Below are 231,943 nucleotides of genomic sequence, written 5' to 3' on the forward strand. Positions count from 1 at the left end.
CTGCCCTGTAGTTTCCCAGCTCCTCCTTCTTGCCTCTTTTGAGGACTGGAGTGACACTGGCTTTCCTCCTGTCCTCAGTCACCTCTCTCATTCTCCATGGCCTTTCAAAGATGATAGAGTGGTTTGCCAATCACTTCTCCAGCTCCCTCAGCACTCACGGGTGCATTCTATCGGGGCCCATAGATTTGCATGCATTGAGTCTGCCTAGATGATTTCTGACCAGAACCTCCACAAACAGGGAAAGTTTTCCTTTCCCTTTCTCTCTCTTACCTCCATGGTCTGGGATTTTTGAGGGGCAGCATAAGCAGTAATGACTGCAGCAAACAAGGCATTCAGAATCTCTGCCTTTTCAGTGTCCTCCATTAGTGGGGCATCCATCTTATTCAGCAGCAGACCCACATTTTCCCTAGTCTTCCATTTGCTACTGACATACTTTAAGAAGTCTTACTTTTTGTCCTTGATCTCCCTCACCAGATTTAATATCAAGTGGGCCTTAGCCTTCCTCACTGCAATACTGCATGCCTGGACAATGTTCCTACATTACTTACAACTGACCAGACCCCCTTTCCACATTCCATAGACTACCTTCTTCCACTGGAATTCTTCCATGAGCTCCTTGCTCATCCATATGTGTTCCTGCTACCTTTGCTTGATGTCTAATTCTTAGGGATGCATCCACCTTGAGCTTGAAAGAAGCGGTGCTAGACTGCCAACCAACTCTCTTGGGTTCCCTTACCTTCCAGTGCTCTAACCCCTGGGATACCTCCACATAAGTCCTTGAAGAGGTCATAGTTGGCTCTCCTGAAGCCCAGGATTGCAAACTGCTACTTTCAGCTGTCTGTAGAAGGCCTCACCAACTGTGTGGGTAAACACCCACAGCAGTGTCACACATATTAGCCTGCCCCTTAATCCTCACCCACAAGCTTGCCAGTGGTTCATCATTCATCTCCTGGCAGAGCTCAATACCTTCCAATTGTACTCTCACACAAAGAGCCATTTCACTGTCTCGTCTTACTGGCCTGTCTTTCTTAAAAAGTACATAGCCATCTATGACAGCATTCCAGTCATGCAAACTGTCCTACCATGTCTCTGTGATCACAGTGAGGTCAAGGTATCATATCATAGTATCATAGTATCGTGCGAGTTGGAAGGGACCTTAGAGTCTTGCAACTGCACACAGCTCTCTTAATTTTTCCTGCTTACTTGCCACTTACTGCTGTCCCCATTGGTACACAGTCACTTCAGAAAAGGGAGCCAAAGATGCAGGTTTCCCTAGAGGAATGCAGAAGCATTCCCCATAGCTATGCATGTCATTGAAGTGACTGTTCTTCCAGCTCATGTCATGGGAAGCAGAACATTTATCACAATTCTGATTGGCTTGGCTCATTCTCCAGTGTCATGGTTTTGCAATGTTGTAGTTTTGCTATCAGTATTCCACATCATAACATCATGTTAAGCATAGATAATTTTGACGAATCTGCTGCTCACAGCAAGAAGACTACATGTCCCAGGGAGCACCACGGTCAGTCATATGACCAGGACTATATAATCTCACTTCACTGCTGGACTCGCGCTCTCGGATCCTGCCAGCCATGGGGGAGTGTGTGGAAGCGTTCCAGCCGTTTCGCCTAGAGTTACAGTAGGCCTCTCGGTTTCGGGACTCACTCTCTCTTATTTTACTTGATTTGTTAGCCTTAATTCCAATTATATTGCATTATATTGTGTTATTCTGTATTCTGATATAGTATTTAGTAAAATAGTGTGCCTCTTTAGATCGCTGCCGCTGTATTTATTTTCTCTTTCCCTGTTTTCTTTTCCTTTTGGGATAGCGGCCCTGCAGGCCGTCTATACCCCTGTCATGGGTGCCGGTAGATTTTAGGGTAACCTGTGACATAATTGGTGGAGAATGCGGGCAGATTGCCAGCAAAAGTGGGCATAATTTGGGCAAAAGTGGGCAAAAACTGCAAAAGCTGCTGTTTTTCCTGCTGTTCCTTTAGCTTTTACAGAGCTACGAGTTTTTTTTTCGTTAAGGGGCTATCTAAAGTTTACGTTTCTGCACCTGGGAGCTTGACCTTGAAAGTCCAGGCGGACTGCCAATACCCCGGAATATTTTGTAAACTTTTAGCTCTTCTATCTTGTTATTGAAGAGAGGAAAAAAAAAAAAAATGTGTGCTCTGTTAAAACTGCTAGTAAAACTGCTTTTCAGGGTGCTGTATGCTCCTCGTCCCTTCCCTGAATCCTTAATGCAGTTTTTGAACGCCCATTTGACCACACTGTTAATTTCCCTGAACATACTGTTGGTTATTTTATTAATCTCACTCAGTATCTGGATTTATAACATTCTGAGGAAGTCTTCCCCAGAACCAGAGAATACTGAGTGGCAGGGAGTGTGGAGAGGCTTTGAGGAGACTTTAAAAAGTCAGACATCTTCAGTGTCATGGAACTTTACTCCTGAACACTTGAAGAATCCTGAGAGCTTGATCGCATATTTGAGGCAGGAATGTTGCGGCACAGGCAGATCTCAGGAGGCACAAATGATTTGGGGCCTGGCTAATGCTTATTGGGCCTTATTCAATTTTGAAGCTGAGAGAGAGAGTCTCAGAGCTGAAAAGGCAGAGAGGGAAACAGTTTTTGAAGCTGAGAGAGAGAGTCTCAGAGCTGAGATGGAGAGTCTCAGAGCTGAGAGAAATGACCTCCTATATCAGCGTGACACCCTCCGGTCCGAACTTGATGCCCTCTGGTCCAGGCAAGACGCACCCCAGTCCGAGCGAGATGCCCTTCAGTCTGAGCGAGATGCCCTTTGGTCCAAGCGTAACACTCTCCAGTCCGAGTGTGACACCCTCCAGTCTGGACACGACACTCTCCAGTCCAAGTGCAACACTCTCCAGTCTGAGCGCAACGCCCTCCAGTCTGAGCACGATGCCCTCCAGTCCGAGTGTAACAACCTCCGGTCAGAGCAAGGCTCCTTCCCGAGCCCAGCCGGGGCAGCTGGTAGCGGAGCAGCGCAACCCCAAGTGGACAACACTGGTCTCGGCTCTCCCTGTGGGTCTGTTCTGTATCTGGAAGGGGTTGGTGCGCTTCCAGGCTGAGCAGGAGCCCACCGCTATGGTCACGGGGCAGGAGAACTGCACTGCCCCCATCCAGCCCGCTGGAGGCCCGGCCGTCCGGCATGAGGGGTGGCCTTAGATGTGGCTGAACGGGAGAGGTGGCCAATGCTTCATCTTTATACTGACTCATGGATGGTGGAAAATGCCTTATGGGGGTGGTTGCAGCAGTGGGAACAAGACAACTGGCAACGACGAAGAGGTAAACCTATTTGGGCTGCTGAACTGTGGAAAGACATTGCTGCCCAAATAAGAAACATTGTTGTAAAGGTGCGCCATGTAGATGCTCACGTGCCTAAAAGTAAGGCTACTGAAGAACATCAAAATAACCATCAGGTTGATCGAGCTGCCAAAACTGAGGTGGCTCAAATAGACTTGGACTGGCAGAACAAGACTGAATTATTCCTAGCTCGATGGGCCCATGAGACCTCAGGCCATCAAGCAACAGATGCAACATACAAGTGGTCCAGAGACCGAGGGGTGGACTTAATTATGCATGCTATTGCTCAGGTCATTCATGACTGTGAAATATGCGCCATAATTAAACAAGCCAAGAGGATGAAAACTTTTTGGGGGGAAGGGCGATGGCAAAAATATAAATATGGGGAGGCATGGTAGATTGATTATATCACCTTGCCATGATCTCGCAATGGTAAGCGTTATGTGCTCACCATGGTGGAGGCAACCACTGGGTGGCTTGAAACATACGCAGTACCAGTACCCCATGCTATCGCCCGAAATACCATATTAGGGCTGGAGAAGCAAGTTCTATGGAGGCATGGTACTCCAGACACTGCCCCAGCAGTTCCACTCCTATCCCTGTCACCTGGGCAAGAAGCAGGAGCTCATGGTGAGGATGGTGTGGATGTGCCAAGTGAGCCACCCCGCAGTGAGGGGGGTCATCCCGCAGCCACGAGGCCTGGGTTCACTGTTCCCCTATGAGGGTTTGGAGCTGAACTCTTCAGGCCAGGATGTGAAGCTGCTGGCACAATCGTGTGCCCCGGTGGCGCGGTGATAGAAGTGCCGCTTGCAACACCGGAGGCCTGGGTTCGAATCCCCGCTGTGGCACAAGTGGTAGAAGTGCCGCTCTGCTACACAGAGGGCTCGAATCCCGGGAGTTGGACTCGATGACCTCTAAGGTCCCTTCCAACTCGCACAATACTGTGATACTGTGATCACCTGCTGGGGAGTTTCTTGCTGAGCCTCTCCTTGATGCTTCTGTTCCACTGAAGGGAATGGATGACTTGGAGGATGGCCATACCACCAGCAGTGATGCTGGTCTGCTTCTCCCCTCTGCTTATGCTCTGGGCTCCTGCCCTGACATCCAGTGATGGAGACAGAGGAGGACAGTCCCAAGAAGTCCTCTGTGCAGTGGCCCTGTAGCTTAGGGAAAGGATGAGTGCACCTTGATGTGGGGGACGCCCTGCTAGTGCTGCCTTTCTCCCTTTCTTCCCTCCACCGTTATCATGTTCCTCTTTCCGGCAGTTTTGTCATTTCCTTGACTTAGCAAATAATAGTGTGTTAAGATATAAAGTTTTATTTTCAGCCTAAGGATTTGCATGAAATAGATATAAGTTGTTAAGAAAATAAGGTTGCTGATTACTCACAACTATATATGTGTGTGTGTGTGTGTAATAAGCATAATGTAATGATGTAGAATAAGGGGTGGAATGTCATGGTTTTGCAATGTTGTAGTTTTGCTATCAGTATTCCACATCATAACATCATGTTAAGCATAGATAATTTTGACGAATCTGCTGCTCACAGCAAGAAGACTACATGTCCCAGGGAGCACCACGGTCAGTCATATGACCAGGACTATATAATCTCACTTCACTGCTGGACTCGCGCTCTCGGATCCTGCCAGCCATGGGGGAGTGTGTGGAAGCGTTCCAGCCGTTTCGCCTAGAGTTACAGTAGGCCTCTCGGTTTCGGGACTCACTCTCTCTTATTTTACTTGATTTGTTAGCCTTAATTCCAATTATATTGCATTATATTGTGTTATTCTGTATTCTGATATAGTATTTAGTAAAATAGTGTGCCTCTTTAGATCGCTGCCGCTGTATTTATTTTCTCTTTCCCTGTTTTCTTTTCCTTTTGGGATAGCGGCCCTGCAGGCCGTCTATACCCCTGTCATGGGTGCCGGTAGATTTTAGGGTAACCTGTGACATCCAGCTGTGAGTGTGCCATGAGAATTGCATTTTTGATCCCACTCCCGAAGTCCTTCAGTTTAAAGCTCATCTTACTACACTAGCCAGCCTGCTGCCTAAGGTTGTCCTGCCTCTTCTAGGCAGGTGGATCCCACTGTTCCCTAACAGGTTATAATCTTCATAGAAAGTCCCACCGTCATAAGAAAAACTACGCGCACCAACCACATATCCAGGAGTTGATGCGCATTATAAGATTATTTTTGGCTGCCCTCTCTCCTCCAGCTGGTAAAAGTGAAGTTAACTTGGGTACTAGTGTTCTTTACTTGTGCTCCCAGGGCTTTATAGTCTTAGATTCTGCCTATGTTCTGGTTTCCATTGTCATTTATGCCCACATGAAAGAGCACTAGCAGATAATAGTTCCATGCTCTTGACAAGCTGTGGCACTCTCTTGGCAATGTCTCAGACCTTGGCTCCTGGGAAGCAGGAGGCCCCTCCAGATAGCTGCATCAGGCAAGCAGAGGGGAGTGAGCCTCAGTGCCTTTAAATAGGGAGTCACCTACTACAAGCAAGGGCTTGCTCTGTTTTCAGGGACAAACTCTAGATGCAAAAGTATGAGGACCCAATGCCAGATTTTCAGGTCACTACAAGCTAAAAGATCATTCTTCAGTTTACAGCTTTCTTTTCCTGCTTTTGCCTTCCAACACCACAGTTTCCCTTTCCCATGACAGCCCTAATAAAGGCAGGAACTTAGTGCCACTTTATAGGCCAGAATAGGATTACCTTTTGCCTGAATTAGTATTGCTACCATCTATTTAAGCAAAAAGTTAGGGGATTTCTGGCAAGGGCATCTATTATGGCTCTGTGAGATCACACATCTTGCTTTGAACTACAGGATCCTCCCTGTAGATAAGCTGAGCAGTAGACTCTTGGTGAGAAGGAAAGGAACTAGCTGGGAGCCCATTCAAGGTTTAATATTAGCTAATGCACTTCCATTCTGCTCTGGGCAACCTCTGTACAGAACTAATCTGGGGGGAAGCTGACAGCTGGAGAAGCTTTCTCCTCACATCTCCAGAGCAACTGTGTTCAGCCACAGACCATCCTGCTCACCAGGAGATGTGGTAGTATTTCCTGTCTCCTGTACAGCAGCCAAAACCATGTAGTCTGTGGTCTCAGGAGATGGCAACTAATGAAAGGAACCAAAATGGATGAAGATTTGCACAGATATCAGAGAATCCAGGAAGAGTGGATGTATGGATGTCAAAATCACGGGCAGAAAAAATTAGACCCAGATCACACAGCTTCACCGTAGCTGTCACGGAGAATATTAAATTACAATTACATCACAAGAGGAAACAAAGAGGAGGAAGAGGGTCTGTAACACTCATTCATGGTGGTGGAAGATGACAAACTTTGAAGCTGGTGAGGCAACCTGAAGACAGACTAAACCATTATGGAGCACTAGCTACATTCACAAAGGACTGGGGAAATTACTTGTTTCTAAAAGTGGCTGTGGAGATGGATGAGGATTAAAGATGAACGACAGTGACAAAGTGGCTGCAGGGACTGATATAAAAAAAGGAGATAAAAAGAACAAATGTCAGTGGCTAGGAAAAGAAGTGACACCTGGGTGAAAAGCACAGAAAGCCATAAAAGAGATTAAAAAAACTAGGGCAGTAAAATACGCAGTTATAACCAGGAGTAATTGGGTGAAACTGGACACATGAAAATATGGACCAAATATTTTCCCAACCATGGGAGCTGTTAGATCATGAAACAGACTTCAAAAGGAAGAGGTGGAAGCCCCATTACCTAACTAACTTAAAAACTAATGTGGATGGATCAATCATGTGCTGTAAATACCAGTGGGATGGATGACCTAACAGGTCCTTTCAGTCTCTAACTTCTACATTTAACATAAGGAATCACAAAACTCCCTTGCCATGGGGTACAGAATAATGACTCAGCAGATGGGGAAAGCCAGCAGTAATCACGTAGGAAGAAAGGGAAAATGTCATACAATGATGAAGCAGAGAGAATAATAGCAGAGAGAGGTGCACCATAAAAGCAATCAAGACGCAATGTCTCTTCTCCAGCAGAGCAGTCCTGCAGAGCAGTGTGGGGTAGATAAGATTTCTTTCTTATTGAGTTGGCCCTATATTAAAAAATCATCAGTTGCTAAGCTGAGAAGGAATATTATTTTCCCTTCCTCTTTCTTTAATTCCCTGGGCTGCTTAAAACAAAGCTGTAACAAGCTGCAAGAAAGCACAGGGAGTTAGTTGGTCCTGGTTAGCAAAATGGCCTGTAGCAACCTGCCCCAGGATGCCTACTGGCAGATCCTAGCAGCCTCCTGTCCTGGGCGAGCAGGTGCCTTTCTCACCACGTCCTGTGATGAAGGCTGGGACTGAAGAGCAGGAGATATCCATACAAACATCCAGAACAAGGGGGATAATGACCTCATACGTGTCCCCCTTCTCCTCCCTCCCCCCACTGCATATAATGTAAAATATCTATTTTAAGTGTAATGAAAAATCAGTGGTCAGTGATTTCAAGACACCAGTACACATTTCCTTGGCTCTCTCCTGACACGCATATATCCCTCTCCAGATGACTCTGTAACACGCTGCTCCAAGGTGAGGAAAGGAGCAGTTTTACTGGTCCCTAAACCAGCAGCGCTCTTCTTGCTGACCTGCTGAGAGCAGAAGCCTCCTATTCCAGTGCGACCCAGCTCCAAATCAAGGAAACGCAACCCACCCCACGCTGCTCGTCTCTGCCGCTCGTCCAGAGATCACACCCGACATTCCCATGCAAGTTCCTAACAAACACGGCACAGCTGTATTGCAGTTTCTGCGCGCAGGAGTTTGCTCGGCCAACCGTGCTCATCTGCGGGCGTTAGCGCCGTGCCGCTCTGCAACACGCCGCCCCGTGACCCGACGTGTCCGCCCGTGCTGCGGGAAGCCCAGCCGGACCCTCGGGCGGGGGACCCGATCGACAAAACTGAGCCGGGCGCTTCCACGCAGCTACGCCATAGGGATCGAAAGACTCCTCGTCCCCAGCACGCCAACTGGGAGAAGGCGCGGTGCTTCCCTTTATGTGCCGCGCCACTCTCCCTTCTCCGTAGTGTGTGACTGGCGCTGCGAGACCCCCCTCGCTTCCGCATCCCTACTCGGGGTTCCTCGTCGCCTTCACCGCCTACTGCAGGGCCGCGCGAAGCCACCGCTGCGCCCTGCCCGGACTTCCCGTGCCACTTCCAGGTCTGCGCTCTTAAAGGGGCCGCCCCGCCTGCTGAACAAAGGCCATTGTTGTAGTCGCCGCTCCGCTCACCGCCTCCCTCAGCGCCTTCCACCCGCTCGCCGGGTTCTCCGCCCACGCTGGCACGTCTCCGCGGCCCTCCCGCGCCGCCTCCCCCCGGCGGAGCGGCGCAGAACGCGGCAGGCCGGCCCCTAACCGGGCCGAGCCCGCCCAGACCCCTTCCTCTCAGCTCTCCTTCAGCGCCAGGGCGCACGCGGGCGGAGGCCGTTCACGGCCGTTTCGCGCCGCAGCGGCACCTTTAAGGGGCGGGACCGGTTGCCGGGAACTCACGTCACTTTCGGGCCCCCGAAACTCCGGCTCCATGGGCGGGGCACGGCCGGCCGGGCCCGCGCCGCCTTTCGGTTTCTCTTCCAGGAAGGAAAACACTGGTGGGCAGCGGGGGCCGCGGCGGCAGCACCCGCCCTCACCCTCCCTCCCTCCGCCTCGCGCTCTCCCCCCGTGCCCCGCGCACACGCGCGCTCACACACGCGCGGTCCCGCACACGCGCGCACACGTTCACGCGCGGCGGGGGGGCGGCAGCTTCCGAGCGCCCCCCAGAGCGCGGCGGCGGGGAGGGGACCCCGAGTAGCTCGGCGGGCCGCGGTGGCGGCCGCAACTTCCTCCTGAGGGGCCGGCGGGGAGCGGGAGGTGGGAAGAGCCCCAGAAGTTCCCGGCCGCCCGCTGGGCTGCGCGGAGCTCCTCCTGAGAGATGTCTGAGCCTGCTGCCCAGTGCTGCATCAAGGTAACGAGCCGCCCCGCCCGCTGCCGCCGTGCCTCTGTGTCACGCTGCTTCGCCTAGCTTTGTTTGCCGATCTCACTTTATTTCTGCTGTATTTTGCCGCCGTGTCTGCGTCTGTCTGTCTGTTTTTCTGGCCGGGGCTCAGCCCCCCCCATCCCCACCCCCCCCCCGCCCTCCGCGCCCGCCGCCGGCCCCGCGGGTGCCGCGCGGTGCTTCACGCGGGAACGGGCGCGGCGTGCCTCGGGTCGGGGAGCGCGCCTTCCCCCGCCGCAAAGTTGGGAGAAAGTTTCCTGCCGGGAGGGGATGCGCTCCTCGGGGCTCCCGCGGGCACGGCTTTCCTCTAATGTTTGTTTGGCTTTATTCTTTATTACCCGCGACTTTATTATTAGTTCCTTTTATTTTATTATTATTATTTTTTCCTTTCGCATCTTCTCGTGTCCCTTTTGGCACCGCGAGGACAGACTCCAGCGTCCCCCTCACCCGGCGCCCTCCCTCCCCGTAGCGGGCAGCCCCCGCCTCCCGCGCCCCCCCATTGCCCTCGTCCCCCCCCTCCCATTCCCTCGCCCCATCCCTGTTCGCTGGAGAAAGGAGCGGGCCCAGCGGTCAGCACCGCGTTTTTTTTGCCCCTTGGCACCTTTGGGCCGAGGAGGCTTTTGGGCTCTGTGGTGTGATTGTGGCGTGGAATCGCCCGGCTCAGTTTTGTCGATCGGGTTCCCCGCCCGAGGGTCCGGCTGGGCTTCCCGCAGCACGGGCGGACACGTCGGGTCACGGGGCGGCGTGTTGCAGAGCGGCACGGCGCTAACGCCCGCAGACGAGCACAGTTGGCCGAGCAAACTCCTGCGCGCAGAAACTGCAATACAGCTGTGCCGCGTTTGTTAGGAACTTGCATGGGAATGTCGGGTGTGATCTCTGGACGAACGGCAGAGACGAGCAGCGTGGGGTGGGTTGCGTTTCCTTGATTTGGAGCTGGGTCGCACTGGAATAGGAGGCTTCTGCTCTCAGCAGGTCAGCAAGAAGAGCGCTGCTGGTTTAGGGACCAGTAAAACTGCTCCTTTCCTCCCCTTGGTGCAGCGTGTTACAGAGTTATCTGGAGAGGGATATATGCGTGTCAGGAGAGAGCCAAGGAAATGTGTACTGGAGTCTTGAAATCACTGACCACTGATATTTTTCATTACACTTAACTAGGCAGGTTCACGTGGAATGTGAAATGCCTATTTTAAGCAACCTGTTCCAAGCTCTACAGTCTGGACCTATTTTTACTGCTCAGCTTGTTTTGTCCATGCACGGGCTCTCTTTGCCTAGGCAGAAGCTGCCGTCCAGGTGCAGCCCTTCAGGTGTTGTCCCAAGTGCTGGGGAATATGGGTCAATTGGAAGGCAGGAAACAGAAGGGGCGCAGAGTATTTTTTGGCTGCTGTTGGTTTTAATAGTTTCAAATATAGCAAATCTTTTGGACAGAAGAGTGAATTTCGACTGATAACATTTCTTACCAAACCACTCTGGATAACTTTCTGCTTGGTTTTCCTTAGTGCCGTTGGCTTTTTGGGTGCTTGTTTCCAACAGATGGAGCGAAAGCCAGTTGTGGTGGGCACCCAGGTTTTGGGGGAGCTGCTTAGCAGTATTGTGACTGTATGAACGCACGCCATTATTTCTGCAGCATGCAGGTTAGGGCACGGGAGCAAGCTCCATGCTTATCAGAGGTGGCTGCACAGCCGCTGTGTTGCTTTGAGGAGTAGTTTTCCTCTAAGGTGTTGCATTAGGAGCTCTTGAACTGGCAGAGGTGGTAATGGTGAATGCGTTTTGTGTTGGTTTTTTCTGTTTTTATTCCCTGCCCCAACATGGGGCAAGGCTGTGTGCTGTAAATTCCCCTGCAGTTGGGCGATGAGCCATGGAAAGCTCTGACAAAGGGAGTGAAGACTCAGGCTCTGCTTGTGCTTGAGGTGCTTGATATGCAGTCTATCTATGTTATCGGAGAAGCACTCATAATAAGTTTTAGGAAAACTGTGAGGTGATGAAATTTTCGTACGTATTTAACTATTTGTAATCAATATAAACTTGCAGTAGTATCTTTGCTCGTGTCAAGTAGGTACGTGCAATTGTATATTGCTTTGTGGCAGATATGTGTATATGTATTTCTTTCTCCAAGAGAGAAGTACCGCACTTAACATCTGGTCCCACCAGTGCTCAAGTGTGCACTTGCAAGGCTGGTGGTGCACCTCTGCTAGGAGGCTGATGCTTCTTGTGTTAGTATCAGTGACAAAACTCCCGTTAAGTTCAGAGTGTTTAGGGGTTTAGGGCTGCATAGGAGAAAGCCAGAGTATAAACATACGTACGTATTTAACATCTGATTAATCACTTAACTCCTTTGTACCAGCCTATTTAATCCCTTTGAAGCCAAATTTTACTGACACTGTCCCAATTAAACGCTGGTCGTTACTATTCACTGTGTCATTATAGGAGAAGTCAGTTTCCTGGGAGGCAACCCATTAAAACAGCAGCCCCAGTCTGAAATGCCCCAGTTAAACAGAGGATCCTTTAATGATAACTTACATGTATTTTTGTACCTTGCATCTCAAATTGCTTTTTGGAGGGAGGCAGTTCAGCAGCACTCTGCTGATAGAAGTGATGATAAGCAGAAGGTAAAGTCTTGTACAGTTAGAGTCGCCTTTTATAGAGTCGCCTGGGTTCTTGAGTGCTTCCCAATGACAGTTTGCGTTGTGAAGTCTTCTGACAAAAAGTTTCCTCATAATCTGCTTACTGTGTGAGAAAGGAAAGCTGGGGCAACCTGTAGTTTTGCCCAGCAGTATAGTTCTGAGCTGCAGTCCAAAAAGGATCTGTTTGCATTTTTTCGCATGTGTTTATTTTGGAATGCTTGTGATTCAGTGCCATAAGCTGGGTATCCCCAGAGCAACAGCAAATCATAAGCAAGTGCTTCTGAAAATGTTCTCTTTGGCCTTTGCTTTCTCTATCTGTGAAACAGGCATAAAATAATAATGAACCTACCTCGGCAGCGTAGCGGTGAGGCTAAGTATTTGTAATGCAACGTGGAAACAATGATGTTTATTGCAGAAATGAGTGGCAGAGTGAGTGGTCTGATTTTTTTTTCCTGGCTTTTTAGGTCACATGATGTTTGAGGTGGCAGTGGTGGTGTACTGTTTTGACTGTTGACATGTTGGGGGACTTGTAACTTTCCCAGGGGTTGGTACTGGGACCTGTCCTCTTCCTCATCTTTATTGATGACCTGGATGAGGGCACTGAGTGCACCCTCAGTGAGTTTGTGGATGACACCAAGCTGGGAGGACGTGTTGATCTTCCTGAGGGCAGTAGCAAGGCCCTGCAGGGGGATCTGGACAGGCTGCATCGCTGGGTTGAAGCCAAAGTGCTTGGTCCTGCACTTTGGCCACAGCAACCTCAGGCAATGCTACAGGCTTAGGGCAGAGTGGCTGGAAGACTGTGTAGAGGAAACAGACGTGGGGATGTCGGTTGATTCTCACTGCTGCGTATGAGCCAGCAGTGTGCCCAACTGGCCAAGAAAGCCAGTGGCATCCTGGCTTGTGTTGCTAGCAGGAGCAAGGAAGTAATTGTCCCTCTGTACTCAACCTTGGTGAGGTTGCACCTCGAGTATTGTGTTCAGTTTTGGGCCCCTCACTACGAGAAAGACGTTAAGACCCAGGAACATGTCCAGAGAAGGACAACAAAGCTGGTGAGGGGTCTGGAGCACAAGCCTTATGAGGTACAGCTAAGGAAGCTGGGATTGCCTAGTCTGGAGGGTCAGGGGAGACTTCATTGCTCTCTACAACTACCTGAAGGGAGGTTGTAGTGAGCTGGGGTTCAGCTTATTCTCTCATGTAAGTTATGATAGGACCAGAGGGAATAGCTTCAGTCTGCACCAGGGGAGATTTCGGCTGGATGCTAGGAAATACTGCTTCTTCAGAAGAAAGGCCAGGCACTGGAATGGGCTGCCCAGGGAGGTGGTGGAGTCGCTGACCTTGGAAGCATTTGAGGGGTGTTTAGACGTTGTGTAGATGGACATGTTTTAATGAATGAGAACTGCTGGTGATAGGTGGGTGGTTGGACTGGATGATCTTGTAGGTCTTTTCCAACATTGATGATTCTCTGCTATCAGAGCAAGAGCAAAGACAGGCCACCACAGCTTCTTGTGCTTCTGACAGCAGAGTTGAGGCAAACAATTCTATTGTTAGGTTATTTTTTAGGACTACAAGCCAAAGTTAGCCAGTATTGGATCTGGTGTTGCTGAGTTGTCTTTAGGCAGTGTTTTATTGGAGAGCAGAGTAAAGCTATTTGTCTCATGTATTTCTTTAGTACCGTGAGGAACTTGAAAGTAGATGATAGTTATGGTTTTTGTTTGTTTGTTTTTTTGTTTTTTCTTTTTTTCCTTTCAAAAATGCCACCATTGAGTAGAAAATAAATGTGGAAAACTTAGCTGTAGCTGTTTATGGATTTTTTGCAGCAGCAGTAAATAATGTATTTTGAATGGAGTTAGGCCTTTTAGTGGTATATGATATTGCCTCTTGACTGTAATACTGCTGAGCTCCAAACTGAACTGGCTATAGGAACTGAAGAAAACTACAAACGACTCTTCATCTAAATGATTTTCCAAGGGTTATCCCTTATTAAGCTGTATGCAGTTTTCTTTGCTTCAGAGCTGTCCTTGTATAGTTTGCAAATAGTGTCAGCACTGAGGCAGGCTGGAGAGAGACAAGGTGGGTAAGAAAGGGAAATGGGCAATCACGGTGTTATTTGTGTTGGTTGGTGTTCTGTGGAATGTTTGCACATGGAAATAAATAGTATTGTAAATCATTTTATAAATGTGTGTAATGCCGAGAGTAATTCTGGGTCTGACAGAGTTAAATGGTAGAATAGCCCCACAGAATACTTTCAATGTGACAACTGGATTTTCCATGTTAATCTATTAACAGCTGGCTAATATTAAATGTGGAGTTTAGATTTTTAATTCCATAATTAAATAAAAAGCTGTTGTAGATAGGAACTGGAAGTGATTTCTTGCTGTCTGAATTATTATTTTTATCCCAAGTAGGGTCTGATCAAGCTTGGAAATTATTTGTTTTGGAAATGGAGAGTTTAATGTGGAGGAAACCAACAAAGGAACATCCTTAAAACTAATGGGATGTAGTAGAAAGTGAGATTATTTGTAATGTTTGTGTTTCAACCAAGTATGGATGAAGTGATTTTTTCCATTATGAATTCAATGGGCTCTTCCAAAGCATCTATCACTGGAAACTAGGAATGTTTTCTGAATTGTATGGGAACCTGTGGAAATCCAGGAGCTTGGAGTCCTACCAGATAACTGAAATGTTTAATAAAATGCCAGGGATAGTACTACTAGAATTCAGAAACAGAATTATCCAGTTAGGGTGAGGCATTCAGAATCTGCAAACCACATTTTCCTTTTGTTCTCCTTTTTTTCCCCTTAAAAGGACTCGCTGTAAAATAAGCCTCCATCGTTAATGGTGTACTGTGAAACTCTGCTGATGTGCTTGAACGTTGAACGGAGTAAACCCAATATAACAGCAGCGTTGGGAAGGAGAGCTCCTTCCCACTTTCTTGGAACTCATCTGATGTATTTGCTGGGATTGTACCCTGTGATCAGTGTCCCTTTTTTTTCCTGGTAAGGCAGAACGTTGCCACAGCACACTGCTGCTTGAATGGCAAGTTCTTTTCTTTGAGTCTGCTCCGTATATAAAAACACACGCAAGCCAGATCTTTTCAAACCTGTCCAGGATCTGACTTTATGGGCAGTAAGATTTGAGGAGCCAGAAGCTCTGGGGCAGCTGCTTGTCAGCGGAAGCCACTGGAAGAATCATTTCCCAGCAGATGGGTCCTTGATGCCACATCAGCAAGGAGTGACTGGGAGATTTCCAGCGAGCCATGTTGAGGTGTAGCTTGAAGCCTGCAGAGCCAGTAGAATGTCAGTGGTGAGCTGCCCTTAGCTGTGCTACTGCCTGTGCTGCTGTGTTGGCTCTGATCTGCAGCTTCACCACAGCTCTTGAGGACCAGCTTTCTCCAGTTTAAAAGTGAACAGCCTGGCATGGGCATGTGTAGTTACTGTGACTGTGGAGATGAGGAAGCAAAGGTTTGAGGTTTTTTCATGGAGGCACAAGGATCCTGCTGTGTCCCGGGGTACTGGGAAGTTCCAGGAACCAGGGTGCTGGTAGAGATATAATGCTCTCCTCAGATGGCAGTCTGAGTGGTTGTTGCCCTGCCAAATGAGTTCAGCGAATGGGCTCTCTGGAAGAGGATCTGGGGAACAGAGTAGGAGTAGCTTCCAGGGGAATAAGGTTATAAGCTATAAAATATTTCGTGGTGTGTGGTCTGAGTTGTGTATTTTTTGTTGCCCTGTAAACACTGGGCTCAGACACAGTGGAGATAGTACCTTAGCAAGCCACCCAACACCAACTGAGTCATCAGAACCACCGTAGGCTGACCATGTGCTGGCTTTTGTTACCTCCCAGATGAGATAAATCACAACTTCACTTAAAATTCAGAGCACTATGAGAGAGAATTAATAGTGTATACAACCATCTTGATCATGCTGATGGGCAGTAGCTGGGCTCTGCAGGCTCAGAGAGGAGGATAAAGTGAGGTATTTCCGTGTTTTTTTCAACCCCTGATAGTTTTGAGCAGGGTGCTTTCATGGCTCTTCTGCTTAACAGAAGCAGTGAAGTCTCCTTGAGCTAGTCAGTCCTGTGCTATTGATCTTGGTCTATCTGCTGATGGGCCTTGTACCTGGGATCTGATTTTAGGAAACAATTCTGTGGAGAAATGAAAAGGAAAATGAGCTCAGGTTTCAGCTAGAGGTCAAACAGGCAATTAAACCTGTAGCAGGAAAGGAACTGAGAGCAAAACAGAAGTGATCTGTATATTGCATTTTGAATTCATGCTGTGTGTTGGTTCTGGTTATAGCATATTTTACTGATTATTAAGAGGGCTTGTAGTGGCACTGGAAAATAAACAGAAATGTGTAGTGAAGTTGATGAAAAGCCTGGGGAACCTTCCATAGGAAGAGAAGCTAAATTGCCTGTGACTCTTCAAATGACTCAGTTTGGAAAAGGAGACTGCTGAGGGCGATATAATAGAGATCTATAAAATCACACAGTAGTAGTGTATGGGGAGCAATTACCTGATAGTACACAACTACACAGGCAATGAAATTACCAGTGAGCAAGTTTGAAACAAGTTCTTCCATCTGTGTTAAATTATGGAACTCACCGCTGCAGGATGCTGCAGAGGCTGTAAATACAAATGGATTTTAAAAAGTAGGTAGAGGAATACATAGAAGATACTAATCCTGACAGCTTTTACTGGGGGGAAAAAAACCCTCTAATTACCATGGGAGAAGACTGCTTTTTCTATTGAGACTTTCCTGAGATGGACTTCTTTAGAGACAAGATCCCAAGCAAGACAGACATGCTCTGATATTATACAGTCATGTAGATGCTCCAGTGTAAAATTCTGCAAACTGTAAGGCTGGTCTCAAGTAGTTATTAGTCTCCTTCAAAATTGTTTCTGAAGTCTCTGACTCAACCCCTAACAGTCTTGATTTCAAGAGCACTTGTTAGTTGTGAAGAGAGCAGAGGAAGAATATCTGTGACTCTTTGAGGGTCTTGTAAAGTCTGGATTGCTTGGAGTAGCAAGAGATTGGTTTTGTTGCTTTAATTATTCAGATTCAAATGACAAAGGGGAAAACCTTCAGGGAATGCATGAAAGGGGAATTACAGATCAGTGCTGAAAAACAGAAATTTTCTGTTTTTGAGGGACGGACATTGTTTACTTGTAGGAGTCAAATGTGGGTTGATCTGTGCTGTTCCAAGAGTCTCATCGTTCCCATTATCACCCCTGTGAAATGTGTTTCTGAAGAATTAACTCTTTTTTTTCTTTTTCATGTGTTCAACAAATGTCCCTACTGGAGGCTGCAGGGACAGGGACAAGTGCTGCTGCTTTGCTACCTGGCCAAATGCTTGCAAGCAGCTGCTGAACCATCTCATTTCTGAAGAAGTGCCGTGCTTTGTACAGACCTTGCGCTGTGAATTTTTTAAAGCAGCAAGGAGAGGAATACATTTGTAAATCATTTCTGATAGTTTTGCATGTGTACTTTATTCTTAGTGCTAAAGAAAGACAGATTCACATCTGTGGAGAGCCGCTAAAGCACTGATGTGAGCTAAACATGGTCTTTAGCCTAAATCTAGGTCTCATTTCTCCTAACCTGTGTGGTGTTCATAAGTATCTATGTAAGTAATTACATAGCCTTGTAGATTTCCTTATCTTTTGGTTAAATCTTTTGATTTTTGGAAAATAATGAATTATTTTATTTGATGAATGATTGATTTTTATTTTTTAATATGCTATTTATGATAGACTGCATTTGTCTTTGCATTGAAATGTACTTGCGTATGCAACCACCTTTAGTGTCCTCCAAGCCCTGAGAATTAAAAGTGATCTTAAATAAATAAATTGATATTTGTACTTGGAAAGGAAGCATCTGGTACATTTTGACATCTTCTTTAATTGATTAAAATTTTATTTTTAAGCGAATTACTATTTATGTATTTTTTATGATTGCACTGATTGCTTGTCTTGCTGATTTAGTGAGGTATTTAGTTCCTCATCCCTCGTGTTTATTTTTTGACTGGAGGAAGAAAACAGACCTCCCATTTCTGCAACTCCAGAGCATTTCCCAGCCTTGTAAAGGTGTATGTTGGCTAAATAGAAAGAAGAAAATACCCTCTGTACCTGTTGCCTAAGGTGGTCTTGACTCTGTGGCAGGCTTGGGCTTAGGTGTACAATAGTGTACACTAGAAAATGAGCTGATATTAGAGGTATTTCTCCAGATCAGCCTCAATATTTGGTTTTGCAGGCAACAGGGGAAGAGACAGATGCAGAATAAGCTTCAAGGTTTCAAATAAAACCAAAAACCCTAGTAAAAGCCTTGGAAGATCAGATTTTAACATTTATACTCTAGTATAGATGTATGTTTTCTAAGGTACTTGAAAGTTTCCATTAGCTCTGTGTTTAAATGTTTTTGTTGCTGCAGCCAGTTTCCTTTGAGTTAGAGGGAGCTGTGATAGCCCTTCTTCATTAGTGTGGAGCTGAGTGTTTTCACATAGTTCCTCGGCACTTAGAGCTGTAGTAAAATTATGCCATGCTCTCCCTGCTTGGTCTCTTCAGGCTCTTTTGCCTTCTATCTGCCTGAGACTCCCTCTCACTGTTCTCTTGGTACTTTATGCAGTCCTTAGGTTGGTTAGTCCCATTGCTAGTGGTTTCCCTTTGTGCGAATGGGGTGAGTACCAGCTGAGTACCTTGCAATCCTACTGCTCCTTCTTAAGAGGTGAAGGGTTGTATGGTGATGAAAGAGTCCATGTAAGCAAGCATTTCAAGGCTGGAGCTTCTGTCTTGATTTCCATTAGAGCTTCATGCTTATGTTGCTCTGAGCCCGTCTGTCTTCATAAGCTAAATACACAGAAATTTACTCAGCATCGTTGCAAGGTGCAGGCTTTCACATGGATGGCCCTCCACACCTGAATGGATAGGTAGCTGTTGGAACCAAACATGGATCTGTATTTCTAGTTACCTGCTGTAAGCTACGGGACTGTAGAAAATTTACTGCCAGAAGTTACAATGCAAAACCAAAAAGGAGATGCTTTTCAATAGATGGCTTGTATTAGACTGAATCTATGTGAGACCACGAATTGCAAAGATAAAGATGTAGTCCTTGGCTCAGGAAGCACCAAACTTATGAAGTGCTGGAGGACCATGCAAGGGAGAGATTGTTTCTTATGTTCTTGCTCTGTGTATTCCTTACTGGCTGTTACTGGAGATACGGTGCTGGCCTAGACAGACCCTTGGTCAGACCAGACCTACTATTTTTCTGTTTTCCTTTAGGCTTCTCATATTTCAGTGCTGCGCTCTCCACCGGTACCACTGACAGGTGGAAAAGTAGTAGCTGAGAAAACTGCTCATGTGAGTCAGGCCTTCTGCTCTGTTTCTTGATATTGTTTTGATATTTCCTCAGCAGAGGCAGTCTGACCACCTGAAATTCATGAGATGAATGTCAGCTTATGAAGTACTTCTTGGTGACTGTTGTTCCAGAACAATTTTAGGGATTTTCCTGTCCTTGATTATCCTCCTGAGCTGTGGTGCCATTTACTGGCATAAAGGGCTTTGACCTCTTTTATTTCTCTAGGTTCTTCCCAAGATTTGGCTGATAGAGGGTGGAAAAAATAATTAGATTCTTAGATAATCCAAATGCTACGTGCTGTGCCAGCCACACCTCTTCTGATGGTTGATAAGAGACAAGTGAACACAGTTCCTTGCAAGATGAAGATGCGTTTGTTTGGATGACAAACAGGCAGCTGCATGACTGTATTGCTGATGAACAGGTGTTATACAATACAGGGACAGGTCCAGTGCTTCCATTAATTTATGCTGTCAGCATGCCTGCGACCTGCTTTGGAGTGACTGTCTTAATTTGCGAGTTTGGTCATTTTGCTTTTGGTTCCCTGACTCTTCTTTTCAGGTTCCTAACAGCTGAGAAAATTGAGGAGGAAGTGTTATTTACCAGGTGCCCAGACTTCAGTTTTCTGTGCTAATGATTAAGAAATGAGTAAGCTGTCAGACAGGACCTTCTTGTGAGACCCTGTATAGACAAAATGTTTTCCTTTGGCGCAAGTGAACTATTTTCCAAGTCACGTTTGTCCTGCACTAATACAGTTAGTGAGCAATTAAAACTACAAAGGTGAGCTGGCTAGAAGAAAAAAAAAAAAAACAAACAAAACCCTGCAAATACCTGTGTCTCTGCCAAACCCTATCTCTTGAATGCTGTCTTTCAGCTGACATGTAAGCAAGCCAGCCTTGAAGTGCCACCTATCTTGATGTCCCCTTGCCTTGGGCTCCTCCTTGACCACACAGCCTGAACATCTGAAATGTTTTATCTGCTACCAACAAAAAGCCCTGTGAATATTCTCAAAAGACACTGGTACCAATGGAGTGTGGGAGCGCTAGTTATGCAGTCCTCTGGTCAAGGAATATATTGTTTGAGTGTTGTAGATGATCTTTAATTTATGACATCTGTGTTTGCAGTGCACTCGGCTTTTTGACTTTTGGATTTCCAATTCAGACTTAAGCTTTGGGTATCAATCTTGTTGAGGCATCATGGAACTGGGTGCTGAAACACCAGCTTTGAAGAAATGAGCAGCTATCTGTGCACTCCGTAATGCCGCTGTATTGGTAGTCTGGATGAAGCAGGGCTAAATTTTCTGCTGTCAGCCTTTTTTGGTGCTCTGCCTTCTCCTTTGTTGTATTTCCAAATCTTTGTTTACGTGCAGACTCCATACTGTTTTTTTTTTCTCAAGTATGTGAGGTTTTTTACCTCTTCTTTCACATCACTGAGGCCCAGCTCTGAAAATAATGGTGGCAAATAACTGGGAAAGCACAGCCCTTGGTAACTGCAAGGTCCTTTTGTTCTTTATGTTACTTGAAACAGGAGTTAAATGATACACCTGGTTTTAGAAAGTGGTGATAGTCTCTATCAGATCTTTTCTTCCCAGTGGAAAAAAGCTAGGGTTTGATAACCTATATGGCAATACAATGGTAAACTAGGAGTGGCATAGACCATTAATGGAAAGTACCTTAACTTTGATTTCTTAACAGCTTGTTAGATGAAAGGGTAATTGTAGCCTTTCTGACTTCCCATTGCTGCGGGCTTGCATAGCATTTGCCTCAAATGAAAGGGCAATGCTCAGATCTCAACGTGCAAAAGTAGCAGGCTGCTCGCATGGCCGGGTCATTAATGTCCTTCTCTCCATTTCTTGCTTTCACTGCTGTCCGCTGTTAATTCTGCTGGCCGTGGCTTGTGAAGAAGCCCTGGAAACCAAGCATTTTTCCAGGCACAAGTCATTTGCGCTGAGACATCTGTTTCTCTCATGGCCAACTACTGTCTAGCCTCCTGTTTTGGCTCTTACTTGCATGTTCTGTCAGTTCCCTTTTCACAGGGTAAGGCTGTTCTCCCAAAATTCAGCCCTCTTTGTTAGTGATAAGTGCAGGTAGAACATTGCAGGCTACCTTGTTTGGCTATACTGTAAGCTGTTCAATGAGGCCTTCTGTGTAGAACTGTTTCCTTTTGAAGCACAGAGGGATTTGGCACTACTAGGGCCACTTCTCGTGAGGTTCTTAGCATGTTACGAAGAAGAGTGAAGATATAGTGAGACAAGGGAAAGTTATGACTGGATCAGAAGGTCTGAATCTTCATCCTTCACTGGGCCTGCAAGTTCCTGCATTGTTTTATGGTATGGAGTCACACCTTCCCTCCTTCCTTGGGTAGTTTCTGTGATTGCCATGTCCAGCTTCAGGCTGATGTTCAGTTGATTGCTTTGATGCAAGCCTCTAACCATTCTTTAGAGGCATTACAACAGTGCACCATTGTTATTTTGCTGCACAAGTAGTTTGAGGACGTTTGTTCAGGATAAGGTGGTAGCTCTGTGCAGGATCTGTCCCACCCTTCCCCTTCCTCCTCCCTTGTGCTGGCACGGATGTTTGTGCAGCCATGTGCTGGATAGGGCAGTAGGTCTGGATTAAGGTGAACGGCCTGTACTAGAACATGGAGATGGGTACAGGAGGGCAGGGCACATATTTTTAGTGGTCGTGCCAGTTGATCTGGGATTTCATCGCTGATGAAACTCTGGGTAAGGCTTTGGCTAAATGCATGTCACTTGAAATCATAACCAAAGCTTTTAAAGATTCCTACCTGCTTTCGTTACAAGGTCTGTCCCTTTAGACTCAACAGAGTAGCTTCGGGAAAACTGGTCAGTATTAATTTTTGGCTGTTAAAATGTGGTTCTTCATTAAGGAGCCATTTTTGCTTTTCTGAGACCAGTAGAGGCCAAGCATCTCAAGCAGAGTGGGCAGTTTGTATGAAGGGTAGAGGGGTTGCCTGGACGTATGAAGGAACCTTCTGCTATTGGTATCAGGCCCCACTGCCTGTTAATGCCACAGTTGGATTTCCAACTGTGCTGTGGCTTGTTTTGCATTTCTGAACATACCTTAGCTGTGCCTTTTAGCCTTAATTGTAGGAGAATACTGCTTTAATATGAGAAGATGGTTGCATGTGTTGTCTTCTGAGGTAGACTGAGAACAGCAAACACTACCCCCCTCCTGCTTTATGATTGCAAATTTATGCTGCTCTGTACTGCCAGGGCTGATAGACTGACTGGACCTGCTTAACCGTGCATCAAAGCGTGAAGCTTCTCTGGGTCAAGGGAGGAAGTTCATCCCATGTGCCTAATCTAGAGGTCATTTCAGAGTTTCAATTATCTATTAAAATTGTGTCCCTGAAACATGCAAACATGGAGATTATACATGAAGAGTATTTTTGACATCTTTTCTTTTTAAAACTAGGCCAGCTCATAGGTTTTAGTTTATTTTTCTTAAATCTTCTATGCTGGCCTTGTGATATGATTGTAAAAATTTACCAGCCTGGTACATGTATGCATTGTCCTGGACAGGAAGGATAGGTTTGGGTTAAAGGTATTATACAGAGGTACGAAAGATTTTAGTTCAGTCTCTGCTCTGCTGCTGCATGCTCTGTGACCTTGAAGTCATTTAATGTGATTGCCCTTCCATAAAGCATAATGCCTAGCAAAATGGAATCTGATCATGAGTAGAAAATGTTTGTGTCTCTGTAGTGCAAATAATTAATAGTGATCTTACTGTAACCCCTACCGGTATAATTAACGTTGCCGGATTACAGTCAGTAGGACACACGATTTAACAGTGCCTGGATATGATTCTGGGGCTGTTCACTTTATTCTTATTTTTTTTTAACCTTCTGTTTTGAACTCTGATTAGAAGAGTCTCAAAGGCGCTGGTGTGTTGGCTCATGCATGAAAGTAGGCCTCAGCCATGTCTAGGATAATGAATTTAAAATTTATTGAAAATATTAACATTTCTACAATGTAGAACAGTTGACCTGTAAGCCTATACGTATATCTCCAATACTGGAGATTTGGCTAGATTTTAATGTGAAATAGCACGTTGCAGCTGATAGCTAGCTGAGGGACTTGATACACAGGTAATATCACTGCTTTTAACACAATTCCTTTTCCAAGAGTTCAAATGTGGGATGAAAAATAAACGTCATTGGTTAAGAAAACTTGGAAGTCTGGTCAGATTCCTAAGCATTTGCGAAGAGGAAAGTCAGTTTCTTTTGTTTTTATTTTGAGGTATTCTTGTACAAAGCGGAATGAATCAGCATTTCAGAATTCCAGTCTTAATTTGTTTTGCTAGACTCAAGGAAGTTGACCGAAGCAACACCTTTCCCTCAGAAATAAGACATTTTCTAATAATGACAGTTTCACATTATCTTTGCAGATGACTGTACCAACAGCAGCAAAAATAGGAAATGGTGGCAGTACTAAGTAGCTTTACTATTTCTTCTAATATATTAAGTTGAAGGCCAGATGGAAGCTATGAGAGGAGTCCATTGCGTGTTTTAAGCCAGTGTTTCACATCCTGAAGCACTGGGTCTATCATGACACCTGCCAGACAGACAGATGATTGAGCCTCAGTATTTTGCTCTTGACCCTCAGCCCAACTAGCTGTCCCTATTCCATGTCTAGCTTCAAGTAAGGCTGTGCTGATGCTGTATCTTGAGTCTGGTGGATGTCTGTCATATAGGCAAATGGTTTGGGAGGGATACTACTTGCTGACCATTATTGCACTTGAGCTGTTGGCAGCAGGGTCTCTACTGCTTCCCTGCAGCTGCAAGATGTGACTCACTGCCTGATTACCTGTCTTCTCCCCTGCACCTGGTCAAGATTTTACTACTTGGGGCCTGGCAGGTTTTAAGGCTGACCTTGCCTGGATAAGTCAGCTCTCCTTGATGTATGTACATTGTTGATGGAGGAGAAAGGGATGGATGCTGGCTGTGATGAAAGGCTGCCTAACTGCCCCATTTCAGCGCATCACAGGGAGTCATATTTTCCTCCCAAGCCTCTGTATTACATACAAGTTGGAAAACAAGGCTCACATACTTTGGACGGCTTCATTTTTTTTCCCCCCTTCATTCTTGTCTCCTGTGACATGTGAAACATTCAGGAGATTTATCAGACAAGTGCGAAACCGGTGTAGCAGCTATTTTATTAGATTGGTTGGCTACTATTCACTCATCTGTCATTCATAGTATCATAGAATAGTTTAGGTTAGAGTGGATCTTTGATGGTCATCTACTTCCAGCCCCCTCCCTTGGCCAGGAATATCTTCCACTAAATAAGGTTGCCCAAAGCACCATTCAGCCTGACCTTTCACTTGTTCATCTGGCTGCTATTCTATTATCAGTTATTTGCATGTATTGGAAGAAATCTCCATTTGTTGTTGAATTGTTTTCTTGCATATTTACAGTTCTCATCTTTCTTGTTTTAATCTCTGGTGACATTTCAGAGATATGATTTCCTTCTCTCACTTCTCCATAGAGGTGCTCCATTCATAGGTAATGTGATGGTAGACTAGTGGTACTGTAGACCACTTCTACATGGATAGAATGACAGCTGGTACCAGGCAGTAAAGAGGTCCAGTGCTGTGGTTTTTGTTTGTTTTTGATTAGAAAAGTAACCTTAGCTAGAAGATTTGGCTACTTACAGATAATCTTATTTCTTGAAATGTTGTAATTATCAAGGACAATTCCTAAACATCTGAAAGGGAGGGTTTTTTGTTTGTTTATTTTTGTTTTTGATAGAAACAAATTATGTAAAAACAAAGATACTCAATTTGGAAAGGTAGCTTCCATGCAGGCCCTGTTGAATGACTGTGGTACCCTCCATTTTTCTCTGAAATACAAGGGCTGCCCTAAAAGTAATTCCTCTTATTTTATTATGTTGGCCAATGGCGTGAGAGGTGGATGTTGGTGGTATGGCAGTTAAGGCTGAACCTTCCCACCAGTATTCCCTTACAGTTTGTTACTGTTTGTGATAGATGGCAGCTGAGGGGCAGTCTAACAAAATGGCACCTGACATGGAAGTGTGTATGAAGCATCAGTGTGTCACTGAATTCTTCCACACAGGAAAAAAATGGTATGCATTGATGTTCATTGGTGCTTGCTTAACGTTTATGGAGACCAGACGGTGGATGTGAGCACAGTGAGGGGGTAAGTGGTGCATTTCAGCACGGGCGACAGCAACATGAAAGACAAGCCATGTTCCAGTTGGCCTTCCAGATTTTTACAAGCATGGTATGCAGGTTCTTGTTCATCACTGGTGAAAATGCAGAGCTAATGGCTGTGATTGTGTTGAAAAATAGAGAATTTGCTCTATCAAATAGTGTTATTGTGCTCTTTGTATCTGTTACAGTTTACATGGAAATACATAGGAGGCATTACTTTTGGAGCGACCTATGTATATCCAAAATGCACTGTTAGTAGACTTTCTCTCAACTGTTGGTTTCTAGGGTTTACTCCCTTCTCCTTCCTTTTCTAGGTTGGAAATAGCAAGTTTTTGCCACCTTGTTTGAGAACAGACTCATTTCAAGCTGCAGCAGCTGCTTGTACAGATCTGCATCAGGTTGTTTGAGCAGCTGGACTGAGATTTTTGGAGCTGCCCTGCTGGGCTTGCTTGTGTTTCTGAGAATCATTTTGGTTGGATCCATCCTTGAATTAGATTGGCTCAAACAGTGATATTGTGCAATTAATACTTGAGTCTAGTACAGCAGAATAGGAAAGGTGTGTGTGTGTGTGTAAGGATGTTCACAGCTCTGTAAGTAATAATCCCTAACTCCTCCTAGGTCACTTCTTTCTGTCATCTCCCCTTACCACCAGAGCTTGTTTCCATATGTTTTACTGGGGAACTGAGAATTCCTTTGGAAGTTAGGAGCCGTGTGAGCTACACTCAGGCTTTACAAAAAGGTGGTGGAAGTGCTGGGGGAGGAAGCTCACTTTGAGCATCCTTCTTTGCCTATGGGATATTCCTAGTTCTTAAATGCTTTGAGAAAGGGCAGGGGAATAGGTTCCTGGAAGAACTTTCATTGCCCAGGGGAACCCTGAAGACTTTTGCTTGTACGTGTAGCATTCTGTGGTGAGTATAAAACCATCTTGCTCTGCACTGTTATGGAACTAGGCTCATTAAGCACAAGGATGCTGCCCATTTTGCTTTGTTTCCCTCTTTACTCCCACAGTCTTGCAGTAGTGGTGTTTTTATGGCCACCTGTGGTTTGAAGCAGAGCTGCTGGGGAGTGTGTGTGTGTGTGTGTGTGTGTGTGTGTGTGTGTGTGTGTGAGTGTGCGCACACAGATTAGAAAATGAGAGGTGGGGAAGCTCAAACAGCTTCCTGAAGTGTGGGAGTGCAAGCCAGAGAAAGGAAGGAAAATCTTTTTGAAGCTGTATCAGTGCTTTACACAGACAAGAATAGCAGACAGAACATGTTGACAGAGTGGTCTGAAGATAAATGTGGCCATGTGGCAAAGCTTTAGCACTGTAAAGATCACCTCTGTCCACTAGCAAAGCGTACTTTTCCAACAGGAGTGCAGTTTTGTTAGCATGGTTGGGTCCATGGAGCACACTTCTGGTACAGCTGTGTTATCCAGAAGACAGCAGTAAGTCTGCACATGTCTGTAGGTCTGAACCTGCAGCCCTTATAATCTATGGAGGAGGTGTGAGGAACAGCCTGGATCATGTCTTGTGAAGACACTGTGACTGAGAGGGGAGGTGGGATATCCAGCTAGCTGTTTTTGTGTTGCAGATCTGTGGTTTGTCATGCTGAGTGCTAGTCCATCAGTGCTTGCTTTCTTCCTCAAGCTCCTGTAGTATTTCCTGAGCAGGGTGAAACTCCCTGCCTGAAGCCAGCTGTGCCAGATGTTGGGCACCTGGTCTGCTGATGGGACAGTGGGGACTTGCTTTCCAGTCATAGGAGCAACCAGTGCCTCAACCTTCAAGATTTTGTTTACATCACTGTTTTGAGCTTCCTTCTCGGAGTTTTCTTGTCCCTTTCTCATCCATAAATGACAGCCAAGAGTTGTTCTCCACAGGATGTTGAAATACTAATAGGACAGACTCTGCTTATTTTCCTGTGTTAGATTTTCCAGGCCTTCCTGCCTTACTGCCAGCCTTTCCTGGATGGCCCAGCAGCTGAGTGGTCTCCTGTTCCTTTTTTATGGAGCATTGTAATCCTGGATACTGCATGAGCAAAGCTGTCCTTATATGTGACGTGATCAGAGAGGGGCAACCTACCTTCCCCCTTAAGCCATTGTGTAACAGCTGGATGACAAAGGTCTTCTGGCTGTCTTCTCTGAATTGTTTGGAAAATGCCTCTGCTTGGGCACCATGGAACAGGAAACAGTGTGGGCTCCCAGGGAAGTGATCTGCTGGGCAGAACTGGAGCTTGTATCCGCAGCTTTGGTTTTGTGTTCTCAACACTATTTCTAAAGGTGTTAGAAAGAAAATCCGTTTTGTTTCCTCTGTTTTTCTAATTGGGAAATGGGGGCAGAGAGGAGCAGTGATGAAAAGGGAAGAGCTTATTTAGAGCGTGCCATTCTAAGACAGGAATAGCAACCTGGTTTGTTGTAGTTCAGTGCTCTGAGCACCTGCATCACATTTAATCATGTGTTTAACAATAGGCATAGCAATAGCTGCCATGCAGTTTCTTCTCTTTTCAGGGCATCATGAGCAGAACTGTTCACTGAACTCAGATTGCAGGGCCATTTCCACTTATGCCAGACCATTAGCATCACCCAGCAGCCAGACCATACAAAGCTGTACTTGCAGGTGTAAAGGGTGTCAACATCTGGCCTGTAGAACCTGCCTTACCAGTAAGGATCCAGGATGTGAATCAAAGAGTCCTTAGCAGAAAGAAAGTGTTACCATTTGGGCAGTGGGAGATGGAGACAAGCAGTTGTGGTCTCGTGGTTGGCTATTGGATTGAGATGACTTGAAAAGGAGTTCCTGAGCTATCAGGTGGACTGAGAACAGCCACTCAGGGGTAGCATGGGGTCACTGAGCAGACACTTCAGTACAGCAATGCTGTGACCCCTCTTACTCATGCCTTGAGCATTTAAACGATGTCATACCTCAGTTTAGAAAAACACAACCTAAAAACACAAACAACAAGCCTCAAACCAAACAAGCCATGACTCTTTCTGTACAGCTGCTTGCCTGTCTTTAAAGAGAGCTTTGGTCTTCATAATCCTCCTGGCAGAAAATGTTTAATGATTATGCCGAGGGGCAGACTTAGGTCAGCAGGAGAAGCTGCTCTACTGAACCCAAGGGTTTGACAGCCAACCTAGTGTTTGTATCAATGGCTATTTCTTGTTGCTGGGAAAACTGTCTTTTCCAGAATCTCAACTCAGGAGCTGTTTGCAGGCTTACAGTGCCTAGATGGAGTGTTACAAGTCCATTTGCTACCCAAGTTCTTTTCATAACATCATGCGAGATGCTCTTCATTTTGATCATTACTGAGGTCTTTGCAGCTGATTTTGGAAAAATATGATTCAGAATGTTCATCGCATTGGATTTGCTCACTGAGATTGTTTACAAGAGGATAAGCTTCAGCATCATCTCTCTGTACTTTGTTTCTTTTCATCTGTAAAATCCAAAGTTTTTGTGAGCAGTATTATTTTAGCATTGGGATTTAAACTGTTCCAATTAAAACAGATTGGGATTTTCATTAATGATTGCTACTGAAATAAATTTCTGCTCATATGTTTGTAATCAAATTGTTTTGCTGTTGTGTATATTACTAATATTGCTATGTTATATATCTACATTATATACATCATCGTATGGTATGTGTTATATATACTGTTTTCTTACAGATTTTTCCTTGAGTCCCCTGCACTCTTCTCTTTTGTGCCTCAGTTTCTCCTGGCAATAAATGAGGAATGCTACTCTATTGTCTTGCTGTACTGAGAGGCTTTAACTGTTAGCTGTCTGTACAGTATGCAGTGGTCCTTAAACATGTAAGGGCAAAGTGGTCTGTGCTTATTGTCGGGGGCGTTTGAAACATCAGGTAACTCACTTTCCAAGGAAGAAAAGCAAATGCTGTAAAGGACTGAAGAGGTTGAACTGGTGTCTAAAGATGGGTGAAAAAGGAAAGAGAAGACTGGTAAGTGGAAGGAGAACAGAATTTAGTCACTGCTGTAAAGATAATACTGAACTGGTAAGAATCGAGTTAGTTTGACCTCATAATTTCATAGATGAGTTAAGAATGAGTTAAATAGCCGAACGTAGTGATTTCCCCCCTCCCTCTTCAATAGTTAGTAGAATGCCAAAGCTGTGATTCAAAGGAATATTTTCTTATTTCCACGCTGCTAAGGAAGGAGATACATGGGACAGATGGAACTGATGGTGCAGGAAGTGATTGCTCATCTTTGCAACATCTCAGAAGACCAAGATTAGCAATTATCAACCCTGCTGGAGTAAGGAATATACTCTCCTCTCTTATAAACTTGCAATTTGTGATGCAAATGGAGAAGGGAAGATGCTTATAACCAATTTTGAAACTTATCTTTACTGTTCTCAGGTCCATTAAATTTACCTCAGATAATTTTGCTGAACTTTCATAAACAAATTAGCAGAATGTTGCAAAACTTGTATGATCTAAGGTTCCATGACTTAGGCCTGTCTCCTGTAAACATCTACTGAGATTTTTATGGACCTGCACTTAGTTTTGGCCAAATATAGGGTGAGTCTCTTGATAGCTCGGGGGTAAAATAATTAAGAACTTTTATGTTTACATTGATGATCATGGCGAAAAGTCTAAAACAACAGCTCTTGGATCGAACATTCCCAAATTTGGAAATCTGAAATCCACATCTGGATAGAATTTTTAGATGGAAAGATTTTATCCTTAAAAAAAACAAAACAAAAAACCTCACTGATGCTTAAACAGCCGCAAAATAAATCCACCATGAAACAAACATTGTATGTAGTAATTGTTATTCCTCTGTTTAGAAAGGAATTGATTGCAGTGCTTGTCACCTTGGTATACGTAATTCTCACTACTAAATTTGTATTTCTCAATGTAAGAGAAGGTGATAGGTGAAAGCAAGATGAATATGGTGGTTGGACAGTCCTCTGGACTTTCTCTTGGGCTGCCTCTCAGTAGGAAAGTTAAGGGTTAATAATTTACTCTGGCTGCTCTTGATGTACCAAGAACGTAATTCTACGAATGCATGGGTCCCACTGGGTTTGGGGGGGATTACTCATGTGTCTGAATGCCTGCAGGCTTGTGGCTCAGTTTTGTGTGATTATTTTTTTAGACTCCTTTTTAAAAATACACAAGAATTAAGCAATTTCCCTTATTCAGTGCCTCAGCCAAAGCCTGCTGAAGTCTTTGGGAAGCCTCCTACTGTTTTGAACAGGCATTCAGGTCTGTTCCACGTTTCTTATGGTCTGGTATATTAGGTGGGTACAGTGGTGGTTGGATGCTTAACTTAGTTCTAGACTGGTTATCCTACTGTGATTTAGTTACTATGAAATAGGTTGTTGGCATTGCTTGCAGCATAATTGTCCTGGAATAAAAATAATGTGTTGGTTCCAGAACTGTCTCCACATGGGGAGCTGCTGCAAAATATAAATGGTGCAACAGCTTCATAGCTCTGTCTGTAGAAGTTGTGCTACTCGGTTGCTCTCTGTAAGTAAGGTGTCAACAGAGGTGAAAGGCAGTGTGATATGAATCCCTTTTTTATATTAGGACAGCCTTCTTCCTTTGAATGTTTGCTGAACTGTAGTTATCATTGATTTAAAAAAAAAAAAAGGCAAGAAAAACCCAATAACAACACCAAAACACCAAACAAAACAACAAAACAACTCCAACCTCCATAACCCAAATGTAGACAAGCCCTTAGCATGGACTCCTGCCAAACTCCTGATCCAGCAATCAGATCTGCGTAGGTGGACCTGTGCTGCTTCAGAGGGATTCTATACGTGCAGGTACCCACCTATGCAGATCCGATTGCAGGATTGTGGCCCCATGCTAGTTAAAAAAACACAGGTGTTGCTTTTGGTTTGGGAGTGAATGTGCAAGGAAGCTGGACTGTGTCCCAGGTGGTTGAAAGCGCTGGAGCTTTGCTATTTTTGAGATCCCTGAGCAAGCCTACCTGCTTTTGAATTTCAGTGGGAGCTTTGGTAATGGAGGTGTTGATAAACAATCCAGAGGAAAAAATTTCTTATCATTGTCTTTTTGCACTAGTGTAAAAGAAGCAATATATCCAGTAAATTAACTCATATTGTGTGTATAGATCCCATGAATGGTCTTGGAGCAGAGCCCAAGGCTGAGATTTTAGTTTCCATCGTTGGTGCCTGACTCTTAGGGATCTAATGAGACCTGTAGGCCTAAGCATATTAGGCTTATATGCAAAACTGCTGCATTATTGTCTTTTATCTTAGCTGTTCTTTTAACATCTCTGTCTTCTACATTAATGTGAGTACTGGCTAATACACTTTGCACATATGTGTTATTAATTTCAGACACTTCATGATCCAGTTTTTGCTAATTCACCCACGTGATGATAAAGCACCCTCTTCAGAAATAAAGCAGCAGTGTAACTGACAAAAGAAGGGAATTAAGTAAGGTTTATTCAGTCCCTTCCTTTGTGATCTATAGGTTCATGCATGAATGCGGAATTTGAAGCGTGAAAGAAGTTAGTGTTTTTCGGTTTGTTTTTTCTTTTAATTACTCAAATACGTCAAATATGCTGTGTATTCTTGCATCAGTGTGGCCTGCTAGTTACATAGAGACAGGACTTGTATTCAGTGACTTTTCCCCTGAAAAATACCATGAATTATATTTTTATGTATTTTCCTTTCTAACAACAATAATAAAGCTTTTACGTCCTTTTAGAGAAGAAACACATTTATTTATTTATTTTTATTTTCCCCCATAAACACAAGGGCTTTTTTTGTTAGCCACAACAGAAAATTAGCTACTTCTTGTCATGGTAGATTTTCGGTTAACCCATGACACTTCTCTGTATTCCTTCCTCTCTTAAGTTCTTGGCTATGAGCATCTGTTCTAGAAACTGCTGAGCATCCTCAGCTCCTTCCAAACAGAATAGATATGGAAGCCTATCAGCGTGTCACTGATTTAGACTCAAACAAATCAGGTTGAAGACCTGGTCAGATGTGATGCTCTGGCTGGGACTTACCTAGGCTGAAGGGGTACTGCCTCAACTACTTACTACTGTGTTGTGTCTTTTCCACTCCACCTCAGCTTTTACTCTCATCTTTGCCTCTGTAGTTGCATATGGTTTTTGTGTGTGGGGGGGGGGGGGAGGGCTGTTGTTAATTTTTAGTAGTGTTTTGGATATTGTTTTTTTTCCTTTCTTTTTTCCCCCAAGTTGACACTTTCTTTTAATAGTGAAATTTTGGGGGAAATTGATGTTCTTACTTCCAAAGCTACCTCTTCTTCCCCTCCTGCCTTCACAACTGTGTGTACTGAGTGTTTCCAGTATAGAGAGAAGATAAGGGGTTTTCCTCCCACTGATCCTGGGGTCACTTGTGATTTCTTGAGCCAGGTTTTCCCTGTATTTACATACTGTTTTCTTAGTGGTGTGTATATATTGAGGTAATTATATTAATTAAAAAGCAAATAAGTTAAGACAGCAAACCAAGTCTGTTTTAAAAATAGCAGAGGATCTATTTTTCCATTATAGAGAAATATGAAAAGCAGATGGAAGGAATTTTTGGCAGTGTGAGTTGCTCTGTTTGTTGTTGGGGAAGGGCTTGTTATGGCGAGGTTGTGGGGAGGGAATTGATTCACGCATTGGAGTGCTGAGGGGCTTCCCGCCGTGCCGTGGCTACAGCACGAGATGGGCTTTGGGCTGTATATAGGCTGATTTTCAGAGCTGCAGGTAATTGAAATTATCTCTAGCAGCTTTAATCAGCAGGTAATTCATTGCCATGATGTGCATTCTAATCCCAGCGTTACTTTGCTGACCTGCAACCACTGTTCTTCTGACTTGATTGGGCATATTTCCTGCGTGGGCTCCAGAGGGCTGCCATGCAAATTGAGCTCCTCTGCCTCCTCAGCGATTATTAGTGTACTCTGTATGTTAATGGAAATCACTCACTATCAGGAGCCCCGCAACATCTGTTCAAGCTCCAATTTCATCCCTCTTCTAACTAGTGAGAAACCAGCCCTGCTTTCCAGAAGGGCAGGGTATGTAAGTGAGGAGAAGAGCTAGAAGAGGAGGGTCTCGTTAGCCTGGTGGGGCAAACTGTCCCTTCTTTCAGGCCCTTTCTTCTGTGTGGCATTTAACTGTTGTTGTGAATGAGAAGGTTTGCACTCAGCAGCACGTAGTCCATAAGCCATCCCTGTTTCCTGCTGATTTCATGTTTTGCTAGGAAAGACGCTGTGCAGGATGTTGAGATAGGATTAAGCAATGAGCCTGGGCATTAGCAGGATGGCTGTGCTGAGAGATGGGCTTGGTCTCTTTCAGCTCCAGCTGAAAGGAGATAGCTGAAACCTGTCCTGTAACCACAGGCTTCTCCTTAGGCAGTTCTCCTGTGCTGCAGTTCTGTTGTCTCCTGAAATTGCCTGGTGCTGAGCCTTTGTTAAGTCTCTGTGATAGGGTGTTGGTGGTCTGACGGAAGCAGCTGATGATGAAAAACAAATGTATTGTACTATTTCTTCTAAATGGTCACCGATGAGAAACTCTGGACAAGATTTTGACTTGACAAAAGTATGTTTTGACATAATTGAGAAAGGGAGATTTCTCTCAAGGCTTTTCCTTGAAAATGATTCTGCCATGAGAACAGCAGCTTTTGCCTGTTAAGTATCTGCCTGCCCCTGCTGCTAATCCCCCCACCTGCAATCTCAACCTACCAGCGTAGTGTTGGCAGCAGTTTGCTGCCTTGCGGAGTTGTGCGAGTGGTCATCCCCTGGGTGTGGAGATTAAGAGGAGTTGAAGTTCATTTCATTTATGATTCAGGTACTTCTAACAGGACAAAACCATTCCCAAGTAGCCTGTTTTCTGCATGAAAGTTGAAGAAAATGAGGCAAAAGTTCAGCCAGACTTGGTGGGTTTGCAGAAGTGAAGATTTGTTGCATCAGTATGAGTAAAATTTAACTCAGTAACTCCTTTGTACTTTCTCCTGTCATTAGTGGGTTATTTTTGGTTTTGGTTTTGGTCTGCAAGCATCTTTGGATAAAGCCACCAAATTCTAGCTGAAACGGTACAAAATTGAACAAAACTGTGACAGCTTCTTGTACAAACATCATCAAAAGCTCTTGTATATCACACAGAGTAATGATGTATGGACTGTTTTTGTGGACCTGAGGTTTTCAGAAGCCTGAAGTCTCACCTTTTGCCAAAGGTTGTGCGGGTGCGGCAGGGAGTTGTAACCCTTAGTACACAGCACGAGCAGACCAAAGGCTCTGTCCACATGGCTGTACCCCTTCTGCTTGCAAAGCTCGGCCAGGCCCTGCTGCTTGGCCATCACACACAGCTTATTTAGTCTATTGCTATCTGCTCCAGCATGGCACGTAACAGTGATGAGAGTGGGCAGCTTATATAGGTACATTCAGAAGCTAGCTAGTGGCTGCTCTCTGGGTACAACTTATTTTTGGCCTAGATCTGGTCTCCGTAGGGAACAAAGTTTCTTCTTATCATGTGCACAGTCTCTGAAATTGATAGGTAGAAAGAGATAGAAGGGAAAAGGTAGATAGCAAGTAGTGGGGTGGCTGCTGTGATACAAATTGTCCCTGTAAATCTGAGTCAGGAAACTGAGCACCAGCGCCTGGAGTTACACTCATCACTGTACAAACTGGCTGTCAGGAGGTTTGTAGTCAGGCATGGGTACAGAGAAGAGGGAGGAGGGTATTTTAAATGTATGCATAATATGGCAGAACACAGATTGTCTGATTTTCTCTGGAATTCTTGGAGTTGGGAGGCGTGTTGCTTATTGTTTTTGTGATACAGATTGCAAGGTGTAACTAGAATTTGTTTTGTGGAAAACGGTCTTGAAAGAGGCTGGCCACTCAAGATTTGTCTGCATTGCTCTGAGAGCTCATCTCATAGCTCCGTTTTTTTCCTCTGCTCCCTCTCCCATTTAAATACATATCCTCTCCTCCACCTGAGCATTGCTTTCTCCTTGCACTCAAGAGAAACTCCTGGTGTTGCTGAAGCTCAAGTTACGGATGTAGCTGAAAGAGAACAGCCCTGGTTGCATTAACTCTACAGCTGCTGATGTAGTCCCTTTGTTGCTAACCCACTGCCCCTGTTTAACTTCAAAGAGTGTCACTTTTGTTTGGGCTTGAGCCCCCAGTAGTACAGTGAAGCTCTGAGCTTTGTACTGGGATGGATAAAGAGCTCTCACACTGTGTCTGTCTGCTTGAGGTAATACTTGCTGATGGCAAGAGGTAGCACTCAGATCCCCTCAGTGATTTACTTTCATTTTAGCAGCACAGCTAATTTTTTTTAGGGTGCAAGAGTGGAATAAAATATTTTTCTTTTATGAATAAGAAGACTGCATCATTGTATTTATAGGAACACACGTGCTCTGGTGTCTGTTCATTGGGAGTCACTGGCTTTTTTGTATGTGTAGTTGGCTGGAGTCTGTCCAGCTAGTGCCCATAGAACTTTGTGTTTCCACAAAGGAAAATCTTCAGCATACCTTTAAATCCTTCTTTCTCAGTAACGGCTTCATTACTCTCACAAATCAGGAGCAACAACAACAATTTCTGCTGCACCAAGGTTGCTGTATACATCTCTGTTCTCACTGTTTTCTTTTCCCCACAGGCTTTATGCATGTTGTGTTTTTTGGTTTTTTTTTTTCCTTTTTTTTCCCAGCTGTTCCATAATTAAAGGCTTAGTTATAGCAAGGGTTATCGTCATGCTGCAATGTATCACAGCCTGTGTCACCAGCCAGCTATTGCAAGTAATAGGAGCAGGTAGTTCTGCTCACTAAAGATACCAGTATCTTCATTTCCCGTTTTTGCAATTTCCAGTGTTCAGCAAAACCCTTTGCTCCCTTTGCCAGTGGGAACGCAGATGCTTACTCAGAGGGTTTTCTTTTCAGATTAGTTCATCCAGCATCAAAGATTAAGATCTTGCTGTTATTTTTACAGACTCACTGGTTTAGATGAGTTTCAGCACAGGTTTCTAATCATTACTGTGAATTTCAACATAAAGTTGCAGTGGAGGTATGTAATAATATGTATGTCTAACATACCCGAATGTGCACACACGAAGGCTTGTGTTGAAAGATGGATCTTTGCCTGGGAGTCTGTGCACTCAGAGCAACTAACCCAGTACAAAGTTGCAGCTTTCCTTACAAATGGTGCTACTCTGCTTTTAAATGTTTCCAGTCAGAGGCTTGGATTGCTGTATTTTTTATTGCCACAATTCCAGCCTGAGCTGGGGCGGGAAGAGGAGAAGATTTTGGAGGAGAAAATAAAGTTATGTTTTCTAGGACAGCTCACAAATTTATTTAGTTTAGTACTAATCACAGTAGAAGTGGGTTGGCTGGCAGGAGGCAGGTGGAGTGGTTGCCAGTGGTACAATGAGTGCAGCTTGTGTGGACAGCATTCTGTCATGGGTAGGTGACTCTCAGGGTCTGAGGGCTGATGGTTCTCATTGAAGCTAGTTTAAGAGCTCCCGTTTCATCATCCAGCCCAGCCACAGCAGCCTTGTGAAGTCTGAGCCTCTGGGAGCAAAACCGCTTGCCAAAAGAGCAGGTGTGTCAGTATGAAGTGGCCCATGAAGAGCAGCTGTAAGCATGAACTTTGCCCATTTATGTGCTCAAGGTTTTATCTCATCCTTTTTTATACAGCCCAGTAAAGATGAATATTACTATGGCAAGCAGGGCCATACTTGGAGCAGGCTCCCTCATATGCTGGGTGGCCTCGTAGACAAGAGCTGTGTGCAGGAGGGGAGAGCTGTGCTTTCTGTGCCATCCCGGGAGATAGGAACACCTGAGCAAACAATGGGCACCCAGTGCGCGTAGGTAGTGACTGTTTTGTTGGTACATTGCGTGGATTTCTCATGCCCATAGAGTTTTCATCTTGTGGGGAAATTCTGATGTTAGAGCAAGACCAGAGTATGAGGAATGGAAAGCTTAGCTTGCAAAGTTGTTTAGTCGTTTTGCTTTGGGTTTTTGAATGTGGATAACAAAATTAATATCGAAACAGAAATTTTCTTCTGAATTGATGACTAAATGTTCCACTTGGAAAGTGTAGCAGCGCACTGTGCTGCTGCACTGAAGTAATGTAGAAAAAAAGTTAAAAATACTCATGTAGTAATTGAAAGGGCTGGTGGAATGTTTTGATTTTTAGCAAGATTGTGGGTGCTGAGGGAAATGCCTGCTGTAAAATTTGTTACCCCTTCTGGTGTTCAGATCCCTGGCAGTGGACTTGTAGTTAGGCAGTTAAAATGGATGAGTTATTACTTGCATATTGTGTTATAGGAGGATAAGGCAACAGAATTTTCTAGGCTTAGAAACTATTTGGCCCTGGATGTAAGGCAGCTATACCCACATGTAGTAGGCCAAGCATGGCTGGGAGTTAGATACCGTAGGGAAAGTGACATGATCCAATACCCAGGGAGCCTGGTGGATAGTCAGAAGACCTGCATCCTTTCCCTGGCTCTGTGTGACTTTGAATGATTTGTTTCACTTCTCTGTACCTCATTTTTCATTTCATCTGCTTCTCACTGTGTGTATTTAGATTTTAAACCATTAGAAATAGGACCGCCTTTTGCTAGGCAGAGCAACTGGACTGTTGTGACGTAGTCTTAATAAACATAAACAGTGCTGATCTTTGGATGTTGAATATACATTTCAGACAGTTCTAGTTAATTTTTTATTTTCAACTGTATCACCAAGGGTTGATCTTTGGACCGGTATAACCAAACTTTTTCCTTATTTGCTTTCTGCTATTCTGCCTTTCGAAGGACTTTGTGGAAAAGAAAGCAGTATAAAAATCACACAACCGGTTTGGCAGGTCTTGTATAAACAGGAGAAATGCCAGGAAAAGTCTCACGGCTTTGTTGCCAGCTTGAAAAAAAAAAAAGAAAAAAGAGAAAATTCCGATTAATTTTCCCCTCATGAAAAGCTCAGCCATTGCTACGTGTGAGCAGGATTGTGGGGAAGGGTGTGTAGTGGAAAGGGTTAGGGGGATGCTTGCTGGAACAAACGTGTGTCTTCAAAGCTGGGAATGTGCTTGCTCTTGGGCACTTGTCCCAGTCACCTCCTTACTCGTAGAAGCAGAAGGGTTTTGTCATGAGTCTTGGAAGCAGTTTGTTTTGATTTTTTTTTTCTTCTCTTTTTTTTTTTTTTTTCCCCCATCTCTTCTAACAGTCTCACAGCTCAGCCTGAGTGTTGAACACGCCTTACTTGATTAGATGGGGTGATTGATGCCCCCTGGTTCTTGCTCTGCCTGTGCCAGTGGAAGGCTGTGCTGCTCTTTGCGGTGGTTTTGCTGTGGTGACTGAGTCGGGTAAGGAAACCTGCCTTGCTGACTGGGTCTGTGTGGTTGTGTAACTGTGGGAAGGGTTGCAGTGCCTCTGTCCTGGTTCTTGTGGCACTGGAGGGATGTGTCTCTGGAACAGGTCCACTAGCTCTCATCTGGTATGGACAATCCCTGCTGTGCACTTCAGTCAAAAGATTTCAAGCAATGCTTTGGTGTCAGGGGTTCGTTGGGAGGCTGAGGGTTATTTAAACTTAGTATTAAAATACAAAGTGAGAACCTTTGAGAGCTTTTGCATGATATCTGCATGCCACCTCGGCTGATTGATTTCATCAAAGTCAGCTTTTTCCTCCTAGTTTCTCCTGTTTTCAGAGCTGTGTAACTCCAGAAACAAGGCACTGCAGGTAGAGTCAGGATGGGATCTAGACAACTTGCTTTTCTTTCTGCCCTTCTATTTCCTGATTGTAAAATAGGATTCATAAAGGTTCTTTCCTCCAGTGCTTTTCTGTCTTGGCTGCTTTGGCTTTGAGCTCTGCTGGGCAGGGGCTGTCCTCTGATCTGTTTCTGCAGTGCCTTGGACAACGGTGCTGGGGTTCAAGTTGCTTCTGGATGCTATTGCAGTATAATTGTTCAGTTGGAACATATGGGTTTAGAGCCTGATAGGGTTCCTAGGAGAGACTATTATTTTCTAAGATGTCTGAAGCTTTTAGATGTTGTACACAGGTTAGTGGGGAAGTATTGGTGGTAGCTGGACAGTTGAACTAGATGATCTTGAAGGTCTTTTCTAACCTTGATGTTTCAATGAAAGTAGGTTTTTGTTTTGCTCTGTGCTGCTGTCTGAGCTAATTGCCTAATCTCTGAATGTTTTGGTCCCTCCGCTTTGTGAAGGTGAGTGCAGTATCGCTTCTCTTCAATGCAGGGAAATGGTGGTGGTTTTATGAGGCATGTGTGGATAGTGTAGTGTTGTAAGCCATAGATAAACTTTCATACTGAGCTAAAATGTGCCCAAAACAAACACTTTTTTCTTCAAATGACTATGATTTACACAATTTCAGTTGGCTCAGTTCCCAAGCCTGTCATGTCTGTAATGAGGAAAGATTTGCAGCTCATAAGCAATCTCAGGGTAGTGGTGATGGGACTCTCACTGCAGTGTCCACTCAGGTGTGAACCAGCAGTGCTTAGTTGTCAAAAACAAGCCAGTGATAATCAACGTGAAACTTCAGCACTTTTCTTTTGCCAGGAGCAGCGTCACAACCAGTGCATTGGGATTTTGAGCTAAAAGAGACTAATAATTTGAGAAATAGCAAAAAATATGCACAGGTTGAAAGGAGAAATTAAAAGTTAGGTAACTTAATGGACAGCAAAAGCTATGGCAGAAAAACAAAACAGCTAAGCTGAGGTTTTTGGACTTCAGCTTCCCAACACTTGACATGCCTGTGGGCTCAGCACCATTGCGTTACCTCCAAGGCACAACAAAGGGGCAGAGTGCTTTGTTAAAGCCACAACTTGTTTTAGAGAGTGAGTAGTGGGTCTGGAACCAGAACTTCCCTCCTGTTCTTTTCACCATTTATACTCAAGCCTCTTGTGCAGATCACGTTTTGTCATGTGCCTTCTTGTCCCACATTTTGTCATCTGCTGTCCAACCCTGTACGGCAGCACCATGCAGTGGGTGATCCACTCCTTGTTCCCCTGCTGAGTCTTGGGAGTGCCTGTGGAATTTCCACAGCATACAAGGGTGGTGTGTGATGTACCCTGTCACATGGACAGGTTGTACCTGGAAGGCATCTCTTGTTTTCACAGTAGTTAGGAAAGGATTGCTAATAGCACTCCTTACACAACAGAATATTCACTCGCTTAGTTCATTACTTATTAGCTCCAGGCAGGGACATTGCAGATTTGTTAATGCTAATGGCCAAATCATTAGACTGTGCAGCATTAATGGAGGATAAAGCATTTAATAAAGACCCATCACTCGACCCTGTCATTGTCCCTGGAATACAGGCACTATGTTAAATTCAGTCCCTGCTCTCATCCTGTCACCTACCTCTTCTTAAAAGGGCAGCTTGCTGGGAAGCTTCAGCTTTTCAAACACATCTTCTTTTAAATCTGATATGCTACGCCGTGCCCAGCTGTCTCTTTACAAACATATTTTAAAAGTCTCCTTTGCTGATGGTTCTGTGCTGAAAGGTCCGTGTATTTGAGGAAAGGAAAGCTTTTGCTGTGCCTCCAGCTATACTCCGAGGTGATTTGTTTCCTTTTTCTGAGTAAAGTTTTGTGATTGATACATTGGATCAGCAGAAGGTTCAGTTTCTTCTAGTTTGCATTCTGATACCCATAGACTGCTGACGGAGAGATCTTCAAAAAGCTGTTAAATTGCACCTTACATAAATTGTTGAGTAGCTGTTAAAAGTGTTTCTTGTACAGGTTAACCCACCTGCAGATTTTATTTCTTTTGATGTAACTCAGCTTCCTTCAGTGGTCTCCCATTTCATTTGAATGTTTTAATCACAGCTTCTTGTTAGCTCATCCTTCCACAAAGTCTTCCAGATATATCTTCCATTCATATTTATTTCCTTTATTTCCAGATACAGCTGTGGGCTGTATCTATCATACCTCTCTTTGTCTCTGTAGTTCCTTTACTCTTTCTTTATAAGCTAGACCTTCAGACTCTAATACTTGTCTGTCTTGCATACATAGATACGCGTCTGCCTTTAAACTTGTGTGTAGGATAAAATGCAGAATGAAAAGCCTGCAAATTTGTAGGATACAATATTCAACGAGACACCCTCCTAGCTATTTTTTATGTACTCCTGTCAGATTTTCCTGTTTAGTCATACTGATCTCATTTATTTCAGTTTAAAGTAAGCGGCTAGAGTAGCTTAAAGTTAGTAAGGGGGAATTGTAATTTGTTGTTTCTTTCACATCCAGTTCCTGTTACTGCAGACAAAGTTAGTTCAGGTATGGCTCTTTTTAGGAACTCCCTCTGCATTCAGCATTGCTGGGGGTCAGATAATCTGAATCCACCTGATATTTTGCAGTGGCAGACATCCATCTCCTCTTATGTCTGGGCTGGCTTATTAAGAAAATCCTTGAGAACAGGTATTTTATCTGGCTGTCTTTCTCTCTGGATTCTGATCAGTTTTCCTGAGTATCCTAGTGAATCTTGCCTCTTTTGCAACCAGCAGCCCTTATTTATAGCTCTCCTAGTCCTGAGCTGCTCTAGATTCTCTCTGGAAAGTTGCCTTTATCCACTTAGAGGTTGCATTGAACACAAGGATACAGCAGCACACACTCTGTCTATGCTGAGTTAGTTTTGCACTATTTGGACTTTCAGGAGAAGCAATGTAAGGTGTAGGGCTTGGACCTTGTCATAGTAACCCTGGGTTTCTCCAAGTATTTGGTGTGTCATTTTTCATGGAAGGTCTGAAGTATAATGAAATGCTTCCACATGGAATGTAATAGTGCTGTATATGCTGTGTCTCATTTTACTGGTGAGGAAAGATGCAGAAGCTTCACCTTTGCAGGGTTAAGCTCTAGTTTGGGGGATAATCATAGTGCACCTGTCCTCTGGTCTGGTGGTGTTCTCTGATGCTAGCATCCAAGCCTGCCATCAGTTTCCTTCCCAATGCCTCCAGAAGCTGATAACCTCTTTGCAGAGGACATGTTCTTATACTTAACCAGGGCAGGTACCTACACGATCAAATATAAACAACTTTTTCTCAACTATTATGTTATAGTAGCTGATATTTAGGTGTGCCTGTATTTTCTAATGGTGACAGATAGAAGATAATTATGGCATATTGTGATGCAAGTTGTTTTCAAACAGCTATGTATGCACATTGTTCACACTCAAGTTCAAACGGATTTCATGCAGATAAGGAGAGAAATTAAAACTGACTGACTGTACTGGTAATAGCAAATACTGAGGATTGCATCTGCACTTCACTTCTCTTGCTGTGAATCAGACCAGAATCACTGCTTTCAAAAAGCCAGTGAGGAATGTTGTATGTACAGATGAGAGCCAAGACCAGCCATGCAGTGGGATTGAGAATGGTCATTTCTTATATTTATTGTATTTTAAAAATATGTATTTTGTAATGTTGTAGCAGCTTAAGAGTTTGTTTCCATCAGTGACTGATGATTAAAAAAAGCCATGACTTCTATGTGAATAACTCTCCCCTGATTTTTCCATGACTTGACTTTCAGATAATCCATGGTGCAACGAGTGACTTGAACTTGTCCATGTGATGGTCCTGACATCCTGCTTTGTACTATGGGAGTACTTCACATCCCATTGTGAATGATCCTGTTGGTAATAGCTGCAGATTCACTAAAAACAAAAATATTCATGTTTTGCAGAATGACCGGTAGTGGTTCTTATCCCTGAAATATATTTGAATACATAGTGGCATTGCAACTTTCCAATACCCTGATAGCTCAGTGATGTGTCCAGGTAGAGTCATGCATACTGCTGTGCCAGTCTGAATGGATTACAGAGCAGCTCTGGGATTCTCCTTTCCCATAACATGTAAGAGAGCAGCTCCTTGTATACCTTCATTTTTCCATCTCTGTTTTGTGACCTCCAGAAATTTTATGCTGAATGCATGACTCCCATGATGAGTGTTTAGGGTATGAATTCCCGTGCACGCAGGTGGGGTTGCGCAGCCTCTATATATTATAGATGAGACACCCCAGCACTCTCTTCTTTAGGAAAGAGAATGGGAAAAAAAAGTGCAGTGAAATCTCTGCTGTGCAGTTCTCTCAGCCTGGAAAGTCTCTATGCATTGCCCTCTCTGCTTCCCTCTCACTGTCCACACTACTTCAAAGCCTAGTGTGTTTTTTGTAGCTCTGCTGTGAATTCTCAAGTCTTCTGTGGTGGTTGGTGCTAGAAGTGGGTGCTAACAGGACTGTGGTGTAGAGATTTGCTGTTTGGATCACACCTCTCTCCATACCTTGGCTGAACAGAGGTTCTTCAGAGGAATGTGTGGTAAAAACCCCGTAATGCAAATTCTGTAGTCATGAGTAGAAAAGAGGCAGGATGGGGGAGAGAATTTCTTCCTAACATCAAGCCATTGAATCTGTGGTTGACTCTTGCCTCAGAGCAGTAGGGCCAGTTGCCAGCTTTATTGCCTCTGTGGGGCCTAGAAAAGTCTTCTGCTTTGACTTGATAAGGCTTTGCTCTTGTCTCGGTGTCTGATGATTCCACATGCAAATTCTGAACAAAGATTTGCCTCCTGCATACATTTTACACTGCCTGTCTGGGTTATCTGTGGATAACGGTCTGTGTTGTTTGTAGAAATGAATAATTTTTCATGAATCTTACTGAAATCTTTGCCTGAATATTGTCTGTTAGTTTTACTTGATGTTATCTTCCTGTAGCCGCTTTCTGCCCTGTGTTCCACCATAACAGCAACCTCAGTGAATAAATACTTCTTAAGTATGAGACTCAGCTAGTTTTAGGTTCATTTATATTTGCTAGCTTGAGTTATTTTGCAGTGCCCAGACAATAATGGAGCCGTATCATAGCATTTTCAACAAGATTGACCTCCACAAGCTGCATTTTCACAACACTCAAGCGCATTAATGTTGCTCTCTATAAGACTTTAATTTAATAAGAGCAGTGTCTGTGATCATTTTAGGAGAGGCATGGGATTCTCCATCATCTCCTCTTCCCTTTTCTTTTGTGATGAACTGTTGTACCTCACTGTATTTTATTTGCTTTGGAATTTGCCTGAGTGAGGACTGTGATGTGAGGGGGTAACTGTCTTCTCCCTGTGTGCTGGGAAGTTGGTTGGAGGCAGGCTGAAGAGAGGAGGCAGGGAGGAACTGAACTTCACAAAATTGCTAAGGTCACCAAGACAGTCTCTGTTCTCTGTGTGCAGGAAATGAGATATTAATCTTTTCCCAGTGCTGCTTTGCATAAGGTCCATTCCAGAGAGCTGTGTTTGTTTTAATTTCTCTAATTACTGATAGTGTGCTGATTATGCTGCTATAGATTTGACATGAATAGCTATATTAATGGGATCAAAAATGAGGAGAAGTCTGCCGTGGAAATTAAGGAGATGACAGCAACAGGGGGGAGGGGAGGGAAGTAGAGAGTTTAATTTGTATCCTGGTACTGCGGAGCTTTACTTTTCTTTTTCTGGAACTTGATCATTCTTCCCTGGCGGCAGCTGGACTGTGCAAGCTACAGAGCTGAACAAAATCCCCAAGTGTTTTAATTGTGTATCCAAAGCCATGCAGTGCCTTAGGGTCTCTGATTTCCTTCCTCTTTCCTGTGTCAGTTCCTGTAACTGTGGGTACTTTCTTGGACTTTTTTATCTAGCACACAAAACACTGATGAATGCTGCATACATCTTCCTTCTCTTTCCTCTTCACCTGACTTGCTTCCCTAATGATTAACTTGCCTGCTTTCTTGCTGTCAGCCCTTGTGCAAATCATTGGCTGGTTTGCTGGCATAGCCCTCTTGAGTGCCCAGACATCAAGGGCACTCTGAGGCATTCCTGCAGACACTTCCTTCCCACCAACAACTCTCTTCTCCGAGGCCATTTTTTACCTCTTGCCTTATCCAAGGCACCTATGCCTAAGAGGAACCACAGCAGCCTAACCAATCCCTCTGACCCTACTTCCAGGCTTTCCCTAGATCCAGGTCCCTAGGCTTGTGTTTCCTTTTTTCCATTTCTAGATGTGCTCACTGAAAGAGATGAAAACCCTTGTGGTCTCTCCCTGCAGGACTGAAGATCCTCTGTGATGGAGGGTCTATAGTTTTGTGTGTGGAACATCACCTTCTGCAGTCCTGAGAGCTACAGCCATACTTTTCAAACCTAGATTTGCACAAGTCAAGGATGATCTACTCCAGCATTTTTTAAGCCAGTGCAGGGGAACCTTAGTGGATCCTGGGTGGCAAAGGCATGTCATCTTTCAGTCTTGGTCAACTTTCCTCATGTAGCATCGCTGCACACTGTACGAGAATAGGCCTTTACATACTGAGAAGTCATCTGGATTTTATATCCAGTGTAGGGTATTTGGTGTCAGTGGCTCAATGTCCTGATGGATATCAGTGATGAGTGGTGTCCCTCAGGGGTCAGTACAGAGACCAGTGCTGTTTAACATCTTCATCAATGACAGTGGGATTGAGTGCACCCTCAGCAAGTTTATGGATAGCACTAAACTGTGTGGTATGGTTGACATGCCCAAGGGACAGGATGTCGTTTAAAGAGATACTATAGAGGGCAAGGAGGGGGTCAGACTCTTTACTTAGGTCTGTTGTGATTGGATGAAGGGAAGTGATTTCAAACTAAAGGAAGAGAGATTATGATCCAGCAAAAAGAACTTTTTTTTACGGTAAGAGTGGTGAGGCACTGGAACAAGTTGCCTGAAGAGGTGATGAAAGCCTTGTTCCTGGAGATATTCAGTCTGGACGGAGCTCTGAGCAACCTGATCTGGCTGTCGATGTCCCTGTTCACTGTGTGGGAGTTGGACTGGATGATCTTTAAAGGTCCCTTCCACCTCATAAGGTTCTATGATTCAATTCTTCACACTGAGTTCAATGTGTAATGGCTTTGGGAGTCTGATCAGCCATTATGTACACTCCTGCTAGGTAGTCATGATCGATATATTTTGCAAATTACCTTACTTTTTTAGACAGGATAGTTTGACTAAGGTTTTCTCATTTCCAAGATATTGAATATTTTGTCTTTTTAAGGTACGAATAGAATAAAACAGTTGCTTGTCTTGGACATTAAACGTGTATTTAATCTGTCCCTACTAGATGGGGCAACTGAAAGCATGCCATAGTTTCAGCAGACCTGAGTGGCTGTCTAGATAGCACTGTTGGAGCACCAGGCACTACAGCAAACTTTGGGAATGGTCTCTGTGAAGGCTGATCTAATGCACTTCTCCAATATCCATAGTGAAGGTGAGCTCTCACGGTGAAACCTTGATAGAATCATAGAATCCTTTAATGGGACCTTTGAAGGTCATCTAGTCCAACTCTCCTGCCATTAACAGGGTCATCTACAGCTAAATCAGGTTGCTCAGAGCCTGATCCAGCCAGACCTTGAACGTCTCCTGGGATAGGGCATCCACCACCTCCCTGGCAAACTGTGCCAGTGCTTCACTACCCTTTTTGTAAACTATTGTCTTACATCCAATCTAAGTCTCCCCTGTTTTAGTTTGAAACCATTTCCTCACATCCTGTTGGCAACAGACCCTGCTAAAGAGTCTGTCCCCTTCTTTCATATAGCCCCCATTTTTAGGTACTTGCTTGACTTGCTGTGAACTGAAGAAAGTCTTTCAAAAACTATGACAACAATCAATATGCCTACTGTTTTATTCAACTCATTGTTGATACTGGCAAAACACTGGGAAACTGCTATTTTGAAGTTATTCATAGATGTTTTGGGGTTGAGCGTTTGGTCCCCTGTGAGCTTAAATGCTTCTAGAGTCCCATGGCAGGCAGTTGGTCTGGAACATAGTAATGCCAAGTTCCTTCCTAACACTCATCACTAATAGTTTCTAAGGATCACATGAAAAGTGTATTAACCTCTTTTACCAGTAGACCAGACTGCATCGAGGCTTTTTACTCAAGTACACGGAATAAGGTTCATCCCAGTTCTGCTACTTGTCCTGCCTCCCAGGCTTCTGCTTGAATAACCCTGCCGCTGAACCGTCTTGTCCGTTCTTGGCCTTAACTCAATGGGAAATATTTAACTGACCAATTACAAAAGTCGTTCAGAAAAATTTCTAGTACCAGTGTGTCTGACTGCTTAACCTTAAAAGCACGAGATACCAACCGTATTTTGTTTGATGGATCACATAAGAAAAGGTCAAGAATTATGAAGATGAAAAATCATCCTCAAAAAAATCCTGTTTTAGAGATATGAACACAACAGATATCTCCAGAAAGTGTGATTCTGAAGAGCCTCTGTAAGACTGGAGAAGTAACTGTGACCTTCTGCATTCACACTCCTGGGGAGGTGGGGTACTGTGTGTGATTGGAGCATGGAGCTATGGTAAGCTGAAGAACTGGTATGATGTTTGTACTGTGCTGCAAACAGGAATGAGCTTCAGTTTTTTCTGCAAGGCCTGTGACTTGACCTCCCTGTGACTTTTCTTGTTCACACCTTCTGGAAACCTGGCCAGGATGGTTATAAGGATCACTCTTTCAGGATGCATTTGTCAAGTCTCTTGCCCTTGGGAGGCACATGCAGTCCTGTTTCAAGACAGCTCTACCCTGAAATTACTTAGCTCATTTGAGCTTTGCTCTTTCTGGAGCTTAGGTTGCTTGTGTGTCTAATAAAAAGGCTTACCTAATATCTGCAGATTGCTTTGATATTTGGGTTAAAGGTGCTGGAAAAAAAAATGCAGAATTCATGAGATAGGACATTTCAAAGGCACATAGGAGAGCTGGAGAGCTAATTCTCCTTTGTGCCTTGTAAAATGTTTTCTGCAAATACTACCAATGCACACAGTACTGTGGACATCTAAAATGCATGGAAAAAAATAACTGGAACAAAATGAGCGAGTTTGCATTTCCACAACTTCTTTGTGTTTCCTACTGTCCTGTTCTTACGAATACTAGGAAACGATTATTGCAATATATTGACTTGTAACACTAAATGTCCTTATAGCTGCCTTGGTATAAATAAGATAGTTACCATGTGCCTCTAGTAGATTAGTCATTGCTGAGAGAAAGGCAGTGTATGCTGCATGCGTTATATCTTGGTACAGCACCTCCTGAAAGTTGCGAGAAATGCACTGATTCTGGTTTTGGTTTTAGCTGCTGCTTTGACTTTCCTCTTGCTGTTGGCTAGTGAGAAGGCCCCTTGAAGCTACTTAGCGCTTGTCTTTGCAGTGGTGGTTCCATATTTCTGTGAACATGAAGTGGGACCTGATGTCAGTTTGCACCTTACATTCCGGAGGAAAAGGACTTCAGGTCTCCCGTATGTCCTCTTGAACTTGTTTGCAGAGGCAAGCAATTGTGTGACTGTTTCAGAAGTGTTCCTCTTTTTATAAATATCTTGTTCAATAAACAAAATGAGGAGCTTCAGTGTTGTTCGATTATCTGAGCTGTGGCTTGCAGCAAGAAATGCTGGGAAGTTGGGTCTTGTTTCTCATTGCTCTAGCATGTGCACCATGGAAGGGGCGCATTTTCTGCGAGGCTGCAGAACATGCAACATGCTGGAGTTGGACTTTAAGGAACGTGAGGCATAGGCACTGTTCTGGGCCACAGGAAGTCTGTATACTACAGTGGTAGAAACCCAGATGCTTAAGACAGACTAGTGCTTCTGTGTGAGCTCCTCAGTAGATACGTGATAGCAGCAACTTATGCCAGGCTGAGCTGGGCTTAGTTTGAAGCAGTGATGGGGGGAGACTCTCCAGGTTCTCTATGGCCCGTTTCATTGGCAGAGAGAGTTTTCTGCTTTAGTATATTTGTTATTTACATTGTACAAATCTTTCCTTTGCTGGCAGTGAGGCTGCTAATGGTACATTGTAGGTGTGCCTTTATCAGCGTCATTCCAATTCCCTGTCCCACAGCTGTGGTAATATTGTGATTTATAATGTCCTTCTGTTACTCAAACACTAGGTTTGTCTTTTCCACTTTCTGGAGATCAGATTGAGGGTACTATACTGTTCGCAACTATACTGTCCTGCAAACACCCAGAAGCAAAAATAGCTCCTTTTGCTTCTGTGGGTATGTGGTTGTAAATCCACACTGTTTGCACTGCCATCATTGAATGTCAGCAGCCCAACTCTGGAACGTATGTTAATACTTTACCTTCTAAGAAGCATATGATTATGACTTTATTTTTTCATGTTTCTACAGAACTGTTCCTGTGTTTATTTACAAAGGGTGTAATTTGTGTTGTGAGTGAAGGTCATTCTCAGAATACAGAAGAGTTTTCCCATTAGGTTGGATGAAATTCAAGTCCTACATTTTTGGCAGATATTTTCAGAAATAAACTAAATGATGACCATTATGAACCTAACGCAACATTGGCAAATTGCTCTTTAAGTCTACTGGGTTGTCCTTGCTTAGCTGCTTTCTGTATGCTGGTTTACCTAGTTGGTTGCAAGTTTTACTGCCTCAAAGAAAGTGCTAACAGCAAGTTTAAGCAGGATTACAAAAGTACTGCATTACTCACTGGTAAATAGAATGGTTTTTAGTGATAGTGCTTTTGTGCAGCAAAAGTAAAACTAATGTCTTTAAAATGCTCGAAAGTCATAAAGTGTTAAATATTTAAGAAACATGCTCGTATCTCTGTTAGCATAAGATTAAGCTTTTACGGCGGTCTCAGTAGCAGTATGCACACATGTATAATGAAATTGCTGTCATATTTTCACCAATTTAAAACCCACTCAGGCTATTCATTTCTGTGTCACTTCTCTTTCCTCCCTCAGCAAATTTCTGAGAAAGCCCTTGGAAACTATTCAGTTTTCCTGAAAATTAAAACTGTTGCATCAGACCTACTTTGTTGCTGATACCGTTTCGGGCTTGGAGCAGACAGGCCTCCCCGGCTTGTGATCTGTTGCAGGCTTGATGCTGCGGCATGATGCCACTGGCCCCCATCATGCATACCTCCTTCTTTCCTCCCATCACCCCACCCCTGCCTTGGATTCACACCTCTGTTCCAAAGTTCACATTGTTTTCTCTCTTTCTCTCCCCCACTTTCTTTTTAACAGCAAGAGAGAATTTCGTACACACCTCCAGCCAGCCCAGTACCAAATTACACTTCCTCGTCACCACTACATGTCTCAGTGCCTCGAGCAATCAGGATGGAGGAAGACACGATCAGACTGCCAGCACACCTGCGTGAGTGTCACTTCCTGGAACTGAGGAGGGTGCAGGGCAGGGTGAGGGGAGGATCTATTTATTTATTTATTTATTTGTGGCAGAAGATGTGTAGGGAAGTACCCTGGCTTTAGAATTTTCTTTAAAGCTCCCGCTGACTTGATTTTCGGTATATTATTTTTAAACAACTCGGATTGTGGTTTTCTTTCCTCACCACCACCTCCTATCTAGGATTTGGCTTCTCTCTCTTGACAGGGAAAAATGTGGAGGTTTTAATATGTCAGGAAGCTCTGTGTATCTGTCTGTGTTTTAGAAATTGCTCACTGATGTGCTGCGGCACAGTCAGGTTCACTAACTGTGGTAAGCGGAGTGCATTTATTCAATGGGTGCCCAGGCACTCTGCTTCTACTCAGACAAAGGCAGTGATGAACAAGGAGGAAAGGGCTAATCTGTACATGAAAGGACTGTGCAAAGGAGGAAGGACACATCACTGCCTTTATAACAAAAACAAGCTGGGATCAAGGTGAGAGACAGGCACTTCCTTGCTGAGATGATTTAATGTTTGAGGAATAGGAAAGGCCAAGGGCTGTTGACCAGGGAGAGGTGAATTAGTGAGATAGGGTGGAGTTGAGGAAGAATGGAATTTTCCTTTTTAGGGAGGAAGCAGTTCTGATGTAAACTGAGAGATTTTAAGACAACTTTTATCAGGTGTCACATTCCTGGGGTACTCGAGCAATAAGAAGCAACAGGGGCCAGTGGCAAACGTAACTTCCATCTGTCAGATGGCAGCATACTATTTGGGATTTTGGAAAAGGAATGGTCTCCTGAGGTGATCTTTCAATTTAAACAACAAAAAGGGAATAAAAGAGTTCTCATTTCTGTCCTCAGCTGTTTTCCAAGCATGTTCCTTTTCTGGATGCAGACTGTTCTCCCAGCACTTCAGTAATCCTGTGCTCACACCCTTGATGGCCAGTGAGTTGCAGTGCTCCAAGATTGCTCAGTGCCCACGCCTCTCTGCACAGTCCTGCTTTTGTTGCCTGTGCTGCAGAATAACCCAGCTTGTACTTTTGATGGGCCAAAATGCAAGCTGGCACTGCAGCTTTCTTAGTGGTTCTGTCTACTGCCTGAGTAGCCAGACTCCTGAGGTCCCTGAGCTTTCTTGCCTCTGCCTGTGCATGCTGGCCTATTTCCCCAGCACTGGGAGGACTTGCTGGAGCACTTATGGTCAGTTATAAAGCTTATGCCCAAAAGGTGGAGGAAACAAAGCCAACACGGAGCAGTTCTCTGCAGTGTGGCTTTTAGCCCCTGAGATTTTTTTCTTCCCCTTGTGTTATTTAGTCTAATTTAATTCTGGTTTGAGAACTGCCGTCTGTCCTCTCCACAGAGGATCATGTCTGGCTTTTGAATTTTACTGCCTTCCTAACTGAGTTTAACAGATGCACAGCATAGAAAGGCAGAGCCCCTTGATGCTGGAAGGGTGGGGCACTGTTTACTACCGGCTTCCTTCTTATCAGCTAGCCAGCATGCCAGGTAGAGTGTGAAGCTTGAAAGGTTTCCGTTCAGTCAAAACTTTCTGTTCGGTGTTTTGGGTGTGATTGAACCTTTTGCTTTGATTTTTTTTTTATTTTTTTTTCTTCCAATTTGCACATTTTAGAACTTTTAAGGAAGCTTTTGTCCCATTATTATTTCTACACCAGTCTGCCCTTCTGTATTATAAAAACACAGAAGATTAATAATTAAACATCTGTGGAATATTCTTTGACAAAGTCAGTGTCTCAGATCATTAACAATGTGAAGCACGTTTATATAGCCTTACTAGTAGCCTTACTAGTCTGTAGCAATGCAGTATTTTTAGCTCAGTATGCAATAATTATTGACCCAAATACTCACATTCAGAACCACTGTTTAGAGCATATGGACTTATGACAAGGTCAGAGGGTACTATTATGAGTTTCTAGAATGATCTGTGGTATTACTCGAGTTACAGAATTTCTCAGTAGACTCTGTGTTTTAAGTTCAGTAACTGCTCGAGCTACACCATGTTATAGAGAAAGATTCAACCAAGTAAAGACTTAAGGGATAAGGAGGATATAAAGTTTCTTCCTAAGTTCTGTCAGTGCTTAAAATACGTAATTATCCTCCCTATTTGCTGTTTTTTTCTTCTTCTTTTTTTTTTTTTTAAGTGCCCTATTTATAGTTTGAATTAGTCGAGCTCAGTTTCAAACTACTGATCGCCTTTCCTGCTAAATATTGCCAAAAGACTATGCTTGATTATAGGTGCTTTTTAATAAAGTCACGCTTTAACCTCTTCTTGACTAAACTGGTTAGGATGAGAGATTCTTTATGTTTCTGTACAGTTTGTGGATTACAGATTGTGTTTGTATCACCTCCTGCAAACTGTTTCCCACCTAAGACGTCCTTCTTAAGGTGAAGACTTCAGGCCTCAAGATCATATTCCAGAAGCAGTCTTCCTCATGCCAGCTATAGAAATAGTTTAGTATATTCTGCATCTTGAGTCATGAGGTTCAAGGCCTATGGGATTTTGCAGTTCCTGCATGTACCCTACTCACATTTTAGAGATATCTGAGACACAGCTTTGGTCACAAATCTGAACTTTTATAAATGGCAAGTTTCTGAGTTCTATTTCAGGCTGTGTTACTCTGTGTGAAGACTGAATTTATAGCCACTAAGCCTGAGGGTTTTTTAAATCTGAGATTTTGTTTGGTTGCAGCCTTGATTTTGTTTCTATCAATGAGGTAAAGCTTAACTTCCCTCAGCCTTCACTCCCATGCAACAGCTAGATATGATGTTTCCAGCTGTGCACAGAACTGGTAGCTAAGCGGATCTCCATTTACATTCTGGTTTTACCAAAACAAAGACAAATTTCAGTCCTAGTGTGTATGTTATCCTTTCTGCCAACTTGCGAGTTCAAGAACTGTGCTACAGGTACCACTGAAAGTAGCAGTTGGCCCAAGCTCTGATTTTTGTTCCAGTGGCAATGCAGCAGGACAAAGGAGAACAAGAGAGAAACATTTTAGATGGAATGTGAATTACACCTGGTGGATTCAGACAGTATTTTATGCCTTCCTTATTAGAAATTTCATTGTTTCTAATGTTTAAGTGCACTCTAAAGGTGCTAATACCCAATAGTATCTGGACGATAAGTAGAGCAATTTCCTTTGCAATAAATTATTCCTTAGTGTTTAGTGAGCAAATGATTCTTAGCTGTGCTGGGATATTTGATCCAGTGACTGAAGAAAGGAGAACTGCAAAGTTGAGAAGAGTGGAATGCAGATCCCTCAGTGCTACCAGCATGCAGAGTATTCTTTCTTTACCTTGGTCAACAGATAGAAATCTGTAGAGAAACAACCTTTCCCAGGATTGACGCAGAGACACTTCTCCCATTTTCACACATTCTTCCCTGTTTAATTTGCTGCCTTCTTACCAGCCTGCTGTACTCCTGTGGTTTAGAACTACAATGTAATCAGTCTTAACCATGAAGCTTTAGGATAGTGAGAATGATTTTCTTATAGTACACAATTTTATCTGATACTATACGTCTGGGTTAATGACTTTTGACCCATGCATATAAAAATGCTCATTTGCCTAATATCTACTTTATTATCTATGAAATATGTATTGGTCATGCTGTAAATAAGCTATCAGTACAATGCTAGAGAATGTGTTTGAGATATGTAGTCAGAGAGTACAATGATCTCCAGTTTGCACTTTGTTCCCACCGTATACGCATGGTAGCTTTGCAGCATGCCTGATCTCTACTAGACTACACTAACATCAGATAGAAAGAGTGTTTGGACACTGGAGTGGTTTATGAAGGATTCCAGAGAAGCAATTTCAGTTCTCCTACAGGCTCTGCCCTTCGTATCTTCTGTGACCTTGGATATCTTTATTTTGTTTCCCTACTCTAAAGTAAAAGAATTGTGAGTGCACAATTTTTTCTAAGTCGTAAATATTAATAAAATGATAATAAATAATGCTGGGAAAAATGGAAGCTATGACACCATTTGCATACCCCTTATCTTTGAGGAAGCTTAATCCATATTAGCATGGAGAGACAGTTCTTTCTTTTTCTTTTGTATTAAAAACCATTTTTTTTTTTGGTCTGATTCAATGACATTACTTATTTATCTTATGCTCTGGCCAATAGCTTGTGGTATAAAAAAAACACCTCTTGGATCTGGAAAGAGGGTACTCCATGTAAGATTTTGATATATCTATTAATATATGCTGAATCAGGGAATATAGTTTTTTTTGTAGTACACAAAATGAAGATAATGTGTTTTGCCTTCTATAGCAGCAACTGTAATTACATACTTAATGGCTTCATGATTTTCTTTCGGTCTCTTTGAACATAAAACTTCTTCAAGAAGAGGCACAAAACTGTCAGTGCTGAAAAAGGACTTGTTGCATGCTCTAATCTGTGCCCTTGCCTGTAAAGCAGCATTCCCCTGTGCACATATCTGTCAGTTTGCACAGTCTGATTTTTATCTCTAAAGGGCATCTTCCCTTGGGAGCACATACGTGTTTGTTTAGGGAGATGGACATTATCTCATAGGCAAAGACTTCGCAGTGTTCTCTATTGATACAAGCACGAACAAGAGTTCGTTTCTTCCTCTGAACTAGATACCCATTTTTTTTCTTTGCTGTTGGCATCCTTCATCTGCCTGCAGCCCATTGTCATAGCAAGGCACGTTGCACATACTTTTCTGTACACACAAACCACTTATTCTTGGCAGCAACTAACTTTTCTTGTTCTTGCTTTTCTCTGAACCCCCAGCAGCCTGCACTAATACTCAGAATTAAAAGACACACTCCAGATACTGTGATATGTGCATCATTTTGTGCTGTTGTTTTCTTGACTGTGCTCACTTTTGGATGAGTGGTGGTGAAGCAAGATGGGGACCTGTCTAAAATTCTTTGAGTATTTCTTGTTTCAAATATAAAATTGGATTCTGGTCTTTGGTTTTCCTGTCTGGGGTACTTTTTAGGCTACAGATGATTTTGATGAACTTCAGTGCATACGGGTCTGATCATGTTCTGCTATTCTGATCACATTTTTCTATCTTAACGTACTTGTATTCGTTTCAATTGCTGTCTGTCCCACTGCCTTCATTAAGGAGAACTGAAGGGAAATTTACTTAGTTTTCTGCAAAGATTGTGTTAAGGGATTACCTTTGTAGCGACTGCTTTGTAGGAATCTATCTGCATGCTTTTTGTACTGGTATTTTATTCTCTTCAGTGGAAAGCAGTGTGGTGCTTCCGCATTGGTTCTCCATCTTTGTGATCTATACCACATTCTACAAATAGGTCCTCTGTGTAACCCTTAAGACCGGACATGAGTAGAAGGTCAGGTCAAGATGTTGAAGGGCTCTCAGTTGGGAGGTTCTTTAAACTGAGGCATTTATCAGACACCAAAGTAAATGTATTGCGAGTTTTTTCTCATTATCAGACATGGTTGCTTGTATACATCATTTGTGTTTTAAGGGCACAAGTTTCTTTTTTTGTAGAGGAATACAGGAGACGATTAAGAGGGAGGAAACAACAACATTGTCAGGGTTGCCAAGGATCCATTTTTTTTCTGCATAGTGTCTATTAATTATGTTACTCCTTTTATTAATCCTTTGACACCTGTTAATTATTCAACAATTTTGGCTAGCAGCTGGAAAAGCCACTTTGAAGCGTTAGAAGTATTATTATTTAGTTACTAGAATATTCAGTGCATTGAATTGAAAGTATGTAGTGAGACAGGAAAAAAAGCCCTTCACCCTGAGCCACATTTAGAGTAGCAAGCAATAAAAATATTTACTTTGGAGGGATCTTTGGGGAACAAAACTGACTGACGCACATACAGGAAAAGTAAAATAAAAGCTGCATAAGACAAAGGGACTGTGAGAGGTGGCCAGAATGTCAGATTAATGACTATGAGACTAATCCGCTGAAATGAATACTTAGATTCCCACTGATTTTAACGGGATCTGAACTGTTCTCTTTCTCGGATGTTTGGCTTCTTCCTCATCCTTCTTTGCTCTTCTCTGAAGAGATGACCACTTAAACCTAATTCTTCCGTCTTACTGTCCTTCATATGCTTGTATTTTCCCTCTAATCTCCTTTTTATGCTATATTTTATTCTCTCTGTGTGTAGTTTGTCCCTTCCTAAGCAATTCAAATCCACTTCCAAAAAAAAAAAAAAAAAAAAAAAAAAGAAAAGAAAAAAAGCCTGAACAGTCGCACTGTTCTGCACTATTCGCTACCACCTGATTCTTTGCAGTTCTTAATATTCTTGCTGTTGTATCTTCTTCCACTGTGAGCTTTTCTTGCACATTTACATTGTGAGCTACCAAGAGCAGGGCCAATATCAATACAATGCAGCCAATCAAAATTATCAGTACAACCAGCCAGTGACCTCTTGAGTGTGGTACAAAGCATGTCCTGCCTCCTGGGTGTTCCTTGCTGTGAGTTTCCAGTCTCCTTTGAGGCAATCATATGCTCAGGCAGTTTGGATAAGTTGTAGGTTGGAGGCCCAGCCTCAGATTCACTCTTTAACCATGTCTAAACACAGTATAGATGCAGCTGTTCTGTACAGGAGAACATTACGTGGAATATGTGGGACTGGGGGACTAAAACCTTATTACTGATCCAGCTGGGAAAATGGTAGCCTTTGCACTATGAAAATCCTCATTTACACTTTCCTGACATGATCTTTGTTTATCTCCTGGAGGGAACTGAGCCCCTTGTCACAAGGCGTACATCAAGGTGACTTGGGGTCCATTTTATTCTGTCACCCTGGTGTAATCAGCTGTTGAGCTTAACCTTAAATCTATTTGCTCATTTCTGCAGCCTAGTTACTGTGGCAGAGACACACAGATCAAATATGAAAAATGTTGTGAAGAGCCAGCACCATGAACTGATTTCTGCTTCTATAGTGTTTTGGACCCAAGCACTTTTAAATTTATATATGCATATATATACATATACATACATACACACACACACACATATATATATATATATATACACACACACAAGTGTTTTATTTTCGTGTGTGTATATATACACAAGCTGAGTTAGCGTAGCAGTTTCCTGCACTGACAACCCCAGTGGAAGTGTGTAGATGAATGAAATCCTTCCTGTCCTGGTGGGAACTTTTAAAAGCACCTCTGAGGTTGGAATCTGAGACCTGTGCTTTGGGGCATGGAGAGCTCATGGAGTGAGGGTCTCAGTGGTACTCAGTCAATCTCTTACACTCCTGGAAAGCTTCATGTAGGGGTTTTAAGAATTCAGAACACAGATTCACCTCTATTCAGTGGGGAAAGGGAGCAGTGTCACTTTAATGTGGGATTCAAGCTGGTCCCTTGTGGAATTCCCCTGGAAAATGTGGGGAGGAATAAGAAGCAAAAGCAGCAGGACATTTATGGCATTGCTGGATTTGAAGCATTTTTAGCTTTGTCTTAAAGGGATGCTGTCAGAATCAGTGACTCTAAAATTAGATTGCTTTTCGCTTTCCATCCCAAATGAATCTACTTTTTTTTGTTGTTATTTGTATTTTGTAACAAATCTTCTATGTTAATTTTTTAAAATAAAATTAACGTAAAGAGCCTAGTATTCTTTAATAACCATACAGTTAAAGAAAGCACAAAAGAGAGATTCTCTTAAGCCATGACTAAGAACTCTACAATAACAAATGGTTGTGTGGTGAGCGCCTTGCAACAAAACACAGAAGTGATAGAAAACCCTGCAGAACCAATATAGCACATGTGCTGCATCCGCTGCTTTAGTAAAAAACAGAGCTGAGCCTCTGAACATTGGAAGAAAGCACACCTGTCCAGCGCTTAGAGGGACTACCAGGATGTGGTGTACCAGGATCTGGAATACCACATCCAGATGTGGAATCCTCAGGAGAGACAGAGACCTGTTGGAGCACATCCAGAGGAGGATGATCCAAGGGATGAAACACCTCTCCTGTGAGAACAGGCTAAGAGAGCTGAGGCTGTTCAACCTTGAGAGAGAAGACTCTGAGCAGAAAGACTCAGTGATGATTTGTAACTTTGGAGAAGACATTTTTGGTGAAGCGGTTCCATCCTGATTTGGCAGCCCAGACTCCAACACCTTAGTTAGGAGCTTCTTCTTGAATAAGTTCCCATAGGTATTAGGAAGGGCAGAAGCACTTAGTCATCAGCTGTTCCTCTTCTGTGAGTTCTTGTGCAATGTCTGTCTTTTATGGGATGAATGTATATGGATATGTCCACTGTTCACATCTAGTGTTTTGTGCAAGGCATGCCCAGTGCAAAACTAGCAGGCTGCTGTTAATATAGCAGTGAACTTCCATATGCATGAGTTGTTTATATATTTAATAGGAATTTACCCACAAAGGTGGTGGAGTCTCCTTCTCTGGAGATATTCAAGACCTGCCTGGACGTCTACCTGTGCGATGTGGTGTAGGGAACCTGCTTTGGCAGGGGGGTTGGACTCGATGATCTCTGGAGGTCCCTTCCAACCCCTACAATTCTGTGATTCTCTGGATACAATTGATGATGTTGGCAGTTAATGAACCGTCACTTCTGATGGGATTTCTACAGTTAAATAACTGGGATACTTATGCAACTCCAAACCTTTGCTAATGAATCTTCATATGTAAAAATCATACCCTGGTAATAGCCATGAGCAGCCTGCTTTGTTTACTGCATGTACCTGTGTGGTTTTGATCTCAGTATCCTGCTGGAAAAAAAGTCCATTCTGCACTGGCAGCAGGGTCAGGTAACTTAACAGCAATTATAAAGACCAAACAGTGAAACTGTTAAATTAAGCTGCAACAAGTTAAAATGGAATGAACATCTTCAATAATTAACTAACACATCCTTTTTGGCTTCAGAGGCATGATGTGGGGTGTTCAGAGACAGGATAAGGGACTCCTTCCATGGCAAAGTGATGGGTGTTGATTTGAAGGCAGGGCATGTCTACCTATTTGAAAGTTTACTGAGTGGATCCTTTTAGATGCAGGTATTTGCTGGTCTTGCAGTTACTTACAGCCCTGTATTTTATGTGCTACAAGAAACTGAGCCCGTCTTCCAAGGGCAAACACACATTTTCTGTGTGATCTTTCCCCTCTCTCAGTGTTGTGACATGCAGAGGGTATCATACCCTGAAATGGAATTTTGGCTTCAATTGTAGAAAAGAAGAGCAGCAGTTTCATTGGGTTTTGGACTACACACCACTGGGCATGTCCTGAGGTGGAAGTAGATAGAGTGAGATGGGGAACAAGATGTCAGTCGGGAGAGACTGAGGCTATCCTGCATACAGAGAAGGTGAAATAAACGTGAACAAACCAGCTGCAGTCAGCATCATGAGAGCCAGCTTTTTGCCAGAGTGATAAATTTTGCTAATGCTTTCTGTTGAGTATAAGTTCTAGGAACTTGCATGTTTCAGAAGAAAGTAATGTAATGCTGGTAATGAAATTGCACTGTTACAGTATCCTGCAGAAAAGGCTTGCTTTCTTAGCTTAATAATTATGTTCTCAGCATTATTTTATGTTTCCCTCAGGTATCTTAAAGCTTCTTCTTTGCAGAACAGAACTCCCAAAGGGAGAGGGACCTGGTCAAAGCACTGACTTATTATTTTAAAACCATCAGCAGAGAAAAAAAAAAGCAAGAGTATTTTTGAAGGAAAATTTCCTTTTTGGGTTTTTGCATCTCTGAAAGAATTTCCGATGTAGGCAGACAGTAATTCCCAGCTACATGTTTCCTGATAAGGAAAGAACTCCAATAAATGCAGCTATAAATAGCTACCTTTTTATTTTTTAAATTGTAGAGAGACTTGTTCAGCCTTTCTTTCAAGCTGCTGAAAGAATGGGTCAGTATGAGATTGGAGGCTTATGTTTGGCACCCACTAGCTCTTCAGATACACTGATTAATATTTTAATCTGTATTTATAAAAGTAACTGCGTTACATAAAGTTTAGGTGTCTGTTTATTTCTTGTATTTCTCATGCTGCTGTAAAAGAAAAAAGCCTTACTCGTTGTATGGTAAGCAAAAATTGCATTTTGCCTTCCTTTTTTTGAGAAAAAAAATAATAATATGTGTTTTAAGCAGAATTTAATGTTCTTGCTATGTGCCTGCATCTTAGTGATTCCTATATATAGTCTGCTAAAGTGCTTCATCATGTTGGAGTAAGCATCATCTGTCTCTACATTTGTTTTAAACTATTTTATTTTCACATTTGCCATCTGTAGGAAATTAATAGCCATAAATTCACCTTTTCCTGAAAGCAGCTTGTTGGGACAATTTTGTACTCCTGGTTTATAAAACTTCTAAATTTTCAGTATTTTCTACCCCCTTTTAATGGTTCTTTTTCATGTATTCTTACGTTGCGGCTTCAGTTTTGGACTCCAACACAATTTTCCCCATACTAGTCCTATTTTTCTTAGCTCTTTCAGTAGTACTTTTAGCAATCCCAAACACACAGTACCTTCAGAAAGTGAATAATTGCTTACTCACACATAAATGTATAGAGATGAATAAATCTGGTACAAGCAGTAGAGTGAAAACTTCTTTACTGGTTAGATTACAGGCCAGTATCCATCATTCAGACTGTAATTGAAAATGTGCTGTGTCCACCAGCGTGATTGTTTTTTGGAGGATGAGTCCACACCGTAAACCATCCTGATCAGCAGGCAGACCTCACTTTTGTTTTCCATCCTCGTGTCTGCCCGCAGGCAGAAGTGTCTTGTGTGGCTAACTATGGCATCTCCACAGGCAGCTCTGGTGCTAGTGAGGGATCCTCTCTTCTCCCTGGTTTCTGCCTCATCTTTCCTCCCAGATTTCTGAGGGAGCACAGCTTGCTCCATGGTTGGAGTCCCTGGACTGAGCGTGACTTCCTTGCCACTGGCAGTTAGCTGGAAGTAGTGGCCCAGCATGGCAGAAGCTGGATTGAACAACCTTCCTTTTTCTCTTCCCACTCCTCTGTCTTTCCAGCAGTTTCGCAGAATCTTATGACTTGCAGCCAAATCCTACCCACAAGGGCACTCAGCTGCCACAGGCCCCTCCTCTTAGCCTGCTGGCTGTGTTCAGGGCTGGCATGGAGCCCAACAGATTGCACAAGGCCACAGCTGGTGGAAGATCCCTTTGCCCCTGCATTACTAGTTGAGGTTCCACAGCAGAGCTCAGTGTGCTCTCTTTGTGAGCAGTCTACACAACCCTCAGCACCTTGCTTGTAGTCCAGTCTCCTTTGAGAGCACCTGAAGAACATTGACCTTCTTCCTCCTCTGCTCTGGGCTGGCACAGAAGAGGTTGATCTGTGTGCGCAGGTCTTGCTACATCTCCTCAACAGGCCAGTGGAACATGTTCAATTAATGTGATATTAATTAATTATGGGGTGAAGTTGCTCCTGGCAAAAGAACCAAAGCTTCCAGCTTATAAAGTGAATGCTTTGATGCTGAGCTTTAAAGAACATTTCCATCAACTCAAGCCAGCAGAGAGGTGCTGTGATATTTATGCCCTCCCTCCTTACAGGCTCCAGAGCTCAAAATCCTGCCACGCTGGGCACTAATAGCAATAATAATAATGATAAGGGAGAGCTCATGAAACACATTTATGGATCTGCTGTCACGGGTTACCTAGATGTACCTGTGCCCATGACAGGGCAGCCGCCCTGTAGGGCCCCCAGCCCAGAAAGGAAGGGAAAAGGGGAATGGGAAAAGAGAACAGCGGCAGCAATCTAAGGAGGAAAAAACTTATTTTACTAAATATGATATCGGAATACAAGCTAACACAATATAATACAATATGATTGAGGCTAATAAATTGAACAAAACACAGAGAGAGACTCCTCGAAAACCGAGAGGCCTACTGTGAACTCTAGGCGACACAGCTGGAATGCTTCCCACCCTCCGAGAGTCCGAGAGAGAGAGAACTCCAGCCTGGGAGCGAGATTATATATGTCCTCCTCCCATGATTTATCTCAGGCCGTGACATCCTCTGGGATATGTAGTTCTCCTCTGAGATCTGAGTACTCGGGACACTGCCATTCCACGGAACTGGAGCATGAACCTTCCAATGATCCATACTGCACATAATGTTATGATGTGGAATATTGACAGCAACACCACAAAACCATGACAATCTGCCCACCTGATTAAAATTGCACAAGTCATGTGCAATGATAAAAACTTGGGTGCTGAACCAGAAATTGTATGGTGGTGTTAGTAGATATGAAAAAAAGGGCAAACTTCTGGGCTCACTGAAGTTGTTAGTTGTCCCACTACCTTAGGAACTGACACACTTTTATCCAGAACATATTTGTAGAAGTAAATGGTTTGTGCTGTGCTTCTACCCATTTGGCCAGTGGCTGGGGAAAGAGAGAGGAAGGAATGATTGTGCCTCTTTGGTCTTATGCAATACTGAGAATTTCTCCCTTTCCACTTCCCCCTTCTTGGTAGCGCAGAAGGAAGTAGCCCCGGCCCCTGTTGGTCCACAAACCAGTTATTCATTTCAGTTCTGCCGCTTCAGTGTGTCCTTGTGCATTTCCTAGTGGGGGAAATCTCCCTTTATGTATCTAAGTTCCTCCTTCCTATTTTCTCTTCCGTTCTGATTTCTTCCAAGCAATCCATCTCCTTCAGTTTTTAACCTTTCACTTCCTCTCTGTGCTTCAGTGAAGATGTTTTGTCAGAAAACACCCTCTGTACACAGACACTTCTTTGTTCCACTTTTTTTTTTCTTTTTTTTTTTTTTTTTTTTTTCTGTGTCATATTTCTTTGTATCTTGCTTCCTTGGAAACTTCCTCAGGGCTTTGTAGCTGCATTATGCTGTATTGCTGAGTGTGTAATTGTTTAAGGCACCTTTATCTTTTTTGTTTGTTTCTTTTTCTTTTTTTTTTAACTGCTCTTTAAATACTAAAAGGCAGTGGTGACGAGTATCCTTGTTAAATACATCAGACTTGTTTCATAGCTGCTCTACAGCTTGCTTAGTGGTTTTCTCTTGCTGAAAGTGAGCATAGCCAAATGGTAGGAGTCATTCCATATTGCCAGTTTGTATTGTTCTCAGGGATGCAACACACCATGTAGGTTAGCGGTGAGTAGGTCATACACAGTAGTTCAAAGGTTGGTTCAGGATTAGAGCTCTGGAACTCAGCAAAATACCAATAAGAGGCACTCCGTCTCTATAGGGGCTGGAACATTTGCAATACTCATCTAATTTTTATACCCTCTTTCAATTTTAAAATCAGAGTTAAAAACAAGTAGTCAGTCTGGAAGAGACAGCAAAGGTGTCAAGGAGGCCTGAAGCAACTGGGCTGGTAAAGGAGTCAGTGCTTGGCCAGTGCTGGACTCCTGCTATAGCATTATCAACATGATCAGTAATGATGGCTGAATCTCAGGAAGTTTGGCATCTGATTCAATTTAAAAGAAAATGCAGAGATAAATCCAGATATCTCTCCAGTTATTTGAATATGTAGCGTTGTGGTGAGTCCTCCATAACTATGATTTTCTTGTGAGGACCCCGATCGTCCAAAGTAGCTGTGAGGCCCACGCAGGGCCTTTCTGGTACTCCTCCATTGTTTGCAGTGAATATGTGTATTTAAAAAGCTCAAACTCTGAAAAGAGCAGTCAAAATTCATTTCAAAACTAAAAAGTCTCTTCATTTTTATTCCTCAGTCTGGCAAGGTCATGTGTCTGTGTGTACGTGTTTGAAATATTTAGATACTACAGAGAAGAGGGTAGCTCAGGAACTTAGATTTTCGCACAGAGGCCCTGTTACTATCCCTTTTTCTCTTGATACTGATTGCCACTTAAAGGGTGTTGCAGCCACTTCATTTAGGTAAGGTTATAAAAATATTGCTTATGATCAGAGAAGTTGGATGAAAAAAATAGTGGACTCCTGTGCTATGCATTGTCCCCATTAGGCTTACAGTCTTCCCCAAATCTTGGCTATGAGAAGCAGATGGTGGAGAGTCAGCCAGAGTTTGGAAGTACGGGCACAGGTCTGAACTGGTCTTTCAATCTGTTTTTACCAGATTGAGTGTATGGAGCTGGCAGTACTGTATATGGTTTGAAATCTCTAAATCAGATTATAGTTGTAAGTGAATCTCAGTCATATGCATTAAGTACTTTCTGACTGAATGTACTCCATCAGCCATTTCCTAAAGGCTGCTAATGTGAAGAGAAATCCACGAACAGCCTTGGCACCACTGAGTTAATCAGAGTGAGTAAAGGTAGCTCGTACTGTTATTTTTGAAAATACTAGTTCTCCATTCTAAGGCGTTTTTAAAACAACTTTTATGAGTTCAACGTGACATCAATAATATAAAGGCTGTAAAATATGGTTAAAATGGTACAACCAGCTTTAAATTTCACATGTACTGTATATAATTTGAGTCTCAGAAGAGCTGCGCTTTAATAGATGCTGACAACTGGAAGAGCAGGGACATCATCTTTCTCTGTATTAATAAAAAGTCTAGTTTATTCTACCTCTCTAATTTATGGTCATCTACTAAATTAACTTTATTTGAACATTTTGTATCAAAATCATTGGGTAACTGAAGTTCTAATACAGTCTTTCTGAATGTCATGAAATTCTAAAGAGTTTTTTTTAACACCTTGTGTTTGTTCAAACTCAGTCCCGCTCAGCATGTAGTGGTTTTATCCACACTATCATTTATAATATGATAAGGAAGCTAACTAGAACACGCTGCTTTCCCAGTTTTCTTCTTCCCCGGAGACTAAAGACAGGGGATAGGATTCTGTACTTTGAGGACAAGATGGTTTTCTGAGTGAATGAGTTGACTGGGAAAATATTGCCATGTGGCTGTGAAGTCATACTTGCTGTGAAGAAGGTGAATCAGGAATGATTATTTGCAGTTTCTCCCAAAACAACAAATCCAGAGGACTGAGATATTGGGCAGCACGTTTAAAAGGAATGTGAATGAAGGCGCATCGCTATAAAGAGGAAATCATTGCTGGAAAGAATGAGGGGGCTGGAAAGGAATCTGAAAGGAACAGGCTAAACCTGTGGAGGTATAAGTCATTAGGTCAGTGTGGAAACAGCACCGTGGCTCTTAAGGTCCATAAACCAGGTTGTCAGAGACTGGTAGGCAATATATTATAAAATAGATTAATTAGTGATTCCTTATTCCGTATACTTTTTGCTTGTGCAGTGACTCCCAAAGACATTTGGCTAGATGGGTCAGCGATCTTTTCTAGCGTGGCAGTTTTTAAATTTCACCCTATCTCATAACCATCTCCAGTGACTTGATGGTAGCGTGGATGCCATCCAAGCAGATAAATATTCAGCCGGCATCTGCTGTGCCAAAGGTCTCTTCGAGGTGATAACTAACTCATCAGCTAGAAGCTACGGATAAAAGTTCAGTGGGGGGGGGTTTGCCTTTAAGCAATTCTGACAAAAGTTTCTTTACACAACAGCTGACTGAATCACTGAATGTAATGCCAAGGGCAGCGATAGAAAAAAGTCATGTAAATTAGCTGGCGAGGCAACAGGACAAAGCTAACTGGTGATGGGGGAGGAATGGGAGAGGAGGGCAGGCAGCCACCTGCTGGAGCTTCGGGCTCAAGGACTGCATCTCTCTTCAGGTGCTGGAAAAACAAATTTTAAATGCAGAAGGAAGGGAGAAGGCTGAGAATCTCTCTATGTAGAGTATAGTCCGCCAATGGACTGTAATCACCCCTAGGCACTTCTGTCATCTCTAGCGCTTGTTTCTCCGACATACCCTGAGGATTGCTTTCATTTACTTGTTGTCACCCAGTCCGAGACCCAGCTCAGCCTGTGCCCGTTATTCAGCTCTGTCTCATCCATGTAGTGTGTGATGTGAATTTCAGTTCTGCTTCCTCTCTTGCCCCAAAAGTGTGAGTTTCTGGGTGTAGTCATTTAAAAAAAGATGTTATTCAGTAATTACTTGTGATTTGAAGTGATAAATTGAAAACTTACTGGAAGTCTGGCAGTGCTTCTGATCTATGTCCCCATTGCTAAGGTGCTTCATAAAATACCGTATGTTGTTATTCACTCTAGCTTGGATATTCTTGGCTCTCTCCCACTTAATGATTCACAAGATGTCTGTGAGATTCATTTTTGTAGATGCGGTTTCCCCCCCTTTCCTCCACATATTCTCCCCTCCCTTCCCCTTTGCTTACAAATCGTCGCTGCAAAAGGTCATTGAATTAAAAACAGAGTATATGTAAGGGCCAGAGTGCAGTCTGTGGGATGCCGTCAGAAATGCTCCAAGAAACAGTGCAAATTGCCCCCCTGATTTTCAAGCTGGGAATTTGGAGTAGCTGGGGATTTTTTCTACAGTTCTTACTTCTCTCCCCCTGCTTATTTTCCACCAGTCTTAGCTGTGCATGTGCATATCGTGTGCCTCTCTCATGATTAGAGAGTTCTTTGCTAGTAGAAGGCTCAGCAACTCATCTCTTCTGAGTGCTCCTGGTTGCCTTTGGGGAGGGGGAAGCAGGAGAACAATTGAGTGCAGCAGAGTCAGTGCACACCAGCGCAAGAGCAGAGCTGCTGATCCTGGCATGCCGACTGCAGCAAGAAGCCAGGGGTGCTTGCGGGGCTTGCATGCCAGAGCCTCTTCAAACAGCTCTGCTCAAAGGCATGAGCTGGGCTCACTTCTGAGGGAAATTTCCTTTTTGGGGAAGTTGCTGCAAAGGAATTTCCTGTGTGGGCAGACAGAGCTTCCTGACTTGAAGGCTTCTTGGAAGGGAAACTGTTTCATAATGAAATGATAAATTAAAGACATACCAGCCTGGTTCACTTCAAAACAGCCATTGAGGGAGCTCAGGCAGTACACCATTATACTCCCTCGCAAAATGAAAATAAATTGCATCCTGACAGGATTCTCTGTAGTGGAGCATATCCTTCCCCCCAGCCTTCCTCCCTGTAAGTCTCACTTTCGTCCACTCCCTCCCCCTTCTTCTCTTCCCTGCTATTTGCTGCTGTCTCATATGGCCCACACCAACCACTGAGTCAGATGGATGTGATGCTGGAGATGGTTTATTAAGTGGAGGAGCCACGCTGCTCCTTCTCCCATGGATCAGGCAGCTCTGATTTGAGTCCTGTACTACCTGGTGTTACTGGTGCTCCAGACATAGGACCCAGAGACTGCAGGTGGCTGCCATGAGAACTGGGTGCCATGGCTGTGGTTGTAATTGTGATAAGGAGAAATCAGGGGTACTGGCAGAGTTTAAGTCAGTCCCTATAATAAGGAACATCTTGGTGTGGTCATGAAAATAGCTGAGAGGAGGAGTTGCAGATAATGTGCTTCCTGTTAAACTGGAGGAAAAAAAGGACCTTTGTTCCATCCCAGCTAAGACACAATGGAGGGAGGGCATCCCCAGAGAGCTCAGGCCGTTGTAGCAGAGTTTTCAATAGGCAGAAACTGGCTTGTGTTTTTTCCCTGCTCTGTACCTTCCCAGTCAGTGGAAAAGTGAGAAGGGAGGTACTAGTGAGTCTTTGTGCCCTATGGAATTCTTACAGCTCTGAGTTCAGATGGGCTGGGCAGAAAGCTTAGATGTGACTACACAGTTTGCCATGCATTTTGTATGGACTTGGAGGATATGATATTTCAGATGGCACGGGGAAGTGAACATTCAGATGTTTCAGTTCACCTTTTTCACTGTCTCAACTACCTCATCTGTAAAATATATTGAATATTCTGATGATAAAACCTAGTTGCACAAAATTATCTGATCTTCACTGCCAAAAAATGTGGAATCAGCTTTTCAGGTGGTTTTCTTTTTTTTTTTTTTTTTTTTTCTTTTTCCTTCTGAGAGTGGGCCTTTATTCCCTGCCTCCTGTTTGGATGGTAATTAAAACTGCTTTAATACTTTGAAAAGAGTCCCCTGAAGTGGTGTGTATGATGCGCCTTCTGCCCAGAAGTTGCATTTTCACTTATTTAGGAGTTTTCTTAGTACATGGGAAACATTTGAATCACCAGCAGAACACTGCTCTCTGTTGTTATTTTCTAGTGAATGTGGAAGTATGGGGAAATGTGTACCTAAAAATGCAGCTGCTGGAGTCACGTGATTGAAAGAATTTGAGATTTGTATTTTTGGAAGCAAGTTTATGGCCTGCATAAAGAAGAACTAGAAGTGGTTGTTCACAGGACTCAGAAGCTGGTTACAAAGGACCCCAAAGAAAAATATGTATGTGTGTGATCATGTGTATATGATTTTTTTTTACAGTTTGGGTAGTTTGTTAGCTTCTCTTTACTGAAGGCCCATTGTCTCATTTTCAGATATTTGGGATTTGTATTCTTGGATGTCTGCAAGAAACAGAGCTCCATTATTAGTCTGGGAGGTTGTTTCATTACTAATCCTTCCTCACACTGTACAGTGAAGTGTAAAGATCAAAATGTAGAACTTTGTTTTCAGTGACTGACATATTGTACCACAGGCATGCGACTCATGGCAGCACTGTGAAAGCAAATCTGATGCTGTGCTGTGGCCAGTGCCATCATACAGCAGTTGTAAGACAGTACTTGTTAACTTGAAAATGAGGAAGGATCTGTCCTCTCAAAACCTGCTCGATGGATGTTTCAGTCACAGAGCTACAGCATACAGTTGTTACTGGGGGAAACGAGTGTTTGGTGTGCAGGTGCAGACTTTCACGTTTATTCAGGTGTATTATTGGGACAGAATAGTTTCAAATGAAGCAGTCCAGAGCAGAAAAATTCTTACCATCCCCTGAATTTTGAGTTTCCTGACCTGACAAAAGCCCTATATGAAAATATGTACTTTAAATGGTGACACAGAACACAGTAAGCAGTGCTGGTTTAATAAAAAAAAAAGAAAAAGAAAAAGGGGTTCCTATACTTAAGATACAGGCCAGAAAAGGAAAGTGTGGAAATACCCACTTAGTTCATAATAATTTGTATTGTAAGACCCTTGGTAATTTTTTACTTGCAATGCTACTGCTCATACATAGAGATTTGGAATTTGAGGATGGCTCCTCAGAAGTGTTTTCTGTGCCAGATATAATGTCTGTTCAGCTTGTAAGGTCTTAGGGGCTAAATTACTAGTATTTGCCTAATGTGGATGGCATGTTTTAGATGGGATGTTTAACAGGCTCACTGCTTGGCTTGTTTCCTACTGTTGAGTTATGAGGCACACAGAAGTGTACCAGGCAGTCTGACTGCAAAGGGTGGATAAATAACCTACTCAACTCTTTTATGCTGTCACCACCTTTTGATAGCATTAAATTAATGATTAAAATCAATATACCATGTTCTGTTTACATAAATTGCTTCCCTTTCTGCACTTGCAAGTGTATTTTGCTCAGCTAATCTGCACCTAAGGAAACTTTACTGCCTACTTTTCTTACTCTAGTGATCTCTTCCTCTCTTTGTACTTGGATGTAGCCCTGCTTCTCAAACTGAGAACTCTTAATCTCCCATCTTTTCCCAAAGAACACAGAATTTCTTTCTAAGATTTATTTATTTATTTATTTATTTATTTTGAGCAAAAACTAAACTGAATTACTTACAATCTAGCCAAAATTAAGCTATAGGTAATATCCTTCATTGGCAGCAGCTGTGTCCACACCACGAGGACATCGAAGTGGGAATGTAATTGTTGAGCTGCAAGCAGAACAGATCACTCCGTTTTTTGTTTTGTTTTGTTTTGTTTTCCTTTATAACAAAGGTTTATATTGTTGATCAGGTGCCACTCCAAGCTCACTATTCCGCTTAATGATAGTGAGTTCCAGTAAAATGCGGGTGGGAGGACACATACTTTGTGCTCTTTTTTCGTGCTTTAAACACACTCACTGTTTGTTCTTGGCATGGTATCAAAAGAGTGCTGGAAGGAAATGAGGTAGAAAAAGAACATGAAAATCAGAACTGCACAGCTGATCTCTTAAGGATATTGTTCCTACTTCCACATGGGAAGCACGGAGATTCCTGGTAGACATTCTTGCTGGGTTGGCAGCAGATAGAAATCTTGTATTTCACTTCTGGCAATGGTGGGTCAATAGGGATTTCTCTAATCAGCTAAGAACTAGCAGCAACAGAGCTTAAATAAATTGTGGGCAATTCATCCTATGATAGGAATAACTGTTATAATTCAAGGTCTTTGAGGACAAAAGAAAGACTGGAGAGAGGAAGTAGGATACATCTTACTACTTAATCCCTCTGCTCTTACAGGTGATGTTCTACGCCCTTGCCTTAAGCTCTGTCCCTTTACACAGTGTGTACTTCTGCTTAAAATGAGAAAGAAGCTGGAGGTGGCTATAGTGCACTTTCCCATTCCAGTACAGTTCATTTTACTATATGCTTGTCCACTTTGGTGTAGCTTCTGTGACTTTCCATGTGAGACAAGTTGGTCTTACCCATGGGAGGCTGGCATTCAGCCTTTGTTTTCCTTTCGTCATGTTAAGTTTCTGTCTTCTGAATAACATTTATTTGGACCACTCAAAATTTCTACTTCCATGCTGTTGATGCCAGCTGTTTGCAGGTATTTCTCTCACTACATTGCTTCTTTTTCAGCATTACATGATGTATGTGCAATGCAGTTTTTTATTTTGAAAGCTCAGCAAATCTAATGTTGGAAAAGCTGGGGGAAGAGTATGAGCTGAAGATCATTTCAAGGTAGCCGGTTCTTAGACTTTTGTCCTAGTCTAACTTGTGGGCTCTTGGGAGAGTGACTGGTATTTTAGCTGAATCTTGCTTTGATCATTTGAAATGTTTTCTTTTTCACCTCAGTGTAATTCACAGTCACAGGTCTATTGCAGCAAGAAATGTTAACAGGAAAGAAATGTAAGCCCTCCGACTCTGTTTGACTTCCTCTATATATCTATATGTTTGTGTTGAGGGACTTATTCAATCAAGAATAAAATAAAGCTTCCCAGTGAGTCCTGGGAGAGCCTGATCTTGAGAGAGGTTTTCCTCCTGAGGATCGGGAGGGAGAGAGAATTACATATGTAGCAATGCTAGTTGTATATTGCCCAAGCTCTCACTAAGATAGCATTTCAACATGGCATCGGAGACAGCTCTACACCAGCTGCATTTGCTTCCCATGAGAAAGTAGATTCTCCTGGAAGACCATGAGGTTGAAAGTGAAAATTATGAACATGAATTTCCTCTGTTGCACAATCCCCACTTAGGGATATTCAGTTGTTAGGCCTGATTGTATACAAAAATGCTTAACTTATTAACCACTGGAGGAAATAATGATTTTCTTCTGGAAATTTCTCTCCCAGTATTTGAACAAATGTTACATTAAGGAAAAGAGTGGAAAAAAGATGCAGCTCCCCATGTGCCTCACTCTACTAAAGCATGAATAATGCAGTGAATCAGTACACTACATTTTTCAGTAGTGAAGACCTGGATTAGAATTCAGCATAAGGTGCAGATAAGATGAGCCAAGTCAGGCTTTTCGTAGTCTTTAATAATTTGCAGTTTTCTTTAATGCTATCCTTGCAATTTTTCTGCCAGGGCATGTGACATCCCCCGTATAGCTAAGCAAATGTTATTGACCATAGGTTTACTTTTTTAGTTATCTTCCAAAGTCTTCTTGGAAATAGTTCAAAAGACACTCTGAAGTACAGAAAGTAGAATTTGAAAAGGAAATATTTGTCATTTTCACAGAGTATCTACTCACTTGGGCAGCTAACTGTGAAGAGTAGTCTCAAAAAGCAGTGCATACCAAGAGCTGGAATATTTGCAGCCAGGTTCATCTGAATTCCTTTTGTCCCCTTTTTCTTCTTGTCAGATATTCAACAAAACGATTAGCCTTCCTGAAGCAGGTGAAAAGAGGTAATCTCTCTTCACTCAGTGTTTTCTAACAGTTGCCTTCAACATAAACAACACTAAGTGGTATTTTTCTTAGGGAAATTTCCTTTCTAAGGAAGTTAGTCATATAAAATAATAATAATTATTTTTAAATCCAGTATGAGTCGAGGGAGTGCCCTGGTTACACATTTCCTGGAAAAGGCTGTTGGTGACGTACCACTGACTAATGAAAATTTGCCTGTTGGAAGTAATTCTTTTCTGTTAACTGTTTAAAGAGTATTTTAAAAGCACAGAGCTTAGATGTTTCCTAGTTCTGCTTTTTAGACCCTAGTAAAGAGATGATCAAATTTTTCAGTTGAATATGTCATTGCAACTGTACCTTCCATTTGAAAATTTGCAGGCAATGTGTTTATGTCGACTGAAAATGGAGTCACACAGACACCAAAAATTGATGATTTTTTCTCAGCAATCTTGAAATCTATTTTCCAATTCCTTAGTCAAACATAAAGCACGGCTGTGTATTTTTTCTTGTTCACAGGGCTGTGTTCAGCCAATGCATCAAAATGCATAAAATTTCCGTAACTTGAACTTACCACAATTTGAGTTTCATTCTGTACACTGCTGTTGTTTAAAACAAAACAAATAAGTTGATTTTCACCTTGAAGATGTATATTTAACTCATGAGAGGTCAAATTCCATCAAAAATGCTAAATCTATGAGCCATTTTTAATCTTAATATTCAAGCACAATTTTTCCTCTTGATTCCATAAATGACTTGATTTCATCTCACGATTCATTTTAGCATTTTAACTCAATTTAGCCACCTCACTTCAGAAAAGTAAACTGTGTCTCAGTAACCCACATTCCTACTTATAAGGAACTGAATTGATGATGATTCAATCTAATGGACTTTATGGAATTCACAGCTTTGAGGACAAGTTGGATGTCATTATCAATTTTTAAAGCTTTCAAACATAAGTTTTCTTAATGTACAATGCAGTGATATTTCATCAAACATGAGTTGCTGGGGCACTTGTATTATCTTCTATTAATTTTATGAATCCCTCTTTTTTTAACAACCATCACTGGGGTGCTATCAGTAGCTATGCTAGGTATGTTGACAAAGATTAAAGGAAATCAAGTTAATGTAATCTTTACTGCCTTATGCAAATAAAAAGGTTTAGTTGTGTCTTGTAATGGCACCAAAGAAGCCATTTTTTCAGTGACTTTATAAAAAATGTCAAGGGGAGCTGTATCTATAGTGTCAGTACTGTCTATCACCAAAGCATAATACTTCAAATTCTCAGTTTTTTTCTTTCAATCAGCAGTTTCTTAGAATCACAAGGTTGGAAAGGACCTACAAGATCATCCAGTTCAACCATCCTCCCTTTACCATACCTATAGAACACCACTAAACCATATCTCCTAGCTCCCTATCCAGACGCCTCTTGAACACTGCCAAGGATGGCGACTCCACCACCTCCCTGGGCAGCCATTCCAGTGCCTGACCACACTCTGAGAGAAAGAGTTCCTTCTTATGTCTAGTCTGAACATCTTCTGGTTTAACTTGTGGCCATTTCCTCGGGTCCTGTTTGTTGCCTGAGAGAAGAGGCCAGGCCCCTCCTCATCACAACCTCCCTTCAGGAAGTTGTAGAGTGCAGTGAGGTCTCCCCTGAGTCTCCTTTTCTCCAGGCTAAACAATCCCAGCTCCTGGAGCCGTTCCTCACAAGACTTGTGCTCCAGACCCCTCACCAGTTTCATTGCCCTTCTCTGGACATGTTCTTTCAGTAGATATTCCTGTTTCTTCTCTTTGCCTGGTAGTAGTCTGATGAGAAAAACGGATTTTAGAAAAATCTTTTTGTTTTTGTTTGTTTGTTTGTTTGTCTTTTTATCAAGATAAATGATATCTGCCATGCTTTCCATGCATTGCTTAATAAACTCACTATCTATAAATGGTTTTGATTTTTTTCAATCAGATGTTCTAACACATAACTGGCTTTTATAATAGAACCCATCTGAGTTGTTACTTTAAAAAATGGATTTGTTGAGATGACACTTTGTTTTCAGTTTTTCAGCATGTTTTTGCGCATAATATCCTTTCAAAAATGTAATTTTTGTAAGCTGACACAATTTTCTTACAGATGAAGCACAGAGCCACACTGTTTGTCATGACAAAAAGTACTCATCTGTCCGTTTTTTTGTTGAGAGCTTACTTCATGCGTGATTTTTCTTTTTTGGGGGGGTTCTGTTTTCTTTTAAGATGACGTTAGGTAGATTGAAATGTTATTATAGGTAATCACTGCATTTTACTCACCAAGTGGCATAATAATGTATGTGTTTCAATTCAACTGTGTGTGTGTCAGGCAGGAGAGGTGGAGTTAGCCCTGCCTTGCTCATTTCTTGTGCTCTGATTTTAACTGAGACGGTGTGAATGGCACACTGATGGTTTGGTTATTGCTGAGTGATGGGTGCACGCCCAGGGCTGGACCAGGCCACTTGTTGGGAAGAGCTGCTGCCATAATGGCACAGGTAGAGGGCAGCTGCAGAATGTGCTGGTCTGGGCCCCTGAGATGCAAGTTTGGCCTGTAGTTTAAATACTGGCCGGTGGCATCCCTCAGAGGGTTCTGTAGTCCCTACCTGTGGGTTAAGGATGGAGTTTAAGCCTGAGCAGGAAAGCGAACAGCAGCAAAACTGAGCTTATGTCTTCAGATCATTCCAGGGTGTGTTAAGCCAATGTCCAGGAAATCTGGGAGTGGATAAGCCAGAACTCTAAATACTGCTTTAGCTGTTATGTTTAGGTCTGGGAACTGTACTGCTTATACTCAGAAGAGCATGACTTGTGACTGCAACTTATTCAATCCAAAATGACCTCAAAGCCTTACTGGAAATTACCATGAAAAAAGATATCCTCACATCCCCTTTTACTTCTATCAGAAGAATTTTTTCAGTTTTAAAATGATCATCGTACAGCAGTTTATTTTGAATTTAAACCCAACAATATCATCAGAACAGAATTATGCAAACAAGGAAATTTCCATTTACTGAATTGCACAATTTCAAGAAATGTGACCGCTGATCCCTTAACACTGAAGTCCAGGCACTCTCTGCAGCTGTTGGAGCAGAGAGAATAAACATACTTTTCTTCTTCCCTATTCACTGACTGAACACACAGGTGGGCATGAATAGTACCTGTGTAAGTGTGTGTGTGTGTTGCCAAACCAAAGAGTTTGTTCTGAGTTCTGGTGCATGAGATACCAGCAGTGTTGCTATAGGCATTAAAGCTATGCAGTGAGATTATAAAGTGTTTCCTACTGCGTTACATATTCTCTTGTACTTTCAAAAGGTTCTCTATGGTCTGTGAAGACCACTAACTCAAGGGTATAATGCCAATTTTCAACTCCACCCCAAACATTTCTATGAAAGGTGCAACGCAGACACCAGCCTAGCAATAGTCTTTATTTCACCTTTCATCAGCATGCTGGACTGAAATCAAATAACCTTATATTCTCACCTAGAAACCTTAAGCTTGCCCACCAGACTATATTCTGCATATGCTCCCATACATGAACTGGAGACTGCATTGTTTTATTGGCATTACCACTGCATAACAACTGCACATCAGGCATGTTATGCCTGTAAGGGCAGAAGGATTTATTTGTCTCTCAGTACTGCAGGTTACATTATTACAAAGGTGCTCAGCTACAGCAGGGATGAGTCTTACAGAAGTTAGGATAATTAAGTGATCAAAGTAAGGAAAAATTCAGTACCAGCCTTTGAATGAATGAAAACCAAAACTAGTAATGGCCATGAACAAATTGATTGGGGATAAGCAAGGTATATAGCTATTGGAGGAGTGCAATTTTGGAAGAGCCATTCAGAAGAATTAACGACTCCAGCAGTCTAAGCAACTGTGGGGGTGGTTTTAAATGGGCGTATTATGGAGATGATTCAATTTGGTGATACCTTTTGAAGGGCGATCCACATAGAGATGGATAAACCAATGCCGTGTGGCCTCAAAGCTCTATGTACTGCTCACAGAGATCTTCACAGAATCACCGAATCACCAAGGTTGGAAAAGACCTACAAGATCATCCAGTCCAACCATCCACCAATCATCTTAAGCATTCTGTGAAGACTTCTGTGTCAAGATCTTCAAGGATGCCTAAGATGGGTGAAAAAACTGGTGTTTACTGTGGTAACCTGGGGTTATCACATGCCTCAAAAACCTTTGTCCCATATGGACTGTAAGTGTGCATAGTAGTGGAAGGGATTAGAGTCACAACATAGAAGAGAATAAAAAGGCAAAGTGAGCAAAAGAATTACCTGTGGAATGTCAGGAGTTAAAGGAGTTTTCTGTGAAACCAGGAGAGGAGGAGTGTGATGAGTATGCAGTTTATCTCCAGTCTGCCTTGTGAGAAAGGAGAAATAGGAATCCAGGCACTGATGTGGTGTTTTGGGACGAAACAGTAGCATATTTGGCATCATGTGACTTGCAAATGCATTCAAAACACCTTATTCCGGCAGAAGTTGCAGATTTTCTGAAGGTTTAGGAAATGAATATGAGTGAATCAATATACTCTTACATTTTATTGAGTGATAATCAACTGGTGAGACTCATCAGCAGAATGATGGATGTGGTTTCTTTATCTGAATATCAAACATAGAGTCTGTGTCATTTTTTACTTATGTGAGTTTGCCCAAGGTTTGCATTATTGGTATAAAGTAACCCATCCCATTTCCTGTGCTTAATGATCTGTGGGTCATCAAGATTTCTGCAGTATTTTACTGATTGTGACAATTTATTGCATGATGCTACTCTCTTTCCCTCCCTAGAAAAAGATCCTTTGCAAGGATAAACACTTTAATACTTAAAAAAATATTTTGAAATTTGCTGATGGAAGGGACTTCTTTCCACTATCTCCAGAGTATTAGCAGTAATTCTGCCTGAAGAAGATGGAAGAATAGAGAATATAGGTCAAACAGCATTGACAATTAGAAGCTTATCTGCTTTTAGCGTAAAAGATACTCAACCATTTGAGGAAGGGTGGCTCTGTGCAGCGTTCGGACTCTGGAACTGTCTTAGTGCATCTGTGTTTCCAGAGTGCATCCCTGGGTGGTTGATTAGTCTGTAGTATCCAGTGATATCTCAGGAGGGAGCAAAGAGCAGACAAAATTTTATGCAGGAGATCATTCCTCATTTGCACGAATCAAGATTTTGAGTATGGCTACATTGTTATTGACAGAATAATCATTTTCCATAATTCATCCCCAAAGTGTCACAATAAGACAATAAGTCTGAGTACAGTGAAAAAGATGATAGCTGTAATTTGGAAAATGTTTTGGCTCAATTACTGTAAGCAAAACCTGTTGGCTTGTTTGTTTTCCTAGCTTCTAGTGGTGATAGTGGTAAATGCATATGCTGGGAACTTCAGAAAGAACAGCTCTGACATTTTTTCCTGTGTGGGGTTTGGCTGAAAATTTCTCCTCACACATGTAGAAAAACAAATACAGATTTTATATTTTCTGTAGGGTTTCTGTAGGATGAGAGGCAATATAACCTATTTCACTTGAAATGGCGCTGATTTGACTATGTGTGTATGATGTAAAGGTGATTTCAGTCTCACTGTTGTCTTTTCAGAAAGGCAGCAGTTTTGCAAATTTGCAGCAATGGAGATCTTATGTAAAAGGGAAAGGAAAATTAAGCTTTAGTATTTGAGATCAGTACCAATATTTATCTTCTGTTTTATTTTAAAAGCTGACATGTATTGCATTAAATTACTTCCCTTTTGTTCCCTCACATTGTTGTCTGTTTACTGGTCTGGGTGGTTTCTATTAGCCGTAGACTTCCATTTATTTACTTTCCAGGTAAATATAAAGATGACTGCTAAATGCATAAGCATAAACAGATAGCTGTTAAAAGGAAGTAGCTCTCCTTGAGAAGCCAAGTTCCTTGACAGTGCCAAAGAGGTATCTTCAACTTTAGAACTGGCATAAGGTTGTTGATAGCTAATGGCTGTTTGATTGCTTTAAGTGAGGCTCAGCAGAATCAGGCCAGTAACAGACAAAAAACATCCAGCCTGAGTAAGCCATTGTATATGGGGGACATAAGCTTTCTGTAGTCCAGGTAGCTTTGGAAGCCGTAGAAAATACATGATCGCTGACTCTGGTTCAGGGACAGTCTGCTTCCAGTATACTCTTTTCCTTGAGACTGTATGATGTTTCTTAAGGCTATAGGAAGTTAGGAAGCTCAGTCTGAGCTTTCATCTCCTGTGGTGCAGGTTGAACTAGACCAGGACTGGCTTCATCATGTTCAGCGTTTGTTGTGCAAGAAACTTGGTATAGAAGCCATAATCTCCTTTGCAAAGATACTAAAGTAGGCAGGGAATCTCAGACTGTGCTGGAGAAAATTGTTCCAGTGAACTGATCCATGTCCTCTGACAAAGAATCTCTCATGCAGCCATAATCAGGGACAGCAAACATGCTCAGCTAAATAAACTCTGGCTGCAAGAGCTGAAGCTGCTTCTTCAGCATCTTTTTCTGACTCATCACATACCCCTCACTCCTTCCATATCTTCAAATACACTGAGATCCAAATGTATTTCAAAGATGGCATTCTTTATACCTCAGTCTTCCGGATAAAGAAACAACTTTGTTATTCTGTTCTCCTTGTTGGTACAGGCTTTGTTCTCTCAGCACCTCGCCAACTCCCATTCTAAAACCCACAAGATAGTCTACCAAATGGGGAATGAAAACCATGTAACCAACATCACATACTCACTAAACATAACTTTTTCTAGTCATGGATCTGTGGAGAGAAATGAGAGAAGGGGTGAGAAGGGAGAACAAGCTGGATGAGGGGAATGTTAGTAGATTTGGTTTGAGTCCAAATCTTACTAGGAATGATTGTAAATAAACACTTGAGGTGGTCTTTGTCCAGTCCTCAGTGAAGAACTGTCTGTGCACATCCAGCCCACATCATTAAACCAGCTGTAGGTAAAGCTGTGAGCTGATAGCTCATCTGCATGGCTGCGGGAATCAGAGAGTGAAACAGGCTCTCATCTCAAGATGGCCTCTCCTTGCCTGGCATAGCATGTGGCCAAGGCAAGGTTGGTCTAAGCTAGCTCTTCTCTAGCCTGTGGGGTAGAGCGCCTGTTGTTTGTGTCACTCTTCAGAGCTGATGCTCCATGATTTCCCACAGCACCGACTTCCCTACTGATGTAGAAGTGACTTCGAAAGCATTAGAGAAAACCTAACTGTGTGGTGTAGAATCAGTATGGAGAGAAGCCAAGAAAAACCCTCTTGTCAGCTGAACAAATTGAAAAATAAGCACAAATTCACCATATTGTCAGTCCTTCACCCCCTGGCATTTCCTTCCTGGTTAGGACTTTAATCATCAGTAAAACAATAATAACAAAACACCTACAAGGAGTCCAACCATCAACAATCATAATTCTCTTCAACACAGCAAGACACTCTTCAACAAATAATCATTATGAGATTAAGCGCCTTTTATGAATAATTTTTTTAGTATGCCAAAGGCAATTTGTTTGACATTGTTTTTGCAGGATTAAGGAGTCAAAGACCCTGACGATGCTAATTGTCTTTACCAAGCATAGAAGTAACATTAAAGCCCTGTTAATACTCCATGCTATTGACAAAACAGCATTCACAGGAGATCATTTGCTAATGTAGTTCTTAATTTGGCTGCTAGTAGAAGTACATGAATTTGTAAAATAATGATGTTCTTCATCCCAAGATCCTTAAATACCATTTTTGCAATGGGTCTTCCAAAGCCCTTACATGTTCATCTAAGAAAGGTATTATTATTGTTGTTATTATTAATACCATTGCCCACGGGAGGTGGAACCAGATGCTGCAGTTTTTACTGGAAACTAGGGTCATGTACTGCCAGGGCTGCAAAATGCCAGTCCTATTGCTTCGGTTGATCTTCCCACCAATAACTGGCTACTAACAAATTTTCTGTTTCCATACTTCGAATACTCAGACTGAAGGGTTCCTCTGAGTTACAGTGAATGTCAGCAGTAAAGAGTTAATTTTAACTGAATCCCTTCCTTGATCACACTGTTGTACAGCTACTTGAACGCTAACAGTGTTTCAAGGAAGCAGTATGAAAACTGGAACGTGAGATGGGAGCTGGTAGGAGTGATTTACTGTGGCAGTGCCACTTGAAGCCAACCTGAAGTATTCATAAAATTAAGCCCCAAGGTACAATTAAACAGCCTGTTTAAGGGCTGTTCACACCACTCTCATGGGTTTCTCCAAGTCGGCTTAAGTCTAGTGAGCTAGAATGCACAGGGTCTGGGTCAAATTGAGCTTTTTTTGTGGTTGGTCCAGGTAGCCTACACCAACTGCGGTCAAAGCAGTGAGTGCTTAGCTGAGACACTGCATTCAGAGACAGTCGTCAGTACTGCAAGATACAGAATCCAGTAACCCTTGTTTATGTTCCCAAACCATGGGAAAACATACTCCCTACAGCCTGATAATAGCATTTAATCAGCTCTGATGTTTTTCTTTTCTTTTTTTTCTTTTTTTTTTTTTTTTTTTCTCCCCCTTAAACAACTGACTTACAGCTGTGAAGCCTTTCATTCTCACACATAAGAGCAGCCAGGGAAAAAGGGGACATGGAAGAAACTTTTCCTGTAGCTTGCTTCCCAGCAATGCCCAATTTTCAGCTTTCTAAGGAAGGTCAGAGAGAAGCCCTACATATGTGTTCCTGTTTACCTCTCTTGAGCACTTGCCTTAGCCTAAATCTAACAGTGCAAACTGACTTGTTCACTGTCCTCTCAGAGGAACTTGCTATTAAATCCTCAATTCCACACACACAGAAAGAGGAAAGACAGAAAAGGAAAGAGGCTGTGTCAGATCTCATAAAACATCCTAAGTTATAGTGATTCCTACCCTCAATTTCCAAAATATTTTTTATCTTATAAAACATGAAAGCTGAGATCACCCCAGAGGAAGTCAGTATATATGTGTCTGGGAAGAGCCCCTCAGGAAGATGTCTCCTGCCATTGGTTGATTGTAAAATCCTCCCGCCTGGTCTCAGCAGCTGAATAGCAGCTATCAATAAAGCACACAGCTGAGGAGAGTGAGGCAATTTCACTTTCTTGGAATCATGATGGAGAGTCAGAAAAAGTCAAGTGTTGATAAACTCTGATAGTGATTTGTTTTACAGTGTATCTGGCCAGCATCTGCTTTTTTTTTTTTTTGGCTTTTTTTTTTTTTTTTTTTTTGGCTTTTTTTTCTCTTAATGTTAAAAAATGTTGCTTTATTTCTTTATACAGGCAAGATCCTTGTTTTGCTGCATTATGAAAGCACTAGTTGGTGCAAGTATGAATGGTCTAGTGTGTGCTTGGGCATATTTGAACATGCGTCATTGGCTTTGAATGTTCCAGCTTTTGCTGCTAACATTGAGAGAATAACATTGCTTCCCTCCGATCTGGATACAGATGCAAACACTGTACACCTTGCTGGTGTAGGAAGTGTCCTCTGCTGCTTGCCAAAGGAAGCTCTTCCAAAATTCAGGAGTTCAGAGCCCTGGTGCTGGTCTTTGCAACAAACCTCACTTTACAGTAAATCTCACTCAGGCATCTATCACTTAAATTGAGGAGCGTTGTGGTTTTTAACTGCAGAGTTGGCCCGTGTGCTTTGAGTGCCAAGGATTCTGGCTTTTAGCTATCTCTGTATAATGAGGAAGGTGGCACATTTACTCCACTAGTGTGCTTTATGGATGCTTTTTGATTCAGGTAGGAGGAACAGCTTTTAGAAAGTGAAGGAGAGATAACTGAGGTGATTACTTTGAGGTTACAGTAAGGAACTTGCTCCCATGTGGCGTTCTTCAGCATAACTCATCATCTGGGGAGTCAGTCAGGAGAGGCTGGAGAACATGCACATTATTCCTGATCTCACACAGGACTCCCAGAATACTGCTATGTGGAGCTCAGGTGTTGCTGTGAGTGGTAGGGTGTCAGGGAATAGAGGCTGCAGCAGTGCAAGTTGCTCTGTGCCACTAGAGCCACTGTGAGCTGCCTTCAGTAGGGATTTGCAGCTAGTGAAGGCTCTGGGATGTTGCTGTATGAAAAGGTCAGGACATGTCTGTCTCACCTGTCTGTCCCCTCTAACTCTAGCACTCTAAAACACATGCAGTTCTCTGGTAGAATGCTGTTGAGAAAAGAGAAGAAAAAATACATAAGATATTCTACTGCTGGGCTTGTTGCCTGATGGTTTTCTTATCAGAGTGTGTTTTAGTGCTCAGAAGCTGTAAACTCCCTAGATTTACTGTGCACCACTCTTAGAGTGTTTCTTGCAACATAACCCCTGATCACAGCTGTTGGCACAGTTAATTACATCTCAGCATTTGTTCAATTTTTCAGTTTGGGGGACTGCTCTTAGAAATGCTTATGATTGTTAATAATAAGCTTCGACCCCTGGTACTTCACTTTTAACAAAGGGGTGCTTGTTTTTCTGAAACAAGAATGAGGCAGTGAATGAGGTCGCCCTGCCACTAACACTTCTCACTTATCGATCATCTTACCATCGTGTTTATTAGAGGCTGATAGATCAGGGAGAAGGATTTGATTGTGATCACAGCAAGTCTCAGAGTCAGCTGGCAATTTTTTTTCAGTGGGAAGGCACATGGGAGTTATCAGTATATACGCCTGATAATACATCCATCTAGATTCTCAGTTTATAGTTGGATGTGCTTATGTGGAGTTAAGTCATTTGTTATGTATGTCTGCTCTGTCCACTGTTGATGTTTTTTAGAAATTTTATATTACCTACCATGGATTTTGCAAGGTGGATCTTGGTCAAATATTCTGTCTGCCTGATGCATTTTATCTGTACTAGGTACCATTCTCAACTGCAGCCATCCTCACTTTACACTCTGTTCTTCTTTCTCTGTATTTACTTCTAAATGGGTGTGTTCAAGTATTTATTTAAAATTCAGTGTCTTTATGTCTCACTGTCTGAGAATGGGAGAGGAAGATAGGGAGCTGCCAGTGAGGAAATAGTGTCTGAAAGCTGGAAGAATGGAAATATTGAGAAACCATCCACATTTTTCGAGAGATGTAATGGGGAAAACAAAATCTTGTTACAAATCTGAATGTCCCTAAATGTCTTGGAACTCCAAGTGGAAACTAATCCCAGGTATGTGCATGTGTACAAATGATCTGCCTATGAAATTCCAAGTCCTCTGTGCATTGTACTGTGCCCAGGACGGAATTTTCAAAATGCATAAGTGTGATGACTTTTACTGGATGGGGTGTAACACTGGCACTTTCAACATAACAAATTGTCTGATCCAGAAAGCAAAATATTCCAGGAAATGGTGCAATTGTATATTCAAAGAATAATAAGGAGATCTCTGAAGCTTTCACAGTGCTATTAGATGTTCAGGACAATAAAGTCAGCACTGAACTGACTGAAATTGTCCAACTGGCAGCTGTGGGCTGAATCTGTCTTGTTGGTCAGTTTTCTGTCACAGTGACTTCCTTGAAAACGTGTTTTGTAGTTACCTACTATTTTAACTGCCTGACACTTCTCCTCAGGGCACTGAATGGTCCTTTATTTACAGAGTAAGCTGCAACCATTACCCTGATCGGGGAGTGTAGCTGAAGCCTTTATGCTGTGCTGATACCTGCACAGTCTGTCAGTGTTGATTGAGAGACTTTGTCAGGTAGCAAGTTTTGCTATAACTTCTGTTCATTGCCTTGAGGATTTGTTGATTTTACTTTCTTCTTTCCTTTTCCTTTTCCTTTTCCTTTTCCTTTTCCTTTTCCTTTTCCTTTCCCTTTCCCTTTCCCTTTCCCTTTCCCTTTTCCTTTTCCTTTTCCTTTTCCTTCCTTTTCCTTTTCCTTCCCTTTCCTTTCTTTTTCTCTCTCTCTCTCTCCATTTTTTTTATTTTTTTTTTTTGAGACCTCCTTAAAATCAAATCACCTCTAATGAAGACAGAGCCCAACTCTTCTTAGTGTTTTACACTGACAGTGTGCACAAACTGAAATACAAAATATTCCATTTAATTGTAAGAAAAACTTTGTTCCTGGAAGGTTGAGCAACATGTTACCAAGAAAAGTTCTGGATGGAATCTCTACCCTTATAGATGTGCAAAAACTGACTGGATATGGTCCCAAGCAACCTGATGGTCTCCAGAGGCACCTTCCAACTCAGCTGTTCTGTGATCCTGTGGTATGTGCAGGCTGATGAACCTTGAGAAAAACAAAAAACCCCTTATGCTACTGTTGACTGTTATCCGTAGGCTGCTAGGTAGTTAGAGTAAACCAAACAAAAAGAGAAGTGGACTGATTGTGACTGTAGTTGGTAACTGAGTGTCATAATAGAATCATCATTCTCATAACAGGATCAGCTATGAGGTCAGACCAAGTCCATCAGTGCTGTAGTAAGTTGGGTCTTTAAAACCTCCAAGGATGGTGACAGCACACCAATTCTGTGCAGCCTGTCCCACCGTCTTGAAGTGAAAAGATTTTCCACTTGGTATCTCTTGCTTCAACTATTTAGATGATTGCAAGTGATGCCTTTTGAGATTTTCAAAGTCTTATCGTTCTGTTAACATTGCTGGTGTTAGCAGTTATAAGGTAGAATCAGAATTAGGGCATGAAGTGCATGAAGTCTGCAAAGAAATGTAAGATTCAGAGTTCCTTTTGCATTGGCTAACGTTCTAGGAAACTGCATCAGAAAAAAATGTTAGGAAAGGGCAAAGCTAACTAGTGTGGGTTCTTAAAAACAGCACATCAGTGTGTATCAGGTAGGCTCTGTTTCTGAATAGCATTCACAGTAGAAAGCCTCACAAATTGGCTCCAGCAACATATATTATTATGTGTGACAGAGGTTAATGTTATCGTACTTGTTACCCTAACCATAGTTGCCTTTTTTTTTTTTTTTTCCTCAGCACTGTTTGCTTTTGCTTTGTCCGTTTCTTGTTGTTCTTAAGAACAGATATTTGCCAAAACAAATGTATGTGAGTGATAAAAGCCAAGAGGAATGTCTGTTGGACCACAGGAAATTTCCTGTGCAGGAAGAGATCTTGGGAACTTCCTGTGGAGCAGAGCATTGTGGGTCTGTTGGCAGAAATCCCTTTACCACAGCTGCAATTAACTAGAACAGGGTGGAAAAAAGCATTGCCTTTTGCAGCTCAAACCAGGAGTCTGAAGTAGACACTTAAAAAAATACTGCATGAGCAAATGTTAAATCAGAATTGTGGGTTTGCAGAAGATTGTTCTCATAACCAAAGAAAGAGCAAATAAAGAGATACAGAATTACAGGTCACCTCTGCATTGCACTCTATGCCCACTTCGTACAGTTCTGACTAGTACGGTGTACACGGGAGTATCCCAAGGTTTGGTGCTGCCAGAAGGAGACCTCTTCAATCTTGGCCTCAAACCTGAGAATTAAGTCTGGCCTCTGTCCCTGTGATTTATAGACCACCAGAGCCTGATACCTCACAGGACTGGTGAGACTTTCCTGATCAGCACACACTCTTCAGCAGGGTTTTCCCATGTCACTACTGTCCCTGTACCTTGCATGAGGCTTCCCTGTACTTCCCAGGCAAATTTAAGACTTCAAATGAACCATATCCCACATTTAATACAGATTTAATAACTTGGTACAATTATTAAATCTCCCTGATGCCAGACACTTGTATTGGCAGCCAGGTGTTCAGCACAGGAGACCCTTATTTTTTGAATCATTTTTGTTTTTGCCTCTCTTTGGTTAATGTGTGTCTCTTTCCCCATCTCTCTCAGTTGACACATGCAGCAGGCAGCGAGACTGGTTCTGGAGAGAGGAGTGGGGGTATGGAAACAAAGGGGTAGGCACAGGCTACTATCATGAAATAGTGAAAAGGAGGAGAGAATGTGGACAGTAGTAGGAAATGCATGTAGTTCAGTGGGCAGAAAGAGAAGAGAGAGAAAGAAAAAGATGTTAGAAACACAGATTTTATAAAAAGGGAAAATAGGTGTTCTGGATACAAAAGTAGTTTTTCTAACAGTATGTGCAGAGCATGATTAAATCCTACATGAGGTTAAGAAAAGTCTTTGTCTCAGGGGTTGTTTTGTTTAGCCATGTTAAACATAGACATCTTAAAGTCAGTGGCAATTAGGTACCAGCTTTTTTTGTTGAAGAACTAACCCGGGCATGCTTTGGGAAGTGGATTTTCAAAGCAGCCTATGGGTCTGGTGCAGTCTGGGGGCAGGAAGTGTCAAGCCCATAATTAGGTGATGGTAGAGTGATCTCCATATGGCAGTGTGTCCTAGACCGTAGTCCCCACTTCGTCTGGGAAGACTGTCACCCAAGCTGTGAGTACCAGGCATTGGCCTTGCAGGAGAAAGTGCCACAGAAAAAGCCACTGAAATGGTGCTCAGGGTTGTGGTCTGTGCGCTCTGCAGAAGTGTCAAACAGCAGCTGATTCTATTATTTGAGCCGTAGCCTTGTGAAGAAAATTTGAGCATAATGGTCTCATCTGGTGGGTGTTTGGTCTTTTTTGTCTTTTTTTTTTTCTTTACAGCATGTGCACACACGTTTCTTTTGTACCAAGGAACTCTTTGTTTGCTCGCTAAGTGCTTCCCCACAGGAAATTTCCTGTGATGGAAAACTCTGAGGAAACTTCCTGTTAGACAAGATGCTGCTAGGGGCAGATAACAGCACGGCATGAACCCACAAGCCACAGCAGCTGAAGAGGCATTGCCGCTGGGTGCTTTCTGCAGGAGGAGGCTGGGCCACAAGACAAGTCAGCCTCTTTCTTGAGTGATCTGGGGCAGTAGAACAGGGGAACTGCTCTTTGGAAGATCCATGGCTGCTGGTGATTGATAAAATCTTTACTAAGGCTAATCATTGCGGTTGGATGTTGCTGAAGACAGATCCTTAGAAGCTACAGACTCGTTTTATCATGTAGGACTTCTTGTGGATCTGCTAGGTTGGCATTCCTCAGGCTCTGAAGAAGCTCTGTAGTTAATAATGCCGCCGCAAACTGAGTAGCAAGTTTTTACTTAAGTTGTGCCTTAAAATGCACAACCAAGTAAGGGAAGCCATTGCCTTGTGGAAAGGCACCATCTTTCATAAGGATTACTGATCTCCTATTGCTTTCCTGAAGAGAGGGCCCTGCAGCCAAATTAGTTTTGATCCTATGGCTGGCCCTGGCAGCCTGTGGAGAATGCTTTCTTATCACTTACTGCCATTTGCTCTTATACTGGGAAAAAATAAAATAAAATAGCCTGACTATCAAATGATTATTACTAAGGATGGCACCGTAGGCTCCAGCAGAGATATCCTGTCATTTCAGGCAGGGGATATGGTTCTGCAAGAGTGAAGTTCATAGTAACTATGACCTGCAACTCTGCAACAGTGGTTCAGTTAGTCCAAGGCTGACATTGTGAAACGTATTTGGGAAAAGCACCCTGGTGTGCTTTTTAGCTGAAGGTGCACAGTGCCAGTGGACATCACATCTCCTATGCATTTAGATGGGACTTTGGGGAACACTGAGGCCAACAAAAGACCTTCATCCTGCCACAGCTCTTGCTGTTTAACTTCTCAGTGCTTCAGCTTCCTGAGATGCTAGTGTTTCTTCCTGTCCCCATTGACCTCTGTCAGTATCAGTGGTGACTGAATAAGAATTCAGTTGTCACTCTGTCAGCACAGAGGTGCACTTGCTCCATAAACACTAGTATGAGCTTCCCACTTAATAAATCACCCTCTGCCTTCCACAGTGTCCCATTCAACTGTTTAAAAACATTTCTACAGCTCCTCAACTCTCCATGCTGCTTTTTGTCTTCATCTGTACCATACAATTCTTAAAGCGCTTCTGGTTCCTGATAACAGTCCTTACACGTCCTTTTTATAGTACTCTCAATTTGTGGTCAGTTGCCTAAATATCATCTACTCAGCAATATTTGTTATTTGTTGCATGTAATTCTTGTTTATTTATGCCAGGAGTCTGTGGCAATTTTACACCAAAAAATGAACAAGAGAATAGTCTTCCAGGTGTTTTGACCCGAATCTCCCTGTTTCTCTTCAGAGTTCAACATCTCGAATCTAGCAAAGACATTTAATTTGCCTCCTTGCTTTTCTGTTTATTTTAGAAATTTAAGTTGAGATCACAATAAATTAAGAAGTCCTGAAGCAACTTCCTTAGGTCCAGTTCTCTCTAGGTGAGGAAAGGCAGATGTTTTAAACTTTCAGTTGTCGATATGGCATAGTTTCAATAATACTGTACTTCAGCCAGCTGGAACTGTTTCAGTTTGATTAATGGATTTGACTCATAAATGTATATATGCTGGCCAGGTGGCCAGCCAGCCAGCCACTGGGTTTGTGAGACAGCCCAACTGTCTGTCATTTCTTGGCTGACAGGGGACCCCAATTTGCAAGTGCTTCTTCTCGATATGGGGCAGATAGAAGTGAGACACTACTTATGATTTTCAGGTAGCAAGAAGAATTGGCTTCAGAGATCTATGTAGCCATCAGTTCCTGTCTTGCCTAGCCTGCCATATATCAAAGGCATTGAAGAAAAATGACTAGCTCTTTTAGTGGGGTGAATGGCAGTACCACTTGTTTTTCAGGTTTCCAGACACTTCCTGTGGCAAGAACTTGTTTTCAATTGATTTTCAACTTTTTCATATTTTAACTGTTGCAGATGATATTTTATTTGCCAGGACAGAGAAGAATACATAGGTGTTAAACTCTCAAAAGTTCTAGTTTCCTGGGACTTGAACACACTGGAAGAAGAGTGTCCTATGTGCTCTCCATCTCCCATTAGCAGGGACTGCAAATGGGAGAGGAATTTGCTTATTTAAAGGCAAAAATGAGAAGAGTTTGGACCCCAAGGAAGATGACAGCACATTCCTGCTGTTGTCATTTGCCTCCTTAGCAAAACCTGGCAGAGATCTGTAGGTTGGATCTGAAAGCATTAGGCCTGCTGCTGACCCATGCAGGTTTCATTATGATGCCAGAGTGGAATTTCTGAGAGTTTTTTTTCCCCATTACTGATACTTTAAAAACAAGGGAAAAAATTACATGTCATTATATGTATATATATATATTCTATGCTACAGATACTGATATCAGAAAGTGTGGAAATGTCAAGATTAACATTGCCTTGTATGTACATTGATCCTTCAATTACACAAGCTTTGCATATGCATTAACACATGCAGTGTCTAGTAAAGTGGGGACTCCAGTTACTGCATGGACAAGCTTACCATTTACCAAAAGGAGGAAAGAAGGCATCCAGATAGTCAGTGAAGAGGATAATTGCAGGAGAAGGCTAGTAAGTCTGAAGGGACCATGAGTTTCCCCACTGTTACCTAGTGTCACTAGTGCTCTTAGAGGTTACAGGCTGTCTGTAATCACATCAGCTTTGATAACTACAATTGGGCTGGAATGGTTGTCTTTGAAGCATATAAGAGTTTCTGCTTGATTGTATTCAGTACCTGTGGGTTAGGTAGAATTAGGTAGAAGTGGAGGCCTGTGACTGAACTCAAGTTTTCCTCATCCCTTGTGTCATTGCCAATAATGAATCCTGAACAGGACCTCATCTGGACCAGATCCCATCCAGGGAGGGAGACACAAACACGGATGCCATGGAGTCAGCTCTTGAGTTTACTGCTGTGTCACAATGCTTATATAATGGCGTAATGCTGTGATTTCCTTGTAAGTGCATCCCATACACTCACTATGCAGCACCGCATGCACGTGTCCCTACCCACCCCAAAATCCTATCCTGCATGAGGCACGTCATCATAGAGCACACAGCGAGCTGCTTCACCACCTCTTCATTCTGCGGTTATTTTATATCAAGATGTTCCTCCACTTCAGCTGTTGTTGCTCAATAGTTCTTTGTGTAAATACTCAGCTCTGTTCTTCGGCTGACCTTGTTTCCCAACATCAAGGTCCAGTGTCCTCCTTGAAAGAAGCACCTTCCTTGTGCAGCAGTGCGCTGACCTACCTTCCCTTCCATTCATATTCCGTGTCACTGTGGCAAATACCTCAGTAGTTTACATGGGAAAGTAAGAGTAGGAGGAAAATATTTATGGTATTTTTAGCAGTCTGTAATGTAATTTAGCAGATGGAAAAAACAAGGAGAGCCAGCTTTCTGGAGACCACCAATATGTGCTTTGCAGGCTGGAGCTGGAGGATTGATAAATTAAATTAACCGAGATAATGTAGAGGTTGCTGAACATATGCATGCACTATCAAGCTGGAAATTCACTCACAAGAAGACTTGCCATTGAAATTATTCAGATTGAGTAAAGGCCCTTCCATTGACTGTAGAAGGCTCTAGGTTAAACCCTTTTACGTCCTAATATGTTTGATTGAGAGGTAAGTGTGCTAGAATGTGTGTTTGTTTTGTCATGATGTAGTGGTAATACATAAACCTCACTGTGTACATGGATGTACCGAGTAAGCGTGCTACAGGAAATCCAGGATAAAGCACTGTATTGTTCATTCAAAAAATCTAATGTGGTTTTAATAATTCATAATGCTTAATAATGCACTAGAAAATGTTTTGTTATATATTGTGTAAACATAATAAAGTCTTGGGGAAATTGGAGTTCACTACAGCTTGGCTACTAAGTACTTACAGTGAAGCAAAGTGAAACAGCTCAAGGCTGTAGAATACAATCCAGTTGGTAGATCTGTAAACTGAAAACTCACTCTGTTAATTTGAAAAAACAAATAGTACTGTTTGAAAATGAAATCATTAAGAGAGCTTATGTGTCTGTATAGTTCCCTGGCATTAATTTGTAATGCTGTACAAGTAGCTGTCTTTGAAACAAAATTCTTCTTACAAGTCATCATTATAATTTTTTTTACTTTTATTCCAAAGATTCTGAGTTGGAAAAAAGAGCTTTTAGTAGTGGTTATCAGAGAAATGCTGTCAGTTTTGCTTAGCCCAAATTCAAAATAGATATCACAGACATGGAATATTTCTTTTCTTTTTTGCGTTATTACTTTTTCAATGGATCTCACTTTGCATATTCAAACACACATTGTTAGGGGCTCACTGGTCTCCTGAGTGCCATGAATCATTATTATTATTATTATTATTATTATTATTATTATTATTTTCTTTTTCTTTTTTTCCCACCACCATTGGTGGAGACCAAGATATTGCTTCCTATAGCAAAAACTGTGGTGATATTTCATCCTTTCTGATTTGCTTAGCTTTCATGAGACAGAGATTTTGGTAAAATACCAGCAAATTACATCCTCTTAATAGCTCTATTTAAAGATTACAATCTAAGGAAACTCTCTGGACAAAAATGTCATTTCTCTCCTGTTTGTGTGCATTACTAAGTATGCTGGTGTTCTGGTTTATGATTGCAACTGAAAGACTACAATTATGCAGAATAATGATGCAGATATATTCAATTAGATGATGAGGATCATTTGATTTCTTTTAGGACAATACCTTCTGGCCCTTCAGATGGACCAGGGCCTCATTTTGAAAGCTGCTTTGTTTGGTAAAATAATTGTTCCTTCTGTACAAGCAGGGCATCAATTCCACTCATCTATAACTACTGGATATTTGTAAGCTGCTATAATAACTAATAAGCAAACAAAACGAAACGAGATTGCATTGTTAGTGAGAATTTCAGAATGTGTCAAAATGTCATCATAATCCTTTCCAGAAGAAAGAGAATCAAAGATAATAACCCAAGTTAAAGATAAACACTTTTGAAAATAAAACAAGAGAAAGGCATATTGTTCAGCCACTTCTTCCTGTGAAAAATGGAAATTCTACTGAGGTATCTCACTAAAAGAACCTGAGCTGCTCTTCTAAGTAAAAGCTCACAGGAGTGAGATCTAAATGGTGTCTTAATGCTATGTTTACTTAAACTGATGCACTTAAGTATTCGCCTTTCTTTTGAGCATTTATAGGATTTGCTTTACAATTTCAAGTCTATTTCAATTTTTCAGTATGAATCTCAATTACATTTTTGTGTAGAATTGCTGTGAGTTTGAATAAATTTCAATTGTTTCATTTAAACACAATCGAGAGGCTTTCATTTTAAAGCAGAAAGATAAACCACAACCATTTTGATTGAATTTGAAAAAGGCTTTGCGGCGAAAGAGGGATTCTTGTCACACCTACACTGCAATTTGCTTTATTTAATGCTGTGTAAATAGGAATAGAGTTACCTTAATATACTGGCTCTTTACAAGAAATAAAAATAAATCTAGAACGTATAGCTGAATGAATGTTGGGATTAACGACAGATAAGGTTTTCCTGGGACTTCTCTGACACACAGGGAAGTGTCTGAGAACTGGCGAAGTGGAGAGAGGAGGAAAAATAAGAGAAAAAATATATGCAAAGCCACTTGGGTACAGTTATGCAAATGACCTTATCAGGATAACCAAAAGGCTTCTCCATTGTGCCTGCCAATTAGGAAATAACAATGACGGACATATGCAGCTCCCTCTTCCTGAGGAGATGCAGCTTTTCGCCTGCATTGTTGGCAACCACTTTGAGAAAGGAGATTAAAAATTCTCTTCTTTTATTTCTTTTAAGAGGTTGGCAGAGGTGCTAAATGAATCCTGGACAGGGCAATCCCAGTACCATTTTTTCAATTTCATCTATATTTTAGCAGCCCAAAAGAGCAATGGGACCACTGGGCTTTGATGGGGTAAAGAAATAATTCCACATTTCTTTGAAGGCTTCACAGAATTTTCTATATTGGCATCTCTCCATACCCCTCCGAAGACAGAAGGGGAGAAAGAACACTTCCAACTGCATAGCCAAGCTCTGCCTGCCCCATCCAGCTGTACTGTACACAGAGATATGATGTGTCTGTGAAGACTCTTTGTGTACCTGAGTTGTCTGAAGGCAGCCTGAAAGTTTGTTCTCAAGAGCTAATTCTGGATTGGATGCGCACCTCAAGGGTGTATTAACACCTCCTGTGTTAACGCTGGTTTGCTTTAGTTACTGCTCCCCGGACAGAAAGGATGACCATCTGAGCAGTGTTAAAGGGTGAAAAAGAAAAAAAACAAGAAAACAAAAAAAACAACAGCACAATCTTTGTGCAACTTAAAGCAGAACTGCACGCCAGAGAGGGAACCCAAACATTTTGTCTTTCTCTTTTTGCCACTGTGGGAGGCATGGTGGGAGAGAGAGCAATAGAACCCTGAGTGGAAGAGTGAGATTTAGTGGGGCTAAAGGTCAGCAGCAATGTGTGCAATGGAGCTACCAGGATAGAGCGGGCTCTAAGAGCGGCACTCCTCAGGAAAGAACCTAACCAAAGCTCCCAGCCTTGAAGGTCTGTCTTGTTGCAAATGGTTGTGCAGAGGTCAGCTAAGATCTTACGGAACTGTCAATGAACTGAACTAAACAGAGGAAGTTTGGTGTTGCGGAGCTGTGCTTCCTCCATTCCTGTTGGGGTCAGTGCTGCATTTGCCTCTGTTATCAGTGATATCTGGGGTGTGCTTATCTATCTTCTGTAAAAATAACAACAAAGGAATTATGCCTCAGAAACACCGATATTTTGGGTAACTTTGCTGTTGACAGTGAAAATCCCTTCTCTGGACATCAAACTGAAGAGACAACAGTATGCTCACAGACACAGAAGAATCTCAGTGTGCATTATCATCGACTCTTTCACCTTATCAGTACATATCCAAGTCTATTCTTTAAGATCCCTTCTTTGTTCTTAAGTTTTCAAAATCTTTTTTTTCTTCAAAACTAGTTCCTATGTGGAATTTGTAATACTCCTGCCTGAGAACAACCTGTTTCCCTGTATCATTTTTCAATTGTAATTGCTACAAGGATGCTTTTTAGTAACAGGGAAGGCAGTGAAGCAGCACTTGCTATGCATGCCAGCCCCTCTTGTTCATGCAGGGGATTACATTTTTCTGGAAGAGAATGGAAAAACACAATAATAGTGCTGTGATTTTTTATTTCTATTTTTTAATTTTATTTCTTATTCAAGCACGCTGCTCACTTTTTGTTTACTTTCTGATAACACCAAGGTATTTACATGCAAACAAAAGACTCCTCTTTGCCGAATCAGCCACCTCCTCCTCCTACCTGGTTCCATCAGCCAACTTGCAAAAGCATGACTGTGACAGCACTAAACAAATAAGGGTGAGGTTGGCCTGGCAAAAGAAAGCTCCTCTTAACACTGTATGCACACCTCAGAGGTAAAGGGTTGGGGAAGAGAAAATCTGGAAAAAGCTTTAATCAAGACATCAACAAATAATGCTATTAAATAATCATCATGCTTTCTTTTGAAGATTAATTGTAAAGTCAGGTTGTGTTTCAGGGCATAGAAATTTAAGAATTTGTTGAGGCTGGGGAAGAGGGCAATATTGGACAGGACTATTGTAAAAGCTGCCCACTGCATCTGCTTCTAAGGAATGTGTAAGGAAGAAAACACGCTGTAATTTGCTATGGTATAGAAACCTTTTTCTGAATTTCCATTGTTTGATTGTCCAATCACCTGGATAGCGAGGGCATAAATCCTTTCAGAAGTTGCATGAATATCCTCAGGAAGTCTATACAGTGTGAAACCTGGAAGACAGTGTTCATGGACATACAGTATTGGGAGTCCATATGCTCTATGTTTATTATCTGCCAGAGTGGTGTGAGACATCTAGAGTCGGCGGATTTTTTCAGGGTTTCACAGATAATTGTTTTTTGGCAGTTTGCATTCCCTAATATCATTCTGTGTGAAATTGCTGAAGGAGAGACTTCTACCTCCCCCAGACTGACAGCGTGCCCATGTCTGCATTTCTGTACCATGCTGTCAGTGCTAAGGCACTTGACTCCAGTCACATGAAAAAATATAAATCATGTTAATAAGCAAAGTATTTCACAGAAGTAGTGTTCCACTTCTAGCTTGCTAAGGAAAAGATCTGGAATATCATCTTACTTTGCACTGGTAACATTAGTTTAGTAACTTATGTAATGTAGAAATTGCAGAGGCAGGCATGAAGAGGTAGGACAACCTAAAAGGTTAGGTTAGAAGGCATCCATTTTTGCTTTGCCACCTTTCACTAGTATGCATGTTTGCTTCTTACCCGCTTAACTTTTCAAGTATCTCTTTCTACTCCCTCTGCTCCCTGCCATCTCCTTCCCATACAAATGCATGCTTTGATCCCCAGCCTGAGAAGCTTATAAGCAGTTGCAATCTGCATTTGACTCCTGTGTTCTGGGTATCCAGAAACTTCCATCCTACTGATCTAGTATGGAAGAGCTTTTCCAAAAAGTGCTCTTGCTAGTACAGTTGGCAGAAGCAGCTTTCATGGGTACTTCGTTTATGGCACAGAGAAAGGAGATACAGGCAAGCATTTCTTAGTAATGCAGAAGGCACTGCATCAGAGATGGCCAAATTCAGACAAGTCCAGATGCATGACCAGTAGATTGAAACAGTGGCTTTTTAATAAGATGTTTCCTCTTGTGAAAGTTTGTTGTGAATCAGTCTTCCCAGGAGAGCAGAAGCTTGAGATGATTTGGAAGTTATGATACTAAAGAATGAAGCTAAACTGGTTTGGACTTTGTAAACCGAGCAAGTCGTGAAGGATTGGAAGAATAGAAATTACTACCTTATAGAGAGATCCTTCTGTTGCATTCCTAACTTTAATTTGTGATTATGAAAGTCTCGAGTTTTTGTGACTAGAAATTGTGTGTGAACAGATATACCTACAGATCTGGATTTCTGTATCAGGTAAGATATGTAATTTGACAAGCATTCATCGTAGATCTGGCTGACGTTTGCCAAAATAAGAGAAAGTGCTACTATGAAAACTGTAATCAGGCAAGCTGGTGAAAGGGTGATTCAGGTACATTTTCACAATGTCCACTTAGTATAAGATTCCAGTAGTTTCAGTTGGTTCCCAAGGAACCAGCATTGTCTGCACACCATCATATGTTTCCGTTTGTGCATTCAATCCCTTTCCTCTCCTGTCTATTTGTATTGTTAAGTCCTCCAGGCAGGGATTTCTCCTTTTTAATGCTAGCAGGCACAACTGTAGGCAATGTACAGATGCCGCGTCTGATGCACGGACTCAGATATGAACGATCCAAATCATTTATTACAAGTTTTCACATCACTTGTATACCTTCACAAGTTTTCTTTTCCTAGCTTTCCCATTTGCACCTACATGTCAACAGAACATTCCACAAACACTTCTTCAACCATTCATGCGGGCACTTATCCAGTCAGAACCACGAGCTGTTCTTTCTTCTTTAAAGGTGTCCTTGGTTCTCATGCTGTTTATCCTGCTCCGCAGCTGCTGCTCTCTACGGTCTTTCTTGTATTCCCACATACAGAAGCCATCAGATGTTACAGTGTGATGTCATTTGAGTCTTTCACAATACTTAAACTAGGAAAGATATTCATGCTGCTCATCCTCCCCTCCTTTCAAAAGAGGAGTCACTTGTTAGTGGGACTGCGAGGGGCAACTTTCATACCCCTCCCTTCTGTCACTAGTTGATTTGACCTCAGTTGCATCCCTGATTTGTGCCTTGGGACATAAGTCCCCATGGTGGAGGCTCTGGGGCACCAAACTGCAGCACATATTGCACCTCTCAAGAGACACGGTTCTCTTTGCCCCTCACATCTGCAGTGAGTTGCTGGAGATAGCAAGCATAGGATGGCCATTCTCTGTGGGAAGGGAAGAGTGGAAAGAAGGGCAGCAAAAGATAGCTTTACTGATGTTGAAGTCATTAGGCGTCTCTACTAGCACAGTGGATTTATAGATCATTAGAAGTATTCCTCCCTTCTCAGTCACCACTTCCAGCCGTTACTCTTTTTCTGAACTGTCACTGTCTCAACTGGTTGTGTTGAACTGGTAGTGCAGTCTTGACTGTTATAATAATTGTTCTCTTAATCAGCCCAGAAAGCTTATCTGTCAGATGCCAGTGTACGTGTGTACTTACATACAGATTTTCTCTCTCATTAAAACACCAGTTTCACTGGCACATCAGAGGAAATGGGCAAAGAGCTGCCACTGAGCAATGGCCTACAAGGAGCTTGCTTAAAGGACAGTGTAGTGAGTGCTGACATCCCAGTGTCAAGGTAGAAATCAACATCTTTGTACCAACTTCTTTGTACTAGATAGAATAACAGAAGAGTGTTCTGATATCCCCACTTGAGGAGCGGCAATATTTCCCTTGAGCACACTACTCATACAAGACACCTGTGAAGCTGGAGGGGTGAAACTGAATATGTCCTATCACTGTTATGGATAAGCAGTTGGCTGATGGATTGGACCCAAAGGCTTATAAGTAGTGGGGTTCCATCAGGCTGGTGACCAGTCGCTAGTGGGGTTCTCCAGGGCTCCATTTTTGGGCCAGTTCTCTTTAGGAGTTGGACTTGAGGATCCTTACGGGTCCCTTCCAACATGGAATATTCTGTGATTCCATGTATTTCTGAAATCTCAGGCTCTGGCTCATAGCTGTCCAGTGTGCCGAAGAACTTGCTGAAGCCCTGGTACCCCCAGACCTCCATATGAAGTAGCTACTATGGAGTCAAGTGGCTGTGCTGAGCATGCAGCAGATGTTCAGGCCCTTGTGACTGGCACCTCAAGAGGTTAGCTCAGAGAGCACCCCAGAGATGGCTGCAAGCCATCTTTGAGGCAAACAGTACAGCAGCCTGGCTCCAGTTTGACAAGCCAGCAAATGAGATCTTGCGTTCCATCCTAATTAATACTGATTGCTAATTGCTTGAACAGTATTCTTAACTGGTCCCAAATAGAAGTAATGTCTTAACTTCCTGTGACTTCTACAGAAGCCTGTTTTTGGAGGGGCTAATATGGAAAGTTATTGAATGTGCTGACTAGCTTCAGAGCAAGCAGGAGTTAAACCCTGGAGAGGAAGCAAATCTTAAGCTGCAGCAAAGATAATCATGATAATTTATCATCTGATAATCAAAGAGCACACACTTAATTTGTTCTCATTATCAATGTATTTCAAGCACAAGTACCTTAGTACAAGAAGCTTGCCTATGCACAGGCTGCACTGGAAGGGTAGAGATAAAGAACCCCATGCAAATGCAGTGAGGCTACTTCTGCATGGAAAATGGGTTATGGTGCAGCGTGGAGTCCATCCCAGTGGCTCCCTTATACCCCTGCACATAGAGAAGGATCTTTAGCATACAGAACTGTTGTTTTAAGCTTCTGACCTTCCTCTAGGACAGAAGTGTCTTATTTAAGAAATGACTGACAGTACATGAGAGCTGCAGGGATTTGGTTCATTAAGGAAACATCAAGAAGTAAAGCTAAATCTGGATGTTTTTAACTATGTCGAAACTCTGGCTTGCAGCATTTTGGGAGCTGAAAATGTCTGCAGCACACTGAGAGCAGTCTTTTACCTGCAAAGCCTGACATATGGCTCAAAACTGAGTACATCATGCAATCTCTAGAGCTGAAATTTACACTATTTCCCCTAGTTATTTAATATTTAATGTTACCTGAAGGCAGATCTTCCTGTAAAGCATGGAAGAGCTAATATAATGGTGGACTGAAATAGTCTTTTATAGCCCTCCTGGATTAGGAGTCCGAAAGGAACAGAGGCAGAGACCCCTGCATAGAAAGAGGTCCGAAAGTGAAATCAGTTAAAGTAAATGCTGTTGGAAAATTTTTTGCTGTGCTGCTTTACTTGATTTACTTGCTTTGCTACAGGCAAAGTAAGCTATAGGTCTGGCTGCACTACCAAAATCTGCTTTTCCTGTAGTACTACAAATGCAGATGCAGTTCATGAGGCTTGGAGACCTGGAGCTGAGAAACCAACTTGTGACATCTTGCTGTCACAACTTAGGCTGTTGTGTAGTGAGGCTGGTCTCGCGTTCCCTGGAAACAGCCTGGAAAACATGCTCTTTGTGTATTCTCTCCCCCCCCCCCCCCCCCCCTTCCAGCTCTCACAATCATGGTCAAGTTAGAAAACAAAGTCCTAGCCAAAATTCCTCAAGGGAATGGGACCCAGCCTCATCATGATTTGAGCTTCTGAGAACAAAATCTCCCTGTGAGAAGAAAGCAGCTTCTTAATACAGGAGGATTACGATGTCTTGCTGTGTTGGTGGTGGTGTTTTGCTGGCATGTGAGACTGAGATTTCAGAACTTTCCGCTTGATTCAGCTGCACAAAAAGGACTTCCTGACCTCTCTTCTGAAACTGTAGAGTCACCTATAAGTTTGCAGCTGCTGGAAGATCAAAGTGACCTCGCTGATACGAGGTTAAACTGACAAATTACAGAAAGAATCATCTTAATTTTAGCAACTGCATTGATTGTAACTAGCAACTACTAATTCAGTTTTTCATATCTTCCTGGTGTGCTGACAAAATCAGGGCTTTCAGTTCCATCACCAGCATGACTACTCCATATTCTAAGCACGGCACATAAAGCAATCAGGCAGCAGGCAAAAAACTTAAGTAAAACCATATGTAGGCCAAAAATGAGCAAGATCTATTTATTTCTAATTACTTACAAATCCTCATCACCCCAGCCAGGGATCCAGGCTGTGTTGTGTTGGAAAAAAAACCAACAAAACAAAACACCAAAAAACAAACCAAAACAAACTCCAGTGTAATAGTGATACATTCTAGTACATTTTTGAGTGACAAAGTTTTGGAGTTAAAATTACTGTTGCCTGAGTAAATGCCACAAGAAGTAGGAAGGAATTTTCTTAACTAAGGGTGTAAAGATGCTCTGCACTTGTGCAGGTGTAAAGAGAAGCAAAATATAGTTCCTAGACTCAATTCCATTTTGGTGTATGGGCAGGTGTCCAATGATCTGGTGCCTCACATCTATAAAAAAAGGTACAATAATCTAATCTGTCCTCAGTTGAAAGGCACTGCCTAGTGTAAATATGCAAGTGTTACTAGTAGTAGTATATCCCATGGATACAACTGTAACTGTAGTCAATATAAGAAAATTTCCAAGAATCATTTTTAGGTCTGAATTTTGAGCTAGGTTAAAATGAATTGTTCTGAAACAATAGAGAGGTGCTGAGAAATAAATTATTTTTTTAAAAAAATCTCCTAGATTTCTGCTTGCAAAACCTCTTGCTTCTTGAAGCGTGGTCTTTTGAGCTAGCTAATGCATGTCATTGTCAAGGCTCAGCTAGTTTTATTTAGGAGACAGTTTTTGCACATACAAGGAAAAAAAGCTACAGAAGACATTTCTTTCAGCTCCTTTTGGAAGGGAGCAATAGGAAAGCAATTTCTGCTCCATGGAAAATGGCCAAAAATTGGGTGAGAAGCAGTCAGAAGTGGATTAAGACTTTAACTGGGAGCAGGTCCAAACCGACATTTCCCCATCCCCCTGCCAGCTGTTTCTGTTGCACGAGCTGCTCTGATAGGAATGCCATGGTCACCTCCCCTCTGACTGTGGTCACCACAAAAGCAAGGAGAAGTCTTGCACTCAGGCAAATTTTCTGCATGTGGCAACTGTGGTAGCAGCCGCAGTCAGCTGGCTGACAGTGTGCTGGCAGCATCTTGCTGACTCTGTCATGCTCTGGCCTTCCCCTGATGTGGTACCCAGATGCAAAAAAGCCAGCCTTCATTCCCCCATGGAAGGAGTGCTTTACTGGACTTCTAGCAAGGGTTTTCGCAAACACTGCAAGAGGAAGCTGGAATCATTCTGCATGGTTCTTGAAAGCTCTTGGACATGGCTCATGGAATGAGTGCCTAGAAAACAAGCTGGTCTTTTCATCACCTCTGTGGTTGCTTGCATCTTTGGCTGGTAGTTTTTCCCTTCCAGAACTTAAAACAGTGGCCACTTTAGCACATGTATCAGCACCATTTATCTGGACTGATTTGCACCAGGAAAGAGATGCATTCCACATGAATTCTCCATTCAGACTGCAGGCTGCCTGTCAGGAACATGTGTACTGCACCTGCATTTACAACACTTTCTGCAGCTGGTCCTGCACAGGGGCAGCTCACAGAGGAAAGAGAGCTAAATCTGAAAGGCTGATTTGTCTGCAAGCAAACTCCAGATGATGCAGTAGAAACAGAAAGGAGGGAGGCATCCGCAGTGGGTCAGATATTGATTTCAGTAACAAGAAGTGCAGCATGACTGACCATGCTAAATGACTAGGGCTGTGCTTGAAGCTTTATTCTGACATCAGTTACAGCTCTGAGGACTTCAAGGAATTGGTCTGCATTGTTCGGCGACTTTCTTCTGTCTGTTCTTGGGGTGGGGGATCTTAGGCGTGACTGAGTAATTTCTTGTAGGGGAGTTACTTCATTTGCTAACCTGTATCTGCAAAGAAAAAGTTTGGATATAGAGTGAGAACGAATATGTTCTTCATGTTAAATCTCACAGAGAGTGGCTTTTCCATTCTCCTTTCACACTTAAATTAACTTCAGATTTTGTGGGGTTTTTGCACCGGTGACTTCATCTGCCATCATTAATCAGTGAGCTATCTCAACCCAGCAAGCTAATTTAGAGTGCTGCTTGTGCATTTGATCAGCAAATGTGAACTGTGTGTAATGTCAGCAGGTCAGAAGAGGTGATGGAACATGGGATTTTCACTTCAGTTCCAGAAAGGGCCATAGTTGCTTCCAGGAAGCTGAGCTTGGCACTGGGTGAGGGGAATTGAAAAGATTTATTTCACCATATGAGAGCTCAGCACTTGATCATTCTAATCAAGCATTTTCCAATCAATATGTTTCTTACATGCTTTCCAAAGGCTGCATTAGAAAAGCAATTTTATTTATTTTATGACCCTGGAGCCCTAAGGGATTAGGGTGTGTCAACTTTGCAAGTCTCTGTACAGGCAGTGAGAAAAGAAGGGCTGGTCTATGGGGAGCAATGTTAGCAAGATCAGCATGGCAGAAATCCATCCCTGTGCCTCATCAGGCTTGTTTCTGTAGCATGTCTTCATGCACGGGGGTCGCAAAGCAGACACTGTGCACAAGGCATTGCCTCTAGTCCTGCTCCATCTCCAATACGCTGTTCAACAGGACAGCAGGAGATGTGAGGCTGCTCCTTTTCATGTTACTACTGAAAAGTTGTTTCACCCTCTGTTCCCAGTAGTGTGGGAAGTTTCCCAAAGTCTTGTCATTCTGATTACAGGCAGTTCTATATCCTTTTAAAAGACGTATAAGACCCATTGAGGTGTCTCTTCCTGCCCGTCATGCGACTTCTCTGTTCCCTATCTGATCACTTTTTTCCTTAACAAGGCCTATAAAGGCGCATTTTCATCTGCTGCCATCTGTTTTCCCTGTGCCACTTTGTACTCACTTCCCCAGTAATACTCCTCAAGGATTAGCCAGGATTAACCTTTCCGTGCTTTTCTACCTTTGCTTATCTCTGGGCCTCCAAAATGGAGCCAGCTTCCTACTGTAAGATGAAGCAATCTCTGTGGGCCAGCAGCACCAAATGGTTTCTTCTGCTGTGCTGTGTCATCTACACATGTCCTGGCTTAGGGGCACTTATTAAGGCTGCCCACATGCATGGAAACAGCTGAGCACCGTTCTGTGGCTCATTCCCCAGCCCTGAGAAATCAGAGTCCTTAGTCTACCTGTCTTTGCATTCCTTAGTACAGGCAGTGCTAAGAGGCTGCAGAGTACCTGGTGGTAGAAACCTGGCAGTGCTGGTACTAAAAGGAATGAGGCTTGTGGTGGAAGATTAAGCAGGGATAGCATGAAATTGCACTCCCAGAAGGACTTCAGTGCCCAAATTGTGCTTGAACTTCCTGTGGCACGATCGACTCTTGGCTGCTGAGCTCCCTGCTGCAGCCCATCTCGGGGAACAGCAAGACTGGAGGAGGGGACTTCTAAAAGTCTCTATGGCAGAGCCTGGGAGAAATATCTAAATCTAATTGTATGTCTTTTCTCCAGACCATTTTGCCTTTACACAGAAATGGAGAGAAAAACAGAACCTCATGCCCCTGTCTTGCTTTGCGTGTAGCAGCATGTGTTACGCTTTATGGATAACATGGAAGAATTTATTTAATTAATAACAAAAAGAGAGCTTCAGTTCCAAACGAGTTAGTTGGTAGCAGACATGCAAATCCTCTGAGCTTTCCCAGCATCATTTTTTCACTAAAGACTCAGGCACTGTCCTGCAGTTGGAGTCAGCCTGCCTGCTGCTGCCAGTGATGCTACATCTGTCTCTGGGTGTTTTAGAGCCAGCTGTTGATTTGCATGCTCTGGCCTCCGTTGTTTGCCCATCTGAGCTGAGTAGCTTTTGGCATGGGAGCAAGAGCAATCTTCTTTGCCTCCAGGAAGCAGGGATAAGAGGGTGGAGGGGGTGGGGGGATTGCCTGAAACCCTTCTCACCTCATCTTGCCTGACAGCTAACCAGGCATATGCATGGAGGGCTGAGGTGGAACAAAATTTACACAAAACTCACTGTGATCACTGTTTCCGTTGTGCGGGCTGCAGCATGGCTGCGTCCTCATATGGAAACTAAAACATGACAGCAGCTCTCACTTACTGTACATTGCACTGTGCATTGGATTCATGTCGTCAGATTGTTCCAAACTGAGTCAAGGTGAAAACAGCCCACAGTACGTTATGTATGCTTCACATCTTATATGTATTTGTTGTATCTGTTGTACCTAGCAACAGATACTTTAAAATACATACCCTCTCTTCCAAAGGAAAGAACATGTTAAACATTGGTGCATCACAAGATTCGAGTTTGCCTACATCTTACCTGAAGGACTCTCTGTTAAAACAGAAGTGAAGCCTTTGGAGACGATAATCTTGAACTCCTTTTCAACATACCAATGCATTCTGCTGTGTGCGTGCATGCGTGAGTGCTTAAACATATGTCCAAAATTTTACTACCTACTTGAAGTAGAAAATGTAAATTACTCCACCAACCCCTCTTCTTTGTGCTTTGTTTTTGCTGTGTAAGAAGACAAAGAAACAGAGGGTGGATTTCTTCTGTGGTCTCACCCTGGAGTGTGAGAATTGATCCCTCTCTTGCCATTTGTAAGCTGGCTGGTGCAGCAGGTGCTAGGAGCAGGACTTCAGGTGAGAAATAAGCAACAGAGGTTGATAATCTGCTAAGAAACCAGTGCTCCAGCCTGCAGCATTAGAAAGGTGAGCATGAATTTAGCTCACCCAGGGAAGTTAAGAACTTTTTGTTGGTGTCTATTTTTATGCAGACAAGGGCGATAGAGAGTGGCCGTTCTGTCCAGATTCCAGCCAGCAATGATGGAAATGGGAACAGTGTCAGCTCTGACTCCCAAGTCAAAATTCACCATCCAAGGTCCGTGGCTCCATCAGCACCTACTGCAAACAGCAAAGCCTTCCTGCTGCTCAGGAGGCACAACCCTGTCCTTGTTTTGTTACATAGCATTCATTTTCCTCACTTTATTCTGATTGGTAAATATCTTTGTGAGTTCAAGACAATGATGTTGGCTTTCACAGAGAAGAAAATGGGAGAGATAAAAAGAGCCCATTTTCCTCCACAGTGGATACAACAATAAAAGATGAAGAGGGGAAAATAAAAAACAGTATCCAATAAAAGAAAATTTATATAAGCAGGCTTAGTCTTTTCTTTCACTGCGAGTACAGAAGAGCATTTGAAGACCTACTGACAGCTACGTATGCTGCGCTGTAAAATCTGTTCAGCTGCGGAGCCAACCCTCTCATTCCCTTGTTTTCATAAACCCAACAGCTTCTTTTTAAGAAAGGGCAAAGAAGGTGGCATACAAGCTTAGCAAACACAGTACTGCACATGAAAGAATTATTTTTGAGCAGTGGTTTCTGAAGCACTTTCAGCAGCACTGTTCTGCACCCCTAGGAAAGCTGTGACAGAACTGATTCAGCCTCACAAAGCAAGCAGGGAACAGGCAACTACAGAGGAGTTTTGGGGAAATGAGCTTCCTGGGAAGATGACAAGGCAGGGAGAGAGGGAAATGAGAGAAGGGGAAGTCCACCTAGGCAAAAGCAGTTCATGTGTTTTATAGCATTTTATATCTTCAAAACACAGTGCAAGCATTGAACTAAGATATTAGCCCGTGGGTGGAGAGATCTGGCTCCTCCACCCCCTTGATTTAGTACTAGCCAAACTGAGTGAGAAGGGCTGCATGCTGACTGTGCTACTGGTCATACTGCTTAGGGACTTTTTTTCCTTTTCCTTGAAGGCTGTCTCTTTTTCTCAAAGGCTGAAGATGCTGCTGATACCCCCCAGAGACCTGTTGGGCATGGTGAAGCATTGTACCCCTTTTGAGTCACCAGCATGGTGCACCTGGCTAAGCCCTGCTGCTGTAGCTTATTTGGCTATTCTGGGTCTGGTGCTGATCAATATAAGCTCTTTATAGATGTGGTACTTTTATATTAATTGAACAGAAAGCAGGAATGCACAGTCAGACAGCACATAGGAAGTTATGATCAGTGTTTGTACAGGGAGTGATTTAATTATTGTGTCGTTATCAGTAAGGGTGCATGCAGAACACATGTAGTTATCACTCAGCTCTGTCCTTGGCCTGATTTTCCCAGTGATGTTTTGTTTCTTGCCTGATCTTGTGAACATTGTAGTGTTCTTCCGGGCAACTTGCTGCTTGTATGGTGTGGAAGATGGGGAGGAAGGTGGGAACAGAAGCCAAATGTGAACATTTCGAGCTCTCCTCAGATGTTTTTTTAGACCTTTTTATACGTTGTGGTCTGGCTCTCACTTAGTTCTCCTTTGCCAAGCTGCAACGTGCATCCTGCCCAGCAGTAGCCTAGGGTCCACAGTGTGTTTTCTGTGACTCCGTGTTCAGCAGAAGGTGAACCTCACTCTGGCATTTTAGCTTTTAGTTTGCATATCTCTGAGAAGATCTTCACCTGACTGCACGCCCTGCAAAAAGGAAGGACTTACAGAAAGCTCTGACCTTGGTAACCAGCCCCTAATTCAACAGGAGGAGAGATAATTAAAGCCCTTCATAAATGCCATTTCTTGTGTCTGTGCAGCACAGTTTTACAGGGGTAGTGAAGCCAATGGAGACCTACTGTTGCCATGCAGACACCCCTTCCTTTGGTCAGCCCCAACCGTTTCTTGAGCTTGATCTCAGTTCTCACTCGGGATCAGATTCAGTTCTGTGTGCAGCTGTGGTCTGGGGCTTTCCAAAGCCGCTGCCTGGGAATCTGGTGTGGCAGCAGAATGCAATTCACTGCATGTGACCTCTTGCTGAAACAGAAAACAAGGTTGCCTGTGTGCAGAAGTGAAAAAAAAGCAAAACAAAACAGTACAAATCTCCTGGGTTTCTTTTCTGACTTGGTAAGACAAGGGTAATCAGATCTCATAGAGTGGTGTGCCAGGAAGGAAATTTCTTCCCATGTGCGGCATACAATCAGCCAGGTGCAAGATGAGGAAGGGAGGTTCGTCTTCCTCTGAAGCATAAGGTATTAGCCCCTGCCAGAGGCTGTGTACCAGAGATCTCATCAGATACGGCAAATTTCACGTTCCTCTGCCCAGCGTGAAGCTTTCATTTCTACGCAACACATTGTAACAAGTCAAACAATGAGTCATCCCACAAGGGGGAAAAAGGAAAGAAAGCTTTTATCTCCCAGCAGACTGGAGATAATCTGCCTACCTAGGTATAAACAGTTCTTCACCATGCTGCCTTCTCTCCAGGGGGAGGAAGCTGTTTTAAATTCATCTGTAAAACAGATACTGAATTGTCACACCTCCCAGGGCTCTCTGCCCAGGCCAAGTAAAGGTGGCTGGAAGGGGCATGTAGAGAGGGCATTCCTTGCTTCTGTGAGAGGGTGCACAGTGAGCATGGATGGGGCCAGCAGCTTCATCTCCTCCCTGCTCTGTGCCTTGGAAGGAACAGCTGGGAGTCAACCCCATCCCACAGTGGAAACCTGGAATGAAATAATATCCTAGAATGGATGTTGAGGCATCTTGTTTTTCAGAATGTCCAAAATAAACCAAGATACCTAAACGAATGAAGTGTTGCACAGCCCAGTGCTTAGCATGATCCTGACATCTCTCTCCCACACCTTGCCTGGAGACTTTGCACATTACAGCGTGGGGAGAAATGGAGATTCTGTGATATTTGCCTATATTCACATACCTTGTCTAATTTTGTAACGCAGTCTTGGTCTTTTCCTGGTGCAGGTTTGCAGCCCGTTTACTGGAGCAGGGAGGATGTCGCACAGTGGCTCAGGTGGGCGGAGAAGGAGTTTTCCCTGAGGCCGATTGAGAGCAACACCTTTGAAATGAATGGCAAGGCTCTGTTGCTCCTGACCAAAGAGGACTTTCGATACAGATCTCCTCATTCAGGTGAGGAATTCTTACAGAAGCTACAGTTGAAGAAAGAGAAGAAACTGCAACAAGGTTTGAAGAGGGACAATGGAGGATGCAGAATCATACTTGTTAGGGTGGGCTGGGCAGTGGAGCAGAGAAGGGACAGAAACTCTTATATGAGACAAAGACAGAAAAGACAAGAGGGAAGAGAAATCTAGTTACCCCTGAGTTGTAAGTAAATTTGGGTGTAATTCCACACCCAAACATGCAACCTGTCTCTCATTAAAACTCTTTGCAGAACCCACAGAAAGCGGACTTCTTTTGCAGCATTTCATGGCTTCCAGCTCTTCCCCATAAATGCTTATCTTTTTGCAGACCCAACAACAGCAGCAAGTTAATCAAGTGCTCGAGCCTCTTAAGAAGCTGACATTAGCATTCTGTCTCACAGCTGGCTTGGCTGACGTGCTTCTAAGAGTGACTGCAAAATTCATCCCTGGGGGACCTTTCCTCTATTTTACAGCCCTTGTGGGCTTTACTTTACTTTACCATACTCTCTCATGTGCTGGAGGCTGGCCCAAGGTACAACACAAATAGGTGTGAATCAGTTGGCCTGTTGCACAAATTATGTCTTCATTTATTCACACAAGTGATTTAGAAATGCATATGGGGTCTTCCTGTACTTAGATCCCCTGCAGTCTTTCTGCTATGGTTTCACAGTCAGAGTAAGCCTCTGCCCTCGTTTTTCAGAGATGTTTAACTAAATATAAGTTATTGTCTCTATCTAAGAGTTGTGAGCTTTTTTTTTTTATGACCATATGTGGTACCTCTGTTAAATATAAACATTTACTCAATCACTATAGATGATCAAAGAGTTTGCACCAAGTGGTTACAGAACTGCTGTTACCAGGCTTGCAGCACAGGACTCACTCAGTGCAGAAGTGCAGCTGGTACAGTTTGGCTCAGGCCGATAAAAAAGGAATGGCCCTAATTCTGCTTCTAGCTCCTTTGTGACTCCCTTGAATGCACCCAACCATCCTCCTGCAGAATCTGCCACTCATACTATGGTTTGTACTATTTCTATACAGACTTTTCAAAGCATGCACTTTAAACCAAGAATAATTTTTATAAAAGGAAGTGCCAAACATCTGTGTCTATCACTAGTATAAAAACTGATGCCTGGAAACATCCTTTGGTGGGTTTTTTTGTACTCATTTTGAGTGATTTCATTGCAAAAATTAACCCAGCTTTAATGCAAAAGAAGTAATGAAAGTAGGCAAGGACTGTAGAGGACAACTCTGTGTAACTTGTTTGTTATTCCCCTTATCACACCAGTGCCTTGCTGCATACCAGTTATTTCTCTACTCTTCCCTTTGTGTGCTGTGAGGGCACTTGAAATGAGTAGGATTAAAATGTTTGTTGGCTGGAGATAGAGTGTTCTCAGAGAAGAGCCTCTGGCTTGCAAATCCACACTGTGCAGAAGGTTAAGCCCTTGTTTACCTAAACTTGGGTTAGAATGGCCTCTGTCCCAGCTCCTTCTCTCCTCTTTTTCTCCAGGTATTATTCCTCACCAATAATAAACATTTTAGAGGATAGCTCAGTCAGCCTCTGTAAATGTAAATGACTATAGGTAAAGTATACCTCAACGTTTCCCAGTAATAAACTGCACGTGAAACCTAAGAACTGTGGAATAATATTTGCTATAGAGCTTAAGTTTTTCATAGAGCATGGGTATATAAAGGCTCTATCCTTTCTACTCCTGCTTAAACCAGTAGAATAGCATCCTCTCCTCCCAGTGATTGTACCAATAAAATAGGTACACAGCCACCTGCTATACTCTGATCTAGCACTGGCCAGGGAAGAGAGCAGAGGGGAGAGAGAGTGAGAAGAGACTTTTGTTCTTGTAACTAATACAACTGTGTCTTTGTGACGCAGAAGTGTAAATATTTTGTTAGGTGAAAAAAGAAAAGTTATTGCTTGGAGTGTTACAGTACTAGTTACGGTTATGCCACTATTGCATTCAAATATGCAAATTGTGAGGTAAAATCACTTTTTAGACTTTCATGTACTAAACACGGAAAAGGTAACTGAGTTCTTGAGGCTTTGTTTTTAATTAGATTTTCAGGCATTGCAGTCACTTCTTTAAAATGCCCTGAAGTCATTACTGAGACAGTGAAAGCAGCTGAGACGCTAAAAATAAAGGAAGCTGAACTGTGGAAAGCAGGATAGCTTTAACTGTTTCATACTAAGACAATAAACTTCACTGCAAGTAGAAGGTTATAGAGACAGCAGCTGAATGGCACACAGCTTTCAATCTCATAGGAGCAACTACTAACCCCACACATGCTTGAGAAAACTCTCCTGGAAAATCCAAGGTTTCCCAGATGAAACTTTGTTAAGTTCCTTTTCAGATACTACGCTGCTGCTGTAACTTGTTCCTCTGTATTATGAGGTAAGACACCCTGGAGAAAGGAAACAAAATTAGAAGCTGGGAGACTTTGTGCCCTGTATTGTACCTTTTTACTTTGAAATGTCTAGCAAGTTACATCACACAGAACATGTAAGTATGTAAATGTTTAATGCACATTTTGGAGGAAAGGCATCAGTACAAGATGAAATACGTAAGAAGACACAAAATAAGCAGTTAATATTGATCTGTAATGGTCACTGAAGTGACATGTTCCACTGAGGAAGGATATAACAATTCTGGTAACATAGACTGGGAGGAAAAAGTGAGGAACAGCCTGCTTGCCACCCCAAAAAGAAACAAACGTTTGGATTGAGTCATGCGAATACATGATAACGTGGTGCAGTACAATTCACTGCAGCCATTTCTGTAAAATAACGATACAACAGCAACTAGCAGACTGTATTTACCCATGCAGACCTCCAAGTCCATTGCATTAAGTTCCTTAGTATGCATCATGTCCCTTTTCTAATACTGCCTGTTGCAGTGAGCTCTACAGATGCTCATGTCTAGAAATAACTAGCATTACAATCCACTTGTCATGTGACACCACTTTGGGCATACAGCAGTTCCTGTGGCAGCTGTAGCACTTAGGAATCTCCAGAAGTTGTCACCGCATCAGGGGCTGCATCTCTTCATTCTTTGCAGGTCTTTGAGTTTACCCCAAAGTAGCTTCTCAAAGTGAGAGTTCTTCCTTCTATGTATTTCCTAGATTGGAGTATCTCAGTAGCATGCTGCCTCTGCCCTTGGGGCACTGGTGCTGCATGGAGAGGCTTTGCAACATCTTCCTCCTTGCCCCATAAAGCCTAAATTGTTCAGTAATTAAGGAATAGCACCTTGTTTGCTCTCAGCAACTCAGTGCATAATCACATGCTCTGCATTTAAGAATTCTCTGTCCTGAGGTGTGTCTCTAAAAAGGCTGAAGCTGTGATGAGAGAAGGTGGAACACTGAAATATTGCTTACAAAGAGTGTGAACTCCTGAATGGGCACTTGTGTAGCCTGGAAAAACTGTATCAGGGTAATAACAGCCACTTCTTTTCATTTTCCTGTTCTTCCAGAAGTGTGACATGCTGCTTTTCTTTTTTCCTTTCAGAGAAGAACCTTGCAAAACAGTGAAGTGCAAAATTTTACAGCAGGCCTGTTTGGATCTGAAAATAGCAGCCAGGAGCATGAATTAATGCATCAGATGGCTAAACGAGTCCTACTGTTTGTCTTTCAGGTGATGTTCTGTATGAACTCCTTCAGCATATCCTGAAGCAAAGGAAATCTCACATGCTGTTCTCACCTTTCTTCCATCCTGGGAATTCTATCCATGCTCAGTCCGAGGTTTTATTACATCAGAACCATGATGAAGGTAACTGTCTTGTTCTTATGGGAACTATTATTATAAAAAGGCAACTGGAATAAGGCTGTACAGAATGTTGTCATTTTCTGGCTTCAAAGTTACTTAATTAAAGTTGCTGTTCTGCATTTGTCTCTGTAGCTCTTAACAGTCAGTTGGTTTAAGGGGTCGACTGTCTGTTCACCATATATATTCTGTTATTTTTTCCAACTTCCAGAGCTGCCTTAAAAGGCATAGCAGATGTAGAGTTAAACAAAAAAGTCAGGCAGTTTTATTGGCCACATTGATTTGTTTCTCCTCACTACCAATTGGGTAGATAAAGGTACTTCATGGACTTTTAGTATCCTGGAGGTGCAGCTAGGTGCAGTTGTTTGCAGAGCAGGAGAAAAAGCAACATCAGAGAGGAATATTTAGCACAAAGTCAGTTCAAATGGCACTGTCGTCACATTGTGCCAAAGTTCCTGGCATTGAACCCATCTTGTTGCTCAGCTTTTGAGCTGGTTAAACAACTCATTTTGAGAAAAGGTTTTTTTTGCAGTTTTCTCTCATTTTTACCATCAATAGAAGTATTTGCTTTGGTAATTAGTTAGCTTCCTTGTAGTGTCCTTACACACCATGCCTGTTATGGGTGGCAAAGAAAGAATAGATACATGCTTGTGGCATTGCAGATTTGGGCTTCTCCTTATTCAGTTCAGATCACAATGTCTCCTTCAAATGAAAAGATACAATGCCTAAGATTTTTATGAGATCCCTTCTATGAAAGCATCAAATACAATAATGTTTTGTTTTATTTTGTTTTGTTTTTAAAGAAAAAAAGATATAGGAGAAATTAGTGTTACTCCTTTCTTTTTCAGGTAGAAAACAGCAGAATTGGATTAGGATTTCACCCGAGATTGAGTTTAACATTTAGATCCTCCAGCTTGATCACAATGCAGACAGTGTTTTTTTTCTCCACAGATAGCTTTGTCCAGAGACCATCAAGACCATCCACAGAAGCAGTCCACCACAGCACCCCAACCATTGAACTGTTGCATCGTTCTAGATCACCCATCACCAACAACCACCGTCCATCACCAGATTCTGATCAGCGGCCACTGAAGTCCCCTATGGACAACACTATCCGTCACCTCTCCCCAGCCGACAGGGTGCCAGGGGCAAGGTATCATCAAGAGAACAACCACCAGGAGTCCTATCCTCTCTCAGTGTCCCCGATAGAAAACAACCACTGCCCACCTCCTCCCGAGGTGCTTCAGAAGCCCTCCAGCCCTCGCCAGGAGAACACCAGGGTCATCCAGCTGATGCCCAGTCCTATCATGCATCCTTTGATACTGAACCCCAGGCACACTGATTTCAAACCACCGAGGTTGTCTGAGGATGGGCTGCACAGGGAGGTAAAGCCAATCAACCTGTCCCACCGAGAAGAGTTAGCTTATATGAACCACATCATGGTGTCTGTATCCCCTCCTGAGGACCACGCAATGCCAATTGGAAGAATAGCAGGTAAGTGACCCTCTGTAGGCTGCACCAGATTTGAAATTTTTCATTCATAACTTACCATGACATGTGTTAATAGCTTCTCATTTCTTTTTGCCACACGGTGACCTCAGCAATTATTGGCATTCTGCAGGTTTTACCACATCTATAGTTTAGGCAGTTAAGTATGATTAAAACAGTTTCATGACAGGTAAGCAAAGTTGCAGTGACATGCTTGTGACCACAGAATGCGTAATTAGTACTGAAACGTATAAGTCCTGACGTTTGCTGCCTCTCTACTCACTAGCAATCCATTTGTTTCCCAGGATATTCATCTCCAAAGCCTTGTCCTGCAAAGAGATAACTTTCCAAGAATTGCATTCCTTTTAGTGTAGAGTTCTAGGCAGGCACATTCTGTCGGTGTTATTTGAGACAATGCAGTCAGACTTGCCGTTACAGAGATGGTGGGACTAATGAAATCTCACCTCAGAGTCCTGCTTCTTAGGCTTTCCTGTCTTCTCATGCTAGGATGGTCCCTTTTTGCAGAAACAAGGTTGCCTTTGTCCCACACAAACCACAGTAATTGTCTCACTTTTGTTATCGTAAATAACTGACATCACAGCAGCTGAATCAGGAAGCTGAGGTTACAGAAAATGTTTTTTGTACTTGAAAGGGAACTGTAAATAGATAGGGAGAGTGGGAGGGGGAATCGAACCACTTCACAAATGTGCTGAATGCCCCACCAACTAGTAATGTTTTGAGGGATGTAAATGCACACCATACGCAATACACCCAAAAGCATTCCATGCATTTATATCAGCAGCAAACTAATGTGATACTCAGTTCCTGTGGGCTGTTACGCGTGTCCACATGGGTACATTTTAAAACACCTTGTTCGTTTCAGTCCTTTATGTGCCTTAAGCTTGTTATAGATGATATGCTGCCTCAGCTTTAATGAGGAAGATTTTGTTTTGAGGCTTACCTCTCTATATTCGTGTTACATATCTCACCAGCTAGTCACCCGTAAAGCATAAAAAGGGCCGTGATCCTTTCATGTAATAGAGAGGTGAGCGATGAAAATTGATTTTTTGGAATTTTTGGCTGGCTGACATTTGTCTCTCTTCTTTTGACTTTTATTGCCCAGGTTAAAAAATATGGCTAATTTTGTGGCAGAGAGGACTCTGTCCTGATTGCATCTTTGGAGTTTTCCTTTCCTTAAAGTAGTGTTGGATAATCAGGGGAGTTGTTAAAAATATGGTTTTCTTTCTGAAAAATGGCATTTTATGGATAAGAAATTCTGACAGGTAGAATAATGCAAAGATTTAGCAACAATTCAGTCACAGAGCTGAGTATTTATCAGTTTACAAGGGTGAAAAGAGAGCCTTGACTTTCTGTCGACTTTTAACTATTTGCATGCAAGTGATTTTCACGAGAAACATTGATGAGGAGCAGCTACTAGGGAAGCCCCATGTGCTGCTGACTAAAACATTGCACTGAGTTCAAAAACATGTTCTACTCCCAAATCAGATATTTTAAATTGCAAAAGAAATTACTCCTTGACAAGAGATACCTCACAGCGTCATAAGCCTGTTTACTTGTAGGTAGAATCTATTTTCAAATGCAGTATGCAATTATTTGATGCTGAGAAAGGAAGCAGTGTTTTCACTTCATGCTGTCCATAGTGCTCTGTTGCCAGAAAGTCAGTCACTAAAGCTGTGTACTTTCAGACATAAAAAAAGAAAAACAGAAGGCTCTGGCTGTCAGACAAAGTAATGACCTTTATGTACTAGTAGATAAATCTTTTCATGTAATATCATTTCTTAAGATATTAACTTTACTGGTAACTCACTTTTACAGCAAAGAGTTTAAAACTGAAGGCCTTACTTTCATTTACTCTAAGGCCATTTTACACTTCTTTGCAGGTAAAAGGCATTAAATAACTTTATGTTACTTGATAAGGTCCCATTTATTATTAATCAGTGTCTTGAGTTGATTTTAAAAACCCATGTTTAGCTATCTTAACACCTTATGCATGAGTCTTCAGTGTAACTTTGTTAGAGCTAGAAGTCGTTGGATTGGGATGATCCAAAGGTGGACTTGTATCCCTGTAAATATACCTGGCAAGATATAGGCTACCTAACTCAGGCGCCAGTAGTCATTCATAGCTATGACATCATTTAAAAATAAAAGTCATTTAAAAAAACAAAAATCCCTAAAAAAGGGAGTTTTATGAAGTAGTGCAGCAGACTATAATCCTTTTGGAACTGCAGATTCAAAGCAGTGACAGTGTTTGTTGATAGACAGCCTCTGACTTGAACTCTTGCAAGCAGACACACCATCTGGCTGACTAAAAAAAGCAGTCCTTCTTGGTTCACCCAGATTGTCTCAAAGGATTCCACCCTGTGGAAACAGAAAAACACGTCTCTCTTTTTCTAAACCCAGTTGTAGTTTTGATCAATAAAGGTGCTTGAAATTAGTTCTTCTGCAAAATGGAAATCCCACCCTCCATGCACCTCTGACTAGGAGGGTCTTGTTATCAAACATTTTAGGGCTTTGATATCTCATAAGGGTACTTCCCCAGGGTACAGGGACAGATGAGGGTTCCTGTGTTGGCAAGTTTTCTGACCACATCAGGGCTGAGACATGCACAGCACCAGTGGTGGAACCACTACCACCAGCTTTGCAGCTGTGTTGAAGTTCTGCCACCATTGCTTCCCCTGAGAGTTCTGCTGTCGACCTCTACCAGAGTTGGCTGTCAACATACAGCTGTGTTTAGGTGTCAAAACTATATTTTTTAAGTTCGCCAGATACACTTCAGCTTGCTTGAAGGAAGGAAAATGGGTACTGGACATAGCAGATCTAACCAGAAACCTGAAGGGAGATAGGGGAATCCCTGCAAGAGGCAATTAGGGAATATCCAGTTAGGTTTGGTTTCACCCTTATTTTTATCACACAGAAGTTGACTTAGAAATGTGGGAATGTAATGATGTGTTGCAAAACACCTTACTTTTAATTCAGTCGCTTAAAACTCACTGAGACAATTCTGAGCTTTTTATTTTGTGAGAGGAAATACTTTGCTGAACAGGTTTCTGAGATTCTGAGATTTCCAGTTCTTGGTGGTTTTCTTTGCTAGCTTTCTGGGACAGAAAAGCTTGTCCATGAATCCAGGCAACCTGTGGCAGTGAAACTTGGGTATTACACAGCGTGCTGCCCCTTTGCTTTGGCATTACCATTCGTCCAGTACAGAACCAACCAAATGACTGTGCAGATAGGAAGGATGAAGTGCCAGAGAATGACTGTGGGTGCAACTCAGCTCCTGTTCCAGGTCCAGTTGGAGCTGGAAACTGAGGAACACAATGAAGCTGTAGGTCAATCTGTGCACGCCTTAGGCACATCTATCTACCTTGTACAAGTAGCTTGGTAGGACAAGCATAGCTGTAGGTCCCCACCTTGCATATTGCTTTTGATTCGGCTCCACACTTAGGAAGGAAAAGAATTCAAAGGCAGGTAAGTCTCTTGTGCCTGCTGTTGTCTATTAGCATGCTATCCTTATCAGCTGAGTTACCTTAGCAACAAGGCTGTATTTAGCTTTATAAGCTGCCAGATTTGTTTCTTCCTCATCAAGAGTATAAGGAAAAGCCAAGTAATGTTTAAACAGTTCAGAGGCACATTACCTACTACAGTTTGGCCCATAAAACCACTGACTGCTGTAGGAAGACAAACAAGCAAGATTTTTGCCCTGCTGAAATCATGAAAGTGATCCGCCTCCTACTCAGCTTCTGACTTGGGATTTCTGCCCCATCCTTCAGTGTGCCAAAAGTCCAGAGAGTGCAGGAGCATAGCCTTGAACCCAACAGATTTGTGTACCTGACTTCTCTGTATAAATAGTCAAAGCTGAAAATGCAGTCCTCTGTTGAGAACGCATCAGTCATGAATGGCTCATGTGGTACTAAAGTCTACAAAGTCAACAGTGCTTAAGATGGGGATAGGCCTTGTACTGGTTCTGAGCACAGGGAGGTCTTTCACCTCAAAACCCTATAAATACAGTAGTTTTGCAGAGGTGCCTGGAGAGAGGTTGGGGGATGAACAGGATCGGGGATTCTCCTCTCCCTTTATTTGAAAAATTGAATCACTTCCCAATATTTTGTGTAGAAAAGACTGGAGGAGTTAACTCAGTGAATCTTTCTCAGAGTGCTTAAAAAAATCAGTGAATCAATGCTTATTTATTTATTTTTTACTTCAGATTTGAGCTGGAAAGCTTCTTTTAAAGGAGAATAAGAAAAACAAATTCAGCTGGTTGAGTTATTAGATTCATAACACTAGGCGTTTCGAGCTTATACATTGGAAATCACTGTACTTCAAAACACTGCAACGTGATCATTCTTCCTCAACTTACCCACTAGCATTTAGTGTTCCAGCATCCCCTTTACTCCATTTTTGTCAATGTGACATTCGCAATCATGACAAGTTGTAGGATGATGCCTTTTTTTTGTTTGTTTTTTTAACAAGTGATTTAGCGAAATCTCTTGTATAAATGCAGTTATACCTCATTGGTTTATTTTCCTTCATGTACAAAAATGATTTTACTATAGAACAACCCATGGAGGATAGTAGGGGAGTGGGAAAAGAGACAAAAAAACAGTTATACCTGTTTAATAATGGGGGTAAAATCCTAGAAGTATGTACAACTTGTGAGTTCAAAGATATGCAGCAACTAATACTGTTAGCCCTCACATAAGGGATGCAGTTTCCTGTTTCCTTTGCTATATATGCTCTATATACAATGTCTATGTGCTCTGTTGTGCTGAAGTCCCTTCCCCAAATGTTTACTTTCCAAACAGAGAAGGTAAATAGAAAAAAGTAAGGGCACACAAAGGTGAAAGGTGTATGCAAGCGTTCTAGCACTGATCAGAAGCTGTGTGAAAGAGAAAGCTATATCGTATGGCAAAATAAAATCTGTCAGTAGACAGTATCTGACCAGTCCCCCACTCAGAATCATTAAGTGCACTCCCAGATTCTACTGACCAGTAACACCTTCTGTTATGCTGCAGTGCCTCACATGTGCAGATTCCAGTTTGTTTGAAAAATATATAAACCAATGTAAAAACTGAAACAACTCAGACCCTGTACTACTGTTCAGTCTGATACTCCTGGTTTAATTCTTCACTACACTTCTCATCATAACAGCAATCTGAGCTATCCATAAAGCAGGTGGAGGCCAGGCGTATAGCTTAATGAACTCCCTGCTCCTCCTTTTACCTGTTGCAGCTTTTAAAGCCAGCCATGGTGTTGCTGTGTTAATAGCTGCTTGTGCATCAGAATAGCAGTTGCATCCTCCAGGTAAAAGCAGAACCTACCCAACTCTGTGCCTGCCTGCCACTGAAGCAGTGACTTGGATTCTTACATTCAGTTCAGTCTTACCAATCTTTCCTGGGGTTGTGGATTGCCTACATGTGTAAGTCAGTGAGCACAACAGGTGTTAGTGTGAAAGGCTTGAACCTAATTCCCTCTCATAGTCATTCAGTCATTGGTAAGTGACTTTATTCCAGAGTGGCAACACTGCTTCAGAAGTAGAAAATGTCTAGAAGAAAGTCACTTACTGTGGACAGATGTGTCCACAGAGACCTACTGTAGTAGCTGGTACTGAAAAGAACGTACGCTATTTGGGTTTTCTGAGTGCTTCAGCCCTCCAGACAGTGAATAAGCATCACTGTTTGATATGTTATTGTTCCCAACTCTGTCCTCATTTGCAGAGGATGAGGGCTGACAAACCAAACTTGGCTTTTGTCATTTGCTTCCCTAGAGGTATTCTGCTTTCTTAAGAAAGTACATGCTGCAGGAGGCTATTGTATATGTGCCTGAGAAAGCAAAGGCTATCTTCAGCCATCACAAGACTTGATCGCAGCAGGGTTTGATGGAATCATAGTGATCAGTGGACTTTTGGAAAGCACTGCCTTTACTTGGGGGCAGCTATGACAAGACCCACTTCCAGTCTTAGCAGCCAAGCAGTCACAAGTTACAGCCTGACAAACTACTACAGCAAGCCAAAACAGTGTTTCATTTTAGCATGCAGAGTTGTAAGCACTGAGAGTTGAGTGCTTGGATTTCCAGGTGGCTGATCCTCCTTTGCAGGGGGTAGCAAGTGTGAAACTAGAAAGAATGAGGGATTTTTGGTGTAGGTATGTCCTGTCACTCCTATTTGAATGTGATAATTACAATGCCACTGGCTTTGTTTAATCACATGTCCTTGCAGTCAGTTACAGTGTTATATTTGCAGTATGCACCACGTCAATTTCAAGCCTCCTGTGAAGAGCTAGACTACTACAAAGAGACTGATGTATGAGTATGTGTAAGAATCAAGCTCACAGAGTTCCTTTTCACAGGATAAGTTTTCATTATAACCTTGAGCCGTCTTAACATGGCATTAACAATTAATTTCAATATGGAAGTGTGCCTTCCCTGCCAATGTAGCCAGTGTCACTCAAGCAATAGCAGAATGACAACAGCTTGGATAGGTAGTCTGAGATTTTCTGTGAAGTGCCTTACTTTACAGAAGCCTCCGTTCTGCATGGTTACAGGAGGAGAAATTGCAGCCAGGGCTTGTTCTGGTCTTTCCAGAAGGTATGACTGACCGAACTATAGCAAAACTCAGTCATCTAGCCTTCATCCTTCTCATCACTGTTCTGCAGTGTCTACGTGTCATGACTAGATGGATTTGATAAATGGGTTCAGAGTACCCTCAGCTGCCACTGAGATCAGCAGGATGTTAAACACCTCAAGTACATAGCCTTTTTTACAAAGATGTGAGCCTTATTTTCCCTGTATATTGTACACTTTCTTCAGGCTAATTGTGTCAGTAATTCACATTTTCCTCTACAAAAGAAACATGCTTTACTTTGAACGCTTAGTTAAACCAGAGCAGTACACCTTAGTGTTGACACTACATTGTACTCTCTTAGGAGACAGTCTTACTTAAGTCTTATTTTAATACTGATCTGTTAGAAATGGTATACAAATGTTTGCACTATTTTATAAGATTTAAGATGTAGGGAAATTCAGTGCAGCATACTGTTTTCCCTCTCTGTTGAGGGAAAGGTTTGGCTCTGTCTAAATGTGGAGGTTTAACCCTGTTTCATTTTTCTGTCACACCCATCAGTAGTGACAAATCTACAACTTATGAAGAAGTCCTTTCAGCAGGGAATTCCTGGAGCCATAGCCTCCATCTATGCTCACACTGAAGAGAGAGCTCTGGCTTTTGGGTGGAGTACAGAAGTGAGGTTCTTGGACAGTGGTCTCCAGCTAAAAATGATTTTCCACTGTTAGAAAAAAAAAAACAAAAACAGCTCAAATACTTCACAAGTCAGAGATCACTTGAGCTTGTGACACAGGAAACTGGAGCTTCTCACACTGTGAGGTCAAAAATTACTACCCTGGTTGAGTACCATAGTGAAGTCACTTCCACTTTTGCCTGCTCCCATGAAGTAGAATTGAGAAAACAAATGTTCATCCTTACTCTTTAATTCTCTTTATCAAAGTGTTTGCCCCATTCTCTGGTGCCAAACAAGATGTGAGGTATTTGTAGGATATCAGTGAGCTGGAGAACAAGCAGAGGTTGAATTTCTTCCCCTTTTCCACACCATTGCCCTTCATAATCAATTAAGGTGAGGAAAAGCCACAGGAGGGTCAGAAGCAGATTTTGTTATCAGAATAAGTGGAAGAGAGAACCCTACCATTGTGATGGAACAGGTAAAAAGAACACTTGAAGCTTAATGCTGAAAATGCTTGTCTGTTTGGTGGGGATGAAACAGAAGAATAGGACAGGGAAAAAAAATAAATCATATTTCTTAATAACATAGTCTTTATCTTCCAAGATCCTCATCTATCAAACTGTCCTTTCGCAGTCTCTGACTCATTCATTACATATCCTTTGGTATCTGAATGCTCCTTTCTACAACCACATGAGGAATATGAACCTTTAGGGTCTTCCTTCTCCTCATACATTTTTACTGCCAAAGATGGATCTTGGCTCTATCTTGCCCTGTTACTTCTACAGCTGTTAACAGCATGACAATCTCAGATTTCTGCTCTGCTTCTGCCTGATCAGCATTTGGGTACAAGACAGAAGCAACATACAACCGTTGCACTGTGTTATCTGGCAACCTATTTTTCCAGCTCCAGCTTGCATTTACAAAGCTGAACAAACAGTTGTCTGTCAGGAGGTTTCTCCACATAGAAACATCGACTTTACTGCATCAGCTTACCATCCTGCTTCTAACAGCAGCCAACATTAATGGAAAGAAAACCTTTCCTCTCTTTGTAACCTGGACACAGATTACTATATAGCATTAATGCTTTAGCACCCCACAGTCCTCAGAGCCATTTAACCCCTTATTTGTGAGATTTATTTACTTCTTTTTTTTTTTTTTGTAGTTTTGACTTCTAAAATAAGTTTGTTATGTACTTAGATGTTGAGACTGTATTGCTCCTAACTGTATCAGCACAACAGTAACCCTACTGTAGCATTTCTTTCTGCTTGTACTGTCATTTGCCACCAAAGCTTTAATTTTCATCCTTCTCTATTTGTGTAGGAAAGGAAAGCTGATAAAATCATTGTCACCGTACCTTGAAATGAATTATAATATCAGCCAACCTGGTGAGCATCATGTACCAATTTGATAGCCAAGGTCCATTTGGCTTGTGCAGAAAGCTCTGTCTGTTGCACAGTTGAGGATATGGTTAAAATGCTGTTGGAGCTTAACTCTATGGCAATCCTAAAACAAGTCAGGAGCCAAGACTTAAGGCTGGATGTAGCACCCAGGATGGATGTGGCTCTGGGCAGCCTGGTCTAGTGGTTGATGACCCTGCACATGGCAGGGGGGTTTGAAATTAGACTATCAGTATGATCATTTTCAACACAGGACATTCTGTGATTCTATGACTCAGGAGTTCTCTCCCAACCTTTGTTTTTTCATTCAGGTGGACAACCATCAACCTTAATGATTTCTTGTTTCTGGCTACAGTTTAAACAAATCCAGATGCTCCAAAGTAGTGCCCTCTTCTCAAACAAGGGGATAGATCACAGACTGTAGACTGAAGATCTGCAGACACCTTCTACGGGCCTCTCCCTCTTTCCACCTTGTCAACTCTGCCAGTGTAGTCTTGCTGCCTTCTTTTGTGCTGGCAGCAGCATTTACCAGATCTTCCTGCAAACAGATTCAGCTCTCAAATAGCAGAAAGCAGGCCAGTGATTTTTGCAGGGTTTGTTTTCTCCTATTTGAATGAATTAACACATACGGAAATCTAACAAAATAAGACCCAGCATGAGGTAGGCAGCAGGAGGAAGGGAGAAAAAAAATGGAAGGGAGATTGAGATATTTTCCTCTGAGCAGCTATGGCCATTTACCAGTTCAGTTTCAATACCGTAAGTATAACCATGTTAGCTATCTTAACCACACTTCAGGTGTGCCTATGGAAACCAGAATAACAATTAATTCTGGATATGCTCTGCCATTAGTCTCACTTGTGGACAGCTGTTCGTATGATCTTTACTTCTCTGGGAACAAATGCAGCTGAAGTACAAATCACCTTGTAAAAAATGGGACTCAAGCTAGGGAAAACTTTCCAGCTAGTAGAAGTCACAGAACCATTTAAGTCAAATGATAATCATATGCTGGAGAATTTTTAGGCTAACCTACTCAACAAGGAGTAGAACATCAGCTGATGTCAGAGGGAGTATGATTACTTTGGCACGATGTCTTAAAGCCATGTTTGTTTCCAAGTAAGTCAACAGCCATGTTTAATGCATTTTATATAATGATCTCCGGGGAAAGCTGTAGATGGGTTGTGTGGAATGTTTCTGTGTTTAAGAGATGGATTTTGTAGTTGATATGTGAAGAGAGGTAGCTCTACTTCTTTGTCTTGGGTTTCACAAACAACAAAGTTCTTAGATGCGGTGTATATTTTAGGGAATATTGCATTGCAGAAGAATGATTCTGAACAAAAAAGGTCTTTAGCACATCCATGCCTATATTGTTAGCAGTATTGTTTAGTCTAAGAGGGTGCAGATTTAAGAATTATCTCACCACTGCAATATCAAGACTGCCAGTTGTGTGTCTGTCTTGGAAAACGTGTACCAGAGAAGTCATTTCTTAATGGTTAGACAAGTATCAAAATGTTACGAACCTCAAATCAATAATGTTGAACGTACAGATCATGATGATACGGTATTTTAAGTCTAAGGAATTGCCATCATGTAGCCATTAGGGATTGTTTATATGCCAGAGTTCCTTTAGGTGTGTATTCAGAAGACTGCCCGTAGACTTAAAGGATATTTAAAAGAAGAATTTGTAATCCATGGCTTCAGTCATATAATGACCATTTGACTGTCATAAGGGATTCTCAACAATACTATGTCTACTCTTTTTTGTAACATTGCTGAAAGGAGTGTTATAAATGTGGGCAGTAAACAGCTTCTGAGCCAGAAGAGCTGAGAAACTGAAAAGGAGAAACTGAGTTTTACTATGCCAAGAAGGAGTGGCTGAAGCTTGGGTGCTTCTGCCTCATGGAAAAGAGCCTTAAAACTAGAGTGAGGAGGCAAGGCTGCTGCTGATTTTGTCCCTCAAACCCCCAACGCTCTGTGTGTCTTCTCACTTGCCCTCTCCAGAGCTCTGCCACCACTTTGTTTTCCTGTGTCTCCCATCAGCCCAGGTAGCCAAGCAGCAGCCTGGGGGCTGGACGGGCAGGCAGCCCTTAGGCTTTCCTGCAGCTCAGCTGAGCTTAGGGCTTTACAGTACATGGCTGTTACTAGCTTAAGTGCCTTTTGCTCAAGTAGGGCAGTCTTTATGGAGGATGTTTTGGGAGCCAGCTAACTACAACTTCTCTCTTCCTTGTGCATAAGTATAAAAATCCCCCTAGAAACATTAACGGCAGGAAGAAAGTTCTATCCATTCCTCTCCATTTGAAGATATAGCTTGCCCTAATTCCTAGCTAATTACATACCTCAGTCTTGCTGAAGAGTACAGCTGAGAAAATGGTGGAATGTGGAAACATCTGCTTTCAGAAGCCCTGCTGCATGGCTGCAGCAATTCACCACCTTCCCACTTTGGCTGGGGTGTTCGTTACTGCATTGCCTTAAAGCCTCTCTGTCCCAGCTCTCTCTTCAATAAAATCCCTTTAGTTTCAGACTGTACAAATTTCAACCATCTGAGTTCACTTAAACAAAAAGTAAGTGTGTGTTAGGGGGGAAATGATGTTTCCTTGTGCTACACAGACATTCTCTCTAAGTAAGCCATAATAAGCAGCATGCCCAAACAATTTAGATACCAGCCCAGAATCAATTCCCTTATTGAATCTCACACACTTTTAAACTTGCTGGGCCTCAGAAACATCCTTTTGCTTTCTTGCTGTAGCTCAGTAGTTAACACACACCCTGTAGTGCCATTCAGCTGCTGATTTGGAGGCCTTCTATTAGCCAAAGAAGTGACTTAGGTTTCCTGGAGGCATTCACAGCCACCACAGGCAGGTTGTGAAGGGTAGTGGAAGGAGGTGGTGGGCAGTGGTGGAGATGAACATGGAGGAGGAGGATGTGGAGCTAGAGAAACTGCTTGGCCCCTCACCACTCCACCTGCAACCTGGCACACAGCATATGGCCGTGACACACTCAGCAGTGAGGTGGAGCCCAAAGAATCTGCTCCCCACGGTGGGTGGGTAGGAACAGGACACAGGGTGAAGAGCATCACATGCAGCCCCCGGAACCTGGCCAGGCATGAGCCATTTGCCTTAGAGCTGCCTGGGAGTGAGCTGAGGAGTAGTGCACTCCAGTCAGTAGTGGAGAGAGGGCTCTGGGCAGGCCACAGGCAATGGGTGTAAATGAGTACTTTTATACAGTTGCTTGGTGGCACAGGTTGCCACCAGAGAGGTGGTAGGTGCCCCATCCTTGGAAATATTCAAGGTCAGGCTTGATCTCTGATCTCTGAGCAGCCTGGTCTAGCTGTAGCTTTCCCTGTTCATTGCATGGAAGTTGGGCTAGGTGACCTTTAGAGGTCCTTTCCAACTCAAATGATTCTATGGTTCTGTGATTTAGTTGCTGCTCCTCTGTCAGTCAGGGAGACCCCTCCTGACTCTTTTATTTTACTTAACTTGCAATCTGTGGAGAAAGGTATTCAGGCTGTAATCATTTATGATTAAAGACAGAAAAGAAAATCCACTGAATGTGTTCATATCAATAAAGTTCTACCGTTTGCAACCAGTATTAAGGCAAACTGATGCAAGTATTCCACAAAGTGCTACCAAGCTACCAAGTTAAATGCTTTTTGTTTCCTGTTGGCAGTGTATGGAGACACAAAAAACGCTGTTGAATTGATACATGCCAGCTCATTATTGCAACTTAGTTGTATAGTTTGTTGATTGACAAGTGTATCTTTTAGCTTATAACTCATGGGAGCCAAGCAGAATTTTCAAGAATTTTCTATTTTCCTGTTGAAGCAAACAGGGATTTAAAGACCTAACATACTTCAGTGGTATGTTTTGTTGTTGTTGTTGTTTTGGTTTGGTTTTCTTGCAAATTTCATCATCCTGGTAAATGCCTCTGCAAGTCTGAGCAGCTCAGTTGGTTTAGAATATGGGATGAGGCCCTTGATTGCTTGGGACTTTCTTGTATGGATCTCAAGATTCAAATCTGAGTTCTTATGTGAGGAACATTAATTTTAAAGCCTGGATCCATTGTAAAAATTAAGTGAACAACAAAAACGGATTTTCACTTGAATGCGTCCTCTTCTGAAAGTCTGAAACTCTGTTGTTAGTCCAATAATTTGCCACACAGATATCTTGGTCTGACTTTTCTGTGCTGTCTTGTTTTTGTGAAAGAAGAGCAGAGGGTGCTTATGTGAAGCAGAGGTAGCCAATGAAAAATAACCAAAGCTATTATGTTTGAATTTCTTTTTAAGTCTCACTTAGGTGAATGTGCAGCCATGACATAGTGTGATGCTCACAGTTCACACAGTTCTAGTCAGCTTTTAAGAACATATCAGGTTCCTAAAACTCTTTCCAGGGCAACTGCACAGGGGACTTGAAGAGTCTGCCATTCCCTTCAGCAAGAGTTGTGTTGGAAATATGCTGAAGCATAGTTACAGCAATATTCTGTTGCTCGTGAATAACATTGCAGATTGCAAATAATGAGCTGAATGTAAAGTTTGGGTCAAATGATATCTCTGCAGAACTTTAAGTATTATTTGTAAGTTAATATAATCAGACGATTTCTACTACAGGTTGCATTTTGATATGCAAGATAATATAATAAAATATAATAAGTCTGATGTTCACATGTTTGTGTGGGAGTGCCATCCCTCTAGTGGCACCAAGGAAGGTCTCTCCTAGGACTGGCAATAGTGACACCATCAAACCCAAATGACTGACAGTGGGACACTTGACACCATATAGCACTCCCATGCTGAGGCCATGTACCAGCACCTCAGCATCTCTTCCTAACACAGTGTGAAAGCACTGCTTCAGCCACGGAACTACATATCTTTCCTCTCCCCACAAGTTTCTAATAAATTTGTGGCTTGACCAAAAGGCAAAACAGACCTCTGGAGAGATGAGCTGGAGCATGACTGAGCATACTACAGGTTTTTAGCTCTGTTTGGACCTTTAAGCCTCAGCAGAAGCCAGAATTATTCATATACATTCCTGGTTAACGGACTGAAATATGCCCTGAAGCATGCCTATGGGGAGGATTTTCCTAGCTCCTTGTTTATTGGAGATCAGTGTGAGTCTCCTGCTCTGCCCTAATTCAGCCCCTCTGAACTCTAGAAACTTCTCTTGGCCAAAGCACCATTTCTGCCACCCTCAAATCCAACTCCAGTAACAGTTGTTTGCTACCCAACTGCAGAAGTGTAAGTTGTTTTTTGGGGCACATCTGTTTGGTGTCCAGTTGGCAGATGGGAAGTGAGTTTTCCATGTGGTAACTTGTTGGCTGCTGATGGCTTGTGTGGCTTTGGTCAGTGATTCGTTGCTGGCCTAGGAAATCATATCACCTTCACAGCGATTTTAGTGAAGTAAACATGAAGATCTTCAGGGGAAAAAAAATGGTAGATTTTTGAATGGAACAGTATTACAGTGCAACTCTGATCGTTTGGTGAAATATACCATGAGGAGTCAGAGCCAGTAGAACTGAAGAAGGAAAAGTGGTGTTTAAAGATTTTTAATTGTCTTACTTAAGATTCCTGATCCTTTTTTTTCCTATATAGCCTTTCAGTGAAAGAGCTCAGAAATGAATTGTCAAGAAACTACTTACGTGGGTTCTTCCTACCATATTACCTAAGCACTTCCCACATTATTAAAAGGCTCAAAACGCTGCAGCAATATTATCTATCTTCCCTCATTCCTTGTAAATGAAATCTAGAAAAGAAGGGTTTTTTTTTCAAATGAATGCATGTCTAAGAGATTAAATATATTTGTGTGAAACATTACTAGTGGAAAGCTGATAGTAATCACTCGTGTACAGCTGTACAGCATGTTAGAAGCAGCAGCATTCAACATCACAGCATTTAGTTTTAGCCAGCTACCTGCTTTGTATTTGCAGCCTTGGTGTAGGTAACTGGACCAAGTATGCAAGCTGGGGCAAGGGGAAAGTTTCTGTGCAGCCCTGCAAAGAGAAAGGGCCAGTCTAGGCTGGTCATCAGGGAATGAGTGGGAGAGAATTATTTCTCAGATCCTAGGTCCAGGTCCTTCAGAATGTTCTCCTTCCTTTCTTATACCTTCTTTAGAGACAGTATGGGTTTCAGAGATAACAGTTTGAAAGTGGGAAATGCCATCAATAATGTTAATATCTCTAACCACTTCAGGTACACTCATTGAATGTATTATTCATATGCCTTTTCAAAAAGCATTTTATATTCTCAGACTGAACATATCATCATATCCCCATTGTAAAACATACCAGACCAAGACAGACAGGAATAGACAGGCTGGCAAGAATCCATTTTAGCACCTAGAATCTAGATGTCTTTAGTTCCCAGTCCTCTTAACTACCGCAACAAGCTGCATCTCAGACATTTTGTCTCAGGTTTTGCTTTCAAAGTGAAATACAACATCTCCAGCTGAGTGATATAGCCAGTTTATCTATAAGAACACCGTTGTTTCTGACAGAAGCAGAACCTCTTGCTCTGTACAATTTGCTTTCTGTATTTCATAGTTAGTTCTGCACACACACGTTGTAAGCGGGAAGTAGGAGCAACGCAGCTCTTGGCTTCCCCTGTCTCAAGAGACTGCTGTGAAACTGAAAAACACTAAACTATAACTTAAAGTATCTCTTAGACCTTTAATTAGTGACCTAAAGAGTGTTTGTCAAGAGGAAATTTGAATTCAGTTATCCAAATAGAAAGTATTTAACCTCTCAATAGCACTCAAGTAATTATAATACTTGTATGTTGTTTTTTTTTTCAGGAACTGTAAAAAACAAAAATCAAATTGAAAAATGATAGGAGGCATCATTTTTATGTGACATGGAACAGCGAAATTCTCTGTTTAAAAGGAAAGCTTCAGCATTGCCCATCCCTCAGACCCCTGTAGCTGACACAGAAAGGAGCAGCCTCAAGCAGGGAAAGCAGGTTGCGGATTGTTGATTTTCCCACTGAAACAGCCTGAAACAGCACCAGGGCCAACTGTGGTGGTTTTATGTGCGTCACTACAATAGCAAACACCCAGCTAAGATCAGCAGGTCATTTCACACAGCTTGTAATGTGATAAAGGTGCTCAGTCAGTGGCAGGAGGATTAGGATGCATCAGAAGAAGGTATATATTACAGAACATTTTGCAGATATTTGTCAATAAAAACCAAGCTATCTGCATTTCTGATTGCAGAAGCTGTTTCAGCCCTAACCCTCACTGTTCTTTCACTAGATATCAGCTCAGAATTTCCCAGAATTAATTCCAAGAAAAAAAAAAACACAGTATTTTCTTTCTTCTCTTTTCACAGACTGTAGGTTGCTTTGGGATTATGTTTATCAGCTGCTTTCTGACAGCCGGTACGAAAATTTCATCCGATGGGAAGACAAGGAATCCAAAATTTTTCGGATAGTGGATCCCAATGGGCTGGCCCGGCTGTGGGGAAACCACAAGGTAAGGGAGCAGTGTATTTTTCCTCCTATGGCGCAGCATCTTTTATAACATCACAGGATTTACTTATTGTCATGGTTTTGTGCTGTCAATATTCTACATCATGACATCATGTGCGGTATGAACAAGGGAAAAGGAAGGAAGCGTGCGCATATAAACCACTCCTGGAAGGTTATAATCTTTCATTGTACTTACAATAGAGGTGTAAAGCATCCAACCTCAAGCACTAAAACTTACCCTTCACATGAAGAACCTGTTGGTTTGGTTCAAAGGCATTTAGTTGTAAATGTATTTAATGATAAAATTATGAGAAATGCAGGAGTGAACGGTCCTTCTCTCTCTAAACATCTCATTTCTTCCCAAAACCTGATGCTAAGGATGTTCTGGTTAAGATGTGGTCTGAAAGGAGGTGTGTACAACCCCTCAGCAGGAGCTTCCTTTCTGTGTCCCTTTATGCTCAGATTTCACAAAAAGAAAGGCTTCTGTCTTGTGATTGACAGCAAATGCTGTAGGATTATGCATTTCTTTGTAAGAGGTTGATTCCGCTTTGTTCACTGGAAAAGAGTTACTGATACTTGCAGTTTGGAGCTGAGTATGTACAGATATATCTGTATGAGTACAGATACATGCTCATATCTTTATGAATGTATGCATAAGACTACAATCATGTTTTTACAATCAGCACAGGTTTATAAAAGAGAAACTGTGCTTGACCAATGTGACCAACTAGGGATTAATGAACTATGATGAAATGACTAGCTCAGTGGAGGCAGAGAGAACAGTAGATATTGGTTATCTTGACTTTAGAAAGGCTTTTGAGACTGTCACTTCTATTATATCCTCAGACAAACAAATGAAGTATAGACTAGAAAGGACAACAGCAAAGTAAACTGAAAACTAGTTGAACTGCTTGTCTGAAATGACTGTAATCAACAGCACAAAACCCAGTTATTAGTGGTACTATGCAGAGGATTGATTATGGAGTCAATACTGCTTAACATGTTCATTAATGACATGGATGATGGGACAGAATGCACCCTCAGCAAGTTTTCAGCTGATACTTCAAAAAAAAGCCTAGCAGCTGAGAAGAGTGGTTGATCCCCCCACAGGGTTGTGCTGCTGCGCAAGACAGACCTGCACTTAGAGAAGGGTACACAGAGAATCTCACAAAACCTAATAAGAGGAAATGCAGAGTTTCACACCTGGGGAGGAATGTCCCTATGTTTGGAATGTTTTTGCCAGGAAAGTGGTCAGATGGTGGGACAGGTTGCTCAGGGAGACTAGAGTCTCCATTCTTGGAGTTTCTTGGACATATTCAAAGCCAGAATAGAAACTGGTCCAAGGACCAGCTCTAGTTGTCCCCACTTTGAGGGGTTGGACTAGATGATCTCCAGAAGTGCGTTCCAACCCCAACCATTCTGTGATTCTGTACACGAGTGTACATGGCCTAAAATGTTGATAAGGTCAAATTTTTCTCTTGTGACATGAGTTGCACCTCTTTTAGAGGTTTTGGGCTGTGGTACTGGGAATGAAGAGTTCTGCTTTTACCTCACCTCCATGCCAATAATCAAGTCTTGCCATCAGGTCTTGTTTTAAATGTCTAAAATTGAAGCTACTTAAATTACTAGTCACTTGGGACACAGTAGCTTTTAGCATATAAGAAATGGGAAGAGCACATATATACAGTATTTCAGGGGTCTTCCAAATGATCAGAGTCTAGATTTTGCAGAGAAACCTTTGACAATCTTCATGCTTAATTACTACAGGAGCTCTTAATAAGGCTTTCCTTAGCAGAGCAGCTGAGGTCAAGGCAGGACCTCAGGGCCATTTTAGATAGGCATTTCAGCCTCATTTAATATATCTAGCTGAACACTACAGACTTGTGCATGATCCTGCACCGACACTGCTGCGCCAAGCCAAACTCTTACCATCAGGGCTCACAGACTAAAAGCATGCTTCTGCTAGTTTGGCTTGTTTTGCCTACGGCAGGGCAGCAGCCCTATACTCATGCAAACATGGCTTTGTCAGTATGGTGCCCTCTCAACTAGGAGTTTCTTTGCCAGTGTGGTAACCAGTGCTCTTTGTACAAAAAAAAAATATGCTCTTCATGCAGATGTAGCCTGGCAAGTGTTACTGCAGCTGCCACTTAATAGCTCTGCCTGTGCCTGTCCCTGCTGCCTTGAGCAGGGCCATACCTCAGTCACTCCACAGTGCTCTGGCTGTGGGGTCAACAGTTTCCAAAAGGAAGGGGAGGCTCTGCCACAGTGGCAGATGTACAACCTATTGGGCTTCTTGATTTACACCCCTGTAAGGAGAGGACAAACAGGCTCTCAATCTCCACAGTACTCTGTAAGCATTAACTAGTTAATGGAGGAGAATCCCAGAGGAGCAGCGCTCTTAGCAAGGATTGCTGACAAATGCAGTCTATTAGCCGCTGTTCTTACATTTTAGAAAAGGTGGTTTCATTAAGAACAGGCCTGTCACATATCCACGTAGAGCGAGCATCTCCATCTAGAGTCTCTTTTTGTGGTTGATGAAGCCTTTTGTTTTATGCCATCCAAGAAACTGTAGAAAGACCTCATTTGGAATTTTTGGTAGACTTTCTCTCTTACATTGCCTTGTATGAAAAGTGATGTAGAAATTTATCCCGATGAGGGCTGGAGGCACAGGATGGGCCTGCAAACAGCAGAATAATGAAACGTGATTTCTTGACCAGACCTGGTTATTTTAGCTAGCTTGTGATAGTTCTGCAATTCATCTGGGGGCTTAGGAAGGTTTAAATGAGTCATCTCACCACATTTTCCCCTTTTCTTTTGAAAAATACAGAACAGAACAAATATGACTTATGAGAAAATGTCCAGAGCCCTACGCCATTACTACAAACTAAATATTATCCGGAAGGAGCCAGGACAAAGGCTTTTGTTCAGGTAATCTTTTTTATTATCTTTTACCCTAAGAACAATTCAGTTTTGAAGGTGGAAGATGGAATTGCATGTGTGATACTTCATTGCCGCAGTCAGAACATTATTGAAAAGCTGTTTTGACCAGTGCTTCCCAGCTTTCAAGGCAAGCACGCCATTTTAGAAAAATACAGGCCTTTTCAAGTTATTGGTGGAGTCAATAGAAGTGTCTTTCACTCACTTCAAGCAGGCCCCGCTATTTTTTAAGACTTTAGCTATATGATTTGTGATCTCATCCAGACTCCTGTAAAGTCCGGTCCACATTCAACTTCTCAGATACAGCTGCTGGCAAGCACTTAAGTGGGGATCTGATGTTTCCTCAGGAGCATCAACATCGCAGAAGGGAAGTGCTGATGAACACATCTTAGTAGAGGTGCCCTCAAGGAAGAGAGGAACCTGCAGGAGCTGTAAATAAAACCTGAAGCATCAAATTTGATGATATGACCAAGAATGTAAGGAAATAGGGCCCTAAACAGCATGAAGCAGGGAGTTTCTCTATGAACTTGGGTACAACTTGCAAAACAACGAAGTGTAAACACTCCATTTCTCTGCAGACAAGACAAGACAAGGGAGTCTAGTGCGTAATCCCAACCCACGGAACACTGAACTCAATCCAACAACTGCTTTGGGTCCAGTCTGGGTTACTTGTCTGGATCCAGTGATGTTCTTGGAAATTATATCAATAAAAAGGCAGTCTTGGAGCTTGTTTTAAGAAAAGAAACCAACAGAATTGCATTGGCTAAGTACAGCTGAAGAGGTTTCTGTGGAATGTCGTGTTGATATCCGTTTTAGAGAGAGAATTAAATTGGAAAAAGCCAGTGAAGAGGTCACAGGCAGAATCAACTGTGTTATTTTAATTCTTTTTTGGCAAAACATGGAAGTTGCTTCCTAAGGAGTGGTACCAAAGGAGCCTGGATTGGTGTGGCCTTGTGTGAAGATGACATTTCCTGGGGGAATTCTGTGATGCTGAGTAATGCATGCACTTATCTTGGAACCTTTTCTTTGGTGGGAGCACAAACAAAGCAGGAGTCTGCCTCTCCTTCACCAGGCTGCCTATTTTCTCTAAACTCTACTGTAGAAAGTTGCTACCTTTGGAGACCTCAGTTCCTCTGTCAGATTTGCCCCAAAATGACCAATGGATTCAAAGGTCACGAAGCAGCATAAAACACGAGCATATAAACTTCATTTCCTCTGGAAACTGGAGGAGGAAACAAAACAAAGCATTTTTTGCACAATTCCCAGTAAAAACTTACTGATGTTGTTTTCTTAGACCAATTTATATCTGAAGAGAAGAAGAAGAGCAGCTGCAAAAAATCAAGCCATTAACTTGCCTTTCTTGGCTATTTCTCACAAGCACAGAAAGAATGGGAAATGTGAGTTTTTAAGAAACACGCAGTCAGTTGTCTCCTGCAGATATCTGTAGAGGGCTTGATACAAAATGGGGTGAGGCAAAGCTTTCAAGTAGTATGGCTGAATATCTCCTGCAACAGGAGAGGTTACAGATACTGTAGATACCATTTATTCATTAGCGTGAAGTTGTGGGCTGTTTGTTGTTTATTTTTTGATTTATTCAAATGCTGTAATAAACATCCATACTTTGCATTCCTCACCGTGACTTAGTACGCAGACTAGAAGGCATACCCAGAGTTCTACTGTACAGTTCTTATCAGCCCATCTCCCAAATGATTTAGGATACAGAACAAGCAGAAGGCAGAAGACAGGGAGGGCAGTGGGACTGTTCTTTCGATTTCATCCTCATGCAAGATAGCAGGACAAGCACAAGGTTTAAATCGGGGCACAGTAGTACAGCCTGTAGGCTTTGATGAGCTTTCCCTGGGTAGCCAGGGACTGATTCACTATTTCTGTATGCCAGTTTTTCAGCACCATAGCACCATTTATATCAGCAGAGTTCTTCCAGCATACAAATGGGAGTGACACAGCAGTGAGTCACAGACAATTTCTTTTTCCTAAATGCATATGTGCATATGATTTCCAAAATTAGAAGAGGAGGCAAGAGGTTAGTTCCAGGCCGTGCTGTGTGTTTGCTGAGAGGCTCTGGATTTTTCAGACTGAGAGACTGAAGCTTCATAACCTCAAAGGCAGAAGGGGAGGCAAGTCTCACCCATGAGCTTCAGCACTGATTTTTGTGGGTCAGCGATAGTGACAAGGTTCATATCAGTTTGTTTTGTTTTCACTGGAGCCGGGATATCAAGGGTATCATCAGCCTGAAGTAAAATCAGCTCCCCTGATTAATACATTTTGCACTGTTGAATGTTAGCCAGTACCTCATTAATGAAAAAAAAAACACGTTTTGTAGCACTTCCAGTATAAACATGTCTCATTCTGATTTTTCCAGAAGTACTTATGAGTTAGGAAAGTGATTTGTGTTTAGGCTAGGATTTTATCCTTCCTGTGCCATTCTCTTTTCCTATGCTATTAAATCCAGAAAGAAAAAGCAGAGGTCTTCCTTGCTGTCTCTGTGCAGTGGTATAACAAAAGCACCCTGGCAATGATCAAGACTGCAGACCTGACCTGCAGGCTGGTACATGTCCTTTCCCATTTCCTATACTACCATGCCTCCTTAGAAGCAGTTTCTGTTTCTAGCCCTATGCAGACTTAACTGCAGCAGGGCATCAGTATGGACATGGTTTGGCGGGAGCTATTGGTAATAGGAGAATGGTTGGACTGGATTATCTTTTAGGTCTTTTCCAACCTTGTTGGTTCTATGAGCACTGGGAGCTGTGGCATTCATTTACAGAGGACGCTGCTATGCTACAGTTTAACTTGCTTACAATCACACAGGAAAAGACTCTCTTTGCACACAGTTCCCTTTTCTCAGTTAAAGCTTAGCCCAAAACATTTTTCTCTTGGGGCTTTTTCCATTTCCTAGAGCTTGTTCTGACTCGATCCTTGACCCTTTCCAGCTCTGCTCCTTCAGAGTTTCATATTCCCCTTCACTCACCTTCACACAAGCCAGCACAAACTAGTAGCCTTTTGCCTCTATGCCTTGCAGGTGCTTTTGCTTTGAAATGTGCTGGCAATAAAGATCATTCTCATGTCTTTCACCAGACGCCATAAGTGAGTGGACGTGTGGCATACCGTCATCTTACATGGCAACAGCAAACAATATGAGGAAGAAGAAGAAAAACATCATGTCTTGGAAAAGACTGTGGGATTTGGTTAAAATTTGGGCTTGTAAAAAGGGGAGCAGGAGGAAATGCTTGTGGTTTTTGTTTTTTAATTCTTCTCCATTTAGGGAGGAGGGAAGAAGGCAGCAGGCTGCGGAGAAGCTGGGAAATAGCAAGTGATATTGGAGGATACAGGAAAGATGTTCCTGGGGAGCTGTAGAACTCAGGGATCAGCATCTTTATGAAGAGGAGGGCTGAGAGCGCTGGGAAATCACACTTGTTTCTGTGTCTTTCAGGTTCATGAAGACCCCAGATGAGATTATGAGTGGCCGAACAGACCGCCTTGAGCACCTTGAATCCCAGGCACTGGATGAACAAATATACCAAGAAGATGAGTGCTGAAGGGAACTGGTGCACCACCTCTGTGGGTTTATGTGAGAAACATCTGCTTGGATGGCTGGCATGGTTTGGGAGGGGAAGCAACCCCACAGAAGCAGTAGTGGGGGTCTCCGCTTAGCTTGAAGACCGTGCAGGACCTGAAGCACCTTAACAAAACAAACAAACAGGCAGAAGTGGTGCTGGCAGAAAAGTAAATGGGAGAAAGCCTGGACTTACGCACTACTTCACTGTTCCTACAAAGTCTCCCTTGAGTTCTTTCTTTCTTTTTGGTTTAAGTTTTTGGTTTTTTTGTTTCTTTGGGTATTTTTTGTTGTTGTTTTTTTGTTGTTTTTTTTTTCCCCCCCCCCAATAAACATGTAGTTTGACTTCCCTTTTCTCACATAGGGCAAAATGTGAGATTATGGTTTTTTTTTCCTTCGGGAGGCTTTCCTTTGGGAACAGAGTGTTCTTACTTTCCTTGCAAGTCTCATGAGATAACACCACATGAAACAGCAGTGACACACAAGGGATTTGCTCAAGGGTTCTAGTTTGCTTGGATCCATTTCTGTGTGCTGTGTCTGCTAAATGTACTGAAGCTACCAAAAGAATTTACCACAGATATCTATCAAGCAAGGAGGAGTCTCCGTTCATGTGTAGGCTGGGATGGCATTCCAACATAGCTTGGGTTCATGAATCCTTGAGTAGCTGTTAACTTCTGGCATATGGACCAAAACCAGTCACCTAAGTGCTCCAGGGAGGGGAGAAATAAATGTGGCAAACCTCTGCAATAGACCAATGTTGACATTTTCCCTCCCTCTAGCAAAGGGGTGATAGAGTGGAGGAGGGGGGAGAGGGACAGGGGCAACTACAAATATATATGTGTATATGTAAACCCCACAGCGTGCACAATGCAGAGTTTTAGCTCAAAGGCTTTGATAAAAAAGTGAAGGGTAAAATATCTGAAGTCACAGAAGGAAGGTTTTGTCCTTACATGTGCTAGCAGTTTTGGGGTGAAGGACTTTCCATCTTAAGAAGAATGCAGAGGGACCCCTCACATGGTTTGTACTGCTCAGAAACCACTCCAGGATCATTTTGTGCTCCTGGAGAGATAGCTGAATCACCAATATGAAAACCAATGGTAGAGAACTAGAAACCAAATAGGTATAGTGATACTTTGGAATTGATTTTGTTTTGGAGTTTGGTTTTCTCCCTCCCATGCCTCCCTGCCCTTCCCCACCCAACAGCTTTCCCATCTAGGAATCTTGTCTCAGCTTGCCTGTTCTTAATGTGATTTTAAAGACCAGAAAAAAAAAAAAAAAGAAATCCCAGATCTGTGTTGCTTTCTTGGTTTTGTTTTTGTTTTCTTGCAAGGTGCCCTATTTTTTTACACCTTCTATTTGGTTTGCAACACGAGGGTGCTTTGCAGGAGGCAAGAGCCGTGCCTGTTTAGTTGCTCGGGCTGGAAAGCTCAGTAGTCCTTAATGCCCAGTACTCAAGGAACTACTGGCCCTTTGCATTTCACACTGCTTGGGCTGCCGTGACAGGAAAGTCTGTGGCACTCAGTTATCCAGTGATCCATCAGCAGTGGTCCACGTAATGGAAAGAATGCAGAGCAGAAATGATACTTGCAAAGTGTGAAGATGTACACAGAAACTGCGTATGAAGCATGTGATTACTGGAGGAAAGCAAGTCCACGCTGGGTCATTTAAAACAGAAAGCCTCTTTTATGGGAAAATGCATACGAGAAATGGATAAAAGGAAAAAAAAAATTAAAAAGGATTAATGTAATGAACTTCAACCAAAAAAATAAGGTACATTCCCATGATAGCACTTCTATTACCTATAAACCAGCACTGCGTTTGATCTTAGCACATATTAACAAGAGGGTTAATCTACCCAGAAAAAAATAGCACTTGGCAATGAACAGAGGCCTGTATGTTTAAACAAAGATAGCCCAGTCTCACAAAAGACGTTATTGAGTCACAACTGCAGAAGGAAAGGCTTTGTTGAGGACAAAGATAGGCATCATATAACAAGGAGAAGTTTTGCAGAGCCAGTGTCTGATGAGGAGCAACAGGGCGTACATCTCTCCCTCAGCTCTTCCCAGGCACATCTTTTTATTAGAGTGTGTTAGAAGTCTGAGCACACAAAGTGCTTGACTTCTTCTGCCTCAGAAAAAAGGGCACGTGAATGAGAGGTGAGCAGGTGACCCATCACTGCTGCAGCTCTGAAATACTTAGAGCTCATGAGATGGAGGCACAGGGAGAGATTCCCAGTTCACAGGCCTGAAACCAAAGGGGCCACAATGATTCCAACCCTAAACCTAGGGACCACAACAATACTGACCCAAGGGCACTTGGTTGCAGCCATGCTTTGGGAGCTGGGGTTGTGTCCTCCAACTGAATGAGGAGCACAGAGGGCATCGGAATGCATCTTCCTGGGGAGATCAGAGGAGTAACTCAGGAGAAGATGGTGAGTGACAGATGAAGTGAGTGTCAATGTAAAGGAAGTCTCTTGACGGCTTCTTCTGTTTCTTAGGATGTACAGCAGTAGAAAAAAAGAAAAAGCACAGTTGATATCCTTCACTTGTCCGGCTGTGATGGCTGCATGCACTGCATCTTTTTTACTGCTCCAGCTGCTGTTATGAGATGATGGGGAAGAAAGATAATACGTACCTTCTATTCAAAGTGTTTTGCTTTGCTGAGCCACAGGATTTTGTTATGGTGAAGGTGCACAGTAGGGAAGTAGAGGCCAGGAAGTAGTCAACCAGCATAAGCCCATATGCTCTCCAGGTGAGCTAGTAAGCAGTTTGTCTTCAGCACTGGTAAGGCAGGAAAAAACAAGGAATCCTAAAATCCCATGTGTCACCCAGAGGGAAAATTTGTAGGGGAAATTTAATACAGGAAATGTTCACCTTTACCAAAAATACAACCTTTATCACTTGCAGAATCGAGTCAAAGGGAAAAAAGGTTGGGAACTACCTTCCTGTTTGTGTGTGAGGACATCTCAGGACAACTACGTCTCCATCCCAGTCATCAAATTCTCCCAAGTCTCAGGCCAGCCAGAAAGAAAATACCCTTCAAACATGGAGCAGACTGTTCCGTGGACCCTGCCTGGCCTCCAGCCACTCTGCATGCTGCAGGCTGTGGGACGTTGTGTGGAGACCTGCAGAACGTGAACTGTTCCTAGGGTCTTGTAAGCAAGGTTGTCAGCAGTGGCTACGAAATATAGAAACAAGCTCCAACAGCTGCAGTAAGCAGATTCCCCTTCACCTCCAAATGGCAGATCTGAGGAGTGCAAACTGCATTCATGTTCAGGGCAACAGAAACACTTGCTGTGTGTCTAGGCTAGCACAGGCAACGCTGACCAGCCCTGAAAACCACCCCCCCTTCCCAGTTTCTGATTTCCCAGTGCAGAAATTGCTGTCAGCATGGCAACCGAGCTTTCTATCTCTTACTCTAGCAAGTGGGAAAAGAAATACTCAGCAAAGCTCAAGAAATACTCGGCAAAGGATCTCCACACTGCAGCTGAGTGGGACCATCATTGCAACCTGCAAGCAGCCAAGTAGGCTGTGCTGCAGCTCCACGACTAAATATTTTCTTCAGTTTTCCGACTGATGTTGGATGTCTTTTGATGGCCTCTCCATCCACAAACCCATGTGTGCATTCTGCAGATCTCTTTGTCAACCCCGTGCAAACCCAGAATGCATCACTTTGAGGATTTGGGGTTCTGGGTTTCTTTTTGTTTGTTTTTGTTTTGCTTTGTTTTCAATAAAATCCTCGTCTTTTCATCCCTGGTGGGGGGTTTCTTTCTTTCTTTCTTTGTTGAAGGTGTGGGTTTAAGGGACTGAATCAGATGAATGTAACCAAACAAAAACAAAAAGCCTCATCTCAGGGCCAGTGAGTTGCAAATAATTTTTAAAATGCCTGTAATTACATCATCTCAATAAAGAAAAAATTTAATACAAAAATGGGAACACCACCTTTTGTTGGATCAATCGTTGCTAAAAAAGGTCCTTTCTTTTTAAGAAGTCTGGTACCTGAGTAGAGAGCAGCAGCTGGTTTCAATCAGGAAAGATAACCTGCGGGCTTTCCATGCCCAAACGTGTGTGAGTGAAGCCTGCATCTTCCCTGGGAAGCTTTGTTTGGAAGAGTTAATGCTGTCCCTTGAAGTATTTACTTTGCCTTCACCCTTAGCAGTCAGCAGAGTACTGTACGGGTGCCAGGAGGAGGCATCTGCTTGTCTCCCCTTGTCCCACAGAACATACAGAGGGAAAGCACAGAAGTGAGGAGCTGTAATAACTGTTGCATCTATTGGGTCCTGCTAAACAGAGCAGCTCAATTTTGAGAGCAGTAACAATTGCCATAGCGTTTGTCTTAGCAAACCAGTCCAGAAACAAAGCCCCTAAGATGCTGTTGTTCCAACAAAGGGAGTCCTCATCTTTGTGTTTCACATTGAAGCAGGTAAGATGCAGGGATCCCACTGACACTTATGTTCTCAGTGGCAAGGGGACAGCATGGCCAAGGCATCAGGCACTTCTTGCAGTTCATTATTCCCTGGAGAGCCCTTTCCCACACTGAGCAGGCTATGAGCGTGTACAGCAGCAGGGTAGTGGCTGCCATGTCACAACAACCACATCTGGGCAGTGAGGCCACATCTGGCACTCTGTGCTGGGTAAAGTCATGTGGATCCCAACTACGGCTTGGGATGGACCCGTGACAACCTGGCTGATCTGTGGAGTTATCTGATCAGCTGCTTCTCACTTGCTATTTTTTCTTGCTTTTCTTTCACTGATGTTGTTGAAACACAAGGAGAATAAGCACTGAACAAACCCCTTTTTGAACCAAAACATCACATGAGAAGGAAACAATGTGTTTTGCTCCACGACTCTGCCCCTCCAGGCTATTTCCCTTCATTTCGGAAGAGGAAATACGTGTATCCTACACATCATTGCAGCTTTCTGTGCACTTTAAGCAACAGCTAACATTGCAGGGTGAAAGTGTATGGAGGAAATCTTTGGTATTTTTGGCTGTCACTGCATTGAGCAACAGTTTCAGAGCTGCCTCTTGAACTCAGAGACCTTAGAGAACACGTTTTCTGGGCTGTAGCGAAGGAACAGCCTAGATGCTCAGTACATCTTTACATTCTAACATTAATTCAGCTCTAGAGCTACTGCGCCAATACCACCACCAGGATGACAGCTGGTACATATGCTTGCAGACTATGGCTGCATCAGATTCCACAGTGATGACCCGGAGAGAAATGGCAAGGGTGGCAAAGTGGGCCTTTGGCCTAGGACTTGGTGGGGCTGCCAGTGAAGTATTGGCTGCAGCAGTTAATTATGTAGAAATCCATTCTGAAGTCATACTTTGCAGAAACATTTTTACTTCTCCCAGATGAGGCTCCACCCGTGAGGCCATGTGCAAGCAAGGCCATTCTTCTTTCTCCAGAAGGACCCTGCAGTGTCAGTGGTAGTGTGCTCATGTGTTATGCTTGCTTGCTGCAGCCCCGAGGGGTGTCTCTGGTGGAACTTCAGATGGACTGGAGAAAAAATCACCTTCACCAGTACTTGGAATCATAGAATCACAGAATGTCAGTGACTAGAAGGGACCTGGAAGATCATCTAGTCCAATGCCCCTGCCGGAGCAGGAACACCTACAACAGGTCACATCTGGAATGCCTCCAGGCAGCTTTTGAATGTCTCCAGAGAAGGAGACCCCACAACCTTTCTGGGCAGCCTGTTCCAGTGTTCTGTTACCATCACTGTGAAGAAGTTTTTTCTCATATTTATGTGGAACCTCCTGTGTTCCAGATCGCACATATTGCCCCTTGTTCTACCCTACACTGAGATAAGCCTGGCTCCATCCTCCCATCACTCACCATTTACATATTTACAAATGTTAATAAGGTCACTCCTCAGTCTCCTCCAAGCTAAGGAGACCCAGCTCCCCCAGCCTCTACATAAGGAAGATTCTCCACTCCCTTAGTCATCTTTGTGACTTTGCACTGGAGTCTCTGAAGCAGTTCCCTGTCCTTCTTGAATTGAAGGACCTGGAACTGGACACAGTATTCCAGATGGGGTCTCACCAGGGCAGAGCAGAATGGGAAGAGAACCTCTCTTGACCTAAAAAGTGGAGAGGAGAATGTCTGAGAGCATGGGCAAAAAGTATCTGCTGTGCTGCAGGAGCACGGATGGCTCTGAAAGCCATCTTCCTTCATGAAGCACTTCAGAAGAAACTGCTGCCATCCTGCCAGATACAGCAAGGGGAAGAGGGTTGGGCGGGAGTAAGGAAAGGAATGAAGCCAGTTGAAGCTTTCCCCTCACCAAGAGGCTTCCAAGGGGGCCCAAAAGAGAGCTGGGTGATGCTGGAGGCTCAGCTTCCCAGCACCCACCTTTGAAAGAGGCAAGGGCGTGAGATGCCCAAAAAATCAGTGCCTACCCCAGCAAAAAATGGAGTGGTTTGATCAACAAAATTGCATCAGACTTCCTTCATTCATGATGTTCCTACCTGTTTTTCCAAAACTACTCAAAAATTACATTGTTTTGAAAGCAAAGTGGAAGAAAAGGTGGAAGAAAGAGCCTGTCTTCTCACCTTCTTCCCTCCAGTCCACACTTTCCTCACCTCTCTGCCATAATAAAAGGAGATGGGAGGTGATGGATAATCATCTGTTCATTCTGCTGGGGCTGGATCTGTCAATGAAATGACCTTTTTCTTCCTCCCTTGTGGCAATAATCTTCTGTCCCTGCTGTAACTGCCCTCATTAGCCTAAAAGGACAACATAATGCTACTGAATGACTTTTCCGCTGCTGGTCACCATAAGCTTGGGCAACAACTTCATTTCTTGATCTGCTCTTTGCCTTCCTTGTGCTAGCATGGGGCTTAGACTCAGTGTGGTTGTTCACTGTGCAGGACATCAATTCCTTATTGTGATTATTGCCAGACTGGTGATGATAAAGAATATATTTCTGGCAGCTGCTACAGAGCGCATGTTTGCTTCAGTGTTATCCCTTTGCCAGTGGAAGAGACTGTGTGTGGCTCTGCCAGCCTCTGTAGAGCACAGAAACCAGACAGGGACACCAAAGTACAACTAGGCCTGTGACGCATTAAGCACCTGAGGACTACAGCCAACATTCAAGTTAAAAAGAACACATAGAGACCTCATGTAGGACAATAGAGGTCATTATGACCGATATGATCAGTTGTAAAACCTGCAGGGACACATCAATCTTTCCGCCTCCTGCAAACACCTGTGCATAAAGTTTCCCAGCATCTCAAAGTGTTGGAGAACAGCCGCAACAGGAAGAGCGATAACAGTTCAGGAATTAGAATTGATCTTGTGCCGCCTGATAAACACTAGTAGCCTGGGGTTGTTGGTGTGAAGCCAAGCTCTGCTAAATGGACAAAGTTTTCAAGTGAACCCTTCCCAGTGTTTGACAAGGTAAAAGGAAGGAACCAGAGCAAAGACAGCTTGAACAAAGCAGGCATTGTTTCCCTGCGCTCCATAAAGCAGTGAATGTCTAAACCCTCAGAGGAAGGTGAGGAAAAGCAGCAGATAGGTAGATGAAAGCTGAGGCAAGGAGGGGGGCAGATTGGACCAGCAGAAAGCTGAAACCTGAGTGTGGTCACCATATGCACTCTGTACCAGAAACCAGTATGTTCAGTCTCTCCTTCCCAAGGTCGGAGCCAAGGTCAGAAGCTTCTGCTTGGCTCGTGCATTCTTGCAGGATCTGAACCAATTTCCATTCAAACACTTGAAGAATGAGGGCTCCTGCCCCTTTGAAAGAGATGGAGTTAATCGTCCCCAGGGCTCCAACCCATGCCTTCCTTTCTATTTAACTGTTTCTCTACTCTGCTTCCTAGCTCTCACAGATGGGACTGTTCAGCCTGGAGTAGAGAAGGCTGCTGGGAAATCTGATGATGGCCTTTCAGTCTCTAAAGCAGGGCAATAAGAAAGGACAGACTTTTTAGCAGGGTCTGTTGCAGTAGGACAAAGGGAAATGGTCTCAAACTAAAAGAGGGGAGGTTTGGACTAGATATAAGGAACAAGTTATTTACAGTAACAGTGGTGGGGCACTGGAACAGGTTGCCTAGAGAGGTGGTGGATGCCCTGTTCTTGGAGACATTCAAGGTCAGGTCAAACAGGGCTCTGAGCAAACTGATCTAGCTGTAGATTTCCCTATTCTTTGAGGGGAGTTAGACTAGGTGACTTTTAAGGGCCCCTTCCAACTCAAATGATTCTTTGATTCCATGGTTGTGTTTTTCTTTCTTATTCTTCCTGTATTATTCTTGCTTATGCTTCTTGTGAACTGTAGTATTCCCACTCATACATTAAGATCCTCACCAACTGCAATCAGTTCAATTCACACTCATAATTTTCGACTAAATATGCTTGAAATGCATAGAAGGAACTGAAGCTCCACCACACCACTGCTTCCCAGAGGGGCTGCACCCGACACATGGAGCTACAGGATGCAGCCACACTTCCTTCTTGGGGTGCTGATTGTGCTGCTCTCCTGCCCTCCTGCAGGAAGGGCTACACCGTCCATCTGCTTGGAGCAGGTTGACATGGAATAGAAAGGCAAAAGGGAAGTCCACACGGATCCATTTAATTCCCTGGGAGCCCAGGTAACCCAAGAACCACATTTCTTCCAAACCTTCAGCTGAGATGTGAGGTTTTCTCCCCATCCAAGAACAGCCCTCTGGAGAATGCCTGAAAATAGAGTTATCCAATACATCAGCACAGGAGAGTGTCCATTTCCTTATTTCTCTTCAAAATGTTCTTCATGTTTGTGAATGCTCTTCAGAACATGCTGACTCAAAGATGAAGGTTTCTTCTTCACATTCTTTCTCATCTCACATCCCAGTTCGCTCCTAAAAAAATCAGGGAAAACAGCAAGCAGAAATAATTAACAGGCAACTGAATTTCACATGTCCAAGACTTCAGCCAACATTCAGTTCAAATCCTCTAACCCAACACTGAAATTTCCTCACCATTACGCAGAGCAGGGAGAAAACAGTCCAGACAGATATGCCGCTCCAACGTTAACAATTTCATGCATGAAGTGACACCTTTCCTTTGCAAAAGCCAATGGAAATTAGGACTGTATAAAATCCATGCAATACAGAGGTCTGAGCAGTATCCAGAAAATAGCCTACACAAGAAACCTGAGGGTTTGTTACAAAATTAGAACGTACTTAACCACCGCAGCAACCTTCTCAACCATACCAGTTACCACCCTGGAGTCAAAACCACAACGACTTGTTTTGATGGTTATTTGCAGAGACCTGGATTCTGTACTGACATCCATCAGCTCCCAGCACAGATGAACTGACAGTATAAAATCAGATTCAAACCCAATTATTAAATACTCGTGTGCCCAGGGTTGTCAATCCACATGTTTCTGTTTAGAAGGCTTTCATTAGAAATGTTTTCATACTGAAGGGTAAGTTTGGTGTGCAAAAAAGAAAGGCTTTGTAAACTCAAAATGAGTTCAGCTCAAAAGAGAAGAACATGAGGCCCAGTTTACAAAAGGACTGATGAACACACAGTTTTCACTGAAGCCAACAGAAGCTACCATTCATTTGGAAATCTGACTGTTCCTTTAGGATCCTAAATCCACTGATTCTTGATTTGTGCACTTTATTAGCCATACCTTGTATTATACTTTCTAAGTTGCTCTTCAAAATCATCACTGCCCAGCATAAAGTCCCTGTGTCATGCACATGCAGATCTCTTTGTAGAAGCCTGGCTGGAGGAGTGAGGAACTACGATGCCTGTGTTGATGAAACTGAACCCCACACAGAAAGTTTCTTTGGTTCCTTCGCATCTATCTGCTGTTTATATCAAAATATTACCTGCTGTGGATCTACAGACTATTGGATGGAACTCACTGCTGGCTGCAGCAAGGGCTGGCAGTGTCCCATCAGATGTGCCCAAGCCCTCCCATGGACCCTGAGACCAGATGAAGTGCCTCCCTTTCCCAAATGTCTCTGGTGACCTATCTGGCCAGAATGCCAGAAAGATATTCTGAGAGGCCTTTAGCAGCCCAAAGCACTGTCTGTAGGAAGGTTCTTCATCCAGTGGGTGCATCTGAGCCCAACACCCACAGCATGAGTACTACTCTCCTATATCAAACCCTTGCTTCAACCAACAGCAATGGGACAGTGGCTGCCTGGTGAGAGAAACAGCCACATTTGCTCCTTTCCACATAAAACACAATAGAACCCTGACCCCAGCAGGGCTGTTGGAACTAGGTGATCTTTGAGGTCCCTTCCAACCCAAGCCATTCTGTGATTCTGTGACTGATGAGGGGAAATGGCCTCAAGTTGTGCCAGGGTAAGTTGGATGTCAGGAAACATTTCTTTCCAGAAAGGTTAAACACTGGAATAGGCTCCCCAGGGAGGTGGTTGAGTCACCCCTGGATGTGTTTAAGAGCCGTTTGGATGTGGTGGTCAGAGATATGGTTTAGCAGAGGGTTGTTAGAGTTACGGTACTATGATTAGACTGCGGTTGGACTTGATGGTCTTTGAGGTCTCTTCCAACCTGGGTAATTCTATGATTCTATGAACCACAGAACCATAGAATATCCCAAGTTGAAAGGGACCCACAGAAATTACTGACTCCAACCTCTGGCTGCACACAGGACTACCCAAAATTCAAAATCTATGCTTGAGAACTTTGCCCAAATACTCCTTGCACTCTGGCAGCTTGAAGCCATACCCACTGCCCTGGGCAGCCTGTTCCAAGGCCCGACCACCCTGTGGTGCAGACCCTGTCCCTGTTCCCCATCTGCCCCTCCCCTGGCACAGCTCCATGCCGTTCCCTCGGGCCCTGTCGCTGTCACACAGAGCAGAGCTCAGCGCTGCCCCTCCGCTCCCTGTGAGGAGCTGCAGCCGCCATCAGGCCTCCCCTCAGATCCTCTGTTCTGGGCCCAGCACACCAAGGGACCTCAGCTGCTCCTCATACACAGGTGAGAGCAAAAGGTGACAACCTTTCACCTTCATGACAGGTGCAACACAGTTTTGTGTCACTTAGAGAAGTGGTGTGTTGCTTTGGACTCATACGCCACCATCACGGCTCAGCATTCCTGCTTCAGACCATTGGCAGGAGGGCTGGGAGTCACTCTTAGTTGCAGCATCCATGACTGAAGCCAGAAACGTGCACAGTGCAGGAAGGAGTGGAGTGAGAGTCCCTGCTGAGAAGCAGACCATGGATCAGGACTGCCAGAATGAGATTCTGATGGGGAAAGGATAAATATTTATCTAAGGGAATTTTAGAAAGCAGGGGATATTTTTCATTTAGTTGCAGCTCGTTCAGGAAATTATTCATTTTTCAAATGAAAACATTTTCTTCAAATTCAAAACAACTGTTTTTCTCCTGGCTTTTGTTTACAGAAAGAAAGGAAGAGCCTCAGCTCTGCCCTTTTTCATTCATCCTCCATTAAATGTCATCCAAGTCCTGCGTCTCAAATTGAGAAGTCATTTTTCATAATAATAACTTTTTTAAAGTGTTGAGAGGGTTTCCTGATCGGCCGAAGCCACAGCTGTGGCACAGAGGGCAGCGAGATCATGTGCCTCTCTGCTTGTTGGATGAACACTGGGTTGGTTATTTGTAATGAGCTTCTTAGCACCAGAAAAAGTGAAGGGGAAAACGATTGATTGATCTCTTCAAAAGCCACTTAAGCAGTCCTAGGCTGAGAAAACAAGTACCTCCAGCTCACTCCTACTTCTTCCATTTTGCTCCTTATTACTGAAGGCAGGAGCCTCCTGCAGGTTCCAGTCACCTGGGGTCTGTATGGATTAAGTGAGAATTTCCAGTTCACAAAATCACCTTCTGTTCCTCCCTCTCTCACCTCATAGTCATGTTCCCAGGATCCCTGGTTACCAAAAATTCACAGGCTTTATGCTACAACAGAGGGCCAGTAATATGGTCTGTTGCTAAGCCTGAAAAGAACTGAAAGAGCTGAGGCTGTTTGGCCTGGAGAAGAGAGGGCTCAGGGGAGACATGAGAGCAACCTTTCAGTATCTATAGAGGGTCTTTAAGAATTGTAGAATCATAGAATGATTTGAGTTGGAAGAAATATTTCAAGGCCATCTGGTCCAACTCCCCTGCAATGAACAGGGAAACCCTGCTCTGAGCAACCTGATCTCACTCTAGATGTCCCTGTGCACTGCAGGGGAGTTAGACTAGATGACATTTAAGGGTCCTTTCCAATTCAAATGACTCTATGGTCTATGATCTAACCCACAGTCCCCAGGGAGCTTGTTCCTGAGAGATAACATCTACCCCCTATCCCTCACAGGGACTCCAATCAGGTGTTAACTCCAGCTTCATAGGGCATCTCAGCTGCTGTAGTAATTATATGACCATTCAAGACAAAGTGTTAGCTGTAATTATTAAATCTTACAAATGCAGAAACAAAGCAAAATGGGATATAACTTGTGGAGAAGGGAAACAGGCAATGTCGCTCAGCATGTAGACCAGCTTTCCCATTTGTACATCTTAGCGTGCAACAAATTGAGAACATAGCATAGTAAATCCACTCTAATAAAGGAATGGATGTACCTGAACAAGGAAGTGGCAGCAAACCAGCCAAGTGAGAGCTGTTGCAAAGTGGCAGGAGATAACATGCTGCTTCCAGGATTAACTGCAGGTACAAGATGCATTTACAACTGCAACTGAGGATATAAAGGCAAACAAAAAAGCACAAACATATTGCAAAGAACTGACTTCCAATCTCTGACCACTCCCGTGAAGCACCCTCTAGACCAACCAACACAACATGGCTTAGAGCACATTTAGCCACAGATGTTATTCTGGTAACCCAGATCCTCCCTCATTCCCACTGCCCTCCCAATGCCAGCAGACATGAAGCAAATTGACCTAGGAAAAAGTAACCCAAACAGAAAGTGCAGGCTGGTTTTCACCCACTTCAGTGCCCTGATCTGACTCACAATCAAATGTGCAAACCTTATTGCTGCTGCAAGGTGGGCAGCAAAAACATGCATCCCAAAGGGGAGCACTGGATCTCTCCAGTCAGCACTGCTGCTCTCCCCAGTGGTCTCTTGCCTGAAGACCACCATAGTGTCAAGAGAAACCCCATCCTTCACAAGATCAAAATCCACCAGAAAGAGTTCACTTCAGTGCACATTCTACTTGATAACACCATGCACATCACAGCCTCCAGGCTTCTGCTTCTGCACTGGCACTGCGATGTGCACTTCCAGCATGATCTGAAAATCAGACCTTTCTTCTTGCATGAGAGGATAGACACAGAAGTAACCACCTCCACAAAAGACTGCTATAATTACTGGGCTCCAAAATCCCCAAGATATTCACTTGCCAGCTCCCACTACTGTTTTGATTCTCTCCATGAATGCACATGAAGGGAAGATGATGGATGTTGAAAGCTCTGCTCACAGAGGCAGCAGGTACTTTCCTAATGCCCCTGACTGCCCCTGAGCAATTCCCCCTTGCCTTGAACCCTCCCAGCACTTCATGGGGTTATGAAGTCCAAGAACAGCAGCAAGGGGATTTTAGGGGTTCAGTTCTGCCATCTGGCATCACATGGGGAGCTCCCATAGCTAAGACCTCATGTGGCCAAGGCCTCATGTGACAGCTTCCTCTAGAATTCCCCTGAGCGTGACCAGCTGAGCTGCACCACACTGAGTCCTCCAACCTGAGCACACAGCACTTCCTGGGCTTGACTTAGCCAAGATTGCAGTCAGACACTTTGCAAGCAAGAAATATATATATTTCTTTTTCCATCTCATAAATATGTGGATGAGAGGCTGGTGCAATTGCAGGAATTCCAGGGTTTTTTTGACACGAGGTGATTGAATTGGCACCTGGCCTGATGGCTGCAGATGGGTTCCATCTGTCTCAAAAGGAAAAGTGGATCCCAAGCCCAGGAGCTGGGGCTTTAAACTAGGTCTGAAGGGGGAAAGGGATGAAACGAGGTTTGCTAGATGAGCCTGAGGGAGCAGTGATGGGTTTGGGCGGGAGGCCAGTGACTCAGCTGAGTCCTCTACACCAGTGCACAAAGCATGGGCAACAAGCAGGAGGAGCTGGAAGCCATTGTGCATCAGGCAAACTGTGACTTCGCTGCCATTGATGAGACAGTGCCGGACAATTCTCATGACTGTATTCCTGCAGTGAAGGGCAATAAACTCTTCAGAAGGGAGAGGCAAGGAAGAAGGGGGATAAGGGCTCTATAAGAGTGTGTTGCTGAGTTTGGGCCTGGGAATAATCAGGTTGAGTCCATGTGGATCAAGGGGAAAGCCAACAAAGCTGACAGCCTTGTGGCGGTCTGTTATAGAGCACCTAACCAGGATGAATAAATGGACGAGGCGCTCTATGAGCAGCTGGCAGAATTTGTTCCCATGGGGGACTTGGACTTCCCCGATCTATGCTGGAAATACAGAACGGTGCACAAGCAGCAGCCTGGGAGGTTTCTAGAGTGTGTGGAAGATGTGTGCCCCAGAACGGGGCTGCAGCTGCCAGCCTGGCCTCCTCCAAGGTGCGCGTTGGAAACGTTGCGCCCCGCTGGAGTCGGGGCCAGAACCCAGCTCAGCATGAACCGGGCTGCGGGGAGGAAGGAATGGGTTGGGTGCTGGGGAAGGGAAGCCCGCGGATCCAGGACCTAAAGCTGCCCACCTCGGGAAAGGCAAAGAAGAACAAAACTGACAGTGGCATAAGGGAATTAAGTTTTATTGAGATGGATTTAGATGACATTGGATAGGATTAGGGTTAGGGTTTAGGGATAGAGATTGGAACGGAGCTTGTAGATGGCTGCTCCTACGGCATCAGTAGGGCCAGCTGGTGATGTTAACTGATCTACAGGAACAGTTGGAACATTCCTAATGTCTATCCCAGAGTGCTGTTTGCCATGGGTGCTGCTTATGGCACTCAGTGTCACAACTGGGTTGAGATGGTCAGATTCATGAAGGTTGGTGTTGCCGAAAGGAACCAGGTAAGAATTTGAATCACAGTTTTTGGATCATTCTTTCGAGTTGGAGTATCAGTTGGAAAAACTCGAGTATCAGTTGGAAAACTCGAGTATTTGCTGTCAGTTGGAAAAGGCCAATGAGGGGTCCGGTCCAATGGTCCCCGCGGGCGCTGGCCTGTGAGAGCTCTCAGTTCATTGCGATGGACTCTGAGGATGGTTGCCGGCATGTCGGTCGCACGCTGCTATCCCGGCATCAGCAGGGCCGGCCGGGGATGTGCTGGGCCCGACGTGGTACCCGGGAGCGGCTCCGCCCCTGGGCTGGCCATCGCCGCCTGGACCGGCTGGTGCGGCGTCTTCGGGGCTGGCTGTCGGTGTCCGCAGCCCGGCGATGGAGAGGCGAGCGGCTGCGAGTGCGGGCCCGCCCCGGATGTCTGCATGGGCTTCCGTGGGCCGTTGGGGAAGCCCTGGAGGACCCCGGTGCTGCCGGTGTGCAGGAGCTGCGGGTGCAGCTCTGAGCACCTGGGGTTGCTGTCTGCCGGCTCCCTCGGTGTCTCTGGGGCCGGCTCGGAGATTCTGAGGCCCGGCGCCGCAACGGAGAGCGGCTTCTTGTCCGGGCCCGCTGTCCCTGCCTGCACCTGAGGTTGTATCCAAGTGCAGGGCAGCGCCTCGAGGACCGAGATGTCCCCTGGCTGGCAGAGTCTGTGCTGCTCTCGGCAGTCGCAGCAGCATTCTGGGTTCTCCCACGGCGTCCCCGGGACTCATTAAAGATGTTTCCATCCCGGCGCAGACGTGCAGAGATTCTCCTGCGGTCCGTCCTGCGCTGGATGGACAGACCGCTGCTCTCAGGCACACAGGATCGTTCAGCTGGCTCTGATGGTGCCTGGCTGGAGGTTCCGGAGCTGCTGCTCTCTGGTGACACAGAGCTCTGAGATGGTTGTAGGCCTTGCTGGCTGGTGGTGCCAGAGCTGCTGCTCTCCGGTGTCACAGAGCTCTCAGATGGCTGCTGGCTGCTGTTGCTGAGGCCAGCAAGACCTGAGCTGGTGCTGGAGGCTGTAAGGGGAGGCAGGAAGGTGAGCAGGATGGCATTCCAGCCATGGAGTGGAACTGGCTCCCGTTTGTCCCGGGCTGGAGGGATTTGAGCAAGGCCGCTCTGAGCAGCCGCTGCCAGGCCTCGCCTGGCCCAGCCCAGCAGCACGCGGCTGTTTGCCTCTTACCGGTGCCCTCTCCAGCACAGGCGTTGCACTCCCATCTGGTTGTGCTGATACTCAGGTGGGAACAGAGGCGGTGTGTGCCTCGTGCAGCACAGGAGCTGCAGAGGAGCAGCTCCCAAGGCCTGTGGAAAGCAACGGGTTGTGGCCGTGAGCACAAAGTGCCCTGAGCCAGGGAGTGCCCGGCACAGCTCTGGTGCTCAGTCTGTGCTCCCCCAGCCTGTGGTGAGGCTGCGATGCCACGCAGAGCCCCAGAGGGCAGCTGAGCTCACTCACCCCTCTCCTGACTGCAGTCTGCCAAGAGAGTAAAGGCAGTTGCTGGCCACGCAACGTCGGTACCAAACTGCCAGTCCGGTATAGGCGACGTTTTCCCACCATATTGAAAATCTACCAGAGAAGGGAGGGAATGTGATGAGCACTCACTGGCCCAGGACTAAAACTAACCCATGAAATCCATCCATCCCCATCCACCCTATCCCTGGTTCCAGCTTCTCACTGACACATAGGCCCATGTTAATGGCTGCCAAGGGCCAGGCCTGCCGGGGCAGTCCTTGGGCAGGCACAGCTCCTGTGCCCTCACATCTCAAGAGCTGGCTGAAGGACACCAACCTGACTGGGATTCGGATCCCCAGAGTCAGCATTTCTTGCAGAAACGTCTCCGTGTCTCTGCAGTTGGGGCAGTGGAAGTGGTGAAGCCCACAGCCCAGGGCCATTCTCTGCAGCAGAAACACAAGCAGTGTGGGTGTGAGCCGGGCCTGGTGCTGCTGAGCGCCTGCGGTGCCGCAGGTTGGGGGGAGGGCTCCTACCTGGACGCAGGCCCGGTGCAACCAGGCGTGTTGGCAGGCTGGGCACACCATGGTGCCGTACGACCTGCTGTCACCTACGGTCTCCATGCAGATGATGCAGGTCGTGTCCGGCTCCGGTTCTGCCTGCACTGCCTGCTGCGGGCGGTGCTCCCAGCAGAAGGCCCTGGGGGAAGATGGAAGGGATGGGCGAGGTGAGAAGGGCTGCGAGGAGGGCAGAGGAACGGGATGGAGCCCCAGGCCTTGGCTCTGGCTCTGTCAGGCTGCTGGGAGGTTCACAGCGCGTTCCTCGCTGCTTTGGCTGGTGCTGACAGCAGGGTTGGAGGCCACAGGCCGCACCTGGCAGCTCTTACCTGTACAACCCAAAGTACTGGGTGACGCATTGACCCGCATAGGCACAGGGCAGATGGAAGCTACGCTCACATCCCGGCTCTGCGCAGGTGATGCTGGCCCCCGAAATGTCACAGACGAAGCAGAGCTGGAAAGAGCAGAGCAGCCCCCATCAGCTGCAGGCTCAGGGCCTACGCAGCGGGCCCCGCACCTCTGGGCAGGGCGCAGGATGCGGGCAGGGCTGGGTGGCACTCTGCAGAGCTGCCTGGTGAACAGGGCAGGTCTGCAAGAGCAGGAATGTCTCCTGGAGCTGGGAGGAGGGGCTGGGATTGCTTTCTTGGGACCAGGCTAAGCTCTCCTGGCACCAAGCTCCCTGTTCCGGTCCAGTGCTCACCGTCTGCTCTGCCTCCTCCACTGTGCGCGTCAGGTCTTCAAAAGAAAAACGTGCCTCGTTGTTACCTGGCACGTTTTGACAAAGACCGTTGGCAAATCGCTGTACAGGAGGAAAGAGCACGGTCTAGTTATGGCAGAAAGGAGGGAATCACTGGTTGGAGGAAGGTGGCAGGAGCCACCAGGGAACTCACCGCACAAAACTCGTGGTAAGACAATCTTTGAATGCTCTGTTTGTACCCAAGGATGCCCGAGTCCTCATCCTCTAGGCCACAGAGCACGCATGCTGGAGAGGAGAGAGTAACAGCAGTGAGCGCCTTGCGGGGCCAGGTGCCCCCTGGGCTGTCCCAGGGGCTGCTCTGTGCCAGCTGTGCCAGCTGAGGGGCAGGGCCGCAGGCCGTGCATGCAGGGATACTTGGCTCTCACCTGGCTCTTCCGAGCCGACATCCTCCTGTGTCTCCGCACACTCCGTGTGCGTCGACTGCCACCACGTGCAGAGTGTCTGTCCCATCGCTGATGGTCCTCGTCCTCTGCGTGCAAACCTATGGGAGAAGAGGGACGAGGCTGAGTTGGCGGCTCAGGCCCCCGAGCGCTGGGGAACCGGCCTCCCTCCCTGGGCATCCTCAGGCAGCCCCTTCCTCCCTGCTCACCTCACCAAGTCGCACTGAGCTGGGCCTGAGCCCCGCAGCCTCAGCTCTGCTCCGCAGCCCGCGTGTCACAATGGCCGTTCCGTGCCACCCTCTGTGATGCCATCACACCTCACAGGGCTGAGGGCACCCAAGAATGACATCAGAATGGAACGGCCATTGTGACGCGCGGGCTGCGGAGCAGAGCTGAGGCTGCGGGGCTCAGGCCCAGCTCAGTGCGACTTGGTGAGGTGAGCAGGGAGGAAGGGGCTGCCTGAGGATGCCCAGGGAGGGAGGCCGGTTCCCCAGCGCTCGGGGGCCTGAGCCGCCAACTCAGCCTCGTCCCTCTTCTCCCATAGGTTTGCACGCAGAGGACGAGGACCATCAGCGATGGGACAGACACTCTGCTCTTGGTTTCGCTCCATACAGGAGGCTGTCGGCTCAGAAGAGCCAGGTGAGAGCCAAGTATCCCTGCATGCGCGGCCTGCGGCCCTGCCCCTCAGCTGGCACAGCTGGCACAGAGCAGCCCCTGGGACAGCCCAGGGGGCACCTGGCCCCGCAAGGCGCTCACTGCTGTTACTCTCTCCTCTCCAGCATGCGTGCTCTGTGGCCTAGAGGATGAGGACTCGGGCATCCTTGGGAACAAACAGAGCTTTCGCAGATTCTCTTACCACGAGTTTTGTGCGGTGAGTTCCCTGGTGGCTCCTGCCACCTTCCTCCCACCAGTGATTCCCTCCTTTCTGCCATAACTAGACCGTGCTCTTTCCTCCTGTACAGCAATTTGCCAACGGTCTTTGTCAAAACGTGCAAGAGAACAACGAGGCACGTTTTCGTTTTGAAGACCTGACGCGCACAGTGAGGGAGGCGGAGCAGAAGGTGAGCACTGGACCGGAACAGGGAGCTTGGTGCCAGGAGAGCTTAGCCTGGTCCCAAGAAAGCAATCCCAGCCCCTCCTCCCAGCTCCAGGAGACATTCCTGCTCTTGCAGACCAGCCCTGTTCACCAGGCAGCTCTGCAGAGTGCCACCCAGCCCTGCCCGCATCCTGCGCCCTGCCCAGAGGTGCGGGGCCCGCTGCGTAGGCCCTGAGCCTGCAGCTGATGGGGGCTGCTCTGCTCTTTCCAGCTCTGCTTCGTCTGCGGCAGTTCGGGGGCCACCATCACCTGCACAGACCCGGACTGTGAGCGGACCTTCCACCTCCCCTGTGCCTATGAAGGCCAGTGTGTCACCCAGTACTTTGGGTTGTACAGGTAAGAGCTGCCAGGTGTGGCCTGTGGCCTCCAACCCTGCTGTCAGCACCAGCCACAGCAGCGAGGAACGCGCTGTGAACCTCCCAGCAGCCTGACAGAGCCAAGGCCTGGGGCTCCATCCCATTCCTCTGCCCTCCTCGCAGCCCTTCTCACCTCGCCCATCCCTTCCATCTTCCCCCAGGGCCTTCTGCTGGGAGCACCGCCCGCAGCAGGCAGTGCAGGCGGCACCGGAGCCGGACACCACCTGCATCATCTGCATCGAGCCCGTAGATGACAGCAGGTCGTACGGCACCATGGTGTGCCCAGCCTGCCAACACGCCTGGTTGCACCGGGCCTGCGTCCAGGTAGGAGCCCTCCCCTCGACCTGCGGCACCGCAGGCACTCAGCAGCACCAGGCCCGGCTCACACCCACACTGCTTGTGTTTCTGCTGCAGAGAATGGCCCTGAGCTCTGGGATTCGCCTCTTCCACTGCCCCAACTGCAGAGACACGCAGACGTTTCTGCAGGAAATGCTGACTCTGGGGATCCGAATCCCAGACAGGTTGGTGTCTGGCCCTTGGCAGCCATTACCATGGGCCTATGTGTCAGTGAGAAGCTGGAACCAGGGAGAAGGTGGCTGGGGATGGATGGATTTGAGGGTTAGTTTGAGTCCTGGGCCAGTGAGTGCTCATCACATTCCCTCCCTTCTCTAGGAGAATGCAAATACGGTGGGAAAACACCGCCTATTCCGGACTGGCAGTATGGCACCGACGCTGCATGGCCAGCGACTGCCTTTACCCCCAGGGCAGACTGCGGTCAGGAGAGGGGTGAGTGAGCTCAGCTGCCCTCTGGGGCTCTGCGTGGCATCGCAGCCTCACCACAGGCTGGGGGAGCACAGACTGAGCACCAGAGCTGTGCCGGGCACTCCCTGGCTCAGGGCACTTTGTGCTCACGGCCACAACCCGTTGCTTTCCACAGGCCTTGGGAGCTGCTCCTCTGCAGCTCCTGTGCTGCACGAGGCACACACCGCCTCTGTTCCCACCTGAGCGACAGCACAACCAGCTGGGAGTGCAACGCCTGTGCTGGAGAGGGCACCGGTAAGAGGCAAACAGCCGCGTGCTGCTGGGCTGGGGACAGGCGAGGCCTGACAGCGGCTGCTCAGAGCGGCCTTGCTCAAATCCCTCCAGCCCGGGACAAACAGGAGCCAGTTCCACCCCATGGCTGGAATTCCATCTTGCTCACCTTCCTGCCTCCCCTTACAGCCTCCAGCACCAGCTCAGGTCTTGCTGGCCTCAGCACCACCAGCCAGCAGGGACTGCAGCCATCCCAGAGCTGTGTGTCACCAGAGAGCAGCAGCTCCAGCAGCTCCATCCAGGCACCATCGGGGCCAGATCACGGTTCCTGTGTGCCTGAGAGCAGCGGTCTGTCCATCCAGAGCAGGACGGACCGCAGGAGAATCCCTGCACGTCAGCGCCGGGATGAAAACAGCTTTAATGAGTCCCAGGGACGACGTGGGAGAACCCACAGTGCTGCTCTGATGGCCGAGAGCAGCACAGACTCTACCAGCCAGGGGACATCTCGGTCCTCGAGGCGCTGCCCTGCACTTGTTTACAACCTCAGGTGCAGGCAGGGACAGCGGGCCCGGACAAGAAGCCGCTCTCCGTTGCGGCGCCGGGCCCCAGAATCTCCGAGCCGGCCCCAGAGACACCGAGGGAGCCGGCCGACAGCAACCCCAGGTGCTCAGAGCTGCACCCGCAGCTCCAGAACACCGGCAGCACCGGGGTCCTCCAGGGCTTCCCCAACGGCCCACGGAAGCCCATCCAGACATCCGGGGCGGGCCCGCACTCGCAGCCGCTCGCCTCTCCATCGCCGGGCTGCGGACACCGACAGCCAGCCCCGAAGACGCCGCACCAGCCGGTCCAGGCGGCGAGGGCCAGCCCAGGGGCGGAGCTACTCCCGGGTACCACGTCGGGCCCAGCACATCACCGGCCGGCCCTGCTGAAGCCGTGGGAGCAGCCATCTACCAGCTCCGTTCCAACCTCTAACCCTAAACCCCATCCCTAATCCTATCCAATGTCATCCAAACCCATCTCAATAAAACTTCATTCCCTTATGCCACTGTCAGTTTGGTTCTTCTCTGCCTTTCCAGGCATCGCTGTGGTCGTCGTCCTGCACACAGATCTGGTTACTGGGGACTCTGCTTTTATGGGGTGTCTGGGACCCCCCTCTGCTGCACGCACCTCGTTGGGGTCTTCCTGCCCCTCGGTGTGCAGCAGCACCAAGGTCACTCCGGGCTGGTGTGGGTGTGACAGGCACCACGTCTAGATGCCCTTGGCCATGAGGGAATGGTGCTGCAGCTGGAGATGGAGGGGCTGCAGGGGGGAGGCGGCTCTTGCAGCCAGCGCACAGTGAGGGGCCCGGTGCCGGATGCAGCCCTGCTGGAACCCGGCGTGTTGGTGCTGCCGAAGGCACTGGGCGGCACATCCACCCTCCTGGCCCCACCTGAACGCTACGGGGCCTGTGGCTCCAGCAGTGTCCCAGTCAAGCGTTTACGTCTTGCCGTGATGTTCTCCAGGCTCTGCCTGTGGGCTGTTGGCCGCTGATAGTTGTACCACTCATTCCAATAAACGACTCACAGAATCACAGAATCTCTATGGTTGACAAAGACCTCTAAGATCACCAAGTCCCACCGACCACCCCCCAGCTGCCCACGTCCCTCAGGGCCACATCCCCACGCTTCTGGAGCACCTCCATGGACGCTGACTCCCCCAGCTCCCCGGGCAGCTGTGCCAGTGCCCGACTGCTCTTTCAGCCCAGACGTTCTTCCTAATATCCAACAGGGACCTCCACTGTCGCAACTTGAGGCCGTTCCCTCTGGTCCCATCGCTGTTACCTGGGAGAAGAGGCCGACCCCCACCATGGAACACCTTTCCGGGAGTTCCATGAAGTGAGGCCTCCCCTGAGCCTGATTTCCTCAGTGGTGTTAGTACTGCAATGCAAACAATTGCTTGCACCCGTTGGTACCCAGGCATTCTCATTAAAGATGTTAGGAGTGCCAGTAAATCAGCACAAGGGTGTTATTTGTGTATGAGTGTCCCTAATCTGTAGCCCGTATTTCTCTGGCAAGGGAAAAAGCGAACCTGTTGGTTAAGCATCGGGTTGTTACAGGGCAGGAGCAGCAGTGGTGGGGTGCGTGTGTGCTGTAACACAAACGAGTGCTGTTCCTGTGAGGTTTCTTCTCTGAGTGCAGCAGGGAGCAGCCTTCCATTGGCAAAAACACTGTGGCTGCCCACCACAATAGTGAGGCTGAGGCAGAGATGTGCAGGGCTGAGCCGTGACCTCCCGGGAGCAGAGGTGCGCCCAAATACGCTCAGGTCACCTAAACCTTCAGGTTTGGGGCTCAGGGTCTCCTTTTCATGACCGAATCCTTGTTGTCAGGGCCCTGAGCCTCTGGGTTGGATCCAAAGACGTCACTGTATTCTTACATGCTCTTTTGGATGTCCCAGGCTGTCACCTTTGGGGTGTGGTCTCTCAGTTTCAGAGCCCACCATTTCATTTTAAGATGCAAAATCACCCTCTGAGGCTCCCCGTGCTTTCCTCAAGAGGAAAGCCCCATTTATGGAGCTCCCAAATCCTCGTCCTAGGAGCCAAGGCCTGAAGTTTAGGACCCAAAGCCTCCTTTCAGGGACCTAACACTCATTTTTGGGGATTAGTCAGTGTCCAAATCCATACAAGGAGAGGGAAGTGCACCTGTCTTACTTACAGCTGAGTTATCTTAACCCAAGGGCTCATTTCCATAGCTTTAGAAGATTAAGCAGCTAATAACTGACAGAAGAGTATGAAGCCTCAATATTTGCTAATAACCTGGATGGTAGGATGTAGTATGCTCTCAGCAGGTTTGTGAACTGCACTGAACTGAGATGAGCAATCAATACCCTGAGGTGCAGAACTACTGTCCACTGTTTTCTGGGGCTACCCCTCTGCTGCCATCTGTCACACGGTAACAAAATGTAACAGGTTATTGGCAGGAAGGTTCAGCCTCTACTGCCATACCACCAACATCCACTCAGGCATTGCAGGCCAATATTATATTGTAAGCCCCCAGCCACCAGCAGCCATTGCTGTTCCTCTAGTGTGCTCAGCTGGCACATCTTTCCAGATTTTGGAGGGGTGAGCAAGGTTAGACGGAAGAGGAAATTGCTAGAGCTCACTAGGGGCTTGCTTAGCTTTCCCCACCTAAGAATGTGTATTAAATATACTTTATATTGTTATGGCTGGCTTTTATGAGGAGAAGAAGGTGAAGTACTTTTTACTCTGCACAGATGTCATACATTTTTCCTACTCGTCCTTGCTCATGAAGCTTCAAGCTCCTGGTAGAAGATACCAGAGTGCTATAGCCACTCAAATATATATATATTAATATATATTAATATATTTATATATTTATATAAATAGTCCTTGCTCCTGATCTGTCTGCTCTGTTTCTTCCCCAGCTACATAATGTGTTAATTCAATTTAGCCCTGAGGACTGCTTAGGGTTTTTGCACCCTTGCACAGATGGTACACTAGGTGTTCAGACTTTTGCTTTCATTTACATTCAACATCTTCAGTCTCCTCTTCTGAGCCCTACAGAAAAACACAAATGCTTGCCAAAGACAAATTGTTCTCATTTTCTTCTGCCTCTATATGGGGAGGTGAGAAGGATATTGCTATAGGTGTGCTTCCCACCCACATTTTTTCTCTCTGCCAAACACATTGCATCAAGAACAATTAGAAAATATCTCTTTGTGTGGGCCCTAAGACTATATGTAAAGTACAGAAATATTTTTCTGCTAATAAAATTTACAACAACATGAAAAAAAACTCCTCTTGCATGATCTTTGGTCTGATCTTCAGAGAACTCATTCAGCTGATATGGTGAGGAACCCTCCTGGTGTGATTGCTCTAGCAAAGCTGTTCTTCCAACCTTAGGAAGGGAGAAAAGGATGCTCAGGAGTTGTTTATTCAGTGAAGAGGTCAAACAAACAACCAGAAAGAGCTTTCTTTGAAAGTTGCAGCTATACGCACTCAGTACAGAAGCATATTACGGAAAAGACATTCTTTCTGCAACAGCTTCTGCAAACACTGTCATATTGTTCCCCAAAGCACCTTCCCAGGGAGCTGGACCCTGTACCTCAGTGTGATAAACAGGCAGAGAGCAAGGCTGAATTGACAGTAATCAAATATCTGACCCAAGAAAGGAACCGCAACATCCATTACCACCATGGCAGCAGAAGCAGAAATTCGACAGATGTAAGCATGAGGGCACTTGTCTGACAGTTGCTGCAAATATTTCAAACAGGAGCTTAATTGTATTTCATGTGATCACTGTTTAGTGGTGTTTAATCCTTGGACCTGTCCTGCTCGACTACAAAAGGCAAACGCTAGCTTCCCCTGCCGCCCTGTCTACATGCTGCAGGACTCCAGGGTGTTTGTTTCAGTCACCACTGTGAAGCTGGAAGTCTGTACTCCTGTGGTCTATGAGAGTCAGTATCACCAGCAACATGGTGCAGTGGACTGTGTGTGGAATGCCATAGGCTGAATGGGGATGTTCTTTGCTTAGGGCCAGCTGGAAATGAGGCTGGAGAGGCGCTCCAGCTCTGTGCCCAGAGAAGTCCCAGAAGATTCACATCCGGTGTCCTGACAAATATCAAGTTTGGTTCAAGATTAAACATGTGCAAGATTTTTGTGCAAAAGCTACATCCGAGTGCAATGGAGCTGAGCAAGGCAGAAATCCTCACTCACTGCCTCTCCATTTCCATTTCCACCTCTTCTCATTGCACAGGGATTGAGCCAGCATCTCTCACCCTGTAGCTGCTGCCCTTACCTTGCCAAGGAGCCTCTAGGATCAGTGTTCTTCCAGCACTGGCATGCTCCCACCCAGCATGAGTGGCAGGCACCGTCCTATCAAAGCAGGTTATCACTTTCTCCCCTCCAACACAAAGCAAAGCACTCTACACCTCTGCCAGCTACCCTAACCACATCACAAACAAGGAGGAATCCACACAGGTATTCAAACCATCTGGATGTTGTGCCTCCACAGCAATTAAAACCACACTCACTTCTCGCACAATGCCTGGAGGGAAACAGACAGAATTGCAGGGCACGGGAGGACATGCCACGGTGAGCTTAGCTTCCTCATAGCCCAGCTCCGTATTGTAACTTCCAAAGTGGTTTGCAGCCTGAGAATCTGGTCCACCCTCTCCCTGGCATGACGTGCCCTTTCTTCTGGAACACATTGTACCAGAAACATGCTCATGAGGAGCCGCAGCTACTGGGTTGCCCTGCCACCCCTTAGTGCTTTTTGGTAAGGGCCTCTCGGGCACCATCAGACCCCGGGGGGCTGGGACCACCCAGGGCCAAGCCACTCAGCACACACTGCAGAGTATGGATTGCTTAGAGTTGGGTTTCACCCCAGCTGAGGACAGTGGTGCAGCTGAGGTGCTTGTAAGCACTCTGCCATCCACTGCCATCCAGAACACGTCCTTCCTCTCCCATATATGCCACAGAGATTTGCCATGCCCGGGTCCATGGGGTGCCTGCCTGCCAGCACCAGACACCATGGAGACTTTCCCAAGGTAGTGTTTCCATCAGACAAAGGGAGATTGCAGAAGTGCTCTGCAGTATTGCCACAGTTTTGATGGCATCTCAGAGGATGTGAGGTGGGTTTCTCCCCCTGCTTTGAGTATGCTGCCCATCACCACCCACAGTATGATGTGATGCCTAGGGGCACCCAGGCTTCCAACACACATGTTGTGGGACCCCAGAAAGTACTTGAAAATCTCCCCCACCCACCAAAATCCCTTTGTATTTCCTGCTTCAGAAACACTGCAGAAACAAAACTGCATAAAGGGCAATTTTATTTGTTGTGTTTCAACACCTCTGCTTTTCTATCACCAACACCAAGTTTCCAGGCAGGGATCTGAGACAAAAATAATGCTTTTCAGAAGGCAGGAAGATATTCCTCTCGAGGGGAACAGAGAAGCTTGCTGGCACTTCTTGATGCCTGTTGTCTGCATAATAAAACACCAAACCAGGACCCACATGCTCATGTTACCCCCAGTCTCCCCTTAGGTCTCTACTGCTTTCAGTGACTTGAGACAAGGTACTTCCTCTCTTAATACCTTTCCAGTAGAAACCTCTCATTCCTTTGCATCCCACAAAAAACTTTTTGTTCCACCTGACTCTTTGCAGTGCAGGCAGCCTTAGCTTTACACACGTGTAATGTCTAACAAAGCAGGGCCCTGCTTACTCACTGCAGTTCCTGGAAGTTTGCTCAGCAGAAATAAAGAACAGTTGGGCAACTTGGCTGCCAGACTGCAAGCTGCCATAAGTTTGCAAATCAATCATTAGTTAGATGAGACTAAAATCTTCTGCCTGGGTTCAACTGGGTGTAATCTTTTTGGTAGCAGCGTATTTTCTAGGAGGAAAACAAATAAATACGTAAGTAAGATTTCAGAGATACTTACAAGATTTGCAAATACAGGTCAAACGATGCAAACAGTTCCAGCTGAAAAAAGAGGCAGGGGAGATTTTTGTAGCATTGAAAAACTTCAGTCTTTCAGTACCTGAAAATGAAATACAGATATGCAGATAAAGAAATGACAAATGGAAACTTCAGGGTGGAAATTTACATTCAGAAATCGAGTCAAATTTATACAAGGAGGGCTCTAAGTGACAGGAGTAAGGAGACTATACCACTCTGGATCGAGTAGAGTGTTTCTTACTGTTCTCTGTCTGTTGGTTTGTTTGTTTGAATTATTTTTCTAGAGGAAATAAAATCATTTTCTTTGACTTGCAGCACCATTTCTCCCCAAAATATTCCCCTTCTCCAAATTAGTCACATCAGCAGAATTCTGATGACAAAAATTTGCAAACGTTATGACGGCTCAAAGCACTTCTTCAAGGTACGTACTTTTGTTCTGGACAGCTGGGACCGCAGGAAAATACCCAATATGTTCAGGGACTTCTGATGAGCGAGGAGAGTCAGAAGTAAACCCAGGTTTTTGATCCTCATTTTCTTGACAATTATGCAATAAGTCTGGATGGCGCTGGCTGGGATGCTTTTTTCTCCTGATAGATGATCTCTTCACTATCTTCCCAGGATCTATTTGAGGAACACTTTGGAGGTGCAGCTTTATCAACATGGGAAACTGAAATGCAGAAAGATTTTTGAGCTGTATTTACATACTAAGAGGCCTGGAAATCTGGGGCGCCTGTGTTTTTGGCTGCGTGACTTCAGATACCTGCAGCCTGATTTGCATGAATATTATGCACCCAGAACTCCTACCGAGATCAAAAAACCAGCTCAGTGCCTCTGCAAAAACAGGTTGCTGGCATCCAGAACTGGAGCCAAGTAAACACTGTGCATTTTTCAAAAATCTGGGTCTGCATCCCTCATTAGGGGTGGCCACTGAATCATATGCAGGCTTCAGTCTCAACAGCTTTTGGTAGGATTTAGTCCAACTTATAGTTTTAAAAATGACCATTTGAGCCCCTCGTATAATTTCAGAGGCTGCCAGTTGACCTCTTGCTCTCTCTTTTGTATTTTATTTATCACATGATTTGAGGCATTTTTGAGGCATCTACAGCCTGCAACCACAAACTGGCTGAGGTTGACAGGGATGTCTGGAGGTCATCTGATCCAACCTCTGCTCAAGCAGGGCAACTCAGAGCAGGATCATGTACAAACAGATTTTAGTCTCCAAGGATGGAGACTCCACAACTTTTCTGGGCAACCTAGAAGTACTGCAAGTGCTCTGCATTCACTGTGGGCCACATTGACATGTGCACACATATGCAAATACAAAAGCAGTCATGCTACAGCAGTCACCATGAGGTTTTGCCAAGTGTAGATTGCCTTAGAGTTTAACAAGAAGGCCCATATTTTGTTTGTGGAATTTCATCATGCTATGAGGTCTATGTTAACAGTCATGCTTGTTGATGCTCTTACACTGCTGTACCAGCAAGCTGGGCTGCTCATGGCTCAGTTCTCACCAACCCTCACTGGGAAGATGCAGCAAATAGAGGTGTTTTAGTCAATATGCCACCATTCTGTGGGGAAAATAGAAAAGATTTAGTAAAACTTCCTGCTTTTCTTGCAGCCAGGTGATCTCCAGAACTATCTGCACTATTCTGCAACACTTCCCTTTGGGGTTTTGTTTGGTGTGGTCAGATGGAGGTGGCTGTGCTTGGCTCTGACAAGGAGAATTCACTGCCGGAGTTTGGAAAGGACACTGCCATGCCCATGGGGTTAACCCAACAGGGACTGGGCTCCCTCCAGCAGTGGCAGGATTGATGGGTGGTTGCTTTCATGTGCTTTTTGTTTCTTGTTCATCACCCTGGCATCTGAACAGTTTGCATCTTTGGTTTAACAAAGGTCTAACCACAACAGCTCCCTCCTAACATGAAGGGGGAAAAGTGAGTGCTTCACAGAGGGTGGGGTGCAGAAACAAGCAGATTCCATCTCGTTTCTATTCTGATGTTCATCAAACATAGCTTGGTAGGCAAACAGGTCTGCTTCAGCCCTCAGAAGCACAGTGTCAGTGCCAGCATTGCATCAGGATGGCAGTGCTTGGAGGAGCTGTGGTCACACTGTTTTTGTTTGTCATCTTTGCACCTTTCGCTTGTGCTACAGTATTAAAGCCATGCTTTGGTTTGGACACGGCACAATAGCTAGAATGCAAGGAGAAGGTGTTAAGAAAGGCAAATTAATCATTTCTAAAAATGACTGCTTAAACCAGATGGTTACAGGTACAGTCTCTTCTGGGAAGGAACTGTATTTGCTGTGAGTTCTTCCACTGATGTCAGTTTGTATTTCAAATCAGCTTTGACACAACCATGACAAAGTCTTTGAAGTCCGAACTAAATGTGCTGTAGATCATTATTCGCAACCACTCAGGTGGATAGGGAATATTTTTCTTTTGAAAGGTCCTGCCAAACCTGTCCTGCGCTTTATTTGCTTTTAGAGGCACTCTGGTCATTCTTTAGGAAGAAGTAGTATGGAAGAAAGAAAGGACAGTAACAATCCATCAGGTAGCAGCCTTCAAAACTCACAATTCAAAACCTCAACCATTACAGAAGCACAACTGGAATATGCTGCATACTAAGAATACTATATAGGGGACCTTTCTGCAGGATGTTCCCCAAAGGCCAGCTCCATGACACCCTGCCCCACACTTACTTCACTGGGAGCTAAGTTGCTTAGATAGAGATACCAGCATTTGCAAAGTTCTACACAAGCATTCAGTGTTTGAGTGGGTGATAGTGAGTACTTGGGGAGCACAAATCCAAGTCAGTCCAAGCTGCCACCATCTAGGATTTTATAATGCAAGGATTGGCAGGGATGGAGCTACGTGCATCTATCTCCCGAATGGTTTTCACTAAATCACAGAACCACAGGGGTTGGAAGAGACCTCAAGAGATAATTAAGTCCAACTCTTCTGCTAAAGCAGGTGTCCTACAATAGGTCTCAACAGTGGGTGTTCAGACACGTCTTGAATACCCCCATAGAAGGAGACTCCACAACCCCTCTGGACAACCTGTTCCAGTGCTCCATAAACCCTACCGTAAAGAAGTTCTTCTGCATGTTAGTATGGAACTTCTTATGTTCAAGTTTTAGGCCATTACTCCTTTTCCCATCACTACATACCACCAAGAAGAGCCTGGCCTCATCCATTTGCCTCCCACCTCACTTCAGATATTTATAAACATTTCTCCGATATCTTCTTTTCCCCAGGCTGAACAGACCCAGGTTACTCAGCCTTTCCTAGTAAGGGAGATGCTCCAGACCCTTAACCATCTTTGTGGCCCTCCGCTGGACTCTTTCAAAGAGATCCCTGTCTTTTCTGAACTGGGGAGCCCAGAACTGGATGCAGTAATCTCAATGTGGCCTCATCAAGTGTCCTGATTTTCATATTTTTTTGGTATTCTGCATCAGAACATCATGAACTTCCCTGGGAGTTAAAGAGTTAATGTTACAGCTCCACAAATTGTAGCTATTTCCTGTTTCCTCTTCTCAGAAGAGCAGAATTGAACTACAACTCCCAGAAGATTTCATTTTTCCGTTTCCCTTTTCCCTTTGGAAGGAAAGATAAAATGGACTGAGAGTGACAAGTTTTCCCTCTGTGCTCCCTGGCCACTTTGCCTACAGCAGTAGAGTAAGGACTTTGGTTTTGGAAACTCTCTCATTTTATTTGATTTATTAGCTCTAGTCATATTATATTGTATAATCTTGCATTGCACTACTATATTTAGTAAACTAAGCTTTTTTCCTTTAGCTTGTTGCAGCTGTATTCCTAGTCTAGGCCTATCTCCATACCTTTTCTCCTCTGTGGATCTTTGGGTCACTTTACCCCCCTGTCATGGATTCTAGGCTGAACTAGACTGAACTGTGACATCGGGACAGAGTAGAGGGAGAGGATAATCTCTCTTGATCTGCTAGCTACACTCTTTGTAATGCACCCCAGGATACCCTTGGCCTTCTTGGTCATGAGGGCACACTGATGGCTTTTGAAGGTGTATAATTTTTACACAAGTGTTGTTAGAATGGTTTTTGGTTAAAGTTCTGTGTAGGAGTCATTTTGAATGCCCCAAAACCCAGTCTGCTCCCACTAGACAAGAAGTATCTCAGCAAGAGAGACTGTAGTAGTAAAGGGTGACAACATCAAGGGCCCAAGCCTAGGTTTTCGTTGTGTTGGCATACAGAAAAAGGAGATGTTGGGTTTGAGAGATAGTGTCAGCAGAAAACCCAGGAATGGAAAACAGCTGTCAAGACAGCTGAACCAAAGGCAAACAGCTTGCTACTTAAATTCCCTCTCTGGGGACATCCCCAAGCCACTTGTGCACCTGGGTACACCTCTAATGTTTCCTCAGCTTTGTTTTGTATGTCCCACTGGGTCCTGTGATACAGCTACTTTTGAAGCACTTGGAATGTGTTCGCTAGGACAGAGCTGAGCAGAGATAGACTGCATCTGCTTCAGGGCCATAAAATATTGCTCCAAAAAGGAGATTGCTTGGGAACTTGCTCTCCAGATTCCCATGCTTATCACAGTTTTCCCACTAAAAAATTCAAACATTTGGGTGAGTGTAAAGGAATATCAATTTGGGACAAAACTAAGGCTGGAGGACAGAGGGGTAGGAAGCTCAAAGGCTGCACACTCTTTCACTGTTGATGGCTTCATTGCAGGTCCTGTAGAAAACTACTGGATGATATTCTCTGCCAAGTCTAAACAATATTTTAAACGGCCAAAATCACTGCTTGTGCTTTACCCCTTGCAGCTCTTTTCATCTTACCCACACGGAAGAGATTCTTCAGGAAACAGTGTATTTTCCATTTCCTTTGTCTTTTTTTATTTATTTATTTTTTAATTTTTTTAATGAGAAAGCATGCTGGAGTTCAGATTTTCCCCAAGATCTGACAACACAAATAATGAGATAGGTGCTGGGAGGGCTCTGAAAACTCCGCTAGTAAATAAACATTGGAATTTTCCAAACCAATTAAGAGTCAAGAGCTGCAAGAAGACAAAGATCATGGAAACTATGGGTATTTCAAATGAAAATCAGTATTTACTCTGAGAAGAAAAAAAATACAAAACTATCACCACCAACAAAAAACACACATAAAGATCCTTAAAGGTTTCCTAGAGTAAGTGTTTCTCCTCCCCACCTACTGTCTTCCCTCTTCCTCAGTCATGGTGTACAGGCACTTCTCTTTGTGAAAGGTACAAAGCATTTCTCAGCGTACAGCATCTGAAATGATTCCAGAGTAAAATGACAAGAAACTATTCAACACAAGGTCTTGTGGGAGTGGAGACAGAACAAAAATGTATCTACAGCCCACAGGAGGCTAAGGGAAAGGCTCCTTTTAGTGCACAGAGAGAGGGAGACCCCACACTTTATGAAGTTTTCACAGTGTAGCTGTAAAGCTGCTCCCTGACTTCCAGTCCTGTGAATTTCCACTCCAACCTCACTGTTTATAACCAGTACACAAAGCCCTTATCTCCTAAGCACAGCTTTAGATTATAGTGAGGGCAGACTGTCAAGAGAGCCTGTCAAGGCTAATGAGCACAAGGTTAAACCAGTGCTGCAGCAATAGGACACTGCTCAAGGAGCTGCTCAGCAGTGGGCTGAGTTTCCAGCGCATATGTGTGGTTGTATCTGTTTTCCCCTCTCTCTTATTAGTTCCTGTTGCTCTGAAACTATGATGTGACCACCTAAACTCAGAATATCTAGGCAGCAATAGAAGTCCTCTGAGCCTGCAGGACTGCTTTGCTTGCTGTAGCCCCATCAGCCAGGAAAGCCCAATGGGGACAGTAAAGTGTGGTGGCAGATGAGTGTTTTTAGAAACACTGCAGTTGTGAATTTTTCTGGGGTATGTTTATCTTTGTGTTGCCTTTTTCTATGGACACCAGTGCTTTTAAGCATTTCTATTAAATAAGCACAGCAATTCATGCAAGATGCTCATGTAACCCATGGAGGAACTTATGAAATCCATGCACCCCCAAGGAGAACACTGATCTTCCGCCCAGGAGAGTAAAGAAGGAGAATCCCACCCAGGTGACACCCACAAATCCAAGGGAACAACCTTCTTCCCTGTGTTTTGGTATTAGCTAGGTAGAAAGGTAGAGTTTCCTTATGGAAGGGTAAAGTTAGTGGAATGAAAAAGAACAGTCAGTCATCACTATAAATGGAAGGCAGTTTGAAGCTGTTGAATGTGGAAATCACAAACATTCTGATAAATATTTTTGCATTTGTATCATACATTCAGATAAATTATAAGCGATCTTTTGCATCATACTTCCCCTGCCTATCCAGTGCAGTCATTTCCTCTAATAAACTTCCTAGTGCTTTGTGTGGTCAAGTGTTAGTTGCCCCCAAAGGATGAAGTTTCCACCACTTCCTTGAAAGGCATTGCATATCCCTCCATTAAGGAGATTCTTGCTTTTCAGTTAAAAGTTTCCTTTCTCGCTGCACTACCATTACTTCTTATTATCCAGCTGTATACAGTCTTAAATAAATACATTTAAGCATTTGATTTTTTTTTTTTCTAATTGGAGACAGTTACCACATTCTTTCTTCTGCATCATTTGAGTGCTTATGGAGAAAAAATATGGGCTGATTTATTCACAAGCAAACTCCCCCCCCCCCCCCTCCCCTCTTTTTTTGGGTTGCAGTTCTTGAATCCCTTCCAGTATGCCTCTGCCTGCCTAGAAGCACAGTGCACAGAACCCAGGGCAGTCTGCCACACACTCAGTCTCCCCACATGTAAGAGGGTGTCTGCCCACACATTGCCCACTTCTGCAGGTTGAGAAACACCACTTCCAATCATCTAGCCATTATCATTCCTAAATCTTTTCAATGCTATTTATTCCCATTGCATATTTGAGTTTTAAGTTGTTGTGTTTTGTTTTTGTTTTTTTTTTCCAGTTTGCATTTTTCCAAGTTTGAACTTGTATTGTTGTTTTCCACCCACTCTTTAATCTCTCTTTAACTACTTCATATCAATCTCCTGTCTGTTGGATGTTCATAACCTTTTCCACTGCATCAATGTTGTGTCTTTCATTTATTGTAATAAATTAAAGGTATGTGTATAAAAAACACACAGGCATCAGGACATCAGGACAAGTGTTTACTTGCAGTGATGGCAGTCCTCTCTTATTGCTTCTTTTCAATAGCTCAAATCACTGGTAAAGGGATCACCAGCTGTTAAAATGAGCACATCCTAACTGCAAGTGACAGCAGTCCTCATCCATAGATCTCATTACAGTGCTGCTTACTATGTTTCACATGGGCAAGTTACTGCTGTCCCCACCAAGACTGCTGTTAAAAATGACATAAGGATGCTTGTGTTGATGGACTTCATCTGTTGCCATCACCACAGCCCAGGCTCAGCGCTCTCAGCTTGCCTTGTCCACGAGGCTGGGACGACCCCACTGGGAAGGGGAACATGAAGACTTTTCTGCATGCAGGATTACTGAGGTTAGTTGCTTCCTCAGCCAGCAAGCAAGGGGTGCCTTTGCTGCATTGCTTTGCCTTCCATAGGCCTGTTTGGGGAGTACAGTGAGCCTTAGCTTGCCACCCACCTTGGCTTCATCAGCTGCTATGGTCCTGAAAACCTTTTCTTGGTTCTCCAGAAGGAAGCACAAATTAGTGGCTCTATTGATTCTATTTTGCGTGTGTGTGTGAAAAGAAAGAGACTCATGTACATAAGAAAGTGTCCAAGTAAAACATGTTTATTATTTCCTTCTGCTTGCTATTAGCTATGCATATCCAGTGCCCAGAGGAGGCCAGGCTTGCATGGGGCCCTCCTGGCCACCACTTGAAACAGGTTCAGAAATGCCACTACTTTCAGTCCCAAGTCCCCCAAGGCAGGTGTGTCACACAGCAACATGCAAGTCAGCCCTTCTGACTGTAAAACAGAGGGACTGGGTCTGTTGTACTAGAAATACTGGAGATGTTTGGTCAGTTCCTTCTTTCCTATCTTTTCCTCTTCTATTTGCTGATTGTTTGGTCTCACAGAGCCTCTAGAATAGTGCAGATACCCATTAGTGGAAGGCCTCCAGCACTGGAATAGGGCCTAACAGTCAAATGGCAACGTTATGCCGTCTGGAGTTGGGTTGAGGAAAAATATGTTGTCCATCAAGAATCCTCAGCAGAAGCCTATGCAGAGGCAAACCACATGCAGATACACAGCCTAGGACATGACCAGGACAGTATCACAGACTCACACCTCTACGCACTTTTTTTTTTTCAGTAAAATTGCCAATAAACTCTTGTTACCACATGCTGGCAAGACGGAGGGCCCAGCACCCCTTCCTTCTTACAGGAGCTGCTGCCTGAAATGGCTCTGGCAGTGTCCTTGGAGGCCTCCTGTCCATGCTCTGATCCAGCCCAGCACAGCTTAGCTCCTGACAGGATCACAGAACACAGACATGCATGCCTGCAGGCAAATAATCACACCAGAGGCTTTGACATGACAGAGCAGAGGCCTAACCCAACCACCAAGCCTGCTTTGGGTACAGTTCTTTGTAGTCTCACAGCTCCCTAAATTAATGAACATAGCAGCACAACGTGACAGGCACTAAGCAGGATCATTCACACCCATCTCACATCCGCAATAAGGTGGATCAAAGCCTCATGCTGTGCTGAGGTTTCAGTGCCCATCTGCTGCCCTACCTGTGGCAGGCAGCGCAGGGACTGAGCGCTGCACAGAGAAGGGCCAGAGCTTGAACCAGGAGTCTGAGCATATTAGTGATGCAGTGCCGATCCTCCCTAGCAGTCTTTGCTGCTGATTTATAGAGTGAGTGCAACTCATTTATCCAGGGTACCTTCGTTTTATTGTTATTAATTGTTACGAGTTTTTTTGGCAGGGATGGGGAAGCTTGTCTGATTAAAAATAGCTTTGGGGACGGCAGCTGGCAGAGTCACAAGGAAAGGAGGATCCAGCTCCAGATCTTTTTTCAAAGAACGTGTTCTTACCAAGTAATTGGGTGCAATCAAGTGCAGAGATAAATAGCAGCACTTCCCAAGGTGTAGCTCGGGGCCCTGGCTGTGCCAGTTGCTGCTAGCTGGCAAATATTCACAGAGGCCGAAGGTCTGCTCATGTCTCTGCAGAACTTCTTGCTGTGCCCAACTGCTTTGTAAGGCTGCGAAGAAGAGGTTTTTTTTGACATAGGATGGTCTTTTTTGGTGTATAAAATACATCACAATTCTGTCAAAGCAATGCAGCATTAATGGCTAAGAATCTAGATCTGTAAATGCATGTGCATCTTTACTTTTTGTGGCTGCTGTGTGTGTCCCTATGGGGAACACACCTATGCTCTCCAAGCAGCTCCCACAGCTTCCTCATTTTGCATTTTGCATTCAAGGAAGTTTCCATTATCAAAAAGGAAAATTATCAGCAGGCTGGAGAAGTGACAATCTGACCGAACAAGGTGCGTGCTGACAACTAGAACAACGTTTCTCTCTTTTCTCCTCTTTAAATAATGCCCACTGATCATCATACTGCAGATTCTTGCGCCCCATTTGTAATACATATTGGTACATATCAAGACTACATGTCTGAGCTTATCACTAGCTTATCACTAGGTCACAGATGTTTGATTTGCTCTGGCCAGTTTACCTGTGATTTTGCCAAGATGGCTCTCAAGCGGTTCCAGCAAGTCAGTGCTTCAGTTACATTACAGGAAGGTTACGCTAGGAAGTTTTGTCTACTGGGTTCTTAGATCATTGCTGGGGATCTGAGCAAACCAGCTTTCCAGTACTCACATGCTCATCCCATCACCCAGCTTTATGCCAGCCAAGACAGAAGGCAGCAAGACTTCTGGAGAGCCGCTCTCACCTGCAGCCTTTGAACTCCTTGTGGTTGTCCCTGCTGCTGCCACCATCCACAGGTTCACTGGAGCTTCTCATGGCTTGTGAACACATCAAAATTTTGTGGCACAGCTCTACAGGACAGGAGGGCTGGCCTACCTTTCACATGCTTTCCTGTGGATAATCACATATACTTTCAGGAAAGTTTTGGAAGCCTATGAAACTCTGTGGAAAACATCTTGCACTGTTTTGTTCAGTAAAAATGGCCACTGGAACAGCTAAAAAAAAAACAAGTTTTGTCCATGTATTCTAACTGCAGCAGAAAAGCATCTTGTTGCTTTGCTCTGGGTTTTCATATGAAAGCATCTGAATCTGTTAAGATTTACATAGGCGTATTTGGTAGGCTCTTTGGATCCATTTGGACTGAGACAAATTGCTTAATTTTGCACCTTGTCTGCTCTCTTCCTGCATGCACTCACTGTCACCAGAGAAAGGCTGAGCAGATCAGGCAGCAAACACTGTCACTGTTAACTCATGCTGTTAAACTGTGCGGGCAAGTACTCCTTACTGGAAGCCAAAGCACTGACAGTGAAATCAGTAAGCCACAATTTGTGTTTATGCTGAAGTTCCAGCACTGTACTCTGATGATTTTTATTTTTCATTTTTATTTTTGTTTTCTGTTCTCTTTTTTCCTTCGTTGCTTGAACAAGCTTGCCCCAGCCCAAGGCAGTGTGCAGTTCTGAGCCCTCAGTCAGAGCAGAGAGTGCCATCTACTGATACCCACATTTTCCTGTCCTGCTGCCAGACGACCTGCAATACTCTTTCAAAAGGCACCGAAATCCAAAAGAATATCAGTCATTTATGACTCCATCACCTCTATTTTAACAGACAAAAAGCTCAGAGTCGGGCTGGCACAGTAGGAAGAAGGGGATTTGTTCTTCAGGCTTTAGCACTGCTTTCAGCAAAAAAGTGCACAAAGAGACTAAAAAGTCCAAGCTTGAAAAACATTTCCTTTTAAAAGGAATGATGTGCCTTTACAAGTAAGGTAGCAGGCGATGATACATCTTCACAACATACAGACTTGCCTTGTTCTTCCATTTCTGGTTGAGTGATAAAACGTTAAATGTCATTTCCTGTATCAGTGGTTAACCACTAGATGCTGGATCAGAGATTTACCAGAAGTGCAATACTCAAAAGTGGACCTGCTGCTTTCAATAAGCCTTTCTTTCACCCTGTGGGAACTATTTAACCTTTGGAGGAAAAGAAAAAAGAAAAAAAGAAGAAAAACCAAACAAATATTTTGGATTTGGGTAGGGCAGTAAGTCTTGAGATTTGAGCCAAGGACTTACACCTTGTTCAGGAAGTCATAGGGATAAATTCTTCTCTGGCCTCAGCTTGGCACAGCACTGAGACTCGTCAAAATGCAAAGCAGCTACATGAACGTCTTACTAGCCTAGTTCAGTTCTACCAGCAACTGAAGATTAGGCACTGGGGGATGTGGCTGTTTTGCACCCATTTTCCTATAATAGAGCCAGCCTGCTTAGAAAATAGACAGGCACTGGAATCCAAAATCAGCCCTTACTTCCCACTTATTTTACAGAGCAGAGTCAAGCAGTTTATCTCCCCAAACTGTATTCATTTTATTAACACTACCACAGTCATCTAGGGGGCTGGAAGGATCATTTGCAGAAGAGCAGCTGGAACAGTTAGGTGCAGATGAATTTCAGTTAGGGCTACATTTCCAAAGACTGAATTTTGAACACATGATCATGCAATTGCTTGTGCAAATAGAGAGTTATTGTCCTAATTACATAATATTTGTAAAGGACTCAGAAAATCAAATGGCTAAGCACACATCGAGAAACACTAGTTATAGAAGTTTGTGGACAAATAGTGCTGATGACTGTCTAGAAATAACAGATGTAAGTACTTTGGATACAGACCTGATGCCTAAAATGCTGTGTTAGGCTGTGTTAGGTGCTATACAAAACACCTGGCACGCAGTCCCTCCCTCTGTGAGCAGATGAATCTTGCAGCGTTCCCAACCATGCACAACTCAACCACAGGTAAGCTGCCTGCTGCCTTTGGTTTAGCTCCTAATGCACCAGGAGCTGCACAGTTCTGAGTCCCAGCTTTCCAGGAGTAAAATGGTATCAACACAGCACGTGTTGCAATTGCTTTTTACAGTGTCCACTGGCAAGTGAACAGAAATAAATGGAGCAGGGCAGGCTCCAGGGGAAAGGCTTTCTGGGCTGCTGAGGGGGAAACTGAGATGGCGGAAGATCCAAGAAGATTCCTCCAGAAAGCCACGTGTTTTTTTCTTTCACTCCAGAACTCACAGGAAATCTCCAGATTACTCATCTTTTCCCAGGAACCCTAGTTGGAAAAAAACCAAGGGGCCTCACTATTTTCCTACAAACACACACACACACATGCACACACACAAAGGAGCCCTGCAAAGACCTTAACACCAGCTGTGCTTGCCCTTGCCAGAACTTCCTGAATCCACCCCCGTTTACCCTAGCTTGCCAAGCAATGCAAATATTTGAGAGGCCACCTCGTTTCCGCAGCATCTGATGTAAAAATCCGCATCAAATCCAAGCAGTAAAGGCTGTGACTCACAGCTACTCAGCAGCCAGAAATCCTGTCAGGCAGGCCAAGCCTTCATATAGCAGGAGGTCACTGGAACACAGTCTGGCTCACCTCTCTCATTGATCAAAAGAGTGCAACCACTCAGACATCTCTTGCTTGCCTTCCCTTTTAAAAGTCAAATGCTGAGAAGCTGCTTCCGAGTGGGCAGAGAACAGGATGACACAGATACAATAATTCTGGGAAATAAAATTAAGTTTTAGCTCAGCAACTGCTGAAACTTACTGCGCTGATGAGTTCTGCCTTGTAACCCAGGGGCTTCAGCCAAGAGAAACTTGAGTCAGAAGACCCAGATTCAGTTCCTGCCTCTGTTCCTGCCCCACTGTTTGATCTTGAATTAGTCACTTCACCATCCCTGGAAATAGAGTCCTTCTCTGAGGAATACTGCTTGGGAACAGCCTGGAGATCAGTGAGAACAAGGAAAAGATGGGTGGGTGGCATTTGCTGCTGAGTCCCAGGTCAGGGAGAAAGTAGCAATGTATTGCTGCAAGTTCTGCACAGAAGGTGGCTGGTGAGGAAGGAGTGGTGTAGAACTGAGTGCTGTGGAAGACATCAAGGTGTTGGAAAAAGAATGAATGAAATGGTGACTTTCCTCCTGCTCCACACACTGGGCATGCTGAGGGCGAGTTCCTGGGCTTCCAAGAGGAGGAACAACCAAGGCACAGCTCATGGCAGAGACCCCCAGGATGTGACTTGTTTTTCATGCTTTAAGAGTCGAATATTTTACCACATCAGCAGTCCCACACATTCAGGAACCATGAATCAGGGCTCCAAAAGCTGTAAGTCTGACTTCAACTTTCCAAAGTTTCCAAAGCATGCCTCTGCACACTATTTTCTTCTTATATGAGCACCCAGATTATTTTGCATATTCAACTGACTCCAGGAACTGGAGCTGTTTGTCAGCACATAAAATGGATGGCATAAAATATTATGGCTCTCTTCAGTCCCAATATTTGAAAAGCTTTCTCTGCTGGTATGTAAATCTATTGTGGACTGCACCTACTGCACAGAGGAAATAATTTCTGCCTTACTAAAGACTCAGAAAAGATAATCAGCTGAGATTTTTCTTCTTCTTTTATGTCTCGCTATTGTACTATTTTGAAACAAATTTACTGCAGACTGAGGACAAATTAATTGATTAAATCAAATCAAATCAAATATATAAGAACACAAGTTCCAGCTTTATGCATTTAGTCCTGACCAAGAATAGTGAATTTATCGCTGGACTGTTATGCTTTTGTACGCAACCTTTCAAGGTGGTTACTCCACCCTTCAAAAGCCAAAGTTGCTTACTTGCACACAGCAAAGGGTGTCAGGCTTAGGCCTCAAACTTCACTTTGGCATTCTGTGACAGGAGCTCACTACCCTCTACATAAAGAATGTCCTTCGAACATCTAACCTAAATTTCCCCAGTTTAAGTGTAAAGGATGATGGGCTTGGCTGTCTGACAGTTAAACTATAGGCCTGAAATGAGTGATCTCTCTCTGAATGACATACAGGCAAGTTATCCTTGGCACATTAAGAAATTTTTGAACTTACCAGAAGGTAAAGATAGTGTTATGGGGAAAATGCAGAACTAGATGTTTCTCAGGAAATTATACTGTTTCAGAGAACACTGTGTCTTTTTATTTCCCACGATACTCTCTATAAAGGGCAATGTCAGTGATAGTTTTTCTTTTAAATCCATGCTTTTCATGACTACAGACCATGCTTTGCAGTCAGTCCATACCTATTGCGATGCATTTACCCACTCAACTAGTAGTTTCCAGAGCACTGTAGGCTATGACATAAGCAGACAAAAATGTGCTGAAATGTAAACTTATATACTTGGTGGGGATGTAATACCGAAGAGTTTCAGAGTTTAATATGGTTTTACAGATAGGGACACAACAGAGAGGCAGCTTCTTCCATGGTATTACAGACTCTTAAGGCTTGCACATTTTGAACTGGCTCCAAAAGCAAAGAGACAAAGGCATTTCACATTATATTTCTTTTTATATTTGCCATCTGCAACTTACATTTTCAAGATTTTCTTTCCAAACAAGGATTTTAAGTTTACATTAAAAACATAGAGGAAGTTTAATCATGCTATTCCGGGAACAAGGTCCTGGTAGGGAAAAAAATGCAATACTATGATTTTTCCAGTGTATGTAACTCATAGCAATGAGATGATGCTGGGGAGATGGCAGGAGGTGCACTCTTAGAAAAAAACAACCCACACAGGAGCGGGGGCAACCTTCAGAAACTGCTGCCAGCAGAGGTCCCACACTGGGGAGCAGTGGGAAGCCTGGAGAAGCACACAATAAGAAACGAAGCCCAGAGGATAAAGACTGTTACGCACACAACCCCAGAATCCTGCACCACAGTTACCTCACTGAACAGACTGGGAGGAGTTGAGTGTAACCTGTAGTGAAAAAAGGGAGCTCAACCTAAGAAGGTGTTTATCAGAAGATGAGTCTGAGAAAGAGGCAGGAAAGGAGCTTCCATGAGTGTTCATTTAATTATTTGGGTTTTCTTCCCTGCTTCACCCCAAAATGAACCTTTCATCACTGATTTGGGTTAACCAGCAACAAATCAGGTAGCAAACAATTTCCAAAGTCAAGACTGCCCTGCCTTCAAGAGGAAGCCATAAAGCAATCTTTCCTCTGCCAAAATCCACTTATTACCAATTCTGCTCTCTGAATGAAACAATGGAGGGGAAATCCTTCTATTTTTATTTTATTTTATTTTTTATTATTTCTCCAATTCTTAAAGAAAAAAAAAAAAAAGAAAGAAAAAAGCACATGGCTTATCTGCCTTTTAGCTTATTACAAGAGCTGAAGAAGTGTTTCATCTTGCCTCCTGTCTCATAGTAGTGCATAACTCAGACATCTAGTATGCCTTCCTAAATCTAGCCCTCTAAATTTGGTGAGGCCAAGCAGCTATTCCCTTATAAGGTTCATTTTACAGCTACTCACTTCTTGAGATGTCTCCTTGCTTTCCAGCTGTTTTATTTTCCCCAAATTTTCCTTGCTTCTTTCCAGCGAATAAGGAAGTAGCTTTGTTTCTTTAAATTTGTCACTCATTCCCTCATAGACATGAAATTATAAACAGCTGTCTACAAAAACACAATTGCTTCTGGAGTAACCAATTTTAGGGAGGCACGTAGAGGGTTATGACTTCAGCTTGCATACAGGGAGAGAGAAAGGGGTACAGGAAATAAAGATCCTGTTTCAGTGCAGATTATCCCAGCATGAACAATAGAGGGACATACGGGATGCAAAGCCAATTCCTTATAAAGAAACTGCCTCTTGTTTTATTCAGGATGCACCAGAAAACCGAAGGAGAAAAAGAAAACAAGAGCAAAGCAGGTCCCCTGCTGTGCCCCCAGGTACATGACCACATGCCAGAAAGAAAAGCCATCCAGAGCCACCTATGCAGATGCCCACAGAGCTTGCCAAGGAGCAGATGCCTTGGGCAGTAAATCATCTACAATTTGGTCTCTGAGGTTGTATGACTGCCATCAAAAAATGAAGAGAGGAGGAGGAGACAGGGCCACTGGCACTGAGCACTACTCTGAGCAGCACCTGGCCAGTATCAGCTGTTTTGGTAAGAAGTATTACTGCATTAACCCATCTGTGTTTTGGAGAAAAGGATTTCCAGACTTACACAGAAGCATAAAGATTATTTTTGTTAGCAAAGCTTAGTTCTACATAAAACCCGAAGCTATTTCCCTGCAAACTTTCAGGAACAACCTGCTAAGAAATGCAACCACTAAATGCGAAACATGACTGATTGTTAGTGTGAATGCTTTCAGGTTCTAACTTCTGTATAGGTATTTAAACGTGCACATTAATTTGGACTTGGTCTTTTTCTGCAAGTGCACTGATGACTCTGGCCAGTTGATACTCAGTGTTTCCCATCTGCCAACATCCATGTGTCTTCAGAATTCCTTGTCATAAAACCAGTGCTCACTGTGGTACTTCTGTCTATCAAAGGACAGCTTTTTTCTTTTTCAGGCAGGCACAACGGCCATACGATAAACTTGAGAACAGAGGATCACAGCTCATAAATGATTATAACAAAAGCCCAGCAACAAATATTACCTGGATTGAAAAGCAAAATCTACTAATCTGCCTCCCCTTCTCAAAAAGTATATTTTCACTCATGAGAAAAGGCACTTAATTGCCTGCAACATTATTCTCTACAAGTGAACCTCTGGCTGTTAGATAGGTGCCTAACTATTTTTTCTGAAACAACTGTCCACATACTTTTGTTCGGGCAGGCAGGCGTATATGCCCCCCTCACTTTCCACCCTTTGATTTAATAATTTTAGGGAATCTTGAAAATTATGAACTTGTAATGGAAACAGAAGCTAAATAAATTCTGAACCCTGTTACTGTGAGGCTTTGGTTTCATTAAATGAATTGCCTCATGATAAAGATGTCTAATACAAACATTACACTGACTCCAACCTCAGACAAAACTCAGAGCTGCCTGCAGAAGTGCTGATTTTCTTATGTTTAGACAGGCCATACAGTGTACTGTAAAGAGAAGAAACATCTGTTTTCATCTTATGATCTAGCAACAAATAAAGAACAAAAGCAATATCTTCACAAGAATCAACAGTGCACCTTTCCCATGCATCTCTCTTTAAGATCCATCTGCATATTGTGGCAGGAAGGGGAGACAGGAAAGGGAAGTGGAAAAGACTTCTCCATTTAATGGTGCAGCACTAGAAAAAACAATCCAGGAATAGAATGACCATATTTTAAAAACTGACATGTTTTGGGCTTTTGGTTTTGGGTGGTTGCTTGTTGGTTTTGTTTTATTTTATTTTTTCTTTGAAGAGAAGAGTTGCAAGTGTATATTTCAAGGAGAAAGAAGAAACAAGAAAAAAAAAAGAAAAAAAAAAAAAAAAAAAAAGAAGAGAAAAAGCACCACTTTGTAAAGGTTTCTTGCTATCACCACTACCAGTTCCTCTGCTTCTAACTGAGAGGAAAAGCCCAGCAATACCCAGGTGTGGTAGATTACGTCCTGACAACTTTAATGCTAAGAGTCTTAGTGATATCTTTTCACACACAACTTTTTAGTAGCAGTTTTAGCAGGTGTAAACTCCGTGTTCCCTCCTCACCCAGGCTGTTTCTCCCTGTGCTCAGGTCAAGACTTATGTTGTGCCAATTCAAGTGTTTGGGGCAGATAATTGATCCCACTGAAAACAATTTTATTTTTCTGGCTTTTGGCTGGGTTTGCTCACTGATCTGCTCACTGTACAGTCACACAAACTGTTCTAACAGCAAGTACGGAGTGGGAGGTGAGGAGTGGGCTGCTCCTCTTGATGGCTGTGTCGCTGTTGGACTGTTAGAGCAAAGGCAGACATGGAAAGAAGCTACATTTATCACTCAAGCTGCTGGACATTCCCCTTCAGGCAAACACTAGTCATATTCTGTACAGTAGAGGAACTGCATCACTTAAATACTCCAGAGCAAGATCAAAATGTTTCAAAATGAGCTAACATAGGATGCTTCACTTTTTCAAGACGGCATTCCACAAACATCTGACCAAAGTGAGAGAACACCGTGCATGGTGCTGGGCTGAGAGGGAACTGCCATCAAAACTAAGATGCTTTATGTTTCAGAAACTGAACAAGCCTTCCAGATTGGTTTAATCAGCTCTGTAGGTTTTTGAAACAGCATGTATACACCCAAGGTGGCATTTAATCCTAAGATTAGGGTCTTCCTAGGGTCTACCTACTAGTGTGAGTTTTATAACTAAAATCAGCGTAGAAAACAGCAAAGCAAAAGGCCTACACAGAACGTAAGTACTGACAACTGCAACCACAGCACACGAGAGCAGGAGCAGAGAGCTGGAAAAATGGGCTGTGATTAAACACACACAGAAAACAAGCTGAGATTTTCTTTCCATTGAAAGCAAAAGAATAAAATTGCCCGCATTCTCCTTCCCTAAGGGAAACAATATCAAATGTAAAGTCTCTCTTCTGAAAACAGAAGCACTATACAGCTTTTTCTCTTTCTCCATCAGTTCTTAACCAGCACAGTTCTAGTTTGAGAGAGAAACGTCTTATCACGCAGTGTTTAGGTGGGATAGCGGCCCTGGTGATGCCACTCACAACACAACACCCTGCTGCTACTACACACATGGACACCCCAGTTTATAAACGACCACAGTTTGCCACCCCGCTGTACATAGGGAGGTCAGGAAGGCAGAGAAGCCGCTCACTGCTGGGGCAGTGCCCACACAGCCGCTCCTCCTGCCCCGGCTCCTGCACGAGCACCTTCGGAGCCCAACTAGCCTTTTTAGCACCACTCCCGGCCTCCTAGGCTCCTCCGCGCCACGCCGCCATAGCGCCACCTGGTGCCCCGGGTGTCCGGGAAACGGAGGCTGCGATCGCCCACCTGCCGGCCTGTTCGGGCTTTTCCCTTGACTAAAGGTGGAGGCAATGGGATGTAAATTGTATGAACTTTTTGCTTTTTCTGTCACTCATCTCTCTTTTGCATCACCTCAGCAGTGTCACAGATCCCTTCGCACTGCTCTAATCAAGCAATTAAACTGCTTCAGCTGCTGTGAGTACAGGCCATTCAGATGCAGCAAGTAAATTTGCCAAACCTCTCAAGGCAACATGTGCAGTACCCTTTTACAACATGCATAGGATTTGCAGGAGAATAATAGAGAATAACCTTGGTGGTAGATTAAGCCAGCTCAATCAAGCACAGGTAATGTATTGCAGTAACACACAACACATGTTGTTTTGCTGTGTGGTTATAGAAAACTGAACAAATCCTTGGAGCCAAAGGGCCAGCTCTATCTGAGTCCTCCTGACACTTAGTGAGCCATCAAAGTAACTGCTGTCACCTTGGGAAATGGTGGGAGGAAACACTTGAAAGTGATACCGATATTTCTAAGACTTTTACCAACAACCTGTCATATTAAGCAAAGAAGCCCTGTCAGATGAGTATTCCTGGTCCCATAGCACACACCATTTTCAAAGGAGTTGCTGTGGTTTAACCCAGCAGGTGGCTCACCACCACACAGTCGTTCACTCATGACTTAGGGCGTGTTCTGGTTTATATCTTTATTGATGATCTGGACAAGGAGATTTAGTGTACCCTCAGTAAGTTTGCAGACAACACCAAGCTGCTAGGAAGTGTCGATCTGCCTGGGGGTAGGAAGGTCCTACAGAGGGATCTGGACAATCTCAATCACTGGGCTGAAGCCAGTGGGATGAAATTCAACAAGACCAAGTGCCAGTTCCTGCACTTTGGCCACCACAACCCCAAGCAACACTAGTGGCTTGAGGCAGAGTGGCTGGAAGGTTGTGCAAAAGAAATGGACCTGGGGGTGCTGGTCAGTGCTTGGCTAAACTTGAACCAACAGTGTGCCCAGGTAGCCAAGAAGGCCGATGGCATCCTGACTGTATAAGAAATGGTGTTGTCAGCAGGAGCAGGGAGGTGATTTTCCCTTTGTACTCAGCTCTGGTGGGGCCACACCTGGATGTGATTCTAGGCTGTAAATCAAACCTCAAGATAAGAAAAATCAGACGAGTTTCTCATATAAATAAGACAGGCTGTTGCTGGGGTTCTGAGATAGCTAGCCAGAAAGGTTTGGGAATAAACACAGCTTCCAGAGGTTGTGCCAGTGTCTAGGCCATCATACAGCAAGTTTCTATGAAAAACAGAAGCAAAACTTGGCCAGAAGAGACAGGTCAAAACGGGTGTACCCTCTTTGGTAAATTTAAAAGGAGGACTGGCTTCAACGGATGAAGAGAAAGCTGAGGTACTGAAAAAGTTCATTGCCTCAGTCTTCACTGGCAGACAGGATTCTAGACTTTCTCACATTCCTGAGCCCTGCATCCCCAACCCTCTATGTAGGGACTAGGGAGGTAAATCCCTCCCCACTGTAAGGGCTGAGCAAGTCCAAGAGTGCCTTGAGACTGAATAAGTACATTTCTTATCGATGGATAAGAAATTGATTGAAAGGCCGCAGACAGAGGGTGGTGATCAATGGCTCTATGTCCAGGTGGAGGCCGGTAACGAGCGGTGTCCCCCAGGGGTCTGTCTTGGGACCGGTGCTCTTTAACATCTTTAACAATGACATGGATGATGGAATCGAGTGCACCCTCAGCAAGTTTGCTGACGACACCAAGCTGAGTGGTGCGGTTGACATGGAGAAAGGAAGAGGTGCCATTCAGAGGGACCTCGACAGACTTGAAAGGTGGGCCCGGGTGAACCTAATGAGGTTCAAGAGGGCAAAGTGCAAGGTTATGCACTTGGGCCGGAAGAACCCCAGGCACCAGTCCAGACTGGAAGGAGTGATCCTTGAGAGCAGCTCAGCAGAGAAGGACCTGGGGGTCCTGGTGGATGAGAAACTGAACATGAGCCAGCAGTGTGCTCTTGCACCTCAAAAAGCAAATGGTATCCTGGGCTCCAAGAAGATTCTGTAAATCATATCCCAGCCCCTAATGGGGGGAGGTCAAGTGTGTGGCATCCTGCCACCAGCCCACCCCCCCCCCACCTTGTGCACAGAAGGCCAATCTCTTGGCTCTGTGGGCACAGAAAGAGCTTGGGAACACAGAATCACAGAATGACTGGGACTGGGAGGGACCTCAAGGATCATGAAGCTCCAACCCCCCTGCCTGGCAGGGCCACCAGTCTTCCACGTTTACTAGATCAGGTTGCCCACGGCCCCATCCAACCTGGCCTTGAACTCCTCCAAGGCTGGGACATCCACCACCTCCCTGGGCAGCCTGTTCCAGGACCTCATCACTCTCCTAGTAAAGAACTTCCCCGTAACATCCAGCCTAAATCTTCCCTCTTTCAACTTAAAACCATTTCCCCTTGTCCTACTATTATTGGCCCTTTCAAAGAGTTTACTCCCCTTCTGATTATAGGTTCCCTTCAGGTACTGAAAGGCTGCAATGAGGTCACCCCGCAGCCTTCTTTTCTCCAGGCTGGACAAGCCCAGCTCCCTCAGCCCGTCATCACAGGGGAGGAGCTCCAGCCCCCCAGTCATCTTCGTGGCCCTCCTCTGGACCCTTTCCAACAGCTCTCTGTCTTTCTTGTACTGAGGGCTCCACACCTGGACACAGTACTCCAGATGGGGCCTCACAAGAGCAGAGTAGAGAGGGGCAATCACCTCCCTGTCCCTGCTGGCCACCCCTCTCCTGATGGAGCCCAGGGTACCATTTGCTTTCCGAGCTGCAAGAGCGCACTGCTGGCTCATGTTAAGTTTCTCATCCACCAGGACCCCCAGGTCCTTCTCTGCAGAGGGAAGCCTTCTCGAGGGAAGGCTTGACCTGACATTTATCATGCTTTAACAGGCTGCATGTTGCAGTGTGCAGAACTGACCAGAAAGCATCAGACTGTGTAGGAACGAGCAAAAGGACGCTTGCTCCAAAGCCTGCACTGCACTTTTGCAAAAGCGTGGGCTGACAGCAGCTCGAAGCCCTTAGCTTGGATTTGTACCACCAAACCACGGGGTTCAGCTGGGCGTTTTGTTCCCACAACGCTGCTCTGGCTGGACGTGTTCTTGGCGGGAGCATCACCTAAACTAAGGCTGACTTTGCATTGGCTTCCATGTGAGTAGTAGTGAAGGTAGGTGAGTACCCAAAACCCGTCGGATACTTGAGTCATGGAATTAAGACTGACGAAGACCTCCAAGGTCATCAAGTCCATCTCCCACTCTCCCCCCCACCAGCCCACTGCCCGCGTCCCTCAGTGCCACATCCCCACGGTTCTGGAGCACCTCAGTGTCCAGCGTGGACGCTGACTCCCCTAAAGCTGCCCAGCACGGGACAGGCAGAGCAGAACAAAACTGACAGTGGCATGATGGAATTAAGTTTTATTGTGATGGATTCAGATGACTTGATGACTTTGGATAGGAAATGGAGCTTGTACGCGGCTGCTCCGACGGCGTCAGTGGGGCCGGCTGGTGACGCGCTGGGCCCGACGTGGTACTCGGGTGCGGCTCCGGCCCTGGGCTGGCCCTCGCCGCCTGGACCGGCTCCTACGGCGTCTCTGGGGCTGGCTGTCGGTCTCTGCAGCCCGACGATCGAGAGGCGAGCGGCTTCGAGTCCGCGCCCTCCCCGGCTGCCCGGAGAGCAGCTCAGGCACCTGGGAGCTGGGATCCGGCTCCGGCGCCTGGGAACTGGAATCCGGCTCCGGCACCTGGGAACTGGAATCCTGCTCCGACGGTGCCTGGCTGGTGGTGTCGGAGCTGCTGCTCTGCTGTCCTGCAGGGCTTTGGGATGGCCCCAGTTCCTGCTGGCTGGCGGTGTTGGGGCCAGCGCTGTCCGAGTTGGTGCTGGAGGCTGTAAGGAAAGGCAGGAAGGTGAGCGGGACAGATCTGCAGCCCCGGGGTGGGACGGGCTCCCATCCGTCCTGGGCCCAAGGGACTTGAGCGAGGCCTCGCCTGGCCCCAGCCCGGCAGCACGCGGCTGTTCGCCTCTTACCGGTGCCCTCTCCAGCACAGCTGGCGCACTCCCAGCTGGTGGTGCTGTGACTCAAGTTGGAGCAGAGTCGGTGCGTGCCTTGTGCAGCGCAGGAGCTGCAGAGGAGCAGCTCCCAGAGCCTGTGGAAAGCAACGGGTTGTGGCCGTGAGGACAAAGTGCCCCGAGCCAGGGAGTGCCCAGAGGGCAGCTCTGGTGCTCGGTCTGTGCTCCCCCAGCCTGTGGTGAGGCTGCGATGCCACACAGAGCCCCAGAGGGCAGCTGAGCTCACTCACCCCTCTCCCTCTCTCTGCTCCCTGCCATGGGGGTGACGGCAGTCGCTGGCGTCGCAGCGTCCGTGCCGAACTCCCAGCTCTGCGTAGGCACGGTTGCGCTCCCACTTTGGTCTCCTGCCAGAGAATAGTGGGAATGTGATGAGCTCTGAGTGCCTCTAGACTGAGACTGAGCAAAGCCACCCCTGCAGCAAAGGGCCAGGCCTGCTGGGGCAGTCTTTGTGCGGGCACAGCTCTTGTGCCCTCCCGTCTCGAGAGCTGGCTGAAAGACACCAACCTGCGTGGGATGTAGATCCCCAGGTTGATCATCTCCGGTATGAACCTCTCTCGGTCTCGGCAGAGAGGGCACTGGAAGCAGCGCATCCCAGCACTCTTGGCCATTCCCTGCAGCGGAAACACGAGCAGCGGTGAGAGTGAGCCAGGCCTGGTGCTGCTGAGCGCCTGCGGTGCCCGCGGGGCGAGGGGAGGGCTCCTACCTGGATACAGTCCCGGTGAAACCAGGCGTGTTGGCAGGCCGGGCACACCATGGTGACGTATGACCTGCTGTCACCCACGGGATCCATGCATATGATGCAGGTGGTGTCCTGCATCGGTGCTGTCTCCACTGGCTGGTGCGGGAGGTGCTCCCAGCAGAAGGACCTGGGGGAAGATGGAAGGGATGGGCGAGGTGAGAAGGGCTGCGAGGAGGGCAGAGGAACGGGAAGGAGCCCCAGGCCTTGTCTCTGGCTCTGTCAGGCTGCTGGGAGGCATCACAGCGTGTTCCTCGCTGCTTTGGCTGGTGCTGACAGCAGGGGTTGGAGGCCCACAGGCGACACCTGGGAGCCCTTACCTGTAGTGGCCAAAGTGTTGGGTGACACATTGACCCTCTGGGGCGCAGGGGAAATGGTAGCTCCTCTGGCAGCCTGGCGCTGCGCAGGTGACGCTGGCCCCCCGATTGCCACAGACGAAGCAAAGCTGGAAAGAGCAGAGCAGCCCCCATCAGCTGCAGGCTCAGGGCCTACGCAGCGGGCCCCGCACCTCTGGACAGGGCGCAGGATGCGGGCAGGGCTGGGTGGCACTCTGCAGAGCTGCCTGGTGAACAGGGCTGGTCTGCAAGTGCAGGAGTTTCTCCTGGAGCTGGGAGGAGGGGCTGGGATTGCTTTCTTGGGACCAGGCTAAGCTCGCCGTGCCTCTCCTGGCACCAAGCTCCCAGTTCCAGTCCGGTGCTCACCGTCTGCGCTGCCTGCCTCATCAAGACAATGAGGTGTTCAATGTAGAAAAGGCCCTCTTCTTTATTGTTAAATCCATGTTGACAGAGACCGTTGGCAAATCCCTGTACAGGAGGAAAGAGCGTGATTTTGTTAATGCAGAAAGGAGGGAACCACTGGTTGGAGGAAGGTGGCAGAAGCCACGAGGGAACTCACCACACAAAATGCATGGAAACAGATCCCATACATCTCGTGTCTCTCGCCGAAGATGGATGGGTTGTCATCCACTCGGCCACAGAGCACGCATGCTGGAGAGGAAAGAGTAACAGTCGTGAGTGCCTTGTGGGGCCAGGTGCCCCCTGGGCTGTCCCAGGGGCTGCTCTGTGCCAGCTGTGCCAGCTGAGGGGCAGGGCTGGAGGCCGTGGAGGGGAAGGGGCACTGTAGGCCTAGCAGTGACAGTGGGCAGCCACAGCCCAACCGCAGCCCCCCTGGCCAAGGAGCAGAGGGGCCCTGCCTGCGGCAGATGGGAGCCCCTGCGTGCTCCCACCTCCTCTCTCCGCTGCAGGCAGACCCCCAGCACCCCTCTGCCCGGCAGCGGGGAGCTGCGTGCAGGGATACTTTGCTCTCACCTAGCTCAGTCGAGCCGGCGGCCTCCTCGGGTGTCCCCTCGGACATCATGTGCATTAACGGCGAGCACTCGCAGAGTGTCTGTCCCAGCAACACCAGGCTTTGTCCTCTGCGTGCCAACCTATGGGAGAAACGGGACAAGGCTGAGTTGGCAGCTCAGGCCTCCGAGCGCTGGGGAGCCCTCCTCCCTCCCTTGGCAGCCTCAGGCAGCCCCTTCCTCCCTGCTCACCTCACCAAGTCGCACTGAGCTGGGCCTGAGCCCCGCAGTCTCAGCTCTGTTCCACAGCCCGCAAGTCACAATGGCCGTTCCGTCTCACCCTCCGTGTTGTCATCACACCTCACAGGGCTGAGGGCACCCAAGCAGGAGGGCGGCGGCTCTTGCCGGACGCAGCCCTTCTAGAACCCGGCGTGTTGGTGCTGATGAAGGCACTGGGCGGCACATCCACCCTCCTGGCCCCACCTGAATGCTACGGGGCCTGTGGCTCCATCAGTATCCAATAGAGTGTTTACGTGTTGCCATGATGTTCTCCAGGCTTTACTTGTGGGCTGTTGGCCGCTGATTACCTCTCGTTCCAATCAATGACTCACAGAATCACAGAATCTCTATGGTTGGCAAAGACCTCTAAGATCACCAAGTCCCACCGACCACCCCCCAGCTGCCCACTGCCCACGTCCCTCAGGGCCACATCCCCACGCTTCTGGAGCACCTCCATGGACGCTGACTCCCCCAGCTCCCCGGGCAGCTGTGCCAGTGCCTGACTGCTCTTTCAGCCCAGACGTTCTTCCTAATATCCAACAGGGACCTCCACTGTCGCAACTTGAGGCCGTTCCCTCTGGTCCCATCACTGTTAGCTGGGAGAAGAGGCCGACCCCCACCTGGCTACAGCCTCCTTTCAGGGAGTTCCATGAAATGAGGCCTCCCCTGAGCCTGATTTCCTCAGTGGTGTTAGTACTGCAATGCAAACAATTGCTTGCACCCATTGGTACCCAGGCATTCTCATTAAAGATGTTAGGAGTGCCAGTAAATCAGCACAAGGGTGTTATTTGTGTATGAGTGTCCCTAATCTGTAGCCCGTATTTCTCTGGCAAGGGAAAAAGCGAACCTGTTGGTTAAGCATCGGGTTGTTACAAGGCAGGAGCAACAGTGGTGGGGTGCGTGTGTGCTGTAACACAAACAAGTGCTGTTCCTGTGAGGTTTCTTCTCGGAGTGCAGCAGGGAGCAGCCTTCCATCGGCAAAAACACTGTGGCTGCCCACCACAATAGTGAGGCTGAGGCAGAGATGTGCAGGGCTGAGCCGTGACCTCCCGGGAGCAGAGGTGTGCCCAAATACGCTCAGGTCACCTAAACCTTCAGGTTTGGGGCTCAGGGTCTCCTTTTTCATGACCAAATCCTTGTTGTCAGGGCCCTGAGCCTCTGGTTTGGATCCAAAGGCATTGCTTACATGCTCATTTGGACGTCCCAGACTGTCACCTTTGGGGTGTGGTCTCTCAGTTTCAGAGCCCACCATTTCATTAGGATGCAAAATCACCTTCTGAGGCTCCCAGTGCTTTCCTCAAGAGGAAAGCCCCATTTATGGAGCTCCCAAATCCTTGTCCTAGGAGCTAAGGCCTGAAGTTTAGGACCCAAAGCCTCCTTTCAGGGACCAAACACTCATTTTGTGGGATCGAAGCATCATTTGGGGGATCCAGCCCCTGAGGTGGAGAGTCCAGATACCCAGTTCTAAGTGCTAAGGCTCCGTGTTGAGGCGCAGACCGTGGTCTGTGGGGCACAAAGCCTCTTCTCAGGCTCCACGTCACTTTTTTGCAGACCCAAAGCCCTTTTGTAGTCATCTGAGCCTCTTCTGGAGCACCCGCTGTCCCTCCTGTAGGACCAAAGCTGCTGCTTGGAGTTCAGAAAACCATTCTTGGTTCTCATTCTTTTCAGGCCCAACATGTCCTTAGTGGCCTCAAGCTCCCTTTTTAAGAACCCAAAGTTGCATGCTGGGGGCCAAAGCCTGATTTTTAGGGCTCAAAGTCTCATTTGCGGATCAAACTGCCATTTTGAGAGCTCAAAGCATCACTTCAGGGCATCCAAAGCCATTGTTTTATTGCCCAAACCTCTGTCTCTGTTTTTAATGGCCAAAGCCTGATTTGCACAACCCTTAGCTTCAGGTTCACATACTGAGCAGAGGGCAGGAGGAGATGCATGAGGAGCAGAGCTGAGCAGAGGGCAGGAGGAGATGCCAAGAGATTTCCAGTGTGCTCAGCTGTCTGCCTGGGAAGAGTGCCACCAATGCCACACACTGTGGAGCCTGGAGAAGAGCTGCCAAAAGCTGAAGCCTGACAGTGGTGGTGGCCTTGTTTCTCTCAGGATCCGTGCTGTCTGAAGGGACTGCAAAGAGATGGATCCACTGGGGTCTTGCAGCACACTGTGAAGGCCTGACATAACAGAGGAACAGAGGCTTGATGGCAGCCGCATACCTGCAGGGCACCCAGCTCTCCCCACTGGCAGGAGAGAGCAGGGTACGGGCACATCACCTGCCAGCTACCCTGATATCCCACTTGCTGGCTCACCCTGAAGAATTTGGAGCTGTCTTGCAAATACTTGTGGGCAGCTATCAGACAACAAATTAGCTTTCTCCTTGCAAGACTAAGCATGCCCATCTCAGCTTCTCCTCACCGCACGTGAACTCTAGGCTTCTTAACCACTTGGCAAGCTTGCTTCTGGACACTTCACAGTGTTTCCACATTGTTTCTTGGGTGCGTGGACTCACTTGGTCTGAGCAGAAGAGGCAGTAACTTACCATGAACAGCTGGTCATATTCCTCTGAATGTGGTCTGGTTTGCCTTTCTTGCACTGAGAGTGGCCTGTAAGCTTGCATTCAACAAAGTACCCTCTAAAACCTGCAAGTCTGTTTCAGCAGAAGTACTGCTCAGCCAGTTCACTGCTATCCTGTGCTGATAATGAGGGTAAGTCTTCCCTGGTGTGTAACAAATCCTTGGAGCCAAAGGGCCAGCTCTATCTGAGTCCTCCTGACATAGTGAGCCATCAAAGTAACTGTTGTCACCTTGGGAAATGGTGGGAGGAAACACTTGAAAGTGATACCGATATTTCTAAGACTTTTACCAACAACCTGTCATATTAAGCAAAGAAGCCCTGTCAGATGAGTATTCCTGGTCCCATAGCACACACCATTTTCAAAGGAGTTGCTGTGGTTTAACCCAGCAGGTGGCTCACCACCACACAGTCGTTCACTCATGACTTAGGGCGTGTTCTGGTTTATATCTTTATTGATGATCTGGACAAGGAGATTTAGTGTACCCTCAGTAAGTTTGCAGACAACACCAAGCTGCTAGGAAGTGTCGATCTGCCTGGGGGTAGGAAGGTCCTACAGAGGGATCTGGACAATCTCAATCACTGGGCTGAAGCCAGTGGGATGAAATTCAACAAGACCAAGTGCCAGTTCCTGCACTTTGGCCACCACAACCCCAAGCAACACTAGTGGCTTGAGGCAGAGTGGCTGGAAGGTTGTGCAAAAGAAATGGACCTGGGGGTGCTGGTCAGTGCTTGGCTAAACTTGAACCAACAGTGTGCCCAGGTAGCCAAGAAGGCCGATGGCATCCTGACTGTATAAGAAATGGTGTTGTCAGCAGGAGCAGGGAGGTGATTTTCCCTTTGTACTCAGCTCTGGTGGGGCCACACCTGGATGTGATTCTAGGCTGTAAATCAAACCTCAAGATAAGAAAAATCAGACGAGTTTCTCATATAAATAAGACAGGCTGTTGCTGGGGTTCTGAGATAGCTAGCCAGAAAGATTTGGGAATAAACACAGCTTCCAGAGGTTGTGCCAGTGTCTAGGCCATCATACAGCAAGTTTCTATGAAAAACAGAAGCAAAACTTGGCCAGAAGAGACAGGTCAAAACGGGTGTACCCTCTTTGGTAAATTTAAAAGGAGGACTGGCTTCAACGGATGAAGAGAAAGCTGAGGTACTGAATAAGTTCATTGCCTCAGTCTTCACTGGCAGACAGGATTCTAGACTTCCTCACATTCCTGAGCCCTGCATCCCCAACCCTCTATGTAGGGACTAGGGAGGTAAATCCCTCCCCACTGTAAGGGCTGAGCAAGTCCAAGAGTGCCTTGAGACTGAACAAGTACATTTCTTATCGATGGATAAGAAATTGGTTGAAAGGCCGCAGACAGAGGGTGGTGATCAATGGCTCTATGTCCAGGTGGAGGCCGGTAACGAGCGGTGTCCCCCAGGGGTCTGTCTTGGGACCGGTGCTCTTTAACATCTTTAACAATGACATGGATGATGGAATCGAGTGCACCCTCAGCAAGTTTGCTGACGACACCAAGCTGAGTGGTGCGGTTGACATGGAGGAAGGAAGGGGTGCCATTCAGAGGGACCTCGACAGACTTGAAAGGTGGGCCCGGGTGAACCTAATGAGGTTCAAGAGGGCAAAGTGCAAGGTTATGCACTTGGGCCGGAAGAACCCCAGGCACCAGTCCAGACTGGAAGGAGTGATCCTTGAGAGCAGCTCAGCAGAGAAGGACCTGGGGGTCCTGGTGGATGAGAAACTGAACATGAGCCAGCAGTGTGCTCTTGCACCTCAAAAAGCAAATGGTATCCTGGACTCCAAGAAGATTCTGTAAATCATATCCCAGCCCCTAATGGGGGGAGGTCAAGTGTGTGGCATCCTGCCACCAGCCCACCCCCCCCCCACCTTGTGCACAGAAGGCCAATCTCTTGGCTCTGTGGGCACAGAAAGAGCTCGGGAACACAGAATCACAGAATGACTGGGACTGGGAGGGACCTCAAGGATCATGAAGCTCCAACCCCCCTGCCTGGCAGGGCCACCAGTCTTCCATGTTTACTAGATCAGGTTGCCCACAGCCGCATCCAACCTGGCCTTGAACTCCTCCAAGGACGGGACATCCACCACCTCCCTGGGCAGCCTGTTCCAGGACCTCATCACTCTCCTAGTAAAGAACTTCCCCCTAACATCCAGCCTAAATCTTCCCTCTTTCAACTTAAAACCATTTCCCCTTGTCCTACTATTATTGGCCCTTTCAAAGAGTTTACTCCCCTTCTGATTATAGGTTCCCTTCAGGTACTGAAAGGCTGCAATGAGGTCACCCCGCAGCCTTCTTTTCTCCAGGCTGGACAAGCCCAGCTCCCTCAGCCCGTCATCACAGGGGAGGAGCTCCAGCCCCCCAGTCATCTTCGTGGCCCTCCTCTGGACCCTTTCCAACAGCTCTCTGTCTTTCTTGTACTGAGGGCTCCACACCTGGACACAGTACTCCAGATGGGGCCTCACAAGAGCAGAGTAGAGAGGGGCAATCACCTCCCTGTCCCTGCTGGCCACCCCTCTCCTGATGGAGCCCAGGGTACCATTTGCTTTCCGAGCTGCAAGAGCACACTGCTGGCTCATGTTAAGTTTCTCATCCACCAGGACCCCCAGGTCCTTCTCTGCAGAGGGAAGCCTTCTCGAGGGAAGGCTTGACCTGACATTTATCATGCTTTAACAGGCTGCGTGTTGCAGTGTGCAGAACTGACCAGAAAGCATCAGACTGTGTAGGAACGAGCAAAAGGACGCTTGCTCCAAAGCCTGCACTGCACTTCTGCAAAAGCGTGGGCTGACAGCAGCTCGAAGCCCTTAGCTTGGATTTGTACCACCAAACCACGGGGTTCAGCTGGGCGTTTTGTTCCCACAACGCTGCTCTGGCTGGACGTGTTCTTGGCGGGAGCATCACCTAAACTAAGGCTGACTTTGCATTGGCTTCCATGTGAGTAGTAGTGAAGGTAGGTGAGTACCCAAAACCCGTCGGATACTTGAGTCATGGAATTAAGACTGACGAAGACCTCCAAGGTCATCAACTCCATCTCCCCCCCCCCCCCCACCAGGCCACTGCCCGCGTCCCTCAGTGCCACATCCCCACGGTTCTGGAGCACCTCAGCGTCCAGCGTGGACGCTGACTCCCCTAAAGCTGCCCAGCTCGGGACAGGCAGAGCAGAACAAAACTGACAGTGGCATGATGGAATTAAGTTTTATTGTGATGGATTCAGATGACTTGATGACTTTGGATAGGAAATGGATCTTGTACGCGGCTGCTCCGACGGCGTCAGTGGGGCCGGCTGGTGACGCGCTGGGCCCGACGTGGTGGTACTCGGGTGCGGCTCCGGCCCTGGGCTGGCCCTCGCCGCCTGGACCGGCTCCTACGGCGCCTCTGGGGCTGGCTGTCGGTCTCTGCAGCCCGACGATCGAGAGGCGAGCGGCTTCGAGTCCGCGCCCGCCCCGGCTGCCCGGAGAGCAGCTCAGGCACCTGGGAGCTGGGATCCGGCTCCGGCACCTGGGAACTGGAATCCGGCTCCGGCACCTGGGAACTGGAATCCGGCTCCGACGGTGCCTGGCTGGTGGTGTCGGAGCTGCTGCTCTGCTGTCCTGCAGGGCTTTGGGATGGCCCCAGTTCCTGCTGGCTGGCGGTGTTGGGGCCAGCGCTGTCCGAGTTGGTGCTGGAGGCTGTAAGGAAAGGCAGGAAGGTGAGCGGGACAGATCTGCAGCCCCGGGGTGGGACGGGCTCCCATCCGTCCTGGGCCCAAGGGACTTGAGCGAGGCCTCGCCTGGCCCCAGCCCGGCAGCACGCGGCTGTTCGCCTCTTACCGGTGCCCTCTCCAGCACAGCTGGCGCACTCCCAGCTGGTGGTGCTGTGACTCAAGTTGGAGCAGAGTCGGTGCGTGCCTTGTGCAGCGCAGGAGCTGCAGAGGAGCAGCTCCCAGAGCCTGTGGAAAGCAACGGGTTGTGGCCGTGAGGACAAAGTGCCCCGAGCCAGGGAGTGCCCAGAGGGCAGCTCTGGTGCTCGGTCTGTGCTCCCCCAGCCTGTGGTGAGGCTGCGATGCCACGCAGAGCCCCAGAGGGCAGCTGAGCTCACTCACCCCTCTCCCTCTCTCTGCTCCCTGCCATGGGGGTGACGGCAGTCGCTGGCGTCGCAGCGTCCGTGCCGAACTCCCAGCTCTGCGTAGGCACGGTTGCGCTCCCACTTTGGTCTCCTGCCAGAGAATAGTGGGAATGTGATGAGCTCTGAGTGCCTCTAGACTGAGACTGAGCAAAGCCACCCCTGCAGCAAAGGGCCAGGCCTGCTGGGGCAGTCTTTGTGCGGGCACAGCTCTTGTGCCCTCCCGTCTCGAGAGCTGGCTGAAAGACACCAACCTGCGTGGGATGTAGATCCCCAGGTTGATCATCTCTGGAATGAACCTCTCTCGGTCTCGGCAGAGAGGGCACTGGAAGCAGCGCATCCCAGCACTCGTGGCCATTCCCTGCAGCGGAAACACGAGCAGCGGTGAGAGTGAGCCGGGCCTGGTGCTGCTGAGCGCCTGCGGTGCCCGCGGGGCGAGGGGAGGGCTCCTACCTGGATACAGTCCCGGTGAAACCAGGCGTGTTGGCAGGCCGGGCACACCATGGTGACGTATGACCTGCTGTCACCCACGGGATCCATGCATATGATGCAGGTGGTGTCCTGCATCGGTGCTGTCTCCACTGGCTGGTGCGGGAGGTGCTCCCAGCAGAAGGACCTGGGGGAAGATGGAAGGGATGGGCGAGGTGAGAAGGGCTGCGAGGAGGGCAGAGGAACGGGAAGGAGCCCCAGGCCTTGTCTCTGGCTCTGTCAGGCTGCTGGGAGGCGTCACAGCGTGTTCCTTGCTGCTTTGGCTGGTGCTGACAGCAGGGGTTGGAGGCCCACAGGCGACACCTGGGAGCCCTTACCTGTAGTGGCCAAAGTGTTGGGTGACACATTGACCCTCTGGGGCGCAGGGGAAATGGTAGCTCCTCTGGCAGCCTGGCGCTGCGCAGGTGACGCTGGCCCCCCGATTGCCACAGACGAAGCAAAGCTGGAAAGAGCAGAGCAGCCCCCATCAGCTGCAGGCTCATGGCCTACGCAGCGGGCCCCGCACCTCTGGGCAGGGCGCAGGATGCGGGCAGGGCTGGGTGGCACTCTGCAGAGCTGCCTGGTGAACAGGGCTGGTCTGCAAGTGCAGGAGTTTCTCCTGGAGCTGGGAGGAGGGGCTGGGATTGCTTTCTTGGGACCAGGCTAAGCTCGCCGTGCCTCTCCTGGCACCAAGCTCCCAGTTCCAGTCCGGTGCTCACCGTCTGCGCTGTCTGCCTCATCAAGACAATGAGGTGTTCAATGTAGAAAAGGCCCTCTTTTTTATTGTTAAATCCATGTTGACAAAGACCGTTGGCAAATCCCTGTACAGGAGGAAAGAGCGTGATTTTGTTAATGCAGAAAGGAGGGAACCACTGGTTGGAGGAAGGTGGCAGAAGCCACGAGGGAACTCACCACACAAAATGCATGGAAACAGATCCCATACATCTCGTGTCTCTCGCCGAAGATGGATGGGTTGTCATCCACTCGGCCACAGAGCACGCATGCTGGAGAGGAAAGAGTAACAGTCGTGAGTGCCTTGTGGGGCCAGGTGCCCCCTGGGCTGTCCCAGGGGCTGCTCTGTGCCAGCTGTGCCAGCTGAGGGGCAGGGCTGGAGGCCGTGGAGGGGAAGGGGCACTGTAGGCCTAGCAGTGACAGTGGGCAGCCACAGCCCAACCGCAGCCCCCCTGGCCAAGGAGCAGAGGGGCCCTGCCTGCGGCAGATGGGAGCCCCTGCGTGCTCCCACCTCCTCTCTCCGCTGCAGGCAGACCCCCAGCACCCCTCTGCCCGGCAGCGGGGAGCTGCGTGCAGGGATACTTTGCTCTCACCTAGCTCAGTCGAGCCGGCGGCCTCCTCGGGTGTCCCCTCGGACATCGTGTGCGTTAACGGCGAGCACTCGCAGAGTGTCTGTCCCAGCAACACCAGGCTTTGTCCTCTGCGTGCCAACCTATGGGAGAAACGGGACGAGGCTGAATTGGCAGCTCAGGCCTCCGAGCGCTGGGGAACCCTCCTCCCTCCCTTGGCAGCCTCAGGCAGCCCCTTCCTCCCTGCTCACCTCACCAAGTCGCACTGAGCTGGGCCTGAGCCCCGCAGTCTCAGCTCCGTTCCACAGCCCGCAAGTCACAATGGCCGTTCCGTGTCACCCTCCGTGTTGTCATCACACCTCACAGGGCTGAGGGCACCCAAGCAGGAGGGCGGCGGCTCTTGCCGGACGCAGCCCTTCTAGAACCCGGCGTGTTGGTGCTGATGAAGGCACTGGGCGGCACATCCACCCTCCTGGCCCCACCTGAATGCTACGGGGCCTGTGGCTCCATCAGTATCCAATAGAGTGTTTACGTGTTGCCATGATGTTCTCCAGGCTTTACTTGTGGGCTGTTGGCCGCTGATTACCTCTCGTTCCAATCAATGACTCACAGAATCACAGAATCTCTCTGGTTGACAAAGACCTCTAAGATCACCAAGTCCCACCGACCACCCCCCAGCTGCCCACTGCCCACGTCCCTCAGGGCCACATCCCCACGCTTCTGGAGCACCTCCATGGACGCTGACTCCCCCAGCTCCCCGGGCAGCTGTGCCAGTGCCCAACTGCTCTTTCAGCCCAGACGTTCTTCCTAATATCCAACAGGGACCTCCACTGTCGCAACTTGAGGTCGTTCCCTCTGGTCCCATCGCTGTTACCTGGGAGAAGAGGCCGACCCCCACCTGGCTACAGCCTCCTTTCAGGGAGTTCCATGAAGTGAGGCCTCCCCTGAGCCTGATTTCCTCAGTGGTGTTAGTACTGCAATGCAAACAATTGCTTGCACCCGTTGGTACCCAGGCATTCTCATTAAAGATGTTAGGAGTGCCAGTAAATCAGCACAAGGGTGTTATTTGTGTATGGGTGTCCCTAATCTGTAGCCCGTATTTCTCTGGCAAGGGAAAAAGCGAACCTGTTGGTTAAGCATCGGGTTGTTACAAGGCAGGAGCAGCAGTGGTGGGGTGCGTGTGTGCTGTAACACAAACGAGTGCTGTTCCTGTGAGGTTTCTTCTCGGAGTGCAGCAGGGAGCAGCCTTCCATCGGCAAAAACACTGTGGCTGCCCACCACAATAGTGAGGCTGAGGCAGAGATGTGCAGGGCTGAGCCGTGACCTCCCGGGAGCAGAGGTGCGCCCAAATACGCTCAGGTCACCTAAACCTTCAGGTTTGGGGCTCAGGGTCTCCTTTTTCATGACCAAATCCTTGTTGTCAGGGCCCTGAGCCTCTGGTTTGGATCCAAAGGCATTGCTTACATGCTCATTTGGACGTCCCAGACTGTCACCTTTGGGGTGTGGTCTCTCAGTTTCAGAGCCCACCATTTCATTAGGATGCAAAATCACCTTCTGAGGCTCCCAGTGCTTTCCTCAAGAGGAAAGCCCCATTTATGGAGCTCCCAAATCCTCGTCCTAGGAGCTAAGGCCTGAAGTTTAGGACCCAAAGCCTCCTTTCAGGGACCAAACACTCATTTTGTGGGATCGAAGCATCATTTGGGGGATCCAGCCCCTGAGGTGGAGAGTCCAGATACCCAGTTCTAAGTGCTAAGGCTCCGTGTTGAGGCGCAGACCGTGGTCTGTGGGGCACAAAGCCTCTTCTCAGGCTCCACGTCACTTTTTTGCAGACCCAAAGCCCTTTTGTAGTCATCTGAGCCTCTTCTGGAGCACCCGCTGTCCCTCCTGTAGGACCAAAGCTGCTGCTTGGAGTTCAGAAAACCATTCTTGGTTCTCATTCTTTTCAGGCCCAACATGTCCTTAGTGGCCTCAAGCTCCCTTTTTAAGAACCCAAAGTTGCATGCTGGGAGCCAAAGCCTGATTTTTAGGGCTCAAAGTCTCATTTGCGGATCAAACTGCCATTTTGAGAGCTCAAAGCATCACTTCAGGGCATCCAAAGCCATTGTTTTATTGCCCAAACCTCTGTCTCTGTTTTTAATGGCCAAAGCCTGATTTGCACAACCCTTAGCTTCAGGTTCACATACTGAGCAGAGGGCAGGAGGAGATGCATGAGGAGCAGAGCTGAGCAGAGGGCAGGAGAAGATGCCAAGAGATTTCCAGTGTGCTCAGCTGTCTGCCTGGGAAGAGTGCCACCAATGCCACACACTGTGGAGCCTGGAGAAGAGCTGCCAAAAGCTGAAGCCTGACAGTGGTGGTGGCCTTGTTTCTCTCAGGATCCTTGCTGTCTGAAGGGACTGCAAAGAGATGGATCCACTGGGGTCTTGCAGCACACTGTGAAGGCCTGACATAACAGAGGAACAGAGGCTTGATGGCAGCCGCGTACCTGCAGGGCGCCCAGCTCTCCCCACTGGCAGGAGAGAGCAGGGTACGGGCACATCACCTGCCAGCTACCCTGACATCCCACTCCCTGGCTCACCCTGGTAGATATTCTCTCTCTCAGCCTGCTGCTGATCCCTCTTGTGCTGCCCTAAGAGTCCTGGTGACATACAGCCCCATCAGCAACCCCAGCTTCTGGCTGTGTGCATCATGGAGGGCCGGGGACAGAGGAACCTCAGTTTCGAGGCTCACCGATGAACCTCCTGAGAGTCGCACTCCTTCAGAGCCTCCTGCAGGGCAGGTCCAGGGGCAGCCATGGCTCTTCTGGGCTGCTCTATGCTTGCAGTGCTGCTGCGGCCACAGGTAATCTCTTCTGAAGAAGGGGCTGGAGTAGATGAGTAACTGCAAATGGCCAAGGAGGAGAGTTAGGTGCTCTCAGTGTGGGGCTGAAGGACAGCAGTGTACAAGAAATAGGGCTTCTCATGGCTCAGGACAAATGTGGGCACCAACAAGGCTCACGGGTGTCTTACTTTCAGATGGGATGGAACCATGTTCCTCAGAGTGCTGGTATGATAGTATGATTGGTTCTGAGAGTAAAGCAACGCTGACAGCACAACGATGTGCATAGTTGCTGCCATGCAGTGGCCAAGGACATTCTCAGCAAAGGGACCAAGGAGTTGGGAGGGATCGGAATGAGGAGAGCTGACTTACACTGGTCAAGGAGATATCCCATGCTATATGACATCTAACGAAGGGGTCTGGAAGGCAATGGGCATTCCTCTGGTTCTCTTACACCACTAAGGAGCGAGATGGGATTCAGTCAAGGGATGGTGAGCAATTGCTTCCGCATCACTTGTGATACAAGTTCTTATATACAAATTCTGGCATAACCATTGTCTTTTGTTATTAAAAACTGTATCATCACAACCCAGGAGCTCTCCTTTTTTTCCCCTGCTTCTCACCCTTGGGTTGCCCTGGGAAGGGTCAACAAAGCGACTGACTGCATGGTGCTGAGCCACCTGCCGGGTTAAACCACAGCAACCAGTTACAGCCTTCTTTTCTCCAGGCTGAACAAGCCCAGCTCCCTCAGCCTGTCCTCACAGGGCAGGTGCTCCAGCCCACTGATCGTCTTCATCGCCCTCCTCTTGGACCCTTTCCAACAGCTCCATGTCTTTCTTGTACTGAGGGCTCCATACCTGGACACATTACTCCAGATGGGGCCTCACAAGAGCAGAGTAAAGAGGGAGAATCACTTCCCTGTCTCTGCTGGCCACCCCTCTTCTGATGGAGCCCAGGATACCATTTGCCTTCCGGTCTGCAAGAGCACACTGCTGGCTCATGTTAAGGAGCCCCCAGGTCCTTCTCTGCTGAGCTGCTCTCAAGGATCACTCCTCCCAGTCTGGACTGGTGCCTGGGGTTCTTCTGGCCCAAGTGCATAACCTTGCACTTTGCCCTCTAGAACCTCATTAGGTTCACCTGGGTCCACCTTTCAAGTCTGTCGAGGTCCCTCTGAATGGCATCCCTTCCTTCCTCCGTATCAACCGCACCACTCAGCAAACTTGCTGAGGGTGCACTCGATTCCATCCTCAGTGTCACTGATAAAGATGTTAAAGAGCACTGGTCCCAAGACAGACCCCTGGGGGACACCGCTCTTTACCGGCCTCCACCTGGACATCGAGCCATTGATCACCACCCTCTGTCTGCAGCCTTTCAACCAATTTCTTATCCATCGAGTGTTCCACCCATCAAATCCACATCCCTCCAATTTGGAGATGAGGATGTGGTGGGGGACCATGTCAAAGGCGTTACTCAAGTCTAGGTAAATGACATCGGTCGCCTTCCCTTCATCAACCAGTGTCATCACTCCATCATAGAAGGCCACAAGATTGGTTAAGCATGGCCTTCCCCTTGTGAAGCCATGCTGGCTTGAGGTCCCTTCCAACCTAGATCATTGTGTGATTCTGTGATTCTGTGGTGTCTTTGGTACTCCCCAGGAATGAAATAATCTTTGGCGATATAGGGAGTAGACAGGGAAGTTGCAAGATATCAATATCTTACTATCTTCTTATAGAGCAATTGTTTCTTCATTTGAATCTGTGTTTCTCTGTTCTGGCTTTCTAAGACACAAATGAAAGAGAAGCTATTAAATTTCCTCAGTTATTAATCCTACATGACAAGAGAATGATCATTCACACAGAGAAGATTGGTGTTAATTCAGAAATTTGCACAATCTCTTCTCTTTGGTCAGCAATGAAATGGTTAGTATTTGGGCATCTGAACTCATACTTACAAAGAAATAAAGGCTGTTGATGATCTTCCATGTTCAAAAGCTGCAACAGCTACTGAGTGTGTCTGTACATTTAACTGTAAGATAGTACAAAGCTGCAAGATTTAAACAGGAAGAAATATCCCCGAAATAAATATAAAAGTGGTAATATAACACTCACTAAGTAGATCTTAGAAGTTCCAGCTAGGAATCCAACATAGTTTAAGCATTATCTTAGATTTAACCAAGGGAAGTAGCTGAAACAAAGAAACCTCCAGAAGCATGTGGTTTTCTGGTAGATACATTCAATCAAAAAAGGAGTATTAGTGTCAAAGGTTCCATCGGGTTGAGTTTTATTCCTTGTGCTGAAGGAAAGGTTTGTATATCTAATATAATTTCTCATTTTTTGTCTTGAAAACGGAAGTCATGAAATCATTTAACAGCTTGAGTTGGAAGGGACATTAAAAGTCATGCTCTTCCAACCCCATTGCTGTGACAGGGTTACCACCTACTGGATCAGGCTGCCCAGAGCCCCATGCAACCTGGACTCAGACACCTCCAGGGATGAAGATTAGTAGAGCTAGAGCACAGTGCATGTAAGCATCCACTATTCAGAACAGTCACTGTTGAGAAGAATTTGGATCTGTCTTGCAAATACTTGTGGGCAGCTATCAGACAACAAATTAGCTTTCTCCTTGCAAGACTAAGCATGCCCATCTCAGCTTCTCCTCACCGCACGTGAACTCTAGGCTTCTTAACCACTTGGCAAGCTTGCTTCTGGACACTTCACAGTGTTTCCACATTGTTTCTCGGGTGCGTGGACTCACTTGGTCTGAGCAGAAGAGGCAGTAACTTACCATGAACAGCTGGTCATATTCCTCTGAATGTGGTCTGGTTTGCCTTTCTTGCACTGAGAGTGGCCTGTAAGCTTGCATTCAACAAAGTACCCTCTAAAACCTGCAAGTCTGTTTCAGCAGAAGTACTGCTCAGCCAGTTCACTCCTATCCTGTGCTGATAATGAGGGTAAGTCTTCCCTGGTGTGTAACTTCACACTCATCCTTGCTGTTGTACTGCAAGAGAATTCTTTTGGTCCTTCTCTTGAAGTCTCTCTGGATTAAGGCTCTGCAATTTGCATGCTCCGAGTTCTCTAGCACTTATTCTTATAAATCAGATATAGCTCATTAGATCTTCTGCTTCTTTGCTAATTCCCAGGAATTCTATCTTGAAATTGCGAGATCAATGCGAAATCCACACTCTGAACTGTAGCATCCGAACCACCGCTCATCTTCCAAATGACTTCCTCCAGTTCCTGCCACCAGAGGGCACAGCAGGCAGCTGTAGATAGTCCTTTCTTCAATCACCACAGCCGCACCACACCACATTTAACTGAAATTCTTAGGAGAAACATTTACTTTGGCTTTGGGAGAACATAAAGAAATAAAAGTAGATTTAGTTAAGTTACCCATTTTGGAATTTGACTGTCTTGTTCTCATTAAAAGTGATACAGAGATCTTTAAATATACAAATGGGCAGTACTAGAACTCCTCTGTCAGTAAGGAAGGACAAATCTCCAGTGAATTCTTCTCCAGAGAGGAAGGAACAAATGCAATGGATCATAAATGCTCAGAGTGTTCATATGAAGTTTGTAAGGGGAAAAACATTTTTGGGGGTCAAATTATTGACCTCTATACAGAATCATAGAAATATTTGAGTTGGAAGGGATTGTTAAATATCAACTAGTCCAACTCCCCTGCAATGAGCAGAGACATCTACAGCTAGTTCAGGTTGCTCAGAGCTTGGTCCAGCCTGACCTTGAATGCCTCCAGGGTCAGGGCATCTGTCATCTCTTTGGGCAACCTATTCCAGTGTTTCACCACACTTATTATAATAAAACCATTATATCCAATCTAAATCTCCCTTTTTCTACTGTGAAATCATCTCCCCTTGTCCTGTTGCAACAGATTCTGTGAAAGAGTTAATGTCCTTTTTTATAGTCCCATTGTGGATACTGAAAGGCTGCTATTAGGTCTCCCCAGGACCTCCTCTTTTTCAGGCCAAACAGCCCAAACTGTCTCAGCCTGTCCTCACAGGGGAAATGTTCAATCCATTGGATCATTTTTGACCCTCCTCTGAACTCATTCCGACAGTTGTTGGAGATTTCAAGTGTGCTTCAGTATTGCCAGCACATCTAAGGGCAGTGTGTTGAGGGCCCACACTAGCACCCTGTCCCTTTCACCTACCTATGCCATCCCACACTTTTTTTGTGGGCAGGCTCACTATTTCCTTCCTTTGACTTCAAACCTTATTTAAAGCCAATGAGACTTGCTACCATTTCACCATGGACTTTCTCCCCAGTTTGAGAGAGGTGAAACCTATCTGGTGCCTCAAAGCCAAGTGCTACATAAACCACTCCATTTTCAAAAAACCCAAAATGAATAAAGCAGTAAAATATGTTATTTGTCATAAAGCCATGGGACTGCACTTAGGGATATCAGTCCAGCTGCTTCCAGCTTTCCTCATTTGCGCACTAGTAGGTCCTGCTCTGCTATAGAGAGGGCAGAGATGACAGAAAATAGTCTAGATCTGGGGAGTCTGTCTCTGGTGGGCTACCTGATCCCCGTGAATGTATCCTGCTCCTCCTTTTGGTCTCACAATTGCTGGATGCTACAGAAAGTAGCATCATTGTGTTCTGATTCCAAATTGTTGCAGTATCAAAATAGCTTTATGAATGAAATCAAACCTAAATAAAGCAATCCTGCGTGGTGCACATTTTTTGTCCGGCTGTTAAGCAGGCAGAAATTTTGGCAGAAAACTGTTGCTGTCAGTCCTACTGGCACAGAAAATCTATTGGTGGAGCAAGAAAATAGTAGCTGGGACCAGACTTGGTTACGGGAGCCAGGTATCCTTCCTCCCAAGATGAAGAAAGACAATAGGAGACCCTAGTCAGGATGCAGTAACTGCAGCCCATATAAGAGCTATTAGCAAGCTGCTCCTCTCTTTGACACAAGCACAAAACGAGTCTGTTGCCAACTTTGGAATGAAGGAGTTAATCTTTAAAAGCAAAAGTCTCGCTGCAGGGAATGGGCCCTACATCTTTAAAGCCAGTTGTGAGGGAAGCTACAACTCATTATTTTATATAGCCATTGTTATTTTCTGGGTTATTTAACAGCATTGCAGATGTTTGAAGGGCCCATTCAGCCTTCAGCAAAGAAAATGCTTTTTTCTTCTCCGGTGACTGCAAGGTTTTTGGCAATGAATAAGCATCCTCTTGTGCGGACAGCATTCAGTGCATGATAAATATTACCTGGTCGTAAATTCTTTGTATGAAACCTGGTAGCAGCTTGACTTGGTTAGTAGCACTGTTCTTACTAAAAAATTCTAGACACTCTTGATCTAAAGAAGTGAATTTTAAATATTTAATAATGGATCTTTGAACTTTATTTCTTTAATAACCAAAGTTGGATCGAGCTATATTTCTGTGAGACGTGAGGATAAATTACTTTAATCCCAAAAGCAATGCTTATTTGAAACCCAGGTTATTATTATTTTTTAATCTAAATAATCTATTATAAACTAATCTCAGGCAGCTTTCAGAAAATCTCTCAACGTTTTCAGCATCTCCATTCAGAAAGCAGAACTTGTTGCACACTTCTTTTGCCACCATTTCTTAATAAGCAAAACAAAAATTCAACAAAACTGTAAAACCCACTGAGAAACAGAGGAACCTGGAAATCCTAAGAGCTGTCAGAGTTACGAAGAAAGTGAACATATTATATTCTCATTATTTAGAGACACGCAGATTTGTTTTAAAATAACTTGAAAGTCACTTTGAAATTCAAATAGTTCTCACCATCTCTGTCAAGAGGTTTGAGATTTCAGCACAGAATTGACTAACACCTGATATGCTACTAATTAAGTCAATTAGAAAATCTTCTCCTAACAATTAATTAGGACCCTGATTCCTGTTTTCAGCTTGTTGGGAGCTGCGACCTGAAAGTTATTTCTGAAAGTGTGACTTTGCCTCTTCAGCTTTTATGAACGTAAATACGCTGCACCATTTCTCAAAACAAAGCAAAGCAAAACAAAACCAAACAAAAACAAAACTCCAGTCTCCAGAGTCTGTATCCCTTCTTTACCCTGAAGATGACATGCAGTTAATGTTGTACCTAAAAAAGAAGCACAGCGCCTTTGGGCATAGAATGGGAACTGGGACAAGGGAAAATCAGGGCTTCTGTGCTGCAGGGATGTCAGCTGTTTTATTTCCTTGTGCCCTACCAGCTTGGAATGGAAAGCTGAAGACATAAAATATTTAGAGTCAAAGAAAAAATATTTCACTGAACTGTTTTTCTGCACTGCTTTTCACTGCCCAACATTACCCCACATAACCCCACACAGCTCCTGACCGGACCAGAGAGGGAGGAGATTGCTGCCTTTGAAGGAGACAATCTCCTGGAGAACCAAAACCAGGGCACAAAATAGGACCTAAACTATAGCTCCTGTCAAGTGAGTCAGTACCAGGCAAGGCAGCTAAATCTCAGCATAACTGAAAATACATGTTAGACCGAAGAGATAAATCACAACGATTTGTTCCTGATGGAAAGAGAAGCTCCGTTTCAATCCTAAATCTCCCTCTAAGAATATTTTCAGATATTCAACAAAACTGGAATAACGCCAATGGAAAACCCATACCAACTTGTATGGGGAGTAGGGCACTACACATGTTCTGTGTCTGTATCAGGGTGGACAATGCCATTAAATAATCCTCAAGAAGAGCATTAGATCCAGCTGTAAAGAGCAGCAAAGCAGGTTATAATGCTCTTCAGGTGCTTCCTTTTCCCCTCTTTTATCACCAGAAGCTCCTGTGTTGCAGCTGATACAATCTTTCCTCACTCTCTCATACAACTTGGAGTTCCCAGATGGTAGAAATGCAGAGGGGCATCACTGTTGTTGGGAAGTGCCTCAGACCTATGTACATTATTTAGGGTGCCTGCTACTTTCTGCATGGCACTGCACAAGACCAGCAACCCACCTGCTTAAATTTATTTAGAGAACTAAGGGCCCTTATGGTAGCGTGGAGTCTGAGAGGTTTACAGCACTACAGGAGTGCTAAGTGTTATGACTAATGGACTAACAAATTGCAGAGAAGTTGTAAGATTGGAAACCCAGCATCTCTGTCTCTGAGGAGAAGACGCTTATTCACACAGATGGGTTGGCTTTAACTTAAATGAAAAAGCAGATTTTATTGTTAATGTCAACAAACAAGGTAGTAATCCCCAGTGGGTTGCATGAAATGGATATCCCAAAATTCGGAAACCATACTGTTTCCTCAGGAAGCCAGGAATTTCATTCCATGTATTCCTCTGATAATTATTATCCTAATTTAACACAAAATGATAATTTCTTAATCTTTTAATTACTGAGGCTTACAGATCTGCCATCTGTGTGATCCAACAAGGCTTTGCCCACCCTGTAGTAGCTGTGCAAATCAAGGCAGCAGCTCGGATCGCTTTGCAATACTTTCTATTCTGATCCAGTATTTTTCTCTGACTGGAAACCTTGACCTAAATTAAAACAATAATATAATATAAAATGTTGATCTAGCCTAAATGAGAGCCTGGCTTGAAGGCTCTGTGCCCACCGGAGGTCGCTGCCTGCCGCCATTTCTCTGTTGCTTTCCATCTCTCAAAGAATTTTTTTTTCCTCTTTGATTTATTTTCCCCTTCTGGAAACAACCAGTTTCTGCCACTAGAGACCATAAGCTCCTTCTAGCTGATCAGGGGCTGCTTCTTCTACTTTTGGCCTAACGCGTACAGTACAGATCAGTCACCACCCTGAGAGGCAGTGGGAGCAATGGTTTTATTTTTAAGTGCCCTTGCACAGACTGTGGAAAGCAAAGGTTGGGGTGTCACAGATCTTAGGCTGGGAGTAAGTCTAGGAAACAGAACTGGAACTATCTTATGACTAATTTAAATTGCCCAAAGTGAGACATGAAAAGAAAAACAATAAAGTGGGGGGAAAAAAATCAGCAAAATTATCTCTTTCAGAGAACTGCAGGAATCAATATCAAGTGCTTGGCTGAGTTATATAAAGTTAAATGAGACATTTAAAAAGAGGTGGAGAAATCACATAAGATAGGAGGCAAGAGAAAACATTAGAAACTAGAGAAGAAGCTGTAAGGAGACTCTAGGAAATTAAAACCCATAATAGATTCGTAATACAAGCAAAACAGAGAACCTGGTTTGAGTCATAATTTAAGAAATATCATGAGGAGACTGAGAACTGAAAGCGAAACCACATGTGAAGCTCCTACAAAACAGGGAATTATACTACCATTATTCACAATGTTTGCACTTCTCTTTCAGGAAAGGCTATTAAAATAAATTTTCCTCGTCAAGAAAAGCAGTGGAAGGAAATCGGAGAAGTACAATGAAGCAAAAAATAAAGTGCATTAAAAAGATATTACATTGTATCTACAAAAGGTTTCCTTTTACATTCCTTTTGCCTCCTCTGGGACTGTTTCTGTTTCTGTTTGTTTGAGAAAACCACTGTGAGAGTGAAAAGAGGAGCCCTGCTTAGCCTGAGCCTTCCTGTGCACCCACAGCTGCCCAGGCTGGCTGTAACATTAGAGACATCCCTTTTCCTATTGTTGCTTTATAATAAACAGTGAGTTCCCTCCACCCAGAGGTTTTAGATACCTGAAACTTCATTCAAGGCAGAAAATGAACTACTGCTTTTCCTGTGTGTAGCCAGGGATGTCATTTTAAAACGTGGGCTACCTCAAGTTCTCTCTTAAAAACCACTGGGGATTTGGTCCAGGTATGTTGATTTTAGAGCAGCTTGAAATTATCTTCAGAATGGCAACTGTAAAGGGCATGGAGATGTTTGGAGACTGAGGTGGGATACTGCAGAAACTGATGGGAGCAACAGGCTGGCTGAGTAACTGTATTTCAGACAAAGTCATGACTCCCTGTGTTACCACCACAGTTACCCATGGGCATACATCCAGCTCTGGTTGCAAGGTTGACAAAACTGCCAAGTGGAGAAATGGGCAATTTTTTGTGATGAAATGTAAGAGAAAGCTTTCATGATGTGCCACAGAACTACTATAGGAAAGGAGTGCATAAAAACACTACTTTGTTTTTCTTCACAGTCCTCTCACTCTTCATCTGGTGCTATAAAACACAAAATGGCTCTTCAAAAGTGATAGCTGTTTAGCTCTTTTCCTTGCTTCCAGCAGGCTGCTCTTCCCTTTTCTGGGCCTCAAACACTATTTCTCTTCCCCTCGTCGTACTGAAGAATGTATAGTTTGCATTGGGGTACAACAAATGCTTAAAAAGAAAAAAAAAAAAAAAAAGACTGAAGTTTTTTCTGTCCACAAATGACAGATCATTAATAATCCACAACACACAGCCTGTATATCTGCTGTTACTGCTCTGAGGTCAACTGGCCCTGGTGAAGCAGGAAGTGAAGGGAAAGCTTCAGCGAACAAGAACAAAAGGCTTCTATAAGCCAGTAAAGTCAGAGCAAACTTCAAGTCACTATTCCCAAGAAATGCAAAATTTGGCTCCATTTATATTTCTCTTTCAATGAGCACATTCATCACTTTGGAAAAAAGCCAGCAGACAGAAGTGTTCCTTACAGTACTCATAGGCTAAGGCACATCCCTGAAAAGGGGAATCTTCCTCATCAACAACCTGACAGCCTGTGACTGCTGCAACACTTTCTCCTTCACAGGTAAATCATGAATCTACAGCATGACTGAGGCTGGCAGGATCCGTCTGCTCCCAACCTCTTCTCAGGCAGGGATGCCCAGAGCAGGCAGCTTCTGAAGATCTCCAAAGAGGAGACCCCACAGCATCTCTGGGAAATCTTTACCAGTGCTCCATCACCCATGCGGCACGGAAGTTCTTCATGGTATACAGAGAGAACCTCGGAAGGGACTATAAAACCTATTTAGTTCCAAAAGCCCAGCCATAAGCAAAGTTGATATCCACTAGATCAGGCTGCTTCAGGTCCCATCCAACCTGGCCTTACTCCAGGGATGGGGATCCACAACTTCTCTGCACAGCCTGTTTCAGAACCCCAACCCAGTTTGAGTGAAAAATTTGCTCCCAGTATATAATTCACCCTATTTTTACTTTGAAGCCATTCCCCTTGCCCTATCACTATCAGCCTGCATAAAACATCGTTCTCCCTCCTGTTCATAAGCTCCCTTACAGTACTGGAAGGCAGCCATCTGGGATCCCTGGAGCTTTCTCTTCTCCAAGCTTGAAGCCCAGCTCCCTCAGATGTCCTTCATAAGGGAGATGTTCCAGCTCTCTGATCATCTTTGTGCCCCTCCTCTGAACCCATTCCAAAAGTTTCACATTCTTCTTGAGCTGGAGGCCTCAGACCTGGACACAGGACTGCAGGTAGGACCTCATGAGGGCAGAGCAGAGGAGAAGAATCACCTCCCTCTCCCTGCTGGCCACCCCTGTTTTGAAGCAACCCAGGATACTTTTGGAATTCCAGGCTGCAAGAGCACACTGCTGACTCATGTCTGGCTTTTTATCCACCAGAACTCCCAAATTCTTCTCTATAGAGCTGCTTTCATTGAGTTTTTCTCCTAATCTGCACACAGTTCTGGGATTGCCCTGACCCAAGTGTGATATTTTGAGTCCTTTGCCTCTGGTTCTGCCGCTGAGCACCACTGAAAAATGAAAGAGTTCTCCTCCTCGGGTGGCAGGACTGTGTATCGCGTATGTTCAGCCCCTCTCAGCTTGCAGCTTCACCAACAAGATCATTGTGAAAATGGAAGTCCACTGATAAGGTGAAAAGCAAAGTTCATGAGAGTCAACCACGTCACTCTTCCAATAATCTTACATATTTTATCTGATTAATGTTTAACAAGATTTTGAATAGAAAAAAAATACAACTCAATGGCACACAAAGAAATACAAAACACTTCGTGGTTATTTATATAAGGAAAAGGCACAGCTGCTTTCAGAACACAGAAATAAAACCTGTATCAAAATAAGAATTTCATTTAACCTTTACCATGAGGAGAAAAATAAAAGAATTTTCTTTTATTGAAGGAAAAAAGAAGTCATATTTGGCAAGCAGCCCGGAGCAGTCGTGGACTTTCCTACTTGCCTTCCTTGCGGCTCAGCAGCAGTCATATGTGGGAGGGAAGGTCCCTCCCTTCCTGCTTTCGACGAATGATCTGTGAGATGTTTGAACACTGTTCTCACAAGGAAGTGCAAGGACACTTCTTCATTGGAAGTGCAGCGGTGAAACTTTATGCACATCTTTCAATGAGAGGCTGAAAATGTCGAATAGAAGAAATTAAGGAAGTTAAATTCCTCCTTTTTTTTTTTCTTTTTTCCCTTTTTTTCCATCTTTTTCTCTTTTTTTTCCCTTTTATTATTATTATTATTATTTTCTCTTTTTCCTGGAGGTAACTCCTGTGCTAAAAGGCCAGTCCTACAAAAAAAAGAAGCACAGTCACTGGAAGAAAAGGAGAAAGAACTCAGATCATCAGGTGCACAGTGTTGCTGGTGCAATAGATCCAGAAGGTAATGAATACTCTTTTCCTCTCAGAACCTTGTTTCTTGCATTTAATGCTTGGTAGTCCATAATCCAGCATGAGGTTGACTGGATCTTATTTGCGTATGGATTAAATTGCCACATTTATCATAGTTAATTCACAGCAATATCCTTTCAGGCTTAGCTGTGATGTCAAAAAGCAAAGGAGGGAACTGTCCTGGGATTTTTGGAACTGCTGTACAAGCCTTGCTGTGTTTGGTGGTGTGCCTGACAGACATAGCCAAGCAGAGCAAGGTTCTCTTCTGCCAGCTGCAGCACATTTAGCTGTGGAAAATTGGATTTAAAACTCAGGAATATCTCAGTGACTTTATGTAGCCAGATGGTGTATGGGTTCTCTACTCAAGTCTGAGCATGGGACAGCCTTTTGTCTTTGTATAAGAGAAAAACCTCTGGGCTGGCACAGGCAGGTAGATAACTTCTCCTCTGAAAGGTGAATATCAGCATAGACCGTTCTCTATAGCATGCATTGTATCTCTTGCACAACAGTCTTCATGAAAAATCTGTTGCCACCGGGGATGTTTATCCTGGCATGCTGGTGTAACTGTTTACTAACTATGTGGTTCCTATTCAGTAAAGATCTAATAAGGGACACACAATCTTTCAAATTGTATCTTGTTGCTTTCCATCCTAGAGGAAACTGCACTGCAGTACTTGAGGAGAGATGTGGTCTCAAGTGTAATACTAGCTTTCCATGGCATTTGTACAATTTAAAACAGCATAGACTCTCCTGCTCAGAAAACAAACCAATTAGGGTTTTACGAGAACGCCTGACAATGGGCATGAAATACTGCTTCCAGAGAAGTATACTACTCACATATGCAGGGTCTATGGAGACTTGTGACAGTTCTGATTTTCTCTACAAGAACCAAACCAAACATCAGAGCCAGCACTGATAGTATTTCACCTCTGCTAGTTCAAGGTTCCTCAGCCATTAGTTGAAAAATCCCTATAACACAGTGAGAGGAACCCTCCCACAGGGGATCTGTTGGGAGACAGCATCTTCAGGTGCTCTGCTCTGTGGGTGTTAGAGAAAGAAGCACGGGAGGCATGGTAGTAAAGTCAGGAGGAGAGAAGGAGCTTGGGAAGCATGAATAGGGCAGTCGCAAGTTTGGACTCAGGTGGACAGTCTATTGACCACTAGCCCAGGGGACTTGTGCAGTTAGCTGCTGTGGTAATTTGGGTCTATACCTGTGGATATTTTCTTAAAAATAACAATACAAAAGAAGTCAAGAAGAGGCATAGCCAAGATGTTTTGTCACAGTTTTGTCAAACACAGGTCTAGAGGCGGGCACCCTCCAAATCAAAAGCTATTTCACCTACTTTTGAATCTTCACAATATACTGAAGAAGAAGCGGGTAATGCTACTTCCTCTGAGGTCTGAAAGCTCCAGAAGATAAATAATTTAGACCAGAGTATTTTTAAGTAGACAGAATGAGACTGCGCTGCTACCCTCCATCATCTGATCCTTCAAGATTCTTTTAATCATTCTAGGGAATAATATGCAGATTCTGTTTTCAGCCGGACTTCCAAGCACTTGCCAAAAAAGATCAATGCTTGCATGAAAGAACTTTCTTAGTAGATATTTCTTTTTGGGAGGGTTCCTTCAAACTGAGTGCTCAAGCTGCAAAAAGCTTGTCCTTTCCCCTGCCCATATCAGATGGGGTATTAGGGAAATAATGTGGTTATAATGCGAAGAAATAATTCTAAAGAGAGATACAAGCCAACAACTAAGGTTTCACACTTTAAAATGTGCTGAAAAACAAATTTACTGCTTGTCTTTTCCAAACATCAAACAGCACATGGTGCTCTTTTTCTTGCTCTCCATGAGTGATGTATTTTACAGACTACACTTTGTTCTCTTTTTAGGCTCTTCTGGTCTAGTTGGATATTAATAATAGTCTCAGTATGGAAGCTTTTATACTACATTTTTACCAAAATGATTTGTTTCACTCCTCAGAGGCTCCCTGAGAAGGGGTAAGGAGCAGGTTTAGCTACACAGCTGCATCTGAAGCACATGTCTTCCTTTGCTGCTATGTAACAGGAAGCTGTAATTGCAACATACCTCCTGCATTTAGCCTTGTTCAGGACACCAACCTTCGAACCCTTATTTGAATTTTATCTGTACAGCCACACTGAGGGTTGGTTTGGGTAGGGCAGTTTGTAACACATGTTGTTCAAGTGATATTCTAGGTTACAGAACTGTGCTGATTATATTATGCTATTACCGGTCATCCTTTTTGGTGCTTAGGAATGAATCTTCTATTTTTAAAATACTTTGTGTATAGCTTATATAACATTTATATTACTATTTATTTTTAGTTTACTTTTATATCCAATAGAGATGAGAAAGGCTATGCTGTTTTAAGTCTGATCTTAGGAGTTACGCTGTGTCTACCAGTAATCCCCTCCTGGCACACAATAGAAGAGCAGCCTGTTTCTGCCTTGCAGCACTTCAGTTCTCCCTGTTTTTCCTGTATTTCAAACTCCTACTACTTCCTTTTCTCCACTTGGTTTGTTTCTTGTAACAGTTTGCTTTTAGTTTCCTTTGCATCAAACCCTTGCTGACTCCTTGAATATCTGGAGGCAGCAACTTGGAAGAAGGAGGTCACTGTCACCCTCTTCCCCATCCCTCTGCTCAGCGAACAGGGACTGCTTTTGGCAGAGTTTGTGAGCAGGAGTTTTCAAGCAGGATGGGCCCCTACTAGGCCAGGGCTGGATACTCTTCATATGCCACAGAGATGCCTGTCACCTACTTCACCTGTTCTCATTCAGGTGCATAGTCAAGGAACAAAGAAATGCTTTGCCACTCAAGGTTATGTATAGAGTTCTACACACCCAACAGCTAGACACTGCAACACAATGCTAGTGGAAAACTAAGCAAGCTGAACACCAGGAAGAAAATTTCAGAGAGGCTGTTGTTTTGTGTTGGAGGCAGGTTGTTGGAGACTTGGGATGGTGGTGATTCAGAGGCTTAACTTGAACAGAACCTGGAAGCCACACTGGCTCACTCATGGAGTGAATTAATACGGAAATTCCCTGGAAGAGGGAAACAAGGCACCTTTCTCAACCAATGGATGTATTGGAATTTTTCCCCCTGTTTCTCTCCCCTATACCTGTCATACTGTTTCCATTCTCTTTTTTTTAGTACTTTGTTCTAAAGTGACCATGGAAAGTAATGACATTCCAGCACAGCATCTGGTTACAGGCCTTTCTCTTGCGAGTATAATAGCCTCTAAAACATGATGCAGATTGTGAGTTGCACTGATGCATTTAGCAGTGCAAAGAGGAGCAGTCACATCAGACATACAATGTGATATTTCCAGGAGTCCTCCTTGGCTCTTTATCCTTTCCCTTCCCTCATCCCCTTCCCATTTCCTGTTATGGACATTACTGAACTAAGAGCACATGTAAGCCAGGGGCTTGGAGTTGATCTATTATCTGTCGCTTATACATTTTTTAAGGAAGACTTCTTTTATTCTCATTTGTCTCATTAACAGCAATAAAGCAATTTAGCATGGTGGAAATATGTGGCATGTCCAAGTTTTGTTACATCAGTTGCTTTCTGCTGAAATAGTCAAAATGGTACATAGTGACATAAATGATTTTATTAAAGTTACTTGCAAAGTTATAGAAATTTAACCAAAATGAAGTTGAAAAGTAGCATTTAAAATAAGGTAATCGATCAACTGAGATTTATTTCTTTCCATCATTTTCTGGGGAAAGGAAATCTTTTTTTTATTACTAATCAGTCACTTCAAATGAAAGTCTCCATGCTTAGGATCTGAGCATCCATTTGGGTGTATGTCAGCAAGAGTGTTTTATTCAAAGTTGCAAACAGCTGAATGATATTCCAGACAGGAAGAAAATAGCTTACAATTGTTCCTCTTCACCTGAGGGCATAGCGTGTATGAATTTGGTAGGAGAAGGCAGTGGAAACAAAGCTTCCTGCTTTGGCTTGTAGACAACAGAGGTATCAGTTGCAGGTTCTGGATAAGAGTGCATTCGACATAGCAGAGGGGTGGCTGCATCACAGCTGAGCACTCCTTGTTCTTGATGCTCTGGCTTCGAGTGGCACTGTAGTCCAATGCAAAGTAAGCATGAAAAAATATTTTGAACTGAGCAGGACAGTGGTTTGTTAGGTTACAATATCAAAGCATACAGCAAGATGGAATAATGCATATGCCTGCTTTATGATTCTTATATCTGTTTAGATAGGTTACAATAAATGGTGCCGCCACCCCAGTCATTGTGCACAGTCAATCATGTAAGACTGCTGAGTCTGGTCCCCTGTAGTGAAAGAACAGCCGAGAATAATATGAAATGTATCATCATGGGTTTTTCTAATGTTTGGGCCAGTTTTTGATTGTTTTCCACCAAAATCAACCCAAATTTGTCAAATCTTCCTCTGACAACAGAACTTGTATTTAGTTAGATGTTTGCCTTGTGGCATGACCTGAGCATGTGCTGTGTAGGCTTTTCCTTTGCAGTGCTTTGATGAATCACTTTTCTTTCCATCTTGAAAACCAGGTACTATTATGATGTCTCCTGTTTTCCTGTACTGAACCCCAACTATTGAATACACCCTGAATTTCTTAATCCTTCCTACTGTATGCTTCTGCTTCTCCAGAAAAAAATCACTGCTGTTAGGACTGAGTCCTTTTATCTGCTAAAACGAGCTACTTCTTTTCTTTGAAGTATGAACACCTCAAAGGTTTGGGGTGAATATTTCCTATCATAAGCTGCCTTTTGGTAAGGGAAAATCATAGAATCATAGAATCATAGAATCACAAGGTTGGAAAGGACCTACAAGATCATCTAGTCCAACTGTCCTCCCTTTACCATACCTACAGAAAACCACTAAACCATATCTCCTAGCTCCTCATCCAGAAGCCTCTTGAACACTGCCAGGGATGGTGACTGCACCACCTCCCTGGGCAGGCCATTGCAGTGCCTGACCACTGCGGTGTGTTGCGCAAATGGTGTTGTGCAAGTATCACTTGCACTGAGATTTCTACTTTCTACTGAAAGAAAAAATTACTCAAGAAGCAAATGCAATTAAAAGTAAAGTACCGTATCTCTTGTTACTACAGTTATTTTATAGATTTGATTACCCTCTGAATTATTGCTCAGTAACCAAATTCTCTCCTAGAAAACAGTGATGCTCTGATTTCCAGGTAATGCAGCATTTCCATCACTGGGGTTTATAAGGTGTTTAATAAAATTTTCTGTAGGCATGTCAAGTACTGGGTAGTATTTATGCAAAACAGGCTGTTCCCTAAGCCATGAACAATAAGAGTATGTTCTTGCAGGAACTGAGATGTCTTCACCAAATGATGTCAGTATGGAAGAAATATCACTGGAAGACAATGAGCAAGACAGCATAGAATACAGGATCCTCATGGCCTATGCCCAGCGGAAGTTGCCAGCCAGCAGATATAAGAACCTCTTGAAAAATGAGACAAATGTGCTGAAAACAGCATCCTTATTCAGGAATGAAGGGGAGATCCACCATCAAAGGGATAAAAGTGGGCCAAGCCAAACATCAGAATTGCAGCCTGGTGCAAAGAAGCAGAAAAGCAAAAAGCAACCCAAACAAAAATTCTTGTCAAAATATTGTCTGCCCTTATTCTGCAGCAGAGCAGAGCAGCGAAGTCCCACAAAAACATGTGCACCCAATAGAATGCAAGATTTCTCCACTTCTGATACCTGCGCTGACAGCCATCAAAAAAGGAGTTTTCAGGAGCAAAGTATGTCTTGGTTCTTTCCTTTGCTGTCTGTCCTTCATTTACTCACTAAATACCTTAAATGATTTATGAATTGCTCATCTCATGCTGTTGATTTCCATTGAAATCAGATTGCCAGGTAAGATCATCACTAGTGCTTTCACGTGGGATTCATGCTTGTGACTAGCTTTCTTGGTTTGTCATCATATGAAGATAAATATTATGCAATTGTCTACATTGCTTTTTATGAGCATTGGCTTTTTATTTTCATACCTGTGGAAACATGAAGCACCGAACAGTCTGCAAATCTTTACACTAAAATCAAGGAAGAGAGATTGTTTGAAGGCCTTTTCAAAGAGTTTTATCACAGAATATATGTTCCACAATAGAGTCTGAAGTGCTAGGTTTTCCTTGTAGCTCTGGTGCCAAGTCATCAGAAGCAACCAGTCTCAGTTAGGGAGCAGTCCATGTCTCTGGGCTGCCTCTTGTAGTCCCACTGTGTATCGGAAACATCAGTCTTCCACAGTCACATAAACCTACTCGTTATCACTGCCACAGGACTCCTCTCAAGTACAAATACTGACTGAAGAGACAGGTTTGCACCCTGGCCCTATATAAGGTGCTGCACTGTAGGCAATGAGATTTTGCCTTTTCTGCTCTGGAAAATGACCTGTACCTCAACTTTTCATGAAAGATTGAGAGAGGGTGGGTGATGAAGTATCTGCATTAAATAGCTGAATACAGCATATGACATATTGCCATGTTGTATACAGGTGTTTGTTTGACTTGCCCACCAAAGGCTCATAATTCTCCCTGCTGCCAGCCTCTGAAGGCAAGCCTTCTTCTCTTTTGCTTAGAGTTGCTTAGAAACTAGGAAGAGAGCATTCAAATTCAACACCCATTCTGAATCTGAGCCTAGAGATGAACTAACCATGAGCAATTTCACCCTCATAATAAGGTCTGTGATTCACAGTCCTGTTTCTAAATATATGCTATGCTTCTGAGTTGCAAGGATGTGATGCTAGTGGGCAATGCTTACACTTTCTTCCGTATTGTCTCCATATAGTTAGTTGCTGTTCAAATATTAGAGAGGGGTGGAAATGTGTTGCTCTCTAAATTACCAGCCAATCTCAGGAAGCAACAAAGCCCCAGCAACAGAAGATATATCTCTTGGTATCCTCTGGGCATTTCCACCTCAGCAAACATATGAACAAGTAAATCTCTGAATTATATCTGTCCAAGATTGCTTAGCTTCTTTATTTCCCACCCTCCTTCCCAACCAGGTGAAAAAGCAGATGTCAACCACATTGTAGACAAACTCTCCAAACTTGTTACTACCAGACCTCAGCCATCTCCTTCAAATGTGACATTCAAGACGCTGATGCATGCTCAGTCTCTGGAACAAGATGGCGGAGATACTGATGATGAAAATGAGGGTGAAGGAAACGGTAAGGGGAAAGAATTTCATGCTCAGAGGCAATAGAACAGGTTGGTGTTGCAGAGCAAGGCACCTTCTCCAGGAATCACCAGGAAGTTCTGCAGTAAGATGCTATGAAGGGGGAAGTTTACTTTGCTGGTTCCTGCCCTGTTCCCCATATTTCAGGAATATTCTTTCACAGAATCACAGAATTGTAGGGGTTGGAAGGGACCTCCAGAGATCATCGAGTCCAACCCCCCTTCCAAAGCAGGCTCCCTACACCACGTCGCACAGGTAGGCGTCCAGGCTGGTCTTGAATATCTCCAGAGAAGGAGACTCCACCACCTCCCTGGGCAGCCTGTTCCAGTGCTCCGTCACCCTCACCGTAAAGAAGTTCTTGCGCACATTCGTGCGGAACTTCCTATGCTGGAGTTTCAGCCCATTGCCCCTAGTCCTGTCCCCATGCACTACTGAAAAGAGACCAGCCTCACCACTGTAGCTCCCACACCTCAGGTATTTATAAACCTGGATCAAGTCCCCTCTCAGCCTTCTTTTCTCAAGGCTAAACAGACCCAGTTCCCTAAGTCTCTCCTTGTAGGGGAGATGCTCCAGGCCCTTCACCATCTTTGTGGCCCTCCGCTGGACTCTTTCCAAGAGATCCCTGTCTTTTTTGTACTGGGGAGCCCAGAACTGGACACAGTGTTCCAGATGAGGCCTCACCAGGGCAGAGTAGAGGGGGAGGATCACCTCCCTTGACCTGCTGGCTACGCTCTTTTTAATGCACCCCAGAATGCCATTGGCCTTTTTGGCTACAAGGGCACACTGCTGGCTCATGGCCAACCTGTCGTCCACCAGGACGCCCAGGTCCCTCTCAGCAGAGCTCCTCTCCAGCCTGTACTGGTGCATGCAGTTATTTCTACCTAGGTGCTACCTATTTTTTACCTAATTATTTCTACCTATTCTTTGCTACTTGCTACTGCAGTTAAAGGAAACATCTTTAAAAATCCACGCAGGTGTGACATGCAAAAGAAGAATGTCAACAGAGTGACACAAGATGCCAGAACAGTGCTCGGAATGGCAGGGCTGGGGGCAAAACAATTTCCTAAGGCTTTAAGCCCAAAGACCTGCTTTTGGGACAATGATGTCAGTCTCTCTTCAACAAGGGAACAAGATTGACCAGCATCCTCTTTTAAATGTTTGAACTGTACATCTTCCATGGCATCTGCAGAAGTTTGCAGTTAGTGCAAGCTTCCTCAGGAATTCTGGTTGCAAGAGGGAGCCTGTCTTGCTTACATTTTCTGTAATTTGTTAAACTCAGCGTTTGTTTTAATGAGTTGCAGAAAGTGCAATTGGTAATCAAGAGAGGAATCCCTCCCCTAATTTCAAGTCCATATTCTTCAGCTTCTGCTAGCTGCTGCTTTGTTCTCTTGTCAGCTATACCTCAAAGGATACAGGGCTGGCAGTGGGATGCTAAGGCTCCTTCCAAGGTTCTTAACTGGAGCAAAATGTCATGCAGAGAAAAAGCATTGCCTGCTCCATGCAGACAGTGAGAACAGTGAGATTATAGATCCTGGATACACAACTTGGTGAATTTGCCACAAAATAACATCTCTTCATGATTAAGTAACATAAAGACTTTGCCATGGTTTGCACTCTGGATTCTACTGTAAGTCAACTATGTATGTGTCAACTTTTTTCTTTAACAGATGAAGAAAAGACAATACAAACAATAGTTGCACTGTTAAGAAAATCAGGGGATCAGCTAGAAGAAAAGGTAAGTCCTTTTGCTTTCAGGAGCTACACAGGCTAGAGTGGAGAGAGAGATTATGCATTTGGCAGGAGTGAATGTTTTGTAGCCCTCTTCTCTGTCTCTGTCCTGAACCTCTCTTTGCACCATTTGGGGCTTTCTGAATCCATCACCATTCATTCCAAAATCTTAATCTTCAGACCAGAAGACCAGCACAGATCAATGTTGGAGTGTAGGAGGAAGACAACAAAAAGATGTGCACTTCAAAGAGTCATTTGCCTCTATCCCATTGAGTTCTGTATGACCTTGGGCACTTGACTGACTCTGAGAACCTCTTGTGCTTGCCTTAAATTTGATGTACATGTTGTTCTCAGTGGAGGAAGAGAAAACCTACAGCTATAGGAATTGCTATAAAGAAAGGGAAGTAAGAGTGCATTCTGAAAGCTCTGCTCAGAAGCTATGCAAGAACCCCTGCATATGTCCATTCATAGGAATATTTTCTCCACTAAAAATACAGGTATTTGTCTTCTTTATGCCTGTCTTTAGCTGCAAATGGGACTTAGGACAGCAGGCTCTACTAGCATTTCTCTTCACCTTGCCTTCAGTGTCATCCTCCCAGTGCTCCTGTACTTCCATATGCCCTCAGCTACAGGTGAGGTGACATATGTCACACATCTTTTGCTTTCTTTCTCTCTGCTTCTCTCACCCAAATCCCAAAAAATTAAAGATTTTATTTTATTTTATTTTATTTTTGAGACAAAAATATAGAGCCATCCTCAGACCCTGAAAGAATATCTTTGCAGTGAGATGCCAGATTTGTATGTCATCTCTTGCATTCAACACCACAATTAGCTTGTATTGCATATATTGTCTAGAGATTCTCTCCTTTCCAAGTAGGAAAGAGAAAGCAATTACAACAAGCAATTACAACAGAAGAAGCAATTACAACCCTTATTCTTATTTTTCAGTTCAAAAAGGACAGGAGTTTCTATCAGCGTTTTGAAGATATGCTGTCCTATACCTTCTTTGAGAGGCTCACTGATTTATTCCTGGAGAATGTCTCAGCAGATTCCACAAGTGAGACAGAAGACCAGTTACAATGCACCAAAGTTGCCTTCACACTGGAAGTTGCCACCAGACTTACAGCTGTGGACAACCATCCTATGAACCTGGTCATGGGCTTTGGATTGAAGTACCTCCGAGAACACTTCAGACCCTGGATTCGTGACTGTGGGGGCTGGGTAAGTGTTTTGCCTCCCTCGACACATGCATAATCTAGAAGTACTGTAGTTTCATAGAACTAGCATGGGCCAGATGCAAATCAAACCTAAAAGTTATTCTTTAACACAGTATATACTTCTGCTGTGGATTTGCTTGCTACAACACATCTTCTATGCTGCAAGCTACTTATTTACATAGATCCCCAAATCAATAGGAGACATTCACAGTGGGCTGCTCAGCATAACGCGCTACTCCTGGCACAGACAGACTCTTCACTGCAAAAGCCCAAAGACTAGGAAAGATGTCAGGAAACTTCACCATATGCCCAATTTAATCTTAACCTTCTCTGTAAAGTTTACTGTTAGAGAGTTCTGGGAGCAGCATAGCAGTTCAGCACTTCATGCAGTCTGCCCTTATGGTATGTTGTATGTTCACTCCTCCATACACAAGAACATTTGTTTATCTTCAAAAGCACTATGCAAAGTGCTTTTTGCCAGCAGTGGCACAGAGCTGCTGCCATCTGTTTACCTACTTCGTTGAGAGGCAAGAGATCCCAGCTGATTTGTACTTCATGAACTACTGTAAAATGTATGTCCATTGGAATAGACAGCATGTGAGGTCAGGAAATTCTACTGGCAAACCTATGGACTGACCTCAGCAGATTTGAAACTAGGATCAGAGTCATCACTGCTTTTAAAATTTTAAGTTTTTTTTCTCTATTACAGGACAAGGCTTTGAGTTCATTGGATCAAGAAGAAGTAGAATAGTCATGACTGAGTTCATTCTTCAGGGTGCCTGAGCCTAAGTTAAGAAACACACAGAATTTGATGCCACTGGCTATGTACTTTTATTTTTCACATGGAATGTCTGATAGTTGCATTTCTACGTCTGATGGGTACAATAGCACTTTCTCAAAGCAAGTACTGATGTGCTTTCTAGTGGATATGAGGGCACTTCCAACTTCCCTGGAGCACTCAGCCCCATGGACAGTGATTTCAGGTAGATTTCTGAGTAGAGCTGCTTGCGACTACTCCTACAGGTGGGTGTTAAAATGAAAATCAGAGGGAAGGAAGGATATGAAATCAGGAAACGCTGGAGTCAATAAACCATCAACCAGTCAAGATGCATACTGCCAGTTATGTGTGGTTCACAGTAGTATCGCCTATTACCAGTCCCATGGTGCCTTGTTAGTAGGTGTGCCTACATGCTACCGTCAGTCTTGCCTCTCTCTCTCCCTTTCCCTGGTTAGTTTCTCCAAAGTATTGATGTCATCTTATAATTCTGACAGGGGCTGAGCAAAGCTAATGGGAGCTATTTGCTCCAGTGCTTTCCCCATTCCCCCAAGTCAATAGAGTTGATCTACCTTAAGATGTTTTGATTTGTTTTGTTTCAAACCTCTTCAAAGCATAATGCAATAGACGTTGACTTTTACATAGCTACTTTTTTTCCACTGAAGTGGAGAATACAAACATGGTGAGAGATTTGTTATCCAAGAAATTTAAAACTTAATCCTACCATGTGTTTCTCAATATAGAAAAGAAGCTTGATGCTGTGTTTAATCTCAGGGATTTCTCAGTAAACACAACTGTACTTTCAGTCACTGAAGATTAGCAAACTCATTAGAGTTTCTGAATCTGTAGGTGTGGCAGAGGGAGGAGTAACATCTTGTCATTTAGAGCGGAGATGTGTTCCAGTTAAACTATTCGTAATTTTAAGTCTTGACTTGTGACATATTCAGTCATGACTTTTGGATTTTCATCCCCTGAAAATCCTCAGTGGATAGAGAGGGAACTTGGAACAACTGCTGAAGCTGTACCATCATGGTGTTGCTTCTGGGACTTTCCAATACAAAGAGCTAATGTTTCCTGAAAGTGCTCTCTGCCCCTCAGTAAGATGCTCTTCTATTACAGGTACTCGTTCTGGCTGCAGAAGTATGTTTACTGTTGAAATTGCATGAGGAACTTACTAACAAGTTATGAATTTGAATGAAATGGATAAAAAGCATTTTAACTGAGTGTGTAAAATATGCAATGCCATAAAAGATGAAGTATTTTTCTAATAAACCTTAAACTTATGTGTAACAAGCTGCTGCTGTTTGGACATGTATGTATGAAACAGGACAGAAATGATGGAGTGAGCTTTGTTTCCCTAGTTCAGAGGACTTGGGAAACCCTTGTTATATCTCTAGACTGTAAATCTAGGATTCTTTTAGTTTTTAAGAACATTCATTCTTTCTGATCACTTCAGAGGTCCCAAAATGGGGGCCGGGTCTGGGGGAGAGGGTGGAATAATTTGGGGAGAGAGACAAGCATTTAACCTGAAGTTCAGTATGCTGCTTCTCTAAGGAGAAAAACATCCTTCCATTTGTCTGACACCTTTTTCCCATGAAAAGTGTTGCGTGGTGTTATGCCCTTCCTCACACTAGAGGCTGCTCTTTTATTTAATATAAATTTATTTGGCTTCAAAATCAAGCTTACTAGCTAGTTGTTGGCACTGAAGACTAGAAGTGATTCCACTTTAATTACAGGCAGACCAGATTTGGTCTTCTGGCACACATCAGTTTGCCATTTGTTGGGCGCTAACCTGTGGAAGTCTCCATTTGTTTTAATGTTTATTTTTTGGCTTGAAGTACAGACTGCCATGCAGGAAGGTGAAAAATTTGCATCTGTGAGCATGATTTTTAAGCTAAAGGTTTAGCAGCTCTGAACCCACATTTACCTCTCCTCCCCAGTCTGGTACCTCAGGGCTGGTTTCATTCCAAGAATGGAGCCAACAGCAAGATAGACAGTCTTGAACATGAATGAGAATTCTAGCCATCTAAGAAAAGATGCTCAGCTGGTTTTGATTTTGCTCTGGGTAGTTCAGAGGGACTTTTTCAGTAGCAGTAGGGGCCAGCATAGATAATCAGCCAAGTGAGCTGTTTCTTATTTAGACAGTCTTACATTTACCATCCGCATCAGTTAGATTTTAAGAGCAACCTACTCCTTTTATGGCAGAGATCTGTGGTAACCTTCTTGCTTGAGTGGTAGTTTTGGTATATTGTGGGAGCAATCAGCAAGGCTGAGCACCAAGTTGTTGTCCCTGCTGCTGGCTGGTATTAATTAGCAAAATTCTACTACTGGCTTAACCAGTCTTGCCTTGTTTTCTTTTTTTATTCTGTGATGACTAAGCCAGTGGCAGACAAATGTGTATGGGAGTAAAGGGAATGCTGTGAAGGACAGTGCCTTCGTTTTTCTTTAATGTCTCACAGCACTTCTCCTTGCATCACTGCAAGACCCTGTAGTGACAATCTGGGGTGTTACTTCAAAGATAGAGTGGTCTACTGTTAAAACAGATTGTTGCTTGGAACTTCTATAACCATAGAATGGCTTGGCTTGGAAGGGACCTTTAAGATCATATAGTTCCAATCCCCCTGCAATATATATTTTTATATGTACACACACACACATACACACAGCAATATATCTAAGCTGTTTGTTCAGCTTGCAGAACAGGCTGCTGAAGTATTAATTCTTCTTGCCATAATGCATGGCCTCCATCCTTTCAGAACTGCCTCCCTTTTCTCCTTCCCACAGGAGAACAGTGAACACATGCATTTCAGTAATCAGCAGGTTGACAGAAAGTGAATTGCAGTGGAATAATGAGGGGAATAGCTCAAGAGATGCCACTGTCTGAAATGTGGATTTATGGTCTAAGATTCATCTGCTGCAAAGTCTGAAAACCTGTATGAAGTTCGGGGTGAGAAGTTCACAGCTGGGGCACTGAAGTGTGAGTGAAGGGTGAGAACTGAGCAGATAACATTAAAGCCTTGCTTGTTCATTGTCTGTGATGTGCTTTCCAGGGCTGGTATAAACTCTAAAAGAGAGATAGATGGAAATTGTGGAGAAGTTGCAGAATACGTAGTGCAGCAGGTTGTGGGGTGGGTTAGGAGCTGTTTTTGGGTTGGAGCTACTGCAACTCACCTTCATCAACCAACAGAGAACTTTCCTCCCGTCTCCCATGACTTGCTCCACTGCAAATCTGCTTCAGCTAAAGCAAAAAGGGTTTTTTTTTGTTTTGTTTTGGTTTGGTTTTTTTTGCTGGGCAGATGCACAAACAAGGCATTTTCCTGTCTAGGGTTCTGGAAATAATGAGTTGCAAAAAGATTTCTTGCTGGAGTCAGCATGATTGCTGGCTGATATGATCTCTGTGTTGACTTTCAAGATAGATAGCCTTCTCTTCATCTTCTTATCCCAGGGTCACCCTTGGTAGAAGCATGCAAAACCTGGATCTCATCTCTGTTCTAGCAGCAGGCAGAGATGCTTCCCATGCAAAGTCAACATGCTAATGCAAATCCCAGCCCAGTTCATCACTGGGACAAGCTGGAGAGAGATTGAATCTAAGTTTCTGGAAGCTAAATATTATAAATGGAGATTTCTGTCTGCCTCTGCAGTTTCTACTTTAAATACACATTATACATGGCATTGCAGTGGAAAATTCGAGTTACACTCTTTGCTAGGGATCTGAAACTGCATTTGTTTGCATGACGGTTAGTCAATCTGACCACTGTGGGTGTGAAATGTGTTTTTTTTGTCCTCTATGCTCTCCCTCCTGCAAACCCAGAGGAATGGTGCTCCTCAGGGGTCAGTACTGGGGCCTCTTCTGTTTAATATCTTTATTGATAAGCTGGACAAAGGGATTGAGTGTACCCTCAGCAAGTTTGCAGATGACACCAAGTTGGGAGGAAGTGTCGATCTGCCTGAGGGTAGGAAGGCCCTTCAGAGGGATCTGGATGGACTGGATCGGTGGCCAATTGTTAGCTTCAAAAAAAGTTGCTTTCCCTCATGCTTATAAACTACCTGTTTTAGCTGACAGCCATCTGAATATGACCCAGCAGTGTGCCCAGGTGGCCAGGAAGGCCAATGGCATCCTGACTTGTATCTGAAATAGTGTCATCAGGGAAGTGATTTTCCCTATGTACTCAGCCCTGGTGCGGCTGCACTTTGAGTGCTGTGTTCAGTTTTGGTCCCCTCACTACACGAAAGACACTGAGGCTCTGGTGCATGATCAGAGAAGGGTGATGAAACTGGTGAGGAGTCTGGAGCACAAGTCTTACGAGGAGCGGCTCAGGGAGCTGGGATTGTTTAATCTGCAGATGAGGAGGCTCAGGGGAGACCTCATTGCACTCTACAGCTACATGAAAGAAGTTTGCAGTGGGGTGAATATCAGCCTCTTTTCTCAGGTGACAGTGATTGGACAAGAGGCAATCGCCCAAAGTTATGCCAGGGGTGGTTCATGCTAGGAACTTCACCTGGCACAACAGCATTAGGAAAACTTTCTTCTCAGAAAGAGTGGTGAGGTATTGGAATGGGCTGTCCAAGGAGATGACAGAGTCACCATACCTGGAGGTGTTCAAAAAACATGTAAATCATAGAACATAGAGTTGCTCAGGTTGAAAAAAGACCTTCAAGATCATCAAGTCCAACCACAACCTAACCATAATACCCCAACTTTAACAACCCTCCACTAAATCATGTCCCTGAGCACCACATCCAAATGGTTTTTAAACACATCCAGGGATGGTGACTCAGCCACCTCCCTGGGAGCCTATTCCAGTGCTTAGCTACCCTTTCTCTAAAGTTTTTCCTGATATCCAACCTAAACCTCCCCTGGTACAAATTGAAGCCATTTCCCCTCATCCTGTCACCAGTGAGAAGAGACCAACCCCACTCTCGCTGCAATCACATTTCAGGTATTTGAAGAGAGCAGTAAGGTCTCCCCTCAGCCTCCTCTTTCCCAGACTGAACAGCCCCAGTTCCCTTAGCTGCTCCTCACAGTGCATGTGCATCACTTAGGGACACAGTTTAGTGTGCATGGTGGTGATGGACTATTGGGCTTGGATGATTTTAGAGGTCTTTTCCAACCTTATTGAGTCTCTTCTGTGATCTGCTAGGTTGGTTCTGTTTTCTAAAGAGGCAAGAGAAGAGGCATACCAAAAGGTTTTCAGCCACTCAGACTAAGCACTCTGTATATAGTGGCAGAAATGTAGATAAGCACAAGACTTTCCATGCTAAACAAGGCCAGAAGGAAGTCCTTGGTGGTGCCAGCAGTGAATAAGTATTTAGTGTGGATGCTTGTCCTGAAATTACAATCTTCTGGTGGGTCAAGGCTCTTGAACCAGAGGCAGGGGCTGGTCTACACAAGGATACAGGAAAGCTATAGTAATGAGAAGTGTCACAGTGCAGCCATGCTTGTAAGCAAGTGACTAAGAAGCCATGGTAGGAGGAAAATGAAGTAAGTACTGCTCTCTAGCTTTATTTAGCACTAACCATCAGAAAGATTTTCTGTTACACACGGGATGCAAGAATTTCTTCAGGAGTTATCATCATTTTATGTATCAGAGAAAACATGGGGGTGGCCTTGTGATAGAACTCCTCTGGCAAAGATGCAGAAGGCCATTAACAGCAGCCAAATTCTGTGCTTTTTGTTGCCAATCCCAGAATTAAAAAGCCTCGAGTTAGCTCCTCTACCTCCCCCAGAAGAACACTAAAGGATTAACCCCTTCAGTTTTGAGGCGTTTATTATGGAAATATGGGACAGAATTTGTCCTGGGTGGCTGTTGCTGTGCTCTGCCAGCTCACAAAGCTGACCAAGAGAGGTCCCTGTGCAGGCCAAGCATCCATGTCAGCATTCTGGATTTAGCCAGAAAAAGACATGAGTTAAAAAACAACGAGGAAAGACTAAATGTTTCAACACTTGATTCCAACCATGACAAAATGTGAGTGCTGATGGTAACATTTCCCAGACCAAATCTGCTCCTGTTCTGAGCCTGCAGAGCTACCACCAGCATCTGTCCCCTTGTCACTGGCCAGGGCACTGCAGCAGATGAGGTGACATCTCAAGCTACAACCTCAAGCAAATAGAGTTGGTCATCCAAGGCCTCACATGTGCTCTGATGAGCCTAAATGGGAAACGATGTGTAAAAGTATTAGTGAGGGATAGTGCAAAGTTCAGTGCTGGGGTCAGCCCTCTGCTTTTAATTAAAGTGAGTGCGAGTTGGGAAAGACAATATCCCATTATTAAGTGGGTAGTGGCTGTCATATTGGATGCAGTTTCTGCATTCAGTTAAAGGAGGCAAATTAGCCTTTAGTGCCAGAAGAAAAACCAAAATGAGAGCCAGTCAGATGGACCAAAATTAAATGTGACACAGGAAGAATTTGTTGTACCCACAAAAACGTTCGGAATATACCCTGGAAAGAAACTTCAAGAAATCCATGGAAATGCTTTGAAGAGGACTGACTCACAATCACTTTGAAGACTAAGTTGGTTATTTACTCTCTGCTTTTGAAAAAGGTTTTAGGATTCACAAACTGTATTTTCCTTTGGATGGGGGAGGGCTAGAATGTCCATCTACTCTTTGCTCTCTCAAATGCTTCCAAGCAAAGCGCTTATCCTCTTCATTTACTCCAGAGATCAGTGATGCTCAGCATCTCACCCTGAGCAATGTTCTTGTGCCCGGTAGTATGAAAAGCAATTACTGGTAATTCTGGGTGGAGACTGTGTTGTCTTGGATGCAGCAGTAGACATGTGAAGATACATCCATGTGGGCATGTAAATCAGGGTCCATGGTCTCTCACATGGGAAAAAGAAACCGGGGAAATGTGAAAAACAAAGTAATTACTGTAATTAAGTGTCCTGTTTTCCCCCACTACTACTAATGGTTTTCAAAAGAGAAAGGTAGGGAAGTGTCATTTTGTTTTATCTTCAGATACTATAGAATGAGCTGCAAACGACTACGCCAACAAATGTGCTGTTTACAGTATGCATATCAGCCTGCCATTCCTTTTGGAGGACTTGGTATAGACCTTAGCAAGCCCCTTACCTCAAGAACAAGTCAGCTAATTATCTTCTGGCCTCAGGGTCTCCCTTTCTAGCAGCCCAAGCTACTACAACATTGAGCATTTGGCTGTAGTTGTTCCCAAGACAAAAATGATTGTCAGTTGGCTTCTTTATGTGCATACAGGAATAAAATCATACAGAAAACAAAAAATACACTATGACAAAACAAAAACAAAAACAAAAACAAAACAAAAAACAAACCCCAAAAGCAAACAAACAAAAAAATCCTAAAAAACCAGTAGCAGTTATGAATAGGAGCATCAAGCACTTCCAAGTTCGTATAAAAATGCAAAGATGTAAAAGATGTGTCAGATCTCTGAATTTATTCTGTTTGGAAGAAGAAGATGTAGAGATTGTTAAATATAGAAGTAATACGGAGTTGTAATGCAGCCTTAACACAGAGAGAGAGGTCCTTAGTGTCGGTGATGCATGTTGGCGTTCAGTTCTTCCTGAGGGCTTTTAGACTCATGAAGTGCCTTTAGGCAGAAGGGTGGGACCTTCATGTTTACTACCACCCTTACTAGCGTTGCCTTTTTATTTTTCTCCAAACTCTTACATTTCACAAAATGTCACAGGAATAAAACAGCCCAGGAATCATTTCAAGTATGAAGTGGTCTCATGCAGCTGCGTAATAAGGACAAGCATCATGAAAAACAAACAAACAATTAATATAATACAAGAACCCCAAATCCATCTCTGCCATGTTCTCTTTCATTGCTCCAAGCTGGCTCCCAGTGGCATGCTGCAGACCCGCTCCCTCCATACCTGGTTACAACACCAGCACCTAATGGTGCACACCAGCAAGACAAGTGCCAGATAAGTGAAAACAAACGTTAGAGGCCTCAGAGCGCCTGCAGGAAGTTATGAATCTGAATTAATAAGCACTGTTAGCCTTACAGGTGCTCTGCCAGTTTTACAGTTGAGGGAAGAGATGGGTTTTATTATTATCATAAGATCAAGTGAAGGAAACTAACAGTGGGGACATGAGGATCGCATCTCAACTGTCTTCTTGGCTCTGTTTTTGGGGCCATGTGAAGGACGTGGAGGATGGAGGATGACTCAAACATCACATGAGAAGAGAGAAAACATCCACATGGTAAAAGGAAACAAGTGTCACACAGCAGCACAAAAAAGCCTGACTTTCTCTCCTGTTCACACTCCCCCTGTGCAAAGAGACAGTCCTGTTTGCTTTAGAGACTTTGTTTCTAGCAAACAGAGAATGCTCGGGAAAACATAGGAAAAATACAGCAGAATTTCCTTTCAAGCACCGAGTGTCTCATGACAAATTTTAATAAAATAATTTACACTTACCTGATATCCACTGTAGCACATGCTTTCTGCTCCTTTCTTCCTGATCTTTTAGTGCTGGGTGTATTAGCACATGATCTAGATCTTTATCTTCAGGGTTCACCTGCTGCTTGCTTCCCACTTGAAGCCAAGTAAGCATGTCAGTAACACGGTGCCTGTTCCCAAAGCAGCCCGTTGGGATTTCACAGAAGGGACAATGGCTACCTCCGTTAAAGACTGAGACACAAAAGCGCATTAAATGCCCTAGGAGGCAAAGATCCGGTTTTCGTTAGGTACTCCACATAACAAGAACTGGGGAAGTGAAGCATAGGAAGCAGGCAGTGCATGCACACAACTCACATGACATTTTTTATAATGCTTTCCGTAATTGTCAGTGAGTCTGGGCAAGATTCAGCTGTTGGAGGGATGGCCCTTCTAAAGGCAGGGCTGCTGGTGCTGATTCTTAACAGCCCCCGTGCCCAAATTCCCCGGCATGATCTTGTCACCTGCTGCCCTCCAGCCATTCCCAGATCCTGGAAACAGATCTCTTGCTAGCACAGAAGTGTCTTAAGCATTTAATCCCTCAAAATGTAGTCAGGGCAGTACACAAGAAGGGCTCTTCCCATCAGGAGGTTTTTAGCCCCACATCATAAGAGGAAGACAATGTGGCTCATTCGTGTTTTCTACCTCATCAAGCTGTGATGCTTAATTTTGCAGAATCCTAGAATGACTTGGGTTGGAGGGGATCTTAAAACTCTTCCTGCTTTAAAGACCAAATGGAGATGCAGAGAAGCAAAGCACATCTCCAAGTCCCAGTACAGGTCCAGCCTTGTGTGTGAATGCAGGGAATATCCTAAGCAGCTTCAGCATGCTCCTTCTGCCCCACTTTCATCCATCCCTAGCTGTGGAGGAGGCAAAAGCAGGGTGTTTTTATTTCCATCCTGTCTTCTCTGCTCTAGGTACAAATGGGATGGTGGGAAGGGGTCTCTGTTAAATCATCTCTGGCCCCACGAGACTCAGACCCTGCCATGTTTAGTTCATTTCTAGCACAAAGAACAGGACTCCCTTCTTTTCTTCCAGAGTGCTTTGGCTATTTGTCTCAACCTGCTCAATCTGGTCTCTTCTCCTCCTTTCCCAGGCTGTTCCCCCTGAGATTCCTACCATGCTAATAAGCCACACCATTCTTAAGGCAATGCCAAGGAGCTGAGTTTTACTGCTATCAGAAAACCACTGGCTATCTATCTATCTCTGCATGCTCTCTATTCCCTTACTATTATGTGCCCGGCATCATTAATAAAACCTTTCTGTGCTCTGTGTTCCTAATTCCCCTTCATGCATATCTCTGGAGAAGCATCCAGAGGGGCACCAAAGCTACCCATACCCTTCATTCAGCAAACCATTGGCAGGAATCATCAGCTGTTTGGAAAACTTTGTTTTGGGTGATGTGAGGGAGCTGGTAGTGAGTACCTCTTTGTGTCTCCCCAACCACATCATCTGCAGGTTAAATGACCATCAGCTTCTTGGCAAGGGGGCAGGGCTAAGAGTTTCTGGCAAGACTGTCATAGAGAACACACACCTTGTGAAACCTTTCCATTGCCTCAGACACAAAAGATAATTCTCCACATGCCTTCAGAGAAGCAACCTCTGATTCCTGCAGGTATCTAGCTGCCAGACATTTTCCTGTTGAGCTATTTTCTTAGTGCAAGAAAGAGAAGGCTGGTAGCTCACAGCCTTTCCTAAAAGTAAGGGGGTTACATTTAGCTGCCATCAAAGCTTGTGTTGAACAAGGGTACAGGCTGAACAACACAAATCTAGTTTTGGAGACACACAATTTCTACAAAGGAAATAAGTTTGCTGCTGTTGTTCTTGTTTCCCTTTTTTGTTTCAAAGTCACTAAGCTCACCAACACGTTCTATATGCATATATAACAAGGAAAGGGGTGTGGGAGCAAGCGCCTGATTTTACATTCTCACCTCTTCCTTGGGGAAGCACCGTCAGTGCTGGTGGATCCAAAAAAAGTCTCATCTTTTATGCTCCTAAGGTGACATTCTTCCTCCTGTCCCCCACCACAACAAAGCTGCAGTGTTTTAGCCTTCCTCTAATATAAAATGAATGGCAGGATTCCAGCACACGTTCTCATCTCCGCCAGTATCTACATGCGCAAGGGAAGACACGATCATGCAAAAGAAATAATTCCTGGACTTCCAAGTGTTCCTTCCCAAACAGGGAATATTTTTTAAATGAAAAACACCTCAGCATCCCTTAATGTATATTAGTGCCCTGTAAAAACAGCCTCAGCAGTTCTGCTAT

General features: G+C 44.6%; 5 protein-coding genes across 5 annotated transcripts; 3 read left to right on the forward strand and 2 right to left on the reverse strand.

The window, feature by feature from the left end:
* Nucleotides 1-8,885: 8,885 nt before the first annotated feature.
* On the forward strand, nt 8,886-138,934 carry ETV6 (ETS variant transcription factor 6). The gene is made up of 8 exons (XM_072358681.1): nt 8,886-9,284; nt 50,384-50,513; nt 107,275-107,439; nt 111,088-111,222; nt 112,168-112,710; nt 128,660-128,802; nt 131,626-131,726; nt 135,184-138,934. The coding sequence occupies exons 1-8, from the start codon at nt 9,252-9,254 to the stop codon at nt 135,287-135,289; spliced, it is 1,356 nt and encodes a 451-aa protein (XP_072214782.1). The 5' UTR covers nt 8,886-9,251; the 3' UTR covers nt 135,290-138,934.
* Nucleotides 138,935-153,962: 15,028 nt separating this feature from the next.
* Nucleotides 153,963-156,843, forward strand: LOC140251067 (PHD finger protein 7-like). The gene is given in 9 exon segments (XM_072334344.1): nt 153,963-154,026; nt 154,167-154,258; nt 154,350-154,448; nt 154,695-154,819; nt 155,001-155,378; nt 155,515-155,625; nt 155,777-155,895; nt 156,061-156,309; nt 156,590-156,843. Coding segments are annotated over 9 exon segments (1,491 nt in total).
* Nucleotides 156,844-184,710: 27,867 nt separating this feature from the next.
* On the reverse strand, nt 184,711-188,837 carry LOC140251123 (PHD finger protein 7-like). Its single transcript, XM_072334484.1, is given in 12 exon segments — nt 184,711-184,908; nt 184,963-185,105; nt 185,247-185,365; nt 185,519-185,632; nt 185,793-185,920; nt 185,922-185,979; nt 185,981-186,154; nt 186,345-186,469; nt 186,726-186,827; nt 186,919-187,010; nt 187,332-187,450; nt 188,632-188,837. Coding segments are annotated over 12 exon segments (1,578 nt in total).
* Nucleotides 188,838-193,434: 4,597 nt separating this feature from the next.
* Nucleotides 193,435-198,826, reverse strand: LOC140251166 (PHD finger protein 7-like). Its single transcript, XM_072334625.1, is given in 12 exon segments — nt 193,435-193,635; nt 193,690-193,832; nt 193,974-194,092; nt 194,246-194,359; nt 194,520-194,647; nt 194,649-194,706; nt 194,708-194,881; nt 195,072-195,196; nt 195,453-195,554; nt 195,646-195,737; nt 196,059-196,177; nt 198,762-198,826. Coding segments are annotated over 12 exon segments (1,440 nt in total).
* An 11,421-nt stretch (nt 198,827-210,247) lies between these two features.
* BCL2L14 (BCL2 like 14) lies at nt 210,248-221,235 on the forward strand. The gene is made up of 6 exons (XM_072326527.1): nt 210,248-210,329; nt 215,670-216,107; nt 217,367-217,531; nt 219,207-219,274; nt 220,216-220,488; nt 221,194-221,235. Exons 2-6 carry the CDS (start codon nt 215,678-215,680, stop codon nt 221,233-221,235), a joined length of 978 nt encoding a protein of 325 aa, XP_072182628.1. The 5' UTR covers nt 210,248-210,329; nt 215,670-215,677.
* Nucleotides 221,236-231,943: the final 10,708 nt, after the last annotated feature.

Source organism: Excalfactoria chinensis, chromosome 1 (genome assembly GCF_039878825.1).
Source record: "Excalfactoria chinensis isolate bCotChi1 chromosome 1, bCotChi1.hap2, whole genome shotgun sequence".
NCBI lineage: Eukaryota > Metazoa > Chordata > Aves > Galliformes > Phasianidae > Excalfactoria > Excalfactoria chinensis.

Excerpts from the sequence above, each read along its gene's own strand:
- ETV6 (XM_072358681.1), top strand. The coding sequence starts at position 9,252 with ATGTCTGAGCCTGCTGCCCAGTGCTGCATCAAG. Across the intron at positions 111,223-112,167 it reads ACATCAGAACCATGATGAAG|ATAGCTTTGTCCAGAGACCA; the intron begins GTAACTGTCTTG and ends TTTTCTCCACAG. Across the intron at positions 131,727-135,183 it reads GGACAAAGGCTTTTGTTCAG|GTTCATGAAGACCCCAGATG; the intron begins GTAATCTTTTTT and ends TGTGTCTTTCAG.
- BCL2L14 (XM_072326527.1), top strand. The coding sequence starts at position 215,678 with ATGTCTTCACCAAATGATGTCAGTATGGAAGAAATATCACTGGAAGAC. Across the intron at positions 217,532-219,206 it reads AAATGAGGGTGAAGGAAACG|ATGAAGAAAAGACAATACAA; the intron begins GTAAGGGGAAAG and ends TTTCTTTAACAG. Across the intron at positions 219,275-220,215 it reads GGGATCAGCTAGAAGAAAAG|TTCAAAAAGGACAGGAGTTT; the intron begins GTAAGTCCTTTT and ends CTTATTTTTCAG.